Source organism: Epinephelus lanceolatus, chromosome 16, assembly GCF_041903045.1.
Source record: "Epinephelus lanceolatus isolate andai-2023 chromosome 16, ASM4190304v1, whole genome shotgun sequence".
Taxonomy (NCBI): domain Eukaryota; kingdom Metazoa; phylum Chordata; class Actinopteri; order Perciformes; family Serranidae; genus Epinephelus; species Epinephelus lanceolatus.
The window spans coordinates 26,112,299-26,400,656 of record NC_135749.1 but is presented as its reverse complement, the minus strand read 5'-3'; the positions used below and the strand labels follow the sequence as shown (position 1 = coordinate 26,400,656).

At 41.2% G+C, this 288,358-nt stretch overlaps 9 protein-coding genes across 13 annotated transcripts in view; 6 read left to right on the top strand and 3 right to left on the bottom strand.

Moving 5' to 3' along the window:
• Window positions 1–51,515, top strand: part of crybg2 (crystallin beta-gamma domain containing 2) — a 68,550-nt gene extending 17,035 nt beyond the window's left edge. The window contains exons 3-24 of the mRNA XM_033636917.2: window positions 3,997–4,182; window positions 7,056–11,461; window positions 23,945–25,157; window positions 25,872–26,639; window positions 32,837–32,884; window positions 36,029–36,147; window positions 40,369–40,579; window positions 41,425–41,564; window positions 41,720–41,846; window positions 41,958–41,993; window positions 42,146–42,285; window positions 43,024–43,150; window positions 44,162–44,319; window positions 44,416–44,542; window positions 44,633–44,665; window positions 46,719–46,831; window positions 47,015–47,144; window positions 47,230–47,369; window positions 47,658–47,781; window positions 49,130–49,288; window positions 49,407–49,566; window positions 50,461–51,515. Of these exons, the coding sequence (XP_033492808.2) occupies window positions 3,997–4,182; window positions 7,056–11,461; window positions 23,945–25,157; window positions 25,872–26,639; window positions 32,837–32,884; window positions 36,029–36,147; window positions 40,369–40,579; window positions 41,425–41,564; window positions 41,720–41,846; window positions 41,958–41,993; window positions 42,146–42,285; window positions 43,024–43,150; window positions 44,162–44,319; window positions 44,416–44,542; window positions 44,633–44,665; window positions 46,719–46,831; window positions 47,015–47,144; window positions 47,230–47,369; window positions 47,658–47,781; window positions 49,130–49,288; window positions 49,407–49,566; window positions 50,461–50,549 (8,754 nt within the window). The 3' untranslated portion in view covers window positions 50,550–51,515. The remainder of the gene's footprint in view (window positions 1–3,996; window positions 4,183–7,055; window positions 11,462–23,944; window positions 25,158–25,871; window positions 26,640–32,836; window positions 32,885–36,028; window positions 36,148–40,368; window positions 40,580–41,424; window positions 41,565–41,719; window positions 41,847–41,957; window positions 41,994–42,145; window positions 42,286–43,023; window positions 43,151–44,161; window positions 44,320–44,415; window positions 44,543–44,632; window positions 44,666–46,718; window positions 46,832–47,014; window positions 47,145–47,229; window positions 47,370–47,657; window positions 47,782–49,129; window positions 49,289–49,406; window positions 49,567–50,460) is intronic.
• Window positions 51,516–55,281: 3,766 nt separating this feature from the next.
• anxa14 (annexin A14) lies at window positions 55,282–63,410 on the top strand. Its single transcript, XM_033636363.2, has 13 exons — window positions 55,282–55,414; window positions 55,752–55,791; window positions 56,424–56,520; window positions 56,668–56,756; window positions 58,923–59,036; window positions 59,158–59,248; window positions 59,373–59,452; window positions 59,674–59,712; window positions 60,875–60,965; window positions 61,097–61,192; window positions 61,279–61,334; window positions 62,756–62,863; window positions 63,009–63,410. Exons 2-13 carry the CDS (start codon window positions 55,765–55,767, stop codon window positions 63,066–63,068), a joined length of 948 nt encoding a protein of 315 aa, XP_033492254.1. The 5' UTR covers window positions 55,282–55,414; window positions 55,752–55,764; the 3' UTR covers window positions 63,069–63,410.
• LOC117263184 (uncharacterized) lies at window positions 63,283–65,676 on the bottom strand. Its single transcript, XM_033636366.2, has 2 exons — window positions 65,462–65,676; window positions 63,283–64,914 (listed from the first exon to the last, which is right to left on the bottom strand). The coding sequence occupies exons 1-2, from the start codon at window positions 65,513–65,515 to the stop codon at window positions 64,231–64,233; spliced, it is 738 nt and encodes a 245-aa protein (XP_033492257.1). The 5' UTR covers window positions 65,516–65,676; the 3' UTR covers window positions 63,283–64,230.
• Window positions 65,677–67,076: 1,400 nt separating this feature from the next.
• On the bottom strand, window positions 67,077–68,647 carry LOC117264140 (uncharacterized). The gene is made up of 2 exons (XM_033637971.2): window positions 68,450–68,647; window positions 67,077–68,053 (listed from the first exon to the last, which is right to left on the bottom strand). The coding sequence occupies exons 1-2, from the start codon at window positions 68,507–68,509 to the stop codon at window positions 67,634–67,636; spliced, it is 480 nt and encodes a 159-aa protein (XP_033493862.1). The 5' UTR covers window positions 68,510–68,647; the 3' UTR covers window positions 67,077–67,633.
• A 13,182-nt stretch (window positions 68,648–81,829) lies between these two features.
• Window positions 81,830–88,572, top strand: LOC117263086 (mediator of RNA polymerase II transcription subunit 30). The gene is made up of 5 exons (XM_033636212.2): window positions 81,830–82,003; window positions 82,409–82,646; window positions 84,933–85,091; window positions 85,587–85,676; window positions 86,478–88,572. Exons 2-5 carry the CDS (start codon window positions 82,416–82,418, stop codon window positions 86,571–86,573), a joined length of 576 nt encoding a protein of 191 aa, XP_033492103.1. The 5' UTR covers window positions 81,830–82,003; window positions 82,409–82,415; the 3' UTR covers window positions 86,574–88,572.
• A 1,624-nt stretch (window positions 88,573–90,196) lies between these two features.
• Window positions 90,197–194,785, bottom strand: ext1c (exostoses (multiple) 1c). Its single transcript, XM_033637238.2, has 12 exons — window positions 194,569–194,785; window positions 180,894–182,284; window positions 108,481–108,574; window positions 105,199–105,306; window positions 102,781–102,900; window positions 99,570–99,702; window positions 98,084–98,202; window positions 97,828–97,923; window positions 97,285–97,371; window positions 96,975–97,135; window positions 91,096–91,267; window positions 90,197–90,984 (listed from the first exon to the last, which is right to left on the bottom strand). Exons 2-12 carry the CDS (start codon window positions 181,838–181,840, stop codon window positions 90,799–90,801), a joined length of 2,223 nt encoding a protein of 740 aa, XP_033493129.2. The 5' UTR covers window positions 181,841–182,284; window positions 194,569–194,785; the 3' UTR covers window positions 90,197–90,798.
• Window positions 194,786–197,150: 2,365 nt separating this feature from the next.
• LOC117263651 (putative thiopurine S-methyltransferase) lies at window positions 197,151–202,054 on the top strand. 5 transcript variants are annotated; one of them, XM_033637243.2, is made up of 9 exons: window positions 197,151–197,233; window positions 198,228–198,353; window positions 198,512–198,604; window positions 198,779–198,911; window positions 199,204–199,256; window positions 199,352–199,426; window positions 199,584–199,669; window positions 199,816–199,860; window positions 201,696–202,054. In XM_033637243.2, exons 2-9 carry the CDS (start codon window positions 198,256–198,258, stop codon window positions 201,812–201,814), a joined length of 702 nt encoding a protein of 233 aa, XP_033493134.1. In that variant the 5' UTR covers window positions 197,151–197,233; window positions 198,228–198,255; the 3' UTR covers window positions 201,815–202,054. The 5 variants fall into 5 exon arrangements, with proteins under 5 accessions (XP_033493134.1, XP_033493133.1, XP_033493132.1 ...); XM_033637242.2 differs by lacking the exon at window positions 197,151–197,233 and adding an exon at window positions 197,356–197,503 and having other exon boundaries at window positions 198,231–198,353; XM_033637241.2 differs by lacking the exon at window positions 197,151–197,233 and adding an exon at window positions 197,379–197,503.
• Window positions 202,055–203,017: 963 nt separating this feature from the next.
• ppp1r36 (protein phosphatase 1 regulatory subunit 36) lies at window positions 203,018–213,817 on the top strand. The gene is made up of 11 exons (XM_033636173.2): window positions 203,018–203,296; window positions 203,532–203,596; window positions 206,663–206,746; window positions 206,929–207,065; window positions 207,329–207,398; window positions 207,506–207,604; window positions 207,790–207,924; window positions 208,541–208,583; window positions 209,241–209,470; window positions 211,851–212,051; window positions 213,309–213,817. The coding sequence occupies exons 1-11, from the start codon at window positions 203,267–203,269 to the stop codon at window positions 213,598–213,600; spliced, it is 1,386 nt and encodes a 461-aa protein (XP_033492064.2). The 5' UTR covers window positions 203,018–203,266; the 3' UTR covers window positions 213,601–213,817.
• Window positions 213,818–222,199: 8,382 nt separating this feature from the next.
• On the top strand, window positions 222,200–286,115 carry sdc2 (syndecan 2). Its single transcript, XM_033637577.2, has 5 exons — window positions 222,200–222,631; window positions 272,570–272,684; window positions 273,484–273,656; window positions 276,581–276,710; window positions 283,621–286,115. Exons 1-5 carry the CDS (start codon window positions 222,572–222,574, stop codon window positions 283,782–283,784), a joined length of 642 nt encoding a protein of 213 aa, XP_033493468.1. The 5' UTR covers window positions 222,200–222,571; the 3' UTR covers window positions 283,785–286,115.
• Window positions 286,116–288,358: the final 2,243 nt, after the last annotated feature.

The window sequence follows — 288,358 nt, the reverse complement described above, 5'->3', positions numbered from 1 at the left end:
ACAAGAATGTCCTTGGAGGCAATTTTTTCTGTCTAAATGTTAAGTAAAGCAGCCCCCTGTTTGGTGACTTCATGACCCCCTCTTTAAGGGTAACTGGTTTGTAGAAACTCCCTCGAGGTCTTGCTTGCACAATCATAACCGGCTTACACTCACAAGCGCACACCCACAGACAACTCTAATGTGCACCATGCACATACGCATAATCTTTATGATTCTATTATATTTATCCAATGTTATTATTTAATCACACTTAGACTTAATAACCACTCATATAATCTCTATTGGGTTACACCCACAGAAAGACAGGTGACCAACATACAGGACTGCACACTAGAGGGCAGCATACCTCTAAAAATAACACACAGTCTGTTCAAATTCAATGAAGTCAAGTGTTGTTGTTGCTTACTTTATGTTCACAATGACAGAGTTTTGTTTCATCTGTGTGGTGTAGTGGTAGTTGATGCGGTGGGTGTACTTCAAGGTAGATGGGAAGGTCACCAAGGAGGAAGTGGGTTACTCTATATATTCTAATAGTTTTTTGGCTGATAGATAGACAGACAGACAGAAAAAGAGGAGGGTACGTATGCCTGTGTATACCCTCCACTACAGTGCATATATATGCCTGCTGAAGATATGACAGAGACAAGAGACATTCGCCAAAGGTTTTTTATTCCTTCCAGAAGAGGGCGCCATTGTTTTACTAAACAGGAGTGTTGTGTTAATGCTCAATTCTGAGCTGACTGCTTTGTAGCTGAGACCTGCAGCACAGATGGCCCGAGAGAACATAGTGATCCCACTCATTTGTTTTACTTCTTAAATCGTAATCCATTGATATGGCAGATGCTACCAACAGAGCACCATATGAGCAGGAAACTCAGGAGATGAATGTCGTAGATGTAGGCGTATGTGTTTAGGACGTGTCAGCTCTCAAATAAAAGTGATGCTAACCAGAAGATTTGAAGCCCTGCTTTGGATGTTAATAAATGATGCAGAATGGGCTTAAAGCCTGATGTTACAGATTTTAAAAGGGGTTTTATAATGCATGGCAGCTGTGTTGTGGGAGGCAACCTTTGGTGGACATGGGTCATTTAAGGAATTTAACATTAAAGCAGCAAGGGAAGATTATTTTGACAAATTTAAGGTATTTACACCATAACTTGTGCATTAAAATTCACAAGAATGCAGGAAATTAGGTATGTAATGGGGACCTCCAAACCTCCCACCCGTTATGTACCCCCCAGTGTTGACAAGAAACCTACACCCTTGAGCATGGAACACACACTGAACTGCAGTCTCGCCTCTATTTTTTGTGGTCGTCTTGTAAACCTAAGGGATGCATACTTTCAACAACAAAAGTTTGTGATTGTGCAAGAATCCAGAATTGAATTGAGGATCATTCAGGTGAAATGTATCACTGGCCTCACTTCAACAATACCTCGTCTTAGGCATGCACCATCAGTCGACAAGAGCACCCCATTGGCCTTTGTCTAGCTGCATAGCGCTGTCTCCCTAGAAATTATGTTTATATACAACTAATTTGAAGCAGCAAATACATTTTAAGGAAAAGTTAATGCAGAGTAATTACGTTTTCTATTAACATAATGAGGATATGTTGCTAATTATTTGTACATGGTAAATCCCAAGAACATAATACTGAACATACCAGCAAAATGTTCACTGACAACTTATTTCATGGGTTTTACACTAAAATAGGCAGTCTATACACAATCTACTCATGACATAATGAGCATTATTTTTTGTTATTCCCTTTTTTTGAACATTTAAATAACAGCACACTCTTTCTTTAACCTCAACCAAAACACTATTGTTGCCTAAACCTAAGAAAGGAATCTGGACGCGACCCCATAAGTCTGCTGTCAAGGTCCTGTGCTTTGTCACCACAACATATTTATAATAATGAAGTTATATAATCTCAGCTAACACATGCTCATGTGGCCATCTAACAGCCGTGGTTTCTTTCTAACCTGCTTGCCAATCTTAAATTTACAAAAACAGTGAGCGCTGTGGCAACTACTGTAACAGTAGTTATTTTTTTCACTTTTTTTTAAATGAAAAAAGGCTTTAAAGACTCATTTACAGACTAAAATAACACAGTTTTTGCAATCAGCGATTCAGAAAAGCATTTGTTTTATTGCTTATTAAATTTAATGTATTATTCAAAAGCTTTTTTTTAACTGTATGTTAAATTAAATGGAAAAAAAAATCAGTGTTTTCAATGGTAGGACCTGTAGATAAGTAATAAAATAAAATTCACAGTGATAAATAAAAGTTTAAAAGTGTTGTTTGTGGCTTTTTGGTAACCTCTGGTTTAGTATTCTGTGCTTATGCACCTTAAAGCTACAGTTGGTAACCTTTATTAAAATAATTATATGTCATATTTTCTGTAACTGTCACTATAGTTTGAAAGTACATGAGACAGGTAGTCTGTGGAAAAGTCCCATGTTCCTCCTCTTCCTGCTGCTTCTAATGACATTTGTGAGTAACCGCCATGTCCGCTCCTGAACTGTGGTCAAACTGTCAAACTAGGCAGTGCAGATCAAATATGAATCAAGACTCTGTAACTGCGTTTCCTATGTCTCACCTTAAGTGTTTTCATAAATATATTTTAGTGTACTGTTTAGCTGTAATATGAGAAAGCTTGTCAGGAATACAACACATAAATAAAACATTCTCATTTTACAGCTAAACAGTACACTAGAATATGTTCCTGAAAACATCTGAGGTGTGAAATAGAGAATGCAGTAACAGAATCTTGATTCATATTTGATCAGTGCTGCCTTGTTTGACAGTCTGACTGCAGTTCATGAGCCCTGATTGTCGTAATTGACAGCTGTGTTAGAGACTCCTCGTCTCTGATTGGTTATTATCGTTCACATACAGTAAGGCCATTAGAAATGCTACAAGGCAATACAGCAGGCGGAGGAGTATGATTTTTATGAATATAGAGACAGTCTCAGCGAATACTTTTTTTTTTTTTTTTTTTTTTGTCAATAAAAGTTACCAACAACTTCAATGTAGACTTCAGGTGTGTCCACCCACTACAGCCTCAGCTATCACTCCACTGTGATTATTGTCTTCACTTCTCATACATGTCCATCAAAGAAGGAAAAATCTGACAGGCACACCCAGTTAAAAACCTGGCTGATGGCAGTGACAGAGATGGTGGGGCCTCCTTTGTCATCGCGGCTCAACAAAACAACACATATTCACCAGGATAGCATCATCTTTATCTTTGCAATCAGTGTTTGCTTGTCAGGAGCATGCTCGAGTGTCTTTTTAAAATGTCTGACAAAGAACACAGGAGTCACACCAGGTGCACTCCCAAGATACTTTGAAATCTTTTTAAACTTCTGTCCTGCCAGATTTACACTCATCTCAGCCACTGAAACAACAATAGTGACACCCTATGTCGGTTATGACTGTTACCAGCTGCATGTGTTGTTTGCTGTAAATCTAGGACAGAAAGTTGTGTTATTTTTACTTTTATCAAACCTTCCAATTATCAGCATATGAGCCAGCAGCTACTAGGTTTATTAGATCATGTTCTACTAGTCTTTCATATTTTTTAAGGGTGGAGCAGTTTTTACTGCTTGGAATGAAGTTAGGGTGTCAACATTTCTTTTCTTGTGTACCGACTCATAATGTGTGCAGTGGAATAATTTTTCATTGTGCAATATCCTCATTCTTATCACTGAAAGAAGCAGTGTTTGGAAGCTTCTAATTAAGCCTTAGCAAGTGCTTGGTTGGGTTAGGTATGTTTGGTATGTAGGGTATGAATCTTCCGTTTATACTTGATTAAATAAAAAGTCCTTTAGGTTACGCTCGTAATTATTAATCACGATATACAATATTGGTTAGGTAGAGTTCTAGATGCTTTTAGAAACATGCCTATTGTCTCGAGAATTAATATTCACCTCGAAATTCTGTCTTGTTTTCTTCATTTCTTCCTCCCTCTCTCTCTATCTCACCTTCCAGGCCTCCATCCTGCCCTCTTCCTCTCAAGCCAAAGCATTGAGCTACTCAGAGTTGGACCTTCGTAAGCCCAAAAGGATTGCTTCCTTCTCCTTTGGTTTTAGAAGGAAGAAGAAGAATGATAATGAAGAGAATATCTCTAAGAGCACTACTGTTCTGGATAGCCCAGGCCTTGAAGAGCCAAAGGAGGTAACCCCTTTCCCTAAAATTCAGGTGTGACAAATAATCTTTTCTTTAGAGGTTCTGTATGCAACATTCAGAGCATTTGTAGGGCAGCAAACAGCTATTTGCTACATAAAGATGTAGTGCAGTAATGGTGCCCTGAGGAGGCCACCTTCCCTCTGTATGTTGTAATCCAAGTTTATCTGGTTTGTTGTGGTAAGCTGGTCCAGCTATGCACGTATTTGTGTGGATCCCATTGGCTAGCTAATTGCTGCCGCTCTGCACTGTGCTCATACGGTGGTTACTGCTGATATCAAGACTAGGGGTGAGTTTGTGTACAAAAATCTCTAAACGTTTAGAGTGGGTAATTTTTTTTCGTGTAAACGTGTACATGGATTTCACCACTGGGTGGTGCTATTGCATTATACCAGTAAAGCCCCAGTTATCCGAATACCAACCGAACGGGCCATTTAACCAACGCGGCGTTTTAACAGAACAGAGTATGTATGCTACTGACCTGTTGCCAAACCCGGTCTCACACCATTTCTTGTCATATTCACAGTTGTTACTGGCCAGCCCTTCACTTTAAGACGGTGGCCATGTGGGTGTGATGTAGTAGATGTTGTGGGTAGTAAAGCAGCATATAGAGTGTACAGATGGGAATGCACCGTGAAAATAGTACTGTTCATGCTACGGGTGGTTGCAGTCTGTTTACAGTGTTTAGATAGGCTCCAGTTACAGCATCTCTGTGAGAAGGCCCTGCATTATGTTATGTTATGTTTTCCTGCTGTAGAGGAGAAACAAATGTGCTTCTGCATGGACGTCAGTTCTGCATCCTCATTCTTAAAGCAGAGTTGGTCCGGACTCCTAGAGCTAGTTACCAGCAACGAGCCAAGTTGTAAAGATAATCTACAGAAAACCAGTGTCTCCCAACTACGGTTCAGCGCGCCAGACTGGAGAAGGTAACACAATCTATCACAGTTAGTCAACAATTAGTATCACCCCCGTCCCCCCTAAAAAACAAACAAACAAAAAAACGTTTTTTGTGTACTACTTTTTCATAACTGTTTATGATCTCAAACAGGTGTACACGTGTACATGGACTCACCCCTAATCAAGGCGGCATCCAGCCTGGCACCCGTCCTCTGATTCCCTCGGTTAACACTGTTGCATTGTTTATGGAGTTAGCACCTGCTAATTGCCGGATCAGACACTACCATGTTGAGAACATTGTGCAGAGAACTTGAAGAACACTCTGAATATTGCATAGAGATCGTTTAATTTTCCAACTTTGGAAATTTGGTGCAACAACTTCCTATCTAGTATATGGTCATATTGTTTTGTCTGATTTATCCAGTCTGTGCCTCTCCTGTATTAACATTATATTTATGCAGTTACCATTGCAGAGTTAACCATTTGTTTTTCTGAAAGATAAACACAGTACGTTCTTTCAGTGAATGGATTATTGTTTTGATCCAGATGGTCACAAGAATCTTAAAGCCCCGATAATCTTTAGTTTTATAATATTAATATTTCAAATTAAAGTGTGAATTGGGTCAATTGTGGGTTTCAGCTCACTGATTGGCTGTTTGGTCTGTGAATGTACTGTCTTAATTCACTCTCATATCGTTTTTGGCCACAGCAAGCAGCTGTTCTCAATGAAAAAGCTCTAAAAACCCACTGTGCAGTACCTGCTCAGCACCAAACACCAGAGAGACAACATTAGCAATTAGTTGGTGAACATAGTGGAGAATTTAGCAGGTAAAGGGACAGATATTTCCCTCAGGCTTTGCATTCACCAGATGGCCACAAACACAACTCCCAATGAATAATAATGTTGTTCCGTAACTACTGGGAGTGTAAATACTCAGCTCTTTGCCAACAAGTTCATGAATCAACTTAAAGGGTAACTTTGGTATTTTTCAACCTTGACCCTATTCTTCCATGTTTTTGTGTTGTATTAAACTATTATTGAAATTGGTCCAGTATTGAATGAGACCGCTGCAGCTGGTAGTTATGTAACAGGCTGCAATGTAACCACTCGGGGCAATTATGCACCGCCAATTTACATCCATTAGAAGAGCTTGTTTTTGCCGCTGACGGGCTCAGATTGTTAATCCAAGAGTTTGACAACATTATGGAAAGGATCCCTCCAGAGAACGACCTTGTTGTTGAACCAGAACCAGCCATGAAATCGCCATCACCAAACCCACCAGACACCATTTAAATACATGGAACTTAATTGTCCTTAAACACACTTCATTCAAAGTCAACAGAAACAAAATAAAATACATAGAAGCCGTCTTACATTAAGTCACTGTAGTTTGGTTGAAATAAAACCTTAATTGACCCAGTTAGATGTGAAATTTGTTGGCTCTATACACGCTAACATTGCTGTTAATTTAAATGGCAGTAGCGATTTTGGGGCTGTTTCTGGTTAAATGTAATAATATATATAATATATATATATATATAATATAATAATAATGTTGTCAGACACTTAAAAAGAACACAATCTGAGTCTGTCAGTGGCAAAACAAGCACTTTGTAGCCTGTTTCCCTGCTGCCAGCTGCAGCCTCTCATTAAATACTGGATTGATCTAAAAAAAATTGTCTCCATTAGTTACTTGGAAACATGGGAAATTCGGGACCAGATTAAAAAATACTGGAGTTGGAGTCTTCAAAAGGTCACGGTGTGTCAATGTTAAAAAAATAAAACCAGTTATTGCAGGTTTAACGATCCTGGAAAGAGTTGTTGCTGTTGCTGTTTTGAAAGATAACCAGAAGTTTATTTTTCAGACTGACATAAAGCTTGACCCTGTGGCTCAGCTGTAATGATAAAACAGGAGAGGCACAAACTGGGCCTAATTGATTCATTTCTGCATATTATCTTCCCCTAGCCTCCTTTACGCCTGAGTCAGGTGAAGCTGGATGAGACTGACACGAAGATGACGTTCAGCATGTCTCAACCAGTGCTTGACACCAGCGATAAATTTGACATCCCTTCTCCTCCCCCTGTGGCCACAAACCAGTCAGAATCATACTTCACTATCTCTAAACAATCAGAGTCGAATGTTGATATAAACATCCACCCAGAAGCAAAGGAGCCTCTGACGAACGGTTCCAATCTTTCTGCTGTACGCGAGGAACTGCAGAAAGCACCAATCGCCACCATCCCGGAGCTGCAGTTGGATAATCTAGAGTCATTAGAGGAGAACGAGAACATTCCTGTTTATGATAACTCCAATCCATCTGAACCTACGACTCTTACAGAAATGACCTTTGCTGTCAACGACCAGTCTGAACCTATACTTTCAGATAGCCAGCCTCTAATCGTGCCTGACACCTCAAATGACAAAGTAGCAGTTGCTGAGTCAGTCTCCCTGAGCAACGGTCCATGTGATAATGACATCCTCCAGCAGTCTCACAAGACAACAGAAATCTCTCTTACTGAAACCAGCAGAGATGCATTATCATACCATCAACCTGATGCCCCTGACACAGCTGACAGTACAGCTCAAAACGTTGAACTGTCCTTGGCAAGTGTTGACTCCAAAATTGACGCCACAATTATGGAGTCAACCCCTGTTCTTCATGCTGACAACTCAACTCTCAGTGCAGATTCTGCGTCTGTCCATCAAGAAGTCTCAATTTCTCGCACTGAGGGATCTACTCCCGAAACTGCCACAACTGTCACAGCAACCTCCACTGTTCGCGAAGAGAAGAGTACTCAACCTGTCAGTCAAACCGCAATTTATGGAGAGTTGTATGACTCACTTCTCCCCCAGAGTCTTATCTTGGAGGTAGTGTCATCCATCTCAAACCCTCCATCTCAAATTCGTACAGAGACAAGACATCTTAGCACCAGCTCAGAACCCATCTTGGTAAAAACCCTAAATGAACATCACACAGAAACAAATGTTATTTACTCCCACCTGTCAACATCACGTGAGCTTTACTCTTCTCCTGGCAAAATGAGTAATGCCACAGGTGGTTATACTAACAATAATGCCACCTTCAGCGAGAGTAAGGTGATTCCTGTTACCTCCAGATTTATGTCTAACGAAACTTCTACTGCTTTTCAGCCTCAAAGAAACACAGATATCTACAGCAGATATCTAACTTCCCCTCTTAATTCATCTTATAAACCAGCTGACAGTGGTAACATTCCACACTCAACACTGACTCGCTCCCTTTCAGAGGTGAAATCGGACAGTGTTAGCCTCATTCAAGACAATGTCAGCTCAGTTTCTGTTGTTCAAAGCCCTGCCCCTCCTGCCTCTGACGATGTAATGTCCCAAGAGGCAGATGCTCAGGTTACTGACTCCAAACGGAGAGCGATCCTCGTCAAAGAGTTAGTCACAGAAGAGGTGAGCTCAGATCCTGTCTGTCCCTCTCCTGCACCTGAAAAAATGAGTTCAACAGAGGGTCTTGAGATAAAAATTGAAAAAAGGCAGAGCTTTTCTGCACATTCTGGACTGGCGTCTGGGTCTGACAGGGCTTTAAGTCCAGCATATCTGAGCATGGGATCAGATGATGGTAGTGCTACGGAGATCTACTACAGTGCCGAAGAGGACAACGCAGAGGAGTACACGGTGGATGAAAGAAAAGAAAGCCACGTGGTAGATGTTGTGAAAGAGGCCGGGCTGCGTGAGCAGATTCCACAAAAGGAAGAGATCGCAGAAAGCAGGATAAAAAACAGAGAAGAGGGAGAATTTAGGGTGGTGATTGTTAAAACGCAGAGTGAGGAGGATATAATAGGCAAGGAACAAGAGAAAGTGGATCTCAATAGCCGATTTGAAGTTCAACAACAAGTAAGATGTCAGAGGTCAGAAGATAAGGTGCCCCAGATTATAACATCTAGGTTTCTTGTCGGCAGTGATGCAAAGAGTCAAGAGAAAGAAGAAGCAGCTACAGTGTCACCACAGGTGAAAGAAGACAGGAAGGAGGAGACAAAGGAGAAGTTACCTGCCACACTGGACAACACAGAGAAAAGCAAGGATGTAGAGGTGTACAAGGTGGATGAAAGAAAAGAAAGCAGCGTGGCAGATGTTGTGAAAGAAGCCGGGCTGCGTGAGGGGATTCCACAAAAGGAAGAGATCGCAGAGAGCGGGATAAGAAAGACAGAAGAGGGAGAATTTAGGGTGGTGACTGCTAAAACACAGAGTGAAGAAGTTAAATTAGGCAACAAAGAAGAAAAATTGGATCTCAATAGCCGAACTGAAGTGCAACAACAAGCAAGAGGTCAGAGGTCAGAAGATAAGGTGCCCCGGATTATAACATCTAGGTTTCTTGTCAGCAGTGACACAAAGAGTCAAGAGAAAGAAGAAGCAGCTACAGTGTTGCCACAGGTGAAAGAAGACAAGAAGGAGGAGACAAAAGAGAAGCTACCTACCACACTGGACAACACAGAGAAAAGCAAGGATGTAGAGGTGTACAAGGTGGATGGAAGAAAAGAAAGCCGCGTGGCAGATGTTGTGAAAGAGGCCGGGCTGCGTGAGGAGATTCCACAAAAGGAAGACATTGCAGAAAGCGGGATAAGAAAGACAGAAGAGGGAGAATTTAAGGTGGTGATTGCTAAAACCCAGAGTGAGGAAGGTAAATTAGGCAAAGAAGAAGAAAAATTGGATCTCAATAGCCGAACTGAAGTGCAACAACAAGTAAGAGGTCAGAGGTCAGAAGATAAGGTGCCCCGGATTATAACATCTAGGTTTCTTGTCGGCAGTGACACAAGGAGTCAAGAGAAAGAAGTAGCAGCTACAGTGTTGCCACAGGTGAAAGAAGACAAGAAGGAGGAGAGAAAGCAGAATGTACCTGCCACACTGGACAACACAGAGAAAAGCAAAGACGTAGAGGTGTACAAGGTGGATGGAAGAAAAGAAAGCCGCGTGGCAGATGTTGTGAAAGAGGCCGGGCTGCCTGAGGAGATTCCACAAAAGGAAGACATTGCAGAAAGCAGGATAAAAAAGACAGAAGAGGGAGAATTTAAGGTGGTGACTGCTAAAACACAGAGTGAGGAAGGTAAATTAGGCAAAGAAGAAGAAAAATTGGATCTCAATAGCCGAACTGAAGTGCAACAACAAGTAAGAAGTCAGAGGTCAGAAGATAAGGTGCCCCGGATTATAACATCTAGGTTTCTTGTTGGCAGTGACACAAAGAGTCAAGAGAAAGAAGTAGCAGCTACAGTGTTGCCACAGGTGAAAGAAGACAAGAAGGAGGAGAGAAAAGAGAAGCTACCTACCACACTGGACAATGCAGAGAAAAGCAAGGATGTAAAAGTGAACAAGGTGGATGAAAGAAAAGAAAGCCGCGTGGCAGATGTTGTGAAAGAGGCCGGGCTGCGTGAGGAGATTCCACAAAAGGAAGAGATTGCAGAAAGCGGGATAAAAAAGACAGAAGAGGGAGAATTTAAGGTGGTGACTGCTAAAACACAGAGTGAAGAAGTTAAATTAGGCAACAAAGAAGAAAAATTGGATCTCAATAGCCGAACTGAAGTGCAACAACAAGTAAGAGGTCAGAGGTCAGAAGATAAGGTGCCCCGGATTATAACATCTAGGTTTCTTGTCAGCAGTGACGCATGGAGTCAAGAGAAAGAAGTAGCAGCTACAGTGTTGCCACAGGTGAAAGGAGAGAGGGAGGAGGAGAAAAAGGAGGAGTTACCTGCCACACCGGTTCAGCAGGTGAACACACTGATGGTATGTGACTTTGCTCCACCTTCCAGCAAGCCACATGGGCAGGGAGAGGGGTCGGAGGGAAACTGGACCGCGGAATTGGAAACAGAAGACCCCCCTAATGGAGGGAAGCAACTCCCAAGCCAGAAGACACAATATCTGTCTCACAAAGACACTGTGATTTCTGAATACATGCATGCCGTTTCCAGTCACACAAGAAAGGAAGACACGATCACACCCAGATTAAGAGAGGCAGAAGAGCAAGTTTCCCTAACTGCACAGGCAGATAAAATAGGTGAAGAGAGCAAAGACAGCACAGGAACAGGCAGTGTCACTACAGCAAGTGCAGTCACAGATACGTCTGCTGGAGTAAAGGTTGTCACGGGCACTTTGACACATAGCACCGAGCTGCAATCAGATGCCACAGAGACTGAACACAATAGGGCTCCACAGAGTAGTGAGTGGGTGGATGCAATTACTCAGAGCACAGACAGAACCAGGACGGTGCAGGAGCAGGTGGCAGTCGAGCTGTCAACACCAAATGTAGACACACGGCGTCCTGACACCAAAGCTGCTGAGAGCCTATCGGAGAGACACCAGCATCCAGCAGAAGCCCAACCCGACCTGAATCAGGGGTAAGTGGAGTCTTCGCATTTTTTTTTTTTTTTTAAAAGATTTGTTGTTTGAGTCCAGGGCTGCAGGCATGCTGGATTTGAAGCTCAACATAGCACGTGAATGAACAAGTTATTTTAAACTTCCTTAACGGTGTGTGTAATTGACAGTTTGCCGTCAAGTTTAGGGGGCATTAAGAGAAAGTGTAAGTGAGATGTGTTTAATATTTGAATGCTGTCATTTAGGAACCTGCAGCCCTGTAGCTTCTGGAATGTGCAACATGTAGCCTGAGGGGTATGTCAGACATATAAGCAAGCAGTGATTTCTTAATGTTGAGCAATGTACTTGTGCAGCCATGATAATACACTTTTAATGGGTAACTTTGTCTGTGTGGTCATCTGATAAGGCCCCTGACCGTTCAACATTTCCACTGATAAAGGAAAAATGTCAGCGCTGGATGAGCTGAATTGTTTACTAGCAGAGCTGTCTACATACCTGTGCAGATCTGAACACACCCTTTTTAATGCACCACATGTTAAGTGATCACTGTCACATACCCTCAGGCCTGTGGCATGACTCAGATCAGCTAATCCAAGCAGCATGGGCAGTCCACAGATCACGTCATGATCCACATGCAGTGCAAAGTTAGTCCATTCCATTAGTTAAACCTGAGCTATCACTCAGTTCAGTGAGAGTACAGCATTGATTTGTGGGGGTGTAACAACACAGTCAGTTCACAATGATTCCCTACTTGCTTCTCACAAGGTACAAAATGCAATCAATATAATCTTTTAAGTAACCATAAATGAATCAGATTTTAATAAGCACATTATCCCCAAAAACAAGGGCTTCAACTAATGATTATTTTTCAACAGAATCACGAGAGACCCCATGAGACGGTATTATCATGATGCTTAATTCAAGATACAATATTACTGTGATTCTAAATGTTTGTGATACACTGAGTAATGCTATAACACATATTACTATATACTGCAATTTATTACCCTTTTCACTTGCAAATTATGTCTCATAGATCTGTTTTAATCTAATCTATCTAATAAGATACATTTTTTATCACAGCAAAATGTATAAAGTGGACTGAAAAAGAAATTGATTTTATTATTCTTATTATTACTTCAGTAGACTAAAGGTTTAGTTTGTATTCGCAGTATTAATAATTTATGGAATTATAAATTCGATACTTTGCCTCAGTGTATTGACTCAATATTGCCACCAAAATATCATTACACTATGCTGTATGGCTTTTTCCCCCACCCCTAACATTAATATTCAGTATTGTCAATCTATCATCAATTAACTTCATGTTACAAATAGCAGGAAATACTGATGTGCAAATCACAGGTTCCCCGAGCTCATGATGATGTCCTTAAGTTGTTTGTCCTCTCTGATCAACATTTAAAGATATTCAGCTTACGATACAGACACAGAGAACGGCAGCAAATCCACATATATATCATTTAAATTGGTGGCGATGCATTGTTTCAGCTCTTATCACAATATGGATAAATGCACTACTTCCATGATGCATTCACATAATGGCCACCCTCATTCAAGCTCTGATGGTCAGCTGGTGTGCTTTGCTTTTGGTTAGGACATTAAATACACATAATCTATAACAATAAAGATAGATACAATATAATATAATAGCTACACCAATCAGCCAAAACAATAAAACCTCTGACAGGTGATGTACAGCATTAATTCTTGGGCTCTGACATTCACGTGGTTGCCACCTGACACGCTCCACCCACTTGAACACCAGTGCAGACTAGGTACTCCCCCTTACGGCAGCGGCACTCCCCAGTAGCAGTGGCCGCCCAGCAGCACATTGCGTCATGCCACACCACAAAAACTGCTCTGGAATGGCCCAAGGAATGAGACAGAGACTTCAAGGTGTTGACCCGCCCTCCAAATTCCCCAAATCCCAATCTGATCAAACATCTGTGGGACATGCTGTTACCCCACAGGACTCAAAAGATCTGAAGCTAACGCCCTGGTGTCAGACACCAAGGGACACTCTCCAGAGGTCCTGTGTTCATGCACTGACAGGTCAGAGCCATGTCCAGTCCAAGGAGCACCCACCGTGGATTGGGGTACCTCTGGGGTACCAGCACTTTGCTTAAATGTTCAATCAGATTGGGATCTGGGGTATTTGGAGGCCAGGTTGACGCCTTGAGCTCTTTGTCCTGTTCCTCAGGTCATCTCTGAGCAGTTTTTGTGATGTAGCATGGTGCATTGTCCTGCTGGGGGGGTCACTGCAATCGACAAGTGCCATTGCCATGAGGGAGTTTGGTCTGCAGCGGTGTTCGGGCAGGTGGAGCACGTAAAGTAGCATCCACATGAATGCCAGGACCCAAGGTTTCCCAGCAGTGTTATTCACTTCATCCGCCAGTGGTTTTAATGTTTTGGCTGAACGGTGTATATTATAATAGTATATGGCTATATGACCATGATATGCTTCTGCATGCTTCCCAGCACTATTATCTGCCTCCATCTTCCGAGCCTCCTGCTGCACTGGCATTTAGGTGGACAAATTCAGAATGTTTAGGTCACTCGCAAAGCCTCTGTCTCAGGATCTGCTCGGGGATTCATGCGCTCAGAGTCTGTGTCATGCTTCCAACTTAAACTGTTTCCAGAGTATCCGAGGGACAGCCACACAATAATTGGCTTGCCACTGTTGCAAGTTCAACCTTACTCATAAGATCACAATCCATTTTGGCTCCACGACATGTCCTGACACATGAGGCATTAGGTCTCATGCCAGAATTTTATTAACACATTTATATAACACAGATTTGTTTGGGCTTTGCAGCAACATTTAATCTGAAGCTGGCCTTTGATTATGCTTTTTAATTCACAGGAAGACACTGGAATGTTGCTGTCTTTGGCATAGCAGGACAAACTGCGCGTGTTATTGTGCATTGGCACGTGTTTTCTCGATGCTACTGGTTTGTTTGGTGTGAGTCAAAGTGTTAACAGTTGCTGGCAAAAACCATGACTTCCTATTCCCCTGCCAGATGATGGAGAAGATAAATGTCCAAGATAAGGTTTTCTCAGGAATCTGTGGCGCATGCTGACAGTTGCAGATTTACTGTGACAGCTACATTGTGTAAACACAGCAGGGTCTTAACTGACACAAAGAAAAGCCACTAAAAAGACTTAGGTGGATTTGCATGCCTCACTAGATGTATACTGCATATATACCTACCCTCTATAGTAGTTGAGCTGCTTTGTGACTCGTTGCGCAACAGGTGTTGGTACTCAAATCACTCAAACATTGCTTGTTAAAGTCAGTTTTGCGTAGTACAAACAGTATGACTCCTTATTTAATCCAAGTATGTCAGCTTTTGAGAGGAATGTACGGTGCTATATCTTTAACATTTTTTAAATCACAAGGTGGCAGCAAAGACATGTCTTTTACTTGAGTGGAAGCTGAAGGACTACCAACAGAGAGAAATAGGAGATGGGGCAGGTTCAGCAGATGGGGAGGAAAAGTGCATCTATTGTATAAGTAGAAAAACAACCCCCTTATTTGTTAATAGACAAAAACTAAACACGTAGATCAGAATGAAGAAGCAAATGTAGGTAGTTTCCCATGCCATGGCTTTATATCCTGCTTTTTATTAATGCTTTAAATGGTTTTTGATATGCAAAACAGGTTTGTGCTTTGGTAAAAATGAAAAGAACAAATTTTGTGGAACTGTAAACACGCTGAGCGAAGGTGACTGGTTAAGTCACGGCAAGTAGTGTAGGAATGAATATAAACAAAGAAGGAGTTCTTTTAGTGCTGCATGTCTTTCAACACACTGTATGTTCTTCTGCATTATCATTTTCATAGATGTTTTTCCTCACATAACCTGTCAACAAACTCCTACACTTAAAACAACACAGTTTCTGGTGAACACGTGTTGATGCTTACTAAAAGATGAGGCATTTGGCCGGCTGCACCCATCTTACAGGGTTCTTAGGCAGTGGTGTCATGAGGTGCAACACTGGGCATCTACACAAGATATTTAGTGACTTAGTAATGGTGTTGCCATATTGGGCTACTTTTGATTACTTTAGGCTGGGAATAATAGTGTTGGGCTGGTTGACAAATTTGGGTGTTGTGGGTGTTGGCATGGTTTTGAAACATGCTGTCATATTGCTGTTGTATAGACACAAAGTCAGTAAATGTCATTGTGTCCACTCATATTATTGACTTAATTTGAGAAATATCTGATTGATATAAGTTGTATTCAATTGTTGCTAGAAATAAGGATGGGGCTCACATTTCATCGCAGTATTTGGTCACTTCATTGTGGTTACGCTACAACGCCAAAGGTGCTTTTCGCAATTTGTGTATTTGGTTGTCTGACTACATTCTTTGTGGGTTTCTACTGCCTAGTTATCTAATATTTTATCTTAGCTATTCAATGCAGGTTTCTAGCAAGGTTAGGATTTTGGCTGTTTTTTTTTATCAGGCTATATTTTAAGTGAGTGAGCTGGAAACTGTCAATCTGATATTAGGAACCAACTGTCTAAAGTGTGGAGTGAAGAAACAGATTTTTCCTTCGAATTCCAGCCATTGATGATACAATCTGAAGCCAGTTGAACAACTCTGAGGTTTTTAGTTAGAACTTTGCCACTGACTTTTGTCATTTGTTTTCCTTTCATGTGTGACTGCTTGGCTGTTGACAGGCGTGCTTAAACTCAAGTGGAATGAAAAACTTGTCGAGAATTCTCTGTTGTAAATCAACCTCTGACAGAAGTCATCTTCAAGAAATCGTACATCTTAACACCTGCTTTTACATTCTAAAAACTTCTGCCTGGAGTCTGTCTTGGTTGCTTTTGCAGGGGCTATGCATTTTTCAACACTTATCACTATTCAGACCATCAGAAAAATTCCACTCTTTCATGTTGGATTGTTACCTCAGAGTCACTTTCAGGCTGCTGTTGGACTCTTGACATTCCACCACTTTTTAAGAGAACCATATAATTTCACTAATGTCTGTGTTTTTTATCAGCAGCATTTTAGTAAACAGGACTTTGGTTCTTGTAAATACCTGACCTTTGTGAAAAAGACTATCTTCTGCCATTAAATCTCTGTAGGAGTACTCCATTGATTTAGCATTGAGCTTTCATAAAGTCCCTTTCCCACTGGACAAAAAACCCACTAACTTTTGGCTTTTGTATTTAATGGAAATTTTACAATCGACATTCATTCCTGGGACAAATTATTCTTTGGGAGTCTCAGGTATTTATTGGCTCCAGCTCCGATTGGCTTTGATGGGCAGTAAAGGTAATTCGACAACAGGGTAGACTTGCTAATTTTGGCCCCTTTGTCGGCGCAAGGCAATGACCTGCCGCCACAAAATATCATCCAATATCTGTCCAAGAAGACCTCAAACATCGTTTCAGATTTAGTCTGCACAGAGTTTGACAGAGAGACTAAGTAAGGAAGAGATATTAAAATGCATACTGACTGGTGGCAATGGGAAAGGGTATAACATTGATTCATTCATTTTCCATAACCGCTTATCCTGTCAGGGGTTACAGGGGGCTGGAACGTATCCCAGCTGACACTGGGCGAGAGATACACTCTGGACAGATTGCCAGACTATCACAGGGCTGACATAGAGAAACAGACAACTAATGACGCTCACATTCACACCTACGGCCAATTCAGAATCACCAACCTAAGCTGCATATCTTTGGATTGTGTGAGGAAGCCGGAGTACCCAGAGAAAACCCACACTGACACAGGGAGAACATGCAAACTCCTCACAGAAGGGCTCCCCCACCCCAGGGTTTGAGCCCCCCCACTCCAGGTTCGAACCAGGAACCCTCGTGCTGTGTGGCAACAATGCTAACCACTGCACTACTGTGCTACCTGGGGGGCAGGGTATGATATCTGTCAGGATTAATGCAGCAGAACCAGAGATATCATCTATTTGTATTCCACTAACTCTTCTTCCTTCACAAAACCTGGTGCCTACAGTACCCACAATGCAATTTGAGCACCAAAATCAGTGGAATTCCCCGTAAATGTCAAACTCTAATAACCGTCTGGACAGGACGTTCAGTGCTAATGGTTTATTGTGTGAAGACAACGTTTACAAGGAGTCATACTACTAATACTCTTAATGTATCAATAGATGACGGTGGACCTGTGAATATATGTTGCAAAGCTTGAACCATCCACCTTGAGCTCAGGAAAGCTGCAGGGCTCACTGGTGTTTGCCAGCCAGATAGAACAGTAATAAGTCAAACAGTACACACAGTAAACCTTTCTTAAATCCCCTACAGAGATGTAGAGGGAGAGGAGGCTAAACAAGAAAAACATTCACTCGTCTTTTCCCACTCGTAGATTAATAGAGACAAATCATATATTTATAGACATGCAGACTCAACCAGATCTAAAAGGTTTGTTTTCATCCTCTAATTATGGAAGGAAGTAAACACACTTTGCCCAGTGGCTTTCTGTCAGCTCGTAGCTAGCGCCTGCATGTGTTCTGCCTGCTTGGGTTCATCTATTTCTACAGAACTCTAACTGGCATCCATTCAAAATCAATATTAACAAAGGCCCCACCCTAGATGCACTGTTTCCAGTCTCTCATGTTAATAGCGCTGTGTTCTGAATTTACAACAGTGTTTCTTTTTACTTTTTTAAAAGGGTAAATATGTTTAGCATCAAGCTGCACCTTTTGGTATGCACATGCTTGTCAATCTAAGATAAGATAAGATAAGATAAACCTTTATTGAACCACAGAGGGGAAATTTGTGCAGGTAAACAGAGAGAGTACAAGAATAAATAACTAGATGCACCGCAGCGTGTTTCAGAAGCATCACTAAAGCATCTCTTAAGCGTCTATTAAACGTCTCAGAAACTAATAAAAGTACACACCTAGTCTGCTAAGAGCTGCTGCATGTTTCACAACGAGCACTGTATGCAAAAAAATAGCCTACGCTGTAATTATGAGGATGAATGCTAACTAACTAAAACACAACCACAAATCTTTGATCTATTCTATTCTATCTGAAATGCTCCTGCTGTGGTATGATGCTGTGTGGAGGATGGAACAGAACTAGGTTGCAGCTGAAGCTGCGTGCGGTGGAATTGTCCCTCCCCACTCCATTACAGTGAAGATGGCGGCGAAGGTAACAAAAAAATAAGGGATTTAGTCAGGTCTTGAAGTGCCTAACCTCAGTGAATCATAACTAAAGTATTGAATTAGTCAAAATGAGACCAAACTTTTCTATTGATTTCAATTTTTTGAGCTACAACGAAGGCCAAACTGTGGCCTGCAACAGATGGTATTGTTCTTAGCCATGTTGATTTCTGAAAACCCTGCTGCCCTTACCGGCTGATTAACAAGAGTGAAGAGTCAATGACGATTAAAACAGTCAATAAAACACGTTTTTCAGTAATTGGGAATCGCCCCAACCACTAGAGCTCCTCGAACATAAATGTGCACACAAAATATTAGGCTGATTAGTCCAGTAGTTTGTGAGATGAGCAGCGAACAGACTCATACACACATTCACACACACAGCCAAACACATGATACGCATGACAGAGTTTTTCTGTTTTCTGTTTCTGTTTTCTGTTTCTGTTTCTGTTTCTGTTTTCTGTTTTCTGTTTCTGTTTTTCTGTTTTTCTGTTTTCTGTTTTTCTGTTTTTCTGTTTTCTGTTTTTCTGTTTTATATTACATCTCTAAATTAAAACAGAAAAACTCTGTCATGATACGCATGACAGAGTTTTTCTGTTTTAATTTAGAGATGTAATATAAATATAATATAGAATGCAATGCATAATGCACGGTTTAAAATGATAAATTATGGCGGTATGTAGTATTAAATATGGTATAAGGTAAAACGTAATAATATAATATGTAGGACAACAATATGACATAGGATACAATAGAATGGTATATCAAATATAACAATATAAAACACTGTAGAAAACATAGTGTGGGTCCAATATAGTACAATACAGTGAATGTAATATATCAAATGTAGTCTAGCAGAAACATAGTATAATATATAACAGAATATTCTGCGACCTAGATGCCTTAACAGGGGAGATTTAAAACAAATGGATGGGTTTGCTAGTGTGTATACTGGCTACATTCAAACATAGTTTTCTCACTGAGGGGGGGAGATAAAACAGAAAAGTATTTTTAGGCTGTTAATCAGTACAAAAAGAAGAGTTAAACATTTACTAAGAAAGGAAGCAGATGTTATTTTTTAATCCTCTGAGCTACACAACCAGGCGAGACAGATCTGCAAATTATACCATGCTCATACATAATTACATGGGATCTTTTCCTTTAATGTGCAACGCTCACATTCCACCCGTGTGTCACTATGTACTAGTACATATGGACTCAGGCTCCATGTTGGGGCTGGTACAAGTTTTAGCACATGGGTGTGTGTGTGTGGATCTTGATTTACGGGTGTGTCTGTAGGTTCACATAAAGTCCCTGTACCTACTACTTTATATACTAATGTACTGTGTGTGTGTCTTCCTGTCTCTTTGATAATCACATTTTGTGAGGTGTGATATAATTTGTGTGTTACTGGTGAAGACTATGACATTTAGCTTTGCTGCCAGATCTTGCAGTCCCCTCCAGGGATAGGTGTGGTTCTGTGGTGAGAGAAGCAATGCACTTAGAATGTCACAGAAGGAGCTCTTACCCACCCGGGTGATTGTGGGCGTGATTTCTACTGAGGATGGTGGGAAAAATAGGGCTTTCCCCCTATCCCCAGCAGAAATTAGTTTTAATATTTCAGGTTTACAACCTGCATAACTTATTTCTAAGGTGGATTTACATCTAAATAAATGCAGGAAATTAATAGCATACTCTGATGTTATGTAACTGCTGTAATGACTAGCATATATTTACTTAATTGTGTCCCCAACACTTCTGAAACTGAACCTTTGTGGTGGCTTAGCTGTGACTGTAAGTCACTCTCTTTGTCATTTAGTTGGCAGAAATGTACACACCTTTTGGTGGCTACAGTTTCTGCCCTAGGAAGCGGAAATTTGGAGGCCAAGTATGCACTTTTGTTTGTGTGTGTGTGTGTGTGTGTGTGTGTGTGTTGTGAAGGTGTGTGTTTGGGTACATGCTAATTGGCCAAACACAAAAAGGTGCATAACTTCTAAACAGATTACGCAACATGACCAAAACTTAGAAGAAAGACACACACACAGGGATAGAGAGATACCAGTTGTCAGAGGGAAGCATTGTTGGACTAGTGTTTGTAAGGTTGTGTGTGTAGATGCATAAACAAATGGATGCAAACATGTACATGGTTGCAGCTATTGTGAATTCATGCTTGTTTTTTCTTTAAATGGTTGACAGATTATGTTTCAATCTCTGCCGGTGTGATTTCTAGATTTTTATTTTAAATGAAAGCTAAGGAATAAAGAGTCGCTGCCTTTTGGCTTAAAAGTATCACATTAGAAATGAAGGGTAACTACACTCTTTGTGGTTTAGTGGCTATTTGTTATGTAGATCCAGTCTTGCCTTTGCAGTACAAGAACAAATCAAGCACCATGTTGATCTGATAGTGAAAACTGTCTCTATTCATAGCCTTTTCACTGGATCTGCAGCAACAGTTGTTCAGGTAGTGACTTGTTCTGTGTGGTCAGTGTATGGAGACAAGTGTGTTCAGGGCCAGTGATAATCAAATTTTTTTATCCATGCACTTACTGATGCTTTGCATTGCTATGCATAATCAGCTGGAAAAAGTCCTGCATATATTTCTGCACATTTATGTCTTAATTAATGTCAAATATTTTCAAAGGGATTTTGATTACATTTGTCCTCATTTTTGTTGCAGTGTTCAAATGATTATTTGGCAATAGCAAAAGGAAATACCTGTCTGATTGTGACCTTTAGTTATTTTTTTCTTTTTGTAAAGTAGCAGTTAATGCTGTTAAGTGCTGCACTAAGGCAATTATATTCTCATGACCTTTGAATAATCCAACCCGGGCATTAAGATCATGAGTGCCACCCGTTGGATCACAGTGAGTCACTATATGTGTTCTTCATGTAGTTTCACAACCTTTTCACCTTTTACTGGTAGTCACCCACACAGCCTGTCAAAGCAACACAGCACCTTTTGGCTTATAAGTGAACAGAGTGTATAATCTTACCACTCCTTGAATCGAGTGCAGGGTTCCTATGATCTTTTAAAGGTCAAATGGTTCACTGATGGAGGATCAGCTCGAAATTACTGCTTGACTGAAAGCGTCTTGACATTGACTTTAATGCTTGTTTTTGTGCAGCAAACAATACTGATAGTGATGATTGAGTTTTTACTGTTGTTTAAAGCATGCAGAATTGCTTATAAGATAACAAATAATAGATCTTAATTTCAGCACATACATTTTTATAAAATAAAGAACACCAGTTCTCATAACTTCTACAATCAGATTTTAAGACTTACAAGTCCACAATGAAATAACAAACTCCAGCTTACATGTTTTCAGGCTTTGAGAAAAGGTTTGCAGATATAAACATAAAAAAGCCATTTCATTAAAAAAATTAGACTCTTAAAAATACTTATTTTCTTTCTCACCTGTAGGACTATTTATCAATTTAAATTGTTTTGGTGTGAGCTTGCGTGTGTTGAGGATATCCGCTGTAAGAATGCCTGCCTTCTCTCAAAAGCAGAGGATAAACTGGTTACCAGTCTGGTAATTGGCCATTGGCTTTAAAATGCCAAGCTTGACTCATTTGACTGTTGCCTCATTTTCATTGCTTATAATTGTGGTCATGATGCTCCTGTGTTATTAAAGGCCATATTTTATTTATGAATGATGATGACTCATGACTTGGCATACATACATTTCTCTCTGCATGTCTCAAAGTGCCAAAAACGCAGCAATGTCTCTTTCCAGAAATCATGACCCGGTTACTCAAGATAATCCACAGACCTTGTTGTGAGCAGTTTCATGTAGGACCTATTTTCTTTCAACAGAACTACAGCCGCCAACTGTATCACAGCGCAGAAGGAAGCGTGCATCCAATGCTAGCTAACCTAGCACCACTGACCTAGCTAACATTACAGCTTAGCAAAGAAGGACGCCATTAATGTTTACACCTTGCGCTGTCACAAGCTTGAGCCTCTCGTCCATGAGTAGATGCACGCTTCCTTTGCACTGTGATATGGTTGGCGGGTGTAATTCAGTAGAAAGAAAATAGTTTCCACATGAAACTGCTCACAACAAGGTCTGTTTGTTTATCTTGAATAGCTGATTTATTTTAAATGTACTTTCAAATGCTTTGAGCACCATAAGCCGAGTGCCATCTAGTTCCATTATACTGAAGAGAAGGCAGACATCTCTACAGCCGATATCTCCAACACTATACACCAAAACAATGTAGACTGATAAATAGCACTACAGGTAAGAGAGAAATTACATGTTTTCAACTTTGGGGTGAACTGTCCCTTTAAGTCATAGAAGTACAGTACTGATGAAAATTGGACTCACCTTTGAATCTGACAGCCTTAATAACAAGATGATGAATACCCCCCTTTTGCCTCTGGGTGAAGCATGTTATATAACATGTAATTCAGGATCATTTTAGATTAAGAAGTATTCCAGCTGTTTGGTACTGCATTTTGAAACACTCGGGGGACTTGTGAGAGACACATAAGCAGCAGAGGCCAAGATATCCAGATGTTTAGTCCCTAGTATGGATCAAACTCAAAAAAAAAAACCCACTAGGTACAACAATTCCCATAATTCAACGAGCAGCTGGAGTTTGGAAAGTTTCCTCCAGAGTCTCAGAAATCACAACACAAGTGTTTTCACAGGTTTTAATATTCATGTTAATATACATCTGATAACTCTCACAATGGAGTCTATAAAATCTCACACAGCCAACTATGTAGCAGCTCAGTTTATGGATGCTCTTATCTGGTGTCTCTTTGCTTGCATTTGGAAGTGTGGGTAACTTTGCTCAGCAAGTGTGTGCTGACTTGGAAACACAGGACAAGGAAAAAGCACAATGCTATGCTAAAGGGTTCACTTAGCTTGGTTTATATGCTGTAAATGGAGTGTTGACTGAGTAACCTTTAACTGTCAGCTGACTGCACTTTGCTAATATGATTGCTTCATAACTTTGTTGGCACAGATAATAGTGAATCCAGCTGTCTCTTTTTTTGCTGCATTGCTTCAAACCCCATCCAGTTTCTACAAGATAGTTCTTATTCTTTAAACCATTATATGTCAGTGCAGATTAGAAATTAGTCAAAAGCTGTTGCAATTATGAGGCCTTTCTAAACTGTATTTGACATTGCATGCCAGTCAAGATACTCAAAGTTGCTTTGTATGATTTGCATGAATGGCATTGCACGGCCACCACACCCTGAAGGCACCGCAGTACTCGATACACAGTGGATTTGTTACCATTGTTAAATCAGACTTGCTCTGCCTTTTCTGTTTTGTCATCTTTGCCTGTTTGTCTTTTTCTCTGTTTATTCAGGTCCCTGACAGCGTCAAGGACGCCCACAGCAGCTTCAGAAGTACTTGCTTCAGAAAGTCAGCCGACTGAAGCTGACAAGGAATTGGTAGACGAAATGAATTCAGGCTACAGCAGCCTGAGCACCAAACTGTCCCTAAAGACTTCATCTCCCCCTAAAGAAGATGAATCTAAAACTCGTTTCCGCAAGGTATCCCTGGTGAATGAGACCGATACCACTGAGGTCAGCGAGGATGCAGTGGATGTCAGCAAAACGAGCACCACTGTCACTGAATCAAACGGAACAGATACCAGCTCAGACTTCAAATGGAAAAATAGATTTGAGGGAGTTTCTCAGTATAGACCATACAAAACAGAGTTTTCCTCCTTTACTGATTCTATGAGTTACAGAGTGTCTGACACTGACACCAGTCCCTCCCTCTCCTCCTCCTCTTCTGCTCTCCCCGAGGCTACAGCATACAAACATCTCAGCAACGCCTATTCCTCCCCCTCCTCCTCCCCCGCTCCAGACGAACACACTACCCTTGGCAACAGGCTGAGTGACAGGACCACAGTTTATCTGAGATATGAGAGCGAGCCAGCAGAAGCACCAAAGGATGAGTGGAGGAGGAGTTTAGTGGAGCAGGAGGAGCCTGCTGCACCTGCAGCTCAAAGAGAGGGACAGAGAGAGCGAGGGGCAGAGTCAGAGAGGATAAAGTCACACTGGGACTCACACGAGCTCCCTGTGTCCAGCCTCTCCTCTGCTCAACAAACCAGCCACGACGTTGTTGACAGTTTCAAGAAAGAAGACGACGACGACTCATCCCGTTTTACTGGAGTGTTTACGGCCACACTGGTGGAGCTGGTCTCCGAACCTGCAGCTCCTCCCTCCACTCCCCCAGGCACCCCCGAGGAAGACTCCCCCAGCCAGTTTGACATGGATAGCTTGGTGGATACCCTGAAGAGCATGGGACCCTCCCTGAGGCCCAGGAACATAGGGCCACGTGCGCCTGCTCCAGTTCTCATTTCCTCCCTGCCGCCAATAGTGGAGGATGCTCCCAGCCCTATCACCGCTGACATCCCTGGTCTCCTAAGTCCCACAAAAAAGATGGAAGCAATTAACAACCCAGCCGAGTCCCTCAAAGGACTGTACACTCTGCCTGCTGACCTGGGACTGAAGAAGACCTCCAACAGAGACACTCGTTCACCTCTGGAACTGATGAAGCAGAGCCAGCAGGTAGAGAACATTCAGACACTAATGCTTTGTTAAAACTGTCATATCTCCAAAATGCAGCAAAAAGTAGAGTGACATGGTTACCAAAAAATAAAAGCAAAAAAAAAAACATTAGATTTTTCTGGTATGTAAGTTTGACAGCTCTTTAAACGTTTGCCTTAATTCCAAAAACAACATATGTTTTCACTCATACCTCTTAGGTCTATCCTAAGTAACACGGGACAGAGTGTGCTTTATTTGCGTTTTCAATTTGCATAAAAAAGAGCTGGAAATGCCGAAAGTAGAAAAAGTACAAATAAAATAAAAATGAAAAACATAAAGGGTTGAAACAAACATTGATTCACTCTTCTTTTTTTTTGCATATTTGCTGGTGATTGAGTTCAAATTTGCGCTACATCAAACTTCGAAGTTGGTCACTTTTTGTTTTTTAATTTGAATGCACTATTCTGGAATGGAAACTCAGCTAGATTTTGGCAATTAGTGACTACATTTTTTAATCCAGTTTTTTCAAAGCTGTCAGCCCCATAATCAAAATTCCCCTCCATAATAGTGTAGTGGAGGCAAAAAAGCCTTGGCAAATAAAACCAAAACAATCAGCATGCCTAGATATGTTTTTAATGTTCATAAGAACATGTGTTTTTGTTTGTTTGTCTTTGTAATACTGGTGAATCGACCCTCTAACTTATCACTATACTCACTGCCTGTGCTCACCTGCAGGACCTGCCGCAGCCTGGAACAAGAGGCCTGAACTTGCCCCAGAGAGCATCTGCTACCAACAGTATAGTAATGAGAAAATCCTCTGACTCTTCTCCTGAGGAATTAAAATCCCCAGTGCTGAATGGAAATGGACTACTTCCATCCTCTACAACTGGCTCTCGCCTGGACAGCAGTGTCATCTTTGGAAGCCACAGGTCAGCTTCCATAGATCAGCCTTTAGAAAACGGGAAGGCCCATCGCTCACTCTTCCGCACCAGCTCGCTGCCTGAAACTGGGCCTTTAAAGGATCGCATGAGTATGGGACCGAAGGAGCTCGGTGACCAGAGCACTGAACCAGCAGGGTCCCGCTTTGACCGCTTTTCCTTCCTATTGAACTCCTCACCCTCAGCGAGCTCCTTGACCGGGTCTGAAGACTCCACTCGTATAAGCCGGCCTCCACTGCTGGGCATGGGCTCGCCGCCCTCCAGCAACAGTCCCACACGCCTCCTCAGCCCCACTGGATCCATAGACCTCCAGAGGCCGTTCACCACCACAGACTCCCCCTTATCTGTGTTTGGCCAGACACAGGGACTGGGGATGGGGATGGGCGTAGGTGCTGGGGTACTCAGCCCTCCCATCCTGCAGAGAAGCTTCAGTAATGAGGGCATTGCGGGGGTCCAGCAGACTCCATTGTTCAGCAGTTTGCATGGAGTGTCTTCGTTCCAGAGCCAAGAAGTTGAGACTGAGAGGACTTTAGCAGTAAAATATAGGGCCTTCCCTGATGCTTATGTGAGTATTACAAATATTTTTTTATTTAATTTCACTAATAAGTATTGTTGTTATTATTGCTTACATCGCATTTAAATGTAAAACAATTCAGAAGACATATGTCTTAATCAGATAAAGTGACACGAGTTGCGCAAGCTTGATGTTGCTGAGGAGATGGGGATCTTTGTAATTAGTAATATCGCTACATGTCACAGGCATAAGCACAAACATTGAATGAGAACAGCCTGACCATGCACACTTCTGTTGAAGGCTGTGTGAGGCTTAAAATGGTAGCTACATCTAAAGTAAGAAAGAAGATCCTCTACGCATATCTGCCTTTGTACAATATCTGTGTTTACTTTATGTCGGCAGCTCTTGGCCTTTCTCTCAGGTCTGTTCTCATCGCTGCTGTAAAAAGGACAAACAGCAGGTTCAGGTTACAATAGGTGAGAGAGATGACTCCATGTGTGGTTTGTTGTGCACACAGGAAAAGTCCTTCTTTGTGTGGCTTTTATTGGTGTCCATATACCTTCACATACTGTAACATGTACAGAGCTTATTGCTTTAAATAAAGTGCATCAGTGGTGTGGGAATGTTTCCTTAGTAGTCATGCAGTAGACAAAAATGCAGTTTGTCGGATCCAGACTCCAGCTGTCAGGTTCATGCTCTTCTTCTAAGCATCACTGAAAAGGGTGTGTATCCACTCTTGTTTTCACGCATGTACGCACTTGTTCTCACATGCAAGCATTCATGCGAAGGGTTTAACTGATAAGGACATGTCTTAAAATCATTTTTATTGTCAATCGAGAGAACATTTACCTGCACGTGCGCACAGGGCGCTGCACACACTCTCTCTGGCTCTTTTTCATTAATTAATTGTGGCTCACATGGCCACTTTAGCTGTTATTCCCGTTTCACACATTGCAGAAACCTCAAATGTTGATTTCACGCTCAACCGTTAACCATTATAATTAACCATTATACATTGTCAGTGCAGGTATGCCAGCAGTTAGGAAACACAGAAACCGCAGAGCTGACCCCTGAGGGGAGGTTGGGATGTTGCGACAAGCAGTAAAACCAGGTCTTTATATTGTACTTTTTAATGATGTTGTTCTCTGCAGTATATCATCTGTTCATTTTTTTTAAACACATGGCAGTGGTGTTATTTCTGTCTGTGCAAATACAAAAGGAGTGTCAGCTGGATTCTGGAGGTGTAACTGCTCATTAGTCTACAGCTGTCCTGAGTAGTCTTTAAACAAATGTTTGCACAGGGATGTTGGTGTTCAAACAATACTTTGCCCCTGCTGCATTTGGTAGTATGGCTGCAGCAGCTCCATTATCCAGGTCAAAGCATGCAGCCTGACCACAGCTCGTATTACTGACTGAGCCACTGGGACTGATACTGACTCCACATAATGGGTTTGGGCCTCTAAAGATCTGAAGGGGGAAATAATCCTGCAGTTGAACACATGTTTCAAAGTTTTTCAAACGGGGAGAAGTTCAAACTGTCCTAACTGTCAAGAATATTTACAGCCAAGTGAGTAAAGAAGGTATGAAAAGAAGGTACACAAGTAATGTCATTACACTTGTGTTGCAAATATGTAAAGTTGCATTCCTGCAGAGGTGAGACCAAGTCATTGTGTTGTTAGTCTTTGTATTCAATCCCCACATTAAGCCCCAAGTCCTAAATGTTGCATTTGGAGTCCTAAACTAGTCATAATGAGTTGTCACCAAATGTAATGCCATTTTAACAACAGAATAATATTGTGTTAAATGTACAAGTCCTGAATGCTTATAAAATTTGTCGGCTAGTTATTTATTTATTTAAAGTTAGGGTTAAGTTTTTGCACCTCTGTCTGCAGTTTGTTTATTAGTCGACTGCTGTGTAGTTTCTGTACGTGAATTCAACTATCTTTGGATTTTTTTTTTCCAACTGCTGCCCTTGATGATGCAACCTGTGGATGCTGTTGTACTGACTCAACCAAAGTGGATCTGACAAGTTAAGTGTCAACTTGCTGGGAATGAATAGCGTTAATGTTAGTTATTCAGGAAATGACGTGAGATTAACTGATTTGTGGTACTTTTTTTTTTAAATAAAATACTTTGAAATATTTGGCCTTGGAGGAAGGTTTCAAGTGTAGTCAAGTCAAAAGGCTCAAGTCTGGATGAAGTCACGAGTCATTGGTGCTAGACTCCAGGTTGACTTGCAAGTCTTTTTAAAATTTTGTTAGGTTGAGTCGAAAGTCGTCAAATTCGTGACTCAAGTCTGACTCGAGTCCAAGTCATGTGACTCGAGTTCACACCTCAGCATTGTTGTGTATGAATACTACTACAGAGGCAGCTGTAGTACATGAACCCACCTAGGCACTAGTTTGTTATATCTTGATGAGCAGTCACTTGGAGTTAAACTAAAAAGTTTCACTAACTTTTTACAAGTGGTCCCAATGCTAATTGTATTCCAATGTACAAGGGTCATACACCTTCTTAAACATCAAATTTCAAGGACTTTTCGAGGACTTATCAAATCCAATTCCCTTAAGCTCCAGACACACCAAGCCAATGGTCAGGAGCCAGTCAATGTGTGGACAACTATGAGCGTCTGTCACTTTATTCTTTGCGCTGTGTCCCGCACCGTTGGCCTTAGTCAACCTTGGTTGGGCTTTTTGTACCAGATTCAGCATGGTGAATCGGTGTCTGAGACAGAGGAGCCCGTGAGTGGATGAAATCACCCTGATTTACAGTTCAACTCAGTGCACGAGAAAAGAAGCAGAAGTGAGGAAAGGAAACAAACAACTAAAGTAAAGAGGGAGTTAGATCAAAACAAACTTGTTACGTGAGGTAAGATTATTTTTCTCTTTTGTGATGGATTGTGTTATCATTCACTGGTGCCAGGTAAATATATTTTGTTTTTTTAACATTGGATTGTGTTGTTAATGTGCTAACTATAACATCATGACAGTGTTCCGGTTTCCTTTTTTGAACAACGATTACAGACCACTGCCATCTTCTCAGTTATTTCGTCTCACACAGGCACAGCACATACATGCTGGCTGGTCGTCAGCTGTAGTCTTTGCAATGTGTTCATGTGCACATTTTTTGCCAAAACACAGGGACATGAGGCGACACAACAGTCGGCTTTCTTCGCCACAAGTTCTTTGACGTCGGTTTGGTGTGTCTGGGCCTTTAAAAAGACACAAGGTTAATTGATGTTGTAACACTGAGAATTTTTGGAAAGTAGCAGGCTTCACAGAAACTTAGAGACAGCAATTAAATGAGAGAAAGGCTTGAATCTCTGTATACTTAAGGAGAAGTTCATTTTCTTGCACAAAATATATATGAATTTGAGCACCCTCAGTGACGCATGTCTCGTTATGTCTATTTTCACAAACATTCAAGGCCGTGATTTTTTTTCTCCCTTAAATTCACAAACATTCAAGGCTTTTGAGGACCCACTGGAGCCCTGCATATGAATTTTTACATAGCACACTACATGCCTGAACTAAATGCCGCTGACTAGTATCAGAGGCATGTTATCAAATGCATCAGTTTTTACAGAATTATATAATATTACACATGTACCTATTTATTTATATATACTGTATATATTTAAACTACTCTTATGCAAACGGTCCTAGACAATGAACTGGCTTTTATCAGTATGACATGGGTGTGAGCAGGGATGTACTTTCCAGCTTAATCCTGCTTTGCTTCTGTCAACTAAAAGAAAGAAGAAGCTCAAAAAATGTATTGTTTGTAAAGGTGAGCTACCCCGGGGAGATGGGGAATTTGGAACACACGTACATGACACAAAAGGAATTTCAAAACTTGCTGCAGGACTGATGCTGATCTCTTTTTGTTAAAGCATTAATAGTATTACATGCTATAAACTCCTCCATGCATTTAAAACCATCAGAGACACTTTATCATCTGGTGGGCGTGAGGCCTCTCAATCATTTAATTCAGCAAAACACTTTCTGCTTCTCTCTCTCTGTTTTTTTTTTTTTTTTCCTCAAGCCTCCACTGGGTTCCCCACCCATTTCAGCTATCTGTCTGTTCCTGCAGAGACAGGGCCACACCTCGTCTCTTGCATTCATTCTCACATTTCTCTGCTTGTTTGCTTCATATTTGATCAAGTGGAGCTGACAGGGAGAAATTTGAAGGTGACAGGGTTAGAGTGATGAGGACAAAAGGATGATCCTTTCCCTTCTCTGAGTTCTCATATGCTTTGTTGATCAGTTCCGTGCAGCACATGTTCTTCCATTTTCTTTCGTTCGTTCTTTTTCTTTTTTGTGGAATATGTGATTTGCTGAAATGGCACATTCCATTTGCGGTAACCAATTTTATGGGAGAGCAGATTGTGTGCCCAGGCTGCTGGGAGGCAAGGGAACGGAAGGGGAAAGTGTGTGTTGGAGTTTATGTTTCAGTTCGGCATCAAGGCAGCAGTAAACACGTCACTCCCCGTAATTGATGCACATGTTTGACCATGTTTTGAGCTGGACAGGGAAGGCAAGGAGTGATGTTAAAAAAAAAAACATACACAGATGTGCTGTTAGCGAGCAAAGCAATGGCAATACCGCTTTTTTTTATATAAATACTATTTTATTAAGCAGAGGCTGATATCTAAATTCTGCTTCTAAATCAGAAGCACTGCAACTGCCTCAATAAGCCGTGGCAAGTGAAAGTTTAATTAAATGTAATGACATGTTTGAATGTCACGATTGCATCTGAATATTTTTTATCTTAATTAATGCAAAATGCAAAGACCAGCAGCGTTCTTCTATCTGATTCCAGTCATGTAGGGACAAGATGAATTTGCAAAACACATTTTATGAACCACCAATGCAGGCCTGGAGTTTATCATCACAATTTAAATTGCATTTGTCAGGACAAAAAAACATGTTTTCACCATATTATTCAGGCCTATCTTAAACTTTCAGTCAAGTTGGCGTCCTCTAATAGTGCTCAGATCATCTGAGCAATACAGTCTTATTACACCGTCTAAGAACCAGCACTGTGATAACCTGTAAGGAAAACCTGTGAGATCGACTCAAGTGTCATAGTCAGATAGGTAACGATACTGTACTATGTCAGTGCCCCTCCATTGTCTCAGCGTTCGTCACTCACCTGTTTAGATCAAGTTTTTCTGCTCAAAAACAACATACAGTCACTACACATGTTACTTTGACAGGCTAGACAAGTGATGAGTCTTTGTTGATTATGCAATAGCAGCATGTCCTATGACAATATAGACTCAAACAGACTTTAGTGTGGAATAGAATACATTACTGTTAGCTAAGGTGGAAAATTATCCTTTACCGCTACCGCTATATTTAGAAACATCCAAATGTTGTTGTGTCTGAAACAGTTAGGGACATTTGTTTGAGATTATGAGGTTATATTTCTCAGAGTGTATCTAATTAAAAGCTTTTCCAGAGTAAATTAGGATAAGGTCTGACACTATTGAGGACTGAAATAAGAGCTTCCGCAGGAGGCCCTCACTGGTCGGAAACATGATCCAGATGATAACCTGTTTCCTACAGACCTTCCAGAGAGTACAGGCCAACTGATACCTGAGACCAAACACACAATCTCTCCGGTAAATCTAAATGTAAATTTGTGGTGCTAACCTGCCACCGCATTCCAAGTTTCACAAGCAAACATTCTGAAATTCCAGACGCATACCAGCTTTGATTCGGGGGCCCGGAAATGCATAGTATACAGGTGCACACACAGGGTAAACATTGCGTTACCTGAGCAGATGTCAGATGAGCTCATACTGTCCTTACCGGTGGGGGGAGTACTAGAAAGCATCAGGTTTAACAGGTACAGGACAGGAATGTTCAGTATTCCCACCTGTCAAAGAGGTGCTTGTTGTGTCATGGAGGACGCACTCTCTGCACACTTTTCCTTCCCAACGCCCCCAGAACTTGTTGAACAGGGTGACGTAAAGAATGTTTGGATTGTCTGGTATGTGTTAATGACCAAGGTAGAAACCTATTGTAAATTTAAATGATGCCAGCCAAAGTTAATGTCGCAGTTGGGGTCTAACCTTAACCTTGATTTATAAACAACATTATACTTTATCTTAGCTTTTATCTTGACATTACATAAAATGAATGAAATTCAGGATGTGATCCAAATGAAAAAAAAAAAATGCTCCGCTAAATATTATTTATATTAAAAAAATTGCTAAAATCTTTTTTTTTCTTTGCCCATAGCTCACGAAAGAAAAGGAACATGGGAAACTCAACCCTCGTCCTGGAAAGGTGAGTCTCCACACAACATACACACTGTTGAGTACACGTTAACCATGTGCCACTGAGATACGCAGGTTCACATTCAAAGCTGACAGCTGCTTTTACTGATGGGTGCAGGAAGTAATTTCATCACTGTGTGATGCCTGTGTTTCTGTGGAACTCATTCTAACCCCTGGCTAGATAAACAATCACTTCTTGTCCTCGTGCTCACAAATGGCACAGACAGAACGCATTCATCCGAGCGCCTGGAGCATAGAGAGGAGACAATAGAGAATGTGAAGTGTTTGAATATGAAAGCTGCCATCTAAACTTTGTGTTTAGTTCTAATTGGCACATGTTAGCATGCTAACACCTTAAAGGGATAGTGCACCCAAAAATGAAAATTCAGGCATTATCTACTCACCCATATGCTGAGGGAGGCTCTGGTGAAGTTTTAGAGTCCTCACATCCCTTGTGGAGATCCAAGGGGAGAGTGGGTAGCAACACAACTGCACACCTAATGGAGGCTTACGGTGCCCCAGATTCAAACGACCAAAAACACAAAATATCTCCATACTGCTCGTCCGTAGTGATCCAAGTGTCCTGAAGCCCTGACATAAAAAGTTGTTTGGAAAAAAACGTCATTTGAACTCTGTTTTTAGCCTCACTGTAGCCTGTAGCTCTAACTGCCTCTCTGTGCATTGCATTCATGTGTGCGCACTTGCGCGAGACCGTGACACATGGGCACCGCTTTCATGTGTGTTCACGTGCATTCGCTGGTCTCGTGTGCAAGTGCACACACATGAACACAGTGCATAGAGAGGCAGTTAGAGCTGCAGGCTGCAACTTTTTATGTCAGGGCTTCAGGACACTTGGATCACTACGGACGAGCAGTATGGAGATATTCTGTGGTTTCAATTATGTGTTCTTGGACGTTTTAATCTGGGTCGCCGTCAGCCATTAGGTGGAGTTGTGTTGCTCTCCCCTTGGATCTCCACAAGTGTTGTGAGGACTCTGAAACCTCACCTGAGCCTCCCTCAGCATATGGGTGAGTAGATAATGGCTGAATTTTCATTTTTGGGTGCACTATCCCTTTAAATCAAAACAGTGAATATGGTAAACATACTATAAACATCAGCCTGATAGCACTGCCATGGTCGCATTAGCATTTATCTCAAAGCACAACTGTTCCAAAGTGCACTGCTGGCGTGGCTATAGACTCTTTGACCTTTAAGTTACAATGCATTTGTTAGTAGCGGTTTGCAATTCTTAGTGCAGTGGTTAGCGTTGTCATCTCACAGCAAGAGGGTTCCTGGTTCGAATTCTGGCGTGGGGGAACTCTTCTGTACACAACTTGCATGTTCTCCCTGTGTCAGCGTGGATTTTCTCCGGGTACTCCAGCTTCCTCCCACATTCCAAAGACATGCAGGTTAATTGGTGATTCTAAATTGTAGGTGTGAATGTGAGTGTGAATGGTTGTCTGTGTCTATGTGTCAGCCCTGTGATAGTCTGGTGACCAGGGTGTACCCTGCCTCTCACCCAGTGTCAGCTGGGATAGGCTTCAGCCCCCCGCAACCCCTAACAGGATAAGTGGTTATGGAAAATGAATGACTGAATCAATTTCTCATCACTGATTTAATTTCCTTGATTTAAAACCTAATTACATAAAATGTATTGCAACATTTCAAAGAGAAAAAGCTTAAATAGATGTTGTTGTTTTTTCTACTTGATAATCAGAGGCAATTTTCAGCCACTGCTGCTTGAACTATGCCAGCATATAAAAAATGTAATTATAGATTAATGCAGGCTATCTGAAGAGACAGCTGTTTATTACCAAAGCTTCTTCTTAATCTCAGTGTGAGTAGTTTTTGTGGTTTGGCATTATGCTGTTACACATTCATTCACAGAAACAGAAGTGTTTTTCCTGAGGGGAAAAAGATTTTGGTCAAGAATTTCACTCACATGTTTTTCTTCCGGTGAACATGTGTCCTCTCACAGCTCTCTCTTTCATAACCTTTTTCAGTACAGGTAGCAGACTGTTTGGTTGATCCCTTTATTCTTTATCAGATAACCAAAATCGTCCCAGGCATCGTTTGTGGTATTTCAAACTGTGGTTAATGCCAATAAACTGCATACTTGCCACTTAAGCCAACTTCAGGCTGCTTACGTTATTAACTTTTAAATGTCAGGCCTGCTCCTGCATGCAGCTGCAGATTGTCCATGAACTATCCTGAATGTTAGAGGTGGAGCTGACATTTAGCATCAGCTTCTGGGACTCTTCCACGCTCCAGGGCCTCAGACCTGAATGGACCGAACATGTCAGTGCTGACGAGAACAGGTTATTTAAGGAACTATTGTCGTCAAATTCAGCCTCAAGAAACAAAGAACTTCCTAAAGGAAGAGAACTATCTTTTTTATTTGTGGACTCATTGAAGTATTGATCCATCTTTGACCTGCGTTTTTTTTTAACTTGTGCAAAATTTCAGTCTGCTTTTGCATTTTGCAATTGCTGATAATAAATATTCCGGACAAATAATACTGTGCAGCTCTACCACTACTATACTGTTACGATCTACGTTGAACAATTCCTGTATCAGATGTCTTCAGGGGATTTGCGTGAAATTTAAGATTCATGCTTGGATATGAAACTGGAGATAATGTCACAGGTGGAAACTTACTCCTTTCTTTAATTACCCATGACCATGTAAAGGCTTCGGCAGCACAGGTTGAGCTCTCGCCTGCAGTAATTTTTTGTCATTACTGTAATTTTATCCAGCCTACCATTGTATTATTCTCACCGTCCAAGCAAATGATAATATTTCCCTTTGCAGAGCTTTAGATCTGACTGTATTTCTGCTTAAAGAACTGAAAACTTACATGTTGAAGGCTGCAGAGTTGCAGAATGAGCAGCCACGCAGCCAGTCTTCACACATGTATTGGCATGTGCTCTGCTTGAATGAGCAACATAATGAATCACCATTATTACAGATGCAGCCACCTAAATTTTCTCATTCATCCGCTTAGCTGGAATGAGACTGTGCATGTTAACAGTGGAATCTAGACATGCCCTGTCAGAAAACCAGTAGCTGGCAGCTGAAAGGCCTTCGGTTGGTAGGGGAAATTCTAGGTGGCCGCATCTGAATCTATTTTCACATCTGTCAATGTTTTCTCTAGATGTATATCTTTGACCGGCCAGGGATGTGTGGCCAGAGGATCGAGATTCGCAGTGATGTCATCGATGCTACACCCTGGGAGCTTCAGGAGACCATCTCCATCAGAGTCGTCAGAGGAGGGTGAGTGGCTCAACTGCACACACTTATGCAAAGTTTACACGTTTACTACTCCATATTTTCCCTTTAAAACAACCAGGTGTGCGGTCTCTCCAGCCTATCCCAATACTAGATAGAGGTCGAACAATTTATTGGTTGCCAATAGAATGTTTTATAAACTATCTATATCGATGGATTTGCCTGTGATGGTGGCCGATGGCTGCACAGCATCCAACAGCCAGAGCTGGAGAGGGGAGGGTTGTGTTGAATGGAGCAAAAAGGAGCGTCAGTGTATTGTACTTTATTTTAACATGTATTCATGTGGATTTTTGGCTCAATTTCGACAGTTGGGTCAATGATGTAGTGCTATTAGCGCTAGATTGAAAGCTTGTGAGTCCGTGACTGAGTGAATGCTGCCACTTCCTGTTTCATCCCAAAAGCTCCTGCTTCAAAATAAAAGCCCTCTAGTGTTTTAAACACAGTCCATCCATATATTAGGCTTTAACTGAGTCTTGTTTTTAATGTTTTACAAATCTTTAAGACAGTATTTTGAGTATTTAAAAAAAATACAAAACTGTACCACATCTTGTTTCAAATTAGATTTGATTTTTTTTTTTTACCAATCACAAAATACTCAAATGTAATTGACACATTTCCAATACCAATAACAGAAATATTGCTCATCTCTGTTAAACATTTTGCATTGAGGCTCCATACACAAAGTCAAGGTACTATTATTGTGTACCTGAGAATCTCATGTTGACTTTGAGGAAAAATAATAGCTCAAAAAATATAAATCACCTCCACCTAGATTTTTTATGGTTAGTTTGATGTTCAGTTACAGATATATATATTTATTCAGCTATGCAATACTTCAACTTCGATGTTCAGTTAATTTCTACAGTGTCCAAAAGATTTTTTTGCTGAGGGGCAGAGAGATATCAGCTAAGTTATTTATGGGCTATTCAGCTTTTTCCTGTTCCAAATTATTGTCATATCAGCCTTTAAAAATCCATTACTGGTCGACCTCTACCACTATTTGCATGTCATATGTACTTGTTTTTGCAGTTAAAATACAAAACTCTGCATACTTTACCGTTTGTACTGACAGGAAATGATGCAGGACTTGCCAGTTGCAGCACACATCAGCAGTGCAGTCAAACATCAAGCCTATACGTTGTAGTATGGTATGCAGACAGTTAGAATTAGCAAGTACTGTGAAATTGGTCGTGCACTGCAACCAAAAGTGACACCAAAAACAAATACAACTCTATTTAGGAACATACTACACTGAACCAGGCTCATTTTTCAAAATGTTTCTTTGTTTGTCACTTTTAATAGATTGCTTTGCCTCCGCAGCATTACTTGAGTGCATTTTTTGGTATATATATAAGTATAGCAGTAAACAAAGATCAATACATCAATCAGTAAATCTGCGTCTTCCTCATGCCACCAACACCACAAATTTGACACTCCATAAAATCTGAGTCTTCCTTAGATTTACATAGAAAGATAAGATGAAACCTCCTCATCTTGTTCTTCACGAAATGTGACTTGTGTAATTAAACACTGTTTTTTCATAATAACCCCCCTCTCTCCGGATGCTGCACTCATGTGGCATCAAAACAAAACAGCTATTGATGCTCTTAGAAATGCAGATGCCTTCAATAGTTAACACACCCACACACAAGCTTAAACACACATTTGCCTCAGATGTGGAATGTTTATTCAAACACAGCCAACAGTGTGAACCGGCAGTAAAACTAATCGTACTGCTCTGACCTGTACTACTAACAGACTAACACTTGTTTGGCTTCCTGCAACGAGATAATTATACCGTCAGCTCATGCATCACACACTGCACCACTGCCCAAACCACAGCTAATGCTGTAATTAAAGAGTCTTATGTAAGGTATTTGTTTCTCATTTGCCCTAGACTTAAACTTCATCTAATTTCCTTCTACAAGAATACCTTTGCACAATTCATACCCAAATCAAAAATAAATGTCCTCCCTCTTACTTGTAGTGCTGTATGAATCTAGATTGTTGGAGACATTAGCTGTAGAGATGTCTGTCTACGCTCGAAAAAATTGAACTAGATGGCACTCGGCTTGTGGTGCTCACAGCACCAAAAAAATACATTTGAAAAACTCAACAGCAATGTTCCTGCTCCCAAAATCATGACCTGGTTACTCAAGATAATCTACAGACCTTGTTGTGAGCAGTTTCATGTAGGAACTATTTTCTGCTATTGAAATACATCTGCCAAACATATCACTGTGCAGAAGGAAGCGTGCATCTACTCATGGACGAGAGGCTTATGCTTGTGACAGTGTGAGATCTAAACATTAATGGCATCCTCCTCAGCTGAGCTGCTACGTTAGCTTACACAGTGGTACTAGGTAGGGCTGCAAAGATTAGTTGACTAATCATTGACTAATCGACTATTAAAATAATCAGTGACTATTTTAGTAGTCGACTAATCGGTTTGAGTCATAGAAAAGTACTATAAAAGTACCCCAAACACAACACAAACACTCCTTCCCAGACATCATCACAGCTCATCTCCGCTGCAGCTTGCTGGTCTGTTTACAATGACGTTGTGCTAGCCTACGTCACACGTTTCATTTACTCAGGTTGGTTTTCTGTCTTTCCAATTGCGTGAAGGGGGAGTGACAGCCGTTGATACCGCCCCTCTGGAATAGAGGAAATGTACACTTTGTGTCCAGACCCATTTGCGTTTTGCGAATTGGGTCTGGACACACCAAGCTACCCCAAAATACTGTTATTGCAGCTTCTTACGTTCAAATATTGGCAGTTTTACACACTCTCCCATGACGGTGAACTTGGCATGAGTATGAAACAAGACATTAGATGACATAATTTTGGGGTTTGGGAGAGACAGACGTATATTTATCAACAATTTTTTTTTTTTTTAAGATATTTTTTGGGGCATTTTTTGCCTTCAATGGACAGGACAGTTAAGTGTGAAGGGCGGAGAGAGAGGGGATGACATGCAGCAAAGAGCCACAGGCTGGACTCGAACCCAGGCCGCTGCAGCAGCAGGCTTGTACATGGGGCACCTGCTCTTCCACTAAGCCACCGACGCCCCCATTTATTAACATTTTTACACATTTTTCTATAAAATGATTAGTCGACTAATCGAAGAAATAATAGACAGATTAGTCGACAATGAAAATAATCGTTAGCTGCAGCCCTAGTACTAGGTGAGCTAGCAGTAGATGCACACATTTTTCTGCGTGGTGATACAGTATGATTGGTGGGTGTAGTTCAGTAGAAGGTACAAATCTCTACCGTCGATATCAGCGACACTCTTAAACTCACACCAAAACACGCAAGATTGATAAATAGCACTACGGGTAAGAGGAAAAATATGTACTTTTGATTTCAGGGTGAACTCTCCCTTTCAGTACAAAAAAAAAAGGTACTTGTATTACACTTGAGTGTCTCCATTATATACTTTATACTTCTACAACATCATATTTTAGATTGGAAAGGTGTAGTTTTTACTCCACTACATTTGTTTGACAGCTTTCAGATTACTCTTTTACATACAAAATAGTGGATAAGATTTTAAAATAGTACACAGTAATAAAGATTAAACCAGTGGATCTTAACTTTTTTGGCTGGTGACCCGTCACATAAAAGTAGTGCCTATTTGGTGTTCCTTCTCATGTTTCAAATGTCTTTGAGTCGTCAGAAGTTACACCAAAGAAGATTTCCTCTTAAAACCTCTTTAAAGTGAAACTGGATATTTGCTGATCAGGGATCACTGCTCACACTAAATGCTAAAACCTTGTGTAACAGTGGGGAAGAGTCAGAAAGTGATGTCAGTTACACCATAAGCTCAAGTCAACTTTTCGTCTGCCAGAAGGAGAAAGAGTTGTTTCCTTTGTCAAAAGTTGTATAGTCTCTGTTTAAATAATTATATTCAGTATAATTCTCTCCTCTTTTCCTCTAAAAGCCTCGATTTAGTATCACAGCAGGAACTGTGCAACAGATCAAACAGCAGCATCAGTGAATCAGTGAGAGGAATAATAAGATACTTTGTGTGAACACTAGATTTCAGAATAAAGATGCAGCAATGTTACACAGAACAAAAGACTATCAATACATCAGCAGGGTCTGTAAATTAAATACAAACACACGCCAGAAGAACTGCAACACAGATCATACAGGAGAGGTTGTAACTTTGTGCCGTTGTGATGCCCTTTTCCCCCATAGATGGGTGATGTATGAGAAGCCTAACTTCAAAGGGGAGAAGATCGCTCTGGATGAAGGAGACATAGAGCTCACCTACCCCTTCAGCCCTCCAGAGGAACAGCTGCAGAACGGACAGGAGGGTGAAAGGCAGAACGGAGAAGCAACTGATGCGCAGGCAGAGACCAAGCCAGCCCGGAGGTTCATCATCGGGTCTTTGCGAAGAGCTGTCAGGGTAAGACAAGTTCACACTGTTGTTTTGGCTGTTGTCAAAAACAGTTGTGACGCACTCTCTATTCAAATCTGATATGATGATCAGTTAAGATTAAGTACAGAAGGAATCAGTTTTATTCTAGGCTTATCTCCTAGCATTGTTATCTGATTCTAAAGGGCTGAATATTTTCCAAAGATATTTTGTACTGTAGCTTTTCAGTGACTGTGCGCTATGTAATTCAGTAGCACCATCTAGTGTCAGAAGTCGGAGTGAGCACCTGTTGCACTGACTTCACTGACTCTTGTGATATCTTTTCAACTGTATTTTTACAGCTCTGCCATCCACTATTGTAGCTGCTCAGCCACTATATATTATATTTTTTTTCAATGCTGCAACAAAAACAAAGCAAAAAATATAAGCAACACAAACTGCAAATGATAAAAGCTATTGATATGTTTGAGGTAGTCAGTACATATCTTGGTCATGATTCTGTAATAAACAAAGACATCCTCATCAAAAATGGTTTACATTGTGTGTTTATGTAAAAAAAAAAAGGCTGATATATTATTTATGTCATCATCCTATTTTCTCAGCTCTTAATTATTAGGTATCAAAACCTCAAAACTCTAGCCCTTTCCTGCTTATTAAAAGACTTACCAGTCAGTATGGAGTTAAATATAAGGTTCTAATCATCTGTTTTGAGTTTTGTCCACATTTTGGTTATGATTTGTGTCTTTTACTCATCATAGTTCTGGCTGAGACAACCCCGCTAAATCTGTTTTCTCAGTCCCCTCAGGACTGCAGCATTACAGCCTGTTATTTTCTCCATTACATGACTTTAATGGATGCTCTCTGTTCTTCCTCAGGACTACAGCGTCCCAGAAATCAGTCTTTTCCCAGAAGAGAACGCAGAGGGGAAGAAGGTCATCTTCAGAGATACATCTGAAGATGCCAGGATTTTTGGCTTCCCTGTCAAGGCTAACTCTATCATCATAAACGCTGGACTGTGAGTTCTGCATTATGAGTTATGGGAAAAATGATAGTATTGAAAAAACATAATCATTAATTTACATTAAAAAAAATGTCATTGGTACTTTGAAATTAAATTAAAATTGAATTCATGTTTTGCTGTGATTGTTTTCCATCTTTCCTACTGTGCAGATGGCTCGTGTACGCACATCCCTTCTTTCAGGGTGTACCACGTGTCCTGGAGGTGGGGGGTTACTCCAACCCTGCAGCATGGGGAGTGGAACAGCCCTATGTGGGATCACTACATCCACTCAAAGTGGTAAGTGGCACGCTTAGAAGTATTTACAAGCTTTGTTCTTTACAGATTCCATATGAAAGTATATCCCCTGATTGTTTACAGTAAGCAAATGTATTTATTGTTTCATCATAGGGTGAACCAAGAGTGGAAAATACGAGTGAGCCAAAGGTAAGACGGCACAACTGCTGCTAATAAATTGCTTAATCAAATTGTGGAATTGCTTATCAGACAGCAGTGACATGGATACAGCTACAATATGATTACCAACACTGAAGCATTAACCGTGTGCCCTGACTGTAAATGACACTCTTTGTCTCCAGATGGTGATCTACGACAAGCCATACTTCAGTGGGAAATCAAGGACCATAACCACAAACACAAGAGACTTCATAACCAGAGTAGACCGGCAGCAGACAGCCTTTATGTACAATGTCGGCTCCCTTAAAGTACTGGGAGGAATGTGAGTGCTGCTTTGTAATGTTTGTATTCACTGAACCTTGAAAAGACATCTTAGTGATCATTAATGATTAAGTTGTACTGCTGCACAGTTCAGGTGAGGGGTAATACATGAGGCTGAAGACTTAACAAACTGATCCGCAAGGCCAGTGACGTTGTGGGAACGGAGTGTGACTCTCTGATGGTGGTGTCAGAGAGGAGGATGCTGTCTAAGCTACGAACTGTCTTGGACAATGTCTCACACCCACTCCACCATGTGCTGGTCAGGCACAAGAGTACTTTCAGTGGGAGACTCATACCACCAAGATGTACCACTGAGCGCCACAGGAAATCATTCCTGCCTGTGGCCATCAAACTGTACAACTCCTCCCTCTGAGTGGCCCTGAGACTTTCACACACTGCAATAACTTAATTTAACTTGTGCAATAACCCCGTTCACCCTGACTGTATATATTCTGTTTGTGTAAATTTTGTTTACAATATATATATATATGTATATGTATATATATATATATATATACATATATAATTTACGTTTATGTTTGTTAATAATTCCTGTTTATTTAACTATATATTTGTTAATACTATTGTTTAAATTTCTTATATTTTCATGTATCTTTCCTGTCTTGCAAGGAGCACCTGTAACATAAATAATTTCCCCTCGGGGATCAATAAAGTATTTCTGATTCTGATTCTGAAAGCCAGTGTCACATAGCTCAAAATAATCTCTCTGTCGCTGCAGCTGGGTGGGCTATGAGAAGGAAGGCTTCCGAGGCCACCAGTACCTGCTGGAGGAAGGAGAGTACCAGGACTGGAGAGTGTGGGGAGGCAATGACGCTGAGCTGCGCTCCGCAAGGGTGATTCGAGCAGTAAGTTGCAAGGAATATTTCATTGCACTTATTATTTGTTAATAAGAATTATTCAAAAGGTTTTAATCCAAATAAAATGGGAAGGTGTGGCTCACCCTGTTTGCAAACTAGATTTTGTTTTTGGACTGAGTGAGTGGAGGCAGCCTCGATTAAATCAATGACATTGTTGTTGTAAGGTTAAGTTTTTATTTGAATTTGCTCATGAGCATTGGTTATGGTCAGTCAGACCTCCAGTTGATAAAACAACCTCTTGACTCTAGCAATTCAAGGACATGTAGGCCACTTAATATAACAGTATCACTGCGCAGAAGGATGAGTGCATCTACTCATGGATGAGAGGCTTATGCTTGTGACATTATGGCGTCCTCCTTTGTTGAGCTGTAACGTTAGCTAGCATAGTGGTGCTAGGTGAGCTAGCAGAAGATGCACACATTTTTCTGTGTGATGATACAATTGGCGGGTGTAGTTTAGTAGAAAAAAAATAGTTCCTACATGAAACTGCTCACAACAAAGTCTGTGGATTATCTTGAGTAACCGACTCTAGATTTATGGAAAGAGACATTGCTGTTCAGTTTTCCAAGTGTATTTTTTGGCACTTTGAGCACCACAAGCCGAGTGCCATCTAGTTCCATTATTTTCAAGCGTAGACAGACATCTCTACGGGCGATATCTCCAACATTCGGCAGCTCACACCAAAACAATCTAGACTGATAAATAGCACTGCAGGTAAAAGGGAAAAATCTGTATTTTGGATTTTGGGGTGAACTGTCCCTTTAAACATATACCATATGGATGGTTTGAATTAGCAAGAGCTTTTTCCTAGTTTTCACCATTCTTGCATTCTAACATTCAAACAAGACACATTTCTCATCTCACACTGTCAAAAAATGACTGTTATCTGACACAGAATAATATATTTCGACAGATGTAGATGTCCCCAGACTGCCTTCGATACACATGGGGCTTAAGTGTAATTTAGGCAAGTCAACTAATTTTCATGCTCTCCTGCAGGACCTGACGGACCCCGTGATGGTGATGTTTGAACAGCCAGAAGAAGACCAGGAGGGCATGTCGGAGGAGAACACCTTCGAGGTGACAGAGGCCATTCCTGATGTTGAGCTGTTTGGGTACAAAACCTCCACGCGCTCCATCCACGTACTCAGCGGGGCGTAAGTCGATAGATTCTACAGTCCATTTACTTTATCATTCAGTGTAGTGGGAATGTATTACAGTAATAACCAGGTCGTTGTTCCACTTCCTTACAGATGGATAGCCTACTCCCATGTGGACTTCTCTGGTAACCAGTACATCTTAGAGAAAGGTTTCTATAATAACTGTGCTGACTGGGGCTCTCAGGACACTCGCATCTGCTCAGTGCAGCCCATCCTGTTGGTGAGGACCTCTGTGATGTCTTTAAATACTGATTTAATCAGTGCGTTCATGTTCTGATGTTGCTGACATTTTTGTTGTGTTGACTTTCAGGCTCCGGGTGACAACGCAAGGTCCAGGACTGAGGTAATTTGGCTTGACTTTCTCAGTGTTGTGTTGTTTTATGCATCTCAGTCTGTTGGCTAATATTGATTTTTATCTGCAGTTTTATGTCACTCTTAGACTGGACTTTTTGATATTAAGTTCATAGAAAACATTACTTGACTTTTGGAAAAGAGAAAAATACAGTGGGTAGCATTTTTAAAACAAATGCACATTAATTCCAACAGGACTGGACATGGGGTTTTGTAATTTCAAAGCTATGATATAGCCCAAATTATTTCTATTAAGTTTTCAATTTCTTTGCTCAGTCTTGTGTCTGTCACAGCACGCAGTTGTGCAAAACTTTAACTAAAATGTTCTGGCACTAGCTGGATAATGTGCTGGAGCCGTACTTTGCTCCATGTAGGGAAAATCCCTTCTTTGTTGGCACAAAACAATTCAGGAAACTGATGCACTTGACATTTATCCTGTCATTTGTCCTCCACATGGACTTGAGTATTTAAATGTTGTAAGTGAAATAAAGAAATAGTGCAGTATACTGCATGATCAAAAGAACCTGTAATCAATAGACTAGTCACCAAAACTTAACCTATGACAGCTGAAAATAAGGTAAACTAGAAAAGTGCTCTCAGTAGAGTGCAGATCTCCGCCGGGCAGCCACCTGAGCCACCCGGCCACTTAAGACAGTTGTTGTTATTTCAGCAGATGCATGGCAGTGTGTTTCAGAAGCTAATAAAAACACACACCACTTCTGTTTGTTGTGGAGCCACGGCAAGATGCACAGAGCAGCAGACACTAGATAAACATACATGTAATGTAATTATGAGGATGAGAGTATTTTTAATGACTAAAACACAGCTAATCTTTGACCCGTGTCATTCATAACTTTTTCTGTAGGTTACGGCACAACAAAGTAGTAAATAACAACAATAAACACAATTTAAAAAGACCAAAAAAGAAACAATTAAACTACATAGCCTACTGACTTACTTATGGTAGAAGCACAAATATCAAGGAAAAATTACCAAGTTAACAAAATCTTCAAGTCTACAAAGGTATGATACAACGCTGTGCAGCATACGGAACAAATCAAGTCGCAGCTGAAATTTTCCTTCCTGACCCCCTGAGCCAAGATGGCGCAGAAAATAACAAAAACGGGCTAATTCATCTCGTATCATGCCTACTCTAGTGGATGATAACATAGTAGGTGTGGAATTATTCTGCAGATGCTCTGGTTCAAAATAAGATCCAAACTTTTCTACATTCTACAATCAGTTTTTGAGCCATTACAAAGGCCAAACTGTGGCCTGCATCAGAGGAGTGAGGAGTCAGCAGTGAACGATGGTATAAAATAGTCAATAAAACAAGTTTTTCATCAATTGTGAATCAACGCAACCACAGGAGGTCCTTGAGTGTACAGTCAAAACTTTGCATGCAACCTATTAGGCTTACTGGTCAAGAAGTTTGCAGGATTAGCTGCAGACTAGGGTTGCAGCGACATACCGGTTTCAAGGTACACTGTGATATAATAGTTGACAGTTATGATACCATGTACATTTGCTTATCTACGATATTGGGAAAAAATGGAACTGGAGGGATAATCTCCCCTTTAATTTCGTTATTTTCAAAGGGCAGAGTTTTTTACACATCCATTAACAAAATGGCTTCATCCTTCAATTACAGTAAAAAAAAAACTTTGGTCAGCCAGAAATAACCCTTCTATTTTTGTTCCTTTAAGGGTCATTCTGACTGATGATACTGTGATCCTGTGAAACTGCAATATTTTCTGAGACAGTTATTGTACCATGAAAACCTCATACTGTTGCAACCCAACTGTGGACAGACTACACTCACACAGACACAGACACAGACACACACACACACACACACACACCAGGCTTATGGCTGGTGGAGGTAATAAGTCCTCCAATGGGGCAGAGCAACATTGCAGTGGTAGCACTTTTGCATCCAGTGCTTAAAAGGCAAAAAATAATCAGAAGAATAAAAGTCTTTAGGCTATAAATGTGTTAATCTGATCTTTCACTTATCTTTCCTTACCTCTGTCTCTGCCTGTTAGATAATACTGTACTCTGAGCCAGACTTCCAGGGCGACTGTCACGTCTTCGACCGCAACCAGGAAGCCACACCAGAAAAATTACTGACCAAGTCCTGCCGAGTGTCGGGTGGAAGGTGAGAGTAAAAATAGAAAGAATGAAAAAAATTATTTGTTAAAAGACTACTAATACATAAAGGGTGAGCCACAAAATCTATATGATGATAAACTAGTGAGGGTAGTTATGAGACTGGGGAGGATTGAAAAGTTGACGTGTTGTAGCTGATAGAGAATCAATAACATAATTCTGTGTGTTACAGCTGGGTGGTCTACGAGAACAAACAGTACTCTGGGAACTTGTACGTCTTAAGTGAAGGAGACTACCCCTCTTTAACCAGCATGGGGTGTCTATCTGATGTCGTCATCCGTTCTGTCAAGGTCGTGCCAATGGTGAGGAGTCACTCATAAATATAAAGAAAATGCTCTGTATTCTTTACTTTGTCTTGCTCTGAACCTCCATCTCTCCCCCATCTAGAAATTCTCAGTTCCCTCCATCTCTCTGTTCGGCCTTGAGTGTCTGGAGGGCAGAGAGATCACCACTGACACAGAGATCCCCAGCATGGTGGAAGAAGGCTTTAACAACCACATTCTGTCTGTCAGAGTCAACAGCGGCTGGTACGTGTTTGTGGAGACTGTTTGGCCTTGTACTTTTTGTGTGCTTGCATTCGCACAGGTTTAGTTGTATTGACACACTTCATAAAGTAGCTTTCCTTTTTTTGCTTTGAGGGGCGGCTTCTCCTCGTTTTATGACAGTAAGATAGTTCAATTAAACCTTATATAGTGGACATTTGTTGATAGTCAGCTGTTACAATGGAACACATGGTTATACAAACCAAAAGAATACTTTCCATGTGATAGTTAAGCACCAAATTCTTCTCTAATTGTGTCTCTCTTCCTTTGCAGTTGGGTGATATGTGAACACAGTAACTACAGGGGGCGCCAGTTCCTACTGGAACAAATTGAAATCACCAACTGGCCAAAGTTTAGCTCACTACAGACTATTGGCTCCATGTTCCCAGTCAGACAGGTTAGTTGACAAGCCATCTTAACAACCGCTTTTTAACGTAGTCGTAAAGTACATTGTTAAAAAGGCAAAATATGCATCCTAGCCATGACTAGTGAATTGTTCTTACCTGACACGGTGTGAAATGCAGTGTTAAGCGCATGACTTCGGGCTGATGTTAAGTTTTAACATTAACCAAAGTTGTAGATCATTCATTTAAATGGAAAATATTCAAAAGTAGGGAAAACCTACTATTATAATTTGCTGGCTTCACCAGTCCCAGAACTTCCCTTTATAAAACTGGTTGTTGGTTAACGAAACAAAAAGGCCATATGAAGTAGCTGGGAAAAAATGTAGACCCTAAATAAGACGAATTGGATTTTAAATGTGATGATTCGCTCGAAGTGGAGCATTCAACAAAGTGCAAGCTTTGGACGGCGTGTAGTGAGTTCAACAGAGTGATAGTTGCAGTTTTATGCTTTTACAGCACTTAATTAACATCTCCAACAGCAAATTTACACCATGGCTGCAGTCAAATAGTAAAACCAAAATCCATCCTATGTCCTTTCCTTAACACCTTGATGACCTCGATGGAAAACATCATTAGGTCAAGAAAAGATGTGAAAGGGGAACTCGTATGGACTCAGGAAAAGACACTGCAGTGCTGAGAGAATCTGACCACACTTACACTAGGCTCCATAATTATGCAGCGGCAGATGTTATTGATGTGGGTCAGCTGTGGTGAAACTGCAATGTTCCAATAGCCTGGTGAAAAATATTATTTCATTACCGAGGTTGGAATTGAAATTTAAAAAAAGGAATATAGGCTGCCAGCCACAAAAATGAATTGAAATGGTTGTCACGCAGAGAATGGTTGCTCATGCACACCCTCCTGTCCACTTATAATTATCAGCATACATCCTTTGTATGAAAAAGGTAAATTAATGCAAGGCATATTGTTCGCATTTGTGAATGGCCAAATGGTGTGCCATTTTATATGTTGCTGCCACAAGGTATTGTGCGATAGCGTTATCTCCTCTCTTTTTGTAAAGGATGGTCCAGTGTACCCAATGCTAAAGGAGATAAGGAAGGAAGCACCTTTTAGCATTTAGAGTATTCGACCGGCTCTTATCATAGCTGCCACTTAGATACTTATGGGTCATTTTACTCAGTTAGGCAGAGAAGCCCTGTTCGACCGCAGCCCATGATAAAACAAAGCATGTTTCCCATCATACCCCTCCGTAAAGGGGTGGAAATAATGTAAAGTACTCTACTGTGAAAAGCCAAATGATGATCCAAATGATTTACAGACATGGCTTCACTGATCTGTGACTCTGTAAGACAATATATTGTGATATTTTGCCTCCCACAGAAGCGCCGCTATTTCCGCATCAAGAGCAAAGAGAGAGGTCACTTCATGTCAGTCCAAGGCGGCGTGGAAGAGATGAAATCAGGACGAGTGGTGGTGGCACCAGAAGTGGAGCCCATGAGTGACATCTGGTTCTATCAAGACGGCTTTATCAAGAGCAAGGTAATGCATGATTAAAATGTTCTCCGTCTGCAGCATCTTGAAAATCTGAACCTGTCATCTGACCGTGTTTACATTGAGCTGATCTAATCATGTACTAATCTAATCATGTGTTCTGTAGTTGGCCCAGAACATGAGCCTTCAGGTGATGGGCAACATAGAGCCGGGAGCCAAGGTGGTTTTGTGGACAGAGACCCGGCAGCCTATCCAGACCTGGGCAGCCCAGATGAGTGGCCTCATCACCAGCCTTACCTTCCCTGGCTGCGTCTTGGATGTCAAAGGTATGAGAAACTAAAATTATCACCTGGTGATTGTATGCCTCTGCGAACCAGTGAAGTTGCAGTCACAGTTGATATCCATGTCTGGTCAGACTCATATACATACCATGACAGTTAACAATGCTTCAAATAATGTTTAAGGCCATACCAGCCAAGACCACTTCCGATCTTAGAGGCTTAGCAAGGTCGGGCAGGGTGCTGTAAGCCTGGGCAGCTGTGGTTTAGGAGGTAGAGCGGGTCATCCACAGAAGATTGTCAGTTCAATCCGCAGCCCTTCCTGTCTGGATGTTGAAGTATCTTTTGGCAAGATACTGACTCAGATGGCTGTGCCATCAATGTGAGTGTGTTTAAAACTGAGTAGCAGGTGGCGCCTTGGTGTGAATGTGACTGTAGTGTAAAAAGCACTTTGAGTGGTCAGAGGACTAGAAAGGGGCTATACAAGTGCAAGTCCCTTTACCATTTACCATCCAAATATGAATGTTGCTGCAAAGAAGCTACATATTCTAAAACATGGGTGCTTAAAGAAATGTCTTAAAGATATCGCCTTTATGAGAAGGTTCAAGATCATAGTGACTTTGACCTTTGACCACCAAAATCTAATCAATTCATCCTTAAATCAAAGTGGACGCCTGGGCCAAATTTGAGAACATGTCCTCAAGGCATTCTTGAGAATTCCGAATGGGATGCACAACCCGAAAACATAATGCCTCTGGCGACGGCTGTTGTCTGCAAAAGCATAATAAAACATGGGCATTGACGGACTGCATGTGGCATGTGTCAGACTGTGCTTCCCTTAATTTGCTAAAAATTAAGATGTAAGAGTAATTTAAGCTCCCTTAACAAAATTTGTCCTGGAATTCGAACATTTACTAACATGACTATTTTCCTTTTCCTCAGGTGGTAAAACTTACGACAAGGACCATGTGGTGATGATGCCAGAGAACGAAGAGAGGCCAAGCCAACAGTGGGAGATAGAGCTGCTCTAATCTGCTATAAAAACCTCATGTTTCTCTTTGCTACGTTTTCCTCAGGAGTGCATCAACAGTGCCTCTCTTTACAACTCCAGAATATCCCATAAATATTCTTGGAACCACTGCCACTGATTTCTTTTTTTTAAACTCCATGATCCATGTAACTATACGAATATTGCAAATGTAAAAACGCAACTGAGCACTGAGAAGCTGCAGACTGTTTAGTGCTTTGCAGAGTTTTGTATTTTTGTTCATGAAATTATTCCATTTTCTCCAAGACAGATAAAGCTGGGTTCATCGCGACTCGCCAAGCAGGAATAAATGTATTTTCCATGATGTCCTGAACAACTGTATCCAAACCCAGCATGGACAGAACAGACCAGTAATTGAATTAATGATTAGACCTATTCAGTGTCTTTGACTTTGACCTCTGTCAGATGTTATCATTCGTCAACAATTTGAGTATTCAAACTAGAATCTCCCTGTTTGTATGATACCAGGCTCATGCAAATCCCCTGACTGTAGAAACACCTGTCGATAACGCTTTTACATCTTTGTTTACATTGGAGCAAACCTCATTTCTGGACATGATTTTCCTGGAGTGAACAGCAAGTCGCTACCAGTGCTTTATACAGATAGTGGACAAATGAAGCCAAACAAATGCGTAGTGTGCAAAAACATGTATGCTATGCTTTTTAAGGTATTTTTTTATATGTACTATATGTATCAGTTTGTTTTTGGGGAAACGTTGCACTTGTGCATGCATTTTATCACATTGCATTGTGAAGTGCAGTGAAATGGGTTGTGTGTGTTCAATTACCCCGTTTCTTGTTGTATTTTTGTTATTATTGTTACACAAAAATATGTTGTCTGCATCAGCTGTATGTTAATATTTGATACTAAAGATGTGATGTCAGATGTTATGTAAGAGGGAGTGGTTTTGAAATATTAATACAAATAAAACTTGTTACATAAAACAAAGCTGACTGATTTGTGTTTGTGAATTACAAAACATTAAAATCAAAGGGGTCACATCTATGTTCAGCTCTTTTTCTGTCTTTGTATACAGCACTGATCAGCCCTGATCACATGTTTCCTCTCTGTACTGATCAAGAAAAACTGGATGTGAGAATATCTGAGGAGCACTAAACTACTTTTGTTGATGTAATTCTGGCTTTGGCTTTAATGGACTATTTTGTTCATTCATTTACTTCAAATGTTTACCCAGGCTTTCTTCCATTCATACCTGCCTTCCCTGCATTCATCCATTCAGACTTTCATCTATTCAGTTTGCACTCGGGGTTCAAACAGACAGGGAAACTGAATTGTATTTCTATAGATAATGGCTTTCTGCAATGCACCAAGCCAACAAGAAGAGCACAGCACAAAATCAAGAACAACCACTAATGGTTTTATCAATACAGTATTACAAATAATTCACTTATTCTCACTCATTCTCAAACCCCTGGTGATACACAGAGAAATCTTCTAAATATTAACCATATGTACATTTATATACACCGATCAGCCAAAACATTAAAAGCACTGGAAGGTGAAGTGAATAACATTGATCATCTTGTTACAGTGCAGTGTTCTGCTGGGAAACCTTGGGTCCTGGCGTTCATGTAAATGCTACCTGATGTGCTCCACCCACCCGAACACCATTGCAGACCAGGTGACTCCCTCATGTCAACGGCACTTATCGATGGCAGTGCCCCCGCAGCAGGACAATGCGTCATACCACATCACAAAAACTGCTCAGGAATGACCGCAGGAATGGGAAAAGGGGCTCAAGGTGTCGACCTGGCCTCCAAATACCCTAGATTCCAACCTGATCGAACATTTCATGGACGTGCTGGTACTCCAGAGGTACCCCTGATCCAGGATGGGTCCTCCTTGGACAGGACTTGGCTCTGATCTGTTAAGGCATGAGCACAGGACCTCTGGAGAGTGTCCCTTGGTGTCTGGCACCAGGGCGTTAGCTTCAGATCTTCTGAGTCCTGTGAGTTGTGAGGTGGAGTATCAGCATGTCCCACAGATGTTTGATCAGATGGGTATATGGGGAATTTGAAGGCCAGGACAACACCTTGAGCTCCTTGTCACGTTCCTCGGGCCACTCCTGAGCAGTTTTTGTGGTGTGGCATGACACACTGTCCTGCTGGGCGGCCACTGCTACTGGGGAGTGTCGCTGCCATAATGGGGTCTGGAGGCATCCACAGGAATGTCAGAGCCCAAGGTTTCCCAACAGAACATTGTAATGTAACGACATGGTCAGTGTTGTTCATGTCATCTGTCAGTGGTTTTAATGTTTTGGCTGATCGGTGTGTGTATATATGTATAACCCTATAAAAATACGATGGTACTTACATATGGAATGAAAATACTTAAACTGTGAGTCCCTGAAATGTAATTTAAGATAAGTTTTGCCTTGCCTGTAATATTTCCTGCTAAGTTGTCACATTCATGAACATAGCATGCGCATACATTCATTTAAAAAACAATACAATCCTGGCTCAAACAGGAACTAGAAGAAGAGAAGTGCAGTTTAGGAGGAGCCATCTAGAGCAGCCCTGTTGAAACTGAAGTGGACAACAATGAACTGAGCGCAAGTACTACTGGCTACTTCAGCAGCGGCAGTGAAGTCTTCACAGCACCTGATATGGGGCTTGCCCTTGTGTTGTGAGAGAGTTGTGTGGAAGAAGTGTCAGCTTTATACTAACTCTTTGTACAGGGTTGCTGTGGCTGACAACAGTCAACAATTAATAATCTTCTAATTAAGAATAAACTTGCTTCAACTGTCCATAGCTGAACAGGTTAGGCTTATGCTACTGTATCTGAATGTCGGTCATAGTGGTGGTACTCAGAGAGCCTAATATTTTCTGAGGTGGTACGCGGTATACAACCGTAATGAATGACCAAAAGAGGAAAGATACTAATAACTGCATAACAAACAAAATGCTCATTTGAATTTAACCGTTTCATTACTTTACACTTCATGTTCTCTGACATTTCAACTGTTGTGTTTTCATCTCTCACACAAGAGAATCATGAAAAATAAATGACTTTTATTCCTCAGCTGAAATTTCAACTACGTTTACTATTAAGACATCAACTGTAATTTCAGCTGCTTTTATCTCTTACTCTTCACATGACAGTTCAACTGCTTTCAGTTGTTACACATCGACTGACACTTCAACTGCTTTTACAATATAGGGCCATGTAGTGTTTTTCTCTGGGGGAAAAGTGCTGGGAAATACCTTATAGCACCACTGAGTGCTTATTTTGATGAAGACTTCATAAACTTCATAAATAACACTACCTTAATACCATGATAGTGTCTGACTGACAGATCATAAAGCTCAGAATAGACAGTAAAGGCCTTTCTGAAAATTGCAGAGATTTTCAACTAGAAGCTCCTAGAGTGGCCGCACAAAAATAATTGGAGCACTCGGAAAGAAGACACCAGGTGCAGTGCTCTTACTCTACATACACTGTCTCCTCACGGGGGAAGAACTGAAAAAAGATGCTGGTGCTCAGAAAAAAATGCAATGTGGACACTCAGCCTTACTCTTCAACTGACAGTCCTATTGCTTTCATTGGTTACACAACAACAGACATTTCAGCTGCTTTCATCTTTTACTCTTCCAATAACACTTCATCTACTTTCAGTGGTTACACATCAGCTTACAGTTCAACTGTTTTTATCTAATACTCTTCAAATGACTGCACCTCCACTTAAAGTGACACTTCAACTTCATTCAGTGTTCAAACTGAAACTTAATTTGTATTCACATTTTCTTCTAAAACTTTTTTTATTGTGCTGTTTTTGTTTCAAATGGACAGCACATATTAGGTTAACATTAAGAGCCTGCTGTTGATCATCTTTGTTTGTATTAACCACACAGGTCTCATATTACTTTGCACTCTGCAGGTGAACAGCAGGTAGAAGTGGAGCAGCACAGAGGATCAGAGAGTTCAAAACATTTGTTTAATGGTTTCATCATGTTCAGGTATAACTTTGTTTCCTGTTAGAAATGACCTTATTAGTGTTCTACTGGATTTTTGTGAGAAGCGATTTCTTAAATTATCTGTGATGTGACTTGTGGCTGCTGAGTTTGAAAGTGAACTTGATATGTCTGTCTTTGTCTCGCTCTTTCTCGAGACCCTCTGTCCTTCTTTTGACTGAGAGAAAAGGGCAGGTCAGATCATTATCACCAGCAGCCACAAATGCAGGTGCTTTTGTTTCCTCTGTGACACAATTCAGTTTTCAGGTTTTGAAGCTGAAAGACAATCAGGTTATAACCCATGAGCACACCAGATTTTAGGAAGATCTGTTTTACTCTGGCACCACAGTTTGCCCCTCACTAACTCGCGGAGATGACTGGCATGTTGCCTGGTGGGTTTGTTTATAGGATATCTGCCCCATCTTGGAGACAAGTTGTTAAATTTCAGTGCTGTTACTTGAAATCCTCAAAACTAAAAAAAATATTCAAAGAAGGGGAAAAATTGTGTAGCCCAAGACAACAATAATTCCTCACATTTCCCACCACATCAGTCACAAAATCTAGAGCTTGTGGTCATTTTACTACAAAGGCCACCTGTAGACAAACCTGCCTGTCTGGATTCCTCTCCCGCACAGAATGTTAGTTTTTTCACAAGTGGGTTGTTGCCTTATTTCTACAGACCAATGGTGTTGACAAAGCGGTGAAGGTGCTGAGCACCGATTGGTCAGCTGTGTGATCAACAGTCAGGTGGGTGAACTGCAGCAGGTGAGACACAGTGAGGGTGTGACTGAGATGCAGGGCTGATTACAGGAGATTGTAAAAAAAAAACCCTCCTATCTACACACCGTCCTTAGCTGACACAGAGCTCGGTTACAGGTAAGAAAAGTGAGCATTCTTTAAAGATTCTGTAAGAAAATGTTCTCTCAGGTGTCTGCTCTGGCATGTCAGGTATCTTAGTCTCTCATAGATAACACTTCAAGTTTTAAACTATTTTGTTTAGATAAGTACAAGTCATGAGTAAACTTATATCATGGGATTAATTAAACAAGAACCCAAATTTGGAATAAGGGTACTTAAATTTTTCCCACTATGCAAACCACCATTTTGGATTTAATTCTATTTTTATACTGTGCTCATTTATCTTTCTATGTAATGTCATTTACTGTATATTTCTGCTTATGTTTGGACCATTGACTCCCATTCTTTCCCACAGTTAAAACAAAGCCATGGACCCTGAGTACTTCAAATCTTATGTAAGTGGACTTTTTCTTGCCCTGTTTACCAGGACTCCACATTTGCAGATAATGTAATCTACTGTCTTGTGTTCTCTGATTATCTGCATACCTTGTAACATTAGCCACTATGCCTTCAATCACGCTGGAATGCTGCACTGTGAACAAATGTCTCCAGTTGCTTTTTAATGTAAAGAAAGTTGAGTTAATAAGGAGCTGATGATCTGATCTCCTGTCAAATGTGATGTAAAAGACATAGCCAGACAAGACTGTGGCTCCTACTGAAAAATAGTCCTGCTGTCTAACTATTTCTCCAACCTTGTAATTTTCCAAGCTACCCCCACTAGTTATAATAGGAGTAAAGAATATTTGACATTCTTGACATTCAAACATGATGAAAACTGACATGTATCTTTGCTCATCTTCTGCCAGCGCCTACAGGGTATGTCCGCGTAAATCATCATCTTGTTTCTTCTGTTGTCACCTATTCTGCTTGTTACCTGTCACTCACTTATCACATTTTTTAAATATATTTTTAAACAGACAGGATCTGTGTCCAGTGTCAGGGTTTTGCGTAATCGTCTTTCAGACTTTGCAGTATGGTTTTGGCTTACCCAATTTCTTGTTTCTCACTCTCACTATTGATTATGTAGGAGATGTGTTGGGGCACCCTTGGAACGGTGCGACCATTCTCCAATTTCCACCCTGACCGTGATGCCATGGAGATCCAGGCAGCGCTGGAGAAGAAAGGTAGTAGATTCAAACTGGTTTTTAAAGCCAGAGTGGCGATATTGACAAGCAATGTTGGATTATGTACACAGTCCAACTTTTCTTTTGCCTATTAAAACTCCTCTCCCTATTGTTAAATATTGTATCATGACATGTACCTTTGCGCAGATGCGGTGACTCTGGTGAGAATCCTGACCAATAGGACCAACGCTCAGAGACAAGTGATCGCCAACACCTTTGAAGAAATTACACAAAAGGTACGGAAACAAATGTATCAAAGGTATCAAAGCCTCAGCAGCCCCTGATGTAAAATATTCCTTAAATAATCCATGTTATGCAATACAAAAGAATGTAGCGTTGCAATGACGATAAGGATGTTGCAAATGTGTGCTTGCTCATCTGTAACTCCCAAGTGTTTGCTGTTCAAATATTATTTAAACAGTCTTAAGGGATATGAACACACCTTTGTTTGGAGAGGGAGTAGCATGAGCAGTCTAAACTAAAGTACTGTCACTCACAGTGAGGTAGAGAATGAATCTGATACTGTAGGGTTATAAACTGCGAAGACATTTACTGTTTCTTAGCAGTACAAAAAACATGGCAGTTTGTCACTTTTCTTTCCCCTAGAGGTATTTCTTTTACACGTGGAGGTGATAGGATCAGTAGACACATTGTTTCACATTGACACTTGTGGTAAAACAGCCAGGGATCTCTTTTCAGCTGCTTCTTACAGACTGCCAGAGGGTCTTTGGGAAGTCTGAAAAACATAAACAGAATCTGAGTAATACTGAATAGGTTAGAACATTTTTAACATGAATGAAATAGATTAAAGTGAAATAGCTGGGAGGTAACCAGCTTACCTTTCTCACCCGTTTCAGATCTGCCTCTTTACCATCAGCTGTCCAATAAAGGTGAAAAAATCCCCAAAAGTAGGCTTGAAAAAATAAAATAACACTAGCTAAAAATCACAATTTGTCTGCGCAGCAGTTCCATTGTTTACTGACAGATAACAAGAGGCAAGACAGAACTGAGATGCACAGGATTAAGTAATTTGCACATGGCAACTACCACCCGAGTACATATTATTGCGCTTACACCGCGACCACTTGTCAAAGACAAAAAGTGATGGCAAAGTTTTCTGTTTTCAAAAATGAGGGCCCTGCCATCTCTAGGAGCAAGACACACATACTTTGTGGTGGTTTTGCATCTCTTTGTAGTTGTAATAGATTTTTTGTGGTTTTGTGTCTCTTTGTGGTCATTTGGCTCTTCGTTCAATTCATTTTGTGTCTCTTTAAGGCAATTTTGTGTCTTTTGAGGGTAATTTTGTGTCTTTTTAAGGCAATTTTGTGTCTCTTTAAGGCAATTTTGTGACTCTTTAAGGCAATTTTGTGTCTTTTGAGGGTAATTTTGTGTCTTTTTAAGGCAATTTTGTGTCTCTTTAAGGCAATTTTGTGACTCTTTAAGGCAATTTTGTGTCTTTTGGGGGTAATTTTGTGTCTTTTTAAGGCAATTTTGTGTCTCTTTAAGGCAATTTTGTGACTCTTTAAGGCAATTTTGTGTCTTTTGGGGATATTTTGTGTCTCTTTAAGGCAATTTTGTGTCTCTTTAAGGTAATTTTGTGTCTCTTGGGGGTAATTTTGTGTCCCTTTAAGGTAATGTGTCTTTTGGGGGTCATTTTGTGTCTCTATAAGGTAATGTGTCTTTTGGGGGTCATTTTGTGTCTCTTTAAGGTCATTTTGTGTCTTTTGGGGGTCATTTCGAGTTGCTTCTGGTCAGTATTTGTCCATTTGAGAGATATTTTGCAGGTAGAGGCCAGGAGGCCCCTGACACTTCACATCCATACGTGGTGGTGAATGCACTTTAATTTAAGTACTGTACTTTAGTATAATTTGAGGTACTTGTACTTTACTTGAGTGTTTTGAATTTTCTGATTACTTATTGGTTTCCTATATTTTGGAAACCAATATTGTACTTTCTACTTCAGTACATTTTTCATCAACATTAGTTACAAGCAAGGCTACTCTGCAGATTTAGATTATTATTAAAAATATTTAAATAAACAAATACATTATGATGTGTTACTATGTATAAAGCTATCTAGCAGTATTTAAGAAATATAATCATTAGCCCCACCTTTAGTAGCTTTTATGCTTACACATTAATGCATCACACTCATGTACTTTTACTTAACAAGATTTTGTATATAGGGCTTTTACTTGTAAGTTGTAACAGAGGGTTTTTGTTTTGTTTTTAAAAGAAATTGTGGTATTGTATAGTATAATTCCCTTTCAAGCTGCCAACATAAGACCTACAGTAACTCAGAGATTTTCTTCTAATCTGCTGCATTGAAAGTCAACAGAGGAAACCAGAGACAATGTCTAAGATATGTGAAAACATCCATGTTTACTCTGACGTTGTGGCAGGACCTGGCAGTTGGTCTGAAGAAAGCTCTGTCTGGAGATCTGGAGAATCTGCTGCTGGAACTGCTGATGCCTCCTCTGCAGCATGAAGCTTACCGCCTGCAACAGGCCATGGTGGTGAGTAGGTGTTTGTGTTTTTGTATAAATATTTTTGGGTGCCTTAGGGTTAGTGTTTTTAGGAGGAGGCAAAGATTTTCCTAGGATATATATACAGTATGTGGTGTGTGTGTGTGTGCAGGGTTTAGGCTCAGATGAGGAAACACTACTGGAGATCCTGTGTACGCGATCTGGAAAGCAGCTTCGAGAAATCAGTGCTGCATACAGACAATGTAAGTAACACTACTTTCCTTTCCAGCAAATGTTTTGGCTGGTTCTTGTGGATATTCAAACCCATAATCCATCATCTCTGGTGTCCTAATATTTGTTATATTGTTTGTTTGCCTCCATTTTCAGTGTATAAAAAGGACCTGGAGAATGAACTGATAGGAGAAACCAGTGGAGACTTTGCTAAGCTTGTTGTGGCTTTGTTGAATGTAATTTGATCATTTATTTTCTTTGCCATCACCTTTAACCTCATAATTATCAGCCTTAATACTGTTAGAGACAATCAGTTAAGCTTCAGTAGTGGGCATTGATTGATAGTTTCCTCTGAAACATTAGAGAATACTGATCACTTTTTATGTTTGCTATTATGAGATTATTTAATTTAAACATGACCTTGAAATTGCAGTGTCTCGCTCCTTTTTCCCAATAGAAAGAAGATGTTGCTTGTGGAGTTCGAAGAGATATTGAGGTATTATTCTCCATGATACTCTTATACACAAACATTGTGGTCTAGGCGATGTAAGGGACAGCTTTCAGTATTTTATTTTAAAGGAGATGTATGTGACATTGTAATTCGAGTTTCTTTGTTCTTTGTTGTGGTAGATGGTCCAGCCATACGTGCTTGTTAGTGCATGTAAGTCCGATGGAGGTTAGTGCTGATAATGTCGTCCCTACCCAAGTTACCGTACAGTTACCCTCCGGGTCCCTCCCCACGTTAACACCTTTAGCTCTGTCAGCACTATTGCTGTTGTTATAATTGAAGTATCATGAATAGAGAGGTGATCGTGCACTGAAATAAATTGTTAGCTGCGTCTGTTTTGACAAAACAAAATCAAACCTACAGCTTTTAGAAGACAAACAATGGGGATTGGTGATTGGTCATTAGATGCACACATTCACAGCTCATTCACATGTCAGTCTGGCTGATGATTGGTCGACTGAATGTGCTGCTGCTCTGTCCCGCCCACTGAAGATAGTCACTCCAGAGAGCTGTATTAGTGTACATTTGCTGAGAAATACTGCCAGCTCCTTTAAGGAGAGGAGTTATAGTCTATTCAAGAAGTTGGTAGACATGTTGCTAGCCACTTTTTTTTTTTTTTTTTAAAAAGGCACTAAAGGGGTTTCAGAAGCGCCATATCTAGCAAAAAAAGTTGCTAAATTGTTAGCACTGAACACAGTCCTGACCCTGATCCCGGTTCCCCCCCAGGTTACCTTTGTCCCCATTGTTAGCACTGTTGTCATTGTTAGCGTAGTTAGCTACTAGCCGATTTAGACAGCTCCATGTTGAGAGCCATGTGTAGACAATCCCGGCTCTGACTCTGAATCATAGATATGCTCTAAATGTCGCATACAGCTCCTTTAATATGATGAAGCAGACATACTGTTCCAAATCATGGTAAACCTTGTAAAAAGGGTTGTTCCTGCACAGGAAAATATGACATCTAAAATGAATTTGCCAGAGCATTAATCATTTTGGTTGGCAGTGTATGAAAATCAGACATACCACTAAACTACCAAAGAATAAATTAGGCTATTTCCTTGTAATCCAGCAGCCCTTGTGTAGAGCGTAGTGGTTGTAAGCCATACATTTCTGAGATCTGTGACTTTTTTTATTGTTTTTATTCTTCCAGGCTCTCTACGCATCACTGAACGGGAAAAAAGCAGAAGCAAAACCGTGGATTGACATACTGACCTCCAGAGACTCAGACCATCTCAAGAAAGGTGAGCCTGTCATATATTTTTCTGACATACAGTCGTTCTTGCACATTTGTCTCTGTGTGTTAGAATGTCTTTATAGTTTTAATATGCAAAGATTTATTCCTCTGACCTTGTATGTTACTGTATGTTGACAGTACTGATGGGACTGGAGCTGGAGAGTGGACAGATGGTGGATCAGACTGTGGAGAAAAGGTTTTCAGGAGACTTTCGACTGGGTTTGAAAGTTTTAGGTAAATATTGTATGAAATGCTGCATGAGTGATAGGTATGGACTGTCCATGTTGATTAGTCACTAATATTTCTGTATGTCCTGACAGTACAGTGCATTGAAAACCCGTATGCCTACCTTGCCAAAAGACTAGCTGACACAAAGGTAAGAAGATGCTGTCATCAACTGTCTTTTATTTTAGTGATTTATGTTAGCTGAAAAATTATCAAACTGCTGTTACTGACTGATGGATGGATGAAGTGACATGAGAAATGCTGCACTTCCTACCATGAAAAATCACCAATAGAAGCTTTTAAACACAACCAGACAAGTTCCAGCAATATTATGATCCGAAATCGGGGAGAATTTGACAACATCGGCAACCAAAAATACACGTTTCCCTGACGTTAGCATGTAGCTATACGTAGCAATGTACTTGCAGCCAGAGAATGACTGCCTATAGCAGCACTGTCTCCTGTAAAAAATCACCAGTGAAAGCCTTAAAAAACAACTGGACATGTTTCAGCAAGAATATGGTCTAAAATATGATCTGACGTCTGCAACCAAGGTTACATGTTTCCCTGATATTAGCATGTAGCTATACGTAGCAATGTACTTGCAGCCAGAGAATGACTGCATATAGCAGCACTGTTTCCTGTAAAATATCACCAGTGAAAGCCTAAAAAAAACAGCTGGACATGTTTCAGCAAGAATATGATCAAATATGATCTGCAACCAAGGTTACATGTTTCCCTGGCGTTAGCATGTCGCAGTTTAGGCTACGCAATGTAAAAACTTGCAGTAGTGTGCCTGGACGAGATGACAATGTAAATAAATCTGTCCTTACCTGAAGTTATCTTGTAGCCAAAGTCCAAAAAATATCTTTTACATAAGTTTGCCCTATTATTTGAAACTTTTCAAATATATAAAACCACATTTTATATAAACATCGGGCATTATAACATTGTATATGAGACAGAATATAAGAAAGAGTATAAAATGTCCTGATTACGTTTTAATATGTCTAACACATAAACCACTTACTTGTAATTAAGGGAAATTGAACTTTATTTTTTCTTGTTAAAGATATCCTTTTTCAATTCACAGTAATAAAAATATTCATTAAGACATATGATGATACCAGACGTTATTGTTGTCTGATATACAGTATGTATTTTAACAGCTACTTTAAGGTTTCTTGTGTCGGCTATAAACCGTGCTGATAGCCTTCATATTTTCCTTTGCCTTTTGCCTCTGCCAAGACCGTAAAAACAGCTAATTTCTAGTTTACAGATATGCAAAAATGACCAATAGTAAAAGGGTTTTTCCCCGTTAAAGGGCTTTTTGGGGGAGTTTTTCCTTATCTGCTGTGAGGGTCCAAAGGACAGAGGGATGTCGTATGCTGTAAAGCCCTCTGAGGCAAATTGTGATTTGTGATATTGGGCTTTATTTAAATAAAACTGTATTGAATTGAAGTCCGCTGAAGGCAATCCTGTGTGTAATATAATGAACATTTCACACGTATAGAAAATATCCTCATGTCAGAGATTGTAACAGTTCATGCACAAAACATTTCACTCTTTCAGACATCAATAATGCAGGGGATCATGGTGTCTCACTCTGAGGATGATCTGCTGTGTATCCGAGCTGCCTACCTCAAGTTAACAGGCACTTCCCTCTACACTGCTCTACAGGTGGGTCACACACATACATAATACTGTGCTATGTATAGCACCTTGAAATACATGCACAAGCTTTTATGCACTTTTATGATGGTCTGTTTTTTATGTTATTATTTTAAGGGCATTTTGACATGTGAACTTTAATTTTTCCCAACAGAAACAGTTCAAAGGAAACCATCTACAGGCTCTGCTGGCCATCTGTCGATCTGAAGATTAAACAACGTCTACACATTTTGACTAGCTACACTTCCTATTCATTTATATAGTTCCTTTTCTCTCCTGAATCACTCTGTGTATGGTAATGTAAAAATGAACTTGGTACTTATGACGTTCTATGGGATGTAATTTGATTGAATGCCGTGCCTGTGTTTTAATGACTTATTCAAATACACGCAACTAAATGTGACAAAACAAGTTTGATACTTTATGAGTGCGGTTTGGTTATTTGTTTTTATTACTTTATGTATCTGCCACAGTACTTCCTCTTCATGCTGATGTAACAGACAGTGTTTTTTTTTCAAATAGTGTTTATAAATAAAGAATGACACTCTTTTTTTTCCTTTTTTGTTAATGTTATAATTTTAGTTTAATATATGAGTATGTGTGTATACAGACAGCGCAACAATCACAGTTCAAACTAACTCACTAAACACTGAAATAGAGAGTTCTGCCACACATATATTAGTAGCTTTATTCGTCACATCACTTCCTTATTTACAAGTTATTCCTGATGCCAGTAGAGGAAGTCTGTATTTACAGTAATTACAAATTTGAGATACCTTTATATTAAACTCATGTCACTTTCTACTTTTTCTACTTCTAATCTACTACACTTCACAAGAAAATATTGTCCTCTTAACACCACTACAGTTATCTGGTAACTCTCCACTTTACATATTAAGATTTTTTTCTGCACAAACCATATAAAACAAACCACAAATGCAGCTATGACAATTAGTTGCTTAAGTGGAAAATCAATTAAAATCTATTTTGTCATTTTTCATGCAAAAACATTTTATGGTACTTTCATTTTCATACTTAAATACATTTTCCTGATTCAACTTACATACTTTTACGTGAGTGACATTTTTAATGCAGGACTTAAGTACTTAAGTAATACTTCCTCTGAGTTCAGATCTACATGACAAGATTATACTAATCTGCAAACTGAACAAATACCTCAAATTCATTCATATACATAATTACAATAATTTAAGAACAATCTGGAATATACATACTGTACTGTACACAGATTTTATTCCATCCTTCAGTTCTTTCTTTGGATTAAAGTTAGTCCAACTCCACCTACATTTATTTCCAGAAACATTAGCACATTAAGGAACAAGAGTCTTAATCCTTTAGGCGAGTTTTTCAGCTCTTCAGCAGAGTGTGTAGAGCATCAATGGCACAACAGAAAACAGCAGAGAAGCTTTAAAGCTTGAGCCTCCGTTGTGTGTGGTGGTTGTTGTTGTCAAGGTGGTTGTACTTGTGGTGGTGGTCAGGTTGATCGTAGGAGTCGCAGTAATATGTGAGCTGGTGGTGTTCGCAGATGTGGTTGTTGTGGCTGGGGAAGTGGTTGTAGTCTTCGGTGGAGGGGTGGTCATATCACTCGTGTTGGTTGGGGCAACAGCTGTAGATTTGGTCGGGGCGACAGTTGTAGAGGCGGTTGGAGCAACACTTGTAGGAGTGGTTGGGGCCACAGTTGTAGACGTGGTCGGGGCAACAGTCGTAGACGTGGTTGACGCCAAAGTTGTAGACGTGGTCGGAGCAACAGTCATAGACGTGGTTGGGGCAACAGTCGTAGACGTGGTTGGGGCCACAGTTGTAGACGTGGTTGGGGCAACAGTCGTAGACGTGGTTGGGGCAACAGTCGTAGACGTGGTTGGGGCCACAGTTGTAGACGTGGTCGGGGCAACAGTTGTAGACGTGGTTAGGGCCTCAGTTGTAGACGTGGTTGGGGCCACAGTCGTAGACGTGGCTGGGGCCACAGTTGTAGACATGGTTGGGGTGACAGCTGTAGCAGACGCAGTAGTGGCGGTTGAGGCGACGGCGGTAGTTGTGGCCTGGATGGGAATAAATAGGAAAAATCATTTGAATCAATGAGAGAAACAAAAACTACAGTGTGTACCAACACCACCAACGATATTTCCCAAAGCTTCCCCCTCTCTATGAACATGAATTACCCAAGTTGTTGCATCAGAGCTTATGTGTTTTTTTTTAACTTGTTTTAAACTGTAGTGTTGTCTTGTCCTGTAGGGACATGATGGTAAATTAACTAAATGTGAGATTAATTTGCCCCTTTGTTAACCTGTTATGTATTCCATCAGCACTTATGGATAAGTACAGTTTTACAAAACGTGATAGCAGTATAATAAGCATGGTGGCTGTACAAGAACTATTAAATTACATGGAAGATGTATTCTACCTTTTCAGGACAGTAGAACAAATTGGTAGGCTGACTCAGCCACACTGACTTTGCCAAAGTTTTCAGGGCATTTGTTGTCTATGTGTGGGCTGGCTATGGGTTGTTTGTTGGCCAAATTTGGTTACGTGCAAAATTCCAAAACAAAACAAACAAACAAACAAAAAACATAGTTTATAAGTAGTTACCTTGGCTAGTGCCAGCAGAGCCAGTATGCAAAATCCCAGAGCCAATATCTTCATGGTGGAGAGCCAAGAGGAGGAAAGATGCACCAGAAATATTCCTGAAAATGTCCTGTTGCACAGACGGCAGGCTGATGTGTTTTAGTGCAGTGTAAGCTCCCTCACCGTGACCTGGTCTACTCCTACTTTCCTCTGGGGAAACTGAGATGAAACTTTTTGTTCTTGCTTTTATACAAAAATATCACGTTTCAGGAGGGGTAGGTGTAAATTGATGACGTACAGAAGGGTATGACCTGGCCCTGGATCCAGGAAGTTGGTTTAGAGATGCATGTGAGATATAAATGTGTGAGTGAACACTCGAGTTGCTTCACAGTTGTTGTTTTTTTATGACATCTCTCAGTTATAAGGAAGGATGAATTCTTATAATAAGCAAACCCCTTTCGCCAACCCCCCTTTTCCTGACCCCAAACTCAAATTCATACTCACTGTGAATTTTAGAACATGTGGCAACTTTAGGAAACATTATATATTCAATATATTCTAGTTTTTTGTTGGCTAACAATAATGGGAAATATTCCACTTCCTCGCTTTGATGTTGACAGCTGGTTTAATTTTTAACTGTAAACAAATGTGTCTAAAGGCTTTTGTATTACACTTCCCTGTACTGATGTTATTATTAGACATTCATTGGTGCAGTTACGATGCATAAGCTGAAGCAGTTAGATGAATCATAAAGGGACAATTCTTCATGCTTCCTCCTTCCCCCTGGTGGATAATTGACAAACTGATAAACAAATAGGTTACCTTATTTCATCATGTGAGACGGTGTAAGTTTCAGTATAAAGGTCACTGTCACAACTTTATTCACAGAAAATCCTCAAGGCTTTTATTTGACTTTTTTTCTGCTTTAGCAAAGCTAATAATAGCATAGGGTTCATCAGCCAGCTGGAGCCTCCAGTGGGAGCAGTAGCACAAAGGCATGAATGACACTTTTGTGATATAGTGATACCATCTTTGCCACTGCACTTGCTGACTCACTTGAGCATCATTCATGCTTGTGTCCCCTTTTATTCCGTTCTTCTGTCATGGACTTAATGGGCCATCTTATTGCACAAAGTGTGGTAATAGAATTTAAATTTGCTACTGAGTCGATATGGAAACTAGTCCTACCTGAGAAATCTAAAATTGATTTTAGGGCAAATATGAGAAGAGTTGAGGTGTTAAAGTTTGGCTGTAGTCCAATATTTGGGTGTTGGCTCGGTATTAATATCAAATTGTCCTCATAACGCACAACAGAAGCTTGTGTGGAGCCTCCCTCTTCCAAAGAATCTTTCTTTCTGAGCTTTTTCATCAGATATAACTTTGACATAATACCTCGAATGATTACTGTCTGTAGTGTGCCATGGCAACAGAAACTGAGATCTGGTATGTCATATTTTGTAAGCTTTGTTTTTACTGTCTTTGATTTAAAACTATAGATAGATTTTTTTTTTTTTTACATTTATTTATTGCTATTTTTATATGTATTTTTTGTTTTAAATTTATTTATATGTTACATAACTAAATGTAAATACAACTGCTACATATTAATAATGAAGACCCATTTTTTAAAAAATATTTTTCACTCTGTTTATTCAATGTTAAAATTTTGGACACATTCAGAATAAGCAATTACTTATACTAATGTACAATAATTACTAACTAACACACACATACAGAAAACAAACCAGTTGCTTCAAAGGTTAACACAACTATAATAGTGTGACGAGTCTATGACAATTTATGCATATCATATTTATAGTATATTTGATTAAATAAACATTTTCACACAGGACAATAAATAGGCCTACAGTATGTACAAAGTGTAAATATGATTTAGGATATGCCAGCCTAAAATACAGCTCAGGCAGCAGCGATCTATTAAAATGCAAACAAACATGCTGAAACTCAAAATGGTTTAAAGGTATCTGCTTTTTCCTCTCATATCAGTGCAGGATCTGATTCAGGATCTGTCAAATTTGTTAGGTGATCAATAAGTTGGCTCGGTCTCTGTGGCTCACTAATTATTTATCAATATCAGTTTTGTTTAACACACACACAGCTGAAAATGTTTCCTCTGTAGGAAATATTCTAACAGTAATGTCAGACTCACTCCAGCTCTGTGCCTGCAGAGGGCGCTCATTGCCAAAGTGCATGAAGAATAAATGATCCAAGCAGCAGACTGACAGAGGTGAAGATGTGGCTCTGTCCGTTCTTTGTAGTCTTGCCAGGTTTGGTTACACTAGTGGGGGTGGCCGTTGGCCTCTGGCTACTGCTGGGTTTGTTTCCTGTTGGTTTGCTGTCTGTGGGTTTGGATCCTGTGGAGCTGGAGCCGGTGGGGTTGGAGCCGGTGGGGTTGGAGTCGGTGGGGTTGGAGCCTGTGGAGTTGGAGCCTGTGGGGTTGGAGCCTGTGGGGTTGGAGCCAGTGGGGTTGGAGCCAGTGGGGTTGGAGCCTGTGGGGTTGGAGCCTGTGGCGGTGTTATTGTATGGCCCGGTTGTATTGGTGGTGCCACTGTATGGCATCGATGTGATTCCCTGTGTTGGAGGTGTGTTGGATGACTGTGTGATGTGTGAAGGACAGAGGAGGAGACAAACAAAGACTGATGACATAACATGGCTTGTATATAACACTGTGGAGCATGATATTATCTATTATATTACAAAAAATACTCGATAAATGAATGTTGAAATTTTGGCATTGGTTTCAAAGACAAAATGCAATAATTAAGACATATACAAGGGCATGATATTAAAAAGTACTGACATTTCACTGCAATAAAATAAAAGTCTTATTGGATTTATTAATTTATTAGATGTTTGTGGTAAAAATGAAGTCCTTTATATCATTATAACAACAAAAGGAGGGTATAAAGTCAGATTTTTTTCTTTTAGATGTAGTTTTTCACTCTTATCTCCTACTGTATCTACTTTGTAGCCAGTGAAGAGGATTTTTACCTGCACACAGACGAATCCCAGCAGAGCCAGCGAAAACAGCCCCAGGACAAGATACTTCATGTTGGATAAGAGATGATTTCCTCTTGAGGACAAACAGACAGCTGAAGATATCTTACTAAAGCCTCACTGTTTTTAACGACTATTCAGTCTTTTCTTTTCTTTTCAAGGTCTTGCCGGGTCATACACACTTGTGTATCCTTGCCGAGAGTTTTGTAAAATGTGTTTTTTTCCACAGGCTGGCCTTTTATAAGGCATTCAGATTTTTCACCTGATACCTGTATTCATTCAGGAAGCCCTGCTTCAGTCTCCACCCCGGCTATGGACCACAAATGCAAAACCTCACACTGAGCCAATTGAAATCAGTCCAGATATGGATGTAAGAGATACTTGTCTCTGCTGTCTTTGTTCAGCAAAGTGCCTTAAGCCTCTTACAGTAACTGCAGCTATTTTTATCCTTCAGTGGCTGTGATTGTCCATAAAATCTAATTAGATGCTCGTTGGTTATTACTTAAAGACAGGTAATATTTTACAAGGCCTCACCTTGTTGAATGAAGTAAAATAAAGTAGAAATCCTCATATAGATTGCCTTGTGAGATGCTCCTCTTTGAAGCAGCCTTGGAGATCATTATCCCAGTGAAAATATGCGTTACTCTAAAGTTAAATTAAACATACAGCTGACAGCAATGCTCAGTAATTGTGCTATGATTCATACATCTGTTACAGCATTTAAACACACTCTGGGTGCTCAAACAGACAAATTTATCAAACTTAAAGGTCCGGTGTGTAGGATTTAGGAATATATATATTGGCAAAAATGAGATATAACATAAAAAGTATGTTTTCTTTTACATAAAAATTATTGTGTTTGCATTACCTTAGAAGGAGCCGTTTATATCTAGGGACAGGTCCTCCTTGCGCTGCCTTGTTTCTACAATTGCCTAGAATGGTCAAACCAAACACTGGCTCTAGATACAGTCATTCATGTTTTGCGCCAGCCACCATAGTTAGCAGCCCCTCTGTGCCCAGAGCATTGTTAAAACACCAACTTTTTAGAGTGAAACTGCTTTATTGAGCGTTTTCCCTGGTTTTAATTAACAGGGCTGTTGGTTTGAGAGAGGAGGAGACCTGGTGAAAACGCCCTGAACATCTGGATCAGAAGAAAGTTGTGCTAGGCTAGCAGCCCATCTGTGTCGTGACAAACACTGATTTGTAACATCAAGCTGCTTTATACAGTGTTTTTACCAGTTATAATCACCGGGTCCGTTTGTTTTGAAAAGGAAGAGACCTCTGCAGATAATTTGGCTCCCAGTAAAGACCTTGGTGAAATTCTAACTAGGAGAGGTTTCAGCTGGTTGCAGTCTGCAATCATCACCACTAGATTCCACTAAATCCCCGGAAGTCTTACACACTGTTCCTTTAAACAGTTCGCTAATTACCTTACTACCGTAACCATTTCCCTGTTGTTTTAAATTTGATACATATTTAACTGTAAGTTAGTTTCAAATTGAATTGCTTTTAAATTCCCCACTTAATCATCCAAGAATATAAATCATCCTTCCAACCTGAAATATATATTATCCCAAAAAGATTTGCCAGAGTTTTGGCCAGGTCTGCTTATCATCTTTCATACACAACCTTGCATTTGCTTTACTCGACCCACAACTTAAGACACACGTCCACATCCATCAGTTTGCAGTGATTATACAGATAAACTGACATTAACTGCTGTCACGTCCTAAGAGCGCATGAACAGAGTCATGAGGGAAAAACAAAACCACCAAAGGTTGTTCCAGACAAACAGCCTGAATTTGAATGTGAAGCTGTTTGAATACAATGGGCCTTTTTTCTTATATTAAAGCAAAATGCAAATGTTATGGCAGCCGCAACTCTTCCGTGTCCATCAGTCTGTAGGACTAACCCAGCTCTGTTCCTATACCATTTTCCTCCAAGTTACTAATGTTTTTCACTTTGAAAAATAAAATACATTTACTGCAGAATCCAGTGTCAATTCAATTATCATTTTATTTGCCAAAACATCCAAAGAAATGTCAAATCCTTTGTTTATGTTCACTGTGTGATTCACATCTGAAGCATTGCATTATACATTATTTATTGAGATAGTGTGGAGCAGTCTTGATCAAAAGCGGAAAAGAGTTCAGTGCAAACAAAGCATTTCATAGCCCTAATATGATATAAGAGTCACTGTAAGAGCCATTAGATAAGAGGCTCTGTCAAAAATCCCATATTTCTTTTGAAGAGTGGTGATTTTTTTAGTTTTACACCTTCAGCCCAATACACCACAGAGCAGGACAGAGATGGCAGGCACCAGTAGTTGACTGCAGGGCCCGAACAAGGAGGAAGATGTTGCAGCTGATGTTGTAGGACGAGTTGTCCCAGCTGGTGGCGTCGACTTTGCGGGGTGCTGTGAAGAAGTGTTTTTAGCCGTGGTGCGTGAGGAGACAGCTGAGGTGAAGGAAGTGGAAGGTGGCGTTTTGGTTGCATTGTTGTGGTTGTTGGTGGTTACATGAGTAGAGGTGTGACCGGGCAGTGGTGTGGTTGCCGCTGCAGGTTGGGTGGTACCAGTTGGTTTGGTGTTGTTGCTGGTCATTGTTGCATTTGTGCAGGAGCCACAGGGTGTTACAGGAACCTCCTGTAAAAAGAAAGCAACAGTTTCAATGCAAAAGAGATGTGATCAATCCAGAGTCACTTTCTATTTTTAAAAAAAATCAGTGCCAAGTATAATATGGGTCAGTTCATTATAATAAAACAACATATAACCTCATTTGAATCTAGTGCTACCTAGCCATGCAGGTTTTGTTTGCACAGGTCCTGAGATAGGCATCTTGCTCATTTGCACCTGCAGCAGCAATGTCCCAGTTACTCCACACAACTCACACTGTGAACAGTTATTATAGGGACTATTTCTTTGGTAGGCTATAAAGTTACGTTCAGCGAAACCTGAAACTCTCAGTGACCTCTATAAGTTGTCCTGGGTAACTGGGTCATTGCTAAAGGAATACTGCAACATTTCAGAAACACTTTTTATATATTTACTTTTAAGAATGACAAGATAGGATGAATAGTAATCTCACGTCTGTGTGTCACACTCCAACACAGTCTGGTGTTGGACACAAAATGTGTTGAAATTATGTGCTGGCAAGTGTTGTAAACCTAAGTATTTTGCGTAGTTGCGTAAAATACCCATGTAAGGTAGTACTGCAAAGTCCAGAAAGTCACATAACTACGTTGACTTTGGGTTTCACATGGGACATGGACAGCAATCTCCTGGTTAAAAAGTCCTGGTTCAAATATGCACACGATCTTTTAACAACACATTATGTTGTGGCGGTCATGAAATGTGTTAAACTTACATGTTGGCAACACGGAAACAATGCCCTTGCAAAGTCTGTTACAAATGGTCGCAGTTTCATTGTAAAAGCTAACAGTTTGGTTACATTTAGAGAAAGAAGAAAGAAGAAAAAAATACTTTGTTAAGTTTGGGAAAGGTTATTGTTTTGGTTAAAATAACTACGTACGGGGCATATGTGTAAACTTATGTACATTGTGCAATTATGTAAACTACCTAAGTAAAGTACTAAGGTCATTACGTAATGTCCATAAAGCCACATAACTACATGGTTTCACACAGGACACAAACTCATGGTCTCATGGTCAAAGTCCACATTTGTTTGACCCATCCACCACCCCTTCCGCCCAACGTGAATTTTCTCACTCTTTATTCTTAACTTGTGTGTCCACCATGGCAAAAGATTGTCATCAACGTACTGACATTGTTTTCGTCTTGCCTGCATGTAATTTTAACACATTTTGTGCCCACCACCACACAATGCGTTGTTAAGACTTTGTGTCCATTTTACATATTTCTTTGAGACAGGATGTGTTCAGTGAAGGCTTAGCATGAAGACTGGAGGCGCGGCACTGTCTCAAGTGGAAAAAATACACCAATCAACACCTCTAAAGCTGTCTAATTTACACCTTGCATCTATGTTTAACTCATACATGAACAGAAATGTAAAAACAACAATTTGTGATTTTAGTGGGAGCTCTATGCTGGAGCTCCTTCTTTATATGCAAAACTCTTTCCGTCTGCTTTGCACTTCTGTGCAGCATCTTCTGCTGTAGTGCAGGTTGCCAGATATGGAGTGTGCACAGGTTTTGATGTTGGTTCCTAAACAGGAACAATGACACCAAACCATGCAACCTCATTGTGGCAAGAAGACAAGAAGGAAGCTACGCACTGTAACTGTGCCCAGAAATAAACAAGAAATAGCTCCAGCACGTAACTTCCCCTAAAACCACAAATTGTCTTTGATAAACTATGCTAACAGACATGAAATTGATACTGACCTACATTTAACTCTTCCCAAAATGTAGTTTATTTAGTGTCATGAGCCCAAAATGTAAATTCCTTCACTGCACAAACCATCTCCATGACTAAATACCAATATAACTAAATGTGAAAACATGTATCTTTGGTGAACAAACCCATATAGACACAAAAATGAATGATTAAAACCTTAAAAAAGGAATTCAGAGTACAGATGATACTACTAATCATCATTATAATAACAGTAAGATAAATTATATTCCTGCCTGTCACACTTATCACTGGACTTAACTGTCTTTTGAACCTATTTCACTCAACTGTTGTTTTCCTCCCTGTATTACGCTGTCAGTTGCCATAGATAAAGCTGCTGTGTCCCTGTGTTGCGGACAATTCATTCACAGCCACACCATGCAAAGGTCAAGCACCTGATGCTCCAGGTGAGTACATGAAGCATGAAAATATTAACCACACTTTGCATATTGCTGCTGGTTGGTGGAGGCCTGCAGCACATCTCTTCCCACAACACAAGTGTCTCCTGACTGCGCCAAAATCTGTCTCTTTGTTGTATGTCATCTCCCCTGTAGTCCAGACCTACGCTTTATTTTTCATGACAGGTCATATCTAGTTCATCTGGAAACAGGAGCTGACACCAAATAGCTCCCTCCAACAAAAGAAAGAATTAGTGAAATAAAGTAGGTCTAATTTATTCAGTTTCGCAGAATTATAGCAGCCGAGGAGCTATAAATAAATTTCCTGGTCATAATTATGCAGAAGTGGAACAGATGAAATTAAACATTACAAGTTTGATAACACTGGAGTTGTACAAAAAGTGTATTCAGCTAAGTACATTGTAAACTAATTAAATTTAATGAGCCAATTTGTTTCATGTATAAGGTTTTGTTAAACACAAAATGACTAAAAAAGAAACAAACCAACAACTATTAATCCAATATCAGTAGGAAGTCCTTAAAGTGTTCAGAAAATTTGATATGTAAATAAGAAATATGGGATGATCTTGTAATGACCACTGTTTACAAGGTCAAAAAAACATATTGTTTTTGTCCTCATTATCTCATCTATTTAATTCCTCTCCGTTAAGTGTTGTTTGCAACACAGATCCTTTGCTTTAAAATAGATAAAATCCAAACTTGTTGTGCCAAAAAAGCAATCTCAGTTCCTCTGTTTACCTCCATTTGCCTAGACTGTGAGATGCATTTAAATGCTTCATTTACCTCTCACTGATTTGACTGTGGCTACACTTAAGCCAGAAAAACAAAAGCCAGCTGTGCTTTGAGCTGGAAAATCTAATAAATCAGCTGTCCAACCAGTGTCCACTCATCAGAGAGGTTGAACTGTTTGGCGATCACAGCCCTCTGGATGTGGACACAAAATCCACTCTTTTGCACGAGGTATCCGAAGTGTCCCTTACCTCAGTGCAGCCCAGTAACATGAAAGTCAAACAGACAGAGAGGACAAGCATCTTTGTTTTCTCCATCTTGGTCTTCAGCTGTACTTTACAGCTGACCCCACCTCTCTGTGAGTCCTTTTATACCTGCCGGCTCTCCACAACCCTGATACTGATAACTGTTAGTCCTCAGAGAGAGGAGGGAGAGAGAAAAATCATGTATTGTACACTGGAGCATAAAAAAGCATGCACTCTACTCTGGAACATTTCCAAATTGACCTGAAGTATTAATGCTAAGAGAGAGCCGACAAGAAATGTGATATGTAAATAAGAAATATGGGATCAGAGAAAGGCTTGTGAGTAAATCTTACACTGTATTTTGTCAAAAGTAGTTCATACTGAATGTCTGTTTTAAAGCTAGGGTTACATTTTGCTTGCCGGTCCAACCCTGGAGACTTCAGCACACTCATGATGTGATGCCAAGGGGTTTTGGGAACCATGGACTGTCCCACATCATACAGTAGTGCCACATTACAGGGAATATTACATTACCACATTTTATTCTTGTTTAACTAGATTGTCCAAATTGGTGTTTAAAACAGGATTGGGTGTGCTCAACTTTATTTTTTAGTAGTAGCCCTGAATCCAGCCTGTGGCCCTTTTGCTGCATGACATCCCCTCTCTCTCTCTCCCCCCTTCACACTTGTCCATTAAAGGCAAAATGGCCCAAAAAAAATTTGCTGGGCTTAAAGTGGCTAAAATCAATATTTTAATAAATTTAAAATATTCAATTTAGTTTTTGGCCCTTTTTTGTTCACTCACAGCTCCCATAGTGTAGTTTTTGAACCACAGCGGGTATTTTTTAATGTCTCCTCATGCAACCATTTATAAAAGATCTTGTGAAAATACACAAACAACAGTTAATATGATCTCCAACAAATTAACATCCCACAAATGGCAACGTCATGTTATGTACTCAATGTAAAGTTGGGCAAGGTTCAGGCAAGTAAAGCTGAACAGGTTGGCTTTAGGAAAGTAAAGTTTTGTAGGTTAGGTATAGGCAAGTACAGTTATGCAGATTAGGCTTAGGAAAGTATAGTTACATAGGTAAGGAATAGGAAAGAAAAGGTACTTACTAGCATAGGCAAGTAAAGTAACAAAGACTAGGTTTAGGCAAGTAAAGTTACGTAGGTTATGTTTAGGCAAGTAAAGTTACGTAGGTTAGGTTTAGGTAAGTAAAGTAACAGGCTAGGTTTAGGCAAGTAAAGTTACATAGGTAAGGTATAGGAAAGTAAAGGTACTTACTAGCTTAGGCAAGTAAAGTAACAAAGGCTAGGTTTAGGCAAATAAAGTTATGTAGGTTAGGTTTAGGCAAGTAAAGTTACGTAGGTTAGGTTTAGGGAAGTAAAGTTATGTAGGTTAGGTTTAGGCAAGTACAGTTACGTAGGTTAGGTCTAGGCAAGTAAAGTTAGGGGGGTTAGGATTTGGCAAGTAAAGTTACCTTAGTTAGGTTTAGGCAAGTAAAGTTACGTAGGTTAGGTCTAGGGAAGTAAAGTTACATAGGTTAGGTTTCGGCAAGTAAAGTAATGAAGGCTAGGTTTAGGCAAGTAAAATAACAAAGGTTAGGTTTAGGCAAATAAAGTTACGTAGCTTAGGTTTAGGGAAGTAAAGTTACGTAGGATAGGTTTACGCAAGTAATGGTACGTTGGTTAGGTCTAGGCAAGTAAAGTTACCTAGGCTAGGTTTAGGCACGTAAAGTTACATAGGTCAGGTTTAGGCAAGTAAAATAACAAAGGTTAGGTTTAGGCAAGTAAAGTTACGTAGGCTAGGTTTAAGCGAGTAAAGTTACAAAGGTTAGGTCTAGGCAAGTAAACCAAGTACAGTTATATAGTTTAGGTTAAGGAAAAGAAACATAGTGAAGATGTACCTTAAAATAACTTCAAGTTTACTTGGTTTCACATGGGACACAAACACTGGTCTCCTGGAGGAAAACCCAGTGTTTGATTGATCCATCCACCATCTCTATCTGCTTCCTTATGTGGATTTTTGCTCTTTATATTACCTTCTTCTTTACTCCTGCCAATGTGTTGGTCATGCGATCGTAGCCTTAGTTACTGATAATTAATGGACTAGTTACAGTGATTTTTAAGGGCTCGAGCCAGAAGAGCTAAAACCCTATTGCATTGTTTGGAAGTTGTGTGCAAATAAAATCCAAGAAGTATGACCTCAATGAACCTGATAAGGCTGCTATAACTAAAGGTCAGCAAAGGCTTGTGTGTTTAACTTTTACGCTGTATTTTGTCAAAAGTAGATTGCACTACATGTCTACTCTAAAGCTTGGGTTACATCTGATTTTACCTCAGACAAATTACTTCTCAGTTAAACCCTGGAGGTTAAAGCACGTTAGTTAAATGATGCCAGAGGGCTATGGACACCAGGGACTGTCCTCCATCGTACAGTAGTGCCATATTACAAGAAATATTGTGTTACTAAGTTTTAAGTTGACCTGAGATGAAACTGAAAAACTAAGGTAATTTCACTGAGTTAATGATAACAAGGTAGTTAATATGATTTTATTGATAGTGAAGTTTTACAGCCTAGAGGAGTCTGTTAGAAAGTAAATATGGCGTAATCTCACTTTATAATGAATCACACTTTAAACATGATAACTTATCAGGACTTAATTGCTTATGTGGAAAAGATTAACTTGGTTTGTTGGCCCTGCTGCAGTTGGTTTTTACTGTAATACTGAATATTATATTTATATTTTATTTTCTACTTTCCTTATTTTTGCAAAGACTACAGGTCAGCATCTGTACAGTGCATTTGGATGAAAACAGAAACTTATCTGTTTTCTCTTCATATTTACCTTTTTACTTTCGACCAAGCACATATTAACTCGAGTAAAGGAAAGTCAACTGAGGAGAGGTGATCTAATTCACCCTAAAATGGAATGTAACCACAGAAACCCGTCACCAAAGAAGACTTGTAGGGTTTCTCTGATAACGCAAGAATTCCACTCTGCTTACTTCTTCATTTTTCCACCTCAGTGAACATGATTCTGATTAAAAATTTAGGAATAAAGCACGTCTGATTTCACCTTGCCTGTTCACTAGCAGCTGATCTGTTGAAGCAAGCAGAGTGGAATGTGCCTCTGTGATGTTTAGTTTTTGATATCGTGTTGGTACAAAAATACTTGAGGCAAAACTGGCACCTTATCAGTCTCTAGGAAACAACGAAATGATGTGACGGCCTCATTGCACTCATGCATGAAATAATGAGAACATATTGGTATGGCAAGTAGTGTAATGGTAGTTGACAAGGTGGGTATACTACTAGGTAGATGGGTAGGTTACCAAGGAGGAAGTGGGTATACTCTCCTACATACATACATATTCCAACAGCTTTTTGGCTGATAGGTTGGTAGATAGATAGATACCCAGAAGAGGTGGGTATATGTGGTATATCTGCGTATATCATGGCCTTGCCACACTGATACAACTGCTGCGCCCTAGGAACATGCAAATAGCAGAAGGAAGGGAGAATGCTGGCCAAAATCTGTGGCCCAATGGCAGGCTTATAGCCAGAGTCTACATCTGGGGAGTCAGACTAGTACCAACCATGTCAGCATAGCTTGCCGGGAAAGGATCTAAACAACGATCCAAAGTTGGCGAGGGAACAACTGCCATGGCCATTTTCGAAGGAGGTATAAGTCTATGCATATCAGATAATTAGTAGGCCAAATATTAACGGTAACATAAGAAACCAAAGTGTATCAGTAAGTGATTCCTTAACTGTCCATACTGACATAGTTTTCAACTAGCTTATATACTAATCAACTTAATTTTCTTTATTTGTCAATCCACACAATCAGGCACTTAGCAGCTGAAATGTACCTCTTTGTGTATCTCTCTCTTACATAGACACCACACGCATGCTTTAAACAAGGGGGGCAGCACAGGGTCAGCCAGCGTACGGCACCTCTGGAGGCATCTCAGGGTTTAGTGCCTTGTTCAGTGCCCAGGAGGCGAATTGGCACCTCTCCAGCTGCCAGTCCACACTCAATACTTAGTTGATACGGGGACTTGAACCAGTGACCCTCCAGTATCCAAACAAATCCCAACGGACTAAGCTACTGCCATGTACAACAGCATAACAGAATTCCTGACTTTCAGTCATAGCTTTTGGTTTTGGTGTGCCACCACAAGATTTTAAGTGGCCCCACACCTGGCCAGTCCTATGAAAGATTTCTCGGGCCTCCACTGGATACAGGTGTTCTTAGTTTTAATCTTGACCAAACAGTGTGCACCAGCTTGTACCTTTGTTAAATACAGTTTATGTTCCTATAAAACTTCAACTTATCTATTTTAAGGAAAAGTAAACACACAGCCCTTCTCATTTTGATTTTACTGGGTTAAAGATGACACAGGGACAGGTGTGACAGAGAGGCTTCAAGTGATAAATTATACAGTTCTCACCAGGACCTTGCTGGCATAAGTTATTTAAAGATCAAGACTAATACAGTGCACAAATGCAACCCACAAAATCCCCTGACTACTTAAAACAGACTTCTCTCTGATCATCAGCCTCAAGGGCAGAGAAGGAAACAAACTTGACGGTGTAACAGGTTATTCTTGTAGCTATGAGCCAAGCCTTTGTTGTACTTTATCAGCAGTGTTATCACGCTGCATATTTCCTGGTATCAGATATTTCAATGCCTCTTTCAGATTAACCCAATGCCACTGTCATCAGTGCTACTGCGTATTTCATTTACGACATGTTTTTCTGCATATCTGTTTGTAGGATTAGCTCAGAATCAATTCCTGGAGGCACTTGTCTTGCTCTGATATCAAACATGTTATTGACCCCTTTTGTGTTACAGGAAAGACACTGATTTCATTAAGCAATATTTTATTGCCTTGGTGGGTTTGTGGAATTCAGCCATAAAGATGACAGAAGGACGAGAGGTCTCGTTAACATTTCATTTGATGTTCAGAAAGACAATCACGTTCATATAAAAATTCAGAATTGCAAAACTTTGGAGTGCATTGCTGCAACAATGAGCAATGGATGATGTAAGAGTAAAAGGCGAGCATGAAACATTTAGAAAACCATAAACTGACGAGGGTTTGTTCATATAAGCCGAGCCGAATTCCTCATGAACGTGTTGCTTGTAATTGCCCTGCTGTTCTTTGTCATCAGTGTGTTGCTGTGACCTCTGTCTTTAATGCCTCCCTGTAAAACAAATCTCCCTCAGGGTACTATTAAGGCTCAGCTTCTGCAGTAAACACACACAACCATTATGAAAATAGTGCACAAACAAAGGGAGGGACCGTTTGTGTTGGTACAGACGACGTACTTCAGTGACACACAGCAGGGGAAAGTAAAATAACTCCGCTTTCAGCTTCACAATCAGTTTCGCAAGAGTTAATTTATTTTTCTTTTTTCAGTTCTTGCTAGTTTCTTTGCACACTGCATAATTTGATCGAATCTGACCTTGGAGGAAATTTAAAATACATGCAAATACGTTTTTCTCTCTCTCTTGGACTCATAGAAACAATGTATTTCAAAACTAAACTTTATAGCCTTTTAGTTTTATCAGGTACTACTCTGTGATTTCACCTGTTTTTTTAATGTCAACAAAGCACTTTTTATACTATAAACCACGCTGAATGAAAAAACACGATGTACTTCCTGAAAGCTTCTGTCCCGTCACAATGGGTGCAACCTTTGATCTTGTGTAAACCCAGGATAAAGTCAGCTACACTGATTAAACAAATGAAGAAAGCAGGTCAGCACAAAGACTGATAAATAATTTGCCATTACTGAATCTTACTGGGCTGGCTGGGCTTCAAGTCTCATTCATATGACCTTCATATAACTGTGTCTGTTATTATTGCCTATTAGTGCAGGCTCATGTATGTAATTTCTACATCTTATGATGAGAGTTTGAGGGTTCTGCGCAGTATCTTAGCTGTTCCTAGGACTGCATTCTTCTGGACAGAGACCTTAGATGTTGTAGCTGGAATCTGCTGGAGCCACTCTCCCAGTTTGGGGGTCACAGCCCCAGTGCAGGGACCACCACTGGCACCACTGTTGCCTTTATTCCCCACATGTTTTTTCAGCCCTTGGAATTTTTCAAGCTTCTCGTGCTCCTTCCTCCTGATGTTGCTGTTGCTCGTAATTGCTACATCTATCACCACTGCCTTCTTCTGTTGTCTGTCCATCAACAAGATGTCCTGTTGGTTAGCCATCACAAGTTTGTCAGTCTGGATCTGGAAGTCCCACAGGACCTTAGCTCGGTCATTCTCCACCACCTTAGGAGGTGTCTTCCATTGTGACCTTGGGACCTCCAGCTCATACTCCAGATGTTCCTGTACACTACGCCAGCCACTTGGTTATGGCGTTCCATGTACGCTGTTCCTGCCTGCATCTCGCTGAACTGTCTCAGGAAAATCTTTGCACAGCCTGCACATGGGGTCCTGTGGTGTGGTAGACCCTGCTTCTATTGATCTTGTACTAAGTGGCAGTTCTTTTACTGCCGTGATTAGTGCTTCCGTGCTGTCTTTCAGTCCAGCCTTTGCCAGCCACTGGTTGGATTGTTTTGATGTCAGCCACTTCTTCAAATTGTCAGTGGTACATGCCTTGCAGGGGCTTGTCCTTCCATTATATATATCTGAAACAGAATAAAGTTATGAATATGACAAATTGTTAAGACTGAATTAACCAAGAGTACATTATACCCTGTGAAGTAGTTAAAATTAGCACCACCTCAACTAGCTACGAAATAAAAAAATGCAACTTACACATTAATGTAGTAATCATATTATGAAATATGTAATACCGTAATAAAACACTAGTATGGTGCATTCTCGTCAGTACTTTAAGTAGGGTTAAACGTTAATACTCCTGTACTTTTGCTTCAGTAACATTTTGAATGCAGGGTTTTAGTGTACTTATACTCATACTGTGGTAGTGCCACTTTTTTAGTAGTAGAATATTGTACTTTAATTGATTTTTTTTTTTAAATATTTCTGTCAACTTTCACTTCTACTCAACTACATTTCCTGAATAAAATGTGCACTTGCATTCCGATACATTTCCCCTAAGCATTTTTGTTTCTTCATTACAACAAAGTAAAACCAAAGGGTTTGGCAAATCAGTAGTCCTAGCCTGAAAGTTAGATCATTGGTTAAACACATGAGGGCAAGTGCAAACAAGTGCTCTCAAAGTCGCAGTGGAGCTTTAAATAAAATAAAATGTGAAGAAGAAATGACTTCATAATCCCAAAAATTCTGAACATTTGCTTTTTTGCATACCAGCATTTACTTGTACTTTAACTTTAGATATTTAATTACATTTAATTTAATAGAATTAAATTTGCTAGGCTACTAAAGTACAGTAAATATTAGATACTTTAAGGCTTTTACTCAAATAATATTCTCAGAGGTGACTTTAACTTCAACTGAATTCATTTTCTGATGAGATATCTGTACTTTCACTCAGATGTGGCTTTCAAAGGTTTCCCCCGCGTCTGTGTCAAGTATCTGAACACTTCCAACATAGTCGTGCTGTAGTGAGGTTGGTGTTTTCTGTCTCCATCTAGTGGTAGGAAATGTGACCCTATGTGACAGGAAGTGACGCATGACAACAAAAACGTGCAGCGCTTTCTGAAAGAAATCAGTGGAAAGGTCTCAGTATGCCTAATTTAAAACAATAAATTGGCATTTGTTGTTTTTATAAATCACTACAGCCGGCCGGCGATACTTGGACAGCATTTACTGGGAGGAAGTTAATATAGGTAAGGTTTTTTTTTTGCACTCGTCGCCGGCTAGTTAGCTAGCTAGCGGCTAACTAGCTAGCCTCGGTATGAGCTGTTAACACTACATGTATTGGGCTAGTATGTTTAGCCACTGAGATTAGCTTTCGTCAATAAAACCGTTGTGTTTCTTTTGTGTTTTTACGTACGTGCGTTTGGGAATAAACGTTTTGCCCTTTCGGAGTTTGTTTATCAGTAACAATGTATAGTAAATGGAGTAGAGCAGTGTAGCATCGTCAGGACTTCATGCTAAATGATAATGAAAGTTTCGGTTATTCTAATGAACTTGCATGTGCTAACGTTTGTGTTGAGTTTGGTCACAACATGTTTAGGCGCTTTATCACCTCTACGTTACGTTTTTGTCTCCGTCTCTTCCCTTTCCCACAGACTTGTGATGGCAGCGTCTTTACCTCAGAAGCCAGGGATGGCAGGGATGCCGGCTCAGCAGCAGCAGCAGCCCCACCTGCCCCCCGGCGCTGCCTCAGCCGCCGGTCAGCAGCCCATGCCCCCTCAGGGAGCTCTGAGAGAGATCTCCCCCGTGTTCCTCTGTCGGATTGGACAGGAGACTGTCCAGGACATTGTCACTCGCACTATGGAGATCTTCCAGATCACGCGGGCTACTCAGGTACTGGACATCAGACTGTTAACCTGCTAAAAATAATGTTCAAATGGACAGTTAATGTCCCTCCATCTCTGTGTGAGAGATGCTGGCAAGGTATGAATGGATTCGCAAACAAGGGCAAGACTGTTTCTGATTTTGTAGGATCCAGTGTTATAGTGATAGATTACTTGGTGTTATTTGTATTGGCCGGAATAAACTGAATATTGAACTGAAAATAAAAGGCATCAATAAAAATAACAATGATACTTAGAATTTAAAGTGTAGTTTTCTACTGATACTCTTTTTCAGCTAACACAAAAACTCCTCCAGTAGGTGATGAGGATAAAAAATGACACGCTGTGCAGCCCTATATCTTTACAGTGCATGCAGTCCAATACAACAACCCCACAAAGGGTTTTTTCTTTGTGAAACCTCCTCAGTTTTTATTGACAAAGTATCAGAGAGCTATTGGTATGATGACATGTTAAGCTGTCTTGCTGTTGCATTGGACTGCATGTTATTAAAAAGGTTTTGTAATATTTTGTCAAGAGCTGGGACCAGTCCTTATTGTCATTATTGATTTATCAGGGTTTATTTCGATTCTTTTTTGACAAAACAGTCTCAACTCAATGTCCAGTTACATGTTTGTTCCGGAGCTTTTGACCATATCACACGGTCCTCGTCAGCAGAATCAGTTTGCATGGTTTTCATGGAAATATACATGTTCAAACCTCTGATTCTGACCACCTGCAGGACTTAAAAATCAAACCTTAAAGGGATAGTGCACCCAAAAATGAAAATTCAGCCATTATCTACTCACCCATATGCCGACAGAGGCCCTGGTGAAGTTTTAGAGTCCTCACATCCCTTGCAGAGATCGGCGGGGGGAGCGGCTAGCACACCTAATGGCAGATGGCGCCCCAGACTAACGTCCAAGAACTCTGACTGCTTCTCTGTGCTCCGCGCTCACGTGTGCGCGCTCAGGGTGGTCAGTGATGCGCCGTCTCTGAAGAGCAGCAGTCTCGTCAGTACTGATGTCCAGATTCTCAAGTACAGGCATCGCCAATTCCCAGTCTGAGCAGCAAAGACTTTCCTCATCCGTTGACATTGCTTTGCATTTGAAACAACTACACCACCAGGTTTCCAGCGCTCGACTCCGGTATTCTGCGGCTGGCTGAGGCTCATGAGCTACGGTGGCTGTTTCGTCTAGTAGCCTGAGTTCTGTGCGTATACTTGGGCTCAAACAAATACGGCTCAACAAAGAAATGCTGTTCCTCCTCAGTTTCAAAGTCTTTTGGAAAAAGACCGTAAAAGACCGTAGTGCAAATTATCTTTTAGCTCTGTGGTTACTGCTGTCTCCCCCTGCGGTGCACGTGTCACGTGATGTAAACACGGGTGAGCAAAGCTCATGCTTTCGCTGGTCTCACGCAAGCACACACATGTGAACGCGGAGCACAGAGAAGCAGTCAGAGCTACAGGCTACAGTGAGGCTAAAAACAGAGTTCACGTGATGTTTTTTGAAACAACTTTTTATGTCGGGGCTGCAGCACACTTGGATCACTACAGATGAGCAGTATGGAGATACTTTGTGGATTCAATTTTATGTTCTTGGACGTTAGTCTGGGGCGCCATCAGCCATTAGGTGTGCTAGCTGTTCCCCCGGCTGATCTCTGCAAGGGATGTGAGGACTCTAAAACTGCACCAGGGCCTCCATCGGCATATGGGTGAGTAGATAATGGCTGAATTTTCATTTTTGGGTGCTCTATCCCTTTAAAAGTCAAAAGATCACCTCGGAGATCACAGTTTTAGTTTAGTTACAGTGAGAAAACTTCCTACCATCTGAACTTTACTGTTTCCTTTCAGGTGTGTGTGGATGTTAACTGAGTGGCTGCTGTTCTTCTAGCTCACAGGGTTCCTCTGTTGTCTGTCAGTCTGCATTTGTCCCATCCTCCTTTCTGGCGTATCTGCTTGGCATGCTTGTCAGCATCTCTCTTACTCATGCTTCCATCTCCACCTGATCTGTGTCTCTAATTGTCTCTCTCTGTGTTTCTCAGTGTATCACTCACCTCTCCCAGCTTGTCCTTGTGCATTAAACTGAGCAAGTTTTTTCCCCCAGCCCTGAAAACTCTAAGTAAAGGAGCAGCATCAGGACCATGGACTCTCAATTTGTGTTTTGCATTTTACCCAGGCTTGAAACATCACCATCCACATGCTCTTATATCGGATACACTATAAAAACTAAGGAGAGTGGGAAATTCTGGGTATGCATGTGAACCAAAAATGTAACTAACAGTGATGTCTTCATTGTAGCTTCCTAATGGTGTGACCCAGAGCCAGGCGATGTACCAGGACCGCTTCGGGAAGCTCCAGGAACACCTACGGCAGCTTGCCCTGCTGTTCAGGAAGCTCAGACTCCTGTACGAACGCTGTGTGGAGATGACCTCTGACCTGCAGGAAGGGCCGTCAGAGGTCAGAAAGGAGCCTTTATTAGTTTTATGTGTTTTATCAGATATTCAGCTTTTATTTTTAGGAAATAAATGATAATTATTGCACGAAGCACATACAGATGGGGGACAAATTAAAGGAAAACCCAATATGAAGAGTCTTGGCATGGAGACAGGTCCCCACAAGCCTCCAGCAGCTTCAGTGCTCATTGCCAAGTCTGTGAAACTCTGTTGGAGGCATGGACGCCATTCCTCATTAATCTCATTAAAATCAAGATGAGACCTGAGTACAGATGGAAAGAAACGCAAACGTAGCCAGTGATAAAACAAAAGGACACATAACATCGGAGAAAGTCACAGACAACACTGAATAGATCTGAGAATAATAGTTTATGCTTTAACAATACTTAAAATTAACTTTCTGTCCTTTGATTCAGCCTTCATTGAATGCATTTGCAGAATTGTATTAGTGTATCATTTGAGGGGGAAAAACTTATTTGGATGCATTCTGTGTCCTCAGCTTCTGCCGTACGTAGGAGAGGAGCTGGTGTCTGTCAAAGTGGAGCCGTGCAGTCCTGCTGTCAACCAGGAGAGAAAAGAGGTTCTTGAGGTGTGTTCCTGTTGTCTTTTGTCACAAGTTCATGCACACGTGTTCTCTGTGTTGTTGGAGTAGTGAATGAAGTAGTGACAGCTGCACCTCTCTGTACTGTTGTCAGATTGCAGCGCAGTCGTTCTCCTGCAGTGTCGCATGCATGAATAAATAAAGTATGTGCTGCAAAGTAATTCCACGGTGGTGTAATAATGGGCCCTCATACTGCCATATATTTCAGTGATACTTGGAAAATAACAAAGGTAGTTCAAGGTCCAACACTGCTGCAAGTTAAATAACATCAATATACTGTTTCTTCGGTGGACACAACTTTGCTACTTCGCAGTTCAGGCTGATAGTTGTTTATTATTTTTTGCTGTTTGCCATTCACGAGGAAAGTGGGGTTCCCATTTAAAAGAAGACAGAGCAAGAAAAAATATATAGCTTCTGAAGTCTTCTGTAAATGCCTGTAGGTGGCAGTGCTGACACAGGCCGAGTACAGCTCTGTGGTGTGGGTGAAATGCAGAAACTGCATCATGTGCAAAGTAAATTTAAAATCAGGGTGTTGTTTTAGTAAACATTACAGTTAATATTCCAGCGGGGTAAAGAGTTCAGGCAGGTTTGGAGATTGCCACCAGGCAGCCAGTGGCGAAATATTGGAAACATTAGCCTGAGGCTGGGTAGCTTGTTTGTTTTGTTAACAGCATAGCAAACCAGCTAAAAGTGTCTTTTCTACCCTCAAATTCCTCCAATAGGTAAATTTGTAAATAAACCTCGCTTATTAATCACGTTCATAGTGAGTGTTTTGTGGTTTGCCTGCAGAAGGTGCGTCAGAAGAACCAGGAGATGAAGGTGCTGATGGATCAGATGAGGAACCTGCTGTGGGATGTCAACGCCATGCTGACCCTCAGGAAATGATAGTTCCAGTAGATGCACTCTCTTTCAAGAGAAGCATTCCTCTACAGACATACGGACTGCGTCACGGCAAAGCCCAGGTGAAATAAGGGAAGTCTGTTGGATTTGGAGTATGGGACCTTTTCACTTCGGCGCACCGTCTTTTTGGTGGCACTTCATCACTGACAACTTACAAGTCACAGTTCACCCGTCTACTATTGTTTTATGTATTATATTGAAGTTGTTGAGGGGAAACTATTATTTAGATAGGATAAGACTTAAAGGGAAGCTTGTATTGTTTAACCTGAACCCTATTTTCTCATGTTTTTTCGTCACACTGACTAATGGAGACAGCTATTTTTGAACTTGGACTAGTATTGACAGAGAGCACTGTAGCTGCAGCAGCAGAACAGGCTGCAATGTAGTCCCTATAGGCAATGGTGCACTGTCAGTTTACATCCATAAAAATGCTTGCAGGCTTCTTATTATTGTCTGCTAACATTATGGAGAAGACCCAAAAGAAAAATGAAAAGACCTTCCACTAGTCTGTTTGTTGTTGTGTGTAACCAAGGTTCTGTGAAGGAACGGTCTCTCTCTGAGATCTCTCAGACTTTTCCCAGTCAGCTAAATATTCAGCTGTGACATTGAAAATCTTTTTGATAACACTAAGCCACGCTTTTTGTACTCAACACAACAAACTCGTCCCGGCACTCCTCTCTCCAGCTCTCACAGATGTTTTTTCTTGCAACAAGTCTCCTTTCTTGAGTCTGTAGAATGAGACTTCTCCTTGAGCAAGGCCAGGTCACAATGACAAACAGACCAGCGAAAGGTACTGAAAAACATTTTATCTCTCTGCAGGGTCCTTTCCATAATGCTGTCTGCCGCTTAAAATAACAATCTGAGCCTCCCGTGGAAAAAAACAAGCACTTCCAGTGGATGTACATCGAGGTCTGCAGTCTTAAAGATTTATCTGATAGATTTTAAAAGTCATGGCTGAATGTTTAGCTGATTTCAACAGTGTGGAAAAGTCCACAAGATTTCAGAGCTTCTCTTTGAGCAAGACGTGGGTACACACAATAACAAACAGAACGGATCAGCCAAAGGTAAAGAAAAACATTTCATTTCACTGCAGGGTCTTTTGCTTAATCTTGTCAGACACTTAAACAACTGAACTTAAACAATGTAAACCTGTCAGTGGCAAAAACAAGCACATTTAGTGGATGTAAATGGACACAATTGCCTGTAGGGATTACACTGCAGCCTGTTTCGCCACTGCAGCTCCAACGGTCTCTCAGTACCGGTCTCCACTAGTCACTTAAGACACAAAACATGTGAAAAAAAGGCTCCAGGTTGAAGAATATCAACATTTCCTTTTAATGAAAGCTTAAAAAAAGCACAAACTGCTACAACAACCTGGGAGACTCCAACTCCAACATCATTGTCTCTTTGTAAAAGGCAGCTAACAACCCGATTAATCTTTGCCAAGTGCTCTACAACTGTTATTTTGTCACGGTGTATATGTGAATATGTTATGGACTCCTGTTTCCGTACCGCTTAAATAATGAGTTGAAACCTGTATTGCTTCCAGTAAAAACAAAAAGTTTTCTTGAAACGGTGCATTCATGGTGTTTTGCCCTCAGGTGCTGACTCGACACCAGACAGACTCGAATTCATTGCAGGTAATTCATCCAGAAAGCACAGAAGCTGATCTGACGACTGTGTTTACAATAAGAACAATCGCCCTTATTATGCTCTGTCAGTTGTAAAAAAAAAAACACTATGAGTTCAGAATTCAAATTAGCCCCTTGGCAGCTATGTATCTCAGGTGCTTTGTACATAAGTGTGTGTGTGTGTGTGTGTGCATGTGCTTAATGAGATTAGCTTCCTGAGTGCTAGACAGCACACCTGTTTACCCTGAGGGCGTCGAGACTTGCTTGCCTGGGAATTTATTTTTGTAAACTGTGGGACAAAAGGAAGGCCTGCTGAGGTCATTTCTGTTTTGTATGAAATAAACTTTTTTTTTTAAACAAAATTTCTCGACATATACTTTAAGTGCGGCTTCTTGATACAAAACAGGCCAGCTCAGACTTAAGTGTGTGTGTCATTGTTTCACTTCCAACCCTGAGGGTCGACGTGGGAATGCATGATCTCCTTCACAATCGAGATATTGTAGAAGTACATGAAGGCATATCCACCGACACACTGATGCGTGTTCTGACCCTGACCTTTTGTAGTCATCTTCCTTTACACACCAACAGCTCATCACTGTAGCGCTCCTACACTACATCAGACTGTTAGCCTGGATCCCGAGGACATGTGATTGAGTAATGCTTCTGATTGCTGTAATTGTATTTAGAATAATTTTACAGCCAGTTCAGTCGGCCCAAAGAGTCTCTCCGTCAAATTGATTGCCAGGAAAATAAAAACCCAGGATGATACTTGTGTGAGACGCTACAGTACATGGCACAAATTATCACTGTATCCATTGGAAAGGAAAATATGTTTGTCTCAGTTTGTATGAGCTGCGTATGTTTACAATATATGAACTGTATCGAAATATTAATATGTAGTATGGTAACAGAGTAAAACTGAAACAATTCGTCAATCGGCAGAGAATTTATTTTAAAAGATTTGAGCAAATTGTTTAAGCTTTTAGATTTTGAGTCATGGTACATATTTTTTCTCTTTCCTGTAGTGCTATTTACGAATCTAGATTGTTCGGTGTGAGTCGCAGAGTGTTAAAGATATTGTTTGTAGAGATGTCTGCCTTCTCTTAAATACTGCAGAACTTGATGGAACTCAGCTTGTGGTGCCAGAAATACTTTTGAAAAACTTAACAGCAGTGTGTCTTTCCAGAAATCAAAACTGACAAATTCCTTCCTCTGAACGACACCCTCACACCGTATCTCCGTGCAGAAGGAATTGGCCTCTACTGCTAGCTCACATAGCACCACTGAGCAAGCTAACGTTACAGCTCAACCGATGAGGACGTCATTGTTTACATCTCGTCCTGTCACGAGGCTCACATCCATGAGTAGATGCACACTTCCTTCTGCACAGTGATACAGTTGATGGGTGTTGTTCAGTAGACAGAAAATAGTTTCTACATGAAACTGCTCACAACAAGGTCTGTGGATTATCTTGAGTAACTGGGTCATGATTTCTGGAAAAAGCGACATTGTTGTTCAGGTTTTTCAAATTTCTTTTTTGGCGCATTGAGCACCACAAGCTGAGTGGCATCTAGTTTCATTACAGTTGAGAGAAGGCAGACATCTCTACAGCTGATATTGCCAACACTGCAACTCACCACAAAACAATCAAAGTTGATTCAGTGTGTAAGTCTAGTTTCTTTTGCCTGTTCCTCGCTCAACACGATTCTACTTTTCCACTTTTTCAAAGGAAATGACAGTCTCATCCTGGGTAATGCAGCCAGGATGCTCCTTCTTCTCGAAATTGGTTTGAGATTATTCCGTGTTGTCTTCCTCGTACATGTGGAGTTACAGGACCCAAATGTGTCCAGTTACTGTCAGTCTCACTTAAGGCTTGAGTATCTCATGATGTATCATATGTCCTGGACTTTGAATAGAGGGTGTGTGCCAAGTAAGGGCAAAGAAAAAATTCAAACTTAATGCCCCATCATGCCACGATTTGCATTTATAAATCATTTTATTGGTTTTACAGTTAGCATTTTGATGTGAAATGATCTGTTTCCATGGCAACAGTCCCTGCTCTGTAACGCTGAGATACACATTGACAGCTGGAGTGCATGGCACCAATACCAGTCCCTTCTGGCATTAGATGGCCATTTCTTTCCTCGTCGTCACAGCAATAGCACTGACATCTGAAGTGTTGACACACGCTCATTTTTTTTGCTGTCCAATAGAGATTGTCCTTTCTTTGTGAAAGGCCCAACATCAGGGACTCTTTCAAGGCCCCGAAATTTCCTCCTTTGTTGTCTTAACAGACTCGTGGAGGTGGGAGAATCATCTGAAGCTCCTCTCAAACTTATATAGGCCCTTTTCTCTTCATATTTATATGTATATAGTCCAGAACAGTCCACCAGGGTCTGTCTGATGATTGTACTTTGTCCATGTCACAAACAGACCACACTGCCATTTTGTCCACATCCCAGACAGTCTTGAGTTTCCCCTCTTGACTGTCCATCGATTGGTCCATTTGTCTGTCCAAAAGGCCACTAGACCAGAAACTCGATGCTTTCAAGCCTTTTTGTACATTTTGTCCGTCATTTTCAAGCTCTCTCCAGGTCTTTGTACTTCTTTCGGAGGACAGACACTTGATCTTTGAAGAGCACGGGGTCCAGGCGAAACTGTGAGTGGACCAGGGGCATGTAGCCAAACCAGTTGGCGAAGGTGTTGACACACTCCTGCCGCTGGTTGAAGTGCTCCGGGTTGGCCCAGGGGACACTCTTTGTACCCTGAGAGGTAGAGCAAGACATTTATCACCCACTACTGACCTGACATTTGAATCAACAGCATCCACAGGCTACAGCATTAAACACAAGCGAGACAGACAAATGGATACCTACCTGTGGACTGGGCAACTCTTTGTACTGCTTCCTTTGAGCCACTTTGATTGGCGGCAGGTGGGTTACAGCAGAGACCAGGAAGTTCATCAGGATGTCTTCGCAGTTGGAGGTGCGATCCACCAGAGTCCGCAGAGACTGGGGTAGGTAGTGGGAGAACAGGTAGTGGTAGTACCTGTGGGCCAGACGAAGCGTTACAGGCATGTGTATAATATATATCTTAAAAAAAGGTATAGGACATTTGTATCATAAATTTTTAACATGTAACATTTGTCACTTTTTGTTATCTCTGCTGAAAGTGTCACCATATCCTGACAGTAGTACATGAGACAGATAAAATTTCCATCGCCTCGTCATGGTGTTTCTAATGGCGAAGATTTCATCCCATGGGAACAAAAACAATTGCCTGACAGAATTGTCAATTTGTTACACTCCATTTCCATCTTCAGTCTGACATTCAGTCTTCGGTCTGAAAAAGTTCCACTTGAACACACCTCAAAGACTACAGCCAACGGCCAACTAGCACGTATGCTCTGCACCTGTGTGAACAACAACAACTCTGCATACCAGCAGGCTGCGGTAGTCTATATTCGTCATTCAAAAATGACTGTTACCATATTATCAACACAACCTGATGATGAAAGAACACATAATATTTACCACATGCTAGTGAGCAATCACACAAACAGTTACGAATTTCTGCTAAAGAGCTCAATAGAGTGCTCCAGGGATGACATTTTTTTGGAGGCCGACACAGAAGTTAGCATCAGCCTTGTTCCCTTCTCAAAAAGCTTATGGGATTTTTCTATTGGATTTTGGATTAGGTTCTTGGTTCTGCAAGATGATCTTCACAAACACCACTTCCATGATTTCTGAAGCCTAAATGAAATCACCAGAAGTAAAAAACTAACGTAAGGCTATAAGCGAACTACACCACAGTCGCATGATGTCAACGTCCCCACCACAATGAGGCTGTAAAGCTGCGTTTGGCATGTTGATGTTCTGTAGTCTCATTTAGCCACTTGTTAGCAACTGCCTTTTTAAAGACACAAAAAAGCTTCAGAATTCATGAGCAGCATATTTACTGACGTAAAATGTGAAAAACTCTTAAGCTGGTGTTAATCACAGATTTTACTTCAGCCATCAAACCAAAAACCCCTTTAAAAAAAACAGTGACTTCAAAATGATGGAAGCAGGAGTGGCAAAATCCTAACTAATTTTATGGGTTTTAGGATTCATTCCTGGGGCACTCTAATCTTACCCTACATAACACATTTATTTTGATCTCACACCCTCTTGACTTTAGTCATTTGTTTGCTTTCCTCATTTTCAAGTCTCTTCTCGACCATTGAGCTGAAATGCCAATCAGGGTGATTTTATTCAGCAATAGGCTCCGCCGTCTCAGACGCCGATTCAACATTCTGAATCAGCCGAATAAAGCAGACAAGGGCCGACGAGTGCCAACAGTGCGGGACACGCCACCGTAACAAGGGCGAAGCTCACCAACGGCCGGACACTGACCAACGGCTGACTGTTGTCTTGGTGTGTCAGGGCCCTAACACGAGATCACAGGGTCAACTCCCACAGCTACTTTGTTTGTCCACAAAAAAACAAGTTAGAAACACAAAGCAAATAAGCACATCATAAAAATACAAAACTGAAATGGGAAGAAAAAAAAAGTGCCCAACTGAAAACGGTTTAAAAAGTTAAGCTGAATTATAAGCAAACACTTGCTCTCTGCTTTCTTTAACAACTGTTTGTTATGCAGAACAGACTCGTCTGTTGATTTTGCTGCAGACTTTCACCACCCTGTTTATTTCTCTGTTTGACAACACGACAAGAATACCAACTGATAAAAGAAAATTTAAGTACTGAGTCAACGAAAGGTCTGACACGACATCAAAGACGTGTCAACATAAAACTTAGCCGGCTTTCTCAAACAAAACAAGACGCTGTTGGCTCTTCTTACAGATCATGTTGATATTATTATCAAAAGTTCACTTATTGTCTTAAAAGACGCCACGATTTCTACCTCCTGACCACTGAGCACAGTGCTCCCGGGATAACGGATCATTTCGATTTTAAAAAAGTAGGATTAAAAAAAACAAAAGAGCTGTTATTTTCTCACCTGAGATCTCTATTGTTCTTTTACTCACCTTACAGGAACATTTTGTCGCATCTGTCACCAGTGTGCAAAACCTCCCACTATTAGCCTCTAATCACAATTTTAACCTCTTTTACTCTCACTCACAGAACAGGAAATCTATCCAGACAAGCACAGCAGCTAAACACCGACAATAAAAATGTATCATGCAGAGTAAAGAGATCCTTACCATCTAATTTATCACAGGTGGAGGCCAGACAACCTGCACCTGTGTAGTAACAGGCATTGTAACATCTACAGAAAGGAGTAGATGGTGTGATGTATGTTGATGATATGTATCTGGGACATGTTAACCATTTCACCACCAGTGGGATTTGATATTTATAGTGCACAACAAACTCAACCCCTGTGGTACAATGCATATGTTCTCCCTTCCCTCGGTTTTGAAGACAAGAGATTTTAGTGCAGTGCTCTCAATGCAGCTGCTAATTACGCATTACATTTGTCAGACTCAGCACCTGTCACTGTCTTCTTTAAATGTCTTTTAATTGGGATAAGGAACTAAAATTAACCACATAACTTTATGTAAATTGGAGTTGCTGCTTTTTCCTATTGAATTTTGTTATATTTAATGTTTTTTGGTTTTTTTTGCAAAGCAGCCCTGCTGGGAAAAAGCCATTTGGTGTGCTATTAACTTTACCAATATAATATACAGTAAGCAATTAGATCATTTGTGTGTGAAAGACTAAATTGGGGGTTCTCACAATGAGCAAGGCAGGGTGTAACTGACTCACTGACAGCTCATTGTCATGTCTCTGTTTAAGTGGTGAAACATGTATTAGAGGTAATGCAGATGGGCCTTGCTCACATCCCTCTGGGCCGAACCTGCGAGCTGTAGAGATTCAAATTAGAATGACAAAAATGTGTGTTTGATAAAAACTGCTGACAAAAATGACCACTTTGACTCAAAACGTAGCAAAGGTTTCAAGAGCTGTAAAAGTGCCCTGCCTGTGAAGTAATTACGTTCATATTGTATAAGAGCTCACATCCCTCTGCCACTGCGCGTATCGACTTCAGGCTTTTTCGAATTAATCAAACAGCTTTAAGTAATCCCTGAGTAATTCACCCTCTCCTTTTCCTTTTCTCAACCATACTATAATTATCCTTGATACTGTTTCTTTCTGTGTGTCACCTTTTGCTGTTCACGGTGATGTTCGTGTCATGATGTTTGCGGCTGCTGATATTCATAAACGGTGTTAGGGGTGACGCGTTACAAAGTACATGTTACTGTAATCCCATTACATTTGTCTGTGAATGCGTTACTCTTCTCAATGTTCTTTAATTAAATGCATAATGGGCAGATAAAAAACAAATCATTAAACGTGCCGACAAATGTGATGCCCCCGTGGAGACGCTCTTCAGCCTCTTCACAAGGTAAAACGGCTGCTTTAGTGATAAACACCTCATATTAACTGGACTGATTTACTATAAAGCCACGGTTTAGTGAGCGAGCGACTTGAGTACGTGTGTTTGCTCCATTAAATGCAGTTCATATGCTGCTTGAATGTGTAAAGTCTCATCTAATGGTGTTAGGAAGGTCAGTCTCATATTATTTTATTTAAGCATACTGATATATTATTTTTAGGTGATTAATATTTGTACGAGGCAGTGTTAGGAAGACCAAACTCTTTTAGTTTATTTTGAGGTAGTTACAGCCTATTGCAGTGCCGTGTTGTCTCTCCTCTTGAGACTTGTTCTGTGCTGATATGTGGGCATGTATAAGGTTTAACGTTATATTGTTAAATTGCAGTTAGCTACATGACGATGCATCTCAGGTGAAGTTGTCTAGATTTAGGTGTGCGCACACATATGCAAGCATACTTGTTATAAGTTAATAATGAAATAACATCTGAGAGAAAAAATAGTAGCTCTAAACGGCATGTCCTGTTTTTAGCTGAAGCTAGCGATGTGGCTACAGGGATGGCAAGGTTTGTCAGTCGGGTCAGGACTGAAATATCTTAACTACTACTGGATGGATTGCAGTGAAATATTGTACAGATGTTCATGGTTCCCAGAGGATGAATCCTTGTGACTTTGGTGAGCCCCTGACTTTTTCTCTAGCGCCACCATGAGATTGACATTTGTGGTTTTGGGTGAAACATCTCAACAACTAATGGACTGATTGTGGTGAAATTTGATCCTGACATTCTTATTCCCTAAAGGCGCATTCACACCAGGATAGACCAGGGGACTTGGTTTGATTGGGTGGGGAATGTCGAAAAATTTCACACCTTCATTTGGTTCGGTTCACTTTCACACTGCACTTTTTAAAGTGGACCAAACCGCCGACACAACGTCACGCAGTTACAACAGCTGCTCGTTTGGGGCCGGTATTGCCCAAAACAACCACTGACCAGGAAGTACAAAAGCATGAGGAAGAAGAAAACTCGGCTCATTGATTGGCCAGGACCGAAAACGGAAATCCAACCCCTTCAGTCGGCTTGGTCACCACAAAAACACCAAACACCAAAATGCACTGCACTCCGAGTCACTTCCTCTCTTTGGTTCACTTCCTCTCTTTGGTTTGCTGGATAGTCTGTTTGCATTTCCCACTGTAAGCGAACCGCACAAGGGTTCACTTGCAAGTGAACCGAGACCCCCAGTTTTCAAGTGGACCAGGGTTCACTCTAACTGTGGAAGCGGACAAGGGTTCATTTAAAGTGGACCAAATAGCGCCAGTGTGAATGCGTCCTACGAGACCCTTTGGTGATCTCTTGACTTTTAGTTTAACGCCATCATCATTTCACTTTGTCCAATAACTTGCTTTAGTCACAGGAAATTCACAATCACATTTTCCAGGCCTGGAAAAGTCATGGAATTAGTAAAAAATAGTTGAAAGTTTTGAAAAAGTCATGGAATTTTGTTGTGTGTTACGACATTGTTATAGTAATCTTCCTTGGATAAGCTTCCATGTAATGTAACATAACAGCAAATTTATTTTCCAAAGCTGTTGACGTAACAGCTGTAATATGCATAGATGTGTGACAACATTTTGTTTACCATCACGTACATGTCTTCATGTTATCCGGTCTCACCCTTCATGTTTACCAGTTAGCTGAAATTATGTTCGAAAATGCTGAGCAAGTGGGGCAAGAAAAAAAGTTTGTCAGGCATGGGAAAGTTTTGAAACTTTGTCCATGGAAATGTGTGGGAACCCTGCTTTATGAACAAATACCTACAAAACCATGGCATACCCATCCTCTGCTGCAGTTTTTTAAAAATACAAACCTGTGACACAATAAAGAAAATTGACAGCTCAGCTTTTTTAACTATGAACCAAGATTATGGAATTCTCTACCCAAGGGCATAAGAGATGTAGCTCTGTGAACAAGTTTAACAATTGAAAATATTTATTCAGCGTTGCCTTTGATTAACTGTCACTTTTGTCTTTTTCTTATCTTTTACATGTTTTATTCTTCATGTGCCGTCCTTGTTTTTATCCCTCACATATTCAATTGTTTTAAGCATAGCTGCTCTTGCTATGTGGTGTCTCCTTTGTTTGTTATTCATGTGATTGGTTTTATCTTGCAGTATTTGCCCTTGCTTTAATTTTTATTCTTGTTTCTTCTCCTCATTGTAAAGCAATTTGAGCTGCACCTGTATGAAAGGTGCTATATAAATAAAGATAAGTGTATAATAAGAGGCTATGTATATGTATATGTAGAACAAAGCTCTAAATGGCATATTGGAGTTGGTGTGTTATATTCTGTTGGTGTACCTGTGGTAGAAGGCAGCTCCAGTCAGGACGATGGAGTAGTCATTGGTCCATTTAGAGGTGTAGCCCCAGGCACGCTTCAGGGGATCCCAGAAGTGGCTCCTGGGAGGGTAGCCCACAATCCGTTCAGGGAAGCTCCGCCACACCAAGAAGGCAAAGTTCACCTACAAGTACACACATGGAACACTCATATATTGTTGCTACTTTTTCTGGAATATTAATTATTTATATGTGTGCAGTTCTGCTGTGTGTTTATTACCAACACGTGCACAAACACACACACACACACACACACACACACACACACACACACCTCACTGGTCAGCAGCACTGTATCCTCATCCAGACTCAGCACTGCTTCTGTCTCTATGGCAACGTGAGGTAGGAACCGACTGGTGGTCTGGGAGAGAAATACAGTAATTAACCGTAGTCCTGGTACTGTAGGCTATATGTTGTCTGGCCTGTGCTCGGAGAGATTATGGGACTGAGTGAGAGATGATCATGTTACAGTGAGTTATGTTGAGTGACTGAGATGAGTGGATCACTATAGATTTTGCCTTGGGAGATAAGAAAAAAGGCAGAGGGTGAAAGGGACACGGAGAAGAAATGTTGAGGATGAGTGACATTTATGAAACCGAACGCCACACGGATTGGTGGACATGTCAGATATACATGGATAGGAAGAGAGACAGAGAAAAATAGACATCAAAGAGAAGGACCAGTGAAATTGAGTAGCACAGATAGAGAGTGAAAGAAAGAGATACATAAACAGACTGAGCGGCTGACAGTTTGTCATGCTGTCACTCAGGCGTCAGAGCGGGCTGCAGTGTGAGCTGTGAGGGGCTCTGGCTCTCACCTTCCTCCTGCCGTCTGTTACTGTGAGGGGGACGGGCATGGGAGGCCATTTGCTCCGACTGGGTGGCGGCTTCTCGCTGTTCCAGAGAATGATGATCTGTGGCGGGAGAGGAATTTTACATAGAACAGACAGATTTAGAGACATTAGATTGATCAAAAATAACTGCTGACATCTATTAACCTGTAGGTGTTGCAAAGGAAGCTTCCTTTACTTCCTTTTTCTTTTATTTGTGGCTACATTATATTCATTTCTTTACCTGCGAGCAGTATTTTGACTTGGAGACCACCTGAAGCAGCTTCATGATTGGCTGAGACTGGGAGACCAATGGGGAAACAGCATGGATGACAGCAGTGAACTCTTGACCTGGACTGACACCTGGACAAGGTCACAAAAAATAATATAAAGGTAATGGAGAGTGTGTTACCTGCTCTGTGATATGCGAAATATATAAAAGCGTATCTGTATCAGTCCAAGGATCATCAGAACAATTTGAAGCTACTGTGTTAAGATTCTGAAAATTCACATTTCTGGTGCTCGCCATTGGTGGCATCAAAAAAGAAATTCATGCTGCTGACTGGACATATGAGCCCCTTTATCACTGGACAAAAAAACACTAACACCGATTTTCATCTTTAGTGGGAAAGGTTGCAATCGGCTTTTACTCCTATGACAAATGACTGCAGTAGTTATGGGTATGTATCAGCTCCAGCTCGGATTGACAGTGATGGAAAAATGATACCCAAGTGGGCGCCCTAATTTTTGATCCTTTTCTCCGTCCACCAATTTCATCTGTCTTCGTCCAAGCAGCACTCAAACATCGTTCAGTTGAACACGACACACCAAAAAAAACAACAACAGAAAGGCGTACTTGCCTACTGGCAATGGGCAAAGAATCTATTGCCTATTTTTAGCAGGGTTTTCAGTGTTAAAATGGGCTAATTTCGGTGGAAAATGGGATCTATGGACTGCACCAAATCACATAAAATGTACACAAAGTGGCTGCAAATAAACTGAAATAACAACCAGGGTTTCAACAGTTGTGAAGTACCTGAAAAAGTTCTGAAATTAGAAAACTGTTTTCCAGGACTGGAAATAGTCTGAAATTAACAAAATGTTTTGGAAAAGTTTTGAATCTGCAACATTTTGACTATTGTTTAAAATTTAGAAATCTCAAAACATGTCTAACTTTACAGAAAATAAATTCCTTATATTACTAATTTAAAATCTAGTGCTGTGCTGTGTGACCGTTGCAACGTCACCAGTTTCATGTGATACACATGACCAGACCTGCACCTGTGTCATCGTCAAGGCTGCGCCCCCTTTTGAGTGAAAGAAGGGAGGTCACATCAGAAGAGAAACAGAAAAATGCTAAATGCTAATCCTTTCAGCTCGAGTTAGCAAGTGCTGACAATTTGCATATCCACTAATGCCTAGGATGTGCGTGTTTAATAATGAACCCATTTTAAACAACTTAAATAAAGTCACAGAAATGAAAAAGTTTTGGTAAAAATGTGTGGGACCCTTGAAAAACCAACCTTATATATTACAGCACAGATTGCAAAATTAAAACTAATACAGACAAGGACTTCAGTAAACATTTGATTATGATTTGGTGGTTGAGTGTTGATTGCTCATCTCCCTTTTTCCAAAGCTCTGGTATAATAGTCTCATCAACATCCTTGATGTGCAATCAGGATTTGCATGTTGTGCAGACTCATTCAAATTAAGTTGAGTTTGTTTACCTAATCCCAGGTAGTAGAAAGGGAAGTGTGCAAGGTGAGTGGAGTACTCTGGCAGGACCAGCAGGCCTCCTGGCAGGGAGTTCCACATGTACTTGTTCCTCGAAATGTGGGAGAACACACGGTCCTTAATGATCTGAAAAAGGTAGAAGTTGGATGAGGTTTGCAAATTGCGAAGCAGAGAGAACACATTTGCTTTGAGTTGTTAAGTGGCTGTTGTGCTCATGTAGTACAAGCCTGCACCACATTCATTTTCTCCCTCTAAGCTGGTGGATGAGAGTCTTGGAGCTTAATGTAAACTGCAATTGGAGACCTGACACACTTGTGTTTGCATATTACAGCAATCCCAAATGATATGCTCTGTGCACTTCCCATTTTACACCAACAGGAGGTGTCCACACAGCAACGGCGGCATCCACGCTTCTGAGGCCCTCTGCCTCACTGACCTCAGGCTGACTGCACAGCTGTCTCCCATGGGGAGAGGTTCCCCTCTGCATGCTGTATGTATATAAGCAGCTTATCACCAACCTCCAGAACCTCTCCTTTATTATCTCTAGCATAAATCCCCAGCAGCAAATACACTAGGGGGCTGCCAGACTTCCCTTTATGAACATCAGAGTGCACAGCCTACCAGTGTGTGATTTCTTCAGATTTCAGAGGGTTAAATCTGTTGTTTCCTCACATTTTTCATGTGCTAAAATTGACACTGGCAGTGTGTGCGCGAGAACTGCTCATATGAGGAGGTTGTTATTCCTTTTCATGCATCTGCTAACCCTTGGGCTAACCTTCAAATGACATTCTCTTAGCTGGAGCACCTTTGAAGTACATTTCTTCTCAGCTTCTTCAAAGACAGCAAAGTAAAACAAAAGATGGACGAAGAGAGATACATGTATGAGCAAGGCTGGATGCTGGAGCTGTGAAAATCAGGGAGAATAACCAGAGCAGCTCCCTGTTTCTTCTTTATGTTGCAACAACTCTTTCAAAGATGAAACTTTTTTTCTGAACCTGACCTGTAGCGGTGAAAAAGAATTATTTCTTCCAGCCTGATAACAGCGAGCAGTGAGGCAGAAACTGGCAGGTTGAGACTGATATTTTCAACGTAATGATATATCATTTCTATATATTAGGGGATTTTTCTGAGACTTCAGGCAAATCGGATGTGGACTGCTTTGAAATGCTCGCTACAGACCTACGGTACAACACAGGGCTGAGGTAGTAAAAGAGTAGAAATGTAGAGCAGGGCCAAGGTCCAACCCCATAATCATAATGATAGGAGGGTGGTTTGATTCAAATATGAAAAGCCTTTCTGGAAGGGGACTGATGACAGCACACAGGCAGTAAACCACAGAGAGGTAGCAACTATGGCTGTGTGCTCAACAGAAAACCTGTGTTTATAGCAGTGGCTTCTTTTTGTAGATGTTTTCACTGGTTGCTGCACATTCCTGAACTGAATTGTATGGTAGCAAAAACGAAAAGTATTCAGAGTTATAAAACATTTCAATTAGGTTTCTCGTCAGTGCTTGTCAGCCAAAAGCAATGGGAGATGGACACAGACATCCTGGTGATGGCACAAATGGGTCAAAGCTAGGATTTGATCTGATACAGTGAAAGTTAAACTGACTTATTATTAGAGTTAAAGGAATACTTCACTCCCCATTACTCACCCTGTGTCATGCTGAACTCTAGAAGAATTTGTTTTTCCACATGCCTCCATGGTGAGCAAAGAATCTAAAAAACTCATGATGAACTGAAGCCATAGGCAACCATGTCTAACAACAGCAAAACTAAATCAAAATATCTGTTTACAAACTCTCACACAACTCATGCAGTATGAATCAAATCTCATTTATTTATATATACTTTTGCCTTGCTGAACACGGGAGCTGCTGGTCTACTGCAACCTCATTTGTCAGTTTTGTTCTGATGTTTGTTTATGTTCATGTGACTTTGATAAATCTGAGTTAACCCTTTAAAACACCAAAATTACACTTATTGCCAAAGACTTTTCTGACTCGTTCTTTTTTGGTCATTTTATTTTAAATTATTGTAGGTTGTCTTTAATCATTTAGCACTCCTTAACTATGTTTCATTTACATTGTGAAGGGTCTAGATGGGGAGTGGATTTAAATCTCTCAAGCCTTCTTTTGTAACTCCCCGATGATTTTTATGATAGTCAGCAGCATTACCTAAAATAACCAACATGGTTCTCGGTGAAGATTCTCAGTCATCCAGGTTATGGTAATCATAAGTGCTATATCATAGGCAACTGGACTTGCTTGAGTTTCTTGAAGATGTTTCGCCTTTTGGATGAGAGCTCAAGTAGCTCAAATTTTTCAGCAAGACAGGCAAAAATATTGTAAAATATGTTGTCAGCACACTGGTAAATCTAGCTAAACCTTTAAAACACCAGTCACACAAACAAACTGACTGATTGATGTGGCAGTAGACCAGCAGCTTCTGTGTTCAATGAGGTAAAATTATTGTTTTTGACAATGGAGTCTGGCTTTAAAGATAGTTACGTTTTACAATGACTTCAATTCATCAATCACTTTCTCCTTTTTTGGATTCTTCGTTCAACATGGAGGCATGCAAGAAAAAAAAGGTTTCTTTACAAATTCAGCGGAACACAGGGTAAATAATTGATTTACAAACAGATTTTGAAGCAAAAAAAAAAATTGCTGTGGAATTTTTTGCATTGCAGGGCAATGGTGACATTGCAGCCATTTTTCCACAGGTTTGTTGACTCTTTTATAGTTCGATTCACCACATGAGAAATTCTGTTGCTGTCAGAAATTCCTGATATCTCCAATTAGGAATTACAAGTAACAGGCTGACGTGAACATATTCCCTGACTTGGTCGCTCATACGTCTTTTGAATAAACTTATTGTCCTGTAACAAAAAGAGCTAACTGGCAGTTGTTTTTTCGCGACCAAACAGCAGGTTTGTTTAACTTTTCCTCCTCTTTGATAACTATTTTTTTTTAAAGAAATAATGCTCAGTCCTGAGGGAAAAAATACCAGTGGCAAGATATGGCACAGTATGGAAAAAAACTGCACTAGCATGTTCCCAGCTGCCTAGTGTGTCAAGAGGTTAGCTCAGCGGCTACAGTAGTTCACCAACCAGCCCTGTGGGTAGTCATTGCATCAGCCAAGCTTCTGGGGCAACATATTTTATAAAGACTTTCATCCTGAATGTGTTATGGTTGAGTCTAACCTCCAGTGTGGTGAGGACTATCTTGTCCACAGAAGAGAAGTAGGCTTCCCACAGCATCTGGGTCCTCTGTCTGAGGGCCAGGACTCTCTCATTCCCCACCGCTCTCACTGTGGATGGCACCTGCAGACGAAAGATGAGAAGAGTCATGCAGTGAAATAAATTTAATAGAACAGAGAAAAATAGCCACAAAGAGTTTTACTTTGGTTTTTAAAGCGAGTCGTGTCTCTTAAAATAGACTAGAAAGGAGAAAAAGAAAGAAATAGCATTTAAGTGATCAGAACTGTGTAAACTGCATCGAGTGGTTGCTTAATCTGGCCTCTTAAAAAACACATTTGACACAGAGCTGATTTGGGGTCTGCTGTTCAGATAATTAGACCTTAATTAGTAAGGACCACATTCGGGGGTTTCAAGTGAATCACCAAAATTGATTTAATCACTTAGAGAGTTAAGCTCAGCGGCTCAATCAAAGTGGAAGAAAGCCATGTTGAACTGAGGAAAGTGGGAGCAGCGGACTCCTTTAAACCCTTTTGTCTTCACACGGCTAACACATTTTCTAATGAGCGCCAGTTAAAGAAACCAGGAGGCCGCTAAATCTCTTTTTCTCGCCTATATTTTAAAATTCAACTTTGTTCTTTCAATCTCTCAGTTTGTCTTCACATATCCCCCTCCCTCCACATTTCATTACTTCACCTTGCTCCCACTTTCTCCCTGTCCTTACGTTCTTCCTTTCTTTCCCCAAAGTACATCTGAAGGACAGTCTCACTATAGCGTCGCCGTCAGGTTGTCTGAAGTGTCTGCCCCCACTCAGCCTCCTCTGCAAGAACCTCACACTCCTTAACCCCACATCATAGACTGTGTGAATATTTGCGTGCGTATTATAGAGTTTTGCAGGTGTGCAGAAATGCCACTGATGAGGTCAGCTCATTCGGTCCAATTCTGCCCTAATTTGAAAATGTCTCCCCTGCTCTGAGCTCTCGAGGGCTTGTTCGTTCCTGTTCATTAGCTGAATGCCAATTCATGTCCTCTATTGGTCAAGATCAATGCAGAGGAGACATGATGTACCTTGTGTGAGGGAGAGTGATAAAGGTTGTAGCTGAGGCTGAGCCGGCTTTGCTCATTGTGTTTATTTGTGTGGATGTGTTTGTCTGTGTGAGGAGAGACAGAGGATAAGTGAGCGAGTGCTTTTGAACTGAAGCTGGATTAAGGTCTCTATGGGTGTTTAATATGAAAGGGCCCCCAACTTGTAACTGCACCGTTTGATACAGGTAAACAAGAGCCAAAGAGATGACGTCATGTCCGAGCTAGCCTCTATTGTAGTAGCTTCTGTTACTCAATTCCATCTCTCATTTAGTGACTATGCGCACTTTCAACTCAAGGTACAGCCTCTATATGCGGCTGTACAGAGGAAAATATTGACCTGGATTACGCATAAATAACCCAATTTGTATAGGTGTAGATTTTGGGGGATGCAGGGGACAATGGGAAAGTCTAACACAACCTCTGATGGTATGTGTCCACGGGGGCATTTTCTCAATACGAGGCCACTTCCCAGCATTGGACGCTTGATTGGCGTGCCACTGGGCCTGTGGGCTGTCTGCTCCCAGATTTTTAACCGGACCAACTTGGTGGCTCTTTTGGAAACTTTCTCATGACAACAGTTCACTGAAATGTGTTTCTGAATACATCTGAGGCAAGATGTAAGTCACGAAGCTGCTCAATCTGTCTTCATTTTAGATTGACGATGCTTACTTGAAAAGTTGCTCGATAGTTTCCAGAGGTGCCGAGTCATGCAGGATGCCCCTGATTTGCATAAAGCAGCCTAGATTCAACTTTATGCAAATAAGGAGCTGGCAGCCCATCTCTTGAAACCCAACACTGTGCTCAGGGCTGTATCACTGTAATCACTGTAGTTACGCGCATAAAACAGAAGAAAATGACCTGAGGCATAAAAAAGTTTTACAGTTAAAGGCATGTAGGGTGAGTGAAACTTAAACTGCTATGCAGCACTGTGCACTGTGTTGGTTTAAAATAGAAGCAAACCTGTACTGTTCGATACACGTGAGATAAATGACTGAAAAACATGGCTGGAAGATGTGTAGATATTGATTCCTTGAATTTACTTTAAGTACTCAGGTGCACAGTCAGCAACTCATTTGCATTTTCTTTCATTTTCTTTCTATTACTAGAATCATCCTCTGAGGTTTTCTTAACACAAGATGAACTCATTCATTGCAACACAACTGAGACATGACTTTTGGGTGTGTGCCAACACAAAAACTGCTCATCCTCCCCTCCAATAGATTTTAACCTTACCTTTAGATATCCTAAAGGTCAATCCGGCCATCAGGATGCCATAATTGTGTGTCTGTGTTGGTGTGCACCTTTAAATGAGCATGATTAAATGCCTCAGTGTGTTACCTGTAGTAGTAATCTCTCATCTCCCTCAATGACCGCCTGGTTCCACTGTATGACATCAGAGAACGGCAGCTCCCAACCATTACTCAGCAGCACTGGGATACACGCCGCCTGGACACACACAGGTATAAGAATGTAGAGAGTCTTAAAGAGACAGTGACACCCATAATCCAACTGATAACACACAGAGCACACTGCACAATTGCATATATATCCCTTTAATTGTGATCAGCTGCTGGGTTCCTTGCTTGCTGCCAGCTCATCTTTGGCAGTAAACATTATAACATGACATGATACAGCTGCACGAATATAATGCAATCTGTATGAGTTCAGGCCCAGCTGCTTGGCACTGTGATATCCCAGGCCGAGCAGGCAATGTGATCAATACCCATGTGTGTATGAGCAGCTGAGTGTGAGTGTATGAGACTCCAATAGGTTGGCTGGAATGAGTAATAACTCCTATCTCTTCTTTCCCAGGGAGCCCTGGAGGTTTGTTAGAGACTGTCACTCATACACATGCACACTCAGATGTGGCTGACTCTTTGTGTACTAATTGCTTACAACCACTGAGGGGACATATGCAGGGAAGGAGGTAAAGTGAAGGAGAAGAGAGGGATGAGGGAACGGGAGGAGAATAAGAAGGAACCGGTTGCACATGGAGGCATCATGCTTTATTAAAGGCGATTTTTGATGTTGCCTTATCCCCTCGCTTACTGACAGGTTTTTGATGTTGTTCCACTTTTTTTTTTTTTTTGCTTTCTAATCCCTCCTTTGGTCTCCCCCCTCTCACTCTGGGTTTCTCTCTCTCTTTGCTGCATTCTCATCCCATTCTACTCTCTTCCTCTTTCTACTCACAGTGGTCTGGAGTGTTGATAGGTCCAGGTGTTTTTTTTGTTTTTTTTTTTACTTTTTTTTTTCTAATTAAACCACCAGAGAACAGCAGCAGCGGCAGCAGAAATTGGTGGAGATCAAACGCTCTCTCTGGCCCACCGGGGCTTCCATACTACTGCATTTCATCCGAGAATAAACCTGCTGAAGGACACTCAAACAAATAGGGAGGCTTGTATGTGTGTGTGTGTGTGTGTGTGTGTGTGTGTGTGCGCGTGTGTGTCAGAATGAGCTGCAGGTTACAACGAGGTCACAGGAAGACTCCCAGAGTGATAATCCAAGGCCTCTAAATTTGAAATGTGGCCCACGGCTTGCCTGAGTCTTCTGCCGGAGAGACGAGGAACTGTGAGGTTAGTTTCAAACCTTTAAAGCCCTCCCTGCCTGGAGATGGGGTAATAAGAACGCCTGTGTGCTGTGTAGTTGTTTTTGGTTTGTTTGCATTGGGAGATAGAGAAGGGGGAGGGTTTAAGTAAACGTGTGTGTGCAAATGTGTGTCTGTGTGTATATTGGAAAGCTGGCAGCAAGTTTCCTACCACACTGGTACTGGTAATTGCCAGTTCTTTTGTGGGCTTGGCTGGCACCAAAATAAAAAAAAAATACACAACCGAAAAATCTTGAAAAAGTGCCTCCAATGGAAAAAAGAGAGAGAAGGGCAGGGAGGAAAAGACTAGGAGAGAGAAAGAGAGGACAAAGAAAAAAGACAGGAGGAGAAAGGGACCATGACTGCTGCCTGCTGCCAAGCCAAGTGGGTTGTGTGTGTGGATTTGTCCATTCAGCAGACATCAGCGGTGGGGCAGGCTGCCACTCCTATGGATGCTTCCGGACCATTCATGCACACACACACACACACACACACACACACACACCCACACCCCGGAGAGCAGTGTGGCCAGGGAACACTGTAGCAGCCAGAGGGTTCAGTGTACGGCGAATCTAAAAACAGCCACTACTGCTTCCTGCACTGGTGTGAGACCGTCGACTTGGGTGGCAGAAAGAGAATTACAACAGACGGTCTGGTTTTAACTGTCCTCTCGCCCCGCTGCCTTGGCGGTTTCTCCATTGTTTGTGTACTTGTACATATTCACTGATGGACTTAAACGAACGGTTTCAGTGTTTGTGTAAGTGTGTGTGTGTGTGTGTGTGTGTTAATGGACCCATTGTGCTTTAAAAGGCCTTGCAAATAGCAAATAAAGCCTTTATGGTCAGATCTGCACTCAACACAACACAATGGTCTGGGGGAAAAACACTTACAGATGTGACCATTAAGGTGTCGATAACCAAAAGACTACATAAACCACGGCTCTGGAACATAAACATTCTGCATCCTGTGCACTTCCTTGTTGACCCAACTGTATACGAACTCACTGAATCAGAGCCATTTCCTGGAAATGTGTAATTTGGTCCCTCTAACAGTGTTATCCAGAGGAAAATGCTGCAGCTAATGTTGTTAGGATGATTGCTGTGTTGGCATGTAGTGCATAGAGATTTGAGCTGTTGTTTATGTGGGCCTCTGAGACACTGGAGTTGTAAGTACTCTGACAGGAACACAGTGTGACAAAGAATATAAATCAGTGTTACTTGTCAGTGCTATGTTACTGTATTTGACACAGTATTGCTACAATATTACATAATGTCAATTATTGCGTGTGGTGCACAGTAGATTATGTGATGGGCTAGTTAGGGTTTTCTTAAAGGGACAGTTCATCCCAAAATCAAAAACACATTTCTTACCTCTTACCTGTAGTGTTATTTTTCAGTCTAAATTGTTTTGGTGTGAGTTGCCATGTGTTGGAGATACTTCCTTTTGTGCGGCGCTACAGTTAGCATGTGTAGTTTGATGCAAAGAAAATAGTTCCTACATGAAACTGCTCACAACAAGGTCTGTGGATTATCTTGAGTAAATGATTTCTAGAAAGAGACATTGCTGTTGAGTTTTTCAAATGTATTTTTGGGCACTTTGAGCACCACAAGCTGAGTGCCATCTAGTTCCATTATACTCAAGAGAGGGCAGATATCTCTACGGCTGATATCTCCAACACTCTGCAACTCCCACCAAAACAAACTAGATTGATAAACAGCACTACAGGTAAGAGGAAAAATATAGATTTTTGATTTTGGGGGTAACTTTCCTTTTAAAGCCCTGAAAACTGCGTGATAAAAGTCAAATATTGACAAATCTAGCAGCTGTGGTGGCAGACTTGAACTGAACACATTCACACTGACAGTGGAAGCAGAGATGTTTCGGTTGATCACAGTGCCGTTGGTAAAAAAAGCTGATAGGTATTCGAGGCCTTCAAAGTTGAAGAATACAGGTCTACAGCATGATCATAATGCTAACCAGACTTCAATGATGAATACTGGTGGTGGTGTGTATCACATTGAGAAATATGTAATTACCTGCAGAGACTCTAGGAAGCGAAAGGAGCCCAGACGTCGACCTCGAGGCACCAAACAGAAAGTGGAGTTGTGGAGGAGCTCCTGGTAATCAAACCTAACAAAGAGAAGAACGATTATAATACATTAATCTATGTCGTTCACTTCAGTTTATTTGAGCAGAAAAACAGCAGAGCATGTATATAAGCAGAAAAACATAAAGAATACAGGACTTAACAGAATACAGCAAAAGACCTTGAGGCTTAGTTGTTTTTAAAAGCAGGAATGAGAATGGGGTAAAGTTTAAGATGAATCTCTCAAGCTGTTCTGAAGAGTAATAATTGGTTCAATAGGATAGTCGTGTATACATATCCTGTAAGTGCATGCAAATATGTACTAGAGGCAGAGTAAGTATGAGTAAGTATGTGACCTGATCTAGTGTTCATTTTTTCAGCTATTTTTTTTATTTAGTCTTGTCCGTGTCTTGTTTCCCGGCTGCTGAGGGGAGTGACAGGGGTTAGCTCCGGAGTGAGCATCGACTACGTCCCTGGAGACAAAAACAAAGTGTCTCCCCTGTGCTTTCCGACCATGGTCAGAATTGAAACTATATTCCTGAACAAAACAGTCTAAATATTTAAGCTCCTCTTTTTTGTCAGTTTGAACTACATTTTAGTGATGTCTTTTTCATCAACAAAGTGTCGGTGCCATCTAAGTATGTTTGTCATCGTCTCATATTGGTCTTGGCAAAAAAGGTAATTGATGAACATATTTGTCGTAGTTTTTGCTAACAAAATTAACACCAACTTTATCTGGCTGTCAAGATATATTTTTCTATTAGCACATTTCTTAAAATGCACTTCCAATGTGTTTAGATAGATGCTAAGACATAGGTTTTTTACATTTACACCATAAATTGATGCAGAAAAATTCATCAGAATGCAGGAAATCAACCCCCAACTCCCCCATTTCACGCTTGGACATCAGAAACTCTTGCCGACAGTGAGCCTCTGGTTGGCTGAAACTGAGATAAAGCATAGGAATACCATTTCTGGGAGAATGCAATACACACATTAGTTTCTTTTCGTTTTACAAAGCTAATAATCGTCAAACACTTAAAAGTTAAAAAAGGAATTAAAGTCAGAGGAGAGTTTGCTGTTAAAACAAGAAAAGGGAGCAGGAGGAGAAGAAGAGCTTTTAGGAAAAATTGACCAGTGTCCACTGAAATGTCAGCGATCAATATATTGATGTGTGGCAGATGGCAACAGAAAAGCACCAGCTCCAAAGTACTGAAATAACTACATGATTGCGAAAAGAAATCTCATAAATAGCCTGCCAGTGTGGCAACACATGCCTTGTTTGATATATATTTAACATCTGTCACACATAAAATAAACCAGGACTTTAGTGGCTTTCTATTTCTGATATTTAGTCATAATGGTTCTGATTATGTGCAGTAATAAATCTTCCAAGGCCTCCCCCTTTCACTGACACATTGGCACCGCTACAGATAGCTACTGTATGGTGGAAAATATATCCATCACTGAGCTCATGAGTAAATATGCTCTAATCTCTGTTCTCTATTGATTTGTGTTGTAGACAAGGAGGTTTGAACTGGTGCCAAAGTAAGAAATTTCGAGTGCACTACTCCCACTGGCTGCTGCCATACGTCACCCTCGCCGAGCTCCGCCACTTCATCCTCATATTTCATACTCGCGCTATGAAAAAGAAGCCAAATGGAAACCTCTGCATCAATGCTCGCCTTCATCTGCTGAGTGGAACAGCAACGGACGGGCGGTGTAACGGTCTCACAGTAAAGAACTGCACAGTGGAGTAAACAGATGGGGAGACAAACAGGCTCTTATGGGAGAGTTCACTCTGCTCCTCACCCCCTCCTCTAGGTCCTGCTCTCTCCTCTCTGTCCTCTCAGCTCTCGCTCGTCTCTGCAACCAGCTCTCTGCTTGTTTATTTGCAGAGGCGATGTCAGTGTAAAATATGCCTGCCATTAATCTTCTCACTCACTTAGTCATTTATTTAACCCTCCGTGAGCGACGAGATGCAGGCCTCTCTTTGCTCCCTGGATGAGAAAATTGGAGATTTCATTGCTGATGTTGGCGGCAATTAACACTGCTACACTCAGCCCTGGACATCAAGATCTGAATGAATGTCACTGTGTGAGTGTGTGTTCAATATGAGCGTGTCAAAACATGCCAAATGGACACACACATACTGTACACAAACACTAGTGTCAGTTTACTGAAAGGCGGCCTTGTTTGGCCACGGTTCTGCTCTGATACTCCTCCACCTGTTGATAGAGCTTTGCTGTTGCCACTGCTGTGCGTATACATGTGTGCGTGGGATGGATTCGTGTGCAGCAGCAGCACAAATCTCCAGCATGGAGCGTTGATGTACATTTGTAACGAATCCCCGAGCCAAAACATCAATCACTATGGTTAAAGAGATTTACACAATGTATTTCTGAGGGATTTTGTGTCCAAATCTAGCACTAAGATTGGGATTTAGGTTAACACATCCTTTTAGCTATGCATGAGTAAATAATTTTTGTAGATTTTATCTGTAAAGATGTACAACTCCTCTGTGTATTAATGTGTTTGGGCCACGGGAGTAAATAAATGTGTAACTGAAAGTGAGCATTTATAAGTTACTATATTTACTTCCCCTTGAGTAAATATTGTTTTGTTTGGGCATATTGGAGTGAGAATACATTAATACTTTTCTGGTTATGCATGTGTGTGCAAGTGCTGTGTCTGTATGTGTAGTATCTAATATGAGACAGTAGGGACCTCTTGTATGTTGCAAGTGTAGTGAGACTGAGCTGGTTAGTCTGACCCACTTCTCTCTCTCTCTCTCTCTCTCTCTCTCTCTCTCTCTCTCTCTCTCTGTGAGTGCTGTTTGTGTGTGTTTGTGCATATGCGTTTTTGTGTATTTGATGACGTATGGCTACAAGTCAGCTTGTGCATGAAGTATGTATGTGCACCAGTTGGTCTGTCTAGCTGGCTAGTCTCCCGGCTGCTGTTCCTCTTTAATGAGGGAATGTACTTAAATACAGGGAACAAGTAAATCATTTAACAGCACTTTGTTTCCAACAACAAACGACCAGGCCTGCTGTGTCTCTCCTTCACCCCCCCTCTGTCTCCCTCTGCTTCGTATCTTCTTGTGTTTGTTGCTGTGTTGTGTCATACACACTGAACACAATTTTAAAGGCAAGACTTTTGTTTTTGCACCCATTTTTTACAGGTTAAAGTTAGAGATCTAGGAGTTTTTTATGCACACACAAGAGTCACCATCTTGAGTGTGCAACTGCTCACCTGGGTGTTATGGTATGGGCTGACATTACTCTATGAACAAAGACCACAGGTGCATTTTATTGATGGCAATCTGAAAACAGAGACACTGTGATGAGATCCTGAGACCCATTACGTCATGTTGCAGCATGACAATGCACGGCCCCTTGTAGCAAGGATCTGTACACAATTCCTGGAAGCTGAAAACAACCCCAGTTCTTGCATGGTCTGCGTACCCACCAGTAATGCCACCCATTGAGTGTGCCTGTGATGCTTTGGATCAGCGTGTGCGACAGAGTGTTCCACTTCCTGCCAATATCCAGCAACTTCACACAGTCATTGAAGAGGAGTGTGGCAACATTCCATGGGCCAAAATCAACAACCTGCTCAACTCTATGTAAAGAAGATGTGTCGCGCTGCATAAGGCAAATGCTGTCACTGATGTGCGCATGAAAAATTTTCTTAGCTATTTAACTTGACCTGTGAAAAATGGGAGCAAAAACAAACGTGTTTAAATTTTTGTTCAGTGTAGATTCCACAGGGAACCATGAAAAAGTTGTAGTGTAGGTTTATGTTTGCATATGGACATTCATTCATTCATTCATCTTCTAACCGCTTCATCCTCTTGAGGGTCGCGGGGGGGCTGGAGCCTATCCCAGCTGACATCGGGCGAGAGGCAGGGTACACCCTGGACAGGTCGCAAGACTATCGCAGGGCTGACACATAGAGACAAACAACCATTCACGCTCACATTCACACCTACGGACAATTTAGAGTTATCAATTAACCTAGTCCCCAATCTGCATGTTTTTGGACTGTGGGAGGAAGCCGGAGCGCCCGGAGAGAACCCACGCTGACATGGGGAGAACATGCAAACTCCGCACAGAAGGGCTCCCATGCCCGGGATCGAAACGGCAACCCTCTTGCTGTGAGGCGAGAGTGCTAACCACCACACCACCGTGCCGCCCTGCATATGGACATGACTTGGATTATTACACAATGGCAAATGACCATGTCTATGTGTGAATATGTGTCTGTCTGTCTATCAGTCAGTTATTCATTTATTCCCCACATGAAATCATACAAGGTACAACTGCAGTAAGATGTTATCCCATCGGCTCCTTTGTGCTTCTTTGTCCTTGTGCATTACAATTCAGCCCTTTTTTGTTGCCTCTTCTTTTATTGTAGGCTGCTGCTTTGTAGGTGTCTACGTTTACAGACTGGCTGCAGTGCTTGTGTTTATGGCATCCTGGATGGTTCTGGTAATCCATGGTTTCTGGTTGTGGATTGGTTTAAATGTAGATTTGGGTGCAGCTGCTTCTGTTGTTTTGCAAATTAAATCCACCACAGACTCTGAGAGACTCTGATTGGCTCCATGTTTCGTGTCATTGGGGGCATGTGCCATGATTTGCTTACATATCTCAACCTCAGTGAGATAACCGCATGGTTACTCTCCTATATACAGCCAGCAGCTCTGCCCTGCTGCCTTTGAATGGCCCATAGCGGTGATCTGCAGTGTTTTTTTCCCCTTGCGGCGCAGGGCAAGCAGGAATAGGACAGCACCTCACATTCCTACTGTCACACCAACCCTTAATCACATAAAGCACGTCTCCTCCCCTTCTCTCACCAGCGTCCTGTGCTCTGTAAAATCAGTGTATAGAAAAAGAGTCACTTGGCTGAATGGCAGTGTCTGGGATTAAGCTTAGTTTTGGTGAAACAAAGGATATTACACTTCCTGATATCCCATGGAAACTGATGCAGCACAGAGGTCCTGCAGTTTATAATCCAACGCCTGTACACCAGCTAGCAGGATGCTACTTTGGCTGGTGCCAATTGTCTCCATCTTTTCCTCTGCGTTTGCTGATGTTTACATTTAAAAACAATGACTGGTGAGTTGATTTCTTAATCCCCATGAGTAACTCACAGCTACACACCACCACTGTCCAACAGCAACCAAAAAAAGCACCAACAAGACTTGCAAAATAGATATAAGAGCATAAATTTAGCATAGGTTTAGTAAAGCTGACAGAAAGGCAACTGGAAACGTCCATGCCTACATCACTTGGATGTTAAAGGAGCTGGTGGAAAATTGGCAAGATAAGATATGATTTTAGATTTAAGTCAGTTTCAAGGAAAATGCCAAGAGCTTGCAAGTTCCAGCCTCTCAAATTTGAAAATGTCCCTACTTTCTTGGTATTACAGTATGATAGTAAATATTTTAATTTTTATGACTAATTCTGGAGATGCTATCTTGCGCTCTGTGAGCTCATTTGGGTGAACCCACCCTTTAAATGCCTCTTCGGCTTATCTGCGAGAAAATCTGAGCATTTATATGTGCATGAGCGAATATCTGAGTCAGTGTGTCTGTGAGTGGGGGATGGCTCGTAGGTAAACCCAGCTAAATAACAATGACTCACTGTGTATTCATGTGTATGTAATTGCATGCATGTCATTTCATATCGTGCATGGCAAGGAACGCACCACACTAGACTCCCTGCAAGTTAATGTGGGAAAGCATGCATACAGAATTATGTGCTGTAATGTACACGCATGGACCTGCACTTTAAGTATAACAAAGGAGTGGGGGTTAGATTAATGTTGTGTGCACTGGATGGCAGTTTGCATGATTGTTATCTGGTGGCCGTTGATGTGAATGTGCTCAGATCTGCTCTGTGTGTGTGGATTACATTAGATTACATTACAAAACAGATATACTAGTAGATTAATAGTGTGTCAAAGTGCATATTCGAATGACTACAGTGGATTTAGTGTAAGCACGCAACGAAGAATACAATATACTCTATACTGTGCAACTAATGATTATGTTTACCATTAATTAATTAGATATGTAGGAAATAGTGAAGGTGCCAATCACAATTTCCTAGAGACCAAAGTAACATCTTAGCTATACTTGTTCAACCAACAGTCTAAAGCCCCATGACACTCAATCTACAATGATACAAAAAGCAGCAAGCATGTATGCTTATATTTAAAGTATGTAAAAATATCAATTAATTTATTAACATTTTGTTAAACATGGTTTCCCACATAAAAAGTAAAAAAGAAGAAACTGAAAAGGGGCTGGAAGCAACTCTACTTTCACCCTCATTAAGAAATTCTGGATCTAGCCTCCGCTTCGCCAACCACTGCTGCTTAGCACTAGCTTGGTGCTACTATGGCTAGACCGGTGATTGACTGACTGATGAAAGACGGCTAGTAATCATGTTACAGGAAACATCTGAGATTTAGTCATACATGTTTGAGCCTTAGTCAGACACAGCTTCAGATGAGGAGTCTGTTTTTTACCAAAATCAGCAACTAGCAACCGCATCTCAATGTAAAAATGTAGTTAGCATCTTTTATTGCTTCGTGTTTCTTGTTAGCTTGTAACTGGCAGTGGCTGAAATAATGTTAATGGTTCTGGGTTTTTTGGGTGGATAGTGAAAGCAAAATTCAGGGACCGGTTTATATCCAAAAACTGCACACTCTAACATGTTTGCTGTCAAAACTTTAACCATAATGCTAAGTCTGCTCTCTGTACTGACAAGTTTGCTCTCGATGGAGGTTTCAGTTTTTTTGCTGGTGTTGTGTCGAAGTCTGTTCACCCATTGGTAAGCGTTTCCCGTATTAGAAAGTGACATGCTGTTGTTTTAGTGACATGTCTAATCTAGCTTGTATTTGAATTTAAGATAGAGGGTATTTGAATCTCAGATTTTAGGGATGTCCACAGACATGTCCCCCTTCAGTAAAACAATGTGAAAACACCTCAAAAATACATTTTAGATTGGGACTTTAAATTCAAAGCTGCTATAATCAACATTGTAATATTAACAATGGATTAAATGACTGTATATGGTAAAGGGGAAGTTCTCAGTGATGAACCTACGGAGCTTTCTTTCAGCTCACTGTTTTGGTTTTGCAGCCTCATCAGCATTGTTCCCAGGCGCAGCAGGAAGCTGTTTTCAGAACCATTTCAACCCACTGTACACTATCTGCTCAGCACCAAACATGACTCCTGATGAATGCTAATGTTGCTCCGCGTCTGCTACATGTGTAAATAAGCAACTGTTTGCTGACGAGTTAGCCATAACAAATGTGCCACTGATGTGTTTACACCTTGTTTCTGCGGCCTCCAAGTGGCCACAAATATAGTTAATGCAAGCTGAAGAAAACGGAACCAGGATACACTTGGCATTTTTGCTTCATGACTGAGTTATGTAATTGATTATCAATCAGCTATTCTAATAAACAACTAATTGTTTCTAATGTAGTTATTTTTGGGCATGTGTACAGTCTGCAGAAACATGTAATGTTTTGACACTAGATATTGTCTGAGTATTTTTTCATCTCATTTGTGTGCTCTTGATTGCACATTGTGCATTTTGATGAAAAGACTGATTGTGTGTACACTTAAATCTGTAGAAGTCAGCACTGCTTTGTGTGTGTTTGTGTGTTTCTATGCAGACACTGCCTCCTCCCACCTTTCTCCAGACAGATATAGTTAAATATTAAACATCCAATATGGAGCCAATCTATGCAGAGTGATAAGAGGAGTTGATTGTGTAGTTGGGACACACACTCACACACACAGATTTGATGTCTTCATATTGCTATCCTTTTTTCCTATTTATGTCTCAGATAGCCAGAGTCTAATACGGAGACATAAATAGAGACACAGGCCACAGAGTTTCTCACACCCACCCAGTGTCTCCCACACACACACACACACGCACTGCTCAGCAGGCTCTCTCTCTTCATGTCAAGGCATCGGGCTCAGCGGGATACCACTATCATCAAAGCTGTATTTACCAAGATGGCACCACTCTGAGTCGCCGACTGCTTATATGTGTGTGTGCGTTTTAAATTGTCTGATAAGCAAATCTGCTTCTCCTCGACCCTATCATGTCCCAGGCCCCTCCTCTCACTCATATTCCCATCAGCTTCACCCTGCCTGAGTCGTTCCTCTGTTGCATTTCGTCTCACCCTCCATTTTGTCTACATGTGTGATTCTTATTTATTCCCACTAACAAAACTGCTTTTCACTCAGTGTTCTCCCCTTGTTCTCTCTTTCTGCCTCATCCCATTACATACCCTCACCCCACATGTATACTAAACACTAACCATTCAATGAGTATTGACTGAGTGAAAACGAAGAGGTTAGGGATAGAGGGGAAGTAGGAGGGAGGGTGGATGCTCCTAGATTGACAGCAACTTCTGGTCAGTTGATCTTCGCTCTGCTTCCTGTAAAGGTCAGGTGTCAGTAGAAGCTTGTGCGCTCCGGTATGTGTGTGTATGCGTCATTAGCACAAGTGTGTGGTTGACCAAGGTTATGGATTAGCCGCCAAAGCGCTAACAGGCCACTGTCAATACTTTTCATTCTCATGCACACCTCATCGAGCACAACTAGACCTGAATGACAGAAGCGACTGTCTCGGCAATAACAGCACACACACACATCCATGCATGGGAAATCATGGACAAAGCAATAAGCTTCACTGATAACTATCACTGCCAATATAAAATGAAATGTAATTGCGCTGTGTACCACGTATCAGGCATTAATAATGTTTCACTTTCAGCTTTTAAATGCATAAATTAAGAATAGCAAGGAAACAATGGAAATAAAGTAAATGATATATTACAGCGCACCTTGTGGCCTCATATTTAAAATGCATACCAAACACTGTGATTACAATGTCCCACTTTGATTCTGGCCAATAACTCTACTACTCACTTGATTTATTACCTCAGTCAACATTTTCCTAACGAAATAATGGTCTTAATCATGAGTTTCAAGTTGCTCTAATACAGCAGTTCGTTTTGTAAATTCTGATCCTATTCAAAGCAAAATAGACGATAAAGCAGGATATGCTTTACAGCGTGGCTACTTTGATTGACACGTCGCTACCATGGCGGTGTCCTTGGGTTTTCATTTAGATCCACCCCTGGCTCCTCCACAGCTCCAGCCTCTCATCCAAATATGATCACCAAAAACAACAAGATGGCAACGGCCAAAATGTCATATTCACATAGGGCTGTTGCAATAAGCACAATATTACAATGCAATGCTATTGACAAGTCAGCTGCAAGGGATAACAAGCAACTGTCTCAACCGCATTATTGCTATTATGTGCTGAGTGCCACACGGATCGGTGGGTCCGTCCTGTCCCCCTGCAAGTTTCAGACTTTTCTTGTGCCGACATTTTCACTTCTGCAGGTATTCCGTATCATAGCAACCAGACGCAAGCAAAGCATCCCAGCTGGAAAAATGCTGCACCACTTATTGCTCCTATTTGCCCTTCTGCATTCAACAATAAACAAGTGTATTTGCATTCAAACTGTGTCATCTTTAGCGTTTACAAAGCAGCAATATGCCTAATAAAAGGCTGACAATAAATCTTCTTCATATGGCACTAAATTAAGAATAAGCTAAGTTAATTTGCAAAAAAAAAGCCACCCGTCACCCTAGATCACTGCAGGGGAAATTTCTTCACTGCAACAGCCCTTAACTCGGGACTACTCGGAACAGTAGTCCACAAACTAATGGGTGACATCACAGTGGCTATGTCCACTTCTTTTGAACAGTCTGCGATTTCGTGCCATGCATCCTCTTTGTCTCCTCACCTCTTAACTAGCCACTTTCAAATAAAGGCAAAAATGCTCTTAAAAATACTTAAAAAAGAATATTACTAAGCAATATTCTCTATAGCCATTCCATTTGTATATTAAAATGCTTCTCACATAATATTTTTTTAATATGTGGAACCCTTTATGACTAAACCTGTACCAGCATTAATAATTCAAATGTCAAAAACAAATCAGGTGGGAAGAAAGCCATCTTTCATTCAAACACTATGCAAATCAAATTGACAAAAACTGAGCTTTTCTGCTTGGAAAATAAAGCCCTGTCCTTCTGTGCTGCCGAAAACTGCCACATCCTGACTTGAATACTGCAGTAATATATTCTCCAATGTCCTTAAAATCTTAAGCGTATCCAGAACTCTGCTGCTCCTCACTCATTACTGCGCTGGTGACCAGATCATCCCTCCATAGCCCGGCCCACCAAAGTACAGTCCTTCCTACATGCCAGCCAGCATCCACTCTCCTCCACCCAGGGCCAAGTACTGTACCTGGAGTAACACAGCCTTCTCTGCAGCCACCCCATCCACCTGGGAAAACTGCTTCACTCTTGGTAGAGTCTCTTCAAACTCACCTTTTAAAATTAAAACTTGACATTTCATCTTCTGTCATGCTCCAAACAACTTCTCTACACTTGTACTGTGATTTTTTGCCTTTGTGTTTTAACCAATCCACTATAAATAAATAATAGATTTAATTATATATTTCAATTGTTGTATTGTATTGTATTGTATTGTCAATGCTTTTTATTCAATAATCGCACACAAGACAAAAATGAAAAGGAAAGTGATCTCTATGCTAACTGCTTCGTGTGATACTGACAACTAGTTTTGGAATAATAGAGCATATGGGCAACATTCCTGTTACTTTGCAGAGGCCATTATCCAGAGCAATTTACAATGTGGTAGTAATATGACACTGTGTCTACTGTATGATACAAGGCCACATTATGCACCCAATGTGGTTTCTCCTCAGCTATAAAATAAAAGAGGAGAAATGGGAGAAAAAGAACTGAAAAATGATAAAGACATAAAGGGAGAGAAATATGTATGTAGCCAGCTGCCACAGCCTCTGGGACTCAGGAGGAAGGGAGGGTTGCGGGAGAGAGAGTCACAAAACTACAGCTCTGTCTGCAGGCAATAGGTCAGGCACTGGACTACAACCTACACTAAACATGCCATCACGCAGAGGGGTGAGAACAAACATATTATTCCTGTATTTTATCATAAGCGAAGCATCATTTAGACAATACTGCATAAGAAGTCTCTCTCTGTCCTTCAGTTTACTCAACAACCGTTCATCTGATTGATTTCACACTTGGCAGGTGTATGGCAGAGGACCCAAGGAAGTGTAGTGTCTAGTGTGAGCGCTTGGGACCTATGGGACATATTTATTAGCAGTACATGCAGACGGTGTGTAGCACAGGGTTACTCTGCTTGCTTTGCCCGGGGGCCACTTTTGCAAAATGACAGAAGGCCAGGGGTCAGTTAATTAACAAAAATATTTATCACTACATATAATAAATGAATCCCCTGTTTTCCACCTTTTGACATTTGCCCTTATTCTTCTTTACTAAGGGAAATCCAGTGAGAGCAGCCCCATGCTAGTTAGGTGTTTCAGGGGCGTTTCTAGAATTTGAGGACATTCGGGGCTTAGCTCAGACGTCTGTAGGTAGGTCGGGGGGATCTTCCTCTAGCACAAACAAGCCATACTCTAGTGCTTTTTATGCACTGTAGCACCTTGTTTACATTTAAAGTACAAAACAAGGGATGGCGGGCCACATGGCACCAAGAGAGGACCCCTTATTAACTGTTACACTGCATGCTGGGTACAGTTCGCTCTTTGTTGCTTGCTACAGTACATTCAACAACAGAGATGAAGAAAAAGAGAAACCCAAGAGACTGGAGGAACTCAAACATTTCAGGCATCAGCAATGTAATTCATGGAATGAATGCTTTTGTTCTAGGAAATATCCTGGCTCTGACTTCAATGATGCCATAAAATATTTATGTGAGCTTTTACACCCAAATTACGCATACACTCTAACGCTAAGGGACCTAACTATGTCATGGCAGGTGCATTACTCTGGATCCAAGGAAACGTAGTGTCGAGTGTGAAGTTCAAGGGGTTCCCTTAAAAGCTGCAAGCAGCAAAACCAGAGTCCAAGCAATCTGTGCGGTCCGAAAAGGCATGTTTTGAACAGGGCACTGCACTAGTTTAAAGGATGAGATGAGTGAAAAATGTGACGACCAAATTGCAAAGATTACAGGGCATGGGAATGGAAAGGGAAAGAGAGATGCAGAGAATTAGAAAAGAGAGACAGAGTGAAAGGCAGGAGGCTAAATAGACAGTTCAGGTTTCAGCGTGCAGAGGAATGAGGTCTTCTAGTATCCACTTACATTTAACAGACAGAGAGAGAAACCGGAAGAGGGAGAGAGAGACGAGTGTGAGAGATATCTTGGTGATGTCTTACAGGGGAAAAAAAAACACTGTCCATAATCTTCACTTTTTTTCTCCACCTCATCCCCTCTGTCTTCATTTTTCCTCTCATTTCAGTAATACCCATGTGAGACGAGTCAACAAGAGAAAGAGAAGGTGTATCCAGATGTTAAATCCTATCCTGCAGCTGTTGTACTGTTGTAACTGTCTCTCCCCCACACACACACACACACACACACACACACACACACACACACACACTTACATCCCAGCCTCATCAACCGTCTTAATAGCAGATGGATGGATGGATAAGCCATCTCCTCCGATCACTCCATCTCATTCATCTTCAATTCCTTAACTCTTCTCTCATGTAACTATCACAAAAACTAAAATTCTTTCATGTATGATTATGAAATCCGAAGTAGAATACTGTTACGTGCAGTCAGTGCTTACAAAAAATTTAAACTAAACTTAGAAGGATCGAAATGGACGGAGCTTCAGTGTGGTATTCACAGGAGCAAGCATGAAATTACACTCATCTTGAATTGAATCCCAGTACACCTAAAACTGGTAAATGGGACTTATATTTAGAGAAACAAGGAGCTATTTTGCTCACAGATCCAGCAAGAGTCGAAATACCAAGTCAGGAGAAGTAACACGAGCAACTGCGGTAAGACACTTCATTTGGATTACACCGCACTGTCACTGACATGATATCCAACTTTTGAACCCCTTCATCATTCTTTTCTCACTTTGAATGAGGCCTATGCATTAACTCATGTGTGACATGTTAACAATTGTCCTATTCTTAATGAGAAGGTTTTAAGTAGGGCTGAGTCGCATACTCGGATGCAACGAGTATCTAGTAAGAATAATATTATTTTTACGAGTGTGAGTGTCATCCAAGTAAATGTGTCATTATCCGTGCTCGTGACGAAGGAAAATCCGCATTTGGGTAGCTAGTCAGCCCCGTTACCAGAGGAAAATGTTGGCATTGTACGTTACGTAAGTATCATATCAGTGTCTCTAAAGTGATGTTGTATATAAGCTGACTTTGTCATCGGGAGGTGGAGGGAATGATGGATGGTGTGTCACATACTGTAGGCGAGGCGCCTGCCAAGCTGCAGACCAGAGTTGGAGACCAACAAATAACAAAACTGGTTGTCTTTTAGTGAGTCATCGCTGGTTTTTGGCTGCTTTTTAGCCACCAAACGTGGGTGTTCTCTAGTGACCCATAGCTGCATTTCCTGCCCAGACAGTGCCACAAAAAGTGGTGGATTTTTACCGAGACATTGCTGCGTTTCCTGCCAGGATAGTGCAATGACAAGCAAAACATAATCTTTTCCAAACCATAACCAAGTGTTTTTTAGGCCTTAGCCTAACCATGTTAACCTCACTGTTGTTGACACATGTAGTTTCAACGTATCCGTTACATAATAATGTACCAATGTAACGAATCTGTGGTTTGCAGAGATGTACAATGCCAACATTTATTCTGGTGGACTGGTAAAAAACAATTCAATTACTCTTGCGATCAAAAATGATCTGAAGCTCAATTCTGAAGCTGTTCTATGAATAGCTTTTTGATAAATAACAAATATAGCAACTTTTGGTCAACCTTTATCGAAATTAAAGTTTAAAATAACAAATTCCAGTTAGGTCAGGTTCCCTGGAAGTGCAACAGGATTTGAAGCCAATTTTCATAGTGGCCAAACAGTGGAATTTAAACCCCCAGGTCCATCATCTGATGGCACTGGGGCCAAAGACTCTTTTTCCCATAGAACATTGCAAAAGAGATCGTAAGTGCATAAGATATAGCACTTACGATTACCATGACCTGGATGACTGAGAATCTTCACCGACAAATTGTAAAAGAGATGTCTGTAAATCAATGGATATATAATTTTGAGCATCACTATACCCACAGAATTACTTGCTCTACTATCAGGATTTGATCTGTTCTGTACAATAACATTCCCAAAGTCTAGAGGAGTCACAATATTAAATAATTTTTTATCTCCTTCCAGTTCAGCTGAGTGCTAAACTGGAAGTAGCCAGCTTGGTGGGTGGAAGTCTCTAATGCACCTGCCCTATGGGCCCATGATGCAAAAGCAGTGCCCATCATCCAGTTAATTTCAGCAACAGAAATAGAGCTACATTGGCTTCATGCACTACTGAGTAACTTTCCCTTGAAAAAACGGGGTCCTACCCTCAACGCTGCATCCGGGTCACTTAATACATCCATGACTTAGGACCCACCAGTTCTGGTTTAAGCCCCATCCATCTTCAATTTAAATGTGCCCATTCTGAGTACAGATATGGATACAGATGATTTTGTTGGTTGATCAGATACAGATAATGGTGAACTCGCTTTTCCCTAGTTGTGAGCCCTTTCTTGTGTGTTGCTATGGAGATCCAGGCAGGATATGTTGGTAGATTGTCCAAGATAATGATCCTTAAACTCTGAAGTCTGAAAGGCTATTGAGTTCGATTTGAGTAAAAGCATCTAGTGCTGCATTTCAGGTTTTTAGCTGTTATTTATTTATTTATTACTGCTGCCACAGGCCTTTGCTCTTCTTTGACAGACGCAGAATTCTAATAAATGTATTTTCTAACTAGATCTTTTTACCAAATAGTAACATCTTGATTGTAGAGTGCCTCCGTTGCTTAGAAGTGGAAAGGTCCTTAAAACCTATTATATCAATCACTTTCTTGCTGTGAGTGATTGGATCCTACTTTAGAAGATAGTTTTTTTTTGTGTGAGAAATTTCTGTATTTGTGTTTTTGTCTGTGCTTACACTACATTTTTTGTATCAAACTAAAAAAAAAGGATGATACTTTCTCACCTTTTTTAGTATTGCTTATTTAGTCATGAATAATTACTGTTAGAGAGGAATGCTAGGGACCCTTTGTTAGGTGTGATCCCCAATTTTTTTCTCCCCTGATTTTCTTTGAGCTCTCTTCTCTCTAATACAGGGGTAAAAAATGACTGCAATTATTCACATTAAATGTTTCTTCAATTTTAAATAGCCCTGCTTATCTTAAAAAAAGAAGAAAATAAATAAATAAAACATGCAATGCATTTATATTTATCTGAAGCTAAAAGGAGACTTTAAAAGGTCATGGACTGAAACTTATTGGTTTTTCTGTCAACACTGGACCATTTTATTGCTATTGTGTTGCCAGAGCAACAGCTTTGGTCCATTTGTACTTCCTGTAAGTTACCAAGGAAACCAAAAAAAGAAGGAAGGGTCATAGCTAATAGGGTTTGGCTAATGTTATCCAGCAATGTCTCTCTCAATATATGCTGAGATACTGTTAATGTTGAAGAAAAAGAAAGAGACAGGGAGCTGTGGTGTTGGTGAGTGATAGCAAATGGTACAGCCTCTCTTGCTTAAGTGTTGTCATGACTTATGTGTGCTAGCTAATACTATAGGCTAGATGACCAGTACAAAGGTAGATCCCTGTGGCAAACTGCAAGGCAGATATTTACTTAACTCTGACAGGCCATATTGAGTCAGTCCAGCCAGTTATAATTAGAGCCATTAATATATTGATCTGGCTTTAACTGCAGTCTGGTTAGAGGTAATACGTTGGACCTACTTCGTTTGGTCATGCATCTCTACCCTGGACCAAATAGGGGCTTGAGGCAGAGCCATAATGTGTTTAGAGACAGATAGCAAGAAAGAAGAACGTGTACATTTAGATAAAAACATCATATGATGTAATTTTAAGTGAAAAGTGAAACAATACAGATATGATGGGTCACAGTGGGACCATTAATTTCAATAGAAGTGTCACCAAAGTCTGGCTCCAGTGCAAAATTTGAATGCTGTCACTGACGTAATGACCCTTCCTTCTTTATAGATTCCTTGGTCAGCTACTGCATTAACAAACACTCCACCAGGAAACACAAAGGGACCCATTTAGAATGTTTATGTTGTCAAGTCTTAAAAGGTCTATTGAGACACTGGCGCAAATTTCATTTGATTGCATGTGTCAACTGTCTTCTCTCCTCTGTCCCTTGCACCTACAGCCATGCCCTGACCCAAACACACCTGGGCTCCACAAGAGTCTTTCAGATATCAGTCATCAGAAAGGGAGGGCTAACTTCTGCCAGCTTTCTCAGACTCTCACAAAAAAATTTAAAAAAAAGACGAGGCAGTTATGTCTGATGCCTTCAGTGCAGTCGGCCTTGCAGTATCAAAAGCCACCATTCCTCTGTGTCTCTTTGCTATCTAGCAGCTGACTCACTAATGGATTTTCTGCCACGTGGCTTTGTCTTCCTCAGTTACCAAGAGTCATTACTGTTGAGGGCTCGAGTGCTGGGCTAAAAAGGAGTGATTTTTTTCCTGCTTTTGCATTTGGATGCAATTGTTTCTCTTTTTGACAGTGAGTCGTTGTTTTCTCAAGAGTGACAATTCAACTCTTCATTTATAATAATGAATCTGTGCATATTTTCCTTTCAAAACCTGCTTTGACATCCTGATTTGCATGTTTCTTCAGACCTCCCCCCGTTCCCCAAAGACGTGTTAAAAATGTTGTACAACCCAATTCAAAATATGATTGTTAATTAATGAGAGAGAACACACATTATACATTAGCAGAGAACATGTAATTTGCACGGGGTATGTGCCTTTTGCAAGCAGACAGGATTATGTATAAGCAGCAACATCACTCCGTGTGTAACTCTCTGGTATTGTGGCACTAACACTAGCATTGACTCAAATTTTCATCTTTTTAAATTAACACTAATTACATTAACACCACCGCATAAACAGCACTACCATCACTCAGTGCACACCTGCTACCAGAGTTGAGGGTCGTTGAAATCTTTTGTTTTCAAAATTTACCTACCACACCTACATGCTGTGTTATCACCTAAACGCTAGAGCTATAGAAGGGGTAAGAAAAATCTCAGGGGCCACAGGATAATCAAAATGAGAGAAAAGAAGAATAAAACACATTTCTTTCACACAAAATTATTTTTTTTCTTTTTCCTTTCTATCTATATTTTCTCCGCTCATACATGAAAATGATTAAAATAAAGCTAGTTAACTCACACTTTGGTTTAACTGCTCATGTCATCATGATATGCAACTTTTATTGAGGTGTGTTACAATTACTGCTTGCATATGGAAAAACTGTCCAGTGTCAAAAATTGACAGTGAATGCTTTGTCAGATCTGTAGCATTGTATACTCATTCTTTGATCAGATACTTACTGATCTAAATCATTATTTTCTCCAAGTGTATCTTTTGTTCACGCAATGTTCTTGTAGGAAGGCATGGTGTTGCTGCCACCATGACAAAGAAAATCTTACTCTCTTTCCCATTTTAGCAAGAAAAAAAAATGTTGTTTCTAAAAGATCCTTTTCATGAAATAAGAAATGTTTATGCAGTAACGAGATAGTTTTCATACTAAGCCATTTTTCTTGTTTTGAGAAAAATCTGTCATCTTGTAGGGAAACTATGCCAATTTCAAAAATTCATACATGTTATTCCTATGGTCTGAGACAGTCCAAAAATATTAATACAATTGACCAACTCTCTGCCACCTCCAAAAACTAGAGTGCCTAAACTCAAATTTGTGATGTCGTCAAGTATAACATTTGAAACTGCTCCAGAGACAATGACAAGGGATGTTCTAAGTATACTGCTGCACTCAAATGGAGTCACATTTACCGTGTTCATGAGAAGAGTCCGTATGTGCACCCCTCTCTTGTGGTATTAACAACCTAGAGCTTGCGAGTTCCATTTGAATGCAACATAAATGAGAATGCTGCAATAGAATAAAGACTGATTAAACTTTACTAGACCTATGTCTGTTTGCCACTGCCTTTTACTGATCAATTTGGGATTGTTCTCTATTTTATTTTACTCCTTACTGTGTCTTTTTATACTTCCATGTGTTTCTTTGTAGCTCATTATCATTCTTAATGCTTTTTATGGCACTTTGAACTGCCTTGTTCAATGTTGTTCTGCAAATTAACTTGCCAGGTTTTTACGTTTTAACAAAATTTCTCGTTATTTCACTTTATTTTGCTATACTGCAAAATCTTTCCATTATTACACAAAGTTAATCTCAAAAAGAAAATGTTTCTCACTATGACATGATTTGTTTATGTGTTGTTAAGATGAGTTACAAGCTACTATATTGAACAACTTTAAAGTTTGCCATATTTTGCTAATTGATTTTTTTTATAGGATATTTTTAAAAAGTTTTGTGTATTGTACTGTAATTCAGGTCATTTTTTGTGAAATTTAAAAACAATACACAGCCCTGGTTAGACTTTCCCGTTTTGCCAGTCCACTGTACGAACTTGAACCAGTTTGATTTATGCAAACTGGCTGAACCGCCATTTCTCATTATGACATCTTAGGGCACATAAAAAGTAGCCTACATCAGCAACTTGTGCTGACAACATCACGGTGCTAAATCCAGCTTGAATTGCGTTAGTAATCAGCAATAGCACAACATGGTGAACATAATATTGTGTGTCAGTGTCTGTGAAGGAGCTCAAATTTCAGTTGAGGTGGGAGGGGCAGAGCTGTGCATACGCATGTTTGTTTACGAGAAAGTTCATGTATTTTTTGGGGTGACAAGAGGTGACATGGTGGAGTCTCTGTAGAAAATTAAAACTACTCCAATATGGCAAAATTTTGTCCTAACTGGCTGCAGGTAACGCAGTGCTTTGTTTTTAGGGGTCAAAGGCCAAAAAGATTGAAAAGAACATCTACTGACAGTCCTGCTTTTAAAAAACCACTGCTGTTGTACTGTTATTGCGAATGTAAAAATGTGTGTATTTGCGTACATGCAAATTTTTGTGGCTGCATTCCTGCCATCCTGCAGTTATAATCCCTGTTGACATTATAGAGGTCCTGAACTCTGCGAGACAAACCGCAGACCCAGTCCAACCCTTTTATATCCTATCTGCTGTTGGTTCTGGACTTGGTGCTCTGCTGCACACACGCTCATCATGTACACAAATACACTGACCGCCGAGTACCCTGTCATTACACACAATCCCTCCTCTGCTGAGTGTGTTCCTGTGTGTGCGCACCGGTTTCTTTTAATACCACTCTCCATGCATACGCCTCTCTGCCTCTTTGTCTTTATCTGTTTCTTTCCCCTCCGTCTCTCGTTAATTACACAGAGACAGGAGGACTAAGCTCTCTAATCTGAACGGATACGACCCCACCACCAGCTGATCCCTTAACACTGTTACTTATACCTCAATCCAGCTCTCACAAACACACACACATACATACAGAGCTGCAGCACCACAGGCATATGCATGTAAATATAAGCAATACATGAAAGGTGGATTTGTATATTTAATTGTGTTCATATCATTACACAAAATGAAGGGCAGACAGAGAGAAGGTGCCAGAACGAGATTCAGATTCCATGTTTCTTAACATCCAAGGTCTGTAAACAACCCTGGATTCAAGGATGATATGAATGTTTCAGGGAAGAGAGAGCTGTGTCTACGTTTTCTGCTATTTTTCCTTGAAAACCATCGGAAACTTCAGAGTCTGAAAAGGCTTTTTTTGGTGTCCTGCATCCATTTAATAACAAAAAATGTGGCTTTATGGAGATTAAAGCGACATTAAATACCGTATTTTAAGTAATTCCTGCTCGGCTTATCAAAGTGCTTTTCACTAAATCTATTTAATGTAGCTTTATTTTTCACATAAAACCTCATTTTTCATATTCAACTAAACATAGTTACATAAAAGCAGCAAAAAGTGCAGTTTATTTTTTTTTTAGCAAAAGCCTCAAAAAGACTGCAGTTTAAATTTGGCTATAAAAGACCTTATGACTGCTGAAACCCACATGAGTATCACATATACTCACTCATACAGTATTTCTTAGGCATTAACATAGTGGTCAGCTACATCTACATGTAGTAGCCAGAGAAAGGGTGTGACAGACTTCATCATGTGGGGTAGTTAGTTATATATAGAAATGGGAGCACAGCTGTCTGTCCATTAGGCTAAAAGCACAGCAGCACAGGAGCACGACCATGAAGTCAGTGGCCTCTGTATGACAAGACGGAGACGAGGAGGAGAGACGGAAAAGTAGATCTTAACATAGCTGCAGAGAGGACTTGGAAAAATGAGGAAGGAAAGAGATAAGATGCAAGCTAAGGGCAGTGGATAGAGAGGGATTTGATTTAAAGGAATGGAGGCAAATGAGTAACACGTCTTAGACAGACTTAAGGATAAAAAAGAAAATGGGAGCAACAGAGAGAAACACAATTTAATTCTTCATCAACTGTTTAGGCATGTTTGTAAGTGATATTTTGACATTTACCAAGACAGTAGCCTTAGTTTAAAAAAAAAGAAACATTCTGGATTCGCAGCATTCGTGCAAAGTGGTCTACTGCCTCAGGGGTCCACATCCCCAAAGCCCCAGAAGTTCCAGTCTTTTGAATAACATTATTACTTACACGGACAGTTGGTAACTTTATGAAAATAACTTTGTGCCATATTTGCTATATTCTGAAAGAATTACATGAGACAGATAGTCTGTGACAAAAAGCCTATTCCTCCTCCCCTCCTGCTGCTTCTAATGGCAATCGCTAGACTTGACCCAATCAGAGCCGAGGAGTGTCTATTGTGGCGGTCAATAATGTCAACAGCTTGTGAACTGCCGTCAAACTGTCAAACTAGGCACCACTGATCAAATATGAATCAAAATTCTGTTACTGCATTGTCTATTTCTCACCTGGAATCTTTTCAGAAACATATGTTAGTGTACTGTTTAGCTGTAAAGTGAGAAAGTTGGTCTGGCTGGTGGGTGGTGCTTTCTACTCCAGCACTGAATCCAACATGGCGGCCTGATCACAAACTTTTTCATTTTACAGCTAAACAGTACACTAAAATATGTTTGTGAAAGTATTTGAGGTGTGAAAAAGGCAGTGACAGAATCTTTATTCATATTTGATCAGCGCTGCCTAGTTTGACCGCAGTTCACAAGCAGTGGCTGACATGATTGACAGCTGTGTTAGAGACTCCTCGGCTCTGATTGGTTGTTTTTGTTCACATGCAGTGAGACCATTAAAAGTGCTACAAGACAATAGAGTAGGCAGAGGGGTATGATTTTTCTCCACAGATTATCAGTCTTACGAATTGCTGTGTGAATACAGTGACAGTTTTAGCAAAGTTATTTTCTTATAAAAGTTATCAACTGTAGCTTTAATCTTTTTCAATCCCTGTTTTGAAGAGGGACAAAACATAGTTTCAAAGGAATAGTTCAACATTTTGGGGAAATATTATTTGCTTGCTGAGAGTACGATGAGAAAATTGAAAAAGAGAAAAATGTCTGTAGAGGGAATATAAAGCTGCAGCCAGCAGTGAGTTAGCTTAGCTTAGCACTTTTTAATGGATTAATCAAACAAGATATATTGTATTAATTAGTGAGCTTTAGAGGCTGTAGCTTTTAATGGACAAATATGAAAGTAGTAAGAAAAAAAGAGACAAGCTATTGCCCACTTATTTTAGTTTTTGTGCCGTTGTATGAGTCCTGCTGTTGTCAGCACCTGAGAAAGCACCTTTGTGAATGCTGTACACAAAGCAATCTATTTTGTAGATGTGGGCATCAGTATCATAAAAGAAGATGGAATCAGGAAAATTGCTGCACAATGATTAATAAATGACATTTGAGTCTACAAAATTTTTATTCTGAAATTGTCGCATCCAGCAGTGTAACTTGCAGTAATTGTGATTGGACCTGTGGTAAATACTTGTTCTTGGGCCCACGCCTCACCTCAAACACAAGCGCACACTCGCACACACATGCACACACACACACATTCTGGGTTAAATTGGGCTGGGGCTGTCTGAGGCTCAGCCACGGCACGAAGGCTCTACTTGGGCTGCCTGCCCAGATAAAATCTGAATTCCATTTTTGTTTAAGATTATTTTTTGGGCGATTTTTGCCTTTAATGACAGGACAGCTGTAGACAGACAGGAAAGTGGGAGAGAGAGGGTCGATAACATGCAGCAAAGGGCTGCCAGTTGGGACCAAACCTTGGGGTCAGGGGATCTGCGTACATTGGGCACACTCTACCAGGTGAGCTCGAGGTTGCCCCTGAATTCAAATTTGAACAACAAGCTGGTGGCCAGAGAAAGAGCTTGTGTAATAGCGGCAAGAGAATGTCTGCTGATCCGGTGGGGAGCCAGGGTGGTCCGGATCAGACCCCCCCTTTGGTTTACACTGGCTGAATTTGAATTTACGGCCGCGGTCTGTGAGCTGTCACAAACACTCCTCCCAGTAAAGTCAGGCCAAACAGGCTGTTCTCGGGCACTGTTCATATGCATATCAACCAATAATAATGCACCAGGATTTATACATAACCCACAAAATCATGAGCCAAGGTATTCATGTATAACTTACATAATGGGGAAGGCTGCGATCACATGACCATGCGCTGATAGAAGTAAAGAAGGAAATAGTATAAAGAGCAAAAGTCCACCTAAGGAGGCAGGCTTGGGTGGGGAACAGGTCAAACAAACACAGGACTTTGCCCCAGCAGACCAGCGTTTGTGTCCCAGATGAGTTATTTTAAGCTATGTCTTCATCATGATTCTTTTCCTAAACCTAGCAAACGTAACTTTCCATTAAGCTAATAACTTTATAATAAATAGGTAGCGTCACAATGCCATCGTAGGCCCCTTATTTGTTAAATATCATATGAAACACTGTATGTGTATTTTCATAAGATGTACAAAGCGTGGGATAAGGACATGTAAGGCCAAAATACACTGCTGCTGAATGGCGTGCATCAAAACAGCCACTCCTGTGACTGAACTGAAGGGTGTCCCTCCCATCCTGAAACCCAGCCTTTGATCAGCATCATGGACAGCACCAAAGTGGCAAATTAATCAATGCTAATCTAACAGCCTGTCCTGGACTCAAACCACCACAGCCTGATTTCTCCAAGCAGCAAAATAAAATCGCCTTCCTACCTGGGCCCCTGACAGCTTTTGGGCCCCGGTGCACTGCACTGCACTGATTGCACTGTCGATGTTTACGTCATCGATCTCATCACAATGGCAAATCTTTGTTTATTTGTCTCAAGAAAATACGACCATTAGGCAGCAGGCAGAATGACTTGATAAGACTTTTGCAAAGTGAAGAAAGTGCGCTCCGTCCGTGTCTTTGATGAGGAACATTAATAGAGCAAGAGGTAAATAAGGAAACATGGAAAGAGAAAGCAAAGGTTTATAGAGACAGAATATAAAACACAGCATGCACTCTTTGCAAGAGAGGATAGAAAGAACAAACTAGAAAAGGCTTTCTGTCTGTCTGCCTGCACGCCCCCCCCCCCCGACGTGCAGTAGGTGTCTGCTGCAAGTCTAGCGTGACTGATCTGAAATCAGGTTTTCTGCCTATAAATATAGAGCAGAGCAAGGCGAGGACTCTTCCACTTCCCCTGTTTTTCACACCGTGCGGGTGCGTAGGCCACAACCTTGCTTTCATTTTCCATTACGGCTGGATACTTTATCCAATATGCCCATTGCAGAGTGAGGGAGGGAGGATGGATGACGGAGGGTCTCAGAAAACACTGGAAATGAGAGTCTTTCATTACTGTGCTTCATAAGTAATGATGTTGGGAAGGATGGATATGAGAGGGAGGGAGAGAGAGAGATAGGCGTAAGCTGAAAGCAGGAGCAGCGAACACACGCCAAGACGGTCTTTTGGGTGAGACGGGAGAGGAATTATTTATAGTGAATTTACACATCAATGACAGTTTTCTCCCCCTTATGATTTCTCTGCTGCATGCTGAAAATAAAATGTGTTGGGAAGTCGTACGGCTAGTGCGAAATGCTGCATCTGTGAGCCTGCACATGTGTATGTATAACAGAGAGACAGAACAGACGTACAGAGTGTGTGTTCATGTGTCACTGTGTGCCTTTAATTGTTTAACCATAGGAACGTGCCAACAAATGTTTTGTTTGTTTCCTGGCTGCCTGAGAATTGCCAGATTTTGGTCCGTGTGATGAGACAAGCCAACTGGCAGCTCACCGGGTAGTCTACTAACCAAAAAACACACACACACACACACACACGGAGGCATACAAATCCAATCAACTGCACTACTGTCATTGCTAGACCACCTATGGGCCTTTAAGCCAAACAGACAACAACAGACATTACATCACAGACAATGGGGCTGCTTTTGAGAGCACGGTGTCACACACACACTGTCATTAAAGCTATTTTAGCTCTAGACAAATAATGCCACATATAGACAAGCAGCTGTGCTAATAGCAGTGGTTGAAACGCCCATACACAGGTGGGGCTACAATAGGTATGGCTGTCATGCGGCGGCTCCTTTTGAAGTCAAACGAGAGGGAAAGTCAGAGAGAACATTTGCAGGGATCATTAGAGTGGCCATCCGTCATATATATAAAACCCCCTTTTCATGTGCTCACAAAGCCCTGAATAGCTTTTCTGTTAACATAAAGGCATAAAGGCCACAGCACTGTACATGTATGTTCTCTGCCCCTAAATACCTAATGTTAAAACAACCAGCGCACCCAGTAAAGTTTCCAGACTCTGGTTAAACATGAGTACTTCTTATTTTCTTCCTTAATGAACGTTATGTCACAAGAGATTAACTGCCACCCTGCGAAAATAGAGAATGAATCTCATTTTGGGACTTCAAACGGCACTGACCTTAGGTTTTATGACAAAACATAAAACAGTGGACGGCTGCTTGTTTTATGGAGCCATCTCTAAATAGAGCTGCTATTCATAAAGTGTGCCCATTTATCATAAACCTTCACGGTCAAATGAGTGGGGTTGAGTCTTCCAACTGGCTTGACTAAACTTATAATTGAATGTCCCTGGTAGGTGTCCTGCAGAGAAGTTTTTATTTTCTGCAGGAGGCAATGTGATTTGTTTGGGAACTCTTCTGCAAACTATAAATGTAAGATGATTAATTCAATGCTGCTGTTTAAAGCTGATCTAAAACATATCTTTATATTAAAGCTAGAGTGCAGAACTCTTGTCTCCCCCCAACAGTGAGAGTTATGTCATAAAGGGAGTGTTACAGCCCATAACTTTACTGTTTAGGTTCACTTTCACCGCACTGTTTTCAGCAAAAACAAGCACTGTTAAACCCACTATATGCCACCTGAACAACACCAAATGGCATATGGGCAAAGCTAGCTAATAGCTGGGGAACACAGTGGAACATTTAGCAGCTCCAAGTTGGTGGAGAATAAAATTTACCTAAAAAGGAGAGCGAATATTAGACTTTTAGACACATCCCCTTGACTATTCGCCTGACTCTTCATTAGCATACTTGCTAACCCTCCAGATTTTCCCATGAGGCTCCCATTTTTCATTGCCCTCTCCCAGTTTCCACCAGGAGCACAACTCTCCTGTTTTTCTCCTGATTTATGACAAATTCCACACCTTTATTTTCTTTTTGTTATCACAACCTGATTCTGGCACTGCACAGCATGTATAAATCTACTGTTTTCATCTCCAATTGCATTTCTTCTCTTCTTATCCAACCCTCCTGAAACAGAAAAGGGCACCAGTGGACATGATGTTTTTGTGCTGACCGCATTACGCATGTGTCAGTCTGATGGGACTGCTCTAGTGGGGGTTTTGAGAGGTGCCTTGGGGGTTAGGGGAGGGGACCTAGTTGGCCCTCCTCTGCCATGGCAGAGTACCTAGCTGTCTTTCAGACTGTGAGCCTCCCGTTCCGCTTCACTTACGCACCCAGGACCCAGGGGTGTGTGGGCCTGGGAGGGCAGCCAGTTATGGGTCCCTGGTGTGGGACAAGCCTACAGCCTGGCCTGCCTGCCTGCCTGCCTACCTGCCTGCCTGCCTGCCTCCCTCCCTCCTCCTGGTACTCTGCTGGAGTACTAGACAGCAAATCAGCATGATAAAAAATATTGATCTATACCTTTAAGATCAAAGTATCTGCCAATCTTCTTATATAATTATGTTTTAGTTTCTTCTTCATGTTAAAATTGTCATTTTTCTACCCTGCTATTAAGGCACTCTTTAGGACTGTAAAGATAATTCTCATAAAAGGAAATCTGTTGTACAACTGTACATATATGGAGGATTAGGCAGGGACAGAAACCTCACATGTGCCATTTTTCATATTCATGCTCTGTGGTCGTCTGCTAGCAAAACACCAAAATGGAACATATGCACTGTAATTGCATGATATTAACCCAGATTGTTGTTTTGGGGAAGGAAGGGTGGTGGGGGGGACTTGTTATGTATTGTTGAGTGGGGCTACAAAAGATGGTTGAGGAAAAATCTCTGCTGAGGCTCCCTGGTGTGAACATAATCTCTCTCCGTGATATTTCATCTTCTATTAATAGTCACACGGTTTAGGAGGTTTTGCATATTTCACAGAGCCGCATTCTGCACCCAAAACCATCGGGAAACTCTGAGTCATGATCAAGCCTGACTTAACACCGATCTGTCGATGCGGACTGTTATTACTAAGCAATCTGTCTGACTAATGCACAAAAGCGTGAAGTTTGGATATGAAAGCAGAAAATAACAACACAATCTGCAACTATTCCAGGGTGGTGAAAACTTGAAATGACCTTCCCAGGCTGGAATGAATATTACAGCCACACCACAAAAAAATATATTTCTGTTGAAATAAAGCACAAATCTGACAATTTTCTGCCTGACACTTTTCACCTGTGGATGATATTCGCTGGATACACACAGCCCTTATTTCAGCGAGGGTTTAGAGGATATTGGAGCTTGCGGTGACCCTTTCACCTGTGAAGGATATTGAATGGACAAAAGACAGTCTGAGGCGGGCTGGCTGCAGACGTGTGCAGACAAGTGGAGCAGGGAGGAGAGAGGACCAACAACAGTGAAACAGACAGCGTGGGATGGGCGGAGAACAGATGTGTTCCTTTGTAAGGGTCATAAACACGAGTCATTCAACTCTGGAGATGGCTGAAGGGCAAAGACAATTGTAAAGAAAAGTGTGAAAACAGGAGGTATAGGGGGGAAATCACAGCACAGCAACAGGAGGCCAGCGAATGCAAAAGACAAATAAAACGCTGTGTGATGGAGGAAGTGAGAAAACAAGGCAGAAGTGGAAGAATTAAGAGAGCAGGGAGGGAAGAAGAAAGAGCGGTAGGGAGACTAAATGGTCTGTTTTCAGCAGCAAATGTGCTCGCGGTGAAATCCATCACTGGAGGTACGGCTGGCAGCTCATCTACACTGCAGCCTTTGTTTTATGGCGTTGACACCGCCACCACTGCTGTGTTTTCATCAGTCAGGGCCCTGACACCACCCTGGGGAGTCGCACATGAACAGGCAAATGTGTGGGCAAGGAGAACGGTGCATCTGCATATCTGTGTGTGTGTGTGTGTGTGTGTGTGTGTGCGTGCGCACAAGCTCACACTTGTTTGTCTCTACCTGTATGTCCTGGTGTAGTGAGTGATGCAGTGTCGAGATCTTACAGATTAGTGAGCTAGACGCTACTGTGAAGGGGAAAAAAACGAGACACGGCACATTGTTGTCCCCTGATTAAATCCTTAAAATACTCAAGTAATCTACATAAGAACCTCAGTGTGAGGCAGCTGAGGATTTTTTTTTATTCTCTAGTGTGGCGGATTATATTTTTCTTTGTGGTGCAGGCCTTGCAGCTCCTAGCAGTTTGTATTTCAAACACTAATTCTTCATGCTCTAAGGACAGCAGCAATATTTCCCAGAGAAACTCCCATGGGTGTTTATTTAGGCCACAAATACAAGTGGTAGGGCTGCAAAACTGCAGAGTTGAAGCTCAGAAGAAAACACCTTTGTATTGTACACGTGTATAAAGATCAAATGTGGCAACTTTTAATTCTTCATACCAAGTGGCAATAACTCCTGTTGCCAGAAAATTCTTCTTTTTTATTCATGTACTTGACACATTTGACTAAAAGCTACAAATCACTGCTCCACTCTCTCTTACTGGTCCAGAAACTCTCCAACAAGCAGAATGAAGCAGAAACATCATAAAATATAGATCTAAAAATGTCCAGCCCCTGTAAGCCGCTGCGTGTGCTCTAAATCCATAGAAACTAACACAGCAGATTCAATCTATATAAAGGCCAGCATTCAAAGTGCCACGGTTATTATGATACTTTCTCCCTCATCAGCTTTAAACTCTGTCTTCCCCCTGAGCCCTGAATGCATTATCCCAGATCACTGCTGTGTCCTAATTCCATACTAACTACTTATAATGTACAGTAAGTACTTAATATTAATTGTATACTTTTTTTGCAGTTAGTCTTTACAAAAAACAAAAAAAAAATCTCTAGACCATTTTGTACTAGCAGGAACATAAAACATGTAAAAATGGGTATTAGCCAAACTACGCTGTTGGAGCTGTACTAGAAGTTAAAGAAGCGAAATAAAATATTTAATACTTGTTTTACTTTTGTTATTGTTGCAGCTGTCAGTAGCTTTTCTGTTTTCTTTATGCATTGCATTGTGGGACAATAGTGCACATAAAGTTTTTTAGTATGGATATCATACACACATTTTTGGGTATACTTAATTTAACTCATCTTTATCCTTACACAATGGTCCGTATGATCTCTTATGAAATGTTGCGCATGCAGTTCATATGACACCTTAAAAATTAGACCCCTGTGGGGTATCTTGGTAGCTTACTTGGTAGATCGGCCCATGTACTAAGACTGAAGCTTTGTCTCAAATTGCGTACTTCTGTACTTACACTTAATATTTTGAGTGCATAAGTGCGTTCACACTGAGAAGTATGGAACAATACAGTGCACTATGAGGACCCGGATGGTGCACTCAAAAAACGGTCAAGAAGTTGAGTGTGGAACTATGGACACTTCTCGCCCTCAATGGTCGCCATCTTGGCTATGTAGCGGAAGGGGAGGAACCACTTTTCAAACTGGAAATGACCACTGAGGACTGTGCCACTGTGAACATTGCTGCATTGTATAAATACATGTCTTTTTTGCACTAAGCACCACTATGCTGTTGTCGGGTATAAGCCAGCAGTATGTTTATTGGGTTAATTTAGCAGTCTGTAATGATTTCGTACTGCGAACAATAACACAAATGCTAATGCTAGTCTGCTAACTAGCTAATTTGCAGTCGTCATTTCCGGTGAGTGCACAACGGGCGTGTTTGGTTTGAGACAACACTACCCTGTCGAAATTCACGCACTACGCCAATAAGTACATAGTGCACATAGTATACTATATGGAAGTGTACTAACCCTGACCGGCGGCACCTTGCTGTCTGTTATCGTCTCTCTCCCCTTTCTTATCTGTCTTCAGCTGTAATATCTAATAAAGGCAAAAAACTGCTGAAACTTCTCCTGTGTGCCAAGCATACAGGAGAACATCAGTGGCCGATGCAAAAATGCAAATGGCCCTCTCTAGAGCCAGAGTTTGGTTTGTTCATTCTGGGCTACTGTAAAAATAACAATGACAGAGAGTGGAAAGGACCGGCACTGTATGTAAATATATATGGCTCATTGTAAGGTAACAAACACACAACAATTCTTAGTTTCAGGGGATTATAAATTAATGAAAACATAGTAATGAGTATTATATTCAATTTCTGTCAAGAAACCCGCCTAAATCTGACACACTAGGCCTTAAAATATCTCAACACTGAATTTTAGTTTCACATGGGACATGAACCCTGCTCTCGTGGGTCAAAGCCCTGTGTTTGTTTAACCCATCCACCACCCCAAACTTCCTCTATATGTGGACCTTGCAGCTCTTCATACTATATGACCTGACTTCCTTCGCTCCCATCATATGACAGAGGCCAGTGCATAGGTACCTGATCACAGCCTCCTGGCTCCTGATTAGGTGGTACACATGAATTATAGTGCGTTACTTTACGTAGTTAAAAGTACAAACGGTGAATATGAGCAGCCTGCTTAATTTAGTAATTATCCCAGTGTTAACACACTGGAAGATGGAACACATGTCTTATCTCACATTCGGGTCGAATGGGATTGATGTTAGAGAAAAGTCCCCCATGTTCACGTGTGGCTTTGTTGCCATGGCTTTCCATCCTGAATCCTTAATCCTGCTGCCTAAATCTTGAAACCTGTGTTCTTGTCACCTGCCGTCCTGATTTCCCCCTCTGGAATAATTCCGCTAATTCTGACAGCCACCAAGTTGTTGACTGTAAGCCTATTCATTGACCACAGATTCCAGTAAAGACTTTAACTCAAACTGTTTTGCCTCAGTTTCTGCTGTGAAGGAAAACTGTGACAGCCATTCCCCAACTCTTTCTTTTACATTTGCCTCTGACTGTGTTCAGTTTATCTCTTGCAATGTTAAGCAGAGCAGAGATGAGCAAACAGAAATGCTTCAAGAGCGTATGTGTGAGTGAACATGGGTCCATTCGTGTGTTTTAAGACCCTGACAGTAGATTAGGAGGTGATTACCTGTGGTCTTCAAGGGGGAAAGGAGGCCATGGCCTTTAAGATATGGCTCAGCGTGAGGTGAGAAGAGCTTGCTGACCACAAGGCTTTTCAATTACTCTGATTGCTCCTGTGAATGTGTGGATTTGGGCTTATATGTGTATGTGTCAGACAATGTTAGAGCCATCCAACAATGCTTACTGTTTTGTCCTGCCAATCAAAGACTGATTTTGCCTTTGAAATACTGGTATAAGAGACCTAAATAAGTGAAATAACTAGTGATTCACAGGGAAAAAAGCAAAGATCAGAGGAACAGTCTGAAAAAATAAATGTTTCTTTTCTGCTTTCCAATCCTGGTATATGTTTTGTGACCCCTCTGATTTATCTTGTGACCCCTTGTGGGGGTTTTGACCTCAGGCTGGGAACCGCTGAAGTAGATGATTGTCAGTAAATGCAGTAAATCTAGTGATGCACTTGATGCACTCTGGCAAGGGCGCAGTTTATCTTTATGATTGTTTTGATGAAATTTAGGCATTCCTGGGGAGCGGGCAAGGAGCATCAAAATGTGTGTGTGTGTGTGTGTGTGTGTAAATGTATATGTAAGCATGGATATATGGAGTCTGTGTGACTGTGTATGTGACATCTGCGTAAACACAGATTGCTCAGATAAATAGCAGACACAAGAGGTCATGTCAGTGGAGCCAGTTGCATTTGTGTGTGTGTGTGTGAGTGTGAGTGTGTGTGCTGGAGGGCAACAGTGATAGGTATGTGCATGTGTCTAACGGCATTCATGCTCACTCAGACAGTTTTACTGCCTCTAGGCACAAACACTATCGACTACTGACTCTTATAGAGTCTTCAGCTTATCTAGATCACAACAAAACACACGCAAAAGCTCAAAACAGCCTGACCACACAACACACACACACACACACACACACACAAACACAAGTTATGAAGTAAACTACGAAGCATATGACCTCAATTGAGCTGGACACACAGTCCGACTCTGTGACCTCACTTGTTTTGCAATGACCCAACCATATATCACCAGCCTCTCCACACACACACACCCACACACACACACACACACACACACACACACACACACACACACACACAACAGGTTTCTCTGGGAGGTATTAATGGAATGTCGAGCATTTGCCTGCAGTCGGCATTCTGTGTAATTCCTCATCAAATCTCTGCGAATGTGTGTAAGATGCATTGTCTACCCTGTGTATGCGTTTGTGTAATCTGTTAGAGGTTGCTAAGAACTGTTTTTTCAGGAAACTCAAACGTGTAAATTGTTTGAGAGCATGGAAATATTTTAATGGAATAGTGCAATGTTTGGAAAGAATGCTTATTGCTTTTTGAGGGTTAGATGAGATCGATACCACACCACTCAATGCTGTGCGATAAATTTGAAGCTGGAGACAGGAGATGATTAGCTTAGCTTCGCATATAGTCCGGTACAAGTACAAGTTAAGTTGGGGACAAAAAAAGTCCTGCACATAGCTCAAAATCACAATTTGTCATTTCAACACAAACGTTTTCCGTTTTCCAGTCTTTATGCTAAGCTAGGCTAACTCCTGGCTCCAGTTTTACATTTAACACACAGAGATGAGAGTGGAGAAACAACTCACGGCAAAAGAGCAAATAAGCATATAGTATTTCCCAAAGGGTTCAAAAGATAAATCTGAGGGATCACAAGACAATTAACAGCATAGGACAGCCAAAAGAGACTGCCCACATACAATCATATTCAATCATGTTTATTTTAAGCTACTGTCCTTTTTAAACTCAAATTTTTGTCCTCTTTAGGTCTCTAAAATTGCCTAGATAACCAGTTTCTATGTTAACATCCATGATTTCCAAGTAGACATTGATTTATTTTAATGGTTCAAGAGCCAAAAAGTGGCAACCACTGCCTACACCATGTAGGAATTTCCTAAAACCAATGTATATACTCATACAAAAGGAATCTCTCAGTTATCACTAATGACTAACTAGAATTGTGTGGCAGTGTTTTTATCTGCATAGACTCTTTGCCTTGATTTTCTTATTTTCTGTGTTCAGGACATTCCTGTGCACAGCCCACAGATGAGGTCGGGACTTTATATAAATGTAGCGACTGACCGTAAGCAAAACACATCCAAGAGGAAGGTGTGAAAACTGTGGATCCAGTGCTGAAAAAATGCAAAAATAGTGAGGCGAAATGCCAAGCACACAAAGTTGTTTCCAAAACGAGAGTGAATCTGGGGTTGGCTTTAACTTTTGCTGGCAATACTGTGTACAAACAGTAACCAACAATTCCTGAATAGTTTACCCTAAACCATTAGCCTTTCTGCCTTCACCTACCTCCTTCATACAGTCCCTAATCTGTCCACACAAATAACACATGGAAGTGTTTGATGTGTGTGCTATTTCCAGTCACATCACTTTCAAGTTAGGGTCACCTTCTGCCAGCTGAATGAACCTTTGCTCCAGGGTCCAGTGCCAAACCTCTCCCTACATAGAGAGCAAAATCTCTCCTAAATAGAGCTCCAGTGAAGCATCTGCGATCACAGGGGTAATGTAAATTCAGCTTCATGGTGGAGTTTTTCGTCAAGAAACACTGTCAGCATCACCGGCCCATGAGAGACAGCGAAGGTTAACCAGCTCCCTGGTGCGACACATTCACTCTGCCTTTGAGGTTTTGTATGAGCATGTTGTCTCCTGGAGGACAGCAAAAGGTCAGTTCCCTGGACGTACGCTGAGCCTGGTGCTAACACAACCATATGCCTCCACTTCCTCCTCAGGACCTCAGAGAATAGCAACAACGTTGCACTTATTACCTCCTGAAATGATTCTTTATAATGCACTGTGGCACAAACCTATTATAGTGCTGCTTTTTTCACTTGAATAAATTTAGAAGTTTAATTTTTTGAAATAAGATTTGATACAAAAAAAAAAAACAGAGACAGGTTCTCATAGAAAATGACTGACAGCAAAAAATGAAAATGAATATTAATGTTTTCAAGACTAAGAACACATTTAGACCCTTGAATCACTGTGTTTTAGAGATACTGATGTGTGACCAGGCAGTTGTTTTTGGATAAAATTAATTTTCTGCATAGCATTTTGGAAACCCTTTCCTGCCTTCTAGGTTTGTATATATTTCTGTATCATCTTGCCTAAAGCATATCAAGCTCATCCCTGACATGGATAAGCTGTAGAATAGCTGTGCAGCTGTAAAATAAATGTTATTTTTCACTCGCGATCATACACAAGAAGTACTTTAGGGGGAAAAAAAAATCTCATGTCACAGTGTAACAATTTGCGCTCTCAAACTGCAAGCCATCCTTTTAAGCTGCACTCAAAGCCTCTTTTCATACAAAACATCAGCACTCTGAGAGGCACCACCTGTCTGAGCCTGCTGTTGCAGAGTCAAGGATGTTTCCTTTGAAGGACGGGTCCTTCCAAGTCAGGTCCTACAGAGGCTCAGTAAGACATTCAGGGCATTCAGGGAACCCATAATGGAACAGCACACCAGCTAACAAACATAGTCGATGCAATGAGAGCTTCAGTTAGGCTACCTGCCAAGGTATCTGATGATGACGGGACAAATCCACCGTGTGGACAGGATTGTGGGCGCTTTAAGAGCACTGAAGTTACACACGAGCATTCTTAAAAAAAAATTCAACAAAGGACTTGGTCCTTGGTATAATTTGAAGAATCCTACCAGTACAGTAATTTGGCGGGATTGGATTCAATGATGCAGCATTCTTGGATGCAGCTGTTTAGGGATCCGTCCTTGACTTTGAGAAGCACCTAGGGTCAGCCAGTCATTGCTAAATATTCAGGAATTTGTATTTTCTACTCACTCTCTACTCATCTAGTTTTAACAAACAGCTTCTCTCCTATAGTGAGTTAAATAGTGAAAATAAAGTATTCCCCATCTTTCTGGAGACCCCCAGGGACTCCCTCAAGGACCCCTGGTTGAGTACAGTACCTGTGACCTCCTGTCACAGAATACAGCTTCACTACGGACACCAGTTACAAGCAGTTCAACCAAAGAGTGAATTTTCAACTTCTTAGATTGTTTAATCTGAGGAGGTCTGAAGAAGCAAAAGAATTAATTAAAAAAAAACAGGGGCATCCTAATTGTGGCACTGATCATGAACTGCAACATTTTCAGTTCAAGCCCAGCTGATTTTAGCTGCTTTAAGTACATTTTGTAGATAATTATGTACTTTTAATTAAGCAGCAATTGCAATGCATGACTTACTTGTAATGAAGCATTTTCTACAGTGTTGTATTTCTCCTTTTACTTTCATAAAGAAAGAATCTGAGTATCTCTTTCTCTCCCAGTGAACACAACAGAGGCGTGCAAAGCAAGCACAATCTTATGACGATAGGGTTTGAAAGAGCAACGGTTAAACAAGTACGGACACTTCAGGAGTCCCACACCCTCTCAGGCTTCCTTATTGGCCGTGCCATCCTCAGCTTGTGCAGCTCTCAGTGCAGTGAGATGAGGAGACAGTGGGTGCAGTGTGGAGAGACTGGCCCCGCTCCAGTAACTCTCCAGAACATTCCATTGAGAGACCGCTGGCTGGCAGGCTGGATGGTTGCTGGTAAACAAGCTAAACAACAAACAACAACACTGGCTCTACATAATTCCTACAGTGAGTAAAAAAATCCACTCTGAAGGGGGATTAACCCATCTCATATTATGCCTGTGATCTCGGACAATTCTGCCTCAATTTGTAAATACCAAAAAAAAAGGCCTGCTTTCAAAGGCTTCATTATGCTATCAGTGGAGAGCAGCTCTGCTGATTCTATTACAGTATTTGAGGTAATTTTACAGGGATAAGTGCTCATTTTATGGTTCCCAACCATAAGCATTGTAATGAATGTAATGCTTGTTTTAATGTTAAACCTCCACTATTTAGTGGATTTTCACTTTAGCGACACAATACTTGAAAATGCAGAGCATGTCGTACAGCTGAATTCCTGTCAGAAAAGGCTGTTAAATGCGGCCAGTAACAGAATAAATTATCAGTGTTTCCCACAAGCGCCAGCTGTCGACCAGACAGCATCTCTCCAGTCGGCTTCTTTTTTAATAGTACGTTTTTGTCTTTAAATTGAAGCAATTCCTGCGAATCTCATTGATGGCTTGATGATATAGCAGCAGGGGTTAAATGAGGAGTTGTTTTGCGAGGAGCTCTGACTTAGCAGGGTTCACAGCAGCCTGCAATAGTGACAGCAGTGACAGCTTTTGTGACAAATGCAGGTTCACACAGCATTAAAAAAGACCTAATGAGCATTACAGTATAAACCAGCACTTAATTCACTTCAAAAAAATATCTGGCTTCGTGTAAGTAACGGCCTCGTATTGTCATGTAGTCAGCGGATTTTCTCAAAATCTCAACAGATTAAACTAATCAGCAAACCAGACGACCCTGGGAGACAAAAACTCGCCCATTCATTTCTAGTTTCGCTGACCTCTGCACGATTGACAGCATCTGAGTGACTGGAGCTCCACGCCAACCGCTGCTAGTCCACACACATCAATCATGTCATTATGTGCTGAAACAGCACAGAGTGGGTGGAGAGTGCTGCCAGTCATTTCAACCTGGAAAAGTAATGTGGCTAAATAGCTGTGCACTTTGCTAACAAGCATGTAAGTAACACTTTGATTTCCATGACAGAACAATCTACTTTATGTTGACTGTAGATATAGTGGGACCACATAGGATTACGTTATAGGCATTGCAACGAAAAAGATCAGCAAGGGAGTTGACAGAGTTATAGGTAAACAAGATCACAGGTGGTTTCTAAGACTCGTGTATTGGTATTTTTATCCAGTGAATACTTGGAAATTTTGGGTAATGAAGTTATTTTGCCTTCTTGCTGAGAGTTACATTAGAAGATTAATAACTCTCTCATGTCTGTACATTAAAGATGAAGCTACAGCTAGCAGCTGGTTGTCTTAGCATAGCATAAAGACTGGGAACAGAGAGACATAGCTAATCTGACTCCATCCACAGGAACCTCTCAATCAACAATTAACATGCTAAATCTTGTTTGTTTAATCCATACAAGAACCTGAGGTCTAGGGCTTATGGGAAATGGTGTTTGTTGAATGCCACTAAAAACATAAACAATAATATTACATTGTTTTGAGAAACTACGACCCTTATTGAAACATATGAAGCGAGGCCCCAAGGCTGGATTTTTAGTTATTAGTACAAATATCAATGGGATTTTGATTGAGATTTTCTTACTTCTGGAGCAGAACCCAGCAGTTACAAATTATTGTTGGCACTCTATAACATGTTAATAAGTGAGATTCATTTTTTGTAACGTTTGGACAAAGCCAAGCTAGCTGTTTCCCCTTGTTTTCAGTCTTCATGCTAAGATAAACTAACTGGGTGCTAGCTGTAGCTGCATATTTTCCATACAGACACTGATTCCTTTAAGAACTAAAGGAAATACTGTCATCATTTCTATATAATCAACTGATGTTTGTAACACATTTTATTTTCTGACACATACAATGAAAACAGTAATAATAATAATAAAGTGCTGGTAAACATTAAACTGTGCAGCGTGGGTGGACAAGAACACACGCAGCTATAACTGACTGTGACTTAATGTGTTATTTTCCTGAGATGTGGCTAAATGACACCAGTGTAGAGCCGGCACGACGAGCTGTAACGCTGCTGCACAGCTGCCACAGCAACAGACTTCTGCTGCAGAATACAGAGAATGATTAAACATCGACAGAAAGTTAAGAGCGATTGAATCTCACTTTTATTGATTCAGCAGCCCCTGAGCGAGAGGAGTGCAGTGCATATGAATGCCCAGGCGTCTGTGTGAGTTTGTGAGTATGCACATACATTAAAATAATGCGTTTGTCAATGGGTGTTTATATCTGTGGGTGTTTTTATATACATACAGTATGTTTGTGTTTTTTTCTAAAGCTTGTGTACATGTGTATGTATGTACTGCACCCTTGCATACATATGTTTGTGTGTGTGTGTTTGTACAAATGCATGCAACTGAGTGAATTTAGATGTGTGGATCATGTAATTGCATTCAATGTGTGTGAGTAAGTGTGTTTGTATTTCTGTCTTTTTTTCTTTTGTGTGTCCGACAGTGTGTGTGTCTTGTCAGGACGGTCAAGCTGGGTGCGTATTACCCACCCTGGTGTTGTATTGCAGACACAGGGTTTGAGGTGCACTGTGAATTCATAATGGACAAATGATTAATGAGTAAATACACCAGCGACAACAGGAGGCCCTACAGAATGATTGAACCCCACTGAGTTTGCTATTGTTAATATAAAGCCTGTGTGTGTCTCAGTAAGTAATACTGAGGATATAATCCCACTCAGCGTGAGCCCTCCATCGACAGGACCTCCCGCTTGCTTCACCACAAAGGCACACACATTCACAGACACACTCCTTCACTGCAATGAACACATTAACACCCCTTTCTCTTTACTACTGTTGGCCCTCAAACATCTGTCCTGTCTGATGCCTGACAGCTTAGCTGTGACCCCAAGATCACATTTAGTGGAGTCTTGACATACACACAGTGAGCTATTAAATGATAATTCTGGTTTATTACAAGTTGGATCTCATTTGGATCTCTTTTGTCCACTGGTCTAACTGGTTGTAGTAACATCGCTCTCACACATAAGTTGCTGAGATCTGAAAATGTGGCGCCACCACTAAAAAGAAGTGTGATGGAGTAAGAAACGTGGCCAAAAACCCCCAGGCTAGCCAAGCTTATTTGCTGTTGTTCTTGTGCAATAAGGTATTGTTGCTTTTTACCACCATTTTACATAATCTGGCTAAACTGCCATCTTTTTTACAATCTATCTTATTGTCTGACTCTTCATGTTTCTTTCCCCATCTGACTTTACCAATGTTGCTACAGCCCCAGATCCACATACGTATGTATTTCATGGGCTTTTGACAATTTATCAAAGCCATCCTTAGCAAATGGAACAATTTTCATCACATGACCACAGACTGTATAAAAGAAGTGGTAGCCACAATGACGTCACCCATTGGTTTGTGGACTACCATTCCAAAGCCTCAAGTTTGGCATTTTGGCTGTCACCATCTTGTTTTTTTGGAGCCAAAGGTGACTACATTTGGACAAGAGGGTGGAGCTGTGGAGGAGCAAGAGGTGGAGCGGGTGCACCAGAGGACAAACCGTGGTAGCGACTTATCAATCACAATGTAGCCACGCCCTGAAGCATCCGCTGCTTTATCATCTATTTTACTCTAAATGGGACAATAATTTACAAAATGACCATCATCCCAGCTCGCAACCAATGCTGTTATGCGTTGATATTTGGTTACATTGAGGTTGTGATGTTGAGTGACCAGAATTCTATGTCAGGAACACACCTAATGCCAAAGTCAGTGTTACACAGAATACCAAAAACAGATGATGTTGATATTTTGTTGGTTTTAAGTTGGGTTGTGAAGTAACTGAAATCAATCGTCTTCTAAACGTCTCATGCTAACGTCATAACAACATTTAGTCTTAAGGTATGGAAACAAAACCCAACATCTGCAAAACATCATAATTTTAACATTCATACAATGTGAAATTCTATCGTTTGACATTTAAAATATCGTCAACCCGATTTTGCATTCCTACCAAAATTTAACATCTGTCCAACAAAAGAGTCAAACATCTTACTGACGTCATACTGATGTCCAGTGCCAGCTGAGATGCTGTATTGAAGACTTGAAACTAGCAATGTAATCATAGACTCATTAGGAAAAAGTTTACTGAGGTAATAAATCAAAAAAGAAGTAGGGTCATTTTCTCATAGGCTTCTATCTTTTTGCAACCTGTGGAGTCAGCCCCTGCTGGCCTTTAGAAAGAATGCAGGTTTAAGGCACTTCTGCGTTGGCTGCACTTTTCAGACCTGGAGATAACCCCCTTGCACATGACCTAAATGCAGGATTTTGGTCATGTGATAGCATGACAGGTGGTCATATTTGGGATTGATGTCATAATTCTTTAAACTGATACCTGAGAAAGTTCCATATGCTGAAGAGGGCCGTGGTACACAGTCAAATACTCCAGCAACAGCCAAGTAAAGTCTAATTTATGCTCCACTAAATTGGGTGTCCTCATACACAGATGTGCTCACAAGTTTATTTATAAGCCAACAAAAATAAGCAAAAGTCCAATTTGTATTTTCCGACAGCCCAAAACCTGTGATCACATGGACCCTTGTGGAAATGGGTGGGTGACAAAATTACATCACGCGGACCTTCATAGCATGCATATATGGAAAATATTAATTGGGCCAAAAAACATATGTGAACCAACCAATGTTGTCACAGAACTGCATCCATGTTCATTAAATGCATTTGGCCCTTTGAGTGAACCTTGTGCTGCACTTTTTAAATACTGTGTTATTATTATAGATAGGAATGATGGCAGACACTAAATTTAAGGATTAAGGTTGTTAAAAAACTTGATTTATAATTTAAAAGTAAGGCACATACATCTGGTGTACCCTGGAAAAACTGGTACACTCTCACACACACAGTGGCAACAGCTTTCATCAGTGATTCTCTGCAACTTGACTTTGAGATTCACATCAACATGCCACAAAAATAACAACCCCCACCAATTCTCTTTCTCTGAAGCCAGAGGTTCACACACTCGTCACAGCTCTATCGCTCCCTTTTCTGCTGAATCCTCCGCCTACCACCTTCTGCGGCAATACCAGGCCAATATTTCAGTCTTCTTTTAAATATTTCACATTCATTTTAAATAATTCGCTCTCATTTTTAGCACTGGCAAAAGCCACAATGCGCAGCCAAGCCCACACACGCACGCAACACAAACACACACAAAATGAGGCGTAAAGTTAATTAGACATGGAGCTGAGAGAGAGCCTCTTCCTGCTGTGACACAATCATCTTCGCAGCACCTCTGGGGGAGAGAGGGGCTCGGAGTATGTGTGTGTTTGTGCCTTAATATACACACAAATACACCCACACACCAGCTTACATACATCTAAATGCACATATATATGCACGCAGGAGCAGCAAACATAAATCAGTATACACTTCGACAGATAAACACACACACACAAAGTGACACACACACACAGTGATTCAGTGTCCCAGTCCGATGCTGCAAAACTACCTCAATCACAGCATTCAGACTTCATAAACTGCTCTCAGATGATACATAAATACGAAGAAATCCCGACTAACTCCTCCGACTTTCTCTACCTCCTTTTCTTCAACCCGTTGTGTCTTTCTGTGGATCAAGGTGACGGGAGACCACAGCAGGTTTGTCAAACAACGTGCTGGTTATATCCAAGCATGAACACACACACACACACACACACACACACACACACAGAATTCCTCAGAAGTGCTGTCTAGTGATGTTCCTTTGTTTACCCTGCTCTTCCCAGCTGAGTGCAGCCTTAGCCTGGTCATGCTTAGAATTCAGAACAGCTTCTTTGCGTCCACATACCCCACAACCCCTTTGAGTGTGTGTGTGTGTGTGTGTGTGTGTGTGTGTGTGTGTGTGATTTCTGTCTCCACTGCTTAAGTAAATGGACTTTCATTTGTGCTGCACAAAGTACTGAGCAATAGAAACAATGTTGTGGTCAATCAGGATAACCCACAGCTCTCACTGTAATCAGTTTTCAGCAGAAGAACCGAAGAAATAGTCCCTCAACAGTTCCTCAGTGTTAACTTTGAATTAAAGAAGTTAAAAGTGGGTTCTGTGAATTATCTAAAGTAACAACAACATTGTCTTTGAAAAGAGATGGTGATGATTCGTACCCATAATTATTGCCAATAAGCAATTATAGAAGAGGGTTCAGTCATGTAGTCATGAATTATCCGGTGCCTCCTGTCTGATGGTGCTTTGTTGCATTATAGTTTGTGATTTGTGTTGTTCAGTCTGTGTTTTTCTTGTGTGGTTCTGAGTTTTGTTTTCTTAATGTATGTGTTTATTGTTGAGTTTGTACAGTCTCTGGTGTATTTGTTGAGTTTTATGTATTTTAAAGGCCCATTTAGGGACAGCATTGCCGTTTAGCTTAGGCTATAAATGCTGTGTAGTGTGGCATTGGTTTATGCCACATACTTGTCTCTATACAAAAACATTAAAAAAATAGATATATCTTCCTCTGTACCATAGACCTCCATTGTTGTACAGCCACTGTAGTTTTATGTTTTGAGTCAGTTTTTCTGGATATACTGTATGTACATTTAACATTTTTGCATGTATTCATACTTTATTTAATCTTGAATATACAACTACAACATTAAGTATAAATGTATCTTTTTAAAAATCATTCTAACTCAAGTGGATGGCAGAGTCCACAGCACAAATACTTTACAATGATGACAGTGACAAACTATATCATTGGGATCGCTTTCAGAGCAATTTGATGAACAATATAAACACTGACAGCCAGTCAAAATCCATCCAAATTTACAGGGCGTCACAGCTGGAGTGTGCAGCATGTTGCTTGGCGCCTGTTTGCAGAACTTCATTGGTAATCAGAGTGGATGCTCACATCGTTAGTGTTATGGTAATCGTTATTGGTAATCGTTCTTGGTGTGGATTGCCCTGAAGGAGCATGTCACTTTGCATCCCACTACTTAACTTATCTTAATTTATATGTTACAAAAAAAACCTCACATACACCGTCATGCTGCTGTACATACTCACTACGGCACAAAATGTGTATTGATCGGCAGCTGAAAATAATTCCCAACAGCTGAACTATTTGCTGCTGTTTGACAAACATTTGCAAAAAACTACAGTGCCCAGCTGTCTATGCAAAATATTTAGCCTTTTTTAAAATGAAACACTCTACTTGCTACAGCAGAACTAAATAGGTTTGGGGCTATATGCCACAGCCTGGGTGGGAAAGTTGGAAAGTATTCAGAGACAGACTAACGCATTTTGGATTTGCTATTTTGATGGGATTTGCTGAAAATAAGAAAAATACAAAATAACAATCAAATAACAATCACCTTATCCTTTAAATTTTACAGACATCTGACCGTTCTAGAATAAAAGCTAAATAAGGATTTCAATGACATGCACTTCTAACACAGCTAAGCATAAACACACACCCAAACAGACACAGAACTTCCAGAGGTTTCTCACAGAAAACAAAAGAAGTTGTTCATGTAACTGCAGCATGTAAAACTCACTAGAAAACAAAAAAAAATAAATGAAAAAAAAAACAACAACTCATGAGGCATCACTTGCCATCTGCTCCTGAGACACTGTTTCTGCTGATAAATCTCTCTCTCCCCTTTAATCCCTCTTTAACGTCTCCTACTTCATTCCTCCTCTGCCAAAACTTTCCTATGTAAAACTGCATGTTTTCCCTTGTTCCACCTCTTTATTTCTGTCCCTTTCAACTGTCTAATTTTACTTCTATACTGCTCATTTTGTCTTACATTCAGACGGTCAGGGTCACTGAGAACAGTGATTATTATAGAGAAGAAACACAAAACGCTCGTGTTGTCCTTGTGCGAGTACAAAAATGGGAGGAAAAGAATAGAGCAACAAGGGAGGGGCTCAGGAGGGAGATGTCCAAATGTTTGTTTATACCTAATTGGGCCACAGATGAGCTAGCGGCCATCTCAGATAACAGTCTACCCAGAAGGAAGGAGAAGACAAGCATAAGGGGAGGGAAGGAGACAGGGAATAGCTGCAGAGTAGAAATGACGAGCAGTTGTGGGGTTTGAAAGAAGAACTGATGGAGGAAGTAAAGACAGAGGAAGCAAGTAAGGGTGTGGGAGAGAATATCAAGGATAGGACTGAGGAAGAGGCGATGAAAGTCTGAGGAATTAAAGGAGCGGCAGTGAGACCTCAGGGGAAGTGATATCCAGTAAACAAACAACATGACTTGTGCAGCATGTGTGGCCTGCACTACAAAAGTCCTTATACTGCTCCCCGCTGAGCACACTTAAAACGACACATTGCATCTAATTAGAGCAACATATTGGAGCGAACATTCTCAGTGAACTTGCCTAGTGGGCTCATAGAGGTGCAGAAGTTATGTGCAAGCATACACAAAATAGTATATCCAACAAATATGCAAATATGTTTTAGTGCACTGCTGGTGAACTGCCCGAAGCTAGAGGACTGATGTGAGTGCTGAGATCAAAGTCGGTGACGAAATAGACAAAATAAAAGTTGTGGAAGGCATATCAAAAAGGAAGCAATCTCAGGAAAGGAACTTGTGTAGATAAAGTCTGTGCTGGAAACAAACCCAGGCAGCACTGTGCTGTGTACAGTAAATAAAAGTTGTGGGAATGTTTTGTTCTCAATGTGACCTCCTCAAATCAGTGCGAGTGCTGCTGACCATCAGTCTGTGGCATGATCTGACAGGCATCCTCCTGTCTTAGTGGCACTGAAACAGGCACAGCAGCAGGTAATGGCCGAATCTTTTATGAAATTGATAGTAGTACCAGTCCTTGATTATGATTGGCTGAGCCACATTCAAAGCCTTAGTAAAGCACACAGCTGTGACCAGAGGCGTGGATTCGAGTTAGACTCAACTTGACAAAATAAAAAAAACAAAACTTGCAACTCGACTTGAACTTTAACACTGATGACTCGTGACTTTACTTGGACTTGAAAATACTCGATACATTTCCCAAAGTCAATTTCAGAGGAAACAGAGACATTTTTCCAATATGAGATGACTTGAATACAACAAGAACAACAGAGACATGAACAATTTAATTTGTTGCAGTTCTGGCTCATGGTGCTATTTGGGACTTGGGACTTGACTTGGTCAGTCTTGACTTGGGTATTAAATTAGGACTTGAAAGCAAAGACTTGAGACTTGCCACAGATTTTTAAAGCAGCCGGCACCTGTGTCTTTCAGTCATTCTAACAATGCCAGGTATATGTAGTAACCGTTTTACAAAACCAATAAGCCAAGCAGCACAGTGCCTAAAACCCAGTTAGTTGTTCTAAACTCACCATAAACCACAGCTTCTCGTGGCTTATTAATTAATCAATTACTGATAGAGTTAGATGATGATGGCTGGACAGCAGGTTTGCTGTCACTTGATACACACAGCTTGAGTTGTGGGTTTGAACAGTTGCTTTACATATTTCTATTCTATGTATGCTCTATATATTTTAGTATGTGTCATGTAAAGTATCTTGTGTTTAGGTTTTTGTCTTTGGTTTATGTTTCACCTGGTTGCAAGACAAGATTCCCCTCAGGGACAATAAAGTTAAAGTTGAAGTGAAGACCAAAGAATGTAAGTGCTTCCATTGTGCTGTCATTCTGATGGCAAACACGGGGGAACAATTGAACACCGAATCTCGACCGACATTGTTCTTGCCTGAGAGCAACATGTATACACAGTGCTGTGCCCTCATTTAGCCAACAAAACATCATTCCTCTTTTAGTAAAAAAAACAAAAAAACAAAAAACCTTTAACAACCAAAAAACATCGGTTGCACTTATTTTGTGCAAAATTTGCTGAAAGCAATATGAACTAAAAAAGAACAGGAAAGTCAAGGATTCAGATTTTGTTTGGACTAACTACCCTGCCTCTGCAACAAATGCTGACATCAATACCCCTCCTCCATCATTGCATCCGAGAGAAATTCATTACATTCCTCTCCAGCTGTCCATCAACCACTCCCTCCTGGCACGGGTGACTTGTCTTGCATTTTATTTTTCATGTTAGCGAAAAAATTACAGTGCCTTTTTACTCTCTCCAACCCAGCTTTCAATTTTCTGTGGGTGGCTGACGTCTGCTGGCTGTCGAAGCGGGATGACGCCGGGTATTTGATGTCGGCGTTGTCTGGGTTTGAGCGGGGTGGGCTTGGTTGGGGTGCTCTCTGCAGGGACCCTTAAGCTCTTGGGAAAAGGTACAGAGAGGAGCGGGAGATTGAAGTCACTCCAGCTCCCGCCTCAGAATCTGACAGCTGAGAGATTAGTGGTTAATTAAGTCAGACGAGTTGACTGGCATGCGGGGAACAGCCCCCGAGCCAATCAGAGTTTTCGTTTGGTCGGAAAACAAGAGCAGAACTACCGCAGCCTCTGGGGAGAGCTTGCTGGAAGAAACTAGACTGTAGCCAAAAGCAGCACGAATACTTCCTGACTCCCCAGTTTGTCATCCCTCTTGCACATCTGGAGAGGCTAGATAAGGAACATGTAATGAAAACAAAATGGTGATTGACACCTCGTGTGCTATGTGCATATTTAAAGCCATGTAAATTTACATTTTCAGGTGCAGAAGGATGCAAAGAAGAGGATGAGAGGAGAGGGGAGGAAAGGAAGACACAGACACTTGAGAGGGATGAATGAAAGAGAAGAGGAACGACAGACAGAGAGGAAAAGAGATTTGCATGGAGCATTTTTAAAATGTCACGCCTCAGTAGGACCATAAACACCATTCTCCGGCCTCGCCACACACACACACACACACACACACACACACACACACACAAATCTCAGTATTTCTCTGGGGGAGTGGGGGGACAGAGAAAGACAAAGTCCAACCACACACCGACCACTTCACATAAACACAACAGCTTTCCGCTTTGATAGCTCCATCAAAGAGAACTTCCTGCTTTTTAAAGACATTTAAATAGTGCTTCAGTGGCATCAAACAGGTCATGGAAATCACATCAAAGGTGGGGGCGATTGAAGGTTTGCTTGGAGCAAGGTCATGACGATGAAAATATTTTCCAATTGCTCTAATTTGTCTTCTTATGTAGTGTGCCAAAAACAATTAAATATTCTGACATTTTATTTTCAATCAAAAGGTTTTATTTAAGAGATATTAGGACATTTTGTTTAACTTGGACAGAGCCAGGCTAGCTGTTTCTCCCTTGTTTCCTGTCTTTATGTTAAGCTAAGCTAACTGTCTCCTGGCTGCAGCTCCACACTTAGCGCACAGACATTAAAGTGATATTCAAGTTTCCGTCTCGCTTTTGGCACGAAAGCGCATGTTCATTTTACAAAATTTCTATGTCTTAAAAGTCTAGTGACTACAAAAAGGTCTTACCTAGAGCCAGTGTTTGTTTTGTCCACTCTGGGCTACTGTAGAAAAACATTGTGAACTCTGTGGACGAGGACCTGGTCCATATGTAGATATAAATAGTGATATAAATAGCTCCTTCTATTGTAATAAAAACACAGCGGTTCCTGTTTTCAGGTGATTACAAACTAATGAAAACATAATGATGAATATCATGTACCTTTTCTGCTAATAGATTTCCCTAAATCCTACACACTGGACCTTTAATTGTCTTTCTGTAAAGTGGAAATGGACAGTTTTTTGCTTTATCTTATCATTATGAAGTGAATGTTGATTGCACAATGTCGTGGCTATTGAAAAATGACACTGCCTGCAATTAAACTGGTCCCCTGTAAGCCTCACTTTCAGTACGCAATTCTGTCAACGATTGGGTGCGATCTCACAGGAAAATGAGGGCTCAGTTAATGGCACAAAGGAAGCGCATCAACCATTGCACGATGAAAAAAAGGAAGGGGATGGTGCTTTTGTATCCCTCTGTAGCTATCAGTAGCTATCCACAGTTACCAAAGAGTAATGATCAAATTTCCATGTAAGCCAACATGGAAATGCTAATTTCAACATTCATAACAACTGTTTAGGGGTGAATTTTTACATAACTTGCGCGTTTACATTTTATTAAGTCTTAAATGTATGTATACCGAGGGGCGAGGCCACTTGAGTGAAAAGCTGTCTACAAGGTGTCACTATAGTCCATGAGTCCAGCTCCACCACAGCTCCATCCTCTTGTCCAAATACTGTCAAAAAAAAAAAGGAAATGGCCGAACTGCTGAACTCTAGCTACCTTCGTTATTTTATACAGTCCGTGGTTCTTTGCAGTTACTATACCCAGAAGCGGAACTAGCGGACAACCGAAAAACCAAAGTAACTGCGAAATACAAAATGCAGTGTGTCCTGTATTGTTGCTAGTTGCTAGGCTCTGGAAATGGAAAGTGATCCAGTTGTCTTTGCGACAGCTGCACCAACGATAATACCATTTAAACCATTGAACGGCTCCATATTTTTCACAAAATATAATGTTTAAACGGAATGAGGGCAGCTGGAGAAACATTATGAAAATCAGGCCATGATATACTACATTGATGTACGCACAGTATAGACCTTGTGTCTTGCATTGAAGAATTCTGGCAGTGTGCACAACTTCATTTTTCTTTAAAGCAAATATCAATACAAACCGAACAGATGGTACCCAAGGCTTTAAGGTCTACAGAATCATTTCCTTTATTTTTTGTATTTGTAAAAAAAACTGTCTGTTTCAATAAATGGCTGAAAACCGGCATTCAGATGTAAGCTCCTTTTTTAAGTCCCTGCCCTTGGCAAAGTTACTACAGGCACAATTCTAATGGGTTTAGTTTAATTGTATCCACTGTGCTTCGGAGGTTGCCCCACCTGGCATTCAGATGATGAATGAGGGTAGGAATGAGCATCCTTATGTTGCAGTGAGGGGAGCAAGGGACAGGAGACATCTGAGAGGGTGAGGGAGCATTGTGGCCTAAAGCCTATGTGTGTTTGTGTGTGAGAGACAGAGACTTCATTGCAGAAAAAACATACAACTACTAACTAGGAAACTGATATTTGCCTTCAAAATAAAGTTTTTTTCCCCTTTGGACATTCATTATATTCTGTCTTTTATCTATGAAACATTATTTTTTTGTTGTTACTGTTCCCCTCACCTGTACTTATTGTCTAGTTGGCTGTTTTCCCATTTGCCTGTGAATTGCCGGTTTCAAATTAACACAGCAATAATAACCTCCATTCTCTATTCCTGTACATTTTTTTATGACTTGCTGCATCAATCACAGCTTTGTTGCAGCTGACGGATTCTAATCAAGAGCTACCTGTGACTTAATGAGCAGCTTCATGATTGAACCCAGACCTCATTTGATATTTATACACTTATATGGTTCCCTGGATGAAAGCACCAAAGAATGAGGCGGGGAATAAAAAAAAAAAGCAGCAAAGTTCGGAGTCATCGTTAAATTTAATTTGTCTGTAGTTAATCATTTCTGAAAGTTAAACTGCAGCAGAAGTTTTCTCTCTACAACTTTCAAAATGCACACACACTGCTGAGAGCGCTGCTCATCAAATCATCACTTTTACCAACTCAGTTCACTTGGCACTTGTACTCTGGCGCTGTCATCATTAGCGCCACTTGCTGCAGAGACGAGTCTGCCTTGCCATTAGCCGGCAGCCACCCTGCAGCACTCGAAGGCTGAGGGGTTAAATGTGTCCGGTTGGGATGCTGGTTTAGAGCCGAGGGTAGCGGGGAGAAAGGGAACATTAGGGATGAACTAGTGCAATCAGCCCAAGGCAGAGCAGAGGCTGAGCAGGGTTCAGTGAATTAGCAATATCTTTTCCCAGCATAGATCAATGGAGCATTACCGTAAGACAGAAAGGGCGATGGAAAGAGAGAGGGATGGTGGAACAGAGGGAGGGAAAAGACAAAGAGACAGTAACAAACTAATAATCTGTCTGTGCCTCGAGCATGCTTCTTCTCTCTGTGGTTTCACTCTTTCACTTTCAAATCCCACCAGTGATAGCTCCAATCAAATAGAAAGATCACAGCACCAGGATGGCAGGTTTCCAGCCAATAATCACTGAGCACAACCATTTCAATACAAATGAAGGTCTGATTATAGGCTTAATGAATAAAGAGGGTACCGGTGGCTAATAGCACTATTTGTACACCCCCGGCCAAGCAGCCCACACTCTCTCTCTCTCTCTCTCACACACACACACACACACACACACACACACAATTGTGCAATTTTGTACAATCGCAGCATAATTTCCAATAAAATCCGGACATTTCGTATCACAACTGCGACCAAAAACCTCCCTTTCTGTCTTTTGGCTAAGCTGCAGACCACTAAACTGGCAGTTTATTAAAGTGCTAGTGTAACATCTTGGAATGCACAAGAGTGAGGTGTGGCCTCTAAGGTTTGGACATCACCAGAGACAACTTATCTTTAAGTTTGTGCCCATAGACTGTATGAAAATAAAAGCTGAGCCACCATGACTTAACCCATTGGTTTGTGGACTCGATTTTGGCGTTTTGGCAGTCACTGTCTTTTGGAGCCAGACTTGACCATATTTGGATGAAAAGGTGGAGCTAACCCTAACATTAGCTGCTAGCTTGGTTAGCACGGTATAAGTACAGTCTATGGTTAACTGTGAAAATACTAATGCTAATTTTTGCTGGCAATAAAAAAATAAACTAAAAAACAAACAAACTAATAACCATTTGAACAAAATGTATTTACTGGAAATGGTTACGCCACGAGTACAATACCTAACCAATACTGTCGCCAGGGTAGTGACTTGTCAACGGACAGCACCCACCTATCACTGAAAGCAGCGACAGCCTTAATTGTGCATAACGTTAAGCTTTAATAACATTTAAATAGGTTGAGTTTTATGAAAATACACCCATGTGCCGTTGTTATGAACAGGGAACCTGTAAAGTTGGCCATGTTAATATGAGGGTCTATGGGGACTGACTCACTTCTGGAGCCAGCCTCAAGTGGCCATTCAAGGAACTGCAGTTTCTGGCATTTCCGTGTTGGCTTCATCTTTTAGCCCCAGAGGTTGCTGCTGCTTGTTCGTGCCAAGCATGCTCATGTCCTTTCCAGTTTTGCTCATCACCACCAGAAGCCCTTCACTCACTTACATTAAAATAGCTAAAGCTAGATAATCCACTACACAGGATTTTAATTTAGTTTTTATACTTTCCATTCTCATTGTTATTCCATTGCACCTGGGATGAGAATTTCCATCAATGTGCAAATGACACTCACTACTCACTGTCAGTCACCTCGCAGCCACAGGGGGAATGAAACTCTATAAAACCAGGAAATAATGCCTCAAAAAAGGGTTACCTTGCAACCTCACAGCCTGTCAAAATGTAGGACTTTCTATACCAAGTGAAAAAGTCCAGGATGGTGTGGTGATCATTGCTGTCACAGAGCTGAAAGAGGACAGCTCTGACACCTGTCCTGTAGTTTTTCCTTAACTCTGATGAAGAGAATGTTCCAACGGGGATCAATAAAGTGCCACATGTTTAATCATCATTGCATTAACCTAAGAGGCAATGTGGCAGTGAGGGCACTCTCATGGGAAGTTGCATTTTATGGGACACTAACGTTGTTACTCTGTCTTGCTCATCTGCTGCAGTCACCCTGTAGTAAACAAATAGCCGCAACACTGAGAAAACAGAGACTCATTACCTAATCCATTCTCTCTTTTTCTCTTTCTGACTGTCGCTTTCACTTAGTGGCTCTCCGTTACACACAGAACTGCCAATGCCTGCACACATGCACTAAACCTCCACTAAACCACTGGACCTTGTTCACCACTGGACACAGCAATAAAAAATGACCGCATACAGACACTAGGCCTACACAGAAAACAGTCCATGCCCCATGGAGTATGGATTGCATTCATAGGAGGGTGCCTCAATAGATCACAGTACGTTTATTGGCTGCATGGATTCCCTTGAGTTCATCAGGCTCCAGAGGAGGAGGAAGAAGTGCAGAGACTGAATATAGATTCACTCTACCACTGTCTGCTGAGCAGGCCTGGCTGCTCCATCAGCCTATACCCTATTAGAGGGCATGATGGAGTGTGACAGAGTGTGTGTAAGTGCTTGCATGTGCATAGTAAGTGAGCAGAGGCTGGGTGGGTGCGGGGAAAAAAGAGCATAATGCACTGGACATACAAAGTATTAGAGACAACTTTTTGCTGCATCACTTTGGTGCAAAATGCATCTTTATCCCATACACATTTTCTCCACTTTCTTATTGTTATTGAGAAATCAATATAGTATTTTACCTAAATTCACCCTCTTCACATCATGAAAAGAGAAGAGTGGATAACACTTCGATTTTTACTCTTCATGTGTTTGTAAATTACACATTTGTAAAGCTGTTTGGTGGTTTCATTTAAAGAACTTTTCAAGGCAAAAAGAAGTCTCTCCTTTCCTTGCCCATTTATCATCTTACTAACCCCCACAGGCCCTGTCTTCATGTATACAGATATTTTTGTAAGTGGGTATTTTCTGCTAGGTTTTGGTCTCTTGTCTACATACAAACTGAGTTTTAGGTCATTAAAATGGAGACTGACTAAAACGCCTTCTAAGGTGCAGATTTTTCAAAACTAAAAACTGAGGGGGAAAATATCGTTATTAATAAATATCAGCATAAGCGAGATAGGGCCTAACATTTATCTTGTGACCCTCTCGATGGGGCCTGACCCTTAGATTGGGAACCATTCAACTAAACCACCTTACTGTATGCTCCATTTCAACCAGCCACAACAGTATATAATACATCTGTGTTAATACTCTAATAACATCATACAGTACATAATCATCACTTACAGCTGACACTTCTCTGCAGAACGACTGCTTCTATTTTTGACATTTAATGAAACACTTTTACCTTGTGGTATTGGTACTTTTACTCAAGTAAAGGATTCTGATACTGCTTCCATTATTTGACCCTGCAATCCCTCCAGCAATGGAGGGAGTGAGGAGAGGAGAGGACATTTCACAAGAAAAAGAGAGAGAAAATGGAGAGGATATGGACACAATTTACTTTTTAAAGTGAATAATAGTTCACACACAGTGCACCTGATCACATTACATCATTATGGGCAGAAAGTCAAGGGGAGCAGGGGGGAAGCAGAATGAAAGACAACATTGGAGCAAAAGAATAAATTCTAGAAATAAAAGTAAAAGAGGTGGAAATTGCAAATCCTTTTTCCTAAAGGATATAAAAAGTTGGAAGGCAAGACAACAAAGAGAAAGAAAAGAGAGTGAAGTGAAGACTCATCTTGCAGTAAGGAGAGGGAAGGTCAGTACATGGAGAAAGAGACAGGGACAGAGTGCTCTGGTTACTGGCAGCCAGTGGACAGAGCGACAGAGAGTGATAACCAGGGGACAGCTGGAAACACAGAAGCAGGGCTGAGCGCGCAGGGCACTGCCGGCTGGGCACACAGTGAGAAACATGAGCAGGGGTGTGTGTGACTACATGCATCTTGTGTTGAGAGAACGATCAAGTGAAAGAATGAGCAGCAGCAAAGACAGGAAACAGAGAGTGTAGGGGCATATGTCAGGTGTGTATGTGTGTAATCTGGTGCTTGGCACTGGGTGAAAGGTTGGGAGCGACACTGAATGCCTTTACCGGACTGTTAGAGGTCGTTATAGTAGATGCCAACAGCGAGCTAATAGTAGTGATGGTATAAACATATCACAGCAGGCAATAAATACACCAGGCTAAAGATGAACGGCTCCAAGAAAAGTGGCGCAGTATAAGGTGCAGTGTCATGGAATACATATCTCATGCTTCATAGACTGCCAGGAAATTTTATACAGATATTCCGGGTCCCTAGAGGATGATTCAGAACTTCGGTGTTCATCTGACTTTTTATCTTACTCCACCAGTAGTTCAGAGTTGGCACTTTGGTACCGACATTCATGGTTACCAAATTAAGTATCCCAGAGGCTGGACATTTAGCCTTTATTCAATAGTGACAGCTGAAGAGAGCAGGAAAGACGTACAACAAAAGGTCCCAATCCTGAGTAAACCCTTAACTTTTCATCGAGCTTTACGATTGAATTTGTATAAAATCTGCAAAAATAATGACTTTCCCATTAGCCTTAACATTCCTTTGTGTTTGACGCTACGTAGCAAATGTCAGCATGCATATATACTAAACTAAGATGGCAAACATGGTATAACTCCTGCTACACATCATCGTGTTAGCATTGCCATTTAGAGCATGTCAGCATGCTGCTTTAGTCATTTAGTCTATTTTATTTATTTGAATGACATTACATTTTAGATGCTTTGACTATGCAGCTTAATCCCAACAAGACAAGGCATATGCCATTGCTTATGTTGACTCCACAAAGTTACTTTGTTAAAATAACTCAAAGACTTTTGGTTTTACAAGGGAAAAAAACACCTGCCACCTGGATGAAAGTCCTGTGTTTGTTTGACCCATTCAACCCCCCTCGCTCCTGCCCTGAAAGCCCAGACACACCAAACTGACACTAAAGATCTAGTAGTGATGACGGCCTCATGTTGCCTGTGTCTCTACCAAAAAGCTGCCCCTAAACACATCTCAAAGACTACAGCTACTACAGCTAGCACGTACATTCTCTCATACAAGCAGGCTGTAGTAGAATGTATTCATTATTCAAAAAGGGAAACTGGAAGACTGACAGGACGAATTCAACATGCTAGTTAGCCAGTTACCACATTATCAACACAACCCAATGTTGAAACAACAAAGGATATTTATCGTGGCCTAGCAAACAATAACCCAAACAATTGCTAACTGTTTCTTCTAAAGAGTTCAGTGTTGATATGAAATAGTCTTGCCTAATATAACAAGTTTTTTTTGATTTCACACCCTCTTGACTTTGGCCGTTTGTTTGCTTTCCTCACTTCTGTTTCTCTAATGCACATTGAACTGAACTGTGATTAGAGTGATTTTACCCAACGACGGGCTCCACTGTTTCAGACACTGATTCAATATGCCAAACCTTCCGAAAAAAAGCTGACAAGAGCCAACTAGTGCCAACGGTTTGGGACACACTGAAAACACAAGGACAACAAACGCTCATTTACTGGCCAACCGTCGGCTTGGTGTGTCAGGGTCCTAAGAGGTCATCACCTAAAAATGAATGTAGACATGGGTCATAGCAAGCTGCCTGTACATACGATCTACGTGGTTGTATTTTATAGGAAGACAGTCCCTGTATCCACTAACCTGCCCTGATGCACCTGCTTTCTGACGAATGGAGATGCACACAGATGTCTGTATCATTAAGAGCATGGAACAGAGCAATGGCAGGCATTGAACTTAATATGCCTAATGGTGTGAATAATGTAAAGGAAATGAGGACTGAAATGAGTGGTGGATTGGAATGAGTCAGGGCCTGCTGTAGTGTGAAGGAGCTCGGTGTGCCGAGGTTTTAATCTAGAGAAGAGACTTTTAGGTTGAGCAGGCGGAGGCAACGTAAAGCCCATTTTTCACACGACACGCAGACCTGACAAAGTGTGTGTATATTCGGCGCAGTGCCATTTGGAGGAAGGCTGTTTTGTAGTGTGCTGTAGGTGAGTGTTCAGTGTAGTAGGCCATCTGACGAGGAAGTGCAGCAGGCCATACATCATACACTCTGAAGTGCGACTGTGGCTTGTAGGGTTTGTGTCTATGGTGCAGTTTCAGAGAGACTACAGCGCAAAAGACATTTTGAGAGCAACTAAGGGGAAGTTTTGACTCCTTCCCTCTCGACTTGTTTCTCATTCATCAAAGGTGATGAGGAGGGAGACAGGCGAGAGGTACAGAGCGGTCCCAGCACGGCTATCATTAAATAAGAGTTCAACACCAGAACTCATGAGTAATTCATGATCTTCTACACATTCTTCATTTGCTAGGTAGCAGAATAAAAGCCCTTATCTGGGGCACACACACCGTATTGTCTGGTGTTGGGCTTGGCAACAGTGACGCACACTCATGCACGCACTTTTCCAACTCGTGATGAGAGTATTACATTTCAAAAGAAGCAAGAAAACAGGTGAGGCTCCTGAAAAACTCTTTCTCTATCATGCACTTTAGTAAAACGACAAGAGAGAATAAGTATGATAAGGACTTTTATCATTTTTAAAAGTTCACTTCTGTACAGTTTAAGCTGCAGCTTCCACCCTTTCTCTAAGCAACAGTGTTGGACAAAGAGGTGTTGGCTAAACAACACAAGAGAAGGAGTACAGTAAGTCTGATTTCAAAACCTCCCTGACATTGCACAAGTCAAGAGGTTAAGGGAAAGTGTGTGCTCCACTTGTGCACAGACTGCTACAACAGGTGCCCTTTTATAACTGCTCACTTATTAATTAAAGAAGTACCCAGTGTGCTCCTTTAAAGCAAGAAATAAGATAAGTACACCCCAGATAATGGCATGAAAGACAGGTCAGGTTATAAAAAAAGGTCTCTGAACAATCTGTTATCCAATACTAATGCAATTTCACCTGAAGTGACGATGAAGTGGAACTGAACTATTTGCTCAAGTGTGGGTGAGGAAGCAGAAGACAGCCTGTACTGTCAGCCCAAACAGATTCTAAAGAAGTACATTGTGAACTCAGACACACACACATGCTTGTGTGTCCTGACAACAGAAATGTAGATGCATGTATCATGAGAACTCACACATTTATCAACCTTTTCCACTTCCCTGGGATGCTGGCATCCTCAGCCAATATTACCGTTTTTAAAAGGCTGTAGTGGGCTGAGTTTAAAAGCTTGAGTGAAGCTACTGGTAAAATTTAAAACCAGAAGACCTAAGGAATACATTGTTACCAACGATGTCATGCTAGTTTGACAAAAGGGGCTAAAGCTAAATTTTGGCATAGGAAAAAACTGGCACTGCCATGTGTGATGTTAGCTCCCATAGTGGCCATTTCACTGTAGTGAGATCATTTAATGACATGGACATCAGTGTAAAATCTATTGTCACCTCAAGGATAATCAAAGCCTCCTGAATCTTAATAGTCACTGACTAGAGAGCTCGGGTGTTCAGAGGATGGATGGCTTTTATAAATATATTGAAAATAAAGGGGTTTCTTAGCAGTTTTCAAAATAGAAATGCTCACCATCCAATTGTTGAAAAATGCTTTCCTCACAGAAATGTGTCCAAATGTCAAAGGTTTTAGTGTCTTAATGTGGTACCTTAAGGGATATGTGACCATTTTTATCAGTTCTCAAGTGGTCTGTGTAACAAATGGCATCGACCCAAAAAGTGCTGCAACAACATATGAGACATAATTGAGCATAGGAATGGCTATCATATACCTTCATCATAATGTTCTAAGCCTTTATACACAATAAACTTTCAGAGTTTGAATATGTTTATTACATATTTATAACTAAAAAACAGTGCTAAAATCTGAAATCTCAAATTAATCTTCAGGTTCCCAGCTTTCATCATGTATACCACTTCTACATATACTTTTGCCCTGCTATCTCCCCCTAAAAATGGTTAAACAAGCAGTATACAAACACTGCAATAAAGGAAAATGTATGAGTGAAATAAATATGTAATATACATGGTGGGTTATGAAAACTTTTGCATTAAAAATACTAGCGGTTGCTTAGACGCACTCTCATCCAAATCCCAGTTTAACCTCAATACCTCACTGCGTTACTAAAAACCAGGGTACATAGATCATTTTAACACTGATGGTGCAGCATATATTAGTGAGTCCTTTGAACCCTCCAGTGGTCTGGATTGTCAATATGTATCAGTCATTCATCTCAAGACCGGCCAATCGCAGCGCTTCGTTCTACATCAAAGAGTGAGAAAAAAAGATCCTGTTATTAAAAAGCCTTTTCATCTCATTGCAAACTTACTACACAATATTTTCTGACCTAATTTTACACCATATAGCTCAGGCAATTTAGAGGTCCTGTGAGGAAGTGCTAGAAAAAAATCTTCAGAGTGTGTTTGGGACAGCCTAATTGAGGCAAAATCTGGTCTGAGTGCTGTGTGTCTGTAAGTAATGATTCGGCTGCTGGCTTCTTCTCCACATTAATGGTTTGAACTTCCACAACCCCGAAGAGTTCTGAATATCTTTCTTTCTGGTAAGGTTTTTAAAACATTATTCAAAAACGTAATTATCTATAAACAAACGTGCCTTTCACTTTTGCCCCAAATTCGTTATCATTTCTCCCTTGATATCACAGAATTTCTCGAACATAAGGCAACCAAGGAAGACAGAGATATCACTAACCTCTCCACTAACCTCCATATTCTCTGAACCATAGACTCTTACAGAATGTGGTAAGGTCAAGGGTCAAATAGATGCTATCAAAAAGAAGTAAACAAGTGAAATCCAGGCCACTGAGCGGAGGTTCAGCTCCTTAACTGCATAAGGAATGAGAAATGTCTCCCTTCTCTCTTTCTCTCTCCAAACTACATTGTCATTGTCAAAGCTTTTACGCTCCAGTTGGCCCAGACAAAAGCAAGCAAGGTCGCCAGAGGCTTTTCCTGCTATGATCGCTGTGGCGTTAGCCGGGGTTGATAAAGAGCCCATTAGGACGCTGAATGGGCACCTATTAAGAAGACATCCACACTAGTGAGGGAGCCTCGGAGCCAAACGGCCTTCCTTAAGAAACCTGATCGGCACCTGACAGACAGGAGCCGCCCACTCGATATATACCAGAGTTTAAAAGAGAAAACAAAGCATGAGCTGAGGTAACTGAGAAATGAGGAGCTGGTAGTGAAAGACGCATGAAACTCGTGTTACTTAAAGGCCGTGCAGTCAGCAAATAGTACAGTGCAACCTTATCCAAACCTCAGACACCCAAACAGGCAGACAGAATGACTGAACAATTGCTCATCGTGTGAGGTCTATAAAATGATGAGCCAAGTGATACTAATATATTTAATTATTTCCAACATCACTTCTAAATTACTGCATAGGGCTGAAAGTTTAGCCAGGACAGAAGTAAAGAATAGAAAAAGAGCTTGAGAGAGAAGTTTACATCCTTCACACGTGTGGCCAACTGCAGCGTGAAGTAGAACTGTCGAACGCAACCCCTTAATTTCAGCACCAGAAGGTGGGGCCTTGAGTCTGGCCCAGCCTGAGTCATTTTAGCTAACACAATTTTCAAATCTAAAACTAACTGGAAGCTTGAAGCCAATTTTTTTTTTTTTTACATCGAAAGCAATCATAACAATCAACCATTAAAATTTACTCTGTCCTGATGTGACAAGAACACATTGTTCTGCAAATTTTCACAAACCACATATATCTGGAGAGAACAGAAGAGCCAGACCCTGTTAAACTGGCAACTATTAAAAGTTTTCCTTTACCTGTTTGCTTTGTATTCCACATTAGTCTCTATAAACAGATATCTGCATTTGTACGTACACAATATTAGTATCTGAAGTATTCTGATTTCCGTTTGTAGCTTGAGTAACAATTGACCAATAAGTTTTGAGTGGCTTTTGGTTTCCTGCAGGTAAACAATCCGTGTCAAGCGCAAAAGAGGCAGAGGGTACTGGCCGAAATGCAATCTCCGAACCCATCGACAATCATTTGACAAAGATTTATGTCTTTATTAGCTTTTTTTCTAATTCATCTGCATTGATATGCAGATATATGTTTATAGAGATTAGCTGAAATGAGCTGCACATGGAAGAGGAAGTCTTGGCATGGAAATCCACTTCCTACACTGGATCTCCTGAAATATTGGCCATTGCCTCCAGAGAGTTCATTGTCATCAGACTGATTGCCGATGGATTTCAATATTGATTCTTCATAGACCCACAGTATGCACATGAAAATGGTAAATGGATGGACTTGTGTTTGTATAGCACTGTCCTTGCATTCCGACCACTCAAAGCTCTTTTACAATGCATGCAGTCAGACATACATCTGTACACTGGTGGCTGAGGCTACCATACAAGGCCCCACCTGCTACTCAGTTAGACATTCACACACACTCAGACATCAATGGCACAGTCGGATGGCACAGCCGTCAGGAGCAATTTGGGGTTCAGTATCTTACCTAAGGCTACTTCAGCATGCAGACTGGAGGAGCTGGGGCTCCAACCGCCGATCTTCCGATTAGTGGACAACCTGCTCTACCTCCACAAACCCGACCTGAATATGTCAAGACCACCAGGCTGGGTCAGGCTGCAGACATCCTTTCAGAATTTGTATACGCACAAGCTCACAAACCAGGTTTGAACCTTCGCACCTTCTCCTTTACGGCAAAAACTCAGAACAGTTAAGTTATATTTACAGATATCAAAACGTTTCTTCTATTTAATTTGTCCTAAGATGATAAATTGAGAAAAATGTAACCGTCTCATCTATGCCTTGTCCTGCGTATTAGTACATTTAGCTTTGGTCAGTTTTCCAATCTGCACTTTCTTTTGAAAATGCTAATACTCACACATACTGCTATAACTATTGTCATAACTTTGAGCCAAATCTCCCACATTATCAGTGAGACGCAGAGCCCCTAGTGTACCTGCACAGTAGTCTATCTGGATTAAACAGATCTTGAAATCATTTGATATAAACTGACGTTATGCCTGCCAGGATTTTCCACTAGTCATGGTTTGTAGCTCTGTGACCTGTGAGCTACTATTGCTTCCAAATTCTTTTTGACGATCAGTCGCAAAGAGATACATTTTTAAATCATCACTGTTTTCACATATGTCTGTAATAAGTGAACACAGCGAGGTCAACCAACAGACAGAGGATATTACAGGTAAGGTGATCTCCTCTGAAGCAGCTGGACTGTATTAGCTGGACTATATGACTAGACTTTATGATTTTTTGGATGGAGAGACTTGAAAAATGAAGGCCAGCCTTTACTGGCAATATCAAATGTTGAGCAATGAGCAACAACAATGGAGGAGAAATATGATAATATACTGTACACATATTAATATGTGTTTCCTTTCATGAACCAACACTTATCGACGGGTCTGACCTCTCTCAGCGTTTCCTTTCATCCAGAGCAGGTACTCTACCTTGTGCCAATATTTTTACTTCTGAGGACACTACACAGCAACCAGACGCAACCAAAGTGTCTCAGCTGAAAAAAATGCTGCCCCTCCAAAGCCCTTTCAAGTGCTCCCAGCTGGGCGTTTACTGCGGAGCATCTGCCGTTTTCTAGTGAGAAAAAACACTTTGGTGGGCCTAAGTCTATATTTCCCAAAATGTCAAAGTACTGCTTTAAGCATTTATTGATAGATTGCCAACCATTTGGCCAGTGTTCACATGTTCTATTTGGTAATAATGCAGTTATAGATGTGGTAATCCATTAGAAAACTAAACTGTAGCCCTTTTCCAGAGGGTAAGTGGTTGAACGGTCCAAGAAATCAAAGAGGAAGTCATTATAACTGATGTATAAAGCTTTAAAATTGATTTATATAACATTAAAAAACATGTTGAAAAGGTACCTTACTGTTAATGTTAAAATCATATGGTTATGAATCAATCTGTCAGCACAGAGTAGAGACTAACTGAAAACTGCAGGTGATTATAGAGGCCAACATGCTTGCAAACAGCCGGTGGTCAAGACTCCTGATTTGTCACTTCTTACGGAGTGGATTAGATGAAACCTTGTTTGACACTTTGAGGCTCATCTACTGTAAGATCTCTCCTCTCCTAACCTTCTGCGTGCTGTCCGGCTCATCAAAACATGCATGAAGGGTGAACGGTGGGGGGATGGGGAACATAGTGTCAGAGCAGGAATGCCTAGATTAGCAAGTGAGAGCAAAGAAGGGGACAGTTCGTCACTGTTTCCGAGGATGCATATGTGCATCCATGTGCACGTAACCAACACAATAGCGTGCAAGACAATTGTGTGTAACACTACAGACAAAGCTGTGCTGTCAAAAAAGTTCGCCTTCATGGAGAGGAAGGGTTCTGTTGATGAATTATGCATACCGGAGCTCAGAAATATAGTAGGAGGCCTGCACTCAACTGTAGGAGGACTCTGTTAAGTACAGTATGAAAAAAAGTGAGAGTAGGAGGACAAGATGTTGGGAGAAATGTTGAGGCTGTGCAGAGGATACATACTAAGAAGGTGTGAGTTCAAGACAGAGAAAGAATAATTATTTTAAGCTGCAAAACTCCTTACACGTGCATGTGTACATGCACCCATGCCATATTGTGTCTATCACAGCAGGTAGATTTGCAGGTGTTTTTAATGCAGGGATTAGAATTAAGACTTCCTAAATGTAGGTAAAGCCTGGGCGTGGCGGATATGTCCACCAGGCATTTTGTCCTATTACATTTTCTGATCTAGTATCTAAAAGCAAACATTGTTTTTGCCAGAGCTTGTAAAACACAAAACCGTTGAGACCTTGATTGCCTCATGAGATGGTGTGGCTCCAGTGTCGGTGGTTTTGCTTCTGCTTGTAAACAACAAGCCTTTGCCACACTGAATGCCCTCAGAAAAGACAAATAAATTATAGTTTTGAAAAATGGAGGCACAAGCCTGACGAGAAACTCCGACAGAAATAGCAGCATTTAGTAAGTCAGAGGCTGCAAATATGACTCAAGATTTCTAACAGTGAGCAGCAGTGGAGAGAACAATGAGGGGATGAAGATTTAACCTCAAACGTGTCATGAGAAATGACAGGCGGGTTGCGACGGGCTTGTGTGTAACCAAGAATACAACATTTCGCAAGACTAAGGAATGAAAGTTGTGGCAGTCTGGGGAGCTGCAGAGGAAGACTCTTAGAGAGCGCAAAGCTCCGCCAACACTGTACGCTCCTCCAAGATAACGTTACAGCCAAAGAAATCATTCCCATCAGTTGGAAGAGAAGTTAAATTGATTCTGTGACCTTGCAAACAGGCCTTTTGGATTTGGGATCAAGTCTCTCTCATAGTTGCGGCTAAAATGATAATGGAAAACGCTGGAATTTCAGATTAGGTCAAACCCAAAAACATAATAAATTATTCCTTGGCCCCAGTTTCATCTGTCCAATAAAATTCATGGCAGTCAGATAGAAGTGCATGATAAGATATCTTGCAACAATAAACATAGAATACCTTGGCAACATAAAACTCTAGTCTGGATGTAATAAACGGATACAAATTTACTCTGAAATCAAACTAATCAGATTACAAAATGCATCCACTCATACCCCTTTCGCTCCTGTGACCATATTTAACCCCATGAAATCCTGCACCCACTGTGATCAAGGGTTGGGCTATATGTAAAAATTTTCCAACAACTGCAGTTTGGCGGTATATTCAAACAGGTGTGTGTGTGTGTGTGGTGCAGATGTTTTTGAGTGGCAAACTTTCTACATGCTCAATTAGCTTTTTTTAGTCTAATAAATAGAAAAAATAACCCACAAAGATAATATTTTGACTCAATACAACCTTCCACATTCCTCTACATGCTGTTATTCCCTCTCTGTCTCTTTCTGCCATTGCTCTGCCAGCTGAGCAGCAGCTCTCACTTTTTTATTGGAGGCAGACCATTGAATTAGGAAAATAAAATGACAAAAATTGCTCCAGAGCTGGTAAAATACAGAAGCCAGTCTTCAATAGCTGATATATATGTGTGATGAGTCATGCTTCTGAGTCTCCTTTTAACTCTAGTCTCCACCAGCTATGTTCACCAACAGTGGCGGCTGCTGGTCTTTCAAACGGGAGAAGCTCACTTTAAGTTTACATCATAAAATTTGTCATATTGTAGGGAGGCAGAAACTTATCAAAGGAACATTTAATTGAAGCCGTTTTTTCAACCACACTCATGCCATAGAACCACAGCAAAACACACCTCAAAGATTTTCAGATGGGTTTAAAATGGTGATAATGAGCTACATCGCTTATGGAAATAAGAAACTCTGGACGGCACGCTGTCAGAAGACTTCACTCGCAAATATCCGCATAGGACTGAGCTCAAAACGCAAAGCTCTGTCAGTCACAAAGGGGTTCAGCCTTTTAGACAATTCCTCCAATCAGCACGCATACACCGAGCATCCTCTCCCGCCTACCACTCCATTAGGTCCCAGGGAAGCTGAGCCTCCCTGGAAGTGACGATTTTGTGGCATTTATCCAATGACTGTCTCACTTTGCTGCATAAAAAAACCCCCTGCTCAGCACTGTCTCATAGGAATGCTTGGAGGCTCCACATTCACCGTGCTGACACGAGAATGTATGACAGGGAGGTTGCGTTTGAAAACTGGTGATAAACAGCTGACGTTTGAACATCATAGTCATGATGTGAAACGCATCCTAGCACATGTTTAATGCAGTGTAAATTCTTATTTTAATGTAAATTCAATAGTGCATATTTGACCATTTCTTCTATGAAATTTTAGGGGAAGTTCAGCCTCCCTTGTTGTCTCAGAGCAATCACCCCTGTTCACCAGCTCGCTGCTAACTTTGTCTATCTTTTGGTGCTGTGACTCCTTAGAGTCTGAAATAACCAATGGTCCAGGGCCAGTAATTATAAAGGTCAGTAACAGTGGTCCCATGCAGAAGTTGGTTTTATGTAGGAATATGGTTATTAGAGTGATTTAAGATAATCTACATTTTGCCAGCAGGTAAGTGCAAGTATAAAGTAAAAAATAACAGTATTAGGTTCAGTGGTAGGTTTAAAGATTTTTGAAATCAGACTTCTACACAGAAGAGCTTGACTCATTTTGACAAAAAGAAATTAAAAGATGGATAAATTAAATTACATAAAAATATGAAATGTGACAGTTGTGACTTCAAATGTAAGACTATTTAATGACTTTCAAGGCGTAACATTTACTAAATTTATTTTAGGACTAGCAGACACCCTGGCCATGGACATATTATTTATATCTATGACTGATACTTAAAAAAAAACAGCAGTCGGGGGCCACATTGCATACCTGAACAGTGCATGTGTGTCGTGCTACCCCTTGCTTTTAATGTTTGACGTAAAAAGACGTTTGAGCAGCCGACACAAGTGAGCAGCCTGGTTTGGCTGCGGCTCATCTAGAGATTAGACGCGTATTTTTTAAGTGTCAATCTGTAGACAGCTTTATTGACCTCATACACGCACATGAAAAGAATATATATAAATACCTATTTTTAGCTCACCTCCTGTTTCATTTTCAAATTAAAAGCCCTCTAGCATTTTTTGGCTGCTGGGCCCATGAAAATATACATCGGGCCAGTAAAACTCTGATCCAGTGGCCCTGTGGGGCCAGTGAGGGAAAAATGTTATGTTAGACACTGCTGATTCTAGCAGCTTTAAAGAAAAACAAGATCAATCAGCTACGTTGGCCAGCGAGAAAGCAGGTTAATTTCATGCCCTCTGGACAACCTTTGCTGCACTGTTGGAGCACTCTGTGACTTTATAAATATATTTGACCAGACTTCACAAAAGCAGTGGAAGCGAGGAAGACTGATGTGTGGGATTAGAAAGATACGAGCTGGAGACGAGGAAAAAGAACGGAGGAAGGAGTGTACAAGTGCCAGAGAATCACAAGGCTGCCTCTCATTTCCAAGTATTCTAAACAGAGACAGCAGAGACGGGCCACACAAACCACACACACCCACACACACACAGTCAGACCACAGCATCTTCAGAGGTACAATTTCACAGGCCCTAATTACAGTGGGCTGCAGCATTTCTTATTTGGTTTGCCAAAATCTCAAATTGCACACACTTTCATACAGCGTTTACAGACCCAGACACACACAACTTTGCATGCACACAATCACGTATTAGTTCAAATTGCGTATGTGCGGAAGTAGTAACTACACAGCAATGGGGGGCTTTTTTTTAACAATGACACTGTTTTCCTTTGCAATGCTGATTCAGTTTTCGAGCACCACATTGAAATCAGAATTGTTAAACTGTATTTATGTGCACATGACAGCATAGCAGTGTGCAAATTTCCTGTTCAAATTACACTTGCATGAGAGCATTTCTGAAACATTTCCTTCTTACTTTTAGCCGATATATCATTAAATCGGTCTCTCTTGCAGTTGTGTTTTGTCTGATTAGTATTCGGCATTCATCCTGAACTGTTACCCAGGTTTTAAAGTCTGATTGCTCACACTTTCTCTTTCAACAACCTTGAGTTCCTTCAAGGAGGGTCATGAATAATGACCCATCAGTTTCCAACACCATACACCGAGGCCGAGGCCATTTAAGACAAACAGAAGGGTACAGCATTTTGCCATTGCACGTCCTCCCTGTCAGTATAATCTTCCCTTCCTTCCTGTCCATCTCTGTTTAAGCCCGTTCACAAACACACACACTTGGTTCTCAGTTGGTCAGAGAGGAACCTGAGAACTTTGTGTTTTCTGTGGTACCTTTTGTATCTCCTAAGTATCCCTGTCTTTCTTCCTCCCCTCTCTGTTTTTCACACTCTTGCTCATTTACATTCACTGTACAATGCACGTTTCTCTTCCCTTTCTTCGAGAATTCTCTAAAGTGAGGGAAACTAGGCCATTAGGCTGCAGCACAGCTTCTCCCTTGCTTCAAGTATCCCCTCTTTCTCTGTCTTTCTCTCCCACTTTGTCACCCTCCCTCCTGCCCCGTTTCATTCTCGCTTTTTCCTTAAGTTGCCTGCGGTATCCATCGCTCTTTTCCCCCATTTTTTGTAATCTTTATCACATGACATTCTCCTTTTCTTCCCTTCTGTCTTGCTGCTCTTATTGCCTTGGGTACCACTGTGTCCTACCTCCAACTTGTCTCTTTGCTGCTTCGTTCTGTTTCCTCTCCTATCATCTATAATCCATGTGCACGCGCACGCTCAAACTTACACACCAAATTCAATAGACCCGAAAAGTATTTCCAGGCACCTTCTGTTCCTATTCAGATTTCTTTTCCCCCCATGGCACATTTTAATGGGATTTTTGGGCGCCATTTACCAATCATTCCTTGCTTTAAAAGAGTAAAATTGTGTTAATAGAAATGGCAGGGACAAAGGTATTTAAACTTAATCTGTTTTTTTAGGACTATTCTGCTAACAGCCATAGAGATATTATCATTGTTTCATAAGGCCAAAAGAGTGAACATTATGAAACTATTCAGCAGTCCAGCACAAAACTACAGAAGGGCAGCTTCTTTGGTAGTGAGTGGCACAGGGATGTGGTTTAAACCTGCATTAACAATTACTCTGAATGTGTAAATGTGTGTCTTCCGTCCAACATGGGGTGGACACTGCTGCAGACGACTTTGTTTGGTGAACAGGCGTCTTTGTTGGGGATGATTCTGGATAATCCAAAGACCCCTACTGTGAACACATTTCCATGAGATTTTTTTTAAGACCAAAAAGTATGCATTATTAAACCTGCTGATAGAATGATCTGTGGATCATAAAGTAAGTGGGATGCTGCTTCTAGAAAGATGTGTTGCTGCTGAATTTTCAGTGTTGTAAGGGCCACAAAGACATCCTATTGCCCTTCATTGTTTTAGAGTAGAGGTAGAAATCCTCACACGCCTCAAACCCTGGGATAAATAGAAGCAAAACTGCCTGCAAGTACATAGATACCACCAAGGGTAAGAAAAAAAGGTGATGTTTTTGGTGATATGAGGAAACTGACTCTAAGTGTTCAGCATCTGTTGTTCAGCAATGATGTGTAAGGAACTACAGCAGAAGACTGAAGTCTGTGGACTGTGACAACCTCAGATAAACCTACAGTTTGACAGCACTCTCTTTCATATGATGAGCAATGGTGTGCGGTCAGTAGGGCTTTCTAACTGACCAACAGACTATGAAATTACAATCAAGGAAGGCCAGTTTGAGTAATAAATCCATGAGTTGGAAGGGTTATCAGGCTCAAAAACACTGTACAGTGGTTTATAATTAGGGCTGGGCTGTATATATTAAGTTATATATCAATATCATCATATGAGACTAGGCATTGTCTTAGATTTTAGATGTAATGCTGTCAGGGTTGTCTTTTTTTGTTTTAAGGGCTGCATTACAATACAGTGATGCAATTTTCTGAACTTACCAGATGGTTCTAGTTGTTCTTTTATTTGCTTTTACCCACTCAGTCATTAGATTCATATTACTGATGATGTGATAAAATATTTTGTGGAAGCGCCTGTAGTCAACCCTACAATATCTTTGCAATATAGATATCAGAGTATTTGGTACAAAAAAACAACAACAAAAAAAACAATTGTAATATTTGATTTTCTCCATATCACCAAGCCCTACTTATAATAATTAGTTAATGAGTTGTATCATGCTATTTTAGCCATTTTATCATTTTTTATCAGGAAAAATACAAATTAGGTTCACTGTAAAAAACAAAACTGTTTGGGTTATCCTTGGAGGCAGACGCAGTCCTTTTAATTATCTTGTGCATTTAAGAAGGGGTTGGGATGTTGAGGTTTTCAAATAATGTCATGACGGTCTATTGATCTGTCTGCCTGAGCACCCCTCCCTCCTACTTCCTCCGCCTCCCCCCTCTTGTGCCCTTTGTCCGTTGGTTGCTGTCTTGTCCAGGTCCCTCAGGGCTAATCTGCTCATGTACCAGATGCATGCGCTCATTAACCTGGTGCCACCTTCTAAGAGCCTCATTGACCGTGACAGTCTCTCAAACACAGACACAATCTCATGCATATATAGCAGTGACAGTCGCACATACAAACGCACATGCTCTGCTTGGTGACTTGGACTGTTATTATTAGCATACTGCTTTTTCAGGTGCAGGATTTTTGGCAAAACAAGAGAGAAGAGTGGAAGAAAAGGATAGAAAGACTGAAGGAAAGACATAAGAGAGAGAGAATATGCCAGCAGACAGATGGAGAGGCGAGGGTGTGTCTCACATGGGTTTCAAACAGAAACCTTGTTTATTTATTGTTTTGTTTTTTTTTGGTCATTTGGTTTCAACAGTTTCCATACTCTCCCCTCTGAGACCCACTTCTCCCCTACCCAAAGGGAGATTTCAAGAGAGATGGATCCCTCACCTTTCCTCTATCCCCCCCACATCCCTCCATCACACCCCTCTCTCTGAAGCTAAAAGCTTCCCGTTTCCACAGAAAGAAACTTTATACAAAAGGGAAGGGGGGGAAAAAAATCATCCAGCTTTTTGTGCTTTTCTAACAAAGGGCAGCTGTCCCTCACGCTGCCTCCCCCATTCACACCCTCAGAGCCATTGCCATGTCCAGATCTACCACTAAATACCACATGGGACCTCCCCCACTATCCTCCCCACCCCACCTCAACCCACCCCACACACCCCCTGCCCACCCGGGTGTCTGAGTAGCGGGCTGTGTGGAATAAATGAGCTCATTCATACAGTGTTGAGCAGCTCCATCCCTTTGCTGCCCAGCCCAATGTAAACAAGCCTAAGGTAGGTAGTTATAAGCCACAGGAGCAAGGAGTGTGTTTGGATCCCAACCATCACAGAATTGCTGTTCCCAGGTTAAACGATATTTGAAAAGTCCTATTGCTTTGAGCATTCATTTCATAGCACGTGAAAACAACTTCCTCCTCCCAGTGAATTAGATTTAAATTGGGGTTTAGCAGTTGGAGTCCCTTACGCCAGAAAAGTTTGGTCAGTCCTACAGAGAAGAAGCCTTTCAGTGATGCAGATACAGTTAAAAAAAATAGTACACTGTAAAACTATATAGGCCAGGCATTGATTAAAAAAAAAGTATTCTATCATTAACTTGAATGGTTTAGTTAATTTCAAGTAAATTTAACTTAAAATGTCTAGCTTCTATTTCACATTTAAATATGAGTTATTTGATTTAAGAGCTCTAAGAGCTTTTGTAACTGGCTAGCATGTCCCATTTTGTATGGTAGCCCTGGGGCAACAACTGCCTCTGCCAATCAATGTTTGTGATGTCATCAAAGAGACCCCTGCTGCCAGTGCCCTGCAAAATACAGAACCAACAAGGGAAAATGGCCTTAGCATGGAAATGCTAGCGCACTAAAGCTAGCCCATTGACTTTACCAGCCAGAAACATCTATGACTCACTGTCCCTTTGACAATCCAAACAAAGAACACAATTTCTTGTAGTGGCCTTTCTAAAATGAGCAGGAATAAAAGTTCACGTTTGAGTAATCTGTTGTGATTGAGGAGTTAATACTAAGCAGCTAGCGCCCTAGCTGGCTGACTGTTAGCTCACCTTTGCAAGCTAATGTGAGCTTATTTCCATGGTGGCAAAATACTAACAATTAATCTAAAAAGCAAATATATATTTTAATGTCTGTAGTAGCAGACTAGTGTAAACTTAAGTAAAACTTTCAGGGCACTGATGACATCACAAACATTGATTGGCTGAGGCAGTTGTTGTCCCAGGGTTATCATACAAAATGTTGTTCTCAGGACCACTTGGCAAAATCAGGACATCCCTAGCATGTTAGCAGCTCGAGTATCCAGTAACTAGACCTATGAAAAGTCACTACGTCACCAAGCTTTTTCCACACTTATTCGCAACCACATGGATGAACCTAAGTGGACTTTTTTGCATGTAGAGGCTATAGATGTTCAGGCAAGTATCGGAAATGGAACCAACAACCAAAAAAAAAAACAACTGAACTATAACATTTTAATTAGCTTTAGTCTTCCACAAATCTGTTTTGATTCTCTTGCTTTTGACTTCCCTTTATACTAGCTTTTAGAGTATGAATAAGACAATGAATTATTCCCCCCAAACTTCCAAACACTTAAATTATCCTTTTCTATTCATTGTCTTATAATGGAATATGGCTGTGTTGATCACTCTAGCTTTGCAGTTTTACTGTCGAGGAGTCGACTCTAACTTTAATAGACATTTTGGTGTGGCTCTAACTCCTTATTCTCATTCTTCCTTTCACTGAAATCCATCTTCTCCTGTCTATGAATGTTCTGCACCATCAGACTATCCTTGGTATCTGTGTACGAATGGACAGGCACAGACTTTATAATGAGGAGCTCTGTCAGCACTTCAGCTTCAGAGACTTTCATTGCAAAGTGTAAGTTAAGCAAGAAGGAGTGAAACAGAGGGGCTGTGGTATAGGGCAGTATAGGTCCTCTACTGCATATCAACTATGCAATGACTACTGTATAGAACAGAAGATAATGACTTAGCAAGAAACTAAACCCTTTATACCTTTAATATAAATTTCCGGAAAATCTGAATGACAATTTCTGCGCTAAAAAAAGTTCCTATTGTGTACATGCATCTATTTCCATCTGTTTTTAAAACACTGTCTGAGCTCCAATAAACCAGTAGGAGAAAAAGTACTCTGAAGATGAGACATGTTTACCAAGCTGCTGCTGCAACATGTATTAGGCAGATGGGTGTGTTTCCTAAAGCTTTTCATTATTAACTCAACAATGGCACTGGCATACTTTAAAACCACTCTGTGAAAAGGTTTATACAGCACACAGGGCTCAAGTGGAAATACAAATTGTATAATGGTATATGCTTTTGTACGAACTGTCTATAGCACACTCAAGCAAAGGTCATATGCTTTAATGTCCAGTGTGTAGGACTTAGAGGGGTATGTTGGCAGAAATGGAACATAATATTATAAGTATGTTTTCTTTAGTGCATAATCAGCTCAAAAGAAGAATCATTGTGTTTTATTTATATTTACATAGGGAGTGGGCCCTCGTCTACGGAGATTGCCATGTAGCACCACCATGTTTCTACAGTAGCCTAGAACGGACAAACCAAAAACTGGCTCTAGATAGGGCCATTTGTGTTTTTATGTTTTCACATTGGCCACCGTAGTTAGAAACCCCTCTGTAAAGAAATATGAAACTGCTTTACTGGTTTAAATCACTGGGACTGTTTGTACTGGAGACGAAGAGACCTCTGTGGATAATTCAGCTTGTGGTAAAGAACCCCTGAACGTCTGGATCAGAAATAAGGTCAGCACGCATTAAGTATCAGAGAAAATAGGTTGGCACACATTAGCTGAAGCTGGGGGGGAGCCTGTCTGCAACAGGCCAAACAATGTTGGAGAAACACTGATTTGTATTGTAAAACTGCTTTATTCAGTGTTTTTACCAGTTTAAATAACTGAGTCCATGATGAACACTAAAAAAAAATTAACAAAGAGGAGTTTAAGCTGGTTGCAATCTGCAATCGTCACAGCTAGATGCCAAAAAAAATCCCCCAAATCTTACACACTGTTCCTTTAAATTAGCTGGGTTTAATAGTCAAACATTACTCCAAGTATTGCAGATGCTGCTGAACCATCATTTCCCAATGTATTTTATCCACTCCACCCCCTCATGTAATTAGTAAACTAATTAAAAACCAAAGTGGAAATGTTAAGCTCATCTCCCATGCAACAACAACAGCAAGAAAACCTTAAGACAAAATGGACAGACTGACTTTAAAAGAGAATAACCATTCACAGCTCACACCCATCAGCGGTTTATTCTCTGAGGTAATCAGAGATTTCACCAAGCTATTCTCTGTGGTGACCTTTGCTCTGGCTCTTTATGCAGTGCAGTTTCAGTTGTAATTAATTAGCTGCAGCTGTTTTTTTCTTGGTCTTATAGTAGTAAACACCCAAAAACAAAATGGAAATGACCGCATTTTCCTCACAATACTCATTTGTTTGTCTAACATACTGTACAGTTTATTTACACTCTGAATAATAGAAGAACTCAAGGTCAGCTGTTAGGAGTGGAGCACATTACCACCACTGTTTGGCTGTTCTTTTAACAACACTAATGCAAGAACTGCTGTAAACAGTGACCTGAATCTAAATTTCCAGAGACTTGTCTAAAATCTTTGATCTCGAAAGCAACTGCCAAACATCATAAACCCAGACAGTGCAAAACTTGTGCAGCCATAAAAAAAAGGAGACAAAAATAACCAGTGGGACCCAAAAGCTACACTGCTTGTAGAAAATCAGTGACATCTAAAAGACCAATAAAACAGCATGTTAAGTTCAAATACAAAGTCAAACGGAACAACACCACTGTGTATTTCCCATAAAAAAATAACACTTGACATTGTTTCCTAAAAATCCCTGCATAGCGCCACAGTCCCTTGCACCTTGCTTCTCATTTTAACATCACGTCATTACTGCCCTCCCCACTGGCCATGTGATCACTGACTTACCTCTCATATTCCAGGTTGTCATGGTCACAGCGGGCGTCTTTGTGCTTCTCCCAGTCCTTCCCATGGCGGCATGTCGTCAACGACACAATGTCCTTCCCATTGTGGATGTGATGGAGTGCATTTCTGGTGTCTGAGCCGATGCCTGTCAGATAACGCTTCCCCTTGAACATAAGCAGGTACTTCCTTCGTGGGGGTATGGTGTTTCTCACCAGCCAGCCCCGCTCTCCACCCTTCTGCGGGTGATCTTTTGAGAACAGCGGGATGGAGACGTCAAAGCCTGGCCTGAAGTGTTCTGTGTTGAGGCTGGCTTTGGCTAAGATGGCCTGGCCGATGTTGAAGCCCAGGTCCTCTGTGTAGTTAGGCCAGGTGCCTGAGTACAGGTTGAAGATCAGGTGGTTCCGCCCGTCATTCCACAGCGGGTAACCACGGATACGTTCATCCACATTGGGCACAAACTGTCCTGATAGCTGGTCCCGATCTAAGGTGTCTATCCCGAGCACGAACAGGCATGCTTCACGGGGGTCTGATGTGTAGTAACGGGACTCACCTATGGACGTCAAGATCTTCCTGTAGCTTTCTGACACACGATCATTTTTCTCTGATGGATATATATACACCCTGAACCCTTCCCTTCCTCTGCGGCGACATCGTGAGAAGTCAAAACAGGTCTCCATGCGGCAGCGACTGTCCTTATAAATGGCAGACCAGGCCTGACGGCGCTGGCGGGGCGACTCAGCCGTCCCAGGGTCCGTCTGGAGCTCATCCAGGTGGGCATAGCGGGGTAGGAAAGCCCTGTCGGTCCAGTTGGGCCAGGGGCGCACCACTTCACCCCGCTGGCGTGTCAGCAGCCGGAGCAGACGTAGCTGGACTCCTCCACCCCAGTAAAAGAGGACCAGCCAGCAGCACGCACACAAGCCCAGCAGAACATACTTCTTACGGGCCTGCATGGGGGCCTGTCACAGTCTCTTTTTTCCGCTCGGTCTCTCTCTCTCGTCCTCTGTTTTTCCTCTCCTCTGCCCCTCAGCTCTGTAGCCTCACAGGGGCGGGGGACTGACTTGTGATTTCTAACAAGGAGGTTCTAACGAAGGACAATGCGTTAACAAGGACATCACCGCCTCTGAGGGTGGCCCAGTCCACTCTGCCATTTAGAATGACGCAATCTGAGTTACTGACTCCCCTCTCTCAGTCTCTTTCTGCCTTCCCCATTTGCTCTCCACTGTACTCTCAGATGTGTGTATTAGCCTGTGTCTGCTGTGGCATGCGCTGCTTCTGTGTGCATTTCCTCCGCTGCCCAGCCCGGTTGAGAGTGATGAAGGGTGATTTCTCCGCTCTCTCAGGCCAAGCTTGCTGCCTCATGGTGCCTGGCGCGACTGCCGTCTGCAGGGCCCCTCCTGGGGAGAAGTAAACAAACAAGAATACAGATCAGTACACAGAGGGAGCTGCCGCAACACGGAGACTTGCTCCGGGATTAGTCATGAAACTGCTGTCTCAAAGCAAGATGCCATAACTAACACCTTTGATTGTCCTACGGGTATAAGCTTTCATTTGCTTTTCATTTTGGTCAGACATGTAATCTGCAACCGCAATAGCATTTAATACACACATATAATCAAATGTCAATAAAGTAGCACAGCTGGGTAATGTTTCACTGGCAGCACAGGGTTTTAAACTGTCAAATTTTCTCTTCAGCTAGAGCTCATAAAGAGGAAAGTGAGGGAAAAGTACAGCTCAGTGCACTTTCAAAAAGCCATCCATCCCTGATTACCCACACATCAAAACCATCTCTTCCTGAAGTCCACCTCCTCCCATCTGCATCCCTCTCTGGCCTCCACATTCCTGTGAAAAATCTGGATATTCACAGGCTCATATGAGATGTGTGCTGACTTCTGGAATCGTCTTATACAGGACTAGATATTATCATGCTCTTCAAGCTCCAGTTGAACTGAGCCAGATACAGTTGAGGTGAAGTGAAGGAGAAAATAAGAGAGTGTTTAGCATCTGAAATGGAGATTTGGAAACACAGAAGGAAAACAGAGCAACTTTATGGTCCTGAAATGTCCGTTCACCTTGGAGGGAACGAGTGAAGGCTTTTTTTTGTTACATATGCAAACTTGCAACGGTTTTTCAGCCTCATATTTTTTGCCAAACATCCCCCCATAACTCCCCAGCATGTACAGTATATGGTGTGTGTGTGTGTGTGTGTGTGTGTGTGTGTGTGTGTGTGTGTGTGTGTGTGTGTGTGTGGAATGGCTCACAGTGAAGGGCAGTGTTCGTACTGCCAGCTGCCACACAAAGGCAGCTTTCAGGTCTCACCTGGCCGCTCTCTCTCTCTCTACCTCTCATTCACATTCCCCGTGTCTGCCTCTTCTCCAGCCAAGCAGAAGTGATGCCTGCCTTCTCTGCTTGCAATAAAACAAACAACACACGGGTGATGTGGGTAAACAATGCATCATCCGATTTCCCCACCCCAAAAGGGTAGAGGAAATACGAATTTATGTGTGAATTTAACTGCTTTTACTTATGATTATAATTTGTGGGTGTACTTTATGTTGTTTAGTGAGTGCTGTTTTTAGCTTGACCACTGTTTATCTGCTGGTTTTCAACAGGAACCACACACTTAAGTGTTTCCACACATGGATATATAAGGAGATACAGCACTGGAGGCACTGCTTCCGCATCACTGAGCCACAGAGCAGGCGCACAAAAAACTTCTGCCAGCTACTTCCAGCTTAGCATTTTGCTAACTTGAATGGGGACAAAATGATTTCATTGTGTGGCTCATCTAGACTTTTCAAATGTTAATCAAATCAAATCTTAATGGTGGAACAAGTCATTTCATGGGGGTTATTGCTCTCAAAAAATGTATCCACTGATTTAAAGATGTCTCTTTTATAATGTGAGTCATTGGGAAAAGGTCTTTTTGGGCCCAATGGCGTCATGTGATGGAAGTTGTAAGTCCACTGTTTGGCCAATATGAAAATTGGCTTCAAAGCCTGACGCACTTCCTGGAGGCCTGGTTCTACAATCTCAATCCACAAATCAGAACGAAATCCTACAATTTAAGTTAAAAAGCAAAGTTTTGTCAACAGCATTGTACTGAAACGATGTATGTAAATTAATAAATAATTGTCCTTTACAGTGCAAACATAACAAACATTTGGTTTGACCTCAACATACACCACCACACACTTTTAGTGGGTCATAAGTGATGACTGAGAGAGATTACTTCTCTATGTGTCTATACATCGTTTTTTTAAAGGAAAATCCTGCATAGTATATTTTTAATTTCACCTGTTGGTTGGACAAAACAAGAAATCTAACTATGTCACTTTTACAACCATGTCTTTACACACTTTTTTTGTTACAAAAAATCCACAACAATGCAGATTAATCAAAAATATTATACATGGACTGATCAACAGAGATCAGATTACAGCCTTATATGGACATACTTAATAGGACTGTCACCTTTTACTCAAAATTGAGACAAATCTTTGAATGTGAAAATAAAATGAAATAATCAATCTGTAATGATCTGCTCAAATTCTACATTCTCAGTGTAGCTGTGCCTTGCTCTCCAACACTCTGATGTGTTGTTGTTGTTGTCTTCGCTAACGTGAAACAGAGAAGCCTTGTGAGCTGTGCTTAACAGATAATCAGAACACCAAACCATCCAAGAATTAACTAAAGAAAGGTTACTGGATTCGACACCAGGGATGGAAAAATTGTGATTAAAGGTAGAACTGTTTGCTGACTTGAAATGCAACTGCCTTACTGCCAACACTGACTTGTCACTCATGCAAGGCAGAGATGGCCAATGAATGGAGCAACATTATTTCTATGGAGTTTAGCTGCGTGGGTTGTGTTCTAATACATGTTAGTCCAAATTCATTTAAACATCTTGAGAAAGTGACAGCCCTTGTGCTTGACTGTATAGGTTTACTGTGGCAGTAGCATCCGGACACGTGCTTCTTCCTGTACGAGTATGTAAACACCACAGCAAGCAGTGTCAGCCAAACTGCACCAGATAATTCAGGTTAGCTAATCTGCCTGCGGAGATGTTCGCTGGTGGTTTTTGGCACCTTCCTTGTTTCTACGACTGTAGCAGCCTGAGCAGCAAGCAGTCCAAGCTGGGGAGAAATAGACACTTGGGATCCCATTACATACTCCTCATCAATAATTCACTTGCTCCTTTAGTTAAGGCATTGATTTTCCTTTCTTTATTTTTTTTTTCCGTGCTTTATATCCCCTGCCACCAACGCACACAATTAGACCTCAATCTTCTTCAGGATACACTCCGGTGAGAAATCTGCACAAGCTCTGTCCCGATGATTTGTGGTTGTGGGGATAATTGATGGTGATGGCAAGAAGGTGTAATAGAAAAGTGATGGAGGGTATCATTATGATGATGGTAATGATGATGGGCGTGAAGAATTTATTCCATTGCCTTATATAATCTAATGCCATTGAACACAGTTGCTTTTGTTCATCTTTCTGCAGTTGTCTTGCAAAAATAGCAGCCTATGAAGGATATTTACATTGATTTAAGTGCACTGAGGTCTCTTTCTTACTGCTGGATCAACAATAGGAGTTTCCATTTCCATGCTGTAACTGCTATTTCACAATAAGACACAATTATTATCATTTTTTTAAACCTTCACTTGACAACCTTTATTCGGTTTAACGTATCAGATAATAGCAGCTCAAATTTGAATTGATTTCAAAATAACATGAGGAGAAGATATTTCTGAGGCAATGAAATATAATAGGTCTAGAGGAGGTTTGAGAATAATATGTAAATTGCAGGTAATCATTGAAGATTATATTTCAGAATACTAGGGCATGAAACTACTCATTTTTAAAAATACATTTAAAGGTTCAGTGTGTAGGATTTACTGGGATCTATTGGCAGCAATGGAATAGTTGTGTTTTGGAGAGGAGGGGACTCCAGCAGATAATTTGGCTCCCGGGAAAACCCTCCTGAAACATCTGGATCACAATTAAGGTGAGTATACATTAAGTTTTCAGAGAAAAGCGGCAAGCGGCCCGCCTGCGATGAGCCAAACTGTGTTAGACAAGCACTGATTTGTAATGTTAAAGACCTCTGCAGATAATATTGCTCCCAATAAAAAAACCCTGCACAATTAAGACTGAAGAACGTCTAACCAAGAGAAGCTTCAGCTGGTTGCAATCTGCAACCCTCACCACTAGATCCCCCTAAATCTTACACACCCAGAAAAATTAGAAAAAAATAACATCTTACTGCCTGACAGCTCCAGGTGCATGAAAACCTCGGCTGAACACTTTTATGTTGATCCCGACAATCCTACTGTTGTGCATAAGGACAGGCCGTACCATAGCAGTGTGTGGCCATTAACAAGGTGCAATGATGATGAATGTAAGTCAGTGAAACTCTGGGGCATGCTTGGACTTGACCGGGTCTGACAACATCCTTTGAGCTGCAGATCAGCAAGGAGACACACACATATGGAGGCACACATACACTCACGTAAGTGGCTTTAAGTGGCGAGAGAATCCCTCTGTCACAGATCAATGATAGATCATTATGGTTGGGTGACTAGCACTGGAAAAAGCCACAAGGCTCATTGAATAGAGGGGCCTGAAGGTGCAAGGACAGGGTTCAAGGAAAGGTGAGGGAGGGATTCAGAGCTTTACAATTCCACCCATCGTCATTTGTTTCCCGTCTGTACCGTCTTCCCTCAATTCCTACTTGTCCTGCGCTCCATCATTCCTTCCTTCAATTTTCTTCTTTCCTTTCACCTTCGTTACCTCTCCTGCCTAAGCTGACTGAAGGTTTTCACGTACAAACAATACCATTTTTGCATGGTTTTCCTTTTTTTCAACTATTCCTGCTTCATCCTCAAAAAGGAGGCTGGGGGAGGTGGGCACAAAACCCTTAATAACTGACGTGAAGAATACACTCAGCAAGGCCAACAGTTCTTTGATCATACACTCGCCTTGAGTGCAAAGAAACTTCCAGGAAGGTTCACTTAGAGTGTACTGAGCAAGCAATGAAATTGTGTCAACACTGCAAAGAGAAAAAAAAAGTAATGATGCACACTGCATTAAAATCAGCTAACAGAAAGTGGCATGTGGATCATGTACCATCAGAGCAGGACGAACTAGCTTTTCTTCACAATGTTCCATATCTTCACTGCAGTGAAACTCTCTCACCTTACCTTATCTCTAAAATGCTACAATTTTGAGGTTCTTCCCCACTGAATACACTCTTATTTAAAAGTATAATCCCCAAGATTTCCTTGGAATTAAACTCTACTTTTGATACAATTCACGGGCCATGTTATCTCAGTGATAGCCAGGCTTCACACCTCCAAACTCTCAGCATAGCAACCAACTTCTCCCATGCCTTGCTAAACTCACGCCGTGTGCAGCATGAAAATCAGATCAGAGTTACAATTATTTTTTACTGACTTTTTACCCCCTTATGGGTGGCCCTGGCTTATACAACAAGCACCAACTGGTGTCGCCAAATCAAACAGGACTGATATGTTTCATTACAACTTTAAAGGGCTGAACGTCTTCATTCAATGTATTCTAATTCTCTAGTTCGACTTCCTTTTGAATACAGTCCGATCTGAAGGACAGGGGAAGGTCGGCGCTTAAAAGGACAGGAAAGGAACAAGTCAAGGGGAATAAAAGCAAAAGATGAAGGACATTGAAGGAGAGAATGACAAGAAGGAGAATTCATGATCAATATGTCATGGATGACAGCTGGACCCAATCCCTTCACTTCCTGCCCTCGATCTCTTCCCCTCTGAGGGCCCTAAGGGCTTCCCTCAACTGTTTCTACCTGCTGTGAGGTTTCCACAGGATTGCGCTATTAAGTCATTCTGGGAGATGGAATTGAAATTTGTCATCCCATCTGTCTCCCTTAAATTGTGTTTACACAGCAGCTTATTCAACTGTGGTTATGCAGGCTTTGATAGAAAATGAAAACTGACGTGCTCTGAAATGGATGTCACTGATGATGGCCTTCTGCAGGAAATTCAGTGTTTGTCAATTTGTGTTTTTCCACCAAATGGGAGATTTCTTATAAAGAGATTTCTGCCTTTCAGGGACAGATTGGCTTTTCCCTTGTTTGTTCAATTTGCTGTTTTCTGGCCACAGCACCAGTGCTGAGCACAACTGACATTGTAAACGCTCAAAATGAAATCCACTACCATTACAGTCATTCTCCGGTAGCCGAGTCATTGCTACTGTAAGAGAAGCAGCAGCGGCAGCAGCAGCATTATTGTCTAAAATGATTTGGCTTGTGACATAGAGCAGGTTGTAAATTGACACTGGATGGGCCAACTGCCTGCTAAAATGATATTTCCATTCCTTCCCAAATGATATAGTTAGCTTATGAAGACAGTCCACCTGGATGATGGATGCCTACCCTACGCTGACACAAATCCTCAGTGATTGCACTGTACAAATACCAGTGTTCAGTGGTGGCAGGCCTTTCAGTGACTATTTGTGGCTGTGAGTGCCTGAGTGTGTCTGAACTATACTTATACACACATCTGGCTTGTGTGTTTTTGCTGGCCTAAAGCTGGCGACATATTAGTTCAGCAAAATGAAGTGTTCTTAGGAAAACACAAATCTTGTGGTGAGGTGAAAGGCTTGGTCGAGCTAAAATTAAATCCCGGACTCTGTCATTACGGGCCTGAGAGATGTGACAGCGTGACCGTGGACCAGAAAGATAGCCGCACTGTGTTGTTTGTGTTATTGCAGTGGTTCCAAATCTTTCCCACTCGTGACCCCTTAAAATGCAGCTCAGTCTGGCTGTGACTCCTCAGTACAGGTGGAGTAAGTCACCGAATCGAGGCAAGTTTGACATAAGAGTCAAGTGCAGTTCAATACTACAGGTCCCAGATCTATGGAAGCAGTAAGTGCTCACTGAGAAATACAACAGAAAAGTAACTGGTGCATCTCTTTACAGTACAACCAAACACACTCACATCGTTTTAATAACTCAGACCCTTGTTTCACCAGATAAACAGTTTTAACGCGAAGCAGCAGCAGTGTGAAATGTTGGCTTTGCATTAAAGGCGCTGTATGTAAGAATGTGGCCAAAACGGTTACTGCACTCAAATTCAAAATACTGCCACGAGTCGTGTCCGCCCCCCCTCCCCTACAGATTCAAGGTTGCTGGACAGTGGCACGCTGGAGACTGATTTGTTTGCCCACAGGCGGCTGCCGTGGCAGGGCCGCGTCACCGCGTCCGTGATCTTCAGTTTTCCAGCGGACCATTCGAGCAAGTCCGGCTTTTCTGCTGCTAACGCTGTTACTGGGATACAGCTCATGAGGAGCCGGCTGCTAATGCTATGTACTGGGACACTGCTAATGCTGCTTGCTGTGCTGCTGTAGCTCAGTCATAACTGTAACTGATGCTGAGACTCTACTGACTGCGTGACTGGTAGACAGCAGTGGGTGGTGCAACAGGCCAAAACACAAATTCAAAACATAAACATGATTTGCGGACCGTAAAATATTTTTTTAAATTCAAATATTCTGGCCGTACTATTGTTGTCGGTGAGATCAGTATGTTATATGAACATTATTCCTTAGTCTCTGTGACATATTAGGAGGATTTTATGACTATTTGCTTTAGATTTCTTACATATAGCTCCTTTAACAGTAACTTAAAGGGTAACTTCATTATTTTTCAGCATGGACTCTATTTCACATTCTTTGTGTCTAAATGACTAATGGAGAAAGCTTTAAAAAAAAAATCCATCCAGTATTGAGCAAGACAGCAGCAAAAGTAGCTGCAGTGGAACTACTTAGGGCATTTATGCACCTTCAATTTATGTCCACTAACAGCCACTGACAACATTGTGGAGAGGGTCCTATATAGATAGACGATTTTTGTTATAGAGTAAGATCCTTCTTGTTTAACCACAGACACCCTTGAAATCTCCATCGCCAAACACACCAGACTTCACTTGATTTTAGCGTGAATAAAGTCAGCATATTTTTCACATGTAACTGGGTGAATTAAGGGTTAATTTAAATCAAAAGAATTGGTCATTGTTGGAACAGTGGAAAGATAAAGCAAGATGTTTTTGTGAGTTTTATTTTGTTTCTGTAGACTTTGAATGAAGTGTATTTGAAGATAATAGAATTACTGTTTATATAGAAAGAGCGTGGTGGGTTCCTGGTTAAACAAAAAGGATCTTACACTTTAATAAAAAGTTTAATAAAAAGGTCTCTGTATTTATTCTGTCCATAATGTTGGCAGACACTTACAATAATCTGAGCCTGTCAGTGGCAAAAAACAAGCACTTTTAGTGAACCTAAATTGACAGTCCACAATTGCCCATCAAAGTTACATTGCAGCCTGTTCCACCGCGAGTTTCAAGCAATGCTTTCTCCATTAGTCACTTAGACACAAAAACATGGGGAAATAGGGTCCAGGTTGAAAGATACCCCAAGTTACTCTTTAATATAGCTCTGATTCCATCTAAACAGAGTGAACACACACCCCATGCTTCATTGTTTCCTGTGAGTCACTCGTGTGTGTGTGAGGGCAACTTGAATCCAGCGTGGTAACGGTGGACTCCGACACTTACAATGAAATCAACCATATATAAATAGCGTAAAAAAAATGGGTTATCTTATGGATATTAACTTTGAGAGCCTGAAGATTAAAAAAAAGTACATTACAAGCAAAAAGCAAATATTGGGAAATAATGACTTTTGTGGCAGATATAGATATCTTTTTTTTTAATCTAACCTTTTTGTCATCTCATGACCCCTTGGGCAGGTCCTGACCATCATGTTGAGAACCACTGTGTCCTCGTTTTAGTCGCCACAGGGGCAGTCTAGCTAGAAACTTGTGTGTATGCCCTGTGTGTTTTTATTGGCGTGAATGGCAGCATAATAACATGGTTGCATTCTCCTTCTGACTGCGTACAAACCCAGCAGGAGTCCCTGAGTGTGTGAAGTTTGTCTGCCCGTCTCTAGTCGTATCACTCAGTCTGTGGCAAACCAAAGAAAACCCTGCCGTGGTTAACAAAAAATATATAGGGTCTGTCTCTCCTGACAGACCTGCATTAAGAGCTTGCAACTGGGATGTGATCCATGTTCTATTTTCTGTCCTCACCTACTGGTTGCCCTTTGAAATTGAGGTACTCTTTACACTCCCACACACCATATGCATATATAAGCAGGCACATACACACACGCATATGTGCTTTTGGGTCTTTGCTGAGAAAATTGCTTTTTACTGGATTAAAAAAAGAATCTCTGTGTCCACAAGCAGCTACTGAAGTATTTTTCCATTAAATCGACCACCTTGGAACCATAATGGCCATAAACTTGGTTCTTTTACAAGACCATTTTCATAATGTGGATAACAGCACATTCTCTTTCACCTTAATAAAACACAATAAAATAGTTGCTCCGCGTGGGCTGAGGGACTCTGACACGGTTAATAAGATGTTTACCTCAAGCTGAACGCCCTGCGACGCAACCAGCCTCCCAACCGTGCTCACATTCCAAACCCAGCATAATTACAAGCCGGGTTGATTAATTATGTCTCAACAATATGCTGCACTCCAACGCCACAAGGGCTAATTAACAGAATGAACAAGATGGGTAGGAGCAGTTATTAGGAGGTTCAAGCTCATGCTCTGAATTTGGCAAAACTGTGTACAGTCCAAGAAAACCAGGACAAAAGACATGCGGACCACGCTGTATAACACAGACAAAGATCATAGCCAACACTAGCACACAGCTCCGAGCATATAGAGTGGGAAAGACACTGATACAGCAAGTGCACTGCTCTGCGTTCAGGGTGCCCGGCTGTGCACCTGACAACACACACAGCGTGTAGTGAAATCCATCTGCCTTATTAACTGGTCCTGCTTGCAGTGCATCGTATACCTGCAACTCATCTTATCTCTGCGGCTTCGGCCTGGAGGCATTCCTATCGCAGGACTTAGATCAGATCGGCCTATAAACAATCTGACCTTGACAACACAGGGATGATATATGATCTGACCCTGGGATAGAGAATAAGGGGCATATTCCAGACGGGGGTTCAATTAGTAGAGCGTCCCTGACATCTGAGATCAAAGCAGTAGTGTTTGCAGAATATGGCTTAAAAAGATTAAGGATCTTATGAGGAAAATGAATTGATTTCAACTAATTTTCTCTCTCTGATCATATTATGTAAAAGACAAATTGTATAAACACTAATAATTTGTATACCCTTAATGCCATTCTTTTACTCTCTAAATTTACATATTGTACACAGGCACAGTGAAACAGTGCATGCCAATACATGATCACTTTGCACAGTGATCCATCAGGGTTAATAACGTTCAAAGGTTGCACACTGATCTTCCCAAACCCCTCTAATGAATGCTGTGGTTATGGAAATGCCCACCACATCTGGAATATGAATATTGTCTGTATTGGCCAATGCTTCGACAAGAAAAGATTTGTGCTTCTCTTAATCACCAGGGAGGGTATTACAGAACCATCATGAATGCAAAATCCCATTAAGGCGGGGGGGTTGCCATTATAATAAAGTCATTTCATAAATCAGATGAAATCCATGTACAGCTTGCCATCAGGATCCAGCCTCCCCAGAGAGCCTTTTCTGCGCATCCATGATAATGGCAGCACTTTATTCGGGATCACTGAAGTCACTGTCTTTTTCATAAAAAATAAATAACTCGAGAGTTGTAATTAATTGCTGCAGTGAACTCTTGCAGCCTTGTTTGTTTCTTTGGGATTCATTAATACATGGAGCACTTAGTAGGATGTGAAAGCAGGTAGTGTTCTGCTCTTTCCTGAGCTAGTAGCTAATATATCTTGAATGCAAGAGAGGCATCTGAGACAAACAGAAGCCAGAACAAAGCATTCTTTATTTGGACTGCATTGAGAAGATACAGCCCTGTTGTGTATTTCTTTTTAATGTAAGGTGTTTCAAAATAGCTTTCATGTGTATGGAAAATTCCCCACAGCTCTCAAGAAACACTTAATTTATATTTTCAGAATTGAATATGATTTTGTTTTGCTGCCTGGCTGAGGACTTTAAAGGGAAGATGCCTTGTACTGTCACCGTCTATGTGTTCTGTTCACTATCTTCATCAGTACATCTTGTATTTCTGCAAAGCATATTAATACTTTACAGTGAGCTTGAAAATTAAAGTGATGTTACTTACACGATCTTGCACTCAGACACAGTATGACAGCTGAACTAGTGGCAACATTATTTAATATTCTTGGATGTGGCAGAGTAATGTGCAACCCACAGCCCATCTGAGCAGTGGGAGAAGTATCATCTGCCAAAAGATCTCAACGTGTGCTGAAGATTTTCCTAAAGCTCCAACAGTTAATTTAAGGTATAGAAATGACTCAGATCATGCACAATTATCTACAATAACGTTATACTTACAGTTAATCATTTAGGTCCATAAATGCATCCCTCATACAGTAACACAGCCACAGTATTTGAACGCTACTTTGTCTAACGTGCGGCAGTTTCACCATCACAACATGCTGTCTAGTCAGCCTACCAGAAAAATAAAGAGATCCGTTGCAGGTGGTGCAGCAGGTTCATCCGGTTCTGAGCTGGGAGGTTCAGACTCTCAAGACCCCCTTAAGCACAAACACCACAGTTGCGCACTGAACTGTTGAGCGTCCTGCTCTGGCGGCGCTGCTACAGCTCAGTCCGCAGATGACACAAGCTGTAGAGGCTCTAAACACCAAGCTCTCCTCCTCGCGGGAAGACCCCGCTCTCGATTTACGAGCCTTCCAATATGATTAAGTTACACGGCTGACAGAGCGCAAACATACGCACCGTCCGGATGCGTCCATAAAAATAATGAGGCGGAGTGTCCCACTGCCCCCTCGTGCCTGTCCTCCAAATTTCCGAGATCTCTACTCGCCGATATGTCGGGTTCTCATTTATTATCCAGCATGCACCTCTCATTCAGAGCACCATGGACCGCACATCATCACTCTGCTGCTCCAGCAGCCACCTGGATTTACTGAAACAGGCTGCGCCTGTCAAATAGGCTAAAGGCTGGTAGTCTCATGATAATCCAGTGGTGAATTAAAGTGCCCCTGTTGCACTTCCAGTGACTTCAGGATATAGTGACCTTCTGGCACTATTATACAGCTACTGTACAAGAGAAGGTCTTCTAGTTTTGCTCCTTTGTGTGATAGCGAGGGCTGCTTCCAACACTTCCAATTCCAATCTCAACATCTGAGCAGTGTGAGTGACAAAGGTGCGCATCTGAGCGCCGTGCAAACAATACATCAGGAGCTGATGGCAGTTAAGGCTGCCTTGAGGTGGAAAAATGCACTTTATATAAACACCTTCCTAATTTTACCATCGTAACCCCTTATTTCAGGAGACAATTAAGCGTTTCGCTTTATTTTGTGAGCATGAGCTTGGAATGGTGATTCATGCCTTTAGACCAAAAGATAAGATCCATATGAGCCAAATGAGGAATAGTTTTAACTCTGAACACAGAAAATGTGAGCTATACCCTCAGCAGACACATCGGTCCATCCCCAATTACTCAGATGCATCTACAATGAACACAGCCTCTAAACATAGACAACAGAAATCACCCAGTACGATCCCCGCTGCGCCTTGACTTCTCCACGACAGAGAGCTTGCCCTTACCGGGTGGCGAGCCAGGCTCTTCCCCTCTCTGGTAATTTTCCTTTTCACACCACGGCCGGGCATTTGCGAATCAATTCAGCGTGCGAGCGCAGGTCTCCCCGTCGGGATATGAATGATGAATGTGCGTGTTAAATTGTCCATTTTCCATATCCACAACAGTCCACACACGACCCGCCCCCAGGCGGCAGTGATTGGTTCAGAGGCTCTTCGACGTCTTCGTCGCACCGTAAAGAAAAACACACACATCTGGATGCGACCCCGCGCAACTGGAGCGCTTGGAAACACCGAATTACGCACAGGAATTGAACCGACAAGGAGGGGCGTCACATTTCTCAAGGCCCCTTTAAATGTAGTCTGCTGTTGATTGTGGCTGAACATAGAAATCGTGTCACCTTTGCGGAAAATGTGGTTTCAGATTCATCAATGTAAATAATGGGCCACCGTTATGGTGATGGTTTTGTGGGAGGACTTTGTTTTTTAGCAGCTGACTCACAACACAAGACGTTACGTGTGTAAGCCAATAGTGACGAAAATAGGATATGTTCACTATCACTGAAAATAAATTACAATTAAGTAAATTAGGCTACAATTACGTAATAGGCTTCATTATGTTGGCAACACAAACACATACGCGCTCCACATATTTAGGACCTGCAGGGTCCAAAGAGACAAATCTATGTGAAGAATCAATGCTAGGTTGTTTTAAATACACCACTAGCAGCAGTATTTTTATTATATACTTTATATATTGTTTTGATGTCGCGAGTGTCTTCCAAATGCTACGTGACTGCCTAATTACCACGCATGTGCATGTGTAATTGGGTACAACATGGTGATATCACGGGAAACAGAGCTCAGAGTAACAGAGCGCCTCAGTGCCCAAGTAAAGTCGGCATTTCTGGGACTCTTGCGCCGCCCAGTGGCCGGATAAAGTAATCCCCCTTCCTTCCCTGCCCTCTGATTTCACATTGTCTTGCTATGGAAGAATATCTTATCTGTGGATCCGTCTCCTGGCTCCGGCTCAGCGCTGAACCGAATCAAGTGTGGAGGCAGGCGAAGGCTGGGCAAGCAAGACTAATCACTGAGCAACAGCAGAGGCTCTCTGAGGATTAGTGACAGCTGTCACAGGCTCAATGTACTTTCTTCAGGCTTACACAGAAAAGGAATAAATGTCAGAAATGTTAAAAATAATCATAAAAAAATCGTATGAAACCCTGACAGATCAAATGAGGGCTACATATATCAGCATCATCATCATTATTACTTTATATTTAATTATTTATATTTCTAATTATTATTATTGCTGTTATTACAGATTACAATAACCATTTCATCAAGTTGGGGCATTCACATTTAAGCTGCTGGAGCCACTGAATGTTTGGCATTTTTGCCCCCTGCCCCCCCAAAAAGTTAAAAACTTGAATGACTAATCAGTTATCAAATCGATGCTTTTCTGTCAACTGACTGTAGCCTATTAATTATTTTAACTTAAAATTACAGCACAACACTTCTCTGCACTACAACAAATATAGCACTTGCCATGATACCTCCTAAGCAAACAATTGAGGACTGAGGAAAACCATGCAGTGTGGTTAAAAGTTCCAGAAGAAATCTATCAAGGTTAGTGGACTGGGAGTTAGGATTTTCTTTTTAATAAAACTACAGTTCACAAGGTCAAGAGTGAACTGTCAAGCTCTAACAAGGTTACTGTGCTTCAGGATTTTGTATTTTAGTCCAGTTTAATTTGAACATGTTCATAATACACGGATGATTACATTGATTAGATTATTCTTATTGCAAATTATGCATTCATCAATATCTGGTTTATTGACAAGTATGTTTTTAAATTAGGCTAAAGGAATTTGCTTTTGTGTATTGATGCATATTAACAATAAACATAATTGCAGAAAATGAAAATAAAAGTAAGAACTACAAAGTCAAGAAACATAGATACAGAATAGAAAAAAAACCCAATGAACAAATAATATTAAAAAATATGTATACCATGTGTGTCTGAAATGTAAAAGTTATTTTAAAAGAAGATGTCTATGCAGAAATGTGCAAAATATTAACCAGGGGGTGTGCAAAAGTTCACAGTATGAAGTAGAACATTTGCAATGTAGGACCAGATGTTGCCACAGAGACAAAAGTCCAAAACGTGTGCATTACTGTAACACATAGACAGATCATTCACGGGATCTGATGAAGAAATATATTACCATAAGAAAAATATGATGTCTAGTAGTGAACAAACTAACCAAGTAGTTGGCATTGTGAAGTGATAACCACAGAGCTGTGTGGACAATAAAGTCTGAAATCAAATCAGCGCAATAGATTTGCTTGAAACCCCGTGGGGACCTCATTTGTGGACCAGCGGTCAGAGAAAAAAACAAAAACAATTAAAGGTTATATAGAGCAGTGGGGTGTGCTTTGTTCTTTACTGGTTGAAATTATAAGTGTGCTCATAGTCGTTAAGCCAAAGGAGAAGCATTCAAAGTCAGGTAATGTTATTAAATCGAATGATTTCTCATGTACCTGAAAGCAGCATCAGGCTCCTCCCAAACCAGAAGTACAACCGGTTACGATGGTACTTTTAATCCCAGAATTTTGCCTGTCAGGCATGCTTTGTGAAACATCCTGTCACTTTCGCCAGCACACGGGAGAGGTGAGTCCTCGGAGCTTACTGCCAAGCTTTCATTTTATACCCACAGCATCATTTTTTCCCTAAACCTAACCGATAAATGGCTTTCTGGCTGAAAGCAATGAAGGAAAACTTCTCTAAACAGTGAGCAGGAAGACAAACGCTTCGCCTGACAGACGTCACTCGGGACAATAAATACACACATTATTATCGATTTTGATTGAAACTGTTGTGTGTACAAGAGTGCTGCTGCTGTGTCGCTGATCAAACATTAGTTGTCTTCAGTCAATAAAGGTACGCTCTTGGCTTCGTTTGACAAACATGCGGGATTCAGGGTGTCTTTTAAAAGTACTGTGGTTGGTTTTATGCCAGGCTGCTGCAGGGTAAGCGTGGACGCGCGTGACATCGTAATGTGTAATATAATCGCTTCTGATCATATTGTGACATGTCTGATTGATTTCAGCGTTAAAATCAGAGTAGTAAACTAATGTATCTACATTAGAAAAGACTTGTAATGTTATGCAACTCGTTTGGTAATCTCCCCCTGACGTCAGAGTGTGATTACTCACGTGACTAACAGAAATGCTGTATTACAAGAAGCTGGATCAGATAGTCCTGGCGTTTAATTATACAAGCTAAAAGCTGCAACATTACAGTTTTGCAGTGTATTTGCACATTAGAGGGCACCTGTTACTCTGTGTATATGCACGTGACCTTTGCCCTCTGTCCTGTGTGCTCTGGCTACAGCTGATTCTTCTGTAATCATCTACCAGTAGAGTCAGGTGCTCTTGGGTCAATATGGATCCTGGTTTTATAACCCCATAAGCTTGTTGCTTTCTAAAGCCTTGTTTTGTCCCATCAGTTTTCTCACATGCATTCATCATGCAGCTGTATTGCTTATTTTTGGTGCAGAAATGACTGACTGTGTGCATCATAGTACTCACCTCTGTCTCCAGCTACATATATGAACACTCTTCTCTCCATTCTTTGCTTTCTCTCTGTCCGTGTTATCCTCCAGTAGTTGGGGTCAGGCAAATATAATCAGCATGCTGGCACCACAGGCGGATCGGGTCATGGCACTCGGAGAATGGGAAGAACGCTGGCAGGAGCAAAGGATTGGTTTCCATCAGCCTCAAGTACACAAGTAAAGGCCTCACTTTTTATTAACCTCCTCAGTGGGATAAGGGAAAACAAAAGTTAAAGAAAGATATCAGTATAGTTGTACGTGTGCTGAGTGGTTTTCATAGAGTCATAAAGTGAGGGGGTGATGAAATCCTAACTATTGTTGTTTCTTTTTAACAGGATGCTGGAGGCCCATATAGATAAAGTTCTTGCTGGACGGACAGGAGTTCGCTTCTTCTTCCCTCTCTGTGGAAAAGCTGTAGATATGAAATGGTATGGAGCTCCTCCTATATCCACTAAGGAAGACTGCATTTTTGTGTTTACATTGTCAGTTATCCTTTCTGCTAAAAAAAAAAAACAGCAGTTCCTATTAAAAATGTAGAAACATCCTAGAACGAAACATTTGCTCAGCGTGCTCCTAAATTATTTCCACTGTGTGAACCCCAGGCTGGCAGACATGGGCCATTCGGTGGTTGGGGTGGAGATATCTGAAAAGGGTATAAAGGAATTCTTTGAGGAGAGCAACATGACCTACAGTGAGGAGCCTGTCCCTACCATTCCTGGAGCAAAGGTTTACAAGGTAGGAGCTCAATTAAACTAATCAATTTGGTTTAAAATTTAAAAGCAAAAAAAAAAAAATAACAGGAATACTGTAAGGGTGGAATGGGTCTCATCACAGCTCTGCAAAGGTGAGCATCCTAGCTCAGTGTCTACACAGACTTGATACATCATCATACTGTACATCATACATTATGGTATGCTATGACAAATGACAGTAGTAAATGGGGCCCACATGTAGGAACAATAGCTGGAAAAAACATGTTGCATTTACACAGACAAAACTGCAAATCTACACTGTCTTTGTTCCACAGAGCTCAGAGAGGAACATCTCTCTATACCAGTGTGACCTGTTCAACTTCTCCAGGTTAGTGAACTGTTCATGTGTTTATCCCTTTTTTAAAGAAGTGAAATTGCTTGCCTGGGTAAATGTTTAACACACCCTGTTTTCCCATTTCACAGTTCGATTGAGGGTCAGTTTGGGGCAATTTGGGACAGGGGATCTCTAGTGGCCATCAACCCAAGAGACAGAGAAAAGTACGGCGAGACTGAGCCCTCCACTGAGATTTGATATTCTTTTTTAAGGCTCAACATAGCTGATTCAATTTATTTTAAAACATGAAATGAAATTAAAACCTCTTGGATTATCTATTTGAATGTATAATTTAAATTCTTCTCTTTCATAATACCACAGGTATGCTGCTCTCATCATTTCTCTGATGGCAAAAGACTGCAGATATCTTCTGGACACGTTGTTATACAATCCTGAATTATATAAAGGTAACTGTCCATATTGTGTCTAAAACATCGGGCATTCTGTAGGGAGAAATACATATCCATGGTTTTAAAACCAAAGAAAATAATGATTAATTTTGCATGTTAAAATGTCTGAGTGTTTGTATAAGATATTTGTGACTGTCTTTCAGGTCCTCCCTTTCTTGTGCCTGATGAGCAAGTGAAGAGCCTGTACGGTGAGTGTTGCTCACAGTGATATCATATATATATATATATATATATATATATATATACACAGTACAGGCCAAACGTTTGGACACACCTTCTCATTCAATGCGTTTTCTTTATTTTCATGACTATTTACATTGTAGATTCTCACTGAAGGCATCAAAACTATGAATGAACACATGTGGAGTTATGTACTTAACAAAAAAAGGTGAAATAACTGAAAACATGTTTTATATTCTAGTTTCTTCAAAATAGCCACCCTTTGCTCTGATTACTGCTTTGCACACTCTTGGCATTCTCTCCATGAGCTTCAAGAGGTAGTCACCTGAAATGGTTTTCCAACAGTCTTGAAGGAGTTCCCAGAGGTGTTTAGTACTTGTTGGCCCCTTTGCCTTCACTCTGCGGTCCAGCTCACCCCAAACCATCTCGATTGGGTTCAGGTCCGGTGACTGTGGAGGCCAGGTCATCTGCCGCAGCACTCCATCACTCTCCTTCTTGGTCAAATAGCCCTTACACAGCCTGGAGGTGTGTTTGGGGTCATTGTCCTGTTGAAAAATAAATGATCGTCCAACTAAACGCAAACCGGATGGGATGGCATGTCGCTGCAGGATGCTGTGGTAGCCATGCTGGTTCAGTGTGCCTTCAATTTTGAATAAATCCCCAACAGTGTCACCAGCAAAACACCCCCACACCATCACACCTCCTCCTCCATGCTTCACAGTGGGAACCAGGCATGTGGAATCCATCCGTTCACCTTTTCTGCGTCTCACAAAGACACGGCGGTTGGAACCAAAGATCTCAAATTTGGACTCATCAGACCAAAGCACAGATTTCCACTGGTCTAATGTCCATTCCTTGTGTTTCTTGGCCCAAACAAATCTCTTCTGCTTGTTGCCTCTCCTTAGCAGTGGTTTCCTAGCAGCTATTTGACCATGAAGGCCTGATTCGCGCAGTCTCCTCTTAACAGTTGTTCTAGAGATGGGTCTGCTGCTAGAACTCTGTGTGGCATTCATCTGGTCTCTGATCTGAGCTGCTGTTAACTTGCAATTTCTGAGGCTGGTGACTCGGATGAACTTATCCTCAGAAGCAGAGGTGACTCTTGGTCTTCCTTTCCTGGGTCGGTCCTCATGTGTGCCAGTTTGGTTGTAGCGCTTGATGGTTTTTGCGACTCCACTTGGGGACACATTAAAAGTTTTTGCAATTTTCCGGACTGACTGACCTTCATTTCTTAAAGTAATGATGGCCACTGGTTTTTCTTTAGTTAGCTGATTGGTTCTTGCCATAATATGAATTTTAACAGTTGTCCAATAGGGTTGTCGGCTGTGTATTAACCTGACTTCTGCACAACACAACTGATGGTCCCAACCCCATTGATAAAGCAAGAAATTCCACTAATTAACCGTGATAAGGCACACCTGTGAAGTGGAAACCATTTCAGGTGACTACCTCTTGAAGCTCATGGAGAGAATGCCAAGAGTGTGCAAAGCAGTAATCAGAGCAAAGGGTGGCTATTTTGAAGAAACTAGAATATAAAACATGTTTTCAGTTATTTCACCTTTTTTGTTAAGTACATAACTCCACATGTGTTCATTCATAGTTTTGATGCCTTCAGTGAGAATCTACAATGTAAATAGTCATGAAAATAAAGAAAACGCATTGAATGAGAAGGTGTGTCCAAACTTTTGGCCTGTACTGTATATATATATATCATTATAATAAACTATAAATTAACCACAAAAAATGAACAACACTGTGGTGCTGTAGAGAGTGATACTTGAATAGCTGTTAAACTATAGAGGCTGAGATAAATGTGGTTTTTTTATGGTGCATTTCTTCTCCTCAGGCAACGGCTTTGATATAGAACTGCTGCAGTCGCTGGATGCCCTGACAGACCGAACACGAGCCTGGGGGCTGGACTACCTGACTGAAAATGTACACCTCATCACTCCGAGGACCATTTAAAAACTAACTTGCAAGTTAAGAGAGCTTAGAGAAGCAGATCCTGGTTATTTTATTGCAAACACATCATGTCATAGCCATTTTTCATAATGCTTAGATATATTTTTGATACAGTTGCAATGTGGGGGGAAGTTAAGGTCCATGGACATAAAATGTACCCTTTAAACTCTTGATTTTCCATAAAGTCTGTAAGAACTGTAAGATACATTTTTTATGCCTGACAAAATAAAACTTGTTTTGTAACAAGATGTCCATGGCCTTTTTAAAACCAGTAGCTGTTGTGTATTACTGACAATATTAACAGTTGGTAATAGATTTTTTACACATTTTATAATAAAACTTACAACAAAGAGATCAGAAAAGCAGGTGTAAGCTCTAAAATTCAGACATCAAAGCAAGGAGGGAAATTGTATGATGCTCATAAGAGTTAGTTTTTCATATTTATATAGGCTATATCACACATACGTACTGCCAATCTAAGTTTCAGGGTATTAAGACAGATACTAGATGCAACATAAATTGAATTCTGTGCATTTTTGGTTTGAAAATATGCTAGTAGGGGTATGATTTGCCTTTTACAAGTCAAAGGCAAGTTAATAATGCAGAGCAAATCATAGTCACCCCTGCCTGCTCTAAACTGCAGGTTTATCTCAAAAGTAGTGTTTTCAAAAATATTGATTTATCGATATATGCAGATTCTGAATATTTTAAACCGTTTCAAAAGTTACTTTCTGCATCATAACACTGGCACTAGCTGCTCTTTCTCACTGTGTTATTGTTAGTGTTATTATAGTGCTTCTGCTGTTCTCTGCTGTTAACCAAAAAAAGAAATGGTGTTGTCATGTTACAGCCGTTTTACATTTATCATTTAACATCACTTTTAACTGGTATACCCTCAATGTCACCTTTTTCCTCATCATAATGAAAATGCCATTGAATATCAATATTTTTCAAGGTATTGTATTGAAGATAGAAATTCTAATATCCTGACAACACCACTTATAAGTCTGTTATACCTCTTCAAATAAAGTTTAAAGTCTTAAATACTTCATTGTAGATTCAGTCCTAAAACAGATGAACTCAAGTTTTTTTATCCTTAGACAAAAAACAGTTTTTTATGAACCCTTCATGAACAAAAACCCATTACAATAAATGCTAATAGAACCATTTGCATACTTTTACAAGTATTTCAAGTCACACCTATAGAGCATTTATTCAGGACCCCTCTTACAGCTGGGATTTTCTGAGACCCCAAGCAAAGGTAATGTGTGACTTTCTATATAGGAAAGTGATAATAAACAATTAGGAAATGTCATTAAGTATCCAGCGTCAGCGGGCAGCTCCCTCCCCCCTCCATGTTTGCTGTCGCCTGGACACAGAGCCAAACATTAGCTAACGGTGAGGAGGAAGCAGCACGAGCTAACCCTGTGACAACACAAAGTTTTGTTCACAAAAATGCTGAAATATCCCGAGGAGCAGAGTAACGTAAGTTATCACGTTGATAAATACGTACTTAAAAAGTGTTAAAGACATAGTTAAAGACGTGTTCTGTGTAGTAACTAGCTAACGTTACTAGCTAACCTATGACCAGTGTTTGTGCTGTAATTTTAACTTCACTGATGTTAACTGTGTTATTAGTAACGTCAAAAGGCAGTGTATACAATTCATTTTAAAGTTACACAAATAAAGGTCTAGTTGACATTAAAGGCATACCTTTCAGGTGGGTGTCCCGCCTATAGGCCGGTGGGTGTGGAGTGATGACACTGGGACAGTGGAGTTTGTCAGGTGAGCGCAGCTGGGGCTAATTAGCATCCTGCACCTGCACGAGACGTCCTTGAACTCACGCGATGATACAGGCCGTTTAATTGCCGTTATATTCAAAGGACAACAGCTTTGGTCCCTGTTGAAGGGGAACACCACCGAGGGTAAACGTCCCTATGAAGCCCATGTACCATATAAGCCCACTTGTGACTTCAGTAAAAAAAAAAAAAAAAACTACATCACCTTTGCTGTGTCATGGTTCTTCCAATGAAGCTGCTTGTTACATAAACTATACTCTTATTGTAAGCCAGTCAGATTTGTCGATATTGAGTTATTAAAGCACATGTGTGACATGTGCCTGCTGCTCCCAGAAGAAGTTGCAAAAAAACTAAAGTGATTTTGGTGCCCTCAGAAAACATTTTTTTTTTCCATATTTCTACTCCTGCTTTTGGCAAGTACTCATTTGTTATCAAAATTTAAGAGATTAGTGCTTTGAATAAAACATATGTTAGAATATTACTAATTAGAAATATTTTCTTTTGAAGTCAAAATATGCCTTAGCATGCTAGCAAATAGCCCACAAGCTGCATCAATACAGTCGCTGCATAGCATTGTTCATTGCAATGACATAAAGCATGATAAGCATGTATAGTTTAAATTTTTGTATGCAGAATATATTATTACACTGTTAAATAGATAATAAATGTGTATATTTATCTTTATTTATTTATTAGTTAACATTTTTACCAAGTGGGCTTAAAGGGGACAAGAGCAAAAAAATCACACCGTTTAGGGTGGATGTAAATGATTATAGTTGATTACTTCAGTGCATGATCAATTGATACTTTTCATGTTATGTTAGTGCAGCATATATAGATTTATCCCATGTAGTTGTTTTTTAATGTCATGTGTGTAGAATAAAATATTCTGACTTTTAACCAGAAATTCACTTATGTTCCCTTTAAGCCCACTTGCTCCCATTAAGCCCACTTGACTGTGTTTCAATGGAGATTTTCTCCCTTTTGACTTTTGAACCATTTTCCTGCCTAACTTTGACCTCACCTAATCAATCAGCTCCATAATTCAGATAATTAAATATCATTATATCATCATTTATTATCCTTAAAATATTAGTATTGAACCTGGAAACTGTTTTTCTTTTAATCATTAGGTATTCAGAAATCTTGATAAAAACATCTGCACTTTCAACCAGCTGGCTGGACCAGAAATTTTGGCCAGTTCTAAATGCCAACAGTACAATGTATGATAGAGATACAGACAAAATGACAACACACATTGAAAGATGAAGTATTGAAGAGTAATTTTCATTATAATTTAGATTTTGTTCATGAGTAGTTTTTTGGCTACATTCCAAAGAAGACATGTTGTAAGTTTAGCTTTTTCTGTGTTGACAACACAGCAAAAAGGCTGATCACGCCTATTTCAAATGCCATTTACAGGCCAGAGGACAGGAGTGGAGAGAAAATGAAAATAGCTATTGAGAGCTAAGAGGTTACAGATTTTGTTTGGTTTGGATTGTTAAGATTTTTAAATATATATATTTATTTGTCAGCAAATCATGAAATGGGCTTGTTTGGAACACCCATGGGCTTAAAGGGTACATTAAGTACCTATTAAGCCCATGCCAGACTTTTGACATATTTTGACAAATTAAAGATTAAAAACATTAAAAATTGGTATACATGAATTATTAACACTTCAAATGAGAGATTAGACTATCATTTTAACTCAAATGTTCTTACTTAAATTGGGGCGGTATATATTAAAAATGTCTGAAAAGCAGATTTGGTGGGCTTAATAGGGACGTTTACCCTAACCCTAGACTTTCATTATGTTATTTCCATGGTCTAGGAAAATTCTGTCAGTATTTGTGAACATGAGCTACTGTTCTGTCAAAGCCACAAACCAGAGAAGTGAGTCTCAAACTTGTGATGTTGTGATGTCATCAAGTATAAAGTCCGGAGCTGCTCCATAGACAGTGAATTGGAGCCTGACAGGTAAAGTGAACAACACTGATCATCTTGTTACAATGCAGTGTTCTGTTGGGAAACCTTGGGTTCTGATGTTTGTGTGGATGCCACCTGACACGCTCCACCCACCTAAACAACAGTGCAGACAAGGCACCTCCCAATATGGCAACGGCACTCCCCAGTAGCTGTGGCCCCCCAGCAATTCAGTGCACCATGCCACACCACAAAAACTGCTCAGGAATGGTCCTAGGAACGTGACAAAGAGGTCAAGCTAACGCCCTGGTGCCAGACACCAAGGGACACCCTCCAGAGGTCTTGTGTCCATGCCTTAACAGGTCAGAGACAGGTCTGGATCCAAGGAGGACCCACCCTGGATTGGGGGTACCTCTGGGGTACCAACACGTCCCTCAAATGTTTGATCAGGTTGGGATCTGGGGTATTTGGAGGCCAGGTCGACGCCTCAAGCTCTTTGTCCCGTTCCTCAGGTCATGCCTGAGCAGTTTTTTGCCATGAGGGGGTTTATTTTGTCTGCAACGTTGTTCAGGTGGGTGGAGCGTGTCAAGTAGCATCCACATGAATGCCAGGACCCAAGGTTTCCCAGCAGAGCATTGCACTGTAACAAGACGATCAATGTTATTCACTTCACCCACCAATGGTTTTAATGTTTTGGCTGATTGGTGCACATACGCCTACACCAACATATACACTTAAACACATACCTGTGAGCATGCATACATAAACACATGGCTGCAAATACATACACAAAGCCGAGGAGCAAGAACTGAAAAGGCTCGATCACCTTTTATCTTTAACCTGGACTCTAGAACACTTAGAAGGCCCAGACCAGCAGACCTTAGGGATTTAATATTCTATAGTCTTAGACCATAGAAGTAACATGTATGAATTTTGTAAATGGGCGTAGTTCCCTTTAACTTCCTGTCAGCTACCAAGGAAACGATAAAATTAGTTCAGTGTAGTTTCCTTGTCAGCTACTGCATTAATAAATATTCCAACAGGAAATACAAAGGAAACCATTTACAATGTTATGTTGTCAAGTTTGAAACAGTCTAAAAATTCCCCCTTTGTTTTTGTTTTTTAGTTCTGGTCCAACAGAGGAGGGCGTTTTGAGGAAAAGAAGGCAAAGTAATGTCAATTTCAATGATCTCCAGCAGCGATCAGAGTGGTACGCCTGGCTCAACAAACAACTCTCTGGAGTCTTTAAATATAAATACACTTACACACTTATGCAACTGTGTTTATGATCACTAGAGAGACAGGAGAAATGAAGCCCTACAATCAGCAGTCTTTTTGTAATTGCACACAGCATTTTGCTCCTCACATTCACAAACTGACCTGTTTCCTCAGGTTGGCTGAGGTCTGCACTCTGAACGGTAGAGGGCGCCAAAGCATTAGAAAGAGCCTGAGCCCTGCTCATCTGAATGCATATAGGGCCTCGGTGATGAAGAGTCAAGGGGACCGCATCACCACTGATGATGTTAAACGCAAGTGCCAATATGTTGTTGAACTCATAACAATAATGACTTAGTCAGTTACTCCTCTCTGTCTCTTCTAGAATCATTGGTAATTGCTGAACGGATTGAGGTTGTTACAGTTAATTAAAACGAAATAAAAACCAAAATAGGTGTGAAAAAACATTTTAGTCAACTGAAATAAAAACTAGACTTTAGGAACAATTTATATTTTTATACCCAGTGGGTGCCAGATGACCTTTGACCCTGCTGTGACAAAGCTCTCTCTGTTGCAGGGGTCGCTGTCAGTTTGCTACAAGAGAATTACTCGCTTCCCATTCCATTCTGCTTCTTGGCTATATTGAAGTAAGCAATACAAAGACATGTTTCATACATGCATACAGTTTCCATTGTTGTACACTGCATAACAAGATCCGTCATGCATCGATACTAAATGCTTTTACTGTGTCCAGGAGTAAAGAGCTGGATGAAGTTTTAGCCGCCCTTCTCCTTTACCTGTCTTATTTCTTCGAACTGAAGTCTCTGGAGAGTACATCGCAGTCATTGATGGCGTATGTATGCTGAGAATGAAATACTGTTGTTTATCATACTATAAATTGCCATCATGAATGGTACAGGCTAGTGATTATTACCTTTAATGTAATGTTTTGTTATTTTTTATCATAGTCGCTATCTGTTTTTCTTCCCCCTTTTTTTATCCACCAATGTCTCACTCCCTTTCTCACCAACCTGCCAGTGTAGACATCACCTCAGAGCACAAGATGATGATGGAGACTTTGGCCAAAAAGGAGATTGCTCAAAAGAAGCTGGCTGTTTGCTACTTCAGCTTCATCATGGACCTGGAGTTGGAACAACAATCGTCAAATCACAAGTGAGTGCTTGTTCAGAGTTAGAACGGGTGATAGTCAGAGCAAGAAGTATTCTTTCTGCAATATTTTCACTCGGGTGTAGTTACATTCAAGCTGAAAATCAAAGATAGAACAGGAGTTATATTGATCAGATCTGTTTCATTTGTGGAATTCAGGAAAATCTTTATAGTATGTATACTTTGAAGTGTTGTGATCATCTGAATGCCACTGTACACAAATAGGTATCATCCAAAGTAACCTTATTTTAGTATCAAATTTTAGCCTTGTACTTCCCTGGAAAGTGCTGTCTTGTCCTGATACAGTTGATGGACAGTAAGAAAAACAGGGACCTTAACTTTGGATACACATACAGTATGTATGCACTATGTAGAACTCAGATACTGTGCACCTTTTGAATTAAATTAAACTGCAAACAACGTCTCAAGCACACTAGATTTTTAATTAAAGTTGGATCTTTATTTCAGATGTTTTTAATGACTTGTTAACTTGTTGTTGGTCACGACTTGATATAGCTCTCTGCTAGAAAAACATCATCATTTGGATCCAAAATGTTTGATCTAGTGCTAGAATTACCATGTCTGCCATCAACAGAAACCAGGTTCTGATATATTTTCACAGGGGCCTGATGTTGTCAAACAGTACAGAATGGCTGCTGCATGCGGTAGGTGCAATAAGACTCCTACAATGTATTACAAACATAATCATCACCTTAATTGCAAACGGGCTGCTCTAATTAATCCAGTAAACCAATCCACTCATTTAAAAAAAAAAAAAAGATAAATCTGACTCATAACTGACCTGAAATTTTTTTCCCTCGCAAAACCAGCCAGTCGAAACATCCCAAACTGCATTGCCTCACCTGCACCGAAAAAAATGAAGCCTTCAGCTGGTCAGAGTGAGGGCCAGTTCACCATCTGTGAATACAGACGGCAGTGAGCAGAACAGAACGACATTGAGTGCTGGTTATGCCTGGTGGCCTTAATGAATTAGTTAGTGGGAGGAGATGTTGACTCAACACAGGTGCTTTGCTTTGACAGGTTCCCCCCAGTATTTAGCCAGGTGGGTGGACAGGGAGAGAAATATCACGCTAGCAGCAGCAGCCCACTGCCTGCTCTGTATGTGGCCTTTTTTAGGATAGACATAGCTGACCTTTTGAAAACACATAAGAATAGGCAGCCATTAGAAATAAAACAAGTGAATAATCATTCAATGAATCCTTGAACAAAATGAACAGATTACTAACTATTGAATTAAGGAAAGAGTAAAAAGAACTCTCAGTGACACTTGTCACTTTTTCCCTGTCACCCTCTGTTTCTAGTGCTTGTACAGCTTTTTCTGTTGTGCTGCCTGGGTGACGTTTGGCAGGAAGGACCTGAGGGACATCCAAGAGGAGGTGGGGCGTCTTTTGTACTCCGACACCTTCAACACAGCAGTGAGGAAAAGGTCTGATGGGGCCTCAGGAATGACCTTCGCCGACGTTAATGGTTCAGTGAAGACGGGAGAGGCTGACCCCAAGGAGACGGGAAGTAATAGCACATTCAAGCACAGGTATGTTGAAGCACAGTAAAGGTTGGACAGAGGACAGGTGGGTTGTTAGAGCATTTTTGCTATAAACAGCTGCCTGCGCTGCCACAAGCATTTCTGATGAGAGTGGTGAAGTAAAACAGTGAAGTTACAGACCTGAAAAACAAAAGAATTAGCTAAACAAAGCTATAAAGCTACATAGAGCTAAGGGTTACTGACAGTCCTAAGTCCCGCCCCTTTTTGCTCTGTGCTCCAATAAAATTAGAGCTCGCTTGGAACCTCACTCAGCTTAGGTAGATATGCTATGTGCTAGGCAAATCTATATTAAAAAGAAATTAAAGATGGTTTAAAGTTGTGGCTGAGGGGCCTATAAAAGTGATACTTGACACATAACATTGGCGTCACAATGTTCACGGACACATTACGTTGTATAATCACATGTGAAGCAAGATAATAGCCAAACACTAGCTAACATAGCTAGCTAATGTGGCTAGCTAATGTAGTTAACTGCTATAGCTACATCAAGAGGAGTTAGCCTTATGTGAAGCAAGATAATGTTAGCCAAACACTAGCTAACATAGCTAGCTAATGTGGTTACCTAATGTAGCTAACTGCTAAAGCTACATCAAGAGGAGTTAGCCTAATGTTGAATCACCAACGTTAGCTAAGTTTCCTTCCTCCTTATTTCTGTGGTAAGGTAAAAGAGATTTGGAAAAGGACAATTCGGTTGTTTGCGGACATATTTTTTAAGATGACATAAATTATCGTAAGCCAGAAAAAAAATCAAGGCTAACATTCATTTGTTTATATTACATCTCTAAATGCCCAGACGCAACAAAACAACATCAAAGAACTAATGGTGACGGTGTCTCAGCCAAAAAGTTGACCAGAAAGACTACAGCCAATGGCCAACTTGCACATAGGTTTTGTGCCTGTGTTTGAGAAAATAACTCCAGCAGGCAGTGGTTATCTGTATTCATCATTCACAAAAAGGAAACTGGAACAACAATAACAACAATACAAACAATTATAAACCATTTCTGCCAAAGACCTCAATAGCTAAAGAAATCTTAATATAACAAATTTGTTTTGATCTCTAAGTATAGCCTTCATTTGCTTTCCCCACTTCTGTTTCTCTTCTTGTGCACTGAGCTGAACTGCCAATCAGGGTGATTTAATTCACAGATGGGCTCCGCCCGCTCTGGCGCCGATTCAACATGCTGACTTGGCTGAAAAACGGGGGACTAGTGTGGGACACACAGCAAAAACTAGGGTGTCTGACGCTCACAGACAATCGGACATTGACCAACCAGTGACCGTCAGTTCAGTGTGTCAGGGCCCTATGGCTGTGTGCCACCCCAAAGTAACTAACTATTGGTGCTATTAAATATACACACCGTCTAGTGTTCCATTGGGAAGCTAGTCTAAGCTTGTCTAAGGGGGGCGGGACTTTGGATTGGTCAGATCTCTGTGGGCACATCACTTCTAGCAGCGGCAACTTATAGAAGCATCATTTGATCTATTGTTAATGTAAAAAAAAAAAGATTATAGATGCTTTAACTAATATTTTCTATTGTCTAAACACCAATATGTTCAACTAGTCTGACCCTGCTTTGACATTTTAAAGAGTAAATAACTTAATAGCTCCGGCAGTAGAGTTGTCTGTTTGACGGATGTCATGTCAGACCTCCAACTGGAATATGATGATTGATGTCGACAGATTCATAGCTTTGTCCGATAGGAGGGACGCTCTCTGACAGCCTGTTTTATGTTGCTTTGCTGTGTCTGACACAAGATTGGCAGTTGTGTAAGCTGTCAGAGGCCCAGTTCTCTTTCCTGCTGTCAGGTTGAGACCAAACAATCAAAAGCTGGGCTCGATGCTTGCTCCCCTCCCGAGGGTGGACATACACAACATGAATCGGAGTAGCGTCATCACTGCTTCCAGCTGTCTTGCAGACTTTGAAAAGATAATAAGAAAAAATCCATTACACCATACAGTATATTTTTTTGTATTTGCACCTGGATATTGAAGTTTGGCAGCTTTCCTGGTTAATTAGTTCTGGATATTTGTTTTAGTTTCCACCATAATTACTATGACACTATGGAATATGAGTCAAATGCTTATACAGCTGTTGTCTGTGCATGAATGAACTACTGTACTTTAGTATTATAATATTTGGTTTAACTAATGTAAAACAGGAAAAGATTAAGTTTGTTCTCTTTTTATTCTACCAGTTGAGTAAGTAAAATGCTTTAAGATTTGTACACACTCATGCTTGATCTCACTTGTTGCTCTCTGTGTTCCTTCAAATATGTCTTTTTTACATTTGCATGTTTCCCTATGGTATTTATAAATTCATGCATTCTTTTGTGCCCTGCTGCTTGATCTGACTTTCTCCCCCAGAACGTCCCAGAGGTGTCCGGCCCTCAGCAGTATAGTTAATCAGCGTTCCCCACTGATGGTATCTCTGCTGCCCTCGCCCAAAGAACGATCACCCCATCTGTTCCCCAGCAGCCGGGCCAGGAGGCAGAGCCCGCCACAGGCCGAGCACTGTGACACCAAGGCCTTGACGGAGCAGCTCAACGAGCAGCTGGCCAGTGTCAGGTGGTGTAAAACATCACAGAATATGTCACATATACAGTAATACTGAGGAGGTTTGATCAAGGGTATGATGGATCTGTTTCATGACTGCCATATAAATAACACAGACATTGGGCCACCCCCTGCACCCTCTCTCCTTACATTTATGTGGAGGGTCCACCACATTAAGTGCCATCCCAAACCAATTAGCAGGGAGTGGAGGTTGGTTATAAAACCCTCCAACAGCGAGTCTACATCAGTGCTGACTTACTTAGCATGCGCAGTGTTGTGTTGTGCTCGTCATGGAAGCTGCTCTGTACAAATATAGGGTCTGTGCAGCTAAAAAAACAACCTGCTCAAACTAAGGTAGACACTTAATATTGTCAGGCAGCAACTTAAAGATCACATCGTATTTAGGATCAAATTAACCCTTTTATAGTGTAGAAAATGGTAGATGTGGTCATTTGATTGTAAAGCTTTTCAATATCAGAAAAAAAGGAGAAGATATTTTTACAGAAGAATAAAAAGAAAGACCATCTTACCATCTAAAAAGCTTGGGAGTAAGTATTATTATTTTATTTAAGCCTTTTTAAATTGACAAAAGGATAATACTCAAAAATTCAGGTCAACAATAGCAGCACATTTGAAGAACATAAAACAGAACAAGTTTTATTTTTCTCCATGGTGAAAAGTGACAACAGTTTCTAATTCTGCTGGAGAGAGTTTGTTGTGAAGCTCGCTGCTGTATTTATACCTTACACCTTCATGAGGGGTACTTCATTCAGCTTTGAGTGTGACTACAGAGTTACACTCTGTGGCAGCGTGGGAGTAGGGAGATTCTGGTTTGAGAGAGGCCCGAAAATATTCCAAACAAAACTCACTGAAACATACCACTGATAAACTATGATCTTCTCAAGCGCTCGTAGCTAACTTGTTTGCGAATAGTTGTTCACTTGAGTCATCCATGTGAGGATCCCGTTGGTGTTTTATTTTGGGCATTTTCTTTCAAGTTTGGTCCAACGACTTCAAAGAAAGATGTGTTTTTTATCGTTCAGGATGCTTGACTTTCTTGACCAGCCACTTGCTGGTCCACCATCCAACCAGATCTTTAATTAACTGAAAGCATAAAACAATTCATAGACTAATATGTCTACGTATGTAGCGTTATTGTGTTTATTTCATGTATGTATTTGTGCCAAAATTGCAGAGAAATGACTTGAGTTCTCTGGCTTACTTACTTACCTTTCCAGCTTTCTTTCTTTCCTTTCCTCCCCAAATCAGCTTTGGGATTCTTGGCAAGCCGTTGAAGCACTTAAACCGCAGTACCTTGATACCCAATGGAGAACAGAAAAACAACCGAGGTGAGGGTGACAGCCGCGACCCAGAGAGTGATGTTAATAACAACAGCGAGGATCATCCTGGCATCCACACTGGAGGTAGCAGGTCGTCCTTAATGGGACCCAAGATGACAGGCCTCGCCAGATACAGCAGCACCACCCACATAAACACCAGAAACTCTACAGCTACCGTCCCTTGTCACACTGACTGTCCCTTGTCTGTGACAAGGATGTAGTTGGAGCACGCTGTGTCACTCCCACTAACCTACCCGACTAATTTGCATGCTACCAAGGTATGGGAATTAGCTATCAGGCCACTATGTAAACTCTTTTTTCATGAGGCCTACAGATGAGCTAGATCTTAAAGAAATTATCAAAAACATGAAAAATCACATACAGCAGGGCTGCCGGGATATGCAGTAAAATCTTGATAGCTATAAAAAACTTCACTGTAAAACCGCTTGCTCATTGTATTGATTTGTCTTTACTTCATGGTGTTGTGCCAAAAATGACCAAAATTGCCAGAATCATTCCTATTTACAAAACTGGTGACAAAAATGATATCAGTAATTACCATCCATTCTCTGTTTTACCAACTTTATCTAAAGTACTGGAAAGAGTTGTGTATAATAGACTAAGTGATTATTTGGATAAGCTGCATATAGTTCTCAGTATGGCTTCAGCAAAAGAGTTCAATATGCATGGCTATTTTAGATCTCATTGAAAAAATGAACGATGCAGTTGTTAAGGGAAATTGTGGTGCTGGCATCTTTTTAGATCTCTCAAAGGCATTTGACACAGTTGATTTTGACATTTTACTGGGGAAATTGAACCATTATGGCATTAGAGGAATGGCACATAGCTGGTTTAGAAGCTACCTTTCTAGTAGGCAACAATTTGTAAATATAAATAACCAAAAATCGCAAAATATGGATATCAAATATGGAGTCCCCCAGGGTTCAATTTTAGGGCCATTACTCATTCGTAAATTCTTCTAAAATCCTACACAGTCATTTTTGCTGATGATACCAATTTATTTTTATCACAAACAAATACATTTGAATTACAGGAATTACTCAACCCTGAATTACAGAAAATTTTGGTTCAAATGTAATAAGTTATCTCTCAACATCAGCAAGACTAATTTCATTGTCTTTACATCCAATAAAAAGCCATCTGATATGGATCACATACGTCTCAAAATAAATGATAAGGAGTTAACTCGAGTAGTCTCAACAAAGTTCCTTGGGGTGCTCATAGATGAGTCCTTAAATTTTAAACTGCATATAGAACATTTAATTTCCAAATTATCTAAATGGTCTAATTGGTCTTTTTTTTCAAAATAAGGTATCACCTTCCTTTATCAGCACTTCTTTCTCTGTACAAAACTCAGTTTGAACCGTATATCAACTACTGTAATGTCATATGGAGCAATACCTTTCCCAGTTATTTAAAAAAATTAGAAAGTCTTCAAGTCTTGGCACGCGTAATGGAAATCCGTGGAGGTCTGCTCGCAGTTCCGTATATTTGGACACTGTGAGCAGACCTCCTGGACCAAAACATCAGTTTCCTCCTGGGAGAAGTTTGGCCGTCTGACGCTGCTGCTCTCTTCTGCCATGTAAACTCTCATTACGCCTTCGCGTAGCGCATTTAAGGGTGAGGAGAGGGGCTCATTTGATTGGTGTGATGTGTGTGTAAAACCCACTCCACGCCTTCTCTCCTCCCTCTTTTCGACTTGCGCAGGTAGGAGGGACGGAGGGGGGAAAGAGGAGTAGCTGCGCCAGGCGCACGGTGTGCCAAACTTGCAAAATCCGCCTGGCCACACCCAGTTGGCGAAGCGCAGGTGCGCTGCGCCTCCGCCTCACCCGGTCTGCGAAACTAGAGGCCTCTATGTTGCCAGACGGACTTTAACCTTTTCGGTGGACTGCGGGTCGTAATATGCCTCCAAAGCCAGCAAAACAAGCCAAGCCTGGACCAGCTGACTCACAAACGCTACCCAAAGAGGATGGCAGCGAGCTAACGCTAACCTCAATAGCAAGCCTGCTGGAAGAAAACATGCTACCTATCTCCGCCGAATTCCGCACATCCATGGCGAAGCTTGAAAACAAGATTGATCGCCTTCAAGCCACTGTAGGCAACCACTCGACAAAGATCTCAAGGAAAATGCCACCCTCTTGGGAGCGGTGTCTGCGCGCCATGTCTTCTCCTTCACTGGGAGCAGTCAACAGCAACCTGTGTTGCGGTTAGCTGGTCCCAGCAAGGGGTTGATGTGCTGGGTGGTGTCCAAAATCTATGCATTATGTTCATGCACTATGGCCCCTAACATAAGCTTTCAATAGCTTCTCAGGGGACCAGTTCACATACTCACCATTCTCTTTTCTGCTGGAATATTATGATCCTATGGACTTGAATGATTTGTTACTGCACTGTGCACTATGTAAATTGTATACATGAGTATATGTGAACAAACAAACAAACCCTGAATGATGTGTATGTGTGAAAGCGGCAGAATGTTTTGAGTGTGAATGTGCTTTTTTCAGTGGCATAACACAGGTGTTGCATGTGTCTTCCAGATGCATTCCTCAGCACCCCACAGGGTCAACAAAACAAGAGAAAGACTGAGGTGGCGAGTACAATTTTCACTCTGCTTTGCTCATGTGGGGCTCATTCTCAGAAGCACCTCCCTGCTTGTCATTACACACAAACCATATTTATCCTGATTGGCCTCTGAATTTAAATCAGTTTTGTAATTGCTAGCTGGTGGTGCTGATGAATAAAATATAATGACATCTATAACAACTTTGAAGGTCTGTCCTTTCTATAGAGTCTGAAATATATTCAATTCACATGAAAATGAAGGAGGTCCAGCACATTGCATAATTCATGTTGGATAATATGTATTTGGGAAATCAAATTATGCAGCCTTCACACACTGTTTATTTGTCATCCAGATCAGTGTTCACCTCTTTTTAAATGTAGATCATTGAAGGCTTCCCTTTGGACCACTGAGTCATTCCATGTCCTTGTCCTGCAACAGGCTGACAGTAACATAACACACACACACAAACTCGCACACACAACACTCTGGTCAGGCTTGGTAGCAGAAGGGGCTTTGCCTTCACCCTAATTGGCTGTGTAATCTGGGACACCAGGAGTAGAGTTAAGCCCTCAGAGGTGGAGGAGGAGGAGGCCTGAGAGTCTCATGTATTAGGGTGGGGGTTGGGTCACAAAGTATATTGCAAATTACTTTTCAAAATTACTCCCCCTTTTTCTCCAGGTCTTTCTGGTATAATTTGGTTTTTCTGCTGTTGTTTGTTCCTATTGAGGTCATAGAAGATGAAAACCTTGATGAGGACAAAGAGAATTGCTCAGATCAAATGGGACTTGTTACTTTCTCCCCTCTTCTGCTGTATTGTCTTCATCCCCTAATGACTACATTCACTGTGCCCTGTGTATTAGTTAACAGGTCATTTTCCCCCTGGCCTGACTGAATAATCAAAGTGGTGCTACACTGGCTGTGGAGCAGAGACTACATCTGTAATCAATATAGATTACAGCAAAAGGCTTGACATAATTGTAGCTACCGCCTTAAAGGGACAGTTCACCCCAAAATCGAAAATACATATTTTTCCTCTTACGTGTAGTGCTGTTTATCAGTCTAGAGACTTTTTTGGTGTGAGTTGCAGAGTGTTGGAGATATCGGCTGTAGAGATGTCTGCACTCTGTCAAATATAATGGAAGTAGATGGCACTTGGCTTGAGATGCTCAAAGCAACAACAAATAATGACCCAGTTACTCAAGATAATGCACAGATTTTGCTGTGAGCAGTTTCATGTAGAAACTATTTTCTTTCAACTGAGAAGAAACCGTGCAGAGGAAAGCATGCATCTACTTGCGTGAGATGTTAACATCAAAGGCATCCTCCTCAGCTGTGTTGTAATGTTAGCTAGCTCAGTAGTGCTAGGTGAGCTAGTAGTAAAAGCATGCTTCCTTATGCAGGGCATAAAAATATAAAAGACGGAACGGTCATGACGACAGTAACAGCATTTGAGGAGCCAGATCTTGGTGTCAGTTCTGTTGGAGTCAATAAGGCGGACACTGCAAATCACACTTCAACCCATCATATCTTTGTTGTTTCAACTTTGACTAAAAAAATCCTTCCACCAGGTTAAAAACACACATTACGTGGTGCTTACTGATGTTTTTTTTTTTTTTAATCTAAATATGCATGTTTGTTTCCCTTGTTATTGATCTTCAAACAGATCATAGCTCTAGCCAGCGGGGCTAAGATGCAGCTTAGTGGGCGTAGTTTGGTAGAAAGATAGTTGTTAGTTCCTGCATGAAACTGCTCACAACAAGGTCTGTGGATTATCTTGAGTAATTTGGTCATGATTTCTGGAAAGAGACATTGCTGTTGAGTTTTTCAAGCATATTTTTTTTGACTCTTTGAGCACCACAAGCTGAGTGCCATTTAGTTCCATTATATTGGAGAGAAGGCAGACATCTCTACAGCCGATATCTTCAACACTCTGCAGCTCACACCAAAACAATCTAGACTGATAAATGACACTACAGGTAAAAGAAAAAATATGTATTTTTGGTTTTTGGAATTGACTGTCCCTTTAAAGGATTCGGGAAATACGCTCATTCATTTTCCTTGCCGAGACTTAAGTGAAAAATTAAATACCACTCACAAGTCTGCGTGGTAAATATGTACTTCCGGACGGCTTAGTTTAGCTTAAAGACTGGAAACAGCTAGCCTAGATCTGTCCAAAGGTAACAAAATCTGCATACCAGCACCTCTAACGCTCAGTATTGATCACATTTTATCTAATTAATTTAATCTGTAGAAAAACAGATAATTTGCAGTTTTATGGGGAACTCTGTGCCAGATTACTTGTTGGTCAGAATTTAGGCAACTAGTGGGGCTCCATGAAATTACAGGTCAAGGCTAAAGAAAAGTCCTGCACATAATCCCTCATAAATTGGTGATTTTTTGTGAAGTTTTTGTACAGATTTAACAAACAAGATAACGTGAGCTTTAGAAGTGTTGACAGGAGGTGGATGTTGTTGCCTTTGGACAGAGCCAGGCTAGCTATCCCGCCCCCCCTTTCAGTCTTTATGCTAAGATAGCTAACCACTACATAAGCTAATAGCTACATATCCACTAAACAAATGTGAGAGTGGCATCTTCTCATCTAACTCTGCACAAGAAAGCGAATAAGCGCATTTGCCCATTCATTGTATTACATAGAGCTGCCTATTGGATACCTCTGTATTTAAAATGGTGTGCCTCCACTTGGATCGTCTCCAATCATTAGTTCTGTAAAGAGTTATCTAGAAAAATGCATTACTCTTCTCTTCATCAGTAAATATGGCAGGATTTAATTCCAGTAAACTCTCAATAGACCATTCTTGTACCTGATGGCACCGCCTGATTTTGTCCCTGAAACTGAAACGCTGAGTTTCAAAGTGTTACAGGAAAGTACCAAAATCAGTGGGTGTCATTATCTGTTGATTGCAGAATCTCTCTGCTGTGAAAATCACAATTCAACAAAGGACAAATCGAACTGAAGGTATTTAAAGTGCCATTAAAAAACATATCTTTGGTTATAAATAAAGGTTTTGCTAATGGTGAATACCAGTGAAATTTCTACATAAAAGCCGCACAGTGATGATTCATTGCAGACATTATACTCTTGTTAATCAGTCAGAAATGTTCAAATTGCCTTTCAAAATTCCTGAAAGTTGTTCTTTTTCAAAATGAGAGATCCAGCAGTGCCACTAATTAGCAAAGCTTTCTAATTTGGCTGTGACTCACATCTCTTTCCATCTGAGCGTTAAAAGTTAATGAGTTAAACCATGTCAAAGAGGTGATATGTGGTTGAACCTAGCAGTTCAGTTGAGCATTAAGTTAGTGTCTGCACACACTTGAGTCTACAGCACTGAGACAAGTAGACTATGTTAACATTTCCACCAAATTATTATGGATGTAAGATTTTGGGATAGCACCACCAGTGCACGACTAACTTGCATTATGGCTTACATGGTGCTAAAGGAATTTGGTTTGGCAGTGCTTGTGATCAGGGGAGTTGTAGGGTTTACTGTGCACAAAGGGCAGACTGTTATCGGGTGGGATTAGTGGTTTTCAAAAGGTTCTGGGAAAAAAGCTGTTTTCCACTGTTCTGAATGGATTTTAGTGATTGGAAATTTCACTGTGAGGTGGAAGATTGTGCTGGCAGAGCTTGTCGTCAGTGGACCATTTGAAGGCTGCTATGTGGAAAAATCTCACCTTTTTTAAATTAATTGAACAATTACAAAATTGCCTCTTGAATCATGTATTAGTTACACGTGTTTTAAAGCTCAAATGTGCATAATGGGCTATGTGTGTGCACGCTTACAGACTTTTTATAGATTTTGTGCACATAGCTTTATAAAGAAAACAGGGGATTCTTAATAGAGAGGGTGGGACACTTAACTTCTGACTAATCTGGTAATCTGTAGCTGCTACAATCAGACAGCTACCTGTGACGTAGGAGTTTCTGCTTTGTTAATGGTACCAAGTAAACTTACCTAATCCTTTTTTTTTTTAAAAAAAAAAAAAACACTTTATGGGGCCAGATGGGGCCTCTGAAAATCTCGGGGTGGCACACTAAAACTAAAAGCCATAACTGAATTTCAGGGATTTGCTTAAGTTGTTGCTGCATAAAATTCATTGTTCTTCAAATAGGCTATTTTTCCTTTCTTTAAAAGTATATACAGCTTTAATTTGAAAGAGTATTTTGACTGTAACAATTACATTAAGTGGGAAAAAGCCTTCTCAAGTTTAGAGACCCTCATATATCTTGAGGCGAGAGTTCAAGGGACCATTTAGATCCATGGTTCTCAACTGGTTGGTCGCGATCCATTCTGAATAGACCGCAAGTGACTCATGAATGTGTCAAGTTTGTAAAAACCCACTTTATTTTGAAGTACAGCTTTCATTTTGACTAACAGACAGCTGCTTAACAGTGACAGCAAACTAGCTCAGCGACATGACCAAATGCAAGTATGACACCAAATAGATTTAACTGACTAACGAGAAATCTGGACCCCGTGGCTGGACCATTTGGGAACCACTGACTTAGAACATGTTTATTTGCACGCCAAAATTCAGTCTAACTTTGGAACGTTATTTAGCCCCCCTTCCCAACCAGCTATGCCGACATGGTTGCCAACAATGCAGGCCTTATGGCCAAAATACACAAGACACAAATGTGCCAAGACACATCTGCCACAGCATGCCCAGAGCGTCTATTATAATCAACTGAAGTTGTGACACTGTCCATGTTTGCCTGCACGGGCATCATGCGGCTCTTCACTATTTTTATGCAGCTGGTCTAAAAAATACATAGAACTGCGTAGTTCTCACTCCGACTTCATCACACATTGACATTTTGGTCATGGACTTTCTACATCCACATACGATGTGCATGGTTCCCGGATGCGTTGGTTGTTGACATTCTGGACACTGTGTCAAGTTCTGCCTGTTATGTGCATTGTCTTCTTTCAAAATACACTTCCATTTTCACAGGACATTTATGTCAATACAACATCACCCAAAAATCACTTTTTTTTTCTTCAACAAACACACATGGTTAGGTTTAGGAAAAATGAACAGGGTTTGCCTTTAGAATCTTACAGGACAGGAACACCACTCTCTTGGGTAAAAGTCGGTGTTCCCGCCCGCCCCACTCCGACTTTTGCTGCCTGAACTTTTTTCCATGTCCCGCTGCATTTCCCCTAACAGCAACCAGCCACGTTTTTCATTGCTTTCTGACACCACAAGTCACTGCCCAAGCGCTGGATTTCGACGACTTCAGAGTGAGACCAGGCTCGTCAGGTTGTCTAGTTTCACAAGACATCTTTTTGAGTTAGCTTAAAAAGTCAGCGTGCCACAGCCTCTTAAAGACATCAACATTGACCTCCAATTATTTTTGCTTATTTTCGCAGCTATTGCATCAGGGTAGTCGATGCCACCCCTTGGAGGCACCACTGTAAAGGTGGGCAGAGGGTAAACATTTAACTGAAGGCATAAATACAAATCAGAGGTAAAACTAATCATGCATGCACAGGTCTGAAGATAAGAATTGAAATTTTACAAGACAATAAAAACACATTAAACTAAAATTATAGTAGTCAACACTATTTTCAAGCACACCTTTTTGAATGATGTCAGATTATTGGGGGAGTTATTCAATTACACCAGCAGGGGGAGACTTTGCCCATAAATGGCTGCAGTGAGTGGGACTGGGGGCTTCCAAGTCATGAAACTGATGTAACTCTTTATAGTGTTTAACTCCATCTACAGTGTAGTTTATTTCTAACAGGATGTTATGTGCCTTTGTATACATATATAAAGACTGCTGCATTGATTCCATGACATAGCCTGGATGCATCACGACTAATCAGATGTGTTCATAATACCCTGGCTGCATAATAAACACGAGACTTGATTATAATTTAGTGCAGTGACTGAGCGGAATTGTGGAACCCTCATTAGGGCGCAATTAATGATCGTTATCTAGTCGTGAAGATAAATGGCTCAATTAGTCTGTTATCCGACCTCCCCTGCAGAGACAAAAAAATTGACCCAATAATTGATATAAATCTCTATAAGGACTTACAACACGTCAATACACGACATAATTGCCTCGTTTTGATTGCTGTGTAATCATCAGCTTCCCCTTTTCGGCTACTTTTGTCGCAAGTTCTCCCCGTGTCTCGCGGTGACATGGCCGAAAAGAGCGCACGCACTCACCCAGAGCGTCAGTCGTGCTCGCGCTTTAACGCTTTGTCCTCGTTATTCCAAGCGAGCGCTGAGGGAGAGAGGAGAGCGAGCTAGGTGTCTCGTGCGGATCTTCACTGGCACAAGGAGCGCGAGGGGGGAAACTTTGCAGTTTAAACCGTGCTTTTTATTTGTATATATTTTGTCAGTTTTACAGAGAGAGAGAGAGAGAGAGAGAAAAGAAGTGCCTGGAGAGAGGGGGGGAGGAATAACCAAAACGCAACACGTATCCGGTGGGATCCCACTCCTGAGAGAGACAAGCGGCAGGAGTTGGAGCGAAGGGTGCAAGGAAAGCGAGAGGGAAGAAGAAGAAGAAGAAGAGGGGAAAGATTTGACATTTCGCTCCCAAACAACGCGGTTTCAATTCATAAAGAGGAATAATGAGGAACGTTTGGATAATTTTGACCCTCGGGCTGACCGTCCTCCTCTCCGTGGAAAGGGTAAGTTTCTGAAAAGCAAACTTAAAACGGGGCTGTGGGGGAGAGAACTCAGGTCCACGTACGGACCACTCGCTGCTTTTTTAAGCCGTTTCTGTAAGAAAACACTCGCATTTGCTGATTTCCACGCGTGCTTTTCTTCATGTTTTGCAAAACTCCGCCCAAATATGACAGAATAAACAACAACAAACATGTAATTTGTAGTTTGCTGAGAAGTCTCTTTGAACCTCCGCGTCTGACAAGTAAAGCAGGCAGGCCTATCGCTGCCACTTTGTACCAAACAATTTTTCTTACCATCACATTAGATACTGAAATACACATTGCAAGCTCAAATAGAGCCTGCAGAGGTCAATATGCTTCTCTCACTGCTCAGCTTTTTTATTTTTCTAACATGGAGCAACACTTTAAAGGGACCTTGGTAGATGAAGCTTGTATTTGTTGCTTAAACATCTCTCAAAGCTATGAAGTCATTGCAAGACACATTTTAAAGGGACTGCTTTGGAAATATCACATGAAATATGACATCTGGAATGGAGGTTATTATCACCACGCTGACTATTAGGGAGCACAGAGCGCCTCTGTGTGAGCATTAAAGCTGTATTGCAGTGATTTGTTGTTATGATGTTGATTCCTATGACAGCTGTGGACGGGCCCATGCTCACTGAAACAGATGCATTATTGAGGAAATGGCATCATTATTGGAGCTTATTAGATAGATGCGCTTTTTTTTCATCTTCTGTTTGCTTGCAAGCATTGGATAGTTGACATTTTAATTAACAGGGCTCACCAAAGCAGTGACCTAACTTTTGTTCTCATTTTTCCCTTTTTATCTTCACTAACAGCCTTAAAACAACCTTAAACCCCCCCATGTTGCTGTTGATTCTCTGATCCAGTTTCAGGTTCAAATCAGCGCCGTGCCTCCTCACTGAGTGTGCATCACCCTGCAAATTGGCCGGGCTGTTGGAATGACAGATTTTGGCACTTTCATGTGCAGCCCCTGTCATTATTGTCCCCTCCTGTTGTTTCTCTGTGGGTTGTGACTTGTCGCTTGGCGCAGTGCCTCCTCCTCTGTTAGAGCTGCTGATTAGCTGATTCAGACACTGTTATTTTAATGACTCATTGTTTTGCACGAGGTCACCCTCGGAGTACATTTTTTACATGCTTTCTGTGATCTGTTTTTACACCAGGCATGTGTGTCTGTGCACAAAAATCAGGCTCTTTATTTGACTTTATCATAAGTGTGCATGGCCTAATACGCACAGAGTGGCCATGAAACTCGTATTACAAGAGTACACTACCACAAATCATGGCGTTGAACAAGTTGAACACCTTTGTGACAGCATCCACTATTAGAAGTTTCACAAAGGTTGCAGCTATTACAATACTGTATTGGATTACAGTACACATAGACTTAAAGTATAACATCCCCAAATCCACCTTATTTTGGCAAAACGCGAGGTCGTCTATTAAAAGAACAAGGCACGCTTGACTGTGACTTTACATGAACAAATACAGACACACGCACACTCTTTAAACTGGATCAATATCCACCTCCCCTTTATCTGTGTCCCCTGAAGGCCTCACTGGAACTTGACACGTGCCATTGATTGTCAATATTGGCACTGGTGTTGATAAGTAGTTGATAACCTGCTTTAGGCACATCTGTGTGTTTTAATTATCACCACATCACAGAGGTACAGGGTAACACTCAGCTACTTTTGAAAACATTCAGACTCCCCTCTTTTAAAACATGCACTCAAACACACCCATTTAAATCTGCCTCTAATATAGTATCCATTAGCGCCACCCCACCCCTTCCTTTTTCATTGTGGTAGTTGTTTTTATACTGTTATCGCCTTTACTGTCCTTATCAGCACGTAAAGAGCCTATTGTTATTATTATGTCAGTCAGTTTGGATTTGGCTGTTCCATATGGAGTTTGAGAGTTTGAACAGAGTTCGCCAGGTTGGCCAGGGTGACGGCAACGTTCATGCAGTATAGTAAACAAGCCAAGTTAGACATCCAAGCTAATGCGTGCTGACTACGCAAAAGACAGATCGAAAATGTGATTGCATTAGATAGCAAACAAAAGCCAGACTGAGACGCCGTTTACACGTTGCCGGCTATTTTCATAACCGGACATTTCACCAGCTCCGTTTTCAAAAAGATCTTCGTTTACACTTACCCGTGTATATATACACAAGAGCATGCCAAACCTGTAGGTGGCAGTGTAACGAGAAGCTCAAGCCTTCCATGTATCCATTGTCACCATAGCAACATAGGTCGCACTTTTTACACAGGCGCAAGTTCTGGCGCATACTGTGACGTGGGCTGCCTATAACTCCGTTTATCTCCGTTTATCTCAGTTTACATGCAAACGCGCAACCGGAGTTTTCCAAAATCTCCACTCTGGCCGGAGTTTTTAGAAAGACTCGTTTTCAGAGGAGAAATCTCCGTTTGCATGTAAACGAAGGGCACAAACGAAGGAAGATGTCTCCGTTTATCAAAATCACTGTGTACATGTAAACGGCCTCTGAGTTCCAGTGAGCTTTAAATTCACCACTTCTAAGCTGAAGGCAGACAATAACTTTATCTTGGAGCCTGACCAGGTAAAGCCCCTCATCTTCTGGGCAGCTGCCTCCATCTCACTCAGGCCTGTGGGTCTGTGTCTGCAGCTACCTGTACCTGTGAGCAGCGTAAAAATGAAGAGCACTCACTGGAGCTAAATGGACAAAAACGTCCTCAGAACTACACTCACTGACAAAAAAACAAACCAAAAACCTGTTTGCTCTATTCGAAGGAATCTCAGTCGACTTAGGGTTTCTGACTGATGACTTTAATCTTCGGCTCTCAGGGTGCAACCCTAATATGGTCATATCAGCTGTGCTTTTGTCTAGCAACCATTTATGTTTTTCTTTTTCATCTTGGTTTGCCTGCTCACCAGCTTACTTAGCGAGTAATGCTTTGACAGTATTGCAACATGTGAGGTCTCTGCACATGTTGGAGCCTCCAGTTGAAGGAAACTACTGTTTTGCAGGATGCAAAGTACAGTGGAGCCACGCTGGTGTGCTGTTATCATGTCTCTCATTAGATGAGGCCGCCAAGTGAATGTGGAACTGCAATGGTTTGCTCTCTTCTGCATCTCTTTTCCGTTTCTGTCACATTTTCCACTCCTCCGCTTCCCAAGAACTTTTGTGAACGGAGGAAGAGTTTGGCCGGGCTGAGCTATACGCTTGGCCCACCCTGCCGTGTTTTCAGTGCGCGCCACTCTGCAGATGCTGTGGTCTGTAATTTGTGTCATGTTTTGGTGGGAAGCGTGGGTGTTGTTCACCTCCCTTTACATCTGTGATTTACAAGGGGGTTCTGAGTGCTGTCTCGCACTCTGATGCTGGACTCAAAAGAATCACTTCAGAAGAGGGCAGGGTTTGGTGTGAGCACTGCTTCTGAGGACAGTCGAGGGAAGCTGGAGTGTGGCGGCGGCAAGAGAGGCAGAGGGAAATGGGACTGAAAATTATACAGAATGTTTCAGTTCAAGTTCAAGTGATTCTGGAGTCAGCCAAAGGAAGATTTCACATACTTGTTTATGTTTTTCTCTCCTGGGAATTTGTAATGGATTCACCCCATTCATGAAGATGGTGTAGAATGAAAGCTGTGTCAGTCTTTTTTTCATAAGGGCAAGTGAGGTCATATCTCTATGATTAACAACCCTCAAATGGTCAAAAGGGAAAAACATGCTAAGCCTTAAAAATCCGTTATAGTATTTCAAAGGTGAAAAGGCTACAGCAGCAAATACAAGACTTCGGCTTGAAGCCTTTGATGGCTTTTTGGGGGAGGGGAAAAGGTGCAGGCTGCGTATGGAGAGGGACGTATTATCTCAGTCCTGCAGCAGTATTCTGTTTTTTTTCCCCGGCTTGAATGGTAGTTGTCTATCTGCGGATTTAGAAGTAATGAAACGAACAGCAGAGGCGCACACGCTGACCTTCCTCTCAACTTAAGGGCTGTCTATTGCATTCTTCCACACAAATACTCAAAAACCTAAAATCCACACACATCATTCGCTCCCAGATTCACCAAGAACAAACAACTCACATTACTATTTCCTTTTGCGTAGTCTGATCTTGAGGCTATCTAAATCCTAAAAGCATGCTATTTTCCTCTTAATGTTTTTTTTTAATCCTCCTGACGCCCTCTCCAAGGCGACTGAACTGAAAGCAACTCAGCGCTGTTTGTTTCATAGCACAAGGCTTCTACAGCCTGAATGAGGCATGTACATCAGAAATTTCCTCTTCATTCTCCAGTGATAAAAGCAAAACGCTTCATCTAAAGCACTTCATTTCCAATGTATTTCACGATGAATAAGTAAAATGCATGTCTAAAGTGAGTGGACAAAATATTAACTCTCTTCTCCGTCATTCTGTATTAAAGAGGAGGAAATATAAAGGGAGAAGAGCAGTAAGGAATAATATGCAAGGATACAAATGGCCAAATAGAGTGTAATAAAAGCGGTGGTATAAGAGGGTAATGACGGAGCAGAGAAATGAAAGGATGGAGTGCCACACAGAAGCAGAGGCCAGATGCTGTGCTGCGACTGCAGCTTCTCCTGCTGTATATTTAATGATGCTCTTTTATTTTGCATTAACCTAGAATTCCTCAAACTGAAGACTCAACTAGCTCCCCTGCATGCAACCGCTTGTGTTTTATCTGACTGTGAAAAAGCCACTGCTTTCTTCTTTATTTTCGTAATAAATCCACGGCTGACACACATGGGAACAGCGAGTTTCTTGCTCTGCAGAGCGACCTACCTCCTCGCTGGTGTCCGACCCTTTAGGGGGTGCATTCACTCAGTCCCTGTCTGCCAAGCATTATGCAATCGCTAATGGACTCTACAGAAGGCAGCAGGCAGGGGCTGCTGGACCACTGAAAGCACAGCAGCAACCACCCCCCCTTTTTTCCCTGAAACCATCTGTGTCCACGCATGAACTCCTGTTTTGTCACCATACAGGCACACACATTCGCACACATACCTCCCCCGTGTTGCTTTTTTCTCTGTCCCTCTACATTACGCCCCTTTTGCCACATCTCTCCACCAGCGTGGTCAAGATGCTGCCTGTCATTACCACAGTGTCTTAGAACAGTGGCATTATATTTCCCTCTCAGGCATCTGGAAGGAATGAAGGGAAAGAGTATATTTCTCTTTTTTCACACAAGATACACCCCTTTTTTCTCTTTCCCTTCCCTTAAGATGTGAGTGCTTGCATTGAATTTGCCAACATCTGCAGGTCGTATGTGTGTTTGAAAGGAGCTGCTTTCCTCTCCCCTCTCTCCTCCTCCTCCTCCTCCTCCTCCTCCTCTCTTGTCGACGAGTTGGAAGAGGCTCTTACTTTGGCAGGGACTTGTGCATACTAGTAAAGACTCACAAATAGTCAAACTCTGTTGACTGTGCATGTGGTGGTTTGTACATCCGTGCCTTTTTATGTCCCTCGGGGTATGTGTGTGAGTTTATAGCCATGTGTTTAAAATACGCTGTCATCCCAGCCACCAAGGCATAGGGAGAACACATTAGGGAGATGTGGCTGCAGCAAAAACCGGCGACAGCAGCACTGGTTTATGTTGGGCCACAGCCACCTTAGCTAGCAGACTATCTGAGGCTGCAACAGTGGACAATAAAAGCCTGTGCATGTGCTTGTGGCAATTTGGATGAAAATATTTAGACATAGTAGACCTGGAACATTACTCTTTCTCTGTTCCCACCCTCTTTCTTCCCCCTTTTCTTCTATTTAATTAGCTTAGCAAATGGAAACTTCCTTGGCAGGACTGCTGTGGAGGGGATTGTGGTTGTGACAAAGAGAAATGGGGAAAACCCTGTGTTAGGACGTCTGTTTTCTTCCTTTCTTTCTCACTTTTTTTTTTACTGCCTCCAGTTCCAGTGGGTAGGAAGAAAAGAAAGAGGAGATGAAGGAAAAAGAAGTGGAGGAAGAGTGTGAACCCTGCCTCCTTTTTGGTGTTCAGGTTTTTCCAAGACGGGCAGGACCTGTCTGGAGCTTTGCCGTGTGAGGTGTGAAAAGTGTCTAACTTGGCAGGGGGTGAAATGAGACAAAACCATGTGGTAAACAGAGTGCTGCTACTGGTGTTTGGTATGTGAGTACTGGACTGCTTTGGTGACAGTCTGTAAGAGATTTAGAAATCTGTCCATACTTTTCACTTTATAATCACTGTGAAAGATACTTTGTGCTTTCACTTTTTTAATGTGATTTAAAAGAAGACCCAATTCCTTTAGGCCCAAGACGTTCACATTTTCTCAATTTACCCAAACACTAGTCCAAAACCCAACAGTATTCAGTATTATACAGTATTTACTATCATATAAGTAAAACAGCAAATTCTCACATTTGAGAAGCAGATGTTTGGCACTGCATTTCTCAAGCAACAGAGACAGAATGCAATTAAGTCCCGCCTACACCGGAGGGGAAAACAATTCATCGCTCTCCATTGACTTTGTATTGCAGGAAGGAGCCTCCTTGTCATTTTATCTGCTAGCAAACAACAAAAAATTGCCTAAAAGCTGCTCTATGATGGGATGCACAACCAACAGGGTAAAGAACTCAGTTTTTATAAGCTGCCAAACCGCAAAATTGAGCCTTCAAGACAGCAGAAGTAATATTACATTGGGCATGTAAGGGCCAATTTGTGCTCACTGTTGCATACATACACATATATTGTATTTATTTCGCCTGTATTTGTGCACGACAAAGAAATTTGTCAGAACAGAACAAATTAGTAATATAGGAAAAGGTACTGTATGTAATGGTCTCACAGACCACCGCCGTCTACAATGGTTCCTCCATGAAAAGGTACATTTTTATAACCTCCACTGTCGCGTCATTTGTTGTTGTGAGAAACTTTTGACTCGGCCCTCTAGTGTAAAATGTCCTGTTACTAATGTCAGAGCCAGCACTATTTGGGCCATGTCCACCACTGCATGAAAGGTCGCCTAATGGCACACCCTTTGACATTACAATACAAAAACTTTTTGAGTTTCCGAAAATCTTCACGCTGAACGCAGTTTTACCAAACAGCTGTTTTTGAGTGACATAAAACGCAGTTTGCATATGGACAAAGGGCTAAACTGTTAAAAAAAAAAAAAAAAAAAAAAAAAAAAAAAAGGCTACGTTTTCAAATATACCCATGTCCGTGTGGACGTGTGCCTTGATTATTTTTAAATAAGTTACAGTCGTATTTTAGACGAGGTGTAGAGGTTGAAGCTAACTAAGCTATGCAAGGCCTAGTTTTGATCTCTGTTAGGTTAAAGCAGTGGTTCCCGAACTGTGGGGCGGGCCCTTCTGAAAAACATGGGGTGAAACAAAGTTAAATTCATATTTATTTAAGGAAAATAAACAATTGTTTGCTAATGCTATCATGCTACCGTTTTTTTCACTAAAATTCAACATGGATCCCTTTTTATTGGTTGCTATCCCAATATCTGGCCTTTGAAGGGGGGGCATGAAAGTTTTTTACTTCTGGCCATTTAGTGGGATCGTTTATCCAAGATAAGCACGGTAAGAAGGAGAGACATTAGGTGGGTTTCCATCCACCTATTTATTCACATTTTCAACAATTGCGAAAAAAAAAACTTGAATGGAAACGCCAGAAATTCGAAAAAGGGCCGAAATATCACAAAAAAGTTTTTACGCTTGGAGGGGGGTGGAAAAGTCAGCATATCGATATTAGGAAAATGCGACTTTTGGCAATGGAAACAGATTTAGCGAATAAACAATGACGTAGGCTACCGAATCCTACTTCTACTTCACACACACACCTGTGTGAACTTAGAGAGGTAATTACTCCAGTGTCAGGTGAGTGTAGGCTATTTCACAACTTACCTGAATAGACTGGATGTGTTGAATACCGCTGCATCATGTGCGCTACCTGGTGTACCAACACAGACATCACGGCATTATGTAGGCTACGCTGACAACGCTGATATGAGTGTGATGAGAGCTCTCGCAATAGCCAAGAAGTTCCCAAGGAATCTCTCCATCTCGCCGTAGTAATGGATGTGCCGGTAATTGTTTACATCAGTTGTGGACATGAGACGCTCTCAATGACGTCATCTCACGGCGCCCTCTTCTACGGGTGTTCTTTTGCATTTTATTTTTCATGAGAAGCGCCACCTTCTGCTCAACCTGTTGACTCCCAATACTCGCAAAAAAATAATGAATGGAAACGTGCGTAAATTCGCATTTTCTTTTGCGCATTTTCACAAAATTCGCTTAAAATTTGCGATACATTTGGATGGAAACCCAGCTACTGAGACAATATTGAGTCAATATACCTTTTCCTCTCTGGTAGACTTAAGGTGCTTTAACAATTCTTGGATATCTAATATTTGTAGCTAGCTACAGGCATTTTGTTTGTGTTAGTTGCATGATGTTGAGCGGATTGTTTTCCTCTCCAGCAGACATGTTGCACTCTGTCTCTATGTCAAACATTCGTTTCAGCTTTACTTTGCTGACTTTTACGTATTTTTGCACTGCTGTTGAATGGATTTTACACTCTCCAAAGATGCCAGAGCACATAAAAATCACTGTAAGAATTGTACATTGTGGAGTTGCTGCAATTTACTGTAAAGCTGAACTTCATTATAGCTAACTATAACTACATTATAGCTGCCCTATTACTCCAACTGAGAAGAAAAAAACATTTTTCCCTGTATTAAATATCATTAGCATGGATTGTGGTCAGTTCAGGTTTTGTTGGTCGGCTTGTTAAAGAATGAAGTGAAATCAAATGCTGCTTGTGAAACTTTCTTGTTTGACTTTGTTCTGCTGAATAGACAACGATCTGAGGGCCAAATGTGTTCCATCTGTATACTATCCCAAAAAAAAACACATTTAAAGCCATGACGTCAGCTAGGTTTTTCCATCTAGCTCCCAAGATTGCTGTGGAAAACGCCACGGCACATTTAACACATCTGTGCTCACCCCTATTTACGAGCACGCTTTATCGTCTCTAAAAGGCGCCAAATTGATATCTGCACTGGCGTTCCTCCGAGCAGAAAAAATGTACCTCTAATGTATGGTGTTTCCATTATTCCCCCCCCCCCATCTCGAGTCAAAACAGTGCAGAATGAGCTTACGCGTGTAAATCATGCTTTCTATGCAGGGTGTATCACCAACCGCAAATTATACTCCATGCAGTCACTTAATTTAATACTGTTTTCATGAGAAAACTCTGAGACTCTAGAGGGTTATTTGGGGAAGCTGATGAGCTGGAGAGGGGAATTCATTAGTGAACTCCCCACATAGGACACAGCACTTCTTCCTCTAAATGCATGCTGGTGTGTAAACTCATCTTGTTTTTAAAAGCAGTGACTTTAAAGGCTGTAATTGAGCACTCATGAATATTCATCCTTGAGATGTGTTCGTCATTGTAATGGATCACAAAAAAAGAGGAAGCAGACGTGTTTCCATCCCCGTCTCCACGTGGATAGTCTCAACAGTCTCCTGAATGCTCCCAGCTTTTAATAATTTCCTCATGAGCACATAACCTGTAATTTAATAATAAGCTGGTTTATTCCATGCTCAGAAAAATGTGCATCCGTCTCCAACACTCCATATTCCTGGCAGGAATATGGAGTGTTCCTGTCTTCAGCAGCGCTTTCATATCCTAGTTTTTAATCCTAGTTTAATTTCAAAGGCAATGGTGAGTTTTGACTTTGCCGTGGTTTTTTTCATTTCCTTATTTTGATTTGGAAGAACCGTGATGTCAAGACCCCCAGATCTGTATCCAGATGTTCCAGTGTACTGTTGTGGCAGACATCCGATGTTTGAAATTCTAAACTGTGACCACATCACCAAAACAGTCCAGACAGTGACTCACACTGTAAGACTGACTGCTGGTGAAAAAGGGGGCAAATATTAAAAAAGAACATTGCTGGGCACTAAATTAAAGAAAATAGTTGGAGTTTCATTTGCTACTGAGGTTCAAACTGAGTCTGAAACTAATTTATAGTCTGTAATCTGTGAAAACAGGTGCGATCTATTAATCTTTTTTTCCCCAAAGAAATGATTTGCAGTGGGAAAAAAGTAAAACCTGTGAACATTGCTCCTCTTGTGCTCTACGAATGGAACCAGAAACTTGTCACTCAAGAATTTTAAATACACCATTAAGATCTCGATTAATGTGCCAATTATTTTCTGGATTAATCGATTGATGCTTTGGAGCAGAAAGTATAAGAAAATAGAGACAAGCGGCCATCTAATATTTCTAAAGCCTAAACTGATGTTTGAAATTCCTGTGCTTTATGTTTGATGCTTTTTGCTCAGTCTAAAGCCAAACATACTTTATTGTAACCCTTATAACTTAGGTGCTTTTCAACCTGTATCCTAATTTTCCATGTTTTTGTGTCAAAGTGATTAATGAGAACAATCATTTTTAAAATTGCACCAGTACTGAATGAGACGCCAGCAAAACGGGCTGCAGTGTAACCACCACAGTGCATGCATGCAGCATCAATTTATGTTCACTATAAGTGCTTGTTTTTGCCACTGACAGGCTCAGATTGTTATTCTAAGTGTTCAACCACTTGCGAGAAGGATCCCTACGGAGACAGACCTTTTAGTTAAAGGCGCTGTATGTAAGAATGTGGCCAAAACGGTTACTGCACTCAAATTCAAAATACTGCCGCGGGTCATGTCCGCCCCCCCTCCCCTACAGATTCGAGGTTGCTGGACAGTGGCACGTTGGAGACTGATTTGTTTGCCCACGGACAGCTGCCGTGGCAGGGCCGCGTCGCCGCGTCCGTGATCTTCGGTTTTCCAGCGGACCATTCGAGCAAGTCCGGCTTTTCTGCTGCTAACGCTGCTGCCGGCATACAGCTCATGAGGAGCCGGCTGCTAATGCTATGTACTGGGACACTGCTAATGCTGCTTGCCGTGCTGCTGTAGCTCAGTCGTAACTGTAACTGATGCTGAGACTCTACTGACTGCGTGACTGGTAGACGGCGGTGGGTGGTGCAACAGGCCAAAACACAAATTCAAAACATAAACATGATTTGCAGACTGTAAAAATGTTTTTTAAATGCGAATATTCTGGCTGTACTATTGTTGTCGGTGAGATCAGTATGTTATATGAACATTATTCCTTAGTCTCTTTGACATATTAAGAGGATTTTATGACTGTTTGCTTTAGATTTCTTACATATAGCTCCTTTAAAGAGTAAGACCTTTTTTGTAAGTAAACAGTAATTTTATCATCGTAAGACACACTTTATTCAAAGCCGATAAAAACAAATTAAAACTCACAAAAACCATCCTGGTTTGTTTTTCTACTGTTCCAACAATCACCAACTCTGGTTTGGAGGATATAAACCCTTAATTCACCCAGTTAGATGTGAAAATATGCTGGCTCTATACACACTAAAATTAACATTTATTTAAATGGAGTCTGGTGGGTTTGGCAATGGCGAGATCTGGCTGATTCTGGTTAAACAAAAAGGATCTTACTCTTTTAAAAAAAGGTCTTTCTCCGTATAATACTTTTCGATAATGTTGTCAGGCACTTATAATAACAATCTGAGCCTGTCAGTGGCAAAAACAAGCACTGTTAGAGGACATAAGTTGACAATATGAACATGCCCTGAGATGTTACATTGCAGCCCGTTTTGCTGCAGTGGCCGTAGCGTCTCACTCAATACTAAAGCAGTTTCACAAAATGTTGTCTCTGTTAGCCACTTAGACACAAAAACATGGGAAAATATGGTCCAGGTTTACCCAAAGTTACTCTTAAAGAGTAAAATGACTTGCATGCACATTTGGCATCTCTTCAACATCTGCTGTATGTAACCGTTGGATTTTCTACACAGTATGGCACTGTGATATTGCCAATATTCTCAAAAAAAAAATCAATCCTGGCAGTAAATTTGACACACACAATTAACTGTGCAGCCCCAGGACAAATTGCATGCCTTATCATACCACACACTGTCTCCCTGCCGTGGTTGTTAACATGATCAGAGGCACTAATGTTGCGATTCTACCAGGCGAGTTAATCTTTACTAATGCATTCAGTTAACAGCCATCTGTGATCTCAACTGAGACTGTAAACCCTTTCAGCAGAGCATGATGCTGCATTCAGCACCCCAGCAGTCAGTCCTCCATTACACCAAGGGATTGGGTTTATTATTCAGCCCAGAGAGGCTTTAGACCAGAGAAACCGTGTCAGATGGAATCCATTTTGATTTTAAATGCAAATACCGCTGACACGCTCATTGCCGGCGCTCTCCTTACGGGCGAGACCACACAGCCCTCTTGATGGGTGGAAAATTTCAGGGAGAGGTCTTTAAACAAACAGAGGCTGCCAGTCAGAATGTGTCATGTCCGCAGTCAGGTACATGGTTGACCCTTTGACCTGTTTACTGGAAATCTATTTTTGCAGGGTTGACTGCGTTTAGGTTGCAGGGTCCACAGTGCTTGGAGTTTGGAAATATGAAACTGAATATTGCCCCCCAAAATTAAAGGCTCAAATAAAGAAACTAAATTTGGGAACATAAAGCAGTTTTTACGCTGTCCCATGTCTCCCTCTTTTTGGATTTCTTTATTTTGGTCTGTCTCTTCCTTTCACCCTTCCTCTCTGGCTATCTCCGTCTTACTTCCACCCCCTGAAAATATAAGCCCTTTGACAGTGACATCATCCAAGGTCAGAGCTTCACACATAATCCGTATCGTTTCCATGCTATGCTTAAACCGGTTTTCATGGTATAATGGAAGCAGGCAGGCAGGGTGCAGAGCTTGATTACTTTGATGATGATAATTTGTTTAATCAAGTGATTGAGTGGGTGAGTGGAATGGCTGCATGACCGCTATCCTCCACACTCAGCAGGATATCCTTTCTGTCCGGGAGCCTCCTGGCTTTCGCAGCACAGTCTCCGTAGGGCTTTTCAGATTCATCACAAAGAATTAAATAGTGGATATAAGGAGAATGAGGGATCTTCAGAACCTTTAAGCAGCTTTAAGCCTCATAGCCTCATAACATTTTGGCTAACTTAAGTGATCCAGCAGTGCTGCTCAATTAACTATTAAAACAATTTTTGAGCAAACATTTTTTTTCATGTAAGTGTCATAGTTGAACTTGAAGCCAAACTTAAAGGCACACTGTGGAGTTTCTCACCACTCGTATGAGCACATGGGGCCTCATGCATGATTTGCACATACACACAGATTTGATCCTAAATTGCATATCTGAACAATTTAAGAAATTTCTTGGCATTCATCAATACTAGCGTACCTCCTGCTTGTTCTTGCATCCACATTTAAAGGCCCAGACGCCTATACCCTCTGAGAACTAGTGGCCACAAAGGCCGACTGTTGTGTCACCTCACGTCGCCTGTTTCTTGGCCAAAATATTTCACATGAACACACCGTAAACAGTATAGACAACAACCAACTAGCACATACATTCTGCGCCTGCATCAGAGAAAATAACTCTCCATACTAGCAGACAGTCGTAGTCTGCATTTGAATTCATATAGAGAAAACTGGGTGACTGACAGCAAGGATTCAAGACGCTAGTTAGCCAGTTAGCACAATAACAAGGATATTTAACGTGAACGTGCACTGGCAAAAAATAATGCAAACAATTACAAACCATTTCTGCTATAAAGTGCAATGGTTAAAAAAAGTACCTAATATAACAAGTTTGTTTCGAGCTCACTCCCCCTTGACTTTAGCTGTACGTTTACGTTGCTCCTATATCTGTCATACTTCACAACAGTTCTAAGGGTATGAAGTTGGATCGAGGTGCTGCCGGAGATGGGTGGATGATTTGTAAGTGTTATATGTTTGAAATTTCATAAGTCTGCATTATTAGCTTTCAACATAAATCCAACTTTTAATCTAGGGGATCAGGGCTATCTGCTTCCACCTTGGTTTATAACACCTCTTTAAACCCTCCGACCCAGCAGGAGTTGGCCTATAACCAGACATTGACACTCAGTTCTTCTCTTCTGTTGTCTGAGTTTAACCTGTTCAGTGTCAGTGGCTTAATGGTTTGTGGTTTGCACACAGCACTAAAATCAGCTGCACTTATACTGGGCCGTTTCCCTATGCTAATTGCACGTTTTCCTGTCATGTGCATCTTATTTAAGAACCATCACAATTCATCAACATATTCAGGTGGGTAAGAAGAGGCACGGCTGTAAGTGCATGTATCATGAAGCCCATGTAGGATTGTCTTATTATCTTCTCATTGCTTTGCTCAAGAACAAATTAAAGTTGTTATGTGTCTTGAATCCTGAATGCACACAAGGACAATTGGGAAGGTAGTTGCATAATGTCTGCTGTAGTTCTGAAGGAGCTTTGCCGAGTCTGAAAAACATCTCGGTTTGGACTCGAAAAGTCTGTTGGAAATTAGGGGCATGGATATTTGAGTTTAGCAGGCAGGAAGAGTCCAACAAAACAATGCTATTGAGTTGCATTATGAGAAGAAATATTTTGGCCTCAGCTGCTTCGGCTTGACTGTTAATTTGTTAATCTTTTTCTTATGAGGCCTCTCAGCGTTTTGGAAGTGGAATAATAGATTGCTGAACGCTCTTTTAACTAAAGGCATGACGTTCCGATCAAAAGGTCTCTCTTCGCCCTACAGCCAAAGCTTAATAAGCCATAAATAATGACTACTTTTGTCTTATGATGAGAGCAATACACAACATTGATACAGCAACAGAACTGTGGTTACGTTAGCTCTCTCCCGCTTCACAGACTCCTTTTTTATAGTGACACTGTGGCATCCCACTTTTACATTGTGCATCTAATGAACTCCATGGACCTCGCCACATTTGTGTGTGGCAGACAGAGCTGCCTCCACGTTCACTGCATCAACACATGGCTCTGAAGATTCTACTGAAGATGCCTTTTTGAAGATGATTGCTTACTGTTGTAGCCTTCGCTTTTGTTTAGTGTGGCTGCACATTGCTATGTGCGACTCCGAGACCACAGGCGGCTTTATGACAGGTTTTGTCAGTCCTGCAGTGCAAAGGCTGCTGGAAGCATCTGTTGCCTGGTGGGTTTTTGATAGTGGCTTCTCTTTAGTGTGGGATGTACCACTGCAACCTCTGCCCCTCCAGCTTTCACAGCATATCTCTGTCTGTTCTTACTTGAGAAATCAGTCTTCAAAGTTTTATGCACATACCATCGAGTAGAGCTCACTGCCTCTTTTTGTTTGAAAAAAAGCTGCCTCTGAACATGTCTTTTGATTTTTTTTTCTTACAACCACTCACGATGGCTCTCTTGAGACCCCTGCATGCTTAGCCCTTCAGTTGGGAGGTGGTAAAGTAAAACCTGGAGCACAGGGTGGAGCGCCAGTCGGCCAGCATCTTGTGTTGTTTCAGGACCTTTCAGGAAAGCCAGACTGCAGTCTTCAGAAACCACACATTCTTGCAGAATTACAGCACTGGGAAAGAATTGGGAAAGGCTATGTAGTGAGCAAGGGAGCCGAGGTTTGGCAGATAGATTGAAAGCCATTTTTAGCTGGAGTTTTGTTAGTGATATCTTTCATCTAAAGGAGGGAGCACAAAAAAACTCGCTCACTTCTGTGAAACACTGGGCTCTTGCTAATTGTGTGTTCTCTCAGTTGAAAGTGTCTTTTCTGTCTTGATAAATTGGCACTGTTTTAAAGTCCCAGCTTATTCTTCCACAAAGTCATTAAAGATTGAAAATGCAGCCGAGCTGTGGTTGGAGCACTGGGCCTATTTTGGTTGCCAGAATTCAATTATTTACATTGGATGGAACATGAATGAGAATTTTGCCCCATCATTTTCAAGTATGAGCCAGAGGCTAGAGCACTCCTTTAAAAAAAAGTCACACAAAATATCCCCAAGAAACCAAGACAATATGTTCTTGGCTCTGACATTAGGGATGCACACCTCATCCTTAAAAGTGGGAAAGTGTAAACTTATTTTAATTTAACAGAATATAAAAAGCAGGCTGTCCTCAGAAGAGACTTTCCAATAGAGGCTAATCAAAGCTGGGCTGCAACTTGTAATACACCCTGGAGGATATCGTCCAGAGTGATGTGAGCTGCTTACTCATATTTCTGAGCTTTACTTGTGGGCTCTCTGTTGTTTGGTTGATAAGAGAAGAATGCATTTCGCATCAAGCAGCTGGCCTGCATATGTTAAACATGGAAGCGTTTTTCTTTTTGTTGTTTGTTTCGACAAGCACAGGAACTGAGCGGACGGAGCTGTGGTGTTTCTGTCAAACATCACTCATGCGCAGAGACACACACACACAGATGTACATTACAATGGCTTCTTCTTGGTGTTTGATCCCTAAAGGCGGGCTGCATTCTTCAAACAAAATCACATTTGTTATTTTGCACTGGTGAAATGGCAGGTTTATGAGCTAAAGGAAGTGCCGCAGTTTTGCCTAGATTGCTGCAGCATGTGCAGTTAAACATATTGTTCACCAACACCAATATGGATGCTATTCTTTAACAGGTCAACATTGAAGCTGTACTATATAGTTGTAAATGTATTGTTAGTATATATATTGTGGCTTATGTTGTGATATTGTGGTGTGTGTAATGTAGTTTGTGGATTGTCGTATATGTATTTTATTGTGCCTTCCATGTTTACAGTGTATTATGGTTTTAAAAACTGTACATCTGAAAAAGGGGGCTGAAACCAAAAACTATTTCAATTATTCTGCCAATTCTTCTTTTAACCAGCCAATTGAAGGAATACCTTTGCACCAAATTGGTCATTTGTTTATCAGTTACTTAACCTGTCTTAGCGGAGCAATGTGCAGGATTTAGTGGCGTCTAACAGTGAGGATTGCAGATTGCAACCAGCTGAAACTTCTCCCGCATGCCAAGCGTAGGGTTCCCTCAGTGTTCATTGTTAAGGAGGTTCTTACTGTAGCAGGAGTGGTCCAAAATAAATGGACCAGGGTTTTAAACCAGTAAACACACTGAATGAAGCAGTTTCACGTTAAAGTCAGTGTTTTTACCACACTGTTTGGCTCGTTGCCAAGGGCCTGCTAACTACAGTGGACGAAGCGAAAGCACGAATGGCCCTATCAAGAGCATGTGTTTGGTTTGTCCACTTTGGGCTACTGTAGAAACATGGCGATGCAACATGGTGGACTCCGTGGATGAGCACCGACTCCTTATTTAGATATAAACGGCTCATTCTAAGGTAGCAATAACAAGATTAATATTTTTAGGTGATTATACACTAAAGAAAACATAATTTTTTTTATTTCATTTCTTCAAATATACCCACCACTGGACTTCTAACTTTGCATTCACATGGCTCCACAGTGAGCAAAGTGTGTTCAGCATAACGCAGTGTGAGTATTTAATAAGCAAATGATCAGACTGGGGGTAAAGTATTACTTTAATTGTTTAAACTATCCATCACAATTTCTCAGATTCAAAGGTAACCCTTAAGATTTTTTATCAAAAGCACAATTTTCCTGATATATCACAAAGAAAATCAGGAAATAGCACAGGAAGCCATAATGAGCAAATGTTTAGCTTCTTTTTGTAAAATGACTGAAACAAATCAATTACTAAAATTGTTGCAAATTATTTTTCTGTAACACGACTAATAGATCAATTACCAAATTGTTTCAGCTCTACTTGTGAGCTGTGCTTGCTCCTACTGTAACTCGCAAGCAAGTTCAACTGGTATGGACACCGTTAGATGAACAGACCTTGTGTCGCAGCAGTGAGCGTTTGCACGCCAAGTTCGATTAAGTTTGGACTACACTGCTAAGAGGTCTGAGGTGCTCCCCAGCCAACAGCAGGCTAATCTTCAGCATCTGCCAGCTCAACCTCAGGTGACTTTACAACACCGTTAATCCACACAGGTTACCATGTTACGGTGTTAAAGCAGTCTGTGGCTTTATGCTGCCTGAAATGTAAAGTTCTTGTCTAGTGTGTATGAAGAGTGCTTTAGCTATAAATGAAGCGTCAGTGGCTATATTGTTTAAGTGAATCGCAGTTTTACAAGGTTCAACCGGGTACATATTATTCATGCAGTAATCGACTTCAGTATTTGGCTCTTGGTTCTATGTTGGTGGGCTGTGTTGTACTTAAAACTTGCTGCAGGAATTAAACCGACACTCCGGTAATACTGCCAAGAAAACACTACATTTTTAAGTTGAAGTTTTGGAATTGATGGAGACTAGAGATTAAAAATCCTGTGTGGCTGTGGACCCTACACTGAGTCTGGCATGCAGCTCAGCTCATGCACCCATAATTAGCCATCATTAATGTGCAATTACATGAGTCATGCTTAGCCCACGTTGTATCTAGTCACTGTTCATACTGTAGCCCACTGAGAGCTGCCCTTTTTTGTATCATGCTTTTCAACTTGCCCATCTTTGAACAGAGATGTCCTGCCATGGAAACGTTCAATTATATCCCCCCCATTTTGACTTTAACACTACCAGAGACTACATTTCTAAAGCCTAAAATGGTTAGGGAGTTCTGAAAATAAGTTCAACATCACTTGAGTCTTGGAGTCTGCATGCCTATTGTTTCAGGATCATAGTGGATATCCTAACTATTTTAAGGCCGTAACACAATTGAGCACCTCTAGCATGTGTCAAGTCTTTACAGCACTGCTTATATTCAGAGCGTCACCCCACAGGAGTACTCAGAGCCTGTTTTTAACACCTCTGCACCGGCAGTTTTGACAACGATAAATGAGGAATACATAATCCGTGTTCTGCCGAGTAGATTTAAAAATGCAGTTGGCTCCTGACCTTTAATAACACTACTTTACAGTTTGAATTTTTTAACTTTTATGATAATGTGTCACCAATAACAGCGGTTGACATTTTTGGTTTGAATAATGTGGGATTACACTGTCTTTGGACAGACTTCTTTTTTTCCCTGAGGCTTAATATCTTAGCATGGCACCAATAATGACCTGCACATCTACATCAGCAACTGCAGTCGTCTGACGTCATGTGACATGCTGGCCTAGACTGGATTAGAGCCAGAAGATAAAACCCTCTTCAAACATGACAATGCAATGATGGCAGGAGTTCTCATGTGATTATTAATGTAATAATACACACTGCTTAGGTCATGGACAAGTATTTAAGGGAATTGATTTATGACCTACTGTTTGTTTAAGTCTTTTTGTAGGAGAAATCCTGACGTCACATCTGGAATAACCTCTGTTCCACTACCTCCTGTTACTCATCGCAATCTGTCATTCAGCTTCTGCTTCAGCTGTGCAAAAACTGTCGGTAGCAGTTGATCGGGCCATGACTGGTTCCCTCTTCCCCCTGCGAACTGCACAGAAGACTAAACCAGACAAAGCTGAAGTTTGGTCAGACTCTAAACTGAGTCATGCGGCTCAGAAATTGGGTCAGAAACGGGCTTAAATTGTACAGCTTGTGCCTCGCTTTAAAAACCAAAAGCTTTGTCAGTATACAAAAAACTGCAGCTACCACAAAAATTTACCAGCATGGCAATGCAACTGTTTTGTCTGTATCCATAACACTCACCAACACTCTCAACAACCTAGCATTTCCTTAACTTTTTAGCTGTAATCTCTGCTGTTTGGACGAGAGGCTTATACTCGTGTGATTGCCAGGTGCCAGATGTTGTAGTTTAGCATCTTCGGCTAAGCTATAACACTTGCTAACCCAGGCGAGCTAGCAGTACATACATTCCATCTGTGCGGTGATACCGTTGGCGGGTGTAGTTTGATGGGAAAAATATAGTTAATACATGAGTGTGCTCACAACAATGTGGATTGTCTTGAGTGACTAGGTCTTGATTTCTGGAAAGAGACATATTTTTTTGTTGCTTCGAGCACCACAAGCCGGGTGCTATCTCGTTCCATTGTACTACAGAGAAGGCAGACATCTCCACAGCCCATATCTCCAACACTCTGTAATTCCCACCAAAACAATCTAGGTGATAAAATGCATGACAGGTAAGAGGAAAAGTATGCATTTTTTGTTTTTGGGGGTGAACCGTCCCTTTTAAAGGCAGCTACAAAACAGATACTGAATAAACAAAGATATTAGATTGATTATTAAAAAAGCCATCCTTCTCTCAACATGTCAAGTGAACCACATGACACCCTTTTAGTACAGCTGTTCCAAGTCTGGATGTTTAGTTCTCTGCATTATTAAATGTCAGTGTGATTTTAGAGGTGTTTTTACTTCTGTAACAGAACCGGGAAGATCCGATTTCACTTGGGGCTCTCTAAATACCAGTGTTTGTTTTACTGGGATCGTAGCATAACAGGAAAGATGAAAATTTAATCTAGGATTGAATTATTTACTCTGTAATTTTGTGGTTATTATTCATATAAACATAACAAAGCAACAGCTCAGATTTCACCAGAGTGTTTATAAATCCGTCTGTACATTTTGTTACACAAACACATTGTGCCGCAGACTTACTGGCTAGCTGACTATTAATATACCCTGTGCACACTGTGCTGAAGGTGACAGCACGTTGGACTCGCACCAGGGGCTGCCAAACTCTCACTCACTCTTAACTCACCCAATCAGGCTGCTTCTGCTGTTTCTCAAACTCTGAAAAGTTTGCACCGGAGTTGTATGATTTTGTGGACGAAAGCTGAGATGTCGGTTGTTTCATCTGACAAGCAGCAGGCTGTCAGAAGTCTGTTGCTTTGTGAGCGAGGGTGAGATGGAGAGCAGACAGACACGATAGAAGAAGTAGCAAGAGATGGCAAATAGCTTGTTAAAACATTATGAAAAATGGATACTGTACAAAAACTAAAGCCAAACTTTTGCCAAGATTCACCATACGGAACTAAATTGCTAATTTGTCTCACTGAATAGATGGCTATTAGTGAAGTGTACGCCAATCCTTTATGCTCACTATTTTACACACTTTTAAATGAACCCATGTCCCATTTCAACAGATCTCAATCTTGACTGACAGACCTGATGTGTCAGTGAGTGTCATGCCAACAACAAAAAACCACACACACACACACTTGTTCTTCGCCACACATGCAAACACGCTCACTGCTGCTCAGGATTAGCCCTGGATAATGGGATCAGAGATCACCACCTGCCGCTCCTCTCCCGTCATGTCATCCTTCCTCTGCCTCTCTCTTCCTTCTGTTTATCTGCTCCTTAAATCGTTACTGTCCCCTTTCTCTTTCACGCTCCCTCTCTTCCTGACAGTTATAATGTGTGTGACTTCTTTCATTAACCTTTCTCACCATCTCTGCCTCCATCCTGTCTTTAAATAGCTAACACATTATCCCTGCTAGAAGTGATAACACGTTTGCCTCGACTCAGAGCAAGCTTTATCCTTGACTTTAACCTTTTTTTTTAACATCCCGATTCTTATTTATTTTCCTGCAATGTTCCCAGTCCTGCTCTTTCTTTCTTTCTGCACCCATGCCTTTCTCCTCCATCACTTCCATCATCCCATCACGGGTTCCTCCCCTCGCACTGTACTCCTGTGGCCTGCCGACTCCCTTGAGTCCAAATCCTCTTAAGGAAAAGGCTTGGATGGCAATTCAATCGCTGCACCACAAGGATTGAACCAGATCAGCCAACAAAGCGGCAAAATCGCTCTCCTCTACCCCCCCCATGCCTCTGCCCCATCTGCTTCTCTCTCCCTCTCCCCTCTGGCTTTCATCTCAGGTGATAAAGGCCTATTTGTCAGAGCTGGCAGTGGAGAGATTGGCGTCCTGGATGGAGGAATGTGGAACAGCATCTTTTTTTTCCTGCACACTGATAAGTGCATAAATAGCTACATGTATTAACAGGCATGGAAATATGGGTTGGTTATCTGGATTTCCATACGTTCGTAATCTAACCATCTATGCATGTTATCCAAAATACATGAGGTGAATTGATAAGACCAGGTTTGAAGTGAAAACAGACAAACAATTTCAGAGTGCGTCTGCACACGGTGGTGGCTGAGCTGACGGCCGGCAAAGAAGCGCTAACAACGGCAACAGTGCTGACAGAGCTATAGGGTGTTAGCCAGGGTAGACGTGATGCTGCATAACAATGCCGCCTCAATATCAGCGGTAACCACCGTATGAGAGCAGTGCAAAGCAGCAGCGATGAGTTAGCCAGTGGGGTAAACACACAAGGGCCCACATGCATGTGCAGGCCTCATGTGCGACAGTCTACCACAACAACAACCAGAAAAGCTCCAATTATAACACATACAGAGGGTGCCAGACTTCATTCACTGCTCAGGATGGATTCTTGGTCTGAATGAAGTCTGAAATTGAACTCTGAAGTCCCCTGACTTTATGAATCAGTTAATACATTTTGTTCTGTTAATATAAAGATACAAATGTTTTCTTAATTGTGTTTTGTCCGTTTGCACATTTTCAGTGCATTATTGCAGAGCATTGAGCTTTCACAGCCATCATACCCTCTCCTCCTACTCCACTCCTTCTATATCTGTTGTATTTTATGTGGTGAGGACGACATGTGGCAAACTTTGACCCCCCTCAGTCCTCGAGAGAGCTTTCATGTTGCGGTGTTAATGATCTGGCAATGAAGAGCCCAGGGGTTTTATTTCCTTATTCTTTTTTTTGGCAACATCTCGGTTAGATACACACAGACCAGGAGACGCTTAAGTGCGGAAAAAAGCTGCACTATATTAAATTTAAAACTGGTTATGTAGTTCATCCATCAAACTAACACATGCGTGCACGCTTTTATGCATACAGTGTGAGAGCACCAGTGCGGACACATGATGCTAAACACAATCACACACACCTTGCCCCGGGGATTTTTATAACACCAGTGACGCTTTTGAAAGACAGAGTTGATGGAAACCATGCCCTTCCACTGACAAAGTGACAAAGAGAACCAGACTGTGTGAGGTGTGAGAGACTTGTTTTGTGACACCGAGCACTAGAGGACCCCTCACAACAGAAACCACTGACAGTCCTGAAAAAAAAATCTTTTCATAATAGATTATCTTTGTAAAAAAAAAAACTATATGTTCAGTTTCTCAAGTGATTGACTAATTGGCCTCTCTTGCATGGCAAAAAATGTTTTTAATTTACACTTTTACTCGACTGAGCTAAAAGTGAATTGACCCTGCACCTTGATTGTTATAAGACAAGTTGATTAGCTTAGCTCTTAGTCTGGAGCACATGATCAGTGATTAATGATTTTGACCCCCTCTTGAGCCTTATGCGCATGCCATTGTTTCAAAGATTAAGGGCACTGAGTTTAAAACACTTAGCAGTCCCCCTTTATGCTAGACATTATGTGCATGCCAGAGGTAGAGCAGCTAATGGGAGGCTGAGTACAGAACGTCTGAAGTACCACACTGTACTTTTTTTTTCTCCCCACTAAACTGAACTCAAGACGTTTGGTCTATGTGCAGTCTTCAGCATGTAATTTACATGACCAGCATTTGGCAATACTTGCAACAACTGTTCAGTTGAAGAACAAAGAGTGCAAGTACAAAGCATCCACAGGCATCATGGAACAAATGTGCACACATACACACAACCTAATTATAGTGATAGGGTTCAAACAAAACACATTCCAGTAGTGTGTGTGTGTGTGTGTGTGTGTGTGTATGGTTTGTTGACAAAGAGCAGTCAGTGGTGCAGAACACAGAGCTCTGACTGACTCCATGTGCCTCTCACGTGACTTTGATACTGTACTTGTATGGGTGTATTTAATGTGTAGCATAGAGAGATTACATGTGCGTGCAAAATTATTTCAATTGAGTTGTCCAGCAGCAGCAGCAGCAGCAGCACCTGTGTTAGTGCAGGAATGGTTGATATTGCAGGCCTGCTGCGGCTTGAAAGACTGCATTCATCCCTTTCCAGAGCACTGACTGACACACTGACAACCTGATGGAGGAACTGTGTGTGTTTGTGTGTGTGTAGAGTAGGAGAGGGTCGTGTCTGTGTACACTGTTCGGAGACAGGTCAATGCACAGGTCAAAGCAGCCCCAGACTGTAGTTTGTGTGTTCATGAACATGTGGCAGTTCATGTGTTAATATATGTATATCTGATGCTTGTGTGTATGTGTGTGTGTGTGTGTGTGTGTGTGTGTGTGTGTGTGTTTATGTACCCAAGGCACTGTACTGAAAAAGGGTGTTTGCCTGTGGCACAGGTGTATAAATGCACAGCAGAGGTTTACATAACACACAGCGTGATAGATCTCAGGCGGGAGCCCTGTGAAGCTTTTGCAGTCTTATCTGTTGAATTATGGTGGCTATATTTATGAAGGAAGGTGTTTTCTAATGCAAATGAAATATTACTTGCTTAATCTGTCAATCCATGCTGGAAATTGTTTATATACAACTAATGTGAACTGGCAAAAACATATTGAGGGAAATGTAGTGCTGAGCAAATAACGTTTTCTTTTTCTATATTGTTTATTTAGGAGTGACCGTCACACACAGACTTGTGCATGTAAGTCTCACACTTTGTACAGAAGCATACTTTTGCATTTACACATTAAATTGATTAACAATAGATGAAAGATGTCTTTAAGAAAATGAGCATGAAAAATAATTGGAATCCCAGCACTCCAGAGATCACAGGAACAACATGTATGAACTTAAGAAAAAAAAAATAGGTTTGGGCCTGGAAGTTGATTCATTCCATCATATTTATGAACATTACATTCTACTGTGTATATATTTATTAGTTTCTACCATATTTGCGTTCTTCACCATCAGCTCCTGATCGAAATATGATGTCTTGCCTTCATGTTCATCTATCCACCTTTCCATAGCTTAACCCACACCCATCCATACCTGCCTCTATATAGTCTCTTACACCCATGCGCATACCAACAACCCCACACACGCACACCTGTCCCCTCTGCATTTAGGCAGTCCAGCAATACAATATCTACTCATCGTGACTGTTAATAACATGTAACCAAAATCCCATTTCCCTGACCTTAATTTAAGAGCTTTTGTTGCCCAGACTTATGACAGTAGTCTGGATGCAAATCCGAAATTCTGGTGTCATGGTCCTGCACTTTGTATGCCTGCCATCTAGGGCTGCAACAATTAGTCAACTAATTGATGAATAATCGACTATTAAAATAATTGGTGACTATTTTAGTAGTCGATTAATCGGTTTGAGTCATTTTTCATAGAAAAGTACTATAAAAGTACCCCAAAATACTCTGATTGCAGCTTCTTATGTTCAAATATTGGCAGCTTTACACTCTCCCATGACGGTGAACTAAAACCCTTTGGCGTGAGTATGAAACAAGACATCAGATGACATAATTTTGGGGTTTGGGAGAGACAGACCGATATTTTTCAACATTTTACCACATTTTTCGATAAAATGATTAGTCGACTAATGGAAGAAATAATCGACAGATTAGTCGACAATGAAAATAATCGTGGGCGGCACGGTGGTTAGCACTGTCGCCTCACAGCAAGAGGGTTGCCGGTTCGATCCCGGGTGTAGGAGTCCTTCTGTGCGGAGTTTGCATGTTCTCCCCGTGTCAGCGTGGGTTCTCTCCGGGCACTCCGGCTTCCTCCCACAGTCCAAAGACGTGCAGGTTAATTGATGACTCTAAATTGTCTGTAGGTGTGATTGTGAGCGTGAATGGTTGTCTGTCTCTATGTGTCAGCCCTGCAATAGTCTGGCGACCTGTCCAGGGTGTACCCTGCCTCTCGCCCAATGTCAGCTGGGATAGGCTCCAGCCCCCCGCGACCCTCAAGAGGATGAAGCGGTTAGAAGATGAATGAATGAATGAATAAAAATAATCGTTAGTTGCAGCCCTACTGCCATCCACTCCCACTGCTTCCTTTAGAAGCCTACGCGATTCATGAATGTGGTGTTTCGTCACCTGAGAGAAATTGTGTCTTTGAACATAATCCAGGCAGTGATTACGTGGCTACAACAACATACTTAAGAACACATCTAAGTAACATACAAATGAAAGATAGGGTAGGGTTGGATTTCCTGATTGATAAAAGCATCCAAATGTTTTCACATATACAGGAGCCACGATTCTGGCCTTTTAACCTCCCACAGTTAGGTAAAAATAGTCCATTTTGAATATTTATATGGGTATAAATCACTCAGGCGTTCAGTTGTTTGGTGGAAAAGTGGCAAAGACTCCGACCACAGATCCAAAAAAGAAACTGCAGTGAGTGTGAAATAAGGTCGGTTCATGGTTCTGGTGTGACCATTAAAGGGTCATTTTGGCAGTGTGCTACCGCAGCAGTAGTTAATGCTGCCAGCTTGGAGAGCCGAACATTCCAAGAAATGAAGAGGAAGTGGTCAGATATCAAAGCCAAATGCCAACAAGTGCAGACATGTTCACCAGTGGAAGCATCGGTGTCACCGCTGGGGGTCAGAGGACACGAGCGTCTGCTGTCTATAATTGGAGACCTCCTCATCAGCAAGAGACACAGGTCTTAGAGTCACTGCATTATTTCTTTGACACACATTCCACTGGCTGTTTCATGCAGCGTGTCATGAAAAATAACATCACTGTTTAGGCCTGGATATGTGTTTGGGAAAAAAGCTCTGAAATCTGATATATGGTTTTATTTATTCAAGTCCTCCCACGGTGAAGTGCTTGTATACATGGCTTCAAGTTATTGTCAGGGTATGCACATTTACTTGTCAACTTTGTTTAAATACAGCCCAATTTTTGCAGGTGCACAGCTTTTATTGTGCAAACACATTGTATATAAATGACAGTCCTGGTATGTCTGCATCCTAACATTTACTCTAAGTTGTTGCAGTGAAATATTTTTACCAGAGCCAAACAAAAAATCAGCATGGTTATTAAAAAGCTCCCCTAAACCTTTGCTAACGTCATCCACCAATATGGACGAGGGCTGCAGCTAACGACTATTTTCATCATTGTTTTATCTGTCAATTATGTTTTGATTAATGGACTAATTTACATTAGAATCACTTTTACTGGCCAAGTATGTGCACTCACACAAGGAATTTGGCACCATTTCACCATGTTAAGGGTGTGTAGGGTCTGCAGTGATGTTACCTGCCTGTTTCCTGACTCTGGAGGGGTCCTGAATAGAGAGCATGCTGGCACCAATGATTTTCCCTGCAGTCGTGACTGTTAATTGTAGTCTGTTTCTGTCCTTTTTGGTGGCTAATCCAAACCACACTGTGATGGATGCACAGAGACCAGATTGGTTTGTTGTAGAGTAGAATTGTATCAGCAGCTCCTGAGGCAGGTTGAACCTCCTGAGCTGGAGCAGGAAGGACATCTTCTGCTGGGCCTTTTTCCCAAACCCCAAGGAACAGCATCAGGGCTTTGAAGCCAATTTGATATAGTGGCCAAATCATGTAATGACAACTTCCGGGTATGCAACGTAATGCCATGAGTTCTGAAAATACTTTCTCCCATAGACATACATCAGTATATTAATTTTTTGGCTTTGTGCACAACTGAGCAACTTTCATAGGAATGAATGGGGCCTGTCTCAAATGCTGAACATCTGTGCTTCTTCCTGATGGTGTTGATGTTGGAACGTCCCTAGGAAACAGTGGGTCCCAGTGTGATGTCTTTAAATTGCTAGTTTTGTGTGACCACCAGTTCAAAACTGAAAGATATTCAATTTAAAAAGATATAAAACAAAGAAACGCAGTACGTCTCCATATTTGAGAAGATGGATCCAGCAAATGTGTGGCATTAGCTTGGAAAATGTCTTAGATTATTACTCACTTATTCAAAACGTGGTAATTATCTGTCGACTCATTCTACACAGTATACCGTACCATAAGCTTGAGGTTGAGCTTCCACAAATAATTGTTGAAAGATTTTCCATCCATCCAACCCCTGTCCTCTTAGCAGGCCGGTCCAAGGACATGAGATAAAGAGAGACCTGTTTTCTCTCTCGCACTCCCTTACAGATGGTCTTGGCACCCTCTCTAAGTATTCCTCCTTCCCGGCTTTTTAACCAGGAGAGTCTGTCTGTCTGTGTGTCGGCTGCTGACAGCAGCTGAGCACAGCAGAGCTTCAGTTCTGGGCCACATGCTACTCAACCAAACCCCGTACGCTTGCACCGAGGGAGCGAGCAGGCTGTTGGCGCAGAGAGGTAGATAACAGTCACACATGCATTTAAATAGAGGTGGATGCATATGCTCACATTCCTGCCCACTGAGGCGAGTATTACATAGCAGGCCTGAAAGATGAGAACTCCTGTACAGGCAGCGGCGGGGGATGTTATACTGGCTCTTTTATTCTACTTTCTCTAATATACACTGCAGCTCCTGGGAGAATACTTGCTCAGTTAGCAGCATAACTATTAATTTCCTGCTCTTGCACAGACGAAAGCCTAGGGTCTCGTATAGAGTGCACCTGTAGGCTAAAAGTGAAGCTAAGTGAGTATTAATGTGATGCAGCCGAAGAGCTGAAATGTGCTCATTTGGGGGCCAAGAAAGAAATGGAAATGCTGCACCGATAGAGGGCCAGATGCCCGTTTGGTTTCATGTAAGATTCAGAGTGAGTGAATGGAGGAGGGTCACAGAAACCTTTGTGACAGAGCAAGCTTTTGTCACAATGTTAATGTTCTCCCCAGGTTAAGTGGGCACTGCAGGCTTTGTCATTTTCAGCCATGATTTGGTGGATACGAGAGAGAAAGAAGCAGAAGACCTCTTTAGTCCAGCTGAAGGTTGCCATGACACCCAGAGGTGGCTATTAATTAAAGGAGGAAACTGATGAAAATTTGCTCTCAGAGTGTGTTTGTGTGTTTCTGTTTGTGTCAGCCATAATTGCCTTTACCTGGGGCTTCAAACGTTGGCTCTTTTTTGTTGTTAGCTCGCTTTTCTTCATCCCTCAGTCTGTGGGCTGCTTTGAAAAATGACATACAAACACAGGTTCCCTTGGGCCCCAGAAGTCCTTGTATGCTTAAATGGATGGCCATAAAATATAGTTCACATTAGAGCTGGAACACTTTTCGACAAAAATAATTGGCCAATATTTTGTCATCGGATTAAGTCATTATTTCTGAAAACAGAGGTATAGCTTTTGAATTAAACCTGAAATGATTAGTTTATTAATTGATTTGATCGACAAAAAAATAATTGAAATTGGCATTTCATTTCAGTCATTTTACAAACAATCACGATCACCATGTGAATATTTGATTAAGTGAATTAAGAGGAAAGATATCAACATGACTGCTTCCGTACTTAAAAAACAATGTCAGAAAAGGCTAAAATCTTGTACCAAGATCATCTACACATTACTCATAACCCATAATGTTACGGAGACATTGTTTAAACATCTAAAAACAGCGTTCCCACAGATCCTTAAAGTGATAGTTCAGGTTTTTGGACATGAAGTTGTGTGAAACGCTGACCATCTGTAGCTCTGATGTGACGGTGTCACTACTCTCAACGAGCCTCCTGCTCTGAGAAATCGCCCGTAGCTTACCGGAGAAAAAGTAGTTCTGAAGATGTACGGGGGACACGTAACCAAAAGGTTTTAAGCTACAAAAAATATGCATGTGTTTTGTTAGACTATTTCAATAATTTTAAAACGTCCCTGCATTATGTCAGACCTTGCTATCAATTGGGACTATTTTCTGGCCAGTATCACTCCGCCGTGCAGGCCCGCAAGACAGCACGGCAACAGAAATCAATCAGACAGTTCATCACCACGCCGTGCAGGTGCGCAGGATAGCAACGGCTAACGAAAACTTCATCGGCCGTTTCCAACAGAGAACCAGTAGGCTATTATTAGTGAGGAAAAAGATGTACTAGTCCTATATATACCTACTACTACAGCGCGAACACCGGCTCAGGCTCACGACACACCCTCGTCAGCTGCTGTAGGTAAACAGAGGAATACCAAAATGCTGCGAACAGCTGTGGGAATAAAAACATCGCTCCCAGTTCCATCGGTTTCCTGTTACAGATGTACACACAATCAGCTACAGACATCGTTATATAGACTGGTATTAGGTAATATATCTCTCTTTGGGCACAGCAGTGTGGAAATTGCGTTTCCTCTGTCCATTGGGATCTGTGGGCAGCCGAAGTGAGCCTGACATACGCGCAGTTGCTTCACCCTCGCCGGCTTGGTAGCGAGGTTCATCCCAATTGACACAAGCCAGAGTTGCCTACGGGTTACATCTGTAACAGGAAACCGATGGAATTGGGAACGATGTTTTTGCTGACGAGGGGGTGTCGTGAGCCTGAGCGAGGCTCAGTGTATTTTATGCATAACGTTTTTCTAACTCAGCATGATGGGAATCAAGACAGTGGATTCCCACATGCAGTGAGAGAGTGAGCAACACAATATCGCCAAGAAAACGCGCCAACAAACGCCACATATTTCCCAGTCAAGTTCTACCCTCGTCTGTAAATAACTGATGCAGGTTTATGTTTTCTCTCCCAATTTTGGTTAAATCAGCATCAAAGAAACTCTTGCCTCAAGCTGTGGGAGCCTTGTGAAAAGTAAGTCCATGTTTTTAAAGTAGTGGATTTTTCAGGATAATGAGACACTTGTTTTGCACCTGGTGTAGAATAGAGGCAGGGCCATCTAAGATTCAGCCAGTGACTGGTCAGTATGGGGTCTTCTCCACCTTCAGCAGGGGGTTGAACTATTTGTAAACCTTCTTTGCGTTTATCAGCTCTTGTTAGACAAGCACAATTTCCTACTCATACAGCTGCTCACATGTGTGTGTACATGACTCGACTCCATTTTCCCCGTGAGTGGTTTGAGCCTGTGATATGTGCTATTCATGATATGGGCTGTGCTATCACTTCCAGCTAAATGGAGAAACTCCAGATTGTTTCCATGCTGCGCCTTAGTGCTTTCGGGTTATTGGAGTCTTTGAGATACCGAATATGAGACCTGTTTTATATAACACACTTAAATCTCTCTCCCTCTTACTGCGTTTGCTCTTCTCTACACTGCTCAGCTCAAGCTTTTCTCTTAAGCTTCATATTTCTCTCCTGTCTGGAGGGAAGAAAGCTGCCGTGCTGCAGCAAATCTTTCTATTCCCCCCCCCCCCCCTCAGCATCAGAGATGACTGGAAGGTGAAGCCCATTTCCCAGTGTCTAGAGTTTCACAGCTGACAAAGAATCTAGGCTTTCCCGTGCGTATCAGGGACCGTTTAACGGAGCTGAGGAATTTCCCCAATTCCCAACCGGTGGACGGGCAAGTGGGGAGGTGTACAGGAGGGAGGAGAAGAGGGAGGGATTGGTCCGAGGGAGCGGCAGAGCCAGCTAGGCCTGGGAATCTGCAGAGCGCCTTCTTGTGCAGAAGGCAGAAAGAAAGCCAGTTACGGTCCATGAGGCTGGATACCACAGCGCTGAGGTATTCTCTAAATAGGGCCATGTTGAAGCCACATGAGCTCCACATTGTTCCCCTCTTTATGAGTTCTGGCAGCGCTCAGGGAGAAATTTCACAGCGAGAAGGTTTACATTAACTTTACATTCAATCTGATCAGGGCCCCCAGAGAGCCACTTGACAGAATCAGACAGCCTTTAATTAGAGTGGTGAAATATTGAGTGGTCTGAGATGAAGTAAATCAACTGTATTGTTTTGTAGTATGTGAGAAAATGCATATTGTTACACCGACACACTCGCACAGAAAGAATACAAATCTGCTCTGAGATAAGAATGTTACACTGTTGTTGTCTTTTACTCATTTTCACTGGTGGTTGTGTATTTTATTGTTCCCCACATTAGCCTCTCATCACAACTAGACAGGTAGGGGTGAGAGCGAGGCGAGCACCATTGTTTCCTCTCTGCCCGTTAGTGGTCTGTCAGCGTGTGTCTGTTTTTCTTGGAAACAATGAAATTGACTTTCTTCCTGTTGGGAAGCAATACTGCAAGGGAGGAAATCATAGCCGCTCCATGTTGTGTCTTACTGGTCTGTGGGAAGGAAAAAACAGAGGAGCATGTGGTGCTGGGTCAAAAGCAGCACGCTATGGTCGGCAGGGTTACAGTTCTACCCGCATGTACTGTTTACACGGTATTTGTTTTTACTCGTTTGTTAGCTTTGAAGTAACAATTAAATCCCCAGTCCACTCCTGCAGCCAGAAAGTGTTCTGTTTACCTCACATATGCGTTTAGTTTGAGTTTTTAAACTGGACTTTGACTTGCTGCTTCTTTTGGAAGAAAAAACAAAACTAACTGTGTGTTCCAGTACCCACACTACCATACTATTTGGTATGCCGGGAAAAGATTTAGTATGGTTTGTCACATGCAGTATGCCAGAAATACCAGGATGTTCTACTGCATCAGGTCGCAGTTTGCAGGATGCAATATGCAAGCCAGCGTGCTTTTCTGGCTATTCTGACCCACAATCCTCTGTGCAGCAAAAGCGCATTGAAGTGATTAATGACCATTTGAATACTGGTCAATAATCCTGGTTAATGATAGGATTTTTAATTGTTAAAGTGAACAAAATAATCATTAAAAAAAAACAACAACAAAAGCATGTAATTATAAAAATAACAATGACAGAAAAATGCAGATGTAATGTTACTGCTGTGATTTAAAATACTGCATGTGAGAATCTACCATTTATGCAGTTAGAACTTTAATGTTAAAACTACATACACTGCAAAGTAACAACAGCAAAGCTCCATCTCTTGCAAGCTCGACCTATGGCTTTTTTACGAATATCCAAGGTAAAGTTAAGTGATATGCAAGACGGTCAAAGGTCAAGGCGCAGTGTTATGACAAAGTAGTATGTCCCAAATGTATGCAAATTCCATGCAATAGAACGTACTTTCTAAGGGCATACAGTGATTCACAATGCTGGGAAAGAGTCTATAGATTCACTAGTGAATCTGTGAGGCTGTACTTATGCACAGCAGTGCTTTAGATAAATGCTAACATTAGCATGCTAATATCCTCACAGTGACAACCCTGCATTCATGTAGCGTCGGAATAATCGGAAAAATAAGTTTCCAACAAGGAAGATTCACATGAATGCCCTCTTAAGTTGGACAAAGACTCAGAGAGTTGCTGAGTTGATTTCATTTATGCGCAAACATGGCGGGTGAAAGTAACTATTAAGCTTTTGTCAGTTTTTTCTCACATATACTTTGTAATACGGTTTTAGGTTGTAACCATTAGTTTTTGTCCACGAAGAGTGACCTAGATTAGTTAGAAAATTTGGTTATTAGCATTACTCAGGTAAAGCAATATTTGAGTCGTTTTAGGGGATGTGCTGGTGCAGTAACAAGTCTGAGACAAAACCACTTTGTAATATAAAGCTTTTATCTATTATTGTGTTGTTTAAATGCTCTGAGCAATAAAAAAACAACACATCAACTTGATAGTGTCTATCTTGCTTCCCAACTGGAGAAATGGAACCACCTGAAGGCGAATGCAGCATAATGTGCTAATGGCTGGCAGGTCTAAGCTGTGGTTAGCATGCTAGCGTTTGCTAATAATAAGCAGGAATCTGGTCATAAACTTAAGCACTGGACATTTTTGATCTGATGATGGCATTATATGGGTCACCAAAGTTATTAGAATTAATCCTGCGGGGTGCAATAGTGTTTGTACCAAAGTTCATGATAATCCATGCAATAGTTGTCAAAACATTTTACTAAAAACCACAAATGGCAACCTCATGCTGGTGCTAGAGAAGTCATGGGATCACCAAAGTCAGTGGGATTTATCCTCTTGGTAACAGTACTGTCTGTACAAAATGTGATGGTCATCCATCCAATAGTTGTCGAGATATTTTAGTCTGGACAAAAGTGATGAAGTGAAAATAGCGTGGTTGTCCCCAGAGTGGATGCAGGCATGGCTAAAAAAAAAAAAAATCATGTGCGTGGTTCATCATTTTAGTTCCTTCATCTTCTGCCCTGTCTATCAACCAGAAATCCCCCCAACAGCCACCAGTTTTAGTTTGTGATGCTCTCTCTGTGGGCTGAAAATGTTGGAGCAGTGAGGAGCGGTAGCTCATCTGTCATATGTCAGTAAGTTGGTGGATTAGCTCAGCAGTGACAGGCTGAGCCAGTCAGCAGCAGAGCAGCGGAATGAAGGTCTGCTGCATTTGATTGTCCTGCAGTCTCAGACCGCTTACTTAATCTTTATAGGGACATAAAGTTGTGCTAATGCACCCGTAAAAAGCTGCTTTCATCCTTTTTATAATAGTGTGCAGGGCAGTGTCAGAGGAACGGAAGGGTCACTCATATCTTTTCACCTTTCACCCATGTGAAAAGTTCTCTAAATGATATTTGTAAGATTGAATAAGAGGAATGGTGTGGCTCAGAATTTCCATTTTATACCTCTAGTTAATGAGAAATAATTGATAGTAATTAGGATCATTTGCATTCACAACAGGTGTCACCGACCCCGTATAAAACTACTGCTTCCAGCATGCAAGCTGACCGTATGCCACCTGCTCAGTGCAAAACAAAAGGGAGCCCAAGTAACTTAGTAGCTGGTGAGGACATTCAAGCATCTCGCAAGTCAAGAGACCCAGATGTTTTTCCCTCAGGAGTTGGCAGACCAAACTAGGGCTAAATTATTATTGGACTTGCATTTGACAGGAACTAAGAGGATTCATACACAAAGCCAATGTTGCTCTGTTTCTGATGCATATCTGAGTGACACTGAGGAAGTTCTTTAGCCCAAAGATGTTAAAAAGTTGATCTACTACTAAGAGTCTTTGACTTTTTCTGACTTCTCTCAAGCCTTTCTTACTTTTCTGGTCTGTGGCTCTCAGCCCCAATCCCATTAAAACTGGTCAAGAATATATACTTTTATTTTTTTTTAAGTCCTTCCTTAAACAGCTGGGCACTGTAGTTTTACAGCAAACATTTCACGAGTAAACAGTGTTTTTGTTGGGGACTATTTTCAGCCGTGGATAAATACACATTTGGCGTTCAGCTGCGGATAAATACACATTTGGTGTGCTTGTGAGTATTTACGGCAGCAGGATGGTGTATGTGGGGTTGACGCAAAATAAACTACAGCACCCATGTTTATTGTAATGTGTGGTTCATTGATGTGTTTGTAATAGTTTCTGGTCAACAATGGAGCTCTGTGGTGCAGACCAATAAGCTATATCAGGCTTTGGCTACAAAGGCACTTGGTGTTACTATCTATTTACAGTTGGTTTTAGCCTTGTCATGGGATTTGCTGACAATGACATAAATATAGATGATCACAAGACTCGTTTTTCATTTGTGTACTGTCTAATAGTGACCTTTACTTTTAAGCTACATACATACTCACAGGTTTCTGTTAACTGTTGCTATGTTAACACCTACTGTCCACACTACTCTGGCATTTTGGAACCCCTAAAACAGAGACCTTTGAAAGCACTGCTGACCTGGTTTTACTTGATGATGCAGACACCCATGTTTGCTTCCAGATTGGGTCTCATCAGTCATAACGTTAGTCAAAACATTATAGCTAGATCAATATACCGTTTGTGATTTTATCCTTCTTGCATAGGCCTTCCTTTGCCGTTGTCATGGCTTCCACCGGTGATGGATAATGCTCCTGGTTCTGCTCTAATACACCCCCTTTTCAATCCATAAAAATTGCAGTATGCACAATAAAGTATAATGACACAGGGAAAAAAAAAAAACCTCAACATGCTAACAGAAATTTATTTAAAACTTGGAGAAGCTTCTGCTTGCAATGCCAGCATCAAGATGCTTCCTGTATGAAGAAACTAATCGCTTTGGCTCATTCTTCCACACAGACAGTCAGATTTTTGGGGCGCCCGCTTTTTTGTGACTCTTTAGAAAGAACTTTCACTTTCAAAACTTAAACAATTAGTGTTCTCAGTTTCCAAACGCTCAGCTTTAAGAAAAGGTGATGTAACACAGTGGTAAAGATGCCCCTGTCCCAGCTTTTTTGGAATGTGTTGCAGGCATCAAATTGTGTATATTCACCCAAAGCAATAAAGTTTATCGGTTTAAACATTAAATATATTGTGTTTTACTGTATTCAGTTGAAAAACATTGAAAAATTTCAAATCATTGCATTTATTTACAGCTTACACAGGGTATCAGTTTTTTTTGGAACCGGGGTTGTATGTCAACATATTTGCTTTACAGTGACATCAAATCCTGTACTTGTGTTACTTTCAGTAACAGCCCCACCTCATCCTCGGTCCAAGGAAAGAAATCTCTGGTCTTACTTTTGGCCACTTGTACGTGAAAGGTCATGTGATACAGTGCTGAGCAATATACTGGTTCGTTCGATAAACTTCTTACTGTAGAATAACCAACTATAAACCTATATAAAGGCCCAGTCATGCAAAAAAACAAGACCAAGAACTTACAGTGACATACCATGTAAACACCAGAAATTTGTGATGTGATACGTTTTTTTCAGGCATGTTAGTATAGACAGAGATTATTTCTGAAACGGTGCTAAGAGACTGCTTTTGTATTAAAACAGTGTTTTAAAATACAGACATTTTAGTGTGGATGTGGCCTTAGGAAGGCTGTAGGTTGCACACAGCACAGTATGGTGCAGACACCCCTGGACGTTTGAGCTGGAAACCCCTCCGGCTCCTGCCAACCCCCTTATGGAGGGGCTTGAACCCTGTGGAATGTGGCGTATGCCTTTCTATGTCAGACAACCGTTTGTTTTGGAATAGGAGACGATATGAATCTGAGCCGAATGCACCCACATGCTCAGCTTGTGCTCAGGTTGTTGGGGGGGGGGGGGCTTTCACCTACACACCGACAATGCGATCTAATCCTTTAGGAGAAGGGAGAGAATGTAAAGAGTCAGGGGAGAAGGTGGGATGAGAATTTTATAGCGTCACTGCAGTCACTTAAGAGCACTAACTGCAATTTATTAATAGGTTTACATGTAAGATAGGTAGGATATTGTCATGTCTCATATGGCTGAAACACTATTTGAACTGTCTTGAGTTATTAAGCAGAACTGGTGTGTTTAAGTTAGGTGACATCCAGAGGAGTAGGTGTGTAAACTTTAAATGTCAACTCCAGACTACGGCTCTCTCTTTATCTCAGTCGCGCTCTCGTTCGCACTTCCTCTCTCCTGCTCTCTGTCTGTCTCTCTCTCCCACCCACCCACCCACACACACACATACACACACACTCGTGCACACAGCGACTGTAACCCACCACAACTCAGCTGGAGTAGCTCCAGACCTTAAGGGCTCAGAGAGAGTTTGATTTGTGTTGACTTCCTGCAGGAACTCCCCCTCTCCTCTGCCCGCGGCTTAAAGACTATCAATTAGTTCCTTATTATGATCCCTGGGAGGGCAATAAAAGTTAGAGTGGGTTCAAAGAGCACAAAGGCAGACACACACACTAACTTCTTTTGGGCCTGTCAGAGTTACAGTTTGGACATCCTCTCCTGTAGGTGGCTGTTACTGCCTGCTCGGCTCTTATTTACATCCCCCAAACAATACTCACCACCCACATTCATGACTCACAGAGACCTTATTTTCTGTCTGTCTTGCCACCAGTTTTATCAGCAGGTGTCGTGGGACAGATTTAATGTTTGGATGTCGCCAGCTCCTCCTGTCTTGTTTTTTGTCCGTCTCTAACAACAACACCATCATCTTTCCAGCTGCTATTCATACTTCTCCCATGAAGGCAGCAGCTGTCTGCTCTGTTGATGGCTGATGCTGCGTGAATTCGGGGAAGCCAATTTGTCACCCTATATAGCCACCAAACTCTCCAGTACAGGCACTCTCCTACTGTCCATTTCTCCAAACATCAGATAGACACAGTGAGACACAATGGAGTTGCAAAGTGAGAGAAGTTATTTTTTAAATGACTTAAAGATCCCATTTAAAGGTTTTTGTCCACTTACTGTTCCTGTACACAAAACGCAGGACTCTACAGGATAATTTAATGAGACTATACAGTTACATTATGCCCATCAATTTTAATGATTTCAACTTTGCTTCAGAGAAAATGTGTCTTTTGTCAGTTTGGTTCGGTATGATTGTCTAAATGTCATACTAATGAGCCTCAGTCAGTGTATTGCTATGGTGAAGAAGACAGCCACGGGAAATCTTACACAGCATCGCTACATTAATCAATCACCAACCAGGATTCTGACATTTAATTGATTTAAATAGCTGAATGTATTATCAATTATTAGGGCACATGTCTTGCACACGCAGCATTTTTTTGTGCACTCAAATCCATTGTTTTCAATGTAGACGTGCGGCAGGTGCGCTTAAATGCTAGATGGATGCTGAGGATTTCAAATCTGGATGGTTACGGTCATGATTATGTTAGCACGGAGCAATTGACAATGTTGCCAACTTTCTAGCCCTTAAGGCTAATGTTTGCGAGTATACTACTGTTGACAGATATTAAAACTGACAGTTAAAATCTCACCTTCAGTTCTCACTGGAAAATAGTGTTGAATCTGTGTTGACCACGTCTCTCTAACCACTTTCTCATTCAGACTTGTTTAGCCTTCTGCTTTTGTTTTTATCAGTGCAAAGTATTAACATTATAGCAAGTTGTCGCGCCACGTCAGTCCCTGTTTTGTTTACATCTGCTTCCCCATGACATCATATGAGGTGATGCTTCCATGCTCTCTCTTGTCCTACCAGTTGGAGTAGGGAGCCATCCTTAATGTCCCCTCCTCTTTTCTACTGTTTTTAGTGCTCTTTCTGTTGCGCAGCTGTAAGGTCCAGGTCACGAAGGAGGCAGTGGGAGGAAGAAGGTATTTGGGCTTGAAGAGGGAGTTTGGTTTGTGGACAGCCGAGTGAAACAGGGCAGAGCTGCCTGCTAGACTGTGTTGCTGTATTGACCTTGTGTATAGATCTGCAGGCAGGCCAAGTGGAACAGATAAAGTGAAAGACAGCAGGCCAATCTGCCACCTTTACTTTGTTAATTAGGGATTAACAGGCTCTCTCTCTCTCTCTCACACACACACACACACACACACACACACACACACGCGCGCACACACACACGCACGCCCTCCCCTTCACATATTATTGAGTTCTCTCACAGATGCAGATATTTGTTTGCCTGGTTGTGATAATTAGAACTGATTTATTTCAAAGTAGACAATACACTCCACAGGGTAAGGCTTTCACAGCATGCATTGCATACTAAGAATTTTGATATTGTTACAGTACCTTAACAAATCCAGAGGCAAAGAGCCTTTAGGGTGCCTGTAGTAAATGAGGTCCTAGGGCTGTACCTAACTATAGTTTTTGTGTTTAATTATCAATTAATAATTTAGTCAAAGTAACATCTTTAAATAGCTTGTTTTGTCTGATATACAGTCCAGGCCCCAAAGATGTTTATTTTACCGTAATATGAAATTAAGCAAAACAGCCTAGAGACACTTGGCACATAACCACCTGTAAAAATGTAATTTGTTGTCTTTACACTTTCTGTAAGGGTTACACAAAGAAAATATGAGATATATTTATAGCCTAAATGAGCTTTAGATGTGCTGCTAAGATAAGCTAGCCGTTTCCCTCTGCTTTCAGTCCTCATGCTAAGCTAAGATAACAATCGCCTGGCTGTAGCTTCATAGCGTCAATGGTGGAATAGGTATCCAGAGCCTTAATACCACACTGAAAATACTCCACTACAAGTCAAAACCTTATCAAAAGTAAAAGTACTTGCTGTACAGTAAAATGTTCCCTGTCAGTGTTTTACTGTAAAATCTGTTGTTTTTGGATCAATATTACAGCTGCATTGTGTGTGATCACATTCTATAATGTTATATTCTACGTTGAATGTTTAATGTTTTTTTGGGGCATTTTAGCCTTTAATTGATAGGAAAGCTAAGTGTGAAAGGGGGAGAGAGAAAGGGAGTGACATGCAGCAAAGGGCCACAGGCTGGAATCGAACCTGGGCCGCTGCGGCAACAGCCTTGTACATGGGACACCTGCTCTATCCACTAAGCCACCGACACCCCATGTTTAATGTTTTCTTTAAAAAGAATATATTTGGATGAAACCGCTTTGTGATCACCAACATTTTGATTTTTTACTTAATTTGATTATATATTTTTCTCAGTAACTGTAACAGATTCCAATTAAATGTATTTTGTAATTTAATGATGTAGCTCTGTCACATGTAACTAGCTACTCCCAAACACTTCATTCCAACACTGCCTAGCACACAGATATGTGGGTGGTATCGATCTTCTCATCTAACTCTTGACAGGAAGGTGAATTACCATATCTCCCAAAACGCTGACCTATTGCTTAAGCAATTAATAAACTGGAACCAGAGAATATTTGGCATTTTTGCTCAATACATGAGTCAAATGATAAATCAATAATGAAAATTGTTGTTGAATTACTGTCATCTCGATTAATCTCATCTGTTAGTGGAGTGAAATTGGGTTGATTAAATATAAGAGAAGAGGAGGTGTGTTGGCAAGTGGTTTGTTATAGATATTCCTGTTAATTATAGAGAATGAGCTGGGCTGGTTGTGAAGAGCAATGCCTTATATACAGTAAGCAACTAGAAAACTGAGAAGGCTGTTGTTTTTTTTCCAGTTGTGGTTCATCCTAAGCTCATTGCAGTTTTGAGATAGACTTAAGGAAATAGTTAAGAGCCAGAGACGAAGGAGGATCTGAGACGCTGTGTGTCTGTCTGCCAGCCCCCGTGCACTTATTCTCTCCTTTTTCTTCTCTCTGAAGTCGGTGTTATGATGTGTGTCTGTGTATTCGTCTCACGCCTCTGAGATGTGAGAGCTGGATAAGGGTGTGTGTGTGTGTGTGTCTGTGTTGGCACATACGTGCGTCCCGTGGGTGCTTTCATGGACACACAGATGTTCAAGTGTGTGTGTGTGTGTGTGTGTGTGTGTGTCTGCATTCCTTAGAGGAACACTATTTCCCCTTGCCTGACTTGGAGTTGAGCTAATATTTGTTGTGTTAGAAGTGAGAGCGGAGTGTCAACAGTAGGAAGTCAGGAGCCCTGGGTGACTTCAGATGACTCCATTTTACTCCATATGTACCCCCTCATCACCTCCATCCATCTCTTATATAATGGAGAGGGAGATGCAAATATTACCCTGACATATACTGTAAGCACATGCAGACCCAGTACCTTTCAAGCCCCGCTAGGCATGGACATGGTGATTTTGACAGGCTTTTAGCAGAGCAACCTCCAGGCTACAGGATTGTCTGCAGCAGTGGGATATTTCCATCCTCCTCCCCTCTCCCTTTTCTCATCTACTCCCACTTTTTGTCCACCCCCACTCTCTCTTTTATCTCACACTCTCCTCTCATCGGTACGTCCTTCTCTGCCTCTTCCCTGTCATCTGTGTTTTGTCCAATCTCGGTTGTGTAGCTCTTCATGTCTTTGTCGGGTCCACAGGTCAAACGGAGAGAGTGACAGGGAGACACGGACGGACAGACAGACAGTGTGGAAGCTGCCCTCCCGCTGGCTTATTAGTTCATTAGCAGGCAGACATGCCAGTAACAGCAGCTCTTCGCACAGCTAATGGAGGGCATACATTGCTAGCTACTAGCTCATTATGGCAGCTCGCCCTCCTTCTTGCTCGCTTTCACTTGCTCTCTCTGCGTCTGTCCCTTTCACCGTCTCTAAGCTTAGTCAGACTATGTAGGATCTGCTTGTTAAGGTGTCCAAATGAGGGTGTGTGTGTGTGTGTGTCCTTGAGTGTGACTGTGCATTGGAGGGATTTACCAGTTATTCACTCTAATGATGAAAAGAGTCAGATAGCTCCAACAAGGCCATGCCAAAGCCAACTTTAACTAGAATAAAAAAAATTTAAATAAAGTCTAAGAGTCAGAAACTCTAAAGTTTGGTCTTTCAAATATGATTTAACTTAGTAATATAATTACGTTTCTTATGAATTACTTGTCATTTGTAAAAGGAAGATTGTGTAAATCTCTTCTTTCTAAAGTTGCATTCTGTTACTTTAAGGTTATTGATGTGACTGTATATGTGGGCCGAAAAAAGCAATGCATTAAAAATAAGTTTAAGGAGCAGCGTTGGGGTTGGGGGGTGTTGTTTCAGTTACTGGTGACACAATGAAATACAATCCTGGAGGTCCAATCTGATAAGTGGATCCTTGAGTTTGATTGATCATCACTCACCATAATTCTATAACATGGCATTTTACAACTCTGAAATTATAATCATTTTATGTTGTGTTGTGCTAATTGCTGGGTAAGCAGTAGAAATACAATGTTCTCATTACAAAGTGATCTACCTGTTTGTTTGGCCGACATTGTGCCTTGCTGGATGACGTGTGTTGCATTGTGGCAAACACAGCCCAGCTGCCAGAAAAAAATGTTGGAATTGTATCAGCAAACTACAGATATGTTACATTTATACATGTCATACCTGTCGTATTTTTTATGCATTATATCAACATTTCTAAAGTGACATAGAGCTGACTTTGTCAGGGAAAGGTGGAGAGGATGGTGGATGGCTTGATAAGCCAGTCACCTAACAAGCTGCAGACCACCATTCAAGACCAACAAACAAGTAAGTAAGTTTTTTAGTAAGACACTGCAGTATTTCCAGCTGCCATAACATAACAAAACTTGATATTTTAAGCCAAAACTTGACCTTTTTCTTACCACAACTGATTGATTTTGTACCTGAACATAACCACACGTTAACCACAGCATTGTTGAAACATTACATAATAATGTATAAATGTGACATATCCATGGCTTGCAGAAACATACAGTGCCAACATTTATTCTGGTGACTAGCTTGGGCAAACTTGAATGTGGCCCAAGAAATCAGGAACATGGATGGTGTCTGCTTGAAGTTGTTATGGTAGGTACCTGGAGAAGACTGATTTTCAGATATTGCTAATGATACCAAGAAGGGTAAATAAGTCTCCGTTACCACTTTTCCAACAACACAGAACAATTACAGTTAAGGTTTGCACCCCTTATTTTGAACCATTTGGATCATTTTGACCCAAAATAAATTGGTTCTGAACCAGCTCGACAAATTCCGATGCTTGGTTATAGGCAATTTGCCAGATACCAATGCACCGAGGCACCCTTCACTGGCGGTGGCATTTTTGATTCTCTGAGCAACTGTCATAGTATAAAGAGCGAGAAAGTCAGGAAAGGGTTGTCAGGAGCGTTGATGGATGGATCAAACAAACTGTGGACTTTCACCTGGGAGACCGCTGTTCATGTCCTGAGTGAAACCAAAAGTCAGTCGCGCTATTTTAATAGTTTTAATGGAGTGTGCTAGTATGTGTAGCATAATACACAAGTCACAACGTATGTGACATGTGTGACGTGTGTCATGTGATGTTACATTATGTTAGTAACAAGCTTATTTATTTTAAGCCAAACCATGTTTTATTCTAAATCTAACCACGTGCTTCTCTTAGCTAGTAAACCTGCATGTGAGTGATGGAGAGCACACATTAGTGTTTGTGTACACATAAGGCAGTTTTCTATATGTGTTGGTGATAGTGTGACCAATGTGTGCCTTTTGGTGTGAACACTACACATTCTGCACACAAACTGTTACTAAGAGGCATTTATGTTTGTCTCCCCCCACCTCTGCTGTAGTTCCAAGGCCTCTTCTCTCTGAAGCATGGCCTTCTGTGGTTTTTTCCCCAGCTTACTGCAATGTGTATGGCTTGAATGACAATTGTCAAAGCAGGACTGGTGGAAATTTAAGCCTCATTTAGGATGCGTATAATTCCCCACGATTGTATTTGTAAGTCTGTCTGCAGTGTGGGGTTCAGATGATTTAAGATGGAGGCCAACCAGTGAAAATAAGTAAACTGTTATTGATTTCTCTGTGGAGGGAGGAGACCCACGTATTTTTCCCAAAAATTAGAGCATATGATAATTTGATTATAACAAACTGTACTTGCAGACGTAGCAGCACACCTTCTTCATCATCTATAACAATGGTTAAGCTTACTATCAATACAGCAACTCTGAGTCTTCAGAAAGCCCCCCTTCACTACAGTACTTATATTACATTGTTGTTGGCTGCTATAAAAAAATGCTTTACTACTTAAGATTCAATATTAAGTTACTGCAGGTCTTAAAGTTTTTATTTTCGCTGGTTCACAAAACTTTAATATCACATTAGCTTTTAGGTTTAGTGACTGAGGACGGAGAAAGTGAGGGAAAGAGCAGCTGTTATGGTTTCTTAAGAGGGCAGAGTCGATAGACTTTTTCTGTTTAATAGATGGGATTCAGAAATTGTTCTCCATCCTGGTAAATCTAACACTCATAGCAAAAAAAAAACAATTGCTAAATTAGATATATCCAACTGGATCTATTTTATAAGATTCCTGCCCCGAATCTGTTCCACAAGTAACGCTGCAGGATTTTTTCAAATAATTGCTACTTAGACTACAGCAGCCGTAGTGAAGTAAACTTGGGACTTCTGCAAGGCTGCATCTGTCAGCCAACTGGTTTCCGGCATCCGCTCTGCTTTACTTGTTGGTGGATTGATGTCTGGTTCAGCTCAGAGTCTGTGATAAGAGCTGAAAGCAGAGACTACCTGTAAATGTCACCAGACTGATAAAGAGGGAAAAGTTTATCGGGGTCTGCTGTGTCTGAGCACACGCCTGTTTGTAAGTGATAGAAAGTCCACATTATCGAGTTTTATACTGTGTACACATGTGCTTGCTAGATTCTGTGTGTCCGTGTGAGTGAGATAAAGTTAGTGAAGTTTATCAAGGTCAAACAGACCATTTCCTCCTGTCAGATCTGCGCTGATTTGGTGTTGCAGCATAGCTCGTACAGTTGAACCTCTCTAATCCAAACGCTTTGTTTAAAGTGTGGTAACGTGACGATCACAGAGGAGTCGGCGGACTTCAAGTCTGAAATAAACACGGCCTCTGAACACCTGTGTACCTCAGTGCTCATCTGAAAGGTAGCATTATGCTCAGTGGGGATTGCCCTCATTGTCATTGTTAAAGGGAAAAGTCCAACATTGGGGGAAACACTTGTATTCCCATTCTTGCTGAAAATTAGATAATAACATTGATACCACTCTCATGTCTCTGTGGTAAACAGAATCAGGCCGGTTAGCTTAGCTCTCTCCAGGGCTAACAAAATCCACCCACTAGCACCTCTAAAGCTCACTAACTGAAAGGCCAAACTTGTCATTTCTTCTAAGGTTTAAACTTTAGAGGTGCTGGTGGGTGGATTTTGTTTCTTTTACGACAGAATGTTTTGTGGCTTTGTTTGTAATCTATGATAGTAACTGGATATCTTTGGGTTTTGCACAAAACAAGATATTTTAAAGTAGACATCAGTCGGCAGGCCCCTAGTTGGGAGAAGCAGACAGTATTGAGTACTGACACAGAAGCAAAGCAATATGCCGCTGTGGATGGGGGCAGCCTCCTAAAAAAGTCCCCTTAAAAAAAAAATCAATAGTGGTTTAAGTGCATGCTATATTGAGAAAATTTTCACCACTTTACCTTTCTGTCACAGTCCTCTCCGACAGGAAAGCCATTAAGGACTTCAGTTCCCCATCTATGCTCTCATCACAGCCACTAGACTCCATTGACAGAAGCAGTAATATTAGTAGGGCTCAACTTACATCAAGCAAATCAGATTTAGCTGTTCAATAGAAACCCAACAATTCACTCCTTTATTCAATAGAGTTTGAGTGTTTGAGAGTTTGAAAGGACATGTAGAGTAACAGTAACATTCACGTAACATAGGAAACAAGCTAAGTAAGCCATTTGAGCTACTGCAGACAAACTACACTTATGGTGGTTTTGCTGACACTAGATATCAAATGAAAGTCCCCATCTCTAAGCAGAAGGCAGAAGATAACGTAATCTAGGAGCCTGACTGAACAAAGCGTCTTTTCCCCAGGGTAGCTGGCTCCATCTTACTCAGATTCACCCTGGGTCTGGGTCCTCAGCTACCTGTACCGGAGTAAAAGAGAAGAGCCAAATATAACAGAAATCGCTGTCTGACAGCAAGGTAGAGCTCTGAAAATATTCTAAATACAACGTACATTTAAACTGATGTTGATTTTTTTAGGTGAGACTTATTAGGTGGCAGGTTTTGCTGCTGTCTCCGTCCACAGAGGTACATTACTTATGGTGGTAATCCAGCCTGCTTCTCCAAACTGGGAGTGAACCGACTAATGTCTACTGTATATAATAGACTTAATATAGGTAAGTACCTTATACAACCCCACTTTAAAAAAAAAAATACAAACTATCCCTTTACGACAGTGCCATTGTCTACAATTTATACACTACATGATTGGCTGAGCAATCAGAAAAATAACTGATATTAATTGAAAATGAAATTAATCGTTAAATATAGCCCTTATATACTATAAAGGAAGTAATATAAAGCCATAATTAGCCACCTGCTTGTGCGGCACTATGCATATCATCCATTTATTCATTTAACAAGTCAGGTGACAGTGTTTTAATTTAAATTATAATATCTTTGAAATCCGTGTTTAAAGGCCGGAGGGGCGTCACAGCTCCATTGTTAATGCTTAAGCTCTTTATGCATTTCTTCTCTCCATGCATGTGGTGTCATGTTATATGCTCAATTGCTCACTCTAATGTATGTATAATCAGTGAATCAGTGAATGTTTGCATACGTTTGTAAAACATGTCCACTCATGCATGTGCGTGTGCGTGTGTGTGTGTGTGTGGCCTCTATCTCATTAGTGCCCTTTGTGACCATTTGATCTGTGGCCTGCCTCCTTTTGGTCCATTGTGCTCATATCAGCAATGCAAAAAGTCCTGTGGAGCGCGTGGACTGGTGAATTGGTTTGCCAGGCTGTTGCAGTAAAGGGGAGGGAGGTTGTGTTTAGAGGAGAAGAAGGCAAGAAAGGTTAAGATAAAGTTGCTTTGAACAAATTCTCTCTTTGATCAGGCGGCTCAGTGGTGAAAGGCCTTTCTTCCAGAAGTCAGAGCCAAAGGAGAGAGGAGAGATGGAGATATTGTCCTGTTTCATCTCGCCTCTGTCTTTCTTTTTGCTCTTTCACACTGTTGTTAGTTGTGTGTACTCCCTGCCTCTTTGTTATGGAGAGTGCCAGACCTCTCTTTCATTACTCCGCACAAACACACATATGCACATACAATGACTTAAAAGCATTGCTGAACACACTCACAGTAGAATACAAAGTGTAATTGGAAATGCTGAGATGCAGCAGGGATGTTAACTGAAAGACGGAATTTCTTTCTGCTCACTGGCTTTTAGTGCTAAAATGATTTGTTGCTTCATCAAGTGATTGAACAGAAATCTAATCTGCAACAACTCGTATAATCAATCCATTATTGAAGTCATTTATCAAGCAAAATTGCCCAAAAACTTGCTTGTTCCAGCTTCTCAAATGTGAGGTTTTGCTGCTTTTATGGGTTTTATATATCCATAAACTGAATATATGTGGGTGTTGGACTGCCCGTCAGACAAAACAAGCAATCTAAAGATGCTCTTTTGGGAAACTGTGATTGGAATTTTAAATTGCAGTCACAGGAAATGGGAATGCCGAAACCCACAGACATTTTACATCATTCACAGACTTGAAAATGAACTAGACAGTTGCAGCCGCACTTCCCTGTCCAAACAAAGAATGCCCAACACAAAATATTTGTCAAGTTCTCTTTTCACCCGTAACTTTTTCACAGCATGCCTATTCTTTGCTGTTAAGAAAGAAAAAAAAAAAATACTTACTTCCTGTCAAACCAATTGATTATTTCCTCCAATCCCACTTCATTCAGCCCAGGGTTTATCAGTGCAGCAGACCTGGAACAGTAGCAACCGGCTTAATGGGTGCAACACACACAGACACACAGTCAGACACACATACACACACACAGGGATGATATATTGTGGGGTCTCTCCTTTGTACTCTTTTTCTCTAAAGCGGGACTATCAGTATAGAGGGGGAAGCACAGCTGACCACAGATTGGTGAAAAGGAGTTGAATAGATGTTGCCATGGATGCGTTTATAGCTATTCCAGTCACACACACTCAACACAACATATAAATAGTAACGTTTACCAAACACACACGCTGTATGACAGCTGTAATATTAAGTTGTCAAACATACATCACGCCCTGGAAGCCACTTAAAGTGAAAACTCCATTTTCTTATCTTATTTCTCGTTAAAATCTCAGCTCGCACACCGTGTGAGGAGGTGCTTTTTAAACAAACAGGCTCTGTTAAACTGTGGTCTTTTCAGCCAATCACTCCATTAAGCCGGAACACAAACATTCCCACCGCTCAGGCTTGTTGTCAAGACGATGATGCTGTGGGAGGGGCTACACATTGTGATTGGACAGTCACCTGTGCTTCATTTAAGTCATGAAGTGGTGACGTGGTTTTAGTCACTCTAGCAATGCGACTCGGGGGGTGGTAATGTTTTTCTTTTGGCCTTCTCACAGCTTTGGTCCAGACTGAAAAATCTCAACACCTATTGGGTGCATTGCCAGGAAAGTTCATACAGTCTTTCATGGTTCCCAGAGGATAAATCCTAATGACTTTGGTGAACCCCTGACTATTCCTCCAGCGCCACAAGCAAGTCAAAGATCACACTTGATACTCATTTATACTCCTGTGTTGCATCTACAGTGTAGGTATACTGTAGGTATGTTGGAGATGTGTAACCTATGCCGTAGTCTGACATGCACCTCTCCAGAAATGTCACAACACATTGTGGCAATGCAGACTGCAACTACTGTGATTGGTTTGCTTGGTAGCATCGCATTTCCTGTTATGCATTTTGACCAAATAACTAATTCCTATCAGCTTCACCTGTACCTTGGTTTACTGGTAATTAGCAAGCATCATCATGCTAATATGCTAAACTAGCACTGTGGACATGGTTAACGTTATACCTGCTAAGCATTGTACCATTGTTATTGTGAGCATACAAAGTTAGCATTTTGCTCAAAGCACTGCCAGTCATCCCACGGGTTCTTGAAATCCTTGAACAGTTGTGAATTTGAGGGGGAAAAAACCAAGGCCTTTAAAGTTTTTGAAAATGGATAAGTAGACATAGGCTATGTTCTGCTGTCTGCATGATATGTAGTGGGTATAAAGTCTATAATATTGAAGAGGTGCCTTTTGTTGTTTGGGTTTTTGGTGGTGTTGTTGTCGGTGGTATTATAGTTGTCTGTTTATTTATCAGACATTTGCTGTAGGGTACACAATGAATTTCTGAAAGGACTACTAATATCTTTCTATATCTGTAGATGCGTGTGTCACCTGCAGTTGCATTATTGTTTCATCAGCCACCTGCCACCAACTTCACAGCCTAATTAAGAAGTGTTCACACATTCAAACTTCTCTCTTTTTAATTGTCTGTGAGCTTCTGTAAAAACCACTACTTCTCATTATAAAAATTCTCAGTGTTATAACAGCAATTAACCTTGAGCCCTGTCTCAAACTATGCCGTGTTGGGTCCTTGAATTTGAGGTAATCGGGCCTGGATAGCCCTTGAAAAGATCTTGAATTTGATGTTTTCAGAAGGTGTGGAAACCCTGCGTCCAGTCTTACAGAGCCGCTATCAAAGCTGTCAACACTTTGTCTTGTTTGGAGGAAGCTCCTGTAGCTCAGATGTAAAACACAGACTGATCTGTTGATACTAGCCATCTCTTAAGCATACACTCAGCTGAAAATTGGTGTCTGCTCTGTGCACTAATTCTTACTCTGTAGCAAACACCAGGAGACAGATTGTTATTTGGTCTCAGTTTCAGAATGGCAAATTTAGCAAAGATTCATGCTATTTGAAATGTACTAATGATATGAGCTTAGTAATGCTACCCAAGAGGATTTTATGTTTGCCAATTAAAGGAATAATCACCGAGTGAAGTGCTGGTCTCAAAGCAGAGAGGTTGTGATAAATGATTTAAAAGCCAAAATAAAAACTTATCCACTAGACTTTCTGATTCATATTTAGCCGTCGGTGGTGGAATACTGAAAAAGTCAACGTGGAAATAACCAAGGTCTTATCTTTGTTGATGTAATGTGGTGCAGAATTAAATCTTTCACATGCACTACTATAAATAGATGTGTAATAAAACCGACACGAGCCCTCAAAATCTTGTTATCTTGTTGTTTTGCAGATAGCAGACGCAGCCAAGACTTCCTCTCAGGCGGATGACTTGTACCTGGATGACACAGGCTCAGGAGGATACTACCCTGAAGATGATGATGACTTTAACTCAGGGTCTGGCTCAGGTAAGACACATTTACACACTCTCACTCACAGGCTTGGGTGAAGACACGCACACACTTGCAAGCTCAGCAGGCAATTACCCAAAGGCATGATGACATTAATTTTCAAGTCTGCTGCAGGTAAGTTTTGTGACCACCAAGATTCTCTGTCTCTCACCAGCAGACTAAAGTTCCGCCTGCTCCCTCCTCTCTCTTTATCTCCCTCCTTTCTCTTCTTCCCTTTGTCTAGTCTTTTTCTTCACCACCTCTTTCTTTCTCTCACTTGATTTGAATTGAGATTGCCTTGTCAGCCAGACTGCCGTGGGCAAGAGTGCAAATTTTACATGTCTTTTTTTATTAGTTCCTCACTCTACTTGCTTTAAGCACCTTTACAACCCCTCATTCACTGGTCAGAAGTAACTCTTCTTTTGTGAGAGAGTTGTATAACTGCAGTGAGAGAAGGTCGGGCTAGGTAAAGGGAGACAGGCCTGTGATCAATAGCCCTTCCAATACTGTATATAAACCCTATTACTCGGCTCTGACACTCTGTATTCTGTAGGAGATTCAGACTGTAAATAATGCATTAAAATTAAATCCACAGAGCGTGAAGTTAAGTGAGACAAACTATATGACTGTGGGCATAAAATATTGATAACATGCATGCCCATATTTTGCCAACATTTTACATTTTAACTGCATTTTTACATTCAGTGAGGCATTGTCCCTACACATACCGTAATACTTAACTGAGCACACATAAGACATTTCACACTCTGCCCATCAATGGAGAAACATTATTTACCTGTCACCCTCTTTCTCACAGGTGGAGGTGAAGAGGTGGTGGAGGAAACAGTGACTGTCAGTATGGTTTATATCGAGCCCAATGCAGCAGAACCCACCCAGGACTCCACCAAAGATTTCACCCCCAGGGTGGAGACAGCCACGGTCAGAGAAAAGGCCAGAGACAGCACACCCAGGAAACCATTCAGAACAGAGGTAAGAAGCGAAGCCCGACTGATGCTGGATTTTGGAGGATGATACTATTGATCTTAAATAATCTGCTACTGACATAATGACCGATATAATTTTTTTTCACACAACCCATATATCAAACATTTTTGATAATGTTCCCTTAGATGCGTTTATATTTTCGAACAACTGTGACCAAGAAATGCACTGGACATAATGGGGACAGTGTTGCAAAATAGAAGGCACAATGCATTGGGTTTTTTTTTGTTTGTTTTTTTTGTCGAAGCCTGCCCAGATCAGACAGAGCGCTTTTTCCATCTTGCTGTGTCTTTTTTCACTGTTGATAGTCAACCACCAAATCAACTGTCTTTAGTTTAACCGCTATAGAGTGCTTCAGGGATGACGTGTTTTGGCCAGCGCAAGTCAATGTCGCCCTGGTTCCCTCGTCAAAAAGCCTATGGAATTTTTCCACTGGATTTTGGATTATTTCAGAAACTAAGCTCTGTGGCAAACATATATGATACTTACACACACTCAGCAAGATAATCTTCACAGATGAACACCATTTTAATGATTTTTAAAGCCTTAATGCAACTGCCAGAAGTATAACGCTAATGTTAGGCTATAAACGAACTACACCACAGTCACATAACTTAACATCGCCACCGCACGAGTGGGGTGTTTACTAATGGATTTTATGTTGTAGAACAAAACTTGAAAGTCTCTTAAGTTTGTGTTAACCACACACCTTTTTCAGGCATCTAACCAAAAATCACAGTCAAAATACCCACTGACTTTAAAACAAAGGAACTGGGAGTGCTCAAATGCGAACTCATTTCTGGGTTTTAGGACTCATTCCTGGAGCACTCTATTTTGCTGTGAAGTAAACTCACAGCTCTGTGCCTTAAAGTCTGCATGAAAAATTAACAGGCAGGGGCACTTGGGGACTGGACACAGGGAAACAGAGATCCATGTGGGTACTTGAGACCCTCAAAAAGAGGAGAAACCACATGGAGCACCAGCTGGTTCAAGTCTTATTTTAGGATGAGTTGGAGACAGTTTGACAATCTGCTGTCAATCATCAGACCTGATTACAGTTGGTGACACGTTAGATAATTGTGGAGGCTACAGATTGTTCACATATGAGCTTGTCGAGTTGGTTGACCATGAAAGTGATCTTACATCAGCTTAACACTTTACACTACACCTTGTTATCGCCATCACAGAAGGCCCGTCTCTCCATTGATCGGATTGAACAATGGCAAAAAACACCAATGATGTTGGGTTCTTTTGCTGCTCTGAGTTGAGGGTTTTTCAGCTTGATGTGTTCAGGGTGCTCCTGCAAAGATGTGAGGCACAGAGAGCGGAAAATGTGATGCGCTCAGCAACACAAAAGCAGTAAGCAAAATGCTTCTCTCTCATTGAAAACAATTACAAAAAGCCACCCCAGGCTGCTAAAGCACACTCTGTCTGATTGGGGCCTAAACTACAATGATGTAGATGTGATACCAGAAAGTTTTGACTGTTTGAAATTGAAGTGATAGATTTTCATTTAAAGTCCTCATTTTAACTCTCCTGACTCGACAGAAAGGGACACAGTACCTCAGTTTCCCTTTAGCTGACCTAGTGTGGCATCAAATCCCCTGTAATACCAGGAGCCGTGAGGGTGCGTTCAGGATAAAGATCAAGTGCTCACGTCAATTCTCAATGTTTTCGCTCCATTGCAAATTATGGAGGATTACACCTCTCTCGGACATAATCACATATTCTGGAACCATCCTAGATCTCACTTCAGTGGGATGCACTCTTACTGTACTGCACTGGATACTACATCTGTTCAGGATTAGTTGTCAAGGTCTCAACCCACTAAGCCAAGCCTACCTGGCTCAGTTCCATTTCCCCCACTCTTGCCTCTGTCACTACTCCCTTAGCCAAATGCACTGGACCAGGTCCATTTTGCTCCTTTGCATCCTTCTCTAGTGTTATTGAAAAAAGCACAGGATACATGGGCCCAGATCCATTCCAGATACTTCTTTTCCTAGACTCCTAAAAAAAACCCTCAGGTCACTGGCTCTGATGTCATTGCCTACTTTTTGGAGCACTGTACCAGTCTTTTGGGCATTCTGGATTTTGTATCTGGCCAGCCCCCATAGGTTTCACTGGCCAAGTTCAATTTTGGTCCCCATTCTCCGGCTTTGACTAGACCTCCATACTAAGTGGACCGTTTAAACCGCCACTTCATTTTCTTTAAAGGAATTGTAAAACATTTTTTTGTAATACATGTATTTGCTTTCTTGCCAAGATTAGAAGATTGAAACTTGTCATGTTTGTATGTTCAGTATGGAGCTAGAGGCAGCGGTTGTTTATCTTAGCTTAGCATAAAGACTGGAAATGGAGGAACAGTAGGCCTGGCTCTGTCAAAATCCACCGACCAACACAAGCTCATTAATTAACACCTTATATCTTGGTTGTTTTTGTCTTATCTGTTCTGGGATTATTTCTTGGCCCCAGCACAGAGACTTCCTCGAGTCTCTGCTGGTTGCCTCATAACCTCATGGTGACGACAAGAACCCAGCATCAGAATCACTGTCATTTTTAAACATCAGTTTTTGTACAGATTAAACAAATTATATATAATTTAAGTGTGTTTTAGAGGTGCTGTTAGGTAGGCAGATTTGGTTACCTAGACATAAGAGTGGTTATCAATCTCCTATACAACTCTCAGCAAAAAAATGAACAGAGTATAATTCCTAAAATGTCAAACTATTTATTGAATATTAACAGTTGTGATCATACCAGGAGTTGAGGGATTATGCCATAACATCTAAATTAAACAAAGTCCTCTTAACACACAGATAAGGAATATCAAGAGAACAGAAAGTGAAAGCCAGCTTTCAATAACGCAGCCTAGTCTCTTCTCTAACCCTCCTGTTTTTCATCTTCTCATTCAGGCACCAGTGCCAGTTACAGAGGACATGCAGAGGAATCAGATGACAAGTACGACTAGTGCTCCCGGATCGCCCCAGGAGGCCATTGAGGTCCGCACTGAAAACCTCTTCCAGAGGACAGAGGTGCTGGCAGGTATGTGCTGCAACAGACATCGAACCACATACGAGACTTCAATAGAGAAAGATATATGTACGATCAATTTGACTCCAGTTTGTGTTATTAATTATTTAAAACCATCTGGCCATTGGTGGGACGATACAGCAGCTTTTCCATAAGAGACAATACTCAGTTTGCTGTGAAGCTGAATGCAGATACATTAAGGGCTGTCTTAAAAGAAATGTTCAATGTGATAGTTAAATGAGAAGACTGGCATCACTGTTTGTGTGGGAGGCCACACATGAAGCTACCGTCAGCAGTCGATTAGTTGAGCTTAGTTCCAAGACTGGACGCAGGTATGTAGCTGAGGTATAAGTTGTTATTTAGTGAGCTTTAGAGGAGCTGCTAGGTGAATGCTTTTACTCTTGGACAAAGCCAGGCTAGCTGGTTCCTCCTGCTATTATGTGAGGATTATGAAACAGCAACACAGAGGCTCTGTAGTTAAGGGCTGACCCAAATGCTTCGAAGCTTTAATCATTGCCATGGTCATCAACGTCCAAGTGTTTGAATGCTATGTTTTTTTGTTCTGTCTTTTCTTGTGGAGGAAAATGAAAGGAAAGTGCGAATGAAAGAGCTAATGAAAATGAAACTGGAAGGAAAGCAACAACTTAAAGAAACATTGTGTACAATAGTCCACGTTCCACCTTCTCCTTCTCCTCTCTATTACTCTCTCGAACAAACACAGCAACGCTAAGTCATACCAACCTGAGACCAGGACAGTCGCGTCTCGTTGAAGTTCAAATATTCATGGGCATTTACAACTGAAGCTCTGAAGCCCCAGCGCTGGTATTAGAGACAGCCCAGCTGTAGTCTGAACCAGGATGGCAAACTTCCAAGCTTGACAAAGGCAGCGCATACCAGATCCACTCCTTCAGTTCTTACTTTTCACAATAAAAGCACAGTTTATGCCAAAGAAAACTCAAATTCACCCAGAGCAATTAGCTAAAAGGAAATTCAATAAAATTGCTCACAGTAGCTTAGACTGTACAACTACTTACCTAAGACAGACGGCCAGATGCTGCTCTGGGTCAATGGGATCCCGTTGTTGCAAATTTACATCACTGCCAGTATGAAAAGTTTTGATGCAAAATATTGACAGGCCTCAACTCTTAACAAGAAAGCATTAAAAATGTTCCTTTAATATTTCAGCCCATAATGAAAGTATCCTTTTAGTTTTATTCTCCACCAGTAAAGTCTTTGATGCATTTTGGGATCGTTATTTAATTTGCTGTCTTAATGTTTCTCAAATTCTTATACATTACATATCAGCATATTTCTGGTAAACATCTTAGTCTTGAAAAATCCAGGAAATATTTTCCCATATGTCTCCCACCTAATCTGCTTCTCAAAATAATTATTTTTAATAAACTCCATCTGCTTCCCTCCGTGGGACCTTGTAGAGTTCACAGCATTGTGGGTGTTTCAAGTGTGTATGCGTGTCGCTTTGAATACATCAAAGAGGCTGGAAAGGAAATTATCTGACTCGAAATCACTGTGCTCTCTGATGCTGTCTCTCTTTCCCTACGTGTCTCAGGCAAACATTGATTGGCACCTCACTTTTACTTTGTTGTGATATCCATCTGGTGTTGGCAATATGCAGGAACAGCATCAACAAGGACAAATCAGGACAGCATCGGTTAGATGAGAACTCAGCTCACATGTCTCTCCTATTGATAGTCTCATTTCGTCTTTTGCATATTGTTCTTGGATTGTGACAGAAAAAAAAAGAGTCTAAATACCTGGGTCACCGCTCACCTCTCCCTTCTTGCCTTCCCTACCTCACTCTCTTTACCCTTCTTCTAAATTATAACCATCACTCTTCATCTCCCGTATGACTTCTATAAAAATAATTGCCCATAATCTAATTTTCATTTATTCGTTCCGCAGTGCGTTATCGCTTCTCGAAGCTTGGCAGCTGGTTGTGTGCCAGGATCGTTACCCATGGGGCTGTGACAGTCAACATGTGGAAACCTTAAGTGGAGCAGAGGGCAGATAGCACCAGGAGAGACCCTAAACAGATTAGGAAGCTATAAAGAAGCACATAGCAGCATAATTGTGAGGGAGAGTGAAATAAGGCCATGCGGCGAGTTAGGAGCAGTAGCGAGGAGAGTCAGGGTCAAAGCTGGACAGACGGGGGGTGGGGGGGGGGTGGGGCTTCTTAAAGGAATACAGTACAGGCCAAAAGTTTGGACACACCTTCTCATTCAATGCGTTTTCTTTATTTTCATGACTATTTACATTGTAGATTCTCACTGAAGGCATCAAAACTATGAATGAACACATGTGGAGTTATGTACTTAACAAAAACAGGTGAAATAACTGAAAACATGTTTTATATTCTAGTTTCTTCAAAATAGCCACCCTTTGCTCTGATTACTGCTTTGCACACTCTTGGCATTCTCTCCATGAGCTTCAAGAGGTAGTCACCTGAAATGGTTTCCACTTCACAGGTGTGCCTTATCAGGGTTAATTAGTGGAATTTCTTGCTTTATCGATGGGGTTGGGACCATCAGTTGTGTTGTGCAGAAGTCAGGTTAATACACAGCCGACAACCCTATTGGACAACTGTTAAAATTCATATTATGGCAAGAACCAATCAGCTAACTAAAGAAAAACGAGTGGCCATCATTACTTTAAGAAATGAAGGTCAGTCAGTCCGGAAAATTGCAAAAACTTTAAATGTGTCCCCAAGTGGAGTCCCAAAAACCATCAAGCGCTACAACGAAACTGGCACACATGAGGACCGACCCAGGAAAGGAAGACCAAGAGTCACCTCTGCTTCTGAGGATAAGTTCAACCGAGTCACCAGCCTCAGAAATCGCAAGTTAACAGCAGCTCAGATCAGAGACCAGATGAATGCCACACAGAGTTCTAGCAGCAGACCCATCTCTAGAACAACTGTTAAGAGGAGACTGCGCAAATCAGGCCTTCATGGTCAAATAGCTGCTAGGAAACCACTGCTAAGGAGAGGCAACAAGCAGAAGAGATTTGTTTGGGCCAAGAAACACAAGGAATGGACATTAGACCAGTGGAAATCTGTGCTTTGGTCTGATGAGTCCAAATTTGAGATCTTTGGTTCCAACCGCCGTGTCTTTGTGAGACGCAGAAAAGGTTGAACGGATGGATTCCACATGCCTGGTTCCCACTGTGAAGCATGGAGGAGGAGGTGTGATGGTGTGGGGGTGTTTTGCTGGTGACACTGTTGGGGATTTATTCAAAATTGAAGGCACACTGAACCAGCATGGCTACCACAGCATCCTGCAGCGACATGCCATCCCATCCGGTTTGCGTTTAGTTGGACGATCATTTATTTTTCAACAGGACAATGACCCCAAACACACCTCCAGGCTGTGTAAGGGCTATTTGACCAAGAAGGAGAGTGATGGAGTGCTGCGGCAGATGACCTGGCCTCCACAGTCACCGGATCTGAACCCAATCGAGATGGTTTGGGGTGAGCTGGACCGCAGAGTGAAGGCAAAGGGGCCAACAAGTGCTAAACACCTCTGGGAACTCCTTCAAGACTGTTGGAAAACCATTTCAGGTGACTACCTCTTGAAGCTCATGGAGAGAATGCCAAGAGTGTGCAAAGCAGTAATCAGAGCAAAGGGTGGCTATTTTGAAGAAACTAGAATATAAAACATGTTTTCAGTTATTTCACCTTTTTTTGTTAAGTACATAACTCCACATGTGTTCATTCATAGTTTTGATGCCTTCAGTGAGAATCTACAATGTAAATAGTCATGAACTTAAAGAAAACGCATTGAATGAGAAGGTGTGTCCAAACTTTTGGCCTGTACTGTACGTCACCCCTCAAATCACCATCTGTATGAGTTACTCATGCCGTGCAACGTTGAATTTGTGAGGAACGCTTTGCTTTTCTCACATGCAAACAAAATTCTTTTTGAACTGACGTCATAGTTGACCACATGTAGCAACAGCAAAACTATATCAAAACATCCATTTACAAACTCTCACACAACTCGTGCAGTATAATCCAAGTCTCATTTATCCAGTCTTATGTGCAGTTCTTCCCAGACACGTGCATTTTTGCTCAAACCTTACTATTTAAAACTGAACTGAAAGTGAAAGTTATCTATCTAGCTTATCTATGCTCTCTTCAAAGTAGGGTTGGGTACTTAACTCTGCGCTTTTAAGGGTATACACAGAATAACGTCGTCATAACCAAGTAACAACGTCAATCATGCCAAATGTCGGTATCTGAGTGAGCATCTGAGTGAGAATGTGGGTTAAGACAAGAGGTGGAAGTGCCACGAAGCTGCTCCAAAGCCTGGAAGCAAGGAGCCATCAGGTTAAACTTCAGACAGGGGGCAAAAGCGCCCGAGGCCTACCACAGAACTCATTGGTTGCTCCGTAGGCCGCTCTGTAGGTTTCCTACCGAGCCAAAACTAGCACTGCAACACCGATCTTCCACAAGTATTTCGGCATCTGGTCTTTTCTAGCACTGCTAGAAGAGCAGACACACATATGCATACAAGCAGACAGACAGAGACAGAAGAAAGTAGCAAAAAGGTACCATTGGGCACCAGTACCAAATTAGAGGTATCTCAACCCGTACCAGTATCGGTTCAGATGTGAATGGTACTCAGTGCTACTTTGAAGCCAGACTCCATTGACAAAAACAGTAATTTTATCTAGCTGAACACGGAGCTGTTTGTCTACCGCTGCCTCAGTCTGTGAGTTTGTTTGTGTTACTGTGTAGCATCGGTGAATTTGAACTAACCCTTTAAAACTTAAAAGTGCAGGAAGAGTTTTTTTTTTCATGAATTCAACATAAAACTGGGTGAATAACTTATATACAAATGATTATTTGGGAGGTGAAGAATTCCTTTATTACAGCCTGGGCAGATATTTTTGGCCTGTCTGTGGCCTGTAGTATGGTAGTTTAATAACTTCGTGTATGCTACACACATTCCAAAAACATATACAGGTGCTGGATCAAAAACTGCACTGACAGCTCCCTACAAATTGACTTAAACTGATCAGCGTTTCAGTCTAACAGAGACATTTGTCAGGTATGGTCACATAACCAGTAACCATAACCAGAGTCCGAAACAACAAATCAAACAGCTCACCCTCACAGGACTGTCATGGCGCAACTCAACATGTTATCCAAGGCTCTTCCGGTGTCCCCCCAGGTGTGTTGAATCAGTGACCAAGAACAAGTCACACCTGTGTGACATCAGTGCTGCCCCTCCACTCTCTTTCTACACACGCCTTAATTTACCAAACTAAAAGACTTATAACACTCTACTGTAGAATCACTCAAGTTAATTTGCCAGCAGATGGTGACGTGACTGATGAGAAAGAAAGTGAAATCTCAAAGACTCACTCCAAAAATGACAAATCACATTAAACAAGTGAATGTACAAAGCTGTTTGAAACCAGATGGCTTAAAGCAAACCAAACTTGCAACCATGAGTAATCACACTGCCTCATCCATGACACTGCTTTTATTCTGTATCTGCTACTTTTGTAACGTATGCATTTATATATGCTGTACTGTAGTGCTTGCTGAGGTATTGTATTGATAACATAAGGCCACTAAATTATTAATCTGCCCAAATACAAATAGTAATTAATACAAATAAATAAATACAAATAAAATCTGCTACAAATAAGATTCCATTCCTAACCAACCAGACGAACCCCTCAGAAGCAAAGGACTTTTTGTGTTTGCTGACAATATATCCGTCTTCCGATGAGATTTATCAGCCAGTTTAGGAGCAGAAACAGGATTTAGTTCAAGCCACGCTGGACTGTTGTTGTTTGTTTGCTTGTCCCCATTGGATTTATTTGCCCGACTGTTAAGCAGTGGAACCAGTGCCATCAGCTTTTTCCTCTAAAGCCTCAGTCGGCACTCAGTGATTGGAATACAGACCGTGTCGAATCAAACGCCATTAGGGACAACACAGCTTTGTGTACCAATCAAGGATCGGAGTCCTAATACCCCCTAAACGTAACACAAACTTTTAAACTCACCAACAGGCATTAGGAGAAGTGAAATGAACCTCAGAAAATGATTGAGTTTGAATCTCTTGAGACAGATTGTGGGTTTTTTCCATTGACATGAAGCAATTGCATTGATTATAACATTCAGCTGAGACAAGTGCCACTTGGTCTCACCACATTTAAGACCTCAGTTTTGATCATTTGCTGGTGAAGTACATTGTGATATTGAAATTCGTTGCAACAATAGCTGATACAGCTGCTAAAATAAACTGTGTTGTAATTGATTACACAAGGTTCGGTTTATTTTAGAAGAAGCAGCTCAGTTCATGAGAGGGGCTTTCTTCAAGACAAGATTAAAGAGGACCTATTATGCTAATTTTCAGCTTCATACTTGTATTTTGGGCTTCTGCTAAAACATATTTACATGCGTTCATGTTCAAAAACCTTAATTTTCCTCATACTGTCCACCTGAATACACATGTATTCACCCCCTACCGAAAAAGCCCAGTCTGCTCTGACTGGTCGGTGTTTCAGGGACTTCTGTATCTTAGTGTCTCTGCATCGTCATTGCTGCTGGGGAATGACTGTAATGAAGTAAAGCTGCACTTTCTACCATGAAAAATCCCCATTAAAAGCTTCTAAACACAGCTGCACATGTTCCTGCAGGAATATGATCCAAACTTTGGGAGAAATGAACAACACTGGCAACCAAAATTACATGGTTCTCTGACGTTAGCATGTAGCTACATGTAGCAGTTTAGGCTATGTAATGTAAAAACCTCCAGTAGCCTGCCTCAAGAAATCTGTCACTAGCCGATGTCACCTTGTCTTGGAAGTAGAAAATAATGTTCCACAGTAGACACTGATTTTCTGAGCACTGATGGTTACCTTTCTTTTCTGTCTCTGCCTCTCCCAGCTGTTATTGCAGGCGGTGTGATCGGCTTCCTGTTCGCCATCTTCCTCATCCTCCTCCTGGTCTACCGCATGAGGAAGAAGGACGAGGGCAGCTATGATTTGGGAGAGAGGAAACCCTCCGGCGCAGCCTATCAGAAGGCCCCAACCAAGGAGTTTTATGCATAAAACCCTCCCATCATCAGATCAGCAGGATCGCGAGCGACTGTCAGAAACACAGTCCGAGACGACAGCAAACCCGTTCAAACCCAACAAGAAACAACAAAACGTTTTCAAGCTGATTAAGGAAAAATAGCATAAAGGAAAGCTTTTGCATAGAGTATTGTAATTAAGACCTTTTACTTTCTTCTTTTTTTAAAAAATGAAAACCAAGCATTTCTCATTTTATGGCAAATCTCAGTGTATTTAAACATTTTGTGTATTATTTGAAAAGGCTGAAAAAAATAATAAAAAAACAGGATCTGTAAAGACGAGGAAACTAATCGCATCAGTCTTCTGTCGAAAGGAGCTGTTTCTAGTCGCTGACTACTTTTAACTGTAGCAGTATGTTATTTGTAAAGGAAAAAATTTAAAAGTGGAAATAATTGAATATAATTATTCTGTATCAATCCTGCTTTCATTTTTTTTCTTTTTATTTTGTCCTAGCATGTCTGTTGTTGATCTCTAAAGGTGTATTACATTAATTTATCTTTTCTCTGATGTTAAAAAAAAAATGCCTTTGTAGTTTTGATGAAGCTCTTTGGTCTTCATATTAACGCTGTTAACGGTCAATGTAAATGTTCTCCCTTCAGGTTACAATGTTTATTATTTGCTCTCACATCAGTTTTTTAGTCAACCGTGAGCGTTTCATCATGTCTTGTTTATTTGTTTGTTCTCTTCTTGGTGTAGCCTTGTCTTCTTTTTTTCGACAGCGTTTTATTTACATACCAGGAACAGGTCTTTAAAAGATAAAAATAAGTGTGTCAGGGCTCGAAGAAAAATCACAAATCTCACTTCTGTTGTTTTTGTCTCGCTGAACTTTTTTTCTATTTGAAGGCATTCTCTTTCACATTGCACATTCACTGCTTTTGCTTCCCACTGCTGTCGTGCAGCTTTGAGTATACGTGGGGTGAAGTTTCTTCTCTGTGGCTTGTGGTGTTTTTGGCCCGTAGCCACCGCCTCGCTCCCCGATGTGTCCCCTGAGTTTAGTGACTGCACCCAAACTCTGCTAGCACCCTTTCACCCTAATATCTCCTCCCCCCTTGCTATGTTTACCCTAACCTCCCTCACTCAGCCACCTTCTTTTTAATCAGATTGGAGCACGGCCAGTTGAGTTGTCAACCCCCACCTCCCTAGACTCACTCTTTTTCAGCTGCACGGAGCCACCCGTGTAGCGTGCTGTTATTGTCCCCGTCCCAGTGTTGACGCTTTAGGCCCAAAGATCTGCTCACTGAAGGCCTGCTACTGCTTGGACACAAACACACCAGGCCAGGGCCAAATCCCCACATGCAGTGTGCATACCTCCGCAGCAAACAACACCCAAACCCTCCCTCTAGAAAACCAAGTTTCTCTCAGAGGGATTGATAAATAAGGCTGCACGGAAAATGTAGTGTTGTGTTCTGAATAGTCTTTGACAAGACACTCATGTTGAGGGCTACTTGTGTTTTTTTAGTGGTCAGCACAGGCATTACAAAAAGCTTCTGCTGAGAGATGAGGTTGTTTACCAGGTTGAAAACCTGCGTTTTACGAAATATAAGGCTGCAACATAGCCACGTAGCTAGATCAAATGAAGGTTACGCTCACATGACCACAAGTTACTGTCTTTTTTTAATTTTTATGTTGCGTCTACATGAACTTGCTCTGAAGAGACGCACGTGTTTTGTCCGGCAGGTTTGTGAAGTTGCCTTTTTCAGCTGTACAGTAACGTGAAGTAGACACAGTAGATGCCGTCACACCCACATGAAGCTGTTCATCCCTCTGCATCGCCATCCCTCATATTCTTCCAATCTGTCTGTGACCCCTTTGTTGTCCATCCTCTTCTCCCCCTCTTTGTTGTCCGCTCATGTCATAGCACGGCAAGGTACTGAACTATACTGAAAAACCCAAAGACTCACAGTATTTCTACTCCCGCCCTCCTCTCAGACCTCCTCCACCACGGCCACATCATGTTGTTTCCTCTTTTTCTTCACTCTTTTAGTTTTCTTTCTCTTTCTCTCTTATTAGAGACCTGACCTTTGAGTCCAATTGCTTATTAGTATATGAAAAGATATATAAATATATATAAATGTATATTCACAAATGTTTTAAACCTTCAAAGTGCCTACCATTTGGAAATGTACTTGCTCAAGGTGAGCATGTGGCGGGTGTGTACACAAAGGAGGGGTGTAAACGAGTTGACTGGCATTCTGTGAGCATGGATGACTGTAATGGTAACTTTTTTTTAGTCTTACAAAAGCTGACAGTATTGTACCTATAAGTTGAAACAACACTACTGAATAAACATTGTGGCCTAATATTCAACAGTGTGTGCCATCTTGTTGTAAAGTCACACTTGTTTTTTTTATGTTTATTGGGTCTTTTTTTTTTTTTTTTTAAATGAAAGAACTATCTTGGTAAATCAAATCACATAGAGCCTGTCATAGATAACTGTAAATTGAACAGTTTAGGATTTTGAACTGTTGGACAAACAAAACAAGCAATGTTAAAATGGCGGCTATTTTCAAAGTTGTTCGACATTAGAATAACTACTGACTGATTGATCAACAGATTTGTCTGAATTGAGCAATCTAAATTGGTAGTGGTAGTCCTGGAAAATTTGAACTCTACACTCTAATGTGATTCAATTCAGTTCACCCTAAAACCATTTATGTGATTGGTTGAGTATCTCAAAAATACTTGCGAAATTCACAGCATATAAGTTGTCTGCACACGGTTCTCAACATGGAGGTGGCTGAATCAGGAGCCCAGTCTCACTCTGAAGTCGTCGACATCTGGCGCTTGGGCAGTGACTTCGGCGTCAGAAACCAATGATAAAAGGCATCCTAAGTCGGCATGATACGTGGCTGGTTGCCGTTATAGTTAAACGATGCCTGGCGGCATCAGGGGGAGACGCGGCGGGACAAGGACAAAAGTTAAGGCGGCGCAAGTCCAAGTGGGACAGGTGGGAAGGGTCGTGGATGGGTCAAACAAATACTGACTTTCACCCGAGAGAGCGTTGTTTGTGTCCCATAAGATTCTAAGGCCAAACCCTGTTCTTTTTTTCCTAAACCTAACCACGTGTTTGTTGTTGAAGGAAAAAAGTCAATTTGTGGTGTTGTACCAACATAGTGCGTTTATTTTGAAAGAGACTGTATGTAAACGAAAAATTTCCCATGAAAATGTAAGTGTATGTTGAAAGAAGACAATGCAACAGGCAGAGCTTGACACAGTGTCCCAGAACGTCAACAACCAACGCACCCAGGGTACCTTGCATGTTGTATGTGGACGTGGAAAGTCCATGACCAAAACGTGTACATTAATGCTCTAAATGTCACATACAGAAACTTTAAAGAACATTGACATTTGGAGAAACTGTCTCTCTCTCTGAGGGATGAGAAGATCAATATCGCTCTCATGTGTGTGTGTTAAGTAGCCTATCTGAAGCTAGGATTATCATATTTTAGCATACAGACTGAAAACTGGGTAGAACAGCCAGCTTGGCTCCATCTAAAGTTTAAAAAATGTTAATTTGTGAGATTCAAAGGTGTTAGTGGACAGCTTATTGAACTTATATAGAGAGAGAGTGGTTGACTGTTTCCCTCGTTTCCAATCTTAATGCGGGAACTGCCCATTGGTCCGACATCCCATTGTTCCGACCATATTAAACCCATTGTTCCGAAGTCCCATTGTTCCAAAATCATCATGATGCCCTGTGGTTAAGGTCTGGTTAGGTTTAGGCACAAAAACCACTTGGTTAGGGTCAGGAAAAGATCATGGTGTGGGTTAAAATGAAAAACAAAGTGGCAAACACATAAGCCGTGAGCCTGCTCCGCCTCAAACCTTTCCCAGCTGACCCAGAGCCGGCCGTGGTGCACCATCAAGGCAGAAATACGCTCGCCGGGAGCCGTTCAGCACCGCGGACTGTCGGACTCATGGGATGTCGGACCAATGGGCTGTCGGACCAATGACATGGACCCTCTTAATGCTAGGTTATGGCTAAACCAAGGCATGTGTCTACATAGCATTTTTCTTCAGCAGAAAAGCGGTGGCAAGGTGCTGGTAAGCACTTCATCCCAGCTCTTTATTTAAATGATGCGCTGTGTCTGGGTATGTTTCTATGACAACAATATCTTGACGCTAACATGAGCTAGGTAGCTAACATGATGCTACATTAATGGAGGGTTGACTACACAATTGACAACAAATTTACAAAGCCAATGGTGATAAAAGCACAACTCTCAGCAGCAACATTCAGTGTCCGCTGGCCAATCTGCTTCCAAAAAATGATCTTCTCTACCTTTGTTAGGCGCTGTTTTTTCTCTAGGCGGCTGCATAGGCTCTCTCCTCACTGGGAACAACTAAAAAAAAAAAAAAAAAAAAAAAAAAAGCGCTACTGCTGAGAAAAAATGCTGTGTGGACACAGGCCCTGAGTCTCAAACTTATATGAAGTCTGGAGCTACATGAATGAAAGACCAATTTTGTGGACAGTTTGTTCTCTTTTTTGTACCCAAGTGAGCTTTACTCTAGTGTCCTCAGTTCTGAAACAGAAAATGTACACATACACT

Excerpts from the sequence above, each read along its gene's own strand:
- anxa14 (XM_033636363.2), top strand. The coding sequence starts at position 55,765 with ATGGACCCTGAGTACTTCAAATCTTAT. Across the intron at positions 59,037-59,157 it reads GCCTGCAACAGGCCATGGTG|GGTTTAGGCTCAGATGAGGA; the intron begins GTGAGTAGGTGT and ends GTGTGTGTGCAG. Across the intron at positions 62,864-63,008 it reads CCCTCTACACTGCTCTACAG|AAACAGTTCAAAGGAAACCA; the intron begins GTGGGTCACACA and ends TTTTCCCAACAG.
- LOC117263184 (XM_033636366.2), bottom strand. The coding sequence starts at position 65,515 with ATGAAGATATTGGCTCTGGGATTTTGCATACTGGCTCTGCTGGCACTA. Across the intron at positions 64,915-65,461 it reads CTCTGCTGGCACTAGCCAAG|GCCACAACTACCGCCGTCGC; the intron begins GTAACTACTTAT and ends ATTCCCATCCAG.
- LOC117264140 (XM_033637971.2), bottom strand. The coding sequence starts at position 68,509 with ATGAAGTATCTTGTCCTGGGGCTGTTTTCGCTGGCTCTGCTGGGATTC. Across the intron at positions 68,054-68,449 it reads TGGGATTCGTCTGTGTGCAG|TCATCCAACACACCTCCAAC; the intron begins GTAAAAATCCTC and ends CACATCACACAG.
- LOC117263086 (XM_033636212.2), top strand. The coding sequence starts at position 82,416 with ATGGCAGCGTCTTTACCTCAGAAGCCAGGGATGGCAGGGATGCCGGCT. Across the intron at positions 82,647-84,932 it reads AGATCACGCGGGCTACTCAG|CTTCCTAATGGTGTGACCCA; the intron begins GTACTGGACATC and ends TCTTCATTGTAG. Across the intron at positions 85,677-86,477 it reads AGAGAAAAGAGGTTCTTGAG|AAGGTGCGTCAGAAGAACCA; the intron begins GTGTGTTCCTGT and ends GTTTGCCTGCAG.
- ext1c (XM_033637238.2), bottom strand. The coding sequence starts at position 181,840 with ATGCAGGCCCGTAAGAAGTATGTTCTGCTGGGCTTGTGTGCGTGCTGC. Across the intron at positions 102,901-105,198 it reads ATGAGAGATTACTACTACAG|GTGCCATCCACAGTGAGAGC; the intron begins GTAACACACTGA and ends TTTCGTCTGCAG. Across the intron at positions 97,136-97,284 it reads CAGTGCTGCTGACCAGTGAG|GTGAACTTTGCCTTCTTGGT; the intron begins GTGTGTGTGTGT and ends GTGTACTTGTAG.
- LOC117263651 (XM_033637239.2), top strand. The coding sequence starts at position 197,531 with ATGCGGGATTCAGGGTGTCTTTTAAAAGTACTGTGGTTGGTTTTATGC. Across the intron at positions 198,605-198,778 it reads AAAGCTGTAGATATGAAATG|GCTGGCAGACATGGGCCATT; the intron begins GTATGGAGCTCC and ends TGTGAACCCCAG. Across the intron at positions 199,861-201,695 it reads GCAAGTGAAGAGCCTGTACG|GCAACGGCTTTGATATAGAA; the intron begins GTGAGTGTTGCT and ends TCTTCTCCTCAG.
- ppp1r36 (XM_033636173.2), top strand. The coding sequence starts at position 203,267 with ATGCTGAAATATCCCGAGGAGCAGAGTAAC. Across the intron at positions 206,747-206,928 it reads CTCCAGCAGCGATCAGAGTG|GTTGGCTGAGGTCTGCACTC; the intron begins GTACGCCTGGCT and ends CTGTTTCCTCAG. Across the intron at positions 212,052-213,308 it reads GAGCAGCTGGCCAGTGTCAG|CTTTGGGATTCTTGGCAAGC; the intron begins GTGGTGTAAAAC and ends TCCCCAAATCAG.
- sdc2 (XM_033637577.2), top strand. The coding sequence starts at position 222,572 with ATGAGGAACGTTTGGATAATTTTGACCCTCGGGCTGACCGTCCTCCTC. Across the intron at positions 222,632-272,569 it reads TCCTCCTCTCCGTGGAAAGG|ATAGCAGACGCAGCCAAGAC; the intron begins GTAAGTTTCTGA and ends GTTGTTTTGCAG. Across the intron at positions 272,685-273,483 it reads TAACTCAGGGTCTGGCTCAG|GTGGAGGTGAAGAGGTGGTG; the intron begins GTAAGACACATT and ends TCTTTCTCACAG.